At 42.9% G+C, this 288358-nt stretch overlaps 2 protein-coding genes across 5 annotated transcripts; both read left to right on the forward strand.

Moving 5' to 3' along the window:
* The first annotated feature begins 27959 nt into the window (after nt 1-27959).
* Nucleotides 27960-193098, forward strand: alpl (alkaline phosphatase, biomineralization associated). Of its 4 annotated transcripts, none has more exons than XM_067970681.1 (14): nt 27960-28198; nt 39760-39867; nt 67430-67575; nt 78269-78507; nt 79317-79436; nt 83338-83453; nt 84041-84215; nt 96368-96543; nt 169151-169291; nt 170873-170942; nt 173434-173568; nt 176421-176612; nt 188575-188694; nt 190775-193098. In XM_067970681.1, the coding sequence occupies exons 5-14, from the start codon at nt 79325-79327 to the stop codon at nt 191053-191055; spliced, it is 1518 nt and encodes a 505-aa protein (XP_067826782.1). In that variant the 5' UTR covers nt 27960-28198; nt 39760-39867; nt 67430-67575; nt 78269-78507; nt 79317-79324; the 3' UTR covers nt 191056-193098. The 4 variants fall into 4 exon arrangements, with proteins under 4 accessions (XP_067826782.1, XP_067826783.1, XP_067826780.1 ...); XM_067970682.1 differs by having other exon boundaries at nt 78307-78507; XM_067970679.1 differs by lacking the exon at nt 78269-78507.
* Nucleotides 193099-250942: 57844 nt separating this feature from the next.
* Nucleotides 250943-256723, forward strand: LOC137300801 (apical junction molecule-like). The gene is made up of 2 exons (XM_067970059.1): nt 250943-251049; nt 255175-256723. Exons 1-2 carry the CDS (start codon nt 250943-250945, stop codon nt 256721-256723), a joined length of 1656 nt encoding a protein of 551 aa, XP_067826160.1.
* Nucleotides 256724-288358: the final 31635 nt, after the last annotated feature.

Here is a 288358-nt window from a genome sequence, read left to right on the forward strand (position 1 = left end):
GGCGACCGGTGGGTGTGGGTGGACCCCCATCACCATATGGATTGTGGGAGCCCATAAAACCCTGTAGGACCAATCACCCTATCAGCTGGTATAAAGATGGTTATGGCCACGAGAGGAGCGGTCAGGTCACGGCCTCTCAGACCGTTAATCAGCCTACAAATCCTTCCACTACTTCACACTGTTCTTCAAGGGAAGTTACGAAAACAATAACAGTACAAAGGATGCCAAATAGGCAAAAATATTGAAACGTACACACGAAGAACTTGGTGGTGATGCAGGAAAGTGACCAGTTCCTATGGGACCGTATCCCAGCAAAAGTCAGGGTTTTTCAGGAGCAGGGGATAAATTTGTTTTTAAATTCTTTGATAATGTGAAGCTCTGTATGAACGGTGTGGGGTTGTAATGAATGATCTTTAATGAAAGGTCTATCTTAGACCCCAGAAACCTTTCACTTAGCCCAACCATGACTGCAAACTGTATGTTTTCTGCGCACTTCAACATATCTGTGTTTGAAAGAGAACGACAGGACAAATTGCCCAATCCCATGTTTCCATGCGAGGAGGGATCATTGGTTGAAAAATCAATGCTTCAGTGTTTGAGCTCCATGTCTGACCTCTCCCCTCCTTGCTTTGAACACGGGATTGGTGAGTTCACCCTTAACATGCGTGTCTGTTGGCAGATTTATATTTCTGCCAAAACCACTTCACTTTCAAAATAAATTCATGAAGGCTCTCAGCAAAACACACCTGATATCAATGTATAATTATACAGCTGTGTATATGTTTAAGAAGATCATTTGTTTTGATTTTTTTACGTAAATTAGCCAGGAACATTTCATTATAACACATGGCTCGCAAACCTCCTCAGATGTACTTTATTGGGCACGCACCTTGCGTAAGTCCACAATCAAACCATTTGCTCCGATTCCACTGCTCTAAGCCTGTTATTTTATGTCCTCACACGCACCTATATATCTCTATTTAACGAGAAGGTGGTTATCATATCTGTGAGTAACATCCTTCCTCAGATTTCATGAAAGAGAGTGGACCCGCCAACACCATCCCAGTGCAATTCTATCTGACGCGGCTCCATTCAGTTCCTCCAATACATTGATATTTCATAGAATCATTTAAATTTACACCATGGATGGAGGCCATTTGGCCCATCGTGGCCGGCTGAAAAAGAGCTAAGCAGCTTAATCCCACTTTCCAGCGCTTGGTCCGTAGCCCTGTAGGTTACAGCACTTCAAGTGCACATCCAAGTACTTTTTAAATGAGTTGAGGGTTTCTGCCTCTACCACCCTTTCAGGCAGTGAGTTCCAGACCCCCACCACCCTCAGGGTGAAAACATTTCTCCTCAGCTCCTCTCTAATCCTTCTACCAATTACTTTAAATCTATGCCCCCTGGTCACTGACCCGTCTGCTAAGGGAAATAGCTCCTCCCTATTCACTCTATCTAGTCACGTCATAATTTTATATACCTCAATTAAATCTCCCCTCAGCCTCCTTTGTTCCAAAGAAAACAACCCCAGCCTAAGCAATCTTTTCTCATGGCTAAAATTCTCCAGCCCTGGCAACATCCTCATAAATCTCCTCTGTACCCTCTCTAGTGCAATCACATCTTTCCTGTAATGTGGTGACCAGAACTGTACACAGTACTCAAGCTGTGGCCTAACCAATGTTTTATACAGTTCCAGCATAACCTCCCTGCTCTTATATTCTATGCCTTGGCTAATAAAGGCAAGTGTCCCGTATGCCTTTATAACCACCTTATCTACCTGTCCTGCTATCTTCAGGGATCTGTGGACATGCACTCCAAGATCCCTCACTTCCTCTACACCTCTCAGTATCCTCCCATTTATTGTGTACTCTCTTGCCTTGTTTGCCCTCCCCAAATGCATTACCTCACACTTCTCTGGATTGAATTCCATTTGCCACTTTTCTGCCCACCTGACCAGTCCATTGATATTCTCTTGCAGTCTACAGCTTTCCTCCTCACTATCACCAATTTTTGTATCATCTGCAAGCTTTTTGATCAAGCCCCCCACATTCAAGTCCAAATCATTAATATATACCACAAAAAGCAAGGGACCTAGTACTGAGCCTTGCAGGACCCACTGGAAACAGCCTTCTAGTTGCAAAAACACCTGTCAACCATTACCCTTTGCTTCCTGCCACTGAGACAATTTTGGATCCAACTTGCCACTTTCCCTTGGATCCCATGGGTTTTTACTTTTTTAACCAGTCTGCCACGTGGGACCTTGTCAAAAGCCTTGCTAAAATCCTTGTGTACTACATCAAATGCGTTACCCTCATCGACCCTCCTTATTACCTCCTCAAAAAATCCAATCAAGTTAGTCAGACATGACCTTCCCTTAACAAACCCATGCTGGGATCGTCCTTGATTAACCCGTGCCTTTCTAAATGACGATTTATGCTGTCCCTCAGAATTTATTCCAATAATTTGCACACCTCCGAGGTTAGACTGACTGGCCTATAATTACTTGGTCTATCTCTTTCTCCCTTTTTGAACAACGGTACAATGTTAGCAGTCCTCCAATCCTCTGGCACCATGCCTGTAGCCAGGGAGGGTTGGAAAATGATGGTCAGAGCCTCCGCTATTTCCTTCCTCGCTTCTCTTAGCAGCCTGGGATACATTTCAACTGGGCCTCGTGATTTATCTATTTTCAAAGATGCTAATCCCCTTAATAATTCCTCTCTCACTATGTTTATCCCATCCAATATTTCACACTCCTCCTCCTTAAGTGCAAGCTCTGCATTGTCCTCCTCTTTTGCAAACAGACACAAAGGGCTCGATTTTAGGATCGTGTTTCCGGCGGGTTCCCAGCGGGGTGGCCCCGAAAATCCCGATCTCCGGTCACGTGACCGGATCGCGACGAAATCCCGGCCACTTCCGGGTACCGCGCTGACGTGCGGGGCTGCGCGCGCAAGCCCCGCTGGTGGGAATCCCGCAGGCAATTAAAGCCAGCGGGGTTCCACTTGAGAGTACTTACCTTGCTCGTTGTGGTCAGTTAATGAGCTGAAGCAGCTGTCAAAAGAGGAAGTGTGGGATTTTCGGTTCAAGGCAGTGAGTTTCCCACACTGGGGGAAACAGTCTCCCTCCAACCAGGCATGTTGCAGCCAGCAGCCTGTGGCAGGTGCCAAGGTGCGCTCCACGGGGGAGAGCCCTCACCCACGCAGGAGGCCACCGCGTCACATAGGGCAACCCCTGCCCTCCACCACCCCCCGCCAAGCCAGAGGACAGACCGACACGAAACCACAGCCCCAGTCCGAGGAACCACACACCTACCCTGCACAACCCCTCAGACCAACACCTGCCAGTTGGGTGGTGTGTGGAGACCCTCGGAGGAAGAACAAAATGACCAGCACCAGCAGCCTCGCAGTCCACGCCGTCCGCCACAGAGACGTGGATCCCCCCAACACGGTGTTGTTGCACGCCCACCTGCACAGCAGGAGGGAGGGCTACCGCAGAGAGAGACGCGTCGCAGAGGGCACTACCCTCGCCACAGGGTCCACAGACTGAGGCGCAGCTCCCCGGACCTCTCCGAGCAGCAGTGCACAGGGAGGCGCAGATTCGCTCGACATGTAGTCGTGGAGATCTGCAGCCTCTTTCATGCCGAGCTGCTCCTGGCTGGCCCCAGCACCAACTGCTTACCTGTCGCTGGCAAAGTCACCACTGCCCTCTACACCTTCTCCTCCACATCCTTCCAGGGTGCAGCCGGCTACACCGCCGATGTCTCTCAGTCGTCTGCGCGGACGAGCCCTGCAAATACACCTGCACCTACTCTGCAGTAACACGATGGGTGGCATCAGTGGTGGGTCCTCATAGTGATACCCAGGAGCGGGCATTATTGGACACAACGGACAGGATTCGCGGAGACATGGCAGTGGTGGTGTCAATATAATGTGTGCTGTTTGTTGCTCTGAAATTCAATATGGGTAACACCCATGACAAACCCTCAGAAACCCTTGTGCACCCCCTTCATGCTGACGAGACATTTGCCTTACGCTGCCTACTGCACATATGTGATGCATGCCCTGTGGCTGCAGCACAGGTGGTGGCAGGTTGAGTGAGGCTGACCGTGGAAGATGCACGAGAGGGTGAGTATGGGATGGAGCAATGAGATTGTATGAGGAGTGGGTTGCGTGTTAGTGGCAGGGTGAGTACTGGCGAGGTGAGTAGGTGGAGGTAAGATGAGGATGGGGTGTGAGTGGGTATGAAGGGTGATGTGACAGAATAGTGTTGGCGGTGCCGAAGGAGATGTGGGGTGGGGGCAGTGTTGTGGCAGACGGAGTGTAGGGGAAAGACTTAGTGTTCTCACTGCGGCTGACCTACTGCGGTCATTGCAGCGCCTCCTGCACTGTATGCAGGTGGGCGATATGTTGGTGGCGCAGGTGACCCCCTCTGCCACCTCGAGCCAGGCCTTCTTGGTGGCAGAGGCAGGCCGCTTCCTCCCGCCCGCCGGGGGGAAGATCTGTGTCCTCCCCCTCCTCCTCACCCCATCTGATGATACCTGGGGTGAGGCATCATTAAACTGGGAGCAGCCTTCCCCCTGGGCTGCTCCATGCTGCAATTTGTCCCATTGGTTGCAGCATCTGTCAGTGGAGGACTGCCCCTTTAACTAGAGAGCCTCCAGCTGACAGATCGTACTGCGCATGCGCAGCCCGACCGACGCGCAGGCCAGCGCCGTGGACCCCGGAGGAGCAGGTAATTGATTCCTATTAGTGGGTTGCCTGCTACGATCGCGTGGGCAACCCACTAATTTCGCCGAGCGTGTTGACCACGCTCCCGGAGGACCACCCGCTGGGAACCCGCAGGCCTGCTAAATTCGGGCCCAAAGTATTCATTAAGAACCATACCCACCTCTTTTGCCTCCACACGTAGGTTACCTTTTTGGTCTCTAATAGGCCCTACTCTTTCCTTAGCTATCCTCTTGCTCTTTATGTATTTATAAAACATCTTTGGGTTTTCATATTTAAATGGGAATATTCCCTCTTGACTTCATAGGAACATTAGGAACTGGAGTAGGCCATTCAGCCCCTCGAGTCTGCTCCATCTTTCAATTAGATCATGGCAGATCTGCACCACAACTCCATTTACCCACCTTAGCTCCATATCCCTCGATACCCTTACCTAATAAAAATCTATCGATTTCAGTCTTCAAAGCTCCAATTGACCCCCAGCATCCACAGCCTTTTGGGGAACAGAGTTCTAGATTTCAACTACTCTTTATGTGAAAAAATGCTTCCTGATTTCATTCCTGAATGGCCTAGCTCTAATTTTAAGGTTATGTCCCCTTGTTGTTGATTCCCCCATCAGAAGAAATAGTTTCTCTGTATCTGCCCTATCAAATCCTTTCAACATCTTAATGACCTCAATTAGATCACTTCTCAATCTTCTATACTCAAGGGAATACAAGCCTAGTCTCTGCAACCTGTCCTCATAATTAAACACTTTTATCCCCAGTATCATTCTGGTGAATCTGTGCTGCACGCCCTCCAAGACCAATATATCCTTCCTTAGGTACGGTGCCCAGAACTAAACGCAGTTCTTCAAATGGGGTCTGACCAAGGTTCCATATCGCTGAAGCATAACTTCCTCCCCTTAGTATTCCAACCCCCTCGAGATAAAGGCCAACATTCCATTAGCCTTTTTGATTGTTTTTTGTACCTGTCCACTTGCTTTTAATGATTTGTGTACTTGGACTCCCAAATCCCTTTGCTCCTCTACAGTTCCCAGTTTCTCACCATTTAGAAAATACTCCGACTTCTCTTTCTTGCGTCCAAAGTGGATGAACTCACACCTGCCCACATTGAACTCCATTTGTCATAGTTTTGCCCACTCACTTAATCTGTCTCTGTCCCTTTGTAACTTCCAGTTCCCATTTATGATTTTAAATCAGAGACAGCCCAGCAGGTTAGATACGGTGAGAGGAAATTTAAATTCAGCAGCAGGGGCCAGGATTGAAGTGGGGAGAGAATCTGAGTAAGTATAAGTGTCACAGTGATGGAGGAGAGGGCAACTGCAGATACGAACGAGCAGTTGAAGTGAGAAAGAACAAGGGATGAAATGTATTTGTGAATGTTAGTTAATATAAAGGTGAGAATTATGTTGGGTAGAAGCTTCATAATGTTGCTTGTTGGATTTTCTGAGTGGAATTTTGGAAGAGTTGCCCTATATTTTTTTTATTCGTTCATGGGATGTGGGCGTCGCTGGCGAGGCCAGCATTTATTGCCCATCCCTAATTGCCCTTGAGAAGGTGGTAGTGAGCCGCCTTCTTGAACCGCTGCAGTCCGTGTGGTGACGGTTCTCCCACTGTGCTGTTCGGAAGGGAGTTCCAGGATTTTGACCCAGCGACGATGAAGGAACGGCGATATATTTCTAAGTCGGGATGGTGTGTGACTTGGAGGGGAACGTGCAGGTGATGTTGTTCCCGTGTGCCTGCTGCTCTTGTCCTCCTAGGTGGTAGAGGTCACGGGTTTGAGAGGCGCTGTCTAAGAAGCCTGGGCGAGTTGCTGCAGTGCATCCTGTAAATGGTGCACACTGCAGCCACAGTGCGCCGGTGGTGAAGGGAGTGAATGTTTAGTGTGGTAGATGGGGTGCCAATCAAGCGGGCTGCTTTGTCTTGGATGGTGTCGAGCGTTTTGAGTGTTGTTGGAGCTGCACTCATTCAGGCAAGCGGAGAGTATTCCATCACGCTCCTGACTTGTGCATTGTAGATGGTGGAAAGGCTTTGGGGAGTCAGGAGGTGAGTCACTCGCCGCAGAATACTAAACCTCTGACCTGCTCTTGTAGCCACAGTATTTATATGGCTGGTCCAGTTAAGTTTCTGGTCAATGGTGACACCCAGGATCTTGATGGTAGGGGATTCAGGATATATATGGGTCATCTTATGCAAATGTGTATACGATACTTTTAATACCTTTGTGTTATCTGTTGAAACTTTGCCTGCACTACGGTCAAGGTCAAAATAAAGGAAATGAAACATTGGTGATAGTGGAAAGGGGACAATATTGGATCAGCCACCACCTCTTCCAATTTTAATTTCTAAATGCGTTCGGTTGTGGGCACCACATCTCAGGAAGGGCACATTGGCCTTGGAAATGAAAATCGGGAGAGATGTATAACGGGCAGCCAATCCGATATCGCCTGATTTTCACGATTGCCCACAGTCAAAATTACCCCCAGTGAGATTTGCGAGAAAGAAACAGTGACATAAGTTGACAATCACGTTAAATGTTATTTTTTGCATTGGTGACAGACATTGGATAAATGGAAGTTTTTTCGTTTTTTACTGGATACTTCCAGAAGTTTGGGTTAAAATCTAAGGCGAGACTCTAGTACAGTACTGAGGGAGTGCTGCGTTGTTAGTGGGGCCCTTCAGATGAGCTGGAAAGCTGAGGCCCTGTTTACCTATTTTTGTGACTCAGATGGATGTTAAAGATCCCATGACACTACTTGAGGAAGAGCAGGGAGTTCTTGTATCTTAGCTAACAAACCTCTCTCATCAATATCACCAAAAAACAGATTAACCTTATTGCTGTTTGTGGGATCTTACTGTGTACAAAATGGCTGCTTTACTGGTGTAAATGACAAATGATCACTGCACCTGTCGGTAATTCATTGCATATGAAGCTTTTTGAGATGTCTCTGAGAGACCCAACAAATAGAAATACAGGTCTTTCTTTTTTTTGAGATAGAAATCTCCAAATCACATTGCAAATATTCATACGCAGCATATTGGAATCTCCAACAATGGGAACACGTTCTAAATGGTTTGGATAAAGTCCCGAATGGATCAGATTATACATGGTCTCTGGAAGGAATGGGCTTGACAGACTTTGGTTCTTATAGTTGGCACGGTGACCATTGAATTACATCGCTAGGCCTCTACCAGGAGCTGAGGGTGCCTTAAAATGATGGCCAAGTGCTGAGGGAAATTAATAAATTCTTTATTGAAGGTCTTCACAGAGGTGGTGTAGAAATCTCAAGAATAAAGAGCTAAACTGGGCTGAAAGGCACAAAAATAATAAACTTAAACATGTTTTAAGGCTGCAGCACAGTCGCTACAGAAACAGATCGCTTCTCAAATAAGGAATCCGCATTCACATTTATTATTAATATAGTTTAGCCATCACTCAGCTATCTGAAAGCTTTTTCAACCAAACTCTCCGTTCCTTTGAACTCTGGCCTCTTTTGAAGGCGCCCCCGTCTCTTCACCCCACCATTGGGGGGCCGTGCCTTCGGTCTCCTAGGCCCCATGCTCCGGAATTCCAACTCCCTCGGTATCAACCGCTTAAGACCTTGCAAAACGTGTGCAATGAGTGCAGGTGAGTTGGAATAACAGCCCGGGTTGAAATTCAGTTTACAACCCTGTGGTTCAGAGACAGGCACTGTACCAGTAAGGCTACCAGATCAATCATTCACGTTTATTTTAAGGTTTATGTGACATTATTGTGGAGAAGCAATTCTTGTGTATTTACACACTTGAAGGTATCTGAGGGATACTGTGGCTCTGAGCTGAAAGCGCCACATGGAAGATCTCATCATGCCTCAAATCTTCTAGCAATAACAAGACTTAAATCTGGAATTCCTGGTCTCGTGGCCATGAGGGTTTACCATGTGGTCATGAATTACAGGGTGTTGCTCTGAGAATAGTTCAGCTGCTGCGGTCACTGGGATAACTATTTGATGTTTCTGCGGCAGGTGAGTCATTGAAGTATCACATCAAATGTTTAATCCCATGAGAACTGAATTAATGACAGGGCTTGCTCCGTCTATTGTTACAAAAATAGTGGATTTAAAGGCGGAGTCTGAGTGCTATTTGTAAAGAAAATGAAAGCTAAATTGACATTTTTGGTCTGTTTTTTTTAGAAAATGACTCCCCTGTGCCATCTTTGAAGTTCACATTTAGTATTGCCCATCCTGCTCCACTTAGGGAGTTGGGATGTTCTAGTCTTGGATTTCTCTGCACAACAATGGTTAACAGTTCAAGTAGGAAGGGCTAGGGGATTTCCATTTCCCCATGCCCTCCCCTCTCTTCCCACCCCCCCCCCCCAACCCCCCAGTGGAGCACCTCATAGCTCTGTGACATTCTGTCCATCTACCATATATCTAAGTTTGCCGATGACACAAAGATTGGTGGCATTGTAAGCAGTGTAGATGAAAACATCAAATTACAAAGCGATATTGATAGATTAGGTGAATGGGCAAAACTGTGGCAAATGGAATTCAATGTGGACACATGTGAGGTCATCCACTTTGGATCAAAAAAGGATAGAACAGGGTACTTTCTAAATGGTAAAAAGTTAAAAACAGTGGATGTCCAAAGGGACTTAGGGGTTCAGGTACATAGATCATTGAAGTGTCATGAACAGGTGCAGAAAATAATCAATAAGGCAAATGGAATGCTGGCCTTTATATCTAGAGGACTAGAGTACAAGGGGGCAGAAGTTCTGCTGCAGCTATACAAAACCCTGGTTAGACCGCACCTGGAGTACTGTGAGCAGTTCTGGGCACCGCACCTTCGGAAGGACATATTGGCCTTGGAGGGAGTGCAGCGTAGGTTTACTAGAATGATACCCGGACTTCAAGAGTTAAGTTACGAGGAGAGATTACACAAATTGGGGTTGTATTCTCTGGAGTTTCAAAGGTTAAGGGGTGATCTGATCGAAGTTTATAAGATATTAAGGGGAATAGATAGGGTGGATAGAGAGAAACTATTTCCGCTGGTTGGGGATTCTAGGAGCGGGGGGCACAGTCTAAAAATTAGAGCCAGACCTTTCAGGAGCGAGATTAGAAAACATTTCTACACACAAAGGGTCGTAGAAGTTTGGAACTCTCTTCCGCAAACGGCAATTGATACTAGCTCAATTGCTAAATTTAAATCTGAGATAGATAGCTTTTTGGCAACCAAAGGTATTAAGGGATATGGGCCAAAGGCAGGGATATGGAGTTAGATCACAGATCAGCCATGATCTTATCAAATGGCGGAGCAGACACGAGGGGCTGAATGGCCTACTCCTGTTCCTATGTTCCTATGTTCCTACCACTCTATGAACCAAACTGCACTTAGGCAAATGAGTTTCAGTAGCCATGACAATTAATTGAATTTGTGACGTTTGGCTGCTGGGTCCTTCCACCTCATTCTATTTTTGATTAATGACAGTAAGAGTTAAGGGAACTATTTATCTTTAGACTTACCTCTGTTGCCAGTGGTGCCTACATCCCAAGAACAAATCAAAAAGGCTTTGTGCCAAGTATTTTGGCTCTGTCATTTTTTTGGTATATTCACAATATTAGAACAATGGGCTTCCCAATGGGAATTCCCTCTTTCATTATGCTTTTATGGGGGGAAAGGAGGAGCATAAGAGGGATGCCCGAGAAGTCTGGCTGCACCAGAGATAGACTGTCCCACTTGCCTGTGCCCACCCACCCACATTTACAGGCAGAACAAATAAAAAAGGCATTTTGCCAAGTGTTCTGGTACTGTCATTTGTTGGTATGTTCACAATGGGCTTCCCAATGGGACTCCCCCTTTACTTAATAATTTTGGAGGAAGAGGAGGAGAAATATGTAAATGAAGCTGATGCAGCACCTGACTAACATGGATCCCGCATCATCTGACTCATGCCCAATTAATAAATCTACTCTCAGGAGCTATGATGTGCATTAACATAAAGAATTAATCCCCTTTCTGCTTAACAAAGCAAGTCATGAGTCCTCATTCAGGATGCTATTCATGCTCTTTATTTGCCTATTTTTTGACATATATCCTGGCCATATAATTGTGTGTCTTTCTTTGGCTTGCAACAGGCAGCAGCACGTATCAGGGACAACCACGTGGCTGATGATGACAGTATAGAACCAGTCTGCATCCTCCCCCCCACTGCTCCCCAAGTGATACAGTGAGGTTAGTGGGCAGAACTCTTTGACATTTTAATTACAGGGCTGAACGACGACTTTCATTGTCTGCAGCTGATTGGAACTGACTGCTGTGAGGGGCATGAGATTTGGGCATAGAGACGTGCTGAGCAGGAAGCAGGGCACGCTGTGAGAGGTAGGAAGAGTAACAGATGGAGTGTGACGTCCTAATGCTGTAAGTTGATTGAATAAGACAAATATACAGTCATGCTCTTTATTATGGGCCAATGCCCCCAATCGACAACCCACCAATTGACTTAGTGCCAAAACCATCAGGTTCTGCATAATCTAGGACCCATTTTAGCATAGCAGCAATTATTATCCAGTGACAGTAAGCTGGACAAGAGAACAAGATCTAGTAATATGTCATAATTTTATTCATTTTTGTTTAGCTATTAAAATAAATCACCTCCCACCTCTTTGTTTATATCTATTAATATAATAAATGCTTAGTGTACAGTGCATATCACACTTTAAATGAGCCTCTATCAAACAAACAATCTGTTACATTTTTCTCACTGGCTTAAATTTCTCGGGAACTTACTTCATTGCTGCTGAGTGCATCACTCACAAAAGTCTGTCCAAAATCCCAGGGCTTCTTGCCGCCTCTCCTGTTTTTCGTGAGGAAAACCATACTGAACTTACACCAAATCCTGCGCCTCGGCATTGAGCTGCACTACAGGAGATCCACCAGTCACTTTATAAAAAACGCTTTATCTGTATTTCAAAGGGTTAGTAATCTCTTACTGCCTGTCCCAAGAACAGCTCACTCAATTCAACCAACAATAATATGCATTTGTATAGTACCTTGAATGTAGAACAACGTCCCAAGGTGCTTCGCAGAGATGCAATCTGACAAGGATAGTTGCCAGACTAGAGAAGGAGATATTAGGAGGGATGTCCAAAAGCTTGGTCAAAGAAGCAGGTTTTAAAGAGGGTCTTAAAGGAGGAGAGGGAGGTGGAGAGGCAGAGAGCATGGGTTCTAGACAGCTGAAGGCACGGCCACCAATCTCACTTGCTCCATTTAGATTAGAAAAAGTGCAATTGCATTTTTAGACTTCTATTCATTTTACTCTGGTACCACTGATGGTGCAGATGAGGCAGATTTGATTTGAACTCCTGATCTCAGAAAGACAAACTGCTGGCTGGATATTGCTGAGTACTCAGGCAGTAGAGCGAGATGTCAGTTTGGGTGAGCCCCAGGCTGTTCCGAAAATGTAACCCCTGGTCTGTATAAATGCCTTTTTGTAAGTAATGGGCTAGTTCATTGCAGCAGGATCAAAAAAAAAGCTCTTCAGATGGTTGTTGATGAATCGTATTTTCATATTTGAACAGAGGATTCAATCACTTTCCTCTCCACGACAGGTTTCACTGAAAAAGAAGATACTGCCTTTTCTGAAGAGAATGAAGATGATGAAGAAGATTTGGAGGAAGTGGAGAATGTAGAGTTTCCTGTAACGGACATGCAGTAACAGAGGAGCAAAAAACGCCTGACAGCAGTGAAAGCCAGGAGAACCTCACAATAGTTATAGATCATCCATAGAGCTACTTATTACATCTCAAAAATATGATGGATCATTCAGGGCTTCCCTGACACCAGGGAGTTAATTGAGGATACAGAGTATTGGAGCAGTCCATAAGAAAATCCAGAAATTGGCATTTCGGAATTCAAATAGGAGGTGATTTGAAGACATACTTTCATTGAAAGAAAGCTTAAAGAAATGATAAGAACAGAATTTTAAAAGTGGTAGAAGAAATAGTTTAAAGTAAGGGAAGTAGGGGATTTTTTTTTCACAGATGAGTTATATGTGATGGTTGAATGTCTCTTTATTAAAAAAAAATCCTGTTTTGTAGTTTCAGCAATATTATTTCACTGCAGTGTGTAGAAAGCACAAATCAAGGAGGAACATTTTCCATGATTGTTGGCCAACACGTGCGACTGGCTGGCAAGATTCCCACCAGCAATGTGTTCTGGGAAAGATCGCAAATACATGAGCAGAGATATCCTCTGCTCGTTGTTTCCTGTGAAATCATAAATGCATCAAGAATAAATCACAACCATGCCCAAGAAGTCAAATTTGGGAGACAGTTGGCTGGAGCAGAGGAGTTTTCCTGATTTATGGGTTGAAGAGTTGGGTGATGCAGAACTGAGTTGCTACAGCACCACCACTGGCTGGAGGGTGTAATTACAGCGTGACAAGTTTACATAGGCAGTTTCCATTATATATGTGGACATATGAATTTATAATGGAAATGTTTACAATAGAAAGTAAGAATTATATACAGGAAGTGATGGAGACATGATTTAAAATATATTTTAGATGTAGACACTTATAGCAGGCAAAGATATGTACACATACTCTTCAATTTAGTAAAATTAACATTCTTTTCTCATTGCTGTGGCTGGATGGAACCGTTAGCAATTCTGAGGTTAATTATTTGTGGTGCACATGGAATAAGTTGGATTTTATTGGTTTAAATTATTTTCCCCGATGTTTCTCTTATTTTCTGCATTTCCCTTCTGACGTGCTGGGCTCTTGATGGTCCATGGAAGCTGACATCCTTCTGGCCGTCTACATATAGGAGCCTCAAGAGTGAGTGTCACAGGCTATTTGACTGCTGTGAACAACCCTGGTGAATTACCTGCTCCCTCATCCTGAGGCACTGAAACTATCGGGAGCACCCCAACTATTGCCTTCCTTGTATGGTTCAGTGTCGCAATGGGCAGTCCATCTGGCTATAAAGCCATCAGATTTTCCAATTCGCTTTGCTTGTTTCCTTCAGTTTCTGGCGGAAATAAGCATTAATATCTAACACAGAGATCCATCCATCTCGACAAGCAATTCACAAAAACATTGAAATCAAAACAAGAAGAAGCAGCCTTAAGTACAATTAATGTATCGTGGCGGCCTATTGGGTAAAAGTACTGTCTGCTGTTCTGCTCTACAGACTAGACGTTTCCTGCTGTGTGTTGTGTTCGCTGATCTCAGTCAAGGAATCTGTAGGGTTGCTACAAGTGACCTCAGTGTCCCTGGGCTAGAGAGGGGATCTTATTAATAACTTATAACCAACATAAGTAGTAGTTATGGACAAGAAAAGTTATTTTAGCTAGTTGAAACTCATTCCTCCAGTCTTCCAACTCAGTTAGCCTAACATCCAATGTTATTCTGAATACCCGAATGTTTGATTCTGGTATTTTATCTGGTAAATTATTCCAAATTTTCTCCAATATGTGTTTGTCGTTTTTGAAGCAAAATGACCAAAACGTTCTCAGTACCACAAGTGGCCAGTACATTGTAAAGCCTCTGTATAATCCCTGTACAGTTATGCTGCACTCATCAGACTACATATTGGTTGACACTGTAGTGCAGTTCTGAGGGAGTGCTGCACTGTCGGAGGTGCCATCTTTTGGATGAGACGTTAAACCGAGGCTCCGTCTGCCCTCTCAGGTGAATGTAAAAGATCCCACTGCCCTATTTCGAAGAAGAAAGAGGGGTTCTCCCCAGTGTCCTGACCAATATTTATCTCTCAACCAACATCACTAAAACAGATTATCTGGCCATTATTACATTGCTGTTTGTGGGATCTTGCTGTGCACAAATTGATTGCTGTGTTTCCTACATTATGACAGTGACTACACTTTAAAAGTGCTTCATTGGCCGTAAAGCACTTTGGAACATCCTGAGGTCGTGAAAGGTGCTATATAAATGCAAGTCATTTTTTTACACCCCAATGTAGTCCATGAGCTGTAAGAGTTAACATTTGTGATCAGGAACACTGCACAGGAGTATAAATTCTTCCCAACGTCACACTGCCCTGCTGAGGTCGTATAAACATTCATTTGAATAGAAATAGGTAAACCCTGGCATGCACTGTGTAAATTTACAGGTATTGTAACTTGGAGCAATAATGAATTATGTTGTTGATGTACTGTAGATAATATTTATTGTAAAAGAATTTTGTTTGAAATGTAAATAATCCATTTGCTCTTTGTTGAAGCCCAGTCAAGGACTGTTTGCTCTAATTGTGTTCCATCTTTCAGGCCAACAACTCTTAACAAAGAGACAATTTTCACAAAACTTGGATCGGCCCAACTTTCACCCAAGCAACCAGCAATAGAATTTCAGACTACATCTGACCTGCTGTGCCCTGCCAACATTTTCTGTCATTATTCTATTCTGTCGTTGAGTATATTGAAGACTGAGATTGATGTATATTTGGACACTAAGAGAATCAAGGGATATGGGGATAGGGCGGGTAAGTGGAGTTGAGGTCGAAGATCAGCCATGATCTTATTGAATGGCAGAGCAGGCTCGAGGGGCCGTATGGCCTACTCCTGCTCCTATTTCTTATGTTCTTATGTTCTAGAATTGGGTTGCTTGGATCCTCCTATTCATGGGTTAAAGGAGTTAGCGGTCACTACAACTGAGGTGAGATTGGATTCATTGTGTGTTTTAAGACTCTTTCCATGTGCGGGAGAAGTTTGGCCCAGTTTACGCTGCTAGTTCATTTAAAGCACTTTTACGTTATATGAAGGAGGGAGACTGTTGGCTGCACTCCGTAGTGTAAACAAGCCCAGCTCCTTTAGCCCGACTGCATTGTAGACTCATGAAAAGGTGAGTCTGTCAGAATAATGGTGCAGGTTTTAGTGATGTAAACGCTTCGTGTAAAAGCAGAGCCCAGTACAGCTGTGGAGACCGTCTCGCTGCCCAGAAGTGAGAGAGAGCAGGATGTGGGCGTGAGTCTCCTGAAACTGGATCAAGTGCCAATGTGAAAGTAGACAAATGCCTTTAAATCACTCCCAATGCCAGCAGGATTCATTGCCCTTCATTTACATTGCAGAGTGAGTCAACCAGCAGGGTAATCCATTTCAGAATTCTATTCAAGCATCTCCAAAAAGCCTTGAAGAAAAACAGTTAAATAAGTCGTGTTTAGTATCCAAATAAAATGTGTTACAAATATTCGGTTCCTATTAATGAGTAATGCTGTGTAAAGTTTACTAACCCCGACCGGTAATAAAGGAAAACAACAAATGAATAACTAAACAGACTGGAAGTTTGCAACAACTAGGTTTTTCTTGAACCTCAGCCTTACAGCTCAAGGGTTTATCCGGCTCAGGCTATGGTGTGTCTCAGTGGATAGCACTCTCACTGTCTGAGTTAGATGGTTGTGGGTTCAAGTCCCACTCCAGAGACTTAAGCACAAAATATAGGCCGACACTTCAGTGCTGCACTGTTGGAGGTACTGTCCCTTGGATGTAGAAGTTAAACCAAAGCCCCATCTGTCCTCTCAGGTGGAAGTAAAAGATCTCCCAGCACTATTCAAAGAAGAGCAGGGGAGTTCTCTGCGGTGTCTGGGACCAATATTTATCCCTCAACTGACGTCACTAAAACAGATTATCTGGTCATTATCTCATTGCTGTTAGTGGGACCTTGCTGTGAGCAAATTGGCTGCCACGTTTCCTACATCACAACAATGCCTACACTTCAAAAGTACTTCACTGGGTGTGAAACATTTTGGGATATTCTGAGGTTGCGAAAGGTGCTATATAAATGCAAATCTTTCTTTTTTTTCTGAAAGGGTCCAAAATACAATGAACAGGGACAGACTCAATCGTTCCTGGTGGATGCAAGAGCACAGGATAAACTGTTCATAATACAGCACTAATTGACACAGAATTGGCAACCCAATGCAGAGAGGCCAGGAAGCCAATGTAGGAAATGGGGATGATACATTGGAGCAGTGAATGTGTTTTCATAGGCATTGGAAACTAAAACTGAGAGAATTTAACAGAATTACTGCACGGCTGATATATATCAGATAGAATATTAAATTAAACACAGGCTGGGGATTCCACTGGGAAGGGAGTGATGCTGGCAGTAAATCAGAGGACATAACACTTGATATTTTCCAGTGCCAGCAATATACTCATTTTCTAGGCACTTATGTGTCTCACCCTCACTCAGCTGGTTCCACCAGCTCTAGTGGAACATCGAACCCATAATTTTAAATGTTTCTGAGACTCGCGGTTTTATTGCCAGAGACAAGAACACTGCTGGCAGAGAAGTGAGGGCAGGACCTGCAAGCTGGTGACTGAATGCCAACTGAGTGTCAAAAATACAGATAGAGCTAAAATCCTCCTACCCCTGAATGCCCTGTAACCATACAGCTAGAGTGCTGGGTTACTAGGGAGAGGCTCCAGGCTGTGTGCCACTGGAGCTGGACAAATATTCTCAAAGATGTGTACTTTCCATTTCAACAGTGCTGCGCCACAACAAATGGCAATCTCGGTAGAGTTTGGCAATGGTGCCACCTTGACCCCAATTACCCACATTAGTGTTTACTGCTAGCATGGGCACTGAAGGGAAGTCTTTTCTGGCCCCTGGGTAGACACTGCCTTTACCAAATGCAACATGTAGAATGATTCAATCCCAACTCCCCAGTCTACCACGAGGATGATGGGAATTCAATCATTCCTCCCAACTAACATTATTCCCAATTCATTCATTTTCAGTCAATATGTTTAACATTTACTGAATGTGGTTATCCTGGCAGCCAGGGAGATCTATATGCCTTGGGTTCTGGTGCCGACTGTGCCCAGTAATAGCACCATCAGTGGCAGCTGGCACCAGGATCCAAGGCAAGGCCAATGGCAGTGCAATTAGGCACATCCCGTTTGACAACGCCATGGCACCTTGCATGATGGCGTCTGCAGGGTCGCTCGTCCCGTGCACACTTTGTGCGCTGTGATGTCACCGGTTGATGACATCATGGCACAGTTACGTTGCGCCCGCGTTGCCCAACTTTCCATGCTGCGCTTCCCTTTGCCCCGGTTCACGGTGAGACCACCGCACGATTTACACTTCAGGGCAGGAGAGCACACTGTTCTTTCACCTCTTAGAGTCAGCTTTGAGCTCAGCCCAGACTGAAGGAGACTGAAAGAAATCTGATCTCCACTCAGCCCAAACTAGCGGTCTCATTGAAGACCCGATATTCAGAGACAAAATTACAATGGCTGATGTGAGAAATGGCAAAATTTACACTGGATATGTATAGGGTGCTCTCAGAAATTGGGGTTGAGGCTTAAAGTTGCGGGGTGGAAATAGAGTTAGAGCATATTAAAAGGAATTTGGTCAATGTAACATGGGAGCGCTTGACACCAAGGCTAGACACACAGAGTGAATTTGTTCTCCATTCGTCAACACTAACATTTTCATCTTGTCGAGCTCGAATGGAGAACAAATTCACTCTGGGTGTCTAGCCTTGGTGTTTCTGCTTGACTCAGTGGGTATCACTTGCATCAGTCAGAAGGTTGTGGGTTCAAGTCCCATTCCAGGACTTCAGCATTTAAGCCTAGAAATTGGATCTCAGTGCAAACTGGACTTAGGGAATGATCCTTGGGCCGGAATGGGTAGGCCCCAAAGCACACCCAATATTGGGCCTTGGGCCACTCCCTCAGCACTGCACTAAAGGGCCAGATAGATTTTGTGCTCAAGTCTCTGAAGTGGGACTTGAACTCACAACCTCCTGACTCAGAGGAGAGCGTGCTACCACTGAGCCAAGGCTGACCCCTTAATATACCATGCATATTTGATTTCAGAGGCACTGCTGTCACACTTCTGTCACTGCACTGCCCACTAAACCACAGACCAAGAAGTTTGTAGGTTTGATTCCCAGTCTGTGTTGAGATAGCTGATCTCACCTGTGGGAGCAGTGAAGGAATTAAGCTCTGTTCCTTTGGGCTAGGGAGGGGAGATATCAGCCAGAGTTCCTACTCATGATCACTATCTGCTGGAAAACACGTGTGTGGAATTTAGTTGAAGACTGGATTGGCCCGCTGGTCAAGAATGTCTACTGTTTGGGTTACTGGCTCGTGACTGGTGCCCATGCAAAATACTACATTATGCATCATCATTTTCAAGGAGGGGAAGACAGACTCTTCTAGATTATTTTACATCAACATCTTCAGGAGGCTTTGATCCATGATGCTGGGCCATTGATGCTCAGCAATATCGAGAGAACTGATGGCAGTCCAAGATAGCAGATCAAAATGTCCTGAAGAAATCAACTGTCAATAACAGCGAAGGCAAGAACTTTGAAATCATAGAGGATACTCAATGTACAAAGAGGCTCCCTCACACTATATTACATAAATATATATCAAGGCAAAAGTACATAAAACCTGGTCCAAAGGAAAAATTTCATCTGATTACTCATCCATTGGATTTCAAGCAGGTTAAATATTGCTGCTATGGAGGTCGGCATAATGGAGCTGTGGAGCCAATCTTGATTCCAATTGATGTTTTCATGAGCTTCCAGAGCCAACAGAAGATCGTTGACTTGGTCCAAAGTCAATAAAGCTCAGTCCCTAAAGCCAAGCTCCTCTTTAGCTCTCAGTCCAAGCCACTCATCGGGCGCATAGCAATATATACTTTCCAATTATTTCCTTTTCCTGGTAAGTTGAGTAAGCAGTAACAGGAACATTCTTATCGATACAGTAAATAAACAGCAACGCTTAGTGTTCACGTCTCATTCAAGCTCTTCACTCTACTGCTGTGAATGGCCAGATCATGCATAGGAAATGCTTTATAGCCAGACAGTATTAGATCCAAAGTAGCTGCACAGTTAATTCTGGAACTGAAGTCGGTACAGACCACCTCAGTGCCAGTCTTGGTGCTTTAACCCAGCCTCCCACCAAGCAGTACATTATGTAATTTACAGAATGTGCTAAAAAGAACTTTTTGAAACATTTATTTTATTCCCTCCTTAAAATCTTCCCAGGTCACTTACTTTCCTTGCTGACGAATCATAGAGTGATAGAAAATTTACGGCACAAAAGGAGGCTATTCGGCCCATCGTGTCCGCGTTGGCCGAAAATGTGCCACCCAGCCTAATCCCACTTTCCATCACTAGGTCCGCAGCCTTGTAGTTTATGGCACTTCAAGTGCATATCCAAGTACTTTTTAAATGTGATGAGGGATTCTGCCTCTACCACCCTTTCAGGCAGTGAGTTCCAGACCCCCACCACCCTCTGGGAGAAAAATATTTTCCTCAGCTCCCCTCTAATCCTTCTGCCAATCATCTTAAATCTATGCCCCCTGGTTATTGACCTCTCTGCTAAGGGAAATAGGTCCTTCCTATCCACTCTATCTAGGCCGCTCATAATTTTGTACACCTCAATTAAATCTCCCCTCTTTCCTGTAATGTGGTGACCAGAACTGTACACAATACTCAAGCTGTGGCCTAACCAATGTTTTATACAGTTCCGGCACAACCTCCCTGCTCTTATATTCTTTGCCTCGGCTAATAAAGGAAAATATCCCATATACCTTTTTAACCACCCTATCTACCTGTCCTGCTGCTTTCAGGGATCTGTGGACATGCACTCCAAGGTCCCTCACTTCCTTTACACCTCTCAGTATCCTCCCATTTATTGTGTATTCCCCTGTCTTGTTTGCTCTCCCCAAATGCATTAACTCACACTTCTCTGGATTGAATTCCATTTGCCACCTTTCTGCCCATCTGACCAGTCCATTGATATCCTCCTGCAGTCTACAGCTTTCCTCCTCACTATCAACCACACAGCCAATTTTTCAGTCAGCTGCAAACTTCTTAATCGTGCCCCCTACATTTAAGTCTAAATCATTGATATATTTCACAAAAAGCAAGGGACCCAGTACTGAGCCCTGCGGAACCCCACTGGAAACAACCTTCCAGTCACAAAAACACCTGTCGACCATTACCCTTTGCTTCCTGCCACTGAGCCAATTTTGGATCCAATTAGCCACTTTCCCTTGGATCCCATGGACTTGTACTTTTTTGACCAGTCTGCCAAGTGGGACCTTGTCAAAAGTCTTGCTAAAATCCATGTAGACTACATCAAATGCATTACCCTCATCGATCCTCCTTGTTACCTCCTCAAAAAATTCAATCAAGTTAGTGAGACATGACCTTTCCTTAACAAATCCAGAGACCTTCTCCCAGATCTCTGCCATTGGCATCCCATCATTAGCCATTAGGAGGTACAGTTTTTCTTCTTTCCTCGTGGGGAAGTGTCTATGCCTGGTTGCTGTCCACACCCTTGAAATTCACAGTGTGAAGACTTAAAGATATGAAAGTACGTTCTCCATTGGAGCTTCGACTCACCACACTACAACCGTAGGGCTCAGTTGATGCAATATTCCACACGGTAGTACTTAGCCACATGTGAATTTCACATGCGGCAGGATCTAGCTCAGCAGAGATACTCCGATGGTTGAACAGCCTCTGACTCACACTGTCACTTTGACAAGGCTTTGGAGGGCTACTGGTGCATGTCGAACTGTCCTCCAGAATTATTCCATTAAAATTATTTCTAGTGCTGGCACAACTATAATTTTTCATGCCTGGTTTTCAAAATGGTCTCTATACAAGGCTGAGAATCAGCAAGAGGGGAAACTGCCAAATGGCCGACAAGTAGGGTTGCCAACTCAGGTCGGACGTATTCCTGGGTGTTTCATCACATGACCCCCTGCCCGCCACCCAAACAGCCTTTTTTCCCCATCTCCAATATTTTTATAACTAATAAACGGAAGTGGTCAAAGAAAATGAGAAAAGAAACACAATTGTTTTAAAGCTCCTATAATATTTTTCTCCTGAGTTGTTCACAGTAATGTCCAGGAGATTAATCTTTAATTCCTGGAGACTCCAGGACAATTCTGGTGAGTTGACAACTCTACTGACTAGGCTATTTTTGTTTGGTATCGCTTCTGTGAAGTGCTTTGGGGCCTTTCACTATGTTAAAGGCGCTATATAAATGCAAGTTGTTGTTGGTCATTCTTGATCCTCGATCTTTTTTAGCCTCACTAAAGCCATCATTGTCTGCTGATTTCCACCCTCTATGTCATCTCCTCCGTCTCTTGGTCATCGATCACCATCCTACTCGGCTGATCCAGACTTCAAGCCGTTGTTTAATATTATTTCCCTCAGATTGGCATTTGATCCTGGTTTAGCTGTTTGGGCAGTAAGGCAAAACATGGAGAAAGAAGGGAAAGAGAGAAAACGAACAGAACAAATAGCAGGTGCAAAACTAACGACAGGGGTAATGAAAAGAGGCGACATAAAAGAAAAGCATTAAGGAACCTTGGTGAATGATTATTAGGAATTCAATTCAAAGCCATTTTTATAAAGGAAAGTTGGCCCGTTACAGACTTGCTTACTATATTTATGTGGTTTATATATACATTGTATGTGGTTTATATATACATTGTATGTATATGGTTTATATATACATTGTATGTGGTTTATATATACATTGTATGTGGTTGTATAGAATCTTGGTTAGACCACATGGAGTATTGTGCACAGTTCTGGTCTCCATATTATAGAAAGGATATAGAGGCATTGGAAAGGGTGCAAAAAAGATTCAGAAGGATGATACCAGAACTGAGAGGATATCTTATCAGGAGAGGCTGAACAGGCTGGGACTCTTATCTCTAGAAAAGAGAAGGCTGAGTGGTGACCTGATAGAGACCTTTAAGATAATGATAGGGTTTGATAGTATAGATGTAAACAATGTTGCCACTTGTGGGAGAGTCCAAAACTAGAGGTCATAAATATAAAATAGTCGCCAATAAATCCAAAAGGGAATTCAGGAGAAACTTCTTTACCTAAAGAGCGGTAAGAATGTGGAACGCACTACAACAAGGAGTGGTTGAGGCAAAAAGCATAGATGCATTTAAGGGGAAGCTAGATAAGCACATGAGGGAGAAAAGAATAAGAGGGTATCCTGATAGGGTTAGATGAAGTAGGGAGGAAGGAGGCTCATGTGGAGCATAAACACTGGCATAGACCAGTTGTGCCGCTTGGCCTGTTTCTATGTGTAGTTTTGATGTAACTCAATGTATTTGCAGCATATGTTGATTATTGTGCTTCATTTTTAATTGTAAATAAAGATATGAATTGCTCAGTTCTGTGTAGTGTTATCACCATCTTGATAATGTAGCACAGCGTGAGTCCACATTAAATCCAATAAGCAAATTATCGTACGTGTGCTACTAGTCAGCCCCTCAGGTATGTACTTTTGTAAGGACAGATATAGAAAAGGTAAAGTTCATGGATCATAGGGCACAAGGGAATCACTGTTAGATTCAAGATAGAAGGCAGCTCTGTAAAAAAACCCAATTTGTAACAATTGATGGCAGCATGTGGGAGATAATGTGGGAGAGCAGACAGACTGTGAATAGATTAAAATCAGACCAATTGAAGAAAATGGCAATTGTATGAGCATAATGATATAAAGTGAGCTAACAAGGGCTTAGCAATCATTCGAAAGAGATAAAAGATCACTCCTGGATACACGAGAGAAGGTGGGATAACATCGACTGAGCTAAAGGTTTGTTCCTTTCCACTTGGTTGATGTGCAATGACATTCAGAGATTAATAATTGTGACATAAATCGCTGCCAGTTTACTGAATGATAATCAGCAGGTGGTTTCCAGGACAACACTGTCAACATACAACATTTACATAGTTTACTTTTTTTATGTACAACACATTTCCCCCCCCAAGAGTTACATAGAATATACAGTACAGAACTAGGCCATTCGGCCCAACAGGTCCATGCCAGTGTTTATGCTCCACACGAGTTACATTGTAATGTTGCTCCATGCGCACATCTTGGATCAAAATGGCGGATTAATTGTTTTTCATGGTGAATTCTTATTAATGCAGAAAAGTGCACAGAAAAACAATTAGGAAACTACGGCATAATTCCAATCATAACCAGGGAACACCATTTCTGTGGCAGCATTATTCCGCAGCAGTGACATCACAAAGGTCTTTGCGTGTTTTAAGTAAGCTGCTTTAGGTTTTATTCACGCTAATAGAGGCACTGGAGAAGGTGCAAACAAGATTTACTAGGATGGTACCAGAACTGAGAGGTTATGCCTATCAGGAAAGATTGAACAGGCTGGGGCTCTTTTCTCTAGAAAAGAGAAGGCTGAGGGGTGACCTGATAGAGGTCTTTAAGATTATGAAAGGGTTTGAGAGGGTAGACGTAGAGAATATGTTTCCACTTGCGGAGGAGACCAGAACGAGGGGCCATAAATATAAGATAGTCACTAATAAATCCAACATGGAATTCAGCAGAAACTTCTTTACCCAGAGAGTGGAACTCGCTACTACAAGGAGTAGTTGAGGCGACTAGCATTGATGCATTTAAGGAGAAGCTAGATAAACACATGAGGCAGAAAGGACTAGAAGGGTATGCTGATAGGGTTATGTGAAGTAGGGATGGTGGAGGCTCGTGTGGAGCATAAACAATGGCATGGACCTGTTGGGCCGAATGGCCTTTTGCTGTGCTGTACATTCTGTGTAATTCTATGTAATATGCATGTGGGTAGGTGGAATTCCAAACATGTTCCCATTAAATTAGTACAACACTATCCATTGCAACTCCCATCCAATTCTGCAGGGAACCCAAGCACGGCCACAGGAGGGTCCGTGAGCAATTGTCCTGACAGTGCTGGTTGCTTGATGCTTCTTCAGATTTGATGCTGACAATGCTCTCATGAGACACTCCAACATGTGCTGAGAGTCATCAATCTGGGCCTTTAAATAGATACCGTGCAATGTTGTTGAGCTGGCATAGTTTATGGTACATTCTGCAAGCACTGCCTCAGAAGTTTCCAGAACCTTGGTTATTGCCAGATTTCAGGACTCCACATGACTTTATTTAAGCTCGCACGTCTTTGTCACTTTGGCAATGCTCCTAACTGTCCTTAACATGGTTTTCATATTTTTTTCTTGAGTCCACAGTATACATTACGAAGTAATAGATGATATCGAGCAAGTAGAAAGCTGTAATCTTGAGGTCCTGATGACATCCCTAAACCACTTTGGTTGTGCTCTTGTGGCTGGTGATGTAATCTCAGTCTCCACACTTCAATTACAGTCTTAGTCATCGCTCGCAACCATCAATAATGTATCAGAGAGTAAATATTTTGGTAGGGCTTTCGAGAGAGTATTTCTTGCTCACCTACTCTTTCTGTTGAGTGGGTCTGAATGGAAAACCATGGTGGTAGTGTTGGAAGTCATGTTTCTTAGTAGTAGGTGCGGGTTTTTTGTGTCATTTAAATAACACATTGGTGTACCACAGCTTCTCAAGCCAATGTACTGCAAGGTTGACTGCTAGGGCTGTAGTTGGCATTTGCCACCTCCTATACGTTGAGCTCCCAATCTCAGCAGTGCTGTCATGGGGTGTTATTAGGTGCCAGCCGTGACTCAGTGACAGCACTCTCACCTCTGGGTCAGAAAGTTGTTGGTTCAAGTCCCATTCCAGAGACTTGAGCACATAATCCAGGCTGACACTCCAGTACAGCACTGAGGGAATGCTGCACTGTCGGAGGTGCTGTCTTTTGGATGAGGTGTTAAACCGAGGCCTAGTCTGCCCTCTCAGGTGGACGTAAAAGGTCCCATGTCACTATTTTGAAGAAGAGCAGTGGAGTTCTCCCTGGTGTCCTGGCCAATATTTATCCCTCAGCCAACACCACTGAAATAGATTATCTGGTTATTATCACATTACTGTTTATGGGACCTTGCTGTGTGCAAATTGGCTGCTGCGTTTCCTACATTACAACAGTGACTACACTTCAAAAGTACTTCATTGGCTGTAAAGTGCTTTGGGATGTCCTGAGGTCATGAAAGGCACTATATAAATGCAAGTCCATTCTTTTGTTCTTTCTTCAACAGAGGCCAGATGCTTCCCCCTCTCAGAATGCAGGAAAGTGAGAGGGTTGGCAGCTGGTTTCACAGCTGGAGGCTTTGGACCCAATGCTCAGCCTTTCGTATTGGGGATGATACATGGCAATGAGGAGACTCAAGGAAGTGGAAATTATGGATATCTGAATCCTCCTCCTTGCCAAGGAGAAAGAAATGAAAAGGAGGGAATCATAGAATCATAGAAAATTACGGCCCATCCTGTCCATGCCAGCCGAAGAAGAGCTATCCAGCTTAATCCCACTTTCCAGCACTTGGTCCGTAGCCCTGTAGGTTACAGCACTTCAAGTGCACATCCAAGTGCTGTTTAAATGACCTGAGAGTTTCTGCCTCTACCACCCTTTCAGGCAGTGAGTTCCAGACCCCCACCATCCTCTGGGTGAAAACATTTCTCCACAACTCCCCTCTAATCCTTCAACCAATTACTTTAAATCTATGCCCCCTGGTCACTGACCCCTCTGCTAAGGGAAATGGGTCCTCCCTATCCACTCTATCTCGTCCAGTCATAATTTTATATACCTCAATTAAATCTTCCCTCAGCCTCCTTTGTTCCAAAGAAAACAACCCCAGCCTATCCAATCTTTTCTCGTAGCTAAAATTCTCCAGCCCTGGCAACATCCTCGTAAATCTTCTCTGTACCCTCTCAAGTGCAATCACATCTTTCCTGTAATGTGGTGACCAGAACTGTACGCAGTACTCAAGCTGTGGCCTAACCAATGTTTTATACAGTTCTAGCATAACCTCCCTACCATAACCTTCTATACCTCGGCTAATAAAAGAAAGTACCACCTTATCTACCTGTCCTGCTACCTTCAGGGATCTGTGGATATGCACTCCAAGGTCCCTCACTTCCTCTACACCTCTCAGTTTCCTCCCATTTATCGTGTACTCGCTTGCCTTGTTTGCCCTCCCCAAATGCACTACCTCACACTTCTCTGGATTGAATTCCATTTGCCAGTTTTCTGCCCACTTGACCAATCCATTGATATCTTCTTGCAGTCTACAGCTTTCCTCCTCACTTTCAACCACATGACCAATTTTTGTATCATCCGCAAACTTTTTGATCAAGCCCCCTACATTCAAGTCCAAATCATTAATATATACCACAAAAAGCAAGAGATCCAGAACTGAGCCTTGCAGGACCCCACTGGAAACAGCCTTCCAGTCGCAAAAACACCCGTCAGCCCTCATTACCCTTTGCTTCCTGCCACTGAGCCAATTTTGGATCCAACTTACCACTTTCCCTTGGATCCCATGGGCTTTTACTTTTTTGACCAGTCTGCCATGTGGGACCTTGTCAAAAGCCTAGCTAAAATCCAGGTTGACTACATCAAACACATTACCCTCATCGACCCTCCTTGTTACCTCCACAAAAAATCCAATCAAGTTAGTCAGACATGATCTTCCCTTAACAAATCCATGCTGACTGTCCTTGATTAACCCATGCCTTTCTAAATGATGATTTACGCTGTCCCTCAGAATTGATTCCAATAATGGATGGGAAGGATGAGTGGAACAGAAGAAGGAAAAGAGTGGGTGGGACAGTGATCAAAGAACAGCTCCTGTAGAGTTTGAGAGTGATGCTCAGGACCCCTGCCCTCCCGAGGTGAACTCCTCCTCCATTTCGGGAGTCGGGGAGGGGGAAAATTAAGAATTTGTCAGGATGGGAAGTTGGCAGAAAGCTCTCAAAGAATGTGGAAATAGCAGCTATCCCCGTAAGGAGCTGGGAAGAAATGATAATATACAGATGGAGGAGGACACTTCTGCTCCTACATAAGGATGACCTGCAGGACTGTGCATCTGTTCCATCACTAACTTAGACATTCCACACTTGGCAAAAGGCAATTGGACATGCACTTGAAGAGGACTAATTTGCAGGGATATGGGGAAAAAGCTGGGGTGTGGGACTAAATTGCACAGGCACGATGGGCCGAATGTACTATAAGATTCTGTATTTGGGCGCGGGGGGGGGAGAGAGACACTTAAATCTCAACATCCAGGGGTGTCATTCTTCTTAAGTTACAAAGGCTCGATTGATTTGAGTTCGATTTAGCTCAGTTAAATGTGTGCATTTGGAACTCTAGCACAGGGAAAGCTGAGCGGCTGAACGAGGAATCCAGCCCCACTGCAGCTCAAGTTTATCTCAACGGGTTCGGCTCCCAACTGTTCCTAATACAGCAACCAACAATTCGGCAGTAGGTGGAGCTCCGTCTTTAAGCAAATCCTCTTTACACATGAACTAATCGGTGAAAGGCAGGCAGGCAGACAGTGCCACAGTGTGGGACCTCCTTCTCCCCAGGGGCAGGCAGACTATCAGCGCTGAGTGAAGAGCCCCCTTGATATAAAGGAGTCACTTCAGTCACCGAGCCCCTTCGCATCCGCTGCACCGTCCACATCGCCTCCAACTTTACAACTTTCCATTGAGGGGACAAAAAGAAAACAGAATTACCTCTCATTTCATCAGCTTTAACGGATTTAAAGGGGAAGTCCCAATCAGGTGAGTTTGTCACTGTTTCTGCTACTGGTCTTTATAAATATTTTAATGAACTTTATCAGAATTTAATTTTGGAATTGTCTCCCATTTGACATTAATCGTACCTGAGTTACTGAGGTACTGTCTAATTTTGTTTTGCTGTTGCTGTGTTTAAGTTAAATTTATGCAGTGTTTGTACATAACATTTTGATTTCAAATTCGTTGCTTAGCGTTAGAATAGATTTTAAAAAAATATTAGATGTTACCATGAGAATTTGTGACAGGGGACATTACTTTTGTTATTTAATATTTAATGAGAATTGACCTGTTGAAAATTACATCTGCAGAAACACTTCTTCAGTTCCAAGAATCAGAGACAGATACAGGTATAAATATATTTTGAACTAAGTTTAAAGCATCCTGGAAAGGCATCTGGGATGATTAGGATTGTAGAATCTTACAGCATAGAAAAATAATATATTCTTTCTATTATGTGCAATAATATTCACAATTTTAATCCCAAAGATCTATGTTTTCATTCATTCCATTTCACAGATAAAAAAATCTGCTACCTTCCTTTCCCAATCTTCCAAAAGTCTCTTCAGCTAGGAATATTTCTGGAGCTGGTACACCTTAACTTGACGTGGCATGCACATCTGTCCTGAATGTTTCTTGACATTTCATTGTTTACAGTGACCCTGCCTTCACTAAGTAGGAAAAAAAAGGAAAAAATTGTAAATGGTAGAAATCCGAAATAAAGGGCCAGCTCTTGCCGGAGTGGGGCATCTCACGTTGTACACCATTAGTTAGACTTTTCGCTGCACCCTTCAGCTCGAAATTTGAGGGCAACAGGGCATCTGGGACCAACAGTCTATCTTCTTAACCTTCTTAACATTTAAGGATTGGGAAAGAAACAGGGGAATGACGGAGAAGGAGGGTGAATGAGAGTCAAATCAGGTACAGAAAGAAAGATTGGATTAATAGAGAGACAAGAGAGACAGAAAGGAAAAACAATAAAAAATTAAAATCCTCTAGGAAGAATTGACTATGTACAGGAATGAGATTGAACAGTTTAAAATGTTCCCTTTTCTGGGCCAGAGAGGTTGATTGGCATTGCATTAACAATTATCACATCATTGAAAAGGTACTTATGTTCTCAATTACCAGCCCTAACTTTCTGCGTCAAGTTTGATGGGCAATTAAGGTGCAAATCCAGTAAATTCTTAAAAATAACGGGGGGGGGGTGGGGTCTAAGGGCGAGATGCCATTTGTGCGAACAAACAGTCGGAGCGGTGTGAATCGACCAGCAGGTTCTGTAGATCCACAATTCATGGCATGTCTCTCCATCCCCTGAACTTGCTGGCTGATTTGCGGATTGATAACGGCGAGCGTCATTAACACGACATCGTTTCTCCAGGAAGATTTGACCCAAAAAAAAGGGAAGTGCGAAAAAAAAAGGCAGGTCTGTGAACATCTGGAAGTCAAGAGTTTCTGGTTCGACCCTTCATCAGAACTGTGCTTTCCCTTTGGATGGAGTCTTTGCAGGGAGACAGGTGGGAAGGATCATATTTAAGGCAGCTGTTGGATTCTAAGGATATCTCTGGAAACTCATGGCCAGGGATAAAGTCCAGAGAAGAGGAGGAGAGAAGCAGAGATGGCCTGCGTGAGGCGGTGAGGGGCCATAACTGAAACGTTAAATTATTCTTTAACTCTTTTACACATTGTGCATTTCCAGAGTTTTCTGTTTCTGTTGTCGGTGTGTCAATAGTCCGAGTTTGAATGATAAAGGTGTGTGTTCTTAACTCAACGTTTATTGCCAATTTGAAACAGGTGATATTGTATGTGGTGAGAATATGTTTTTTTATTCGTTCATGGGATGTGGGCGTCGCTGGCGAGGCCAGCATTTATTGCCCATCCCTAATTGCCCTTGAGAAGGTGGTGGTGAGCCGCCTTCTTGAACCGCTGCAGTCAGTACGGTGAAGGTTCTCCCACAGTGCTGTTAGGAAGGGAGTTCCAGGATTTTGACCCCGTTTACAGTAAATAGTTACATTTGATCTGCTTGCTTTTGCTATTTTTAATTTTTATTTCAGATTTCCACCGTTTGCACATTTTTATCTCCCAACATCCTGCCACAGAGCATGTGGAATCTCGGAAGTGTCCTGCTGCCCTTTCGTGCCATTTGCCACAGTTCTGTATGCAGATGCACTCCCTCAACTCTGTTCCAAACTTCCTGGCTAAACGTCCAACTTCCCTTCCAGCCCCCATGCTGGCTGACATTGTAAATGGTTCACTCTCCACAGGCACTGAGCCATTTTCCTTCACAACAGAAGTGATTGCTCTCCTCCTCAAAAAGCCACCCTCGATTCCTCTGTCCTCCCTGCCTCAGCCCATCCGCTACAGCGATCCTCAACCATTCCTTTGTCACCTCCAGACTTGATTATTCCATTGCTCTCCTGGTTGCCCTCCCATAATTTGAGCTCATCCAAAACTCTGCTGCCCATATCTTATTCCACACCAAGTTCTGTTTGCCCATCACCCCTGACCTTCTTTGGTTCCTGGTCACCCAATGCCTCAAACTTAAAATTGCTGTCCTTGTTTTAAATTCCTTCATGGCCTCAGCCCTCCCTATCTCTTTTTCCTCTTCTAGCCCTACAACCCCATTCCCCCTTGAACTCTCGGTTCTTCTGAATATGGCCTCTTGTGCATCCCTCCTCCTTTTACCCTACCATTAGCGGCTGTGCCTCCAGCCATCTACGCCTCATGCTTTGTAACTCCATTCCTAAATCCCTCTGCCTCTCCATTTCCTTCTCCTCGCTCCTTAAAAGCCATCTCTTTGACCAAGCTTTTGATCACCCATCCCAATATCTCCTCCTTTGGCTCGGCTGTCCGTTCTTTCCTTATGCCTCTATGAAGCGTTATGGGCCATTTTTCTATGATAAGGACACTATATAAATGCATGTTGTTGTTGTCTTACAGTTTCGCGTTCTTGTGTATTGTTTTCTTGATCAATCTTCTGATGACAGTTTCTGTAAGTGGAGTGTGTCTGATATCTGCATCTTTTCATTTTCTGACCCTGTAGAGTTTGTGAATCTGGGGATTAATAACTATTACAATAGTGGTACTGCTATTAGATTAATGGTTAATTCAGGGCCTCACCCTCTGCAGTGTCAAAAACTGAAAAGTCATAGATTTCAGACTACTACCAAAACTGTGCAAACGAACCCAAAACCCAACTTGTTGGCAGTCAAAGTGGGATAAAACACACACACACGCAAATTAAACTGTCAAACGCAAAAGGTGAGTAATAGGCTAAAGAAAGATTCAGAGTTAAAGGGAAGGATAGAATGTAGAATCCTCTCCCACAAACAGTTCTTGAAGCAAAGCCCATAAATTCTTTTAGGAAGGATGGTTGCTTGAAATGGAGGAATATTGAAAGGATCTGAGGAGTGAGCAGGAGGGTGGAATTAGACTAGTTGGCTCATGTGCAGCAAAACATCAGCACAGACTTGATGGGCCAAATGGAATCTTTCCTGCGCTGGCACAGTCTATGGTTCTATGAAGTGGCTAGGCTGGTGACAGAGGAGAGTCAGTGATAGCTCCAACGGGAGATTGGACGTGCAAACTGACACTGGAAGTGAAAGAGGAGGAGCCCAGAATGGAAGCAGAGGTAACAGACAAGAAGGGACAGATTTCAGAATGGAAGAGAAGCAGCCTGCTTACGGGAGCTGATGCTAGGCTGTTGAATGAGAAACCATTATGCAAAGGACCAAAACTGTAACACCGTCAGGCAGATAAAGCGATCTGGGCATCATGCCACCGGCGCTGGCACTGACGAGTGTTATGTTCACCCGCACACAAATGGGTTGACCTTGCTGGATAAAGAGAGTTCAGCCCATTGGTATCATTTGCGGGTGCATCCAATATGTCTCTTGTGATGCATGGGGAGTGCTAACGCTGCATTGTGGGTTACCGATGTGCGAGTGGATGAGCAGGGGTTCAACAGACATAGGCATGGCTAACATGGGGGGATGGGGGGGGGGGAGCAGGGAGCGGGGGGATCCAGGCCAGGTGGTAGAAATACAAAGAAGAAAGACTTGCATTTATATCGTGCCTTTCATGACCTGAGGATGTCCCAAAGCACTTTATTGCCAATGAAGTACTTTTGAAGTGTAGTCACTGGAGTAATGTAGGAAATGCAGCAGACAATTTGCGCACAGCAAGCTCCCACAAACAGCAATGAGATAATGACCCAGATAATCTGATATTTTTTAGCATTGTTGGTTGAAGGATATATACTGGCCAGACACTGAGGAGAACTCCCTGCTTGTCTTCGAAATAGCCCCATGGGATCTTTTACGTCCTCAGCAGGTCAGGCAGCACCTGTGGAGAAAGAAACTGAGTTAACGTTTCAGGTCGATGACCTTTCGTCAGAACTGGAAGAAGTGGGTAGCACTTTCACCTCTAACCCATAAGGTCGGGGATTCAACCCCACTCCAAAGACTTGAGCCCATAATCTAGGCTGACTTTTCAGTACAGTACTGAGGGAGTGCTGTATTGTTGGAGGTTCAGTCTTCTTTCAGATGAGACATTAAACCGAGGCTCCGTCTGCCCTCTCAGGTGGAATTTCCCCATGGTACTAATCAAAGAAGAGCAAGGGAGTTCTCTCAGTGTCCTGGGGCCAATATTCATCCCTCAACCAATATCACTAAAAAAATGGACTATCTGATCATTTATTTAATTGTTTGTGGGATCTTGCTGTGCGCAAATTGGCTGCAGCATTTCCCTACATCACAACAGTGACTACATTTCATTGGCTGTGAAGCACTTTGAGACGTCCTGAGGATATGAAAGGCACTATATAAAGGAAAGCTCTTTCTCTTGTATCACTGCCCACATCAGGAAGCGTTGAGTGCCCCAGAACATTGTAGGCCTCAGGCTGCCACATCCAGTGCACTTCAGTGCATCGTATGACGATGGGTATCCGATCTGCCTCCTTCTTCGACAAATTCTGAAATTTGATTTGTTTTAGGAACATAGGAGTTGCTGGAGGAATAAAGACCAAAGTCCGTCTAGTTCTCCGTCTACCAACCTGGTAGTTGCTTGATACAACAAAACTGGAAATGCAGGAAACACTCAGCAGGTCAGGCAGCACCTGTGGAGAAAGAAACAGAGTTAACGTTTCAGGTCGATGACCTTTCGTCAGAACTGGAAGAAGTTAAAGATTTAACAGTTTTTAAGCAAATACAGAGCCAAGGAAAGGGGGTGGGGGGGGGGGAAGAACAAAAGGGAAGGTCTGTGATAGGGCGGAGGGCAGGAGTGATTAAATGACAAAAGGGATGATGGTGCAAGGCAAGGAGGATGGTAATGGGACAAGTAAAGAAACAAAAGATGGGTCTAGAGGAGCTGTAAATGGCAACAGCAGAACCATTACCAGCACTTGCTGGCCAAAAAATGGGAGCAGTGATTATGATCTCAAGTTACTGAAATCAGTGTTGAGTCCGGAAGGTTGTAAATTGCCTAATCGAAAGATGAGGTGCTGTTCCTCGAGCTTCCGTTGAGCTTCACTGGAACAGTGTAAGAGGCCGAGGACACAGAGGTCAGACTGGGACCCAACTTTTGTTTCTTTACCTGTTTCATTACCATCCTCCTTGCCTTGCACCAGCATCCATTTTGTCATTTAATCACTCCTGCCTTCCACCCTATCACAGACCTTCCCTTTTGTTCTTCACCCCCCCTCACTTTCCCTGGCTCGGTACTTGCTTAAAAACTGTTAAATCTTTAACTTCTTCCAGTTCTGATGAAAGGTCATCGATCTGAAACATTAACTCTGTTTCTCTCTCCACAGACACTGCCTGACCTGCTGAGTGTTTGCAGCATTTTCTGTTTTTATTTCAGATTTCCAGCATATCCGCAGTATTTTGCTTTAGACAATGATAATGGAGTTGTTGATTAATCATAGCAATCAATCTCTATCAATTAGTCGACAACAGACCCAAACATGAGGTAAGAAAAACCCCCAGTGGTGGAGAGCTTTGGGAACCAGAGGTCCAAAGTCACCTGTTCCCCTCTCCCCTTGGCATGCTACACTTCCATTTTTATTGTGTACATATAAACCTTTACCAGCAGTCATCTGTATACGGGTTTAATACAGGTTTAAAAAGGTGATGGTTCTTTATCTAAAGAGAGAGGGCTACTTCATGGCTCACTTGCATTTTTTTCCCTCTCCCCTGTGAAATTAGGCCAGTTGGCTAATTATAAGGTGCTACACACAATTAGCCACAATGTTCATTTTGAATCATATCATTGTCTGGCAGTACGGAGTTTGTTATGGTTTGAAGACAGACAGGATTGTGGTTTCCAATGTTATTTGTTAAAATGACTGTTATACACGAAGTGGATTCTGATGCCACCAAAGCTGTCTCCCCACTGACGGGTCATATTATAAGATGCCTGGGTTTCTAGATCGAAAAAAATGCCTTCTTTTACAAACAAACAAAGGGGAAATCAAAGTGAGGAACTCTCTCTGGCTTCCAATACTTTCTGCCTTATCTACGTTTTACCTGAGTGATGCAGAGAGAGATTGTTAAATTCTATTTAATTGAGACGGTCGAGGCAATTTTATGAATTTACAGTCCCATGCAGAGATTTGTGTGTCAGGATTGCACAATGGCAAATTGGGATGCATGCTCCCTGCAATTTTCCAACTTTTTGATATGTGCTTTGGGCAGGTTCTGCATTTGGGGAGGTGAATTTGTAAAATTACCCCTTATAAGAACAATTGCGAGACTAACTGCCTCTTTAGTGGTATGTTGTGGGTTCAAACCCCACTCCAGAGATTTGAGCACAAAATCTAGGCTAACACATGAGTGCAGTACAGAGGGAGTGCTGCACTGTCAGAGGCGCCGTCTTTCGGATGAGACGTTAAACCGACGCCCAGTCTGCCCTCTCAGGTGAACGTAAAAGATCCCATGGCACTATTTCTAAAAAGAGCTGGGGAGTTCTCCCCGGTGTCCTGGCCAATATTTGTCCCTCAACAAACATCACAAACAGATTATCTGATCATTATCGCGTTGCTGTTTGTGGGACCTTGCTGTGAGCAAATTGACTGTTGTGTTTCCTACATTATGTAAGGAATCTTACAACACCAGGTTATAGTCCAACAATTTTATTTTAAAATCACAAGCTTTCGGAGATTACCCCCTTCGTCAGGTGAATGAGTGAAAGGTTCACTCATTCACCTGACGAAGGGGATAACCTACGAAAGCTTGTGATTTTAAAATAAAATTGTTGGACTATAACCTGGTGTTGTAAGATTCCTTACATTTGTCCACCCCAGTCCATCACCGGCATCTCCACATCTTTCCTACATTAAAACAGTGCCTACACTTCAAAAGTACTTAATTGGCTGTAAAGAGCATTGGTATGGCTTGAGGTCATGAAAGGCACTATATAAAGGAAGTCCTTTCCTTTCTATGTATTTAAAGATACATCCTTGTATTTTACAGTACATCCCTAATACCGAAGTGGCCACCCGACACTGAAGTGCAAATCTTTGCACCTACTTCATGCATCCATTTCATATCAGTCAATGCGCCATCACACCTGACAGTAGCATGCTAGCAGCTTTTAAACATAAACTGGCCAGGGTGTGGGACAGTCACAAGTACAAACCTCCAGTGTACTGCCATTCTGCTGCAGACTCGGACCCAGATACTGTTACCTGGGGATGCTGTTCAGGGTTCATGAACAAGCTGCTGCCAGTAATTGTATGGGAAAGAGGGCATGAGGGAGAGGGGGAAAAGGAATGAGAAGGAGGGGCAATGGGAAAGAAGGGTAAAGAGGGAATGAGAGAGCGAGGAAAGAGGGAAAGGGACAGATGGGGAAAGACAATAAAGAAAGTAAATGGGGCAATGAGAGAGAGGGAATGAAAGGTTAATATAGGAAGTGAAATTGGGCTGAGAGAGAGGAACTAAGAGAGAAGAGGATGAGAGAGTCAGGGAGGGTGAGGAAAGAAAGGGAATGGGTGAGAGACAACTAAGCGGGAGTTAGAGACAGAAGGAATCAGAGGGCAGAAGAATGAGACAGGGAGGGAGGGGACGGAGGTGGGATGAGACAGAGAGAGGGAATGAGACAGAGAGAGGAGGTAATGAAGGGGTGGCAGGGAAGTGAGAGACAAGAGCATGAGAGCAAAATCCAGATTTCAAGACTATAGTACAAAACATGTCTGTATATATCAGGGAGACTAACAAGGTGGGCAGGACATTAGAAGAAGAGATTGAAAAAGATATTAAAACATTTAAGATAGAAAGGGAGGAGATCATTAAAAAATTAATCAATCTTAGCGAGGATAAGCCCCCTGGACAGGTTGGATTGCAGCTGCGAATATTAAAAGAGGTAGGGAAGAGATAGCAGAGGCACTATTACATATATATAAAAACTTAGTAGAAAAGGGAATAGTGCCAGAGGACTGGCGGACAGCTGATGTGACTCCTAATTTTAAAAAAGGGAGATAGAACCAGTCCAGGGAACTGTAGACCAGTTAGCTTACCATCGGTGGTAGGAAAGATAATAGGATCTTTACTCAACGATGTAATAGAAAGATATCTAGAGAATGAAAATATAATAAAGAATAGTCAGACACGGATTTCAGAAGGGAAAGTCATGCGTGACCAACCTTATTGAATCCTTTGAAGAAGTAACAGAAAAAATAGACCAAGATATTGCAGTAGATGTAAAATATTTGGATTTTCAAAAGGCCTTTGATAAGTTACTGCATTGTAGACTCATGGCTAAGGTCAGAGCATGTGGAGTGGGGGACAGTTAGCAGAATGGATAGCAATTTGGCTACAAAACAGAAAACAGAGAGTAGGGGTTAAGGGTAGCTAATCAGACTGGCAAAAGGTGGGAAGTGGTGTTCCACAGAATTACCCAGAAGTACAATTTACATTCATGATTTGGATTTGGGAATCTGAAGTACAACAACACCAAATTGGGGGGGAAGTTAATACAAAGGAAGAATGAGTCAAAATGCAAGAGGATATTAATAAACTTGCAGAATGGGCATGTAATTGGCAAATGAATTTCAATATAGATAAGTGTGAGGTGGTACATTTTGGTAGGAAGAATAAGGTCACATACTGCTTGGATAATAAGAATCTAAATGGGGCAGAGGAGCAGAGGGATCTGGGGGTACAGATACACAAATCACTAAAAGTAGCGACACAGTTTAATAAGGCCATAAAAAAGGCAAATCAAGCACCAAGGTTTATTTCTAGAGGGACACAATTGAAAAGCAAAGAAATTATGTCAAACTAGAATCGAACTTTGGTTAGACCACATTTGGAGTGATGTGCAGAGTTCTGGTCTCCGTATTTATAACAAGGATATAGAGGCATTGGAGAGAGTGCAGAAAAGATTCACAAGGATGATATCAGAACTGAGAGGATATCCTTATCACAGGTTGGGACTCTTTTCTCTAGAAAAGAGAAGGCTGAGGGGTGATCTGACAGAGGTCTTTAAGGTAATGATAGGGTTTGATTGGGTAGATGTGGAGAAAATGTTTCCACTTGTGGGGGAGTCCAAAACTACAGGTCATAAATATAAAATAGTCGCTAATAAATCCAATAGGGAATTCAGGAGAAAATTCTTCACCTAAAGAGTGGTAAGAATGTAAATACCACAAGGAGTAGTTGAGGCAAATGACATAGATGCATTTAAGGGGAAGTTAGATAAGCACACGAGGGAGCAAGGAATAGAAGGGTATCCTGATAGGGTTAGATGAAGGAGGGAGGGAGGAGGCTCATGTGGAGCATAAATGCCGGCATAGACCAGTTGGGCTGAATGGCCTGTGTCTGAATCATAGAAAATTATGGCAGAGAAGGAGGTATTTGTGCCGGCCAAAAAAGGGCTATCCAGCTTAATCCCAATTTCCAGCTCTTGGTCTGTAGCCCTGTAGGTTATAGCACTTCAAGTGCACATCCAGGTACTTTTTAAATGAGTTGAGGGTTTCTGCCTCTACCACCCTTTCAGGCAGTGAGTTCCAGACTCCCACCGCCCTCTGGGTGAAAAAAATTCTCCTCAGCTCCCCTCTAATCCTTCTACCAATTACTTTAAATCTATGCCCCCTGGTCACTGATCCCTCTGCTGTGGGAAATAGGTCCTCCCTATCCACTCTATCTAGTCCCGTCCTAACTTTATATACCTCAATTAAATCTCCCCTCAGCCTCCTTTGATACAAAGAAAACAACCCCAGCCTATCCAATCTTTTCTCATAGCTAAAATATTCCAGCCCCGGCAATATCCTCGTAAATCTCCTCTGTACCCTCACATCTTTCCTGTAATGTGGTGAGCAGAACTGTACTCAAGTTGTAGCCTAACCAGTGTTTTATATAGTTCGAGCATAACCTCCCTGCTCGTATATTCTATGCCTCGGCTAATAAAGGAAAGTATTCCATATGCCTTTTTAACCACCTTATCTACCTGTCCTGCTACCTTCAGGGATCTGTGGACATGCACTCCAAGGTCCCTCTGTTCCTCTACACCTCTCAGTATCCTCCCATTTATTGTGTACTCTCTTGCCTTGTTTGCCCTCCCCAAATGCATTACCTCACACTTCTCTAGATTAAATTGCATTTGCCACTTTTCTCCCCACCTGACCAGTCCATTGATATCTTCTTGCAGTCTACAGCTTTCCTCCTCACTATCAATCACACGGCCAATTTTTGTATCATCCGCAAACTTCTTGATCAAGCCCCCCACATTCAAGTCCAAATCATTAATATATACCACAAAAAGCAAGGGGCCGAGTACTGAGCCTTGCGGAACCCCACTGGAAACAGCCCAGCTCTTGGTGTCTGACATAAGCTTCCCTTTTTTGCCTTATCTTACCCTGTATGCTCCTTGTCATCCAGGGGGCACTAGATTTGGCAGTCCTGTGCTGTAGTTTCGATGTAACTCGATGTCATAGATTTTGTTGATGTGCTAAGGTGCGTATCTTGCATGGTATACCTGTACTAGCCGCAGTTACAGTGAGAGTGCTCACAGAGTCTATTTAAAACCTTTGGTTCTTTGTCAGTGTAGAATTTATTTTCCGGCTTTTGAGTTTTGAAAGGTTGGCCACCCCTGGTTTCATTTGCGGTGCAAATCTATGAAACTGTGGATTTGAAACCGCATGCCCTCGTAATGTCAGGAAAAGCCTACTGCTTTCTGAGGCTTTCTTTTTGCTTCATGTGTCTGATCTTTTATTTTCCAGGGTTTCATTTGGCCCTCCGTCAAGTCACCTCAATTACCACCCTGGCCAGCCCACAGATTAGTGGCATTACATTGCACCCACACGATTACAACCAGGAGTTCAATTTGTAACATTATGAATGTGTAAAGGAAGATTCCAACTGAAAATAACCAAACCCACTAGAAATGAACCATTTAGACCAGAGCTGAAACCTTTTGCCTCTGCAATGAATCACTTAGAAAAGTTCTTTGTGTTTGCCGGTGAGGAGGAATTATGATTCTAAAAAAAGAGAAAAATAATACTCAACAACTCAGGGTGAACAATGAGCTGAAATCTGCGTCTGTTCTGCTTTCAGGCTGAAGACTATTATTTATTCTTGAACTGAGTCCGGGACCATTCACCAGTTAATGCACAGAACCCACTGCCTGTGACGCAGGAAGATTAGAATTTAAAGACCAGAGAAGTAAGTTTATTTTTTTCCTTTTAATTAAATGAGGATTAAATTCATTTTAGTCAGGTTTCGTAGGCTGGTGTCTTCTGTGTGGAAAGGCCTTCTTGTTAAGGGTATGGATCATTATTTCCTCCACAGATGCTCTATTATTCTTCCCCTCTGAGACCATCTGGTCTCAACCCTCTGTCAATGCCAGACTGAGACATCTGCTAAAAATAAAGTGTGAAACTTGTCTAGGGTTGATCTTTCCTAGAATTGTCGCCTGACTTCCACTTGGCACTTCCCCACTGCAAAGGGACCAAACCATCCTATTGTCCTATTTATCTTGAAAGCAAACGTTCTTGACCTGCGACATGCACCAATGGACACCGCGGTCCACTCTTTCCCGGTTAACGTCTTGGGAATGGGGATGGGAACGGCTTTGGATGCTGTAAAGTCTTAAGGAAATTTGACAGACAGAGAAGGGAGGGGATTGGAAAGCTCTTGCTCGATGCTGGTACTGTTAAATAATGATTTGTCCCTTAGCCCAAGATGAGAATAAAATCTGAGATGAATGAAAGGGACATTCCCACAAATACCAATGAGAAGAATGACCAGTTAATCTGTTCTTGGTAATGATTGGGGGGGAGGGGGGGAGGAGGGGGGGTGATGTTAGCCACGACATCAGGAGAACTTCCTGCTCTTCTTCGAATGGTGCTATGGGGTCCTTACTGTCCACCTGAATCAATGGAACAGGCATTGGTTTAACATCTTATCCAAAGAATGGCACCTTTGATTCCTTCATGTACTTATCTGGAGCGTCAGCCCAGACTATGTGCTTGTACAGGAGTGGGATTTGAAGCAATCATCTTTTGATTCAGAGGCAAGTGCGATACCAACTGAAACAAGCTGACACCATGGGCCTAGAGCCTTCTTCCTCTGTACCTAGCTTGTGATCATGGCAAGGTAGCATATCACTCGAATAAACAGAGAAGGTCTTGGTTGAACCTCTCATTGAAAGGACAATACAGCACTCCTTCAGTGGTTCACTGGAGAATCTGCATAGATTATAGGCTCAACTCCTGGAGTGACAACCATTAACTCAGTGTTACTGATGTGCTAAGCTGTCATCTTGGCTCAAAGTCTCTAATACGGATGAAATAAGGCTCTCCTATTATATGAATGCTCCAGGAAATAACTTGTAATTTGAGTGGATTTACCCTCCTGTAACAGCATGCATTCCCTGGTCCTTCCCTCTCCCCCCCATTTCCCAGTTTTCTCCCCATCATAGCACTCCCCTAGCCATACACCTTGTATGTACAATCCAAATGGTAGGATGGGAGGCCTTCTCACAGGTCACCAGCAATACCTGTCAGCTGGCTACCAGGAGGCAAGCAGTGGAATATTGGAACATAGGAACAGGAGTAGGCCATTCAGCCCCTCGAGCCCACTCCGCCATTTGATAAGATCATGGCTGATCTGTGATCTAACTCCATATACCTGCTGTTGGCCCATATCCCTTAATACCTTTGGTTGGCAAAAAAGCTATCTATCTCAGATTTAAAATTAGCAATTGAGCTAGCATCAATTGCCATTTGCGGTGTAACACCGCAAAGACTCACCTGCTTAGCATCACTTTACAGCAGTGTTTCCAAGATGGGAGTGTGGAACTGAGAACCAGTGCCTCTTTGCCCAATGGCATCATTGGCACCAACTTGCCACATCCACAACACAACACAGTTTACATCTTTCCAACATGCGGAAAGCTTAACTTGCCCATTGGTTGTTATTACTCTTGTGAGCTCATCAGCTTCCTTTCCTCTTGATCTCTCAGTGGCAATTATTTTCTGGGCACATTGGGATCCTGAGCAGTTGTATTGAAGATTGCATAACACTTGACAGGATATTTGCCTGTCACAAAAGCAATGTGAGTTTCTGAGCTTTGTTTCCATCACTCAAGTTTTAAAAAAAACTCCCTCGAAAGAATTAGCAATGATATATTAAATCCTCCGGTAACTGCCTAATTATCGGTGTTTTGATATTGTAGCATGGCCCTTTTAACAAAGGCCTATTTATGTTGGAACCATCACCAGAACTGAAGGTGCCCAGAGGGTCCAGTGGCAGTGCTGCCCCTCCCTGTCATTGGCAGCTCTTTCGGAGACAGCGATTGATGAAATTATTTAAATTAATGAAATTATTTAAATATTTAAAAGAACACCTACACTTCTTTTTCACATAGAATTTGCAGCACAGAAACAGGCCATTCGGCCCAACAGATCTATGCCGGCGTTTATGCTCCACATGAACCTCCTCCCACCCCTCTTCATCTAACCCTATCAGCATATCCTTCTATTCCTTTCTCCCTCATGTGTTTATCTAGCTTCCCCTTAAATGTATCTATGCTAGTCGCCTCAGCTGCTCCTTGTGGTAGTGAGTTCCACATTATAAGCACTCTCTGGGTAAAGAAGTTTCTCCTGAATTCCCTATTGGATTTATTAGTGACTATCTTATATTTATGGCCCCTAGTTCTGATCTCTCCCACAGTAGTAAGCCTTTATTAGTAGTTCTAATAAAGGCTCACGTCCAAAATGTCTTTTTCTTTCAGATGCCAACGGACCCTTATTACCTTTCTTGTCAGTTTCCCCTCCTGCAACCCCCTCCTCAACTAAAGGCATCAACACCGTACTCGAGTACAAGTCCACTGGTGAGGATCAACTTGCTCTACCTCATCCATATGCCCATTATTTGTATATGAGTGAGAGTCAGCAGGTTGTTCAACTGAGCGGTTTATCGAAGCCAAACATTACCCTGTCCTCATCCGACATGCATTTCCAGCAGGGACTCATTGGATGGCAATCGGAGACAGGAACCCTGGCTGATTTTCCTCTCCCTGTCCAGGGGGAAGCTCAGGCCAATTGTACTGCCCCTGCTGAGGTCAGTTAACTCAGCAAAAGGCTAGAGACTGAACCCGAGACTGAACGGTCAGCTTGCATTTAAGTTTGACAGCCTGTCAATCATCTGTCATGTATAATATCTGGGCAAGATATAGTCGTCAGACCCCAAGGGTTTGGTCTGCAGTAACAATGGGAATCCTTAAACCTGGTAATTCATTCAAGGCATCGCTGCCCTTTGCTCCTCCTTGGAAAAGATATTAATGCAATTGTACCCATGTTATTTATCCAATGTAATATTGAAGCCATATCTGTGTAACTACTGAATTCACGGAGGATCTTACAGCACTGTATTTTTAAATTATATATCATATGCAAACTAAAAATGATTAGTTCCTGTCTCTCACTTCCACTGTCACACTCAAATTTCAGTTTCACACTTCAGGAAAATATATAGCGAAACAAAAACATTTATTTGACACAGGAGCCAGAATTTCCACAACCTGTTTCCTTGCCATGATATTCAGTCACTCTTCCCCCAACTCGACTGGTTTATGACAGACAATAAACAGCAATGCAAAGACGTCATGTAAACAGACAAAGTTTAAAGAAAAAGAAAAGCAGGGTCCTGACCCGAGACTAAAGAGCAATTAAATTTTGACCTCATTCATTGTTAACAGTCACACTTTGCAACCTTAAAGTGGTGCACCTTCACATTAAATGAATAATACGCTCTGCATCGAGTGATATGGACATGAACCTTATTAAAAGGCACAGCTTACAACGTATATGAGCAACGCTGCGGGAGGTGTGCTAGCAATAAATGAAAGACAATTGGGTTGATTTTAACTTGGGGCAGGATTGGTATGAGAAGGTGGGGTTGGGGGGCTGAAACAGGTGGCACGCTCGGAAATCTGAAAGCGCGCGAAGCCTTTCTGATTTTAACAGCCGGGCCTCATTTTAATATCTGAAATCAGTCTCCCTCCCGAAGACGGCGGGACTGAGGTTAAGGCCGGTGGGCAGGAGCGGGAATTGGGGGCCTAAGGGAATGGTCCTCGTCACATAGTAAGTGTTTGGGGTGGGGTGGGGAGGGGCATTACAAAAAGATGCTGGTGTAGGGTGGGTTGGGGCAGGGGAGGTCCGAGAGATCCTTCTGAGGCCTGGAGGAGCACTCGTGTCCCTCCTAGCCTCCAAGAGACCTTCCCGAAGAATAAAAACATTACTTACCTTGGCCTCTTTCCTGCATCTTGCCAGGTTTCTCTCTTGCCAGCATTCCACTAGAGTGTCAGCCTAGATGATATGCTCAAGTCCCTGGAGTGGGACTTGAACTGACAACCTTCTGACTTGGAGTTGGGAGTGCTACTAACTGAGCCAAGCCTGACATTAGTACCCCAGTATCTTCAGTACCCCATTGCATTTTCAGTTCCCATCCACTGTGAAAACCATACCTCAGCATAAGACCTCTCCAAATAACAACTCCAATCATCAAGCCTGGCATTGCTCACTCACTGGTCCGCAGTCCTGCTTTCTATTTCCCCACCTGGAGTCTTACCCACCTACCACACCTCTTGAAGCAGCGATGCACATCACAGCATTGTTCATTACTCACTTGCCCACCTAGAGTCCCAATCTCCTACCTGGCCTGCTTTGTGGCAGCTGGCACTTGCTCCTCCATCCATAGTCCGGGCTTCCTCACCCAGATTCACACTCACCTATCTGGTTTCTCAAAGCTTGCCCACCTAGAATCCCACCTTCCCGCTACCCCACTTGGAGGTTCAATCTGCTCTGTGATCGCTGCCATTTGCCTCTCTTCAGGTAATGAGTTAATGATCTAGGAATCCTGTTTCCTCACCATGATATCCAGTCACCCTTCCCCCAGCTCGACTGGTTCATAACAGACAATGACAGAGGAAATAATATTACTGTCTCCAAGATGAATTCACAAAAACAGCAATGCAAAGACGTCATGTAAATGGACAAAGTTGTGCCTTGCCAGCCAAAGGAAGATTAAAATAGCAACAAAATTCAATTTAGGACAATCATTCCCATTGAATAAGCTGATGTGCAGGTCAAGTTGATAAGGCTGTTAAAAAAAGCTTATGAGATCCTTGGCTTTACAAATAGAGTGGAAAAGCAAGGAAGTTATGCTAAACGTTTATAAATCACTGGTTAGGTCTCATCTGGAGTATTATGTTCAATTCTGGGCACAGTTATGTGGAGAGACTAGAGAAGCTGGGATTGTTTTCTTAGAACAGAGAAGGTTAAGGGAGATTTAATAGAGGTGTTCAAAATTATGAAGGGTTTTGATAGAATACACAGGGTCAAACTGCTTGCACTGACAGGAGGGTCAGTAACCAGAGGACACAGATTTAAGTTAATTGGCAAAAGAACCAGAGGGGAGATGGAATTTTTTTTTTACGCAGCGAGTTGTTATGATCTGGAATGCGCTGCCTGAAAGGGCGGTGGAAGCAGATTCAATAGTGACTTTCAAAAGGGAATTGGGTAAACACTTGAAAAGGAAAAAATTACAGGGCTATGGGGAAAGGGCAGGGGAATGGGACTAATTGGGTAGCGCTTTCAAAGAGCCGGCACAGACATGATGGGATGAATGGCCTCCTTCTGTGCTGGATGATGCTATGATACCGGCCAACCAAATTCCATGTTTGCCACAAAACAAAGGAAATCTTACACAGACATCCCAAAAGCACTGCTGGCTGATGCCATTTCTTGTTTGCATCCACTTTAACTATCTGAAATTATACAAAATAAAGACAGAAATTCATAGTAGCATTGCAGAAAGTACTGAGAGCTTTGATGAGTTTTACACTGAAGTACTTGTCCTTAATGCCCAAATTAATATTGACTGCAACGTCCATTAGTTTTAAGTATTTACTCCACTGATTAATGCTGGATACCTTGTCACAGTTTATAGTGCCAACCAGGATCTCGCAAAGCATGAACACCTGCCATTAACAGAAAAAAACAAGCTAAATTTAAGTCAAACCCAATTATCACGGGTTGTGTCTTTCCCCAAGGTGGCACTGTAACAGGAGGCTGCATTTGAAGCCTGGGATTTAAAATAATAGATAATGGGGTTCAGTCATTAGTTGGGCAACGTCAAGCAAGCATGTGGAGAAGTAAAAGTTGAATACTGCAGAGCTGGAATCAAACAACGGCCAGCAGAAAATAAAACTGCTTTCATTGAGGAGGAGAGTTTGTTTTTGAGAGAAAGTAGGAATGGTGATGCAGAGGAAGGTAGCATAATCCTTACAAACAGTTCATCCAGTATCTTTCCCATTTTTCCTGCAATATTCCTTCCTCCACTTTTTCTTCCTGAGTGCACTATTCTCGATCATGGTTGTTTGGGTTCAATCCTTTTGAAGGTTCACTTCAGCTGTTCAGGGAGCTGATTCCTTTCCCTTTGTCAGACGAGTAGGTACCTAGCAGAGAGTTCGATGGAAAGCTTCCGAGTGCAGCCAAGACAATGAATTCCACTCTGATCCCCAATCATTGATCAATGGTTTAGCATTGTAGATGACCAACACTGTTCTCAGCATTGTTCTACCAGACGCCACACGATAGCTCAATGGGTAAGTGCACTATAAGATATGGTACTGAGAACAAGAAGATCCCATGTTCAAACCTTGATCTGTGCTGAGCTAACTGATCTCAATAAAGTTTTTGGTAAGGCCACCACAGTTGTCTTCAGCAGTCTTGGGCTTAGGAAGGAGAGAATTGGTCTGAACACCATTCATTAGTTCTTCCTGAGTGAATGTGCATGGACATTGGGTGCGTAAAGGATTGCACTCATTGCTACTGATCCCCATGAAGGAATTGACTGATAACATTCACCGTCCAGGCTCACATCTGAAGAGTGGTCACTTGGGGAATGCAAGGTGCAAACTGTATCCTGCCCGAGTGATCACCTGCAGGGGTGATCAGGTCAGAGGGGAATATTTGCCATTTTGAAGCAAAAACCAACTGAGGTAATTTTTCTTAAAAAATTGTCCTAATTAAACATTTATTAAATTTGTAGAAAATGGTAATTCATCGCAATTAATTTATGCCAAGTTGACCCACATATTTTGCTGGAGGTTTGTCTTCTTCTTCATCCACCCGCCCCTGGACATTGAGGATAGAAATGTGCAAAAAGATTAAAGTGGAAAAGAAACAGCTCATTAAACTGATGAGATCATGGTGAAAGCTAACAGCTTTACAACTGCATGACTCCACAATTATAGTTATAAATTCTCACAGGCAATGAACAGCTACAGCTAAAACAATCATTTGTTTTGGAATATTAAATCTGTGGTACTTCACCACTGCTTTTTATTTCAGCATTTAGTACTATAAAATCTGATCTATAGGTTGCACTGGTGTATAGGCTGCATCTATTTTATTCAGTCGACCTTGTAAGTTGCACCTATTTTGTGAATTGCACCACGCTATGTTTAGAGAGCGTAAAACATGCATTCAGGAGATTCTGAATAAAATTAGATTCTCACTCTACAACCGAGGCCCAAAATTCTTCTTTTAAAGAGAAATAGTGGAATGGGTGTTCCATCTATAATTAACCCAAGACATTGTACACTTCAGAGTTATGTGCTACCATGACTTGATGCAGGGTCAATAATTGTGACAGCAAAATCCATTCTCCCATTTTTCACCAAAAACGGCCCCTGTGTTTTTCCTAAGATTTAATATTTCAATAATAAAAAAGTCCTGGGTCCAGTGGTTCCTTCATTTCTTTCCTGAATGGAAGGAAGCATAATTTTCATTTAAGTATACGGATGAGTTAATGAAGGAAATAAAATGCTTATTTGTTGATTGGCCTGCCCCCTTAATCCCCAGATGCTCAGGGCAACAACCTTCCCCTTTATCATACAGACACTGAGAATGATCGACCTTTTGAGGATCATGGCAGCACAGTGGTGGGGGGGATTGTGCCAGTTTGGGACTAGTTTGCAAGTGGAACATCAAGATAAATTTATGTGCCTCCAACTCTAGCCTTAGTTGGATGAGTGACAGTTTACATCTGCTGTGTTGTATTCTATCCACTGCTGTACTGGGATATCTCTGTATGGGATCCGAATCCCCTGGAGTCTAGGGAGTTCCCACTGGTTTGGGCACTGATATTTTATATTAGGTTAATTTTCCAAAAGGAGGCAGGGGCATCTCGGAATCCAAAGCCTAAATGTGTTTGTCTGTTAATGCTTAATGTATAGCCAAGAATCTGGTTTAGAGCAAGTGAGAGGTGAATGGTTGGATACAAATGAATATGTGACACTGGGGCTTGATTGATAAGTGGCATCAAACTGAACAGTGAATGAGATGTTTTTAAAAAATCGCACAAATACAAGTGATTGAGTCTTATCTTTGGGGCCCGTTTTTAAAAAAAAATCAGTAAGTTGAAAGAATTGTGATTACTATTAACATCCTTTCTGTTCCTGCTCACTTTGGTCAGGTTGTCCAAGCAGTGGGTAGCACTGTCTCAAAGGACCCATCTGTGAGAGAGCCGAATTAGGGAGCCAATTACAAAGCCTGGGATTATTCAACACCAGCTATGCATGTTAATTCAACTCCCTTGTATGCTTGGCTCAGTAATCCTTTCAAGTCAGTATCTCAATGCCGTCATTAATAGTCACTGTTGTAAGGGGAGGGGGGGAAATCAATTGCTTATGGAGAAAAGAAATAAAAAGGACAATCAAAATCCTTTTGTAACTGAGTTTTAAAGGGGTCCAGAAGTAGAGACCCTCTACTAATTTGTATTGGTCTAGTAAACAAAAGCAAACTTTAAACTTTGTGTCATGTCCTGAGCTTTTCATAACCGCCGTGGGTCAGTTCAGCTGGGAGATAGTCAAGATGAATCATCCTTGTGATAATTCCTTATTGAGAATCTCAAAGAGCCTGTGCTGTTCATAGCACAACTGAACTTGACAAGCATTGAGATTCTAATTTCTGTAGCAAACAGTGGCATCACTCAGCAAGCAGATGGCTCATTGTGTTAGAAGATCTGGCCTTTCAGCTTTGAAGAGCCAGGTTCAAATCCAACCTAGAGAAAGGCAGATGGAGGGTGCCCTTTGTGTGCTGGCAGCAAAGGGCACAGAATAAGTCTCAGTTTCTAGTCTCAAGTGTTGGTAAGATATCATAGTAGGTACAGCACAGGAGGAGGCCATTCAGCCCATCGTGCCTGTGCCGGCTCTTTGAAAGAGCTATCCAGTTAGTTCCACTCCCCTGCTCTTTCCCCATAGCTCTGTAAATATTTTCCCTTCAAGTATTTATCCAATTTCCTTTCGAAAGTTACTACTGAATCTGCTTTCACCGCCCTTTCAGACAGTGCATTCCAGATCATTACAACTTGCTGCGTAAAAAAATGTTTCCTCATGTCGCCTCTGGCTCTTTTGCCAATCACCTTAAATCTGTGTCCTCTGGTTACCGACCCTTCTGCCACTGGAAACAGTTTCTCCTTATTTACTCTGTCAAAACCATTCATGATTTTGAACACCTCTATCAAATCTCCCCTTAACCGTCTCTGTTCTAAGGAAAACAACCCCAGCTCCTCCAGTCTCTCCACATAACTGAAGTCCCTCATCCCTGGCACCATTCTAGTAAATCTCTTCTGCATCCTCTCTAAGGCTTTGACATCCTTCCTAAAGTGTGATGCCCAGAATTGAACACAATACTCCGGCTGAGGCCTAACCAGTGTTTTATAAAGGTTTAGCATAACTTCCTTGCTTTTGTACTATATGCTTCTATTAATAAAGAATCCCATATGCTTTTTTAAAAATATGCCTTCTCAACTTGTCCTGCAACCTCCAAAGACTTGTAAATGCACACCCTAATGTCTCTTTGTTCCTGCACCCCCTTTAAAATTGTATCATTTAGTTTATATTGCTTCTACTCAATCATCCTACCAAAATGTATCACTTCACACTTCTCTGTGTTAAATTTCATCTGTCATGTGTCTGCCCATTTCACCAGTTTGTGTGGAGCTACAGTGCAAAATTGGTCTCCAGAAGAAATGTTATTTAAATTGGGCTATCTTGGAGGAGAGGTAAGGAAGGCAATGTTGGTTATATCTTTGATTAGTTTAAGCTGTGCTACACATTGGGCCTTAATTTGCTGTCAAAATAACGGTAAGGCTAATGTTGCTCGCTGTTATTTCTGTGTAAATGGTACAGTAACTTCAGACGAGGGCCAGATGTACAGTTAAACTCAAATATCCAAAAGTAGCTGTCCGAGTTGCACTGCTCTGCTGTTAGCTTTGATGTAAGTTGCTGTATTTGTGCGGTAGGTACGAACTAAACTCACTACAGAAAGTTAAGTCTTGACCATTTCAAGTATAAATACACTTTTAACAACATGATAAGTGTTAACTACTGCCAGTCAACCTCTCTGGCACTGAAAGTTAACTATTACAAGTGTGGAGTCTCATTCCTTCATGTTTTAATTGTTGTTGGAGATTTTAAAAATGAATTTAAAAAAAAAACTTTTCCATTTCTTTTCCTCTCTCAATCCAATCTTTCTTTCCCTCCCTGCACCTGATTTGAAATTGCATTCACCCACTCTAATTCACCCTCCTTCTCGGTCCTTGTGCTGTTAATTTCACAATTCTTCAATCGGATTGGTTAAGGAGATACCCAGTTGCTTGCCCTGTTCACTCAGGTCCCAGATGTCTTGTTTCCCTCACTGCGACGTTATCAGCTTGCACTTTCAGCAACTTGCCACGCAAAAAATTAAAAAACCTAAATGTGCAAAGACACGTCTAACTAACGGCAGACACTATTAGATGCCCTGCCACAGCAAACTATGGCCCAGTAGTGTTTAAACAAAGTGGTTGAAATACACAGCAAGAGATCAGTTAATGTTTCTGGTGTAGACCCTTTGTTAGAATTGATGAAGGGTCTAAACTTAGTCAATCTCTTTCTTCATCGATGTGGATGGATCAGCTGACTGTTTCCACCATTTGTTGCTTTTATTTAGAGAATTTGTAGTCTTTTTTTTTAAAAAAACCTAATATAACACCATCGGGAGAGCTAAATCCAGACCAGCAAGAGTGACATCAGAAAAAATGTCCATGTCACAATTTTTGCAATGTTTCTTGGCCATTTGAAAAGTACCACAGTTAATATTCCCCCCCCCACCGCCCGATCTGAGATGGGCCAGAGCAGTTGTTGCAAATAGCTTCAGTGAACCAACGTTTAAAAAAAGTCAGGATTCCTGACTGCATTCCGTAGCCCTGCTGCAATGCTACATGTACACTGTCAGAGGAGTGAGGATAGAATTGGGATTTGGTCCCGATCCACAATAATAGTTAGCAGGTTATCTGTTGCAGATCAACCCTTGATAAATCATCTCACACGATGGGCTAAAGGATGTTCCTCGCTGAACCTATTTGATTTCTACCATCCCTACAAGCTTTCCATTGTAGTATTTACTGATTTCTTAACAAGCCAAGAGCCTTGGCCTCCGTCACCCTTCCTAGCAACACATTCCAGCTATTGATCGAAGTGCTTTCTGACTTCTAGCTGAAACTTGCCCTTTCCAAGCTTCTCAGAACATGTAGTCATCAACTTGACCAACATTTTATGTCCTTGCTAATGAGAAATGGGTCTCAAATAGACCAATCCATTGAGACCTTGGGCTTTTATCTTTTTCTTTAATGACAACTATAATTGCTTGGGTTCAACGTTCCTCTGCAATTGATGGAAATAAGAGCTTTTGCCTAATAGGAAAAATCTAGCAAGAGATCAGCAGATCCAGCAGTGATGGCCAGAAGGTAGACAATTAAGGACCTTTAATTAATTTCTTCAGTAGTGATAGATTTCTCTAGCATTTCAATTAATTCCAGGGCTAACCTAAGTGTTTGCAATCACTTGCTCAGCTCACCTGCTGTCTGAGCTCTGTAGCTTCACGCAGAATTCCTCATAAATGAACAAGATTTTACCTTCTTTCAGCTACAGTCCATCTGCAAAGTCCCAGTATTTAACTTGATTACTGCAAACGCGTCCTCAATTCTTCCTGATACAGATTCCACAACTGTACCCGAGGTCCTTAAAAGAAACAACACGCTAGGAGTGATGAGCAGTCTTGCATCTAAGGTATTCAACTTACTAAACCAAATTCTCTGCATTGATCAGGAAATCTGGCCTCCCCGGCCCAGAATTGAAAGCAATTGACCTTGATGTTTCCATATGTGCCAAAGCTCCTGATTAACTCTCACCACATTTAGCTGCAGTAATACCGATTCCTATCGAACTAACCCACAAAATGCTCACCTATGACATTTCAGCCCTGTAGACAAGTGGCCCTTGTACTCTTCAGATTGCACAACATCCATTTGAAGACCATTAATAAACTCACTAGTTACATAGGAGGCCTTTTCTGTTACACGGGAGGAGGGGGGGGGAGCAGCAGAGGCCATTTCAGTATACCTTCCATCCACAAGTTCATGAGAGGTCAACAGTCAGATGGCAACACCAAGAATCAACCATTTGCTCCCAGAACTTTAGGGCAGTTCCAGTGAAAGGTGTAGGTTGATCATGTTGTTAACCCCCTTCTCCTCCGTCTGTGTGCCTTCTCTATCCTACAGAATGATGATCAGTGCACTCCATACTTCCTGATCTTTACACTGGTGCATTGCATTAGCCCCTGATATTAAACATTCAGCTTGATTACGTGTCAGCTTGGCTCAATCAATACCACTCTTGCCTCCAGGTTAGGAGGTTATGGGTTAGAACCCCTTACTGGGGCTTTAGTAGAGGCCTTCACCTCAGTGCAGTATTGAGGGAGTGCTGTATCACTGGAGCTGATGTTCTTTATGTGAGATGAGAGGGTGTTAAAAATCTTATCCATTCAAAGAAGAGTGGGCAGTTCTTCTGGTGTCTTGGCCAACATTCCTCTCTCAACTAGTACCAATTGACAACAAGCCTTTTGCATCTCATTGCTGGTGCAGACTGATTGCATATTTACCCACATAACAACAGTTTGTGCACTTCTAGAAGGTAATTCATTGTATGAAATGTTTCAGTATGATAAGGTGTGATATAAATGTTAGTATTATTATTTATTACTCCATCACATCATTGAATCATAGAATATTACAACTCAGAAGAAGGCCTTTTGGCCCATCGCACAGGTGCTGGCTCTTTGAAAGAGCTATCCAATTAGTCCGATTCCCCTGCTCTTTTCCCCATAGCCCTGGAATTTTTTTTCATTTCAAGTATTTATCCAATTCCCTTCTGAAAGTTATTATTGAATCTGTTTCCACTGCCCTTTCAGGCAGTACATTCCAGACCATAACTCCCAGCGTAAAATAATTTCTCCTCATCTCCACTCTGTTTCTTTTGTCAATTATCTTAAATCTGTGTCCTCTGGTTACCGGCCCTCCTGCCACTGGAAACAGTTTCTTATCTAATCTATTAAAACCCCTTGTAATTTTGAACAACTTTATTAAATCTCCCCTTAACCTTTCTGCTCTAAGTAGAACAACCTTAGCTTCACTCGTCTCTCCACGTAACATCATCTAGGTATGTCTTTCTTTGTCCTGCCTCTTCATTTATCACCTTTGACTTTCCACCAAAAACTTTCCTTCTGATTCTCGAGCAATGTGCCCATAGTCTGCCATTTTTCTCATCCTGCTTTTCTTGCGCTAGTTAAACTCTCCCCCAAACTTGTCCAACTAATTTTCAACATATGTCTTGAGCATCACTCAAACAGCTCCAGCCTTCACCTTACTTCAGCAATCAAGGTCCAATTTCTATACCTGTACACTGTTAACCACTGTTTCAAGTTTTAGGCCTGCCCCAGGTCTGCTCTTAAGTACAGTGGTGCTGGTCATTACTGTAAGCAGTCTGAGCGTTGTATCTTTGGGAGTGTGCCGTGCTGCCTAGCATCTAACTATATGATAGCGTAGCCCAGGAGTGTAACAGTAGGACCCTCCTGTGATCTGAACTGGATATTGTGGGGTAGAAATTGGTCCTCGTTGCTCTGGGCAGGAAACGGGGCAATATATAACAATTTTGGATGTGCGTTGTCACATACCCGATCTGCACTTGTGTTAGGTGCTACATCATACTGGTACAGGTCTCTTTCCAGGCATCCCTTGACCCTGCCTGAAATGGACATTAGGCCCCTTGCATATGGTTCTCCTAGGACTCACACATCAGATTCAATGGAGTGGATTTTCAATTTGCCATCAGGGCATTGCGGACGAGCGTTGAATTCAATGGGATGAAAATCGGGCGGTTTCTACACCAGGTCTACAATAAAACAAAAAGTGAAATACAGAATTCTGAAAAAAAAAGAATATGCTGGAGATCGGGCAGCGTGTGTGGAGAAAGGAAGGTGGGGTTAACGTTTCAGGTCGATGACCACAATGCCAGTTTCACACCAGGCGGCAAATTGAAAATCTACTCCAATGAATCCGGTTAAGATTGAAAGAGTGAGAGGTGGAGCTTTTGAATGGAGAGCAGCAAACTCAACTGAACTGGGCTGAAATGTAGGTTAATTCTCTGAACATTTGCACACATTTTAAGAAGGCCTCATGGACAGATTTCTAATGGATGTCCCATCACTCATGGTGTTTTTAACCTGATCGACATGCAAACTTGTCGGCCGATATTTTACGTTATTCATTTGGACGGGTTTATTTTCCCTCTCTCAGAGTCATTGTTTTGATGGGCTGTATACTCTTGTCCTTGTTCACTTCATGTTATTTAATCTTTCTTCCCAGTTACTTTCACGTAAAGTCTTGTTAATGTTTGATATTTTACTTGAATACATTTGCCAGGATAATTTCAGTTCTGTGGTCCTGCAGCTGAGGAAATAATTTAATTCCTGACGTGCCTGGTAACATCTCCCCCGAGACATCTTGTTCTTTTCTATCTTCCTTCCTGGAGGCCAATCAAACCATTATTTTCCAAGGTCACCTGCACTTCCTCAGTGAGGCTGCCAAGGCTGCTGTTTATCTCCAGGGTGGCTGTCCTGACCTTCCCAGCAGCAGAACTTTCATTCCAAGGGACGCATTCAAACTGCACTGTCTTGCGATCGTTCCCACAGTGTAATCTCCAGCATGCCGCCCAGTAAATGGAGACAGTTTTTGCAATGGCTCCACACTTTCTGGTGCAAATTACAGACATTGTCAAGTAGGCTAGTGATATGACATTTATTGGTAACTTTTTATTTTGCCTCAGCTTTTATTGGCAGGGAAGCATCAAGACGGGGCCACACAAAGTATTTACTCATGCTTAGTAACTAAATGAAGTAAAAAAAAAGCATGTCAAAATGCATACTACCTGCTGCCTCAATGATTGGAGAATCCTCCTCCAGGGATTGGAGCTGTATTCAAGTCTTGGATGAATTTTGATTTTCCAGAGAATTAATCATTATTGGGAGGAAAAGAACTGCAATTAAAAAAAAGAAACTGAGCTTCTTTAGTAATGGGGGGATATTGGAAATTTGACTGGAGGTCAAAGGAGTAAATGAGACCAAATATGTTGATGGATGAAGGCCTGAGGGTATAACTTATAGTGGGAGCTATTGGTTAGCCTTGCAAGAGATTTGGGAGAAATGGTGCCTTTGAGCAATTGAAAGAAACAAGATTTTCTTTGTCCCATTTAAGGGAATGGAGGGGATCAAAATGTAGTAATTTGGCCATTGCACTGAGCGCATTGGACATTGTGATGACTGAGGTTGTGTAATGTAACAAAAGTTGATGATTGTAGAGGGTTGATAGGGTTGGGTGATGAGTGGAGGAGATCATTGATATGAAGAAGGAACAAAGTGAGAGAGACAGAGCAGGGAAACTCATTATCTAATGGAACAAGAGTCAGAGGACACAAATGACACAAATAGAGAAATTTGAGAGGATGTTAGAACTCCATGAACTTTGCTTTGGTGGGAGGCCATATGATGGTAACTTATTTAGAAGTGCTTGCTGCCTTATCCTGTCAAAGGCCCTGGGAATGTCCAAGGCAAAGGCAGTTGATTTACCAAAGTGTTGAAGAGTGCAGTCCAGAGATGGATAACTTAGCCAAATAGATCACTAGTGGAACAGTTATGCCAAGAACATACTACCACATGGATTGGGCCAGAACTTTCAATGTGAAGGATAATTTGAGAATTTACAGCAGGATCCATAACTTTAGAAAGCAGGTATATAAAGGCAACAGGATGTTGTTTTGAGAAGCGAGGGATCACCTTCCTTGGGGATAGGGTCAACAGAAACAAATTTCCAAGGAGAAGGAATTGTGCAGCAAGTAAACAACCAACTGCCATGAGTCTGAATGAACAGAGAACGTTAATAACCAAAATTACAGGATATCCTTCAAAATTGCTGAATGTCGGACTAAAATTAGATTCATGGGGCCAGACCGTGTTCTGAGTGGCAAACTGGTAGACTTGCACTTACCCATAGACTTTGCACGGCAAATTCCTCTCGTGGGGCCCTCAGTCCAGCGCGGCCCCCTCTCCTGGGCATCTGGGACCTATGTGAATGGGACAAGCAACTGTCTATCCCCTTAACCAATCAGATTGAAGCATGTTAATAAGCAGCACAGAGACTGAATCAGGAAGTGTAAGTTAGACTAGGGAATTTAATGTCAGATCAGGTACAGAAATAAGGAGAGGGTAAGAAATATTGAATTAATTAATAAAAGAGACAGAAAGAGAAAGTAAAAAAAGTAACACATTTTTTAAAATGTCCAACAACAATTAAAATCTGAAGGAATGAGACTCCTCACTTGTAAAAGTTAATTTTCAGTACCAGAGAGGTTGTTTGGCAGTAGTTAAGACTTACCACGCTGTTAACAGGGTGCTTAGATTTAAATAACTTGACGTATCTTTTTTGGTGAGATTACTTCATATCAATCAGGGCAGTAAAGGAACTTCACGCTGTTCCATTCATCTGAACGGTGAGTCAGCTGGTGAGATCTCCTTCCCGTGAAGCTTACGGAGGAACAGGCCATCTGGTACAGCAACTTCTGGATTTCGGCGTTTAACTGCGCATGTGCGATTGCCAGAAGTTGCTCTACCATTTACACTGAAATAACGGTGAGCGCTGTTAGGCTAGCCGTTATTTTCAGAGCAAAATCCGGCCCATTGATTTTATTTCTTTACACAATGGGGTTGAAATTGCACATTAGTAACCACCATGATAACAGATCGTATGAAATGTCCCTATCTGCTATTGTAAGAGAGAAATAAAGCCATTTAAGGAATTTCATGCAAATATGTCAACACATTTAGTATTAATATATCACACTGTGTGACTTCAACCCAAATGTTTATACCTAGTTTTGGTGCTTAATTAGTGGAAACAGAGGAAAAGAAATCTCCAGTTGGTGACCTAGTTCATTACCTCTCGTGATTGGCACTGACCTGAATAATATCAAGTTACAATTGTTCTGTTGTCTAATTTCAACGTTGTGAAATCACTTTGTACAGGCCTTGTGCTTTGTATTTACATAATTTTGACGGTTTTATTTAAATCTTTGTTCTTATGTCTTGCATTTGCAGGCAAATTTTGCTGCAACACCAATTTGTAGAGTGTTTAGCCACATGAGTGAGTTAGACATCTCAAACGTCAGCCACTGCCCAGTGAGTGCAAAGGTTGCCGTGCTCTAAACAGCCTGGTTATAGTAAACGTGCAATGAAAATTTTGATATAAATGAATTTTTTTTCCCCATTAAATGTACTTTGTAGGAATTCCTGTTAAGTGTGTGTGCGTGTGTGTGTGTGTGTGTGTGTGCACGCGCACTAAGTTAGTTGGCAGGGAGAAGCACTACAGCAGAATTCTCATTCCCGGCCCACCCAGTATATTGTTTAATGATAAATGCTGGGAATCTGCAATGAGAATTCAAAATGCTGGAAATTCACAGCAGGTTGGACGACATTCGAAAGAGAAGACGGATTAACATTTTGGTTCTAAAGACTCGCATCTATTGAGGAGTCGCACCTGAAATATTAAACCCTTGCTTATCCCACAAATTAATTTCTTGACCGTAGAATCATACAGCACAGAGGAGGCCATTCGACCCAGTGTGTCTGTTGCCAGCTGTTTGAAAGAATTATCCAATTAGTCCCACTCCCCTGCTCTTTCCCCATAGCCCTGCAAATTTTGTTCATTGTCAACACCTTATGTTTATATCACAGTTTTAACAAAGAAAAATATCCCAAAGTGCTTCACAGCGCTGTCATTAAAAAAAATGGATGCTGAGCCAAAGAAGGAAATATTGGTCAAAGAGGTGGGCTTTAAGGATGGTTTAATGGAGAGGAAGGAGGAAGAGGGGTTTGGGGAGGGAATTCCAGAGCATGGAGCCACCAACGGTGGGGTGAAGGGTGGGGTGGGGATGCACAAGAGTCCAGAGTCAGCTCTGAATCCAGGGTAATAGGCCCTGTGCTTCTTAGCTCCCTCACCACTGTCCAGTCATTGCATCTTTTTCATTCTTAATGCAGCAGATTGACCAGATTTTAATTCTCACCTTCCTTCTTCCTGCCCCTGTTTCCCCATTAATATCCCTAATTCCTCATTTTTACTGCACACAGTTTAATCCCCATCTTCCTTTCTACCGCCTCATCCCCATTACTAATGGGCCTGTACATACCATAGCTGGGAGGAGCGCACCACTGTAGACTTGACCTACTGGAACAATGTGTTTAAAAACTCAACTACTTGGAATCGAGCAATAAACTTCCAACAAACACAAGTAAGTTTGAGGTTAGGACTACAATGGGGGGAGTATAATATAAATACTTTGATAATGTGTGACACAAAATAAATGACATTTGAGAAACTGTATCTCTGAGAGCCACCAGCATAAACTCTGCTCAGTCCTGATTTAAGTATTGATTGTGGAATCCTTCAGAAGCTCTCTTCACATACAGCACATGCATGTATTCTAGCTATTGCCTTCAGCCACCTTGGCAGCACGCTTGAGAACTCCCTCCTTCAAATCCCTCCTTAAAATTTACTTCATTGACCAAGCTTTTGGTCACTCCTCACAATATCTCCTTCTTTGGCTTGGGGTCTATTTATTTTGATTACGTCTCTGTGATGCACCTTGGGATGTTTATCTACATTAAAGGCGCTATATAAATGTAAGTTGCTGTTGTTGTCATTGGACAGAGTAACAATCTTAGTGGTCTGTTCTCCTAACAGTTGCAATCTTACACAGCATGGGGAAACCTGTGTGATCTGCTGCCAAATTTCAAACTTGTTTCTGGAGATGTTCAGACGTAATCATATTGTTTCGAATATGTTTTTTTAAAATCTTAATTTAAGGGAACGACCCCACCTTAGTTCAAATTAGGACAACATCCTTTTTATTAAAAGTAAAAATTGAAACCATGCTGTACCTTTAAAGTGGATGAACTGGAAACACTGTCAAAGGAGGTACATAGTAATAGTTACTTAGCATTCAACACCGTTTCCATCTAAATGTTAATATTTAGTGTAGGACATGAGACTTGTCATTTAAGCTCATTTTGATGCCCCTTCAGGAGGAAAGCTCTTGAATATTCAACTTAACGGTAAATTTCTCTCGTTAACAAGGACTAGATTGAGATTGTGTAAGCTATTGTTTGGAATATCTGCTCATCAGAAGCAGTAGTTTTGACCCATTAGTACAGACTGAATCCAGGTCCCAGAAGTGAAAGGATAGCATTCTCACTGCACCACCCAAACCCCAACCACACTTTCTGGCTTAAGAATGGAGAAGGAATTAGCAGGTTCGGTCCTTTGCATAATGAGGCTTTTCACCAATCGGCAGATCTATCAGACAGCAGCTCTCCTGTCACTATCAATACTTTGTAATCTGATCCAATGTTTCTATCGTTAATTTCAAAATTACACAGGGCCATGTTCTTGCAGTCGATTCAGAAGACTGAAGGTGTGTGCTCTGTTTTTCACTCGGTTCAACATTGAGCGAGGGTTGACAAAAGGAACAGAGCAAAGTGCGAATCATAAACTGCAGTCAAAGGGCTTTATGAGAATGGCATTTATTTGGCACCAAATTGTTTTCAATCAGCTATAATTTGATCGCGGCAAATTACTTGTTGCGATGATGGGTTCAAATTCCAAGTAATATGAGTTTAAAAACTAGACAGTAATAGTTCGACGAATCTATTACATACAGGGTGATTGAGTTGTGGAATAAGTAACCAGTAAAGGGGACTGGAGTGACAACTTCAAGAAGCCATTAGATATGTTTCTGGAAAGATGAGGGATTTGGTGAGAAGATGGGATTGAGATCAAGCAAAACGTGACAGACTTGTCCGGCCGAACTCTCACTTCTGTGTCAGAAGGTTGTGGGTTCAAGTCCCACTCCAGAGACTTGAGCACAAAATCTAGGCCGACACTTCAGTGCAGTACTGAGGGAGCGCTGCACTGTTGGAAGTGCCGTCTTTCGGATGAGACGTTAAACTGAGGCTCCATCTGTCCTCTCGGGTGGACGTAAACGATCCCATGGCACCTATGGCAGTTCCTACATCACCAACAGCTGGTATCAGAACAGCTTGTGAAAAAAATAGTCTATTGTGGAACAGTTTCGAAAGTGGGCCAGTTCCACCGGTTAATTCCTGAAGCAGATTTGGAGACGATGATCTAGCTGCTCACGCATGGGATTCGTTCAGTTGCTTAAAATTCATAAATGTAACATCCTACTAACTACAGTCGTGTATTTGTAGCTTTTTGATTCGCCCACACATCTTCTCAGCATGCAGTTCTCTGGGTACCCTGGCCAGCTTTTATCCCTCGGCCTAAATCGCTAGATCAGGTTATCTAATCATTTGTCTCATTGATATTTTAGGATCTTGCTGAGTGCAAATTAGTTGCTGTTTCCCTACATTAAAACAGTAACTACATTTAAAAAGCACTTCAGAGGCTGTAAAGCGCTTTGGAATGTTCTGAGGACGTGAGAAGTGTTATATAAATCCAAGCCTTTCCCTCTTTCTTTGCCGAGAACTGTGTCTTTGCTGTTAGAGGCAAGTCTGTAAGGCAGAAAATGGAATTGTTTATTGATAAAAGCAGCTCTAATATTACAGGCCTGGTATTGCAGGTCTCCCCGAACCCTGGCTGCAAGGTGGTGCTGGTATTTTGCACTGACGCAGACTGGCTGTGACAGGTTAGCAATACTCACATACCTGGGACACTCACTGATCAAGAATCAATGTGAATTTAGATGTGCGTTATGTCCAAGCATGTCTTGAAATTCGCATGTATGTGGTTGTGTGTGAAGGTGACTACTCTGAAATGTGAGTCAGTTGAAACAGAACGACACTTTGATTTTATATGTTTAAGACAAAAAAAATGAGTTACAGACGCAGGTGGAACTGAACTTCAAACTCTGGATGATAGTTGTTACATAGCACAACTTCAAGTAGTCCTTTGTTTAGAATTGGTTTTAATCATTGGAAGATAAGCAGGATGGAGGGTTCTTTTGTCACTTGCTGAGGCAGTTCAATATTGGAGCTGAGGGATTTCATGACAAAAGCACCAATTAACAATTCTCAGCACTGGAATTTGAGCAATTCCAAACAAAGAGAGTTGAACAGAGGCCACTGGTGCTACAAATAGGAGGGACATAACTCGGGCCAAGAGTTTAGGATACTTTTTAATCCTGAGGCACATCTCTATTTGGTTTTCTATTGAAGGCGTCTCTGAAGTTTGAGGCAAAGTGTGAATAGAAATAAAGTAGCACTCACAGTGTAGCAGGAGTAGGTTTGATGGTCCAAATGTTTAGATGGTGTTGAATGTTGAGTGAAGAGGTGACAACCCATTTTCAGATATTGGCTCACAGGTTTGAGGCGTTTGACATTATGGTCAAGCCAATGATTTGCGATTTTCATGGAAAAGTAGATGAATAACAGAAACACTTTTGTTGTAGCCTCAGTTTTACTAGACTGCCGATCTGAGATCAAGGTGCAGGTGTGCCAGAAATTTCTCCATTTGAACTTTGGGAAAACCTAATCCATCTAGTTTGGCTCCTGCCAAAAGCTCCAAACCCTTATCCCTGATTCCATCTTCCTTCCTGGCTGCTTTTTCAGGCTGAGCCAGACTCTGCGTAGCCTTGGTGTCTTATTTGACCCTGAGCTAAGCTTCAAACCCCTCATGCTATCCATCACAAAGACCCTTTACTCTCACCTCTGCAGCATTGCCTCTCCCATACCTCTTCTCTGCTGCCACTAAAACCTTACCCACACTTTTGTTATATCAAGACTCAACTTCTGCAACTGTTCTGGCCACTGCTGCTTCTCTGTCCAATTCTCACTGGTTTAGGAACATAGGAACATAGGAACAGGAGTAGGCCATTCAGCCCCCCGAGCCTGTTCTGCCATTCAATGGCATCATGGCTGATCTGTGACCTAACTCCATCCTCCCGCCTTGGCTCCATATCGCTTAATACCCGTGGCTAGCAAAAATCTATCGATCTCAGATTTAAAATTATTAATTGAGCTAGCATCTACTGCTTTCTGTTGGAGAGAGTCCCACACTTCTACCACCCTTTGCCTGAAGAAGTGTTTCCTAACTTCTCTCCTGAACGGCCTGATTTTAAGGTTTTGTCCCCTTGTCCTAGACTCCCCCACCAGCGGGAAATGTTTCTCTCTATCTACCTGATCAATTCCATTCAAAATCCTAAAAACCTCAATCAAATCACCCCTTAACCTTCTATATTTCTAGGAATACAAGCCTAGTTTATGTAATCTCTCCTCATAATTTAATCCTTGGAGCCTTGGTAACATTCTGGTGAATCTGAGCTGCACTCCTTCCAAGACCAATATATCCTTTCTAAGGTGCGGTGTCCAGAACTGTACACAGTACTCCAGATGTGGTCTAACCAGGGCTTTGTACAGCTGTAGCAAAACTTCCTCCTATTTCTATTCTAGCCCTCTAGTTATAAAGGCTAACATTCCATTAGCCTTTTTGATAATTTTTTGTACCTGATTACTACATTTTAGTGATTTGTGTACAGTGACCCCTAAATCTCTTTGGACCTCCACTGTTCTTACCTTTTCACCATTTAAAAAATACTCTGATCTATCCTTTTTTGGCCCAAAATGGATGACCTCACACTTAGCTGCGTTGAAATCCATCTGCCACTGTTATGCCCACTCACTTAATCTATCAGTGTCTCTTTGTAATTTGATGTTCCTGTCTACACTACTTACTATGCCACTAATCCTTGGGTCACCAGCTTCTCAAGCTCCACCCTACACACAAATGCCAACTTGTCCAAAAAAAATCCAACACCCACATTGCATCCTTCACCATGTCCCTCTGGATCATGTCCCTTGCCTCACTGACCTCCACTGGTGCCCTCTTCCCTATAATGTACAGTCTCCAAAATCCTTGTCTATGCATTCGATCCCATCATGGCCTCACCCACCCTACATTTGCAACCTCCTCCAACCCTGTGCTGAGACAGGTGGGTAAATGAGAGCATTCAACCAGCAAATAGTTATATCCTCAAGCAACCATCTGCGGCCATCATAAATGGTTTCTGTTTTAAATGTGAGTGAAATATCCACCATAGGTTAATTAAATCAGAAATGCTATTTATCCGCATGCAGGGAGGACAACAGATCTCTCTGGCCAGTCAGGAAAAGTCTGAGGTAGTGAAAGATACAGAGAGATCCCTCTCAATTCTGCTAAAGAGAGGGACACTCCGGACTGAGGTACAAATGTGAACAGCCTGTAAGTCTAGGGACAATGCACCAACCTTTTGTACGTAGTGGCATCACATGGACATAAGTGAATTACCTGTGAGTGAAGTCACATTGGGGTCAATTTTAACTCGGGGCGGGAATTGGGGGGTGCAGGGGGCAAAAGTTGGTGGAGTGTGAGGCCTGGAAGATTTTAACTCTTGGGCCTTTTTTGAATTACCCCAAATCTGACTCCTGTCTCAAACCATCGGGAATGATGTCAACGCCAATGGGCAACATCCAGGCTTGGGCTGAAAAGTGGCAAGTAACATACGCGCCAGGCAAGTACCAGGCAATGACCATCTCCGACAAGAGAGAGTCTAACCAACTCCTCTTGACATTCAATGGCATTACTATCGCCGAATCCCCCACCATCAACATCCTGGGGGTCAACGCTGACCAGAAACTGAACTGGACCAGCCACATAAATACTGTGGCTACAAGAGCAGGTCAGAGGCTGGGTATTCTGTGGCGAGTGACTCACCTCCTGACTCCCCAAAGCCTTTCCACCATCTACAAGGCACAAGTCAGGAGTGTGATGGAATACTCTCCACTTGCTTGGATGAGTGCAGCTCCAACAACACTCAAGAAGCTTGATACCATCCAGGACAAAGCAGCCTGCTTGATTGGCACCTCATCCACCACCTTAAACATTCACTCCCTCCACCATCGGCGCACAGTAGCTGCAGTGTAGACCATCTACAAGATGCAATGTAGCGACTCACCAAGGCTTCTTCGACAGCACCTCCCAAACCCACGACTTCTACCACCTAGAAGGACAAGAGCAGCAGGCTCATGGGAACACCACCAACTGCACGTTCCCCTCCAAGTCTCACACTATCCTGACTTTGAAATATATCGCCGTTCCTTCATCATCGCTGGGTCAAAATCCTGGAACTCCCTTCCTAACAGCACTATGTGAGAACCTTCACCACACGGACTTCAGCGGTTCAAGAAGGCGGCTCACCACCACCTTCTCAAGGGCAATTAGGGATGGGCAATAAATGCTGGCCTTGCCAGCGACGCCAACATCCCATGAATGAATTAAAAAAAAGCAGGAAATCGCGGAAGGCCAGGCTGCCAGGGACCCAGGTTAATGGTCCCCGGGCAAGGTCAGTGAGGAAGGAAGGGTGGAAATTGGGAACAATCACAGTTGTGGAGGAGGGGTAGAAGCCTCGGACAGAGGTGGCCCAAGGTATCCTTGCAGGGTCTGAGGGAGCATTCCTGCTAACTTCATTTGACCCCATTGCGTTTCACTGGACTTCGTTTGAACCCATTTTATTTTATTTGACTTGATTTAAACCCATTTCATTTCATTTGACCCCATTTCTCTTCATGATTCATTTGAACCCATTTGACCCAATTTTGCTTCATTTGACCCCATATCACTCCAATTGACCTTTGTCTCTTCTGGCCACTGGGTGGACTTCTGCCATGGTTGAGATGTCGGAGGTCGGCTCCGTGCGGGTCTTCTGTGTGCAGAAGTCAAAATGCTGCCACGGCGCCAATTACATCATCGGGCCGTGACTTTAATATTTAAATTAGGCCCATGCCTAACTCCATTATCGAGACTGACACTTCAGTAGAGTATTGTGGGAGGTGATGTCCATCAGTTGAGATGTTAAACTGAGGCTCAGTCTGCCTGTTTGGGTGCTTGAAGTGAACACTAAAGAGGTCATGGCACTATTTGAAGATCAGAGTTTTCCCTGACCAGCATTCCTTCCTCAACCAACAACAGAAAACAGATTAACTGGTCATTTATTTCATTGCTGTTGTTGGGATCTTGCTCGGTGCATAATTTATCTCGTCCTATGTAATGTGTTCTGAGCGATGCAGTAAGTCCTATGTAAATGCTTATTTCCTTCATGTGTTACTGGACCTGTTCTGTGCGCGTTTTAACGAGCCCATTGCTAAACCTATAATCCAATAAGATAATCTGGGTACTGGACTAGACTAACGTTTTGTTGTGAAGGAGCCTCTCCACTGTTTCCAGTTGAATTTCTGGAAACTCAACCGAGATGTAATTGTAGGTGTTTGGGTAATAATTCAGTTCTAGTGAATGTAGCTATTTGAGGAATGCCACTCGATTTTTGGATAAACTGTAGACGATAACAACTTCAAACTATATGGAAAGTACTTTGAGCATGCTCTTTCCAACCAGGTGCTAAGACACTGAGACTGCACAACATGCTGAGCTCCCTCTTTCTGCTGTGAGAATGCTATTGTTCACAGTATTAGTTCTTTATGCTTCATTAGTTCTCTGCTATGTCCAGAATGAAGAAAATCCCATAATTTACCCTGCATAACAATAGGTTTAGTTTAAAACATACCCTGTAAAACAACTGCCCAAATCATAAAGGTTATGTAAGTGTTTTCTGTGGATTTGTAGAGTCATTCCATTGCTTTACTAGGCTGACATACATTTCTCAGCATTTGTCCTGTGAATTGGGTGTAACAGGTTAAGTTGTTGAAACTTTCCGAGTCAGAAAGTCATAGCCCACTCCAGAGGTTTGAGCGCATAATCTAGGCTGACTGTTCGGCGCGGTACTGAGGGAGCGCTGACTGTCGGAAGGGCCGTGGATCGGATGAGACGTTAAACCCGTCTGCCCTCTCAGGTGGATGCAAAAGATCCCATGGCACTATTCGAAGAAGAGCAGGGGAGTTCGCCTCTGTGTCTGGGCCAATATTTATCCCTCAACCAACACCACTAAAAAAAGATTAAAAAGATTATTTGGTCATTTATCTCGTCGTTGTTTGCAGGATCTTGCAGTGCGTAAATTGACTGCCTTGTTTTCCAATTTGACAACAATGATTGCACTTCAAAAAAAAGTATGTCATTGGTTGTAACGCACCTGAGATGTCCTGAGGTTGTGAAAGGTGCCATGTAAATACTAGGGCCTAGAAACTCGAGAGACACGGGGGAATTCCCCATCTCTTCTCAGTATAGTGCCGTGGGATCTTTTATGTCCTCTCGAGAAGGCAGACGGGGCCGCGGTTAAAAGTCTCATCTAAAAGATGGCACCTCCAACAGTACAGCACTCCCCCAGTACTGCACTCGAATGTCTCCCTAGATTTTGTGCTCAAGTCTTTGGAGAGGGACAACTTTCTGTCTCAGAGGTGAGAGTGTTACCACTGAGCCAAGGCCGACACTTTAAGATCACAAGACCCCAATGGGTGAGGAAGGCCATTCGGCCCATCTTAGTTCATCCATCCAGAATGACCCTACCCTCCCTCCATCCATTGCAGCATCCAATTGATTCTTAAATGATTCCAGGGTTTTGACGACCCTTACTCTGCTCAGATGTCGATCACTGTGCGATAAAGATTCTCCTAAAATTACCTTTTTTACTAGCTTGAACCTGTCCTTGTTCTAAATCCACAGTTTAGTTTAAAAGAGTATTCTGGATTAAACGTTCCCATACCATTAACTATCTCATAAACCTCTAAGATTACCTCTGAGATGTCTCATTTGCTGACTGAAAAGCCTGAGTCTCTCCAGTCTTTCCTTCATAACTCAAAACTCAGACCCCTGACACCAGGGATCTGCCTTGTGGCTCCTCTCTGCACTGCCCCCAGCAGTTGAATCTTTTCTCAATGACCAGAACCGGACACAGTTCTCAAGGTGCGGTCTGACCAGAGCCCTGTAGAGTTTGATCATGATTTCCTGATGTCTGCATTAAATTACATCTGTCATTGTTCTGCCCACTCACATTTTGTTTAGCTCACCCTGTAATTTCTGAGCTGCCTCATTTGATTCCACTGCCTAGTGGAATCTTTTGATTCCTGGGTTGGCATCATCCAAATATTTGACCAATCTTGCATTGAGTCACTGATGTAAATTCGAAGCATTATTTGTCGTAACACCAGGCTCTCATAGAAGTGTCGTGGTCAGTGTTAGGAATATATCCCCGTGTTTTGTTAATGAAGTCAATGTATGGATCTAGATCTCTTGAGTGACACAAACCTCAACAGGTAATGTTGCTTTTTGCCACCTTTTTCTTTAGGGAACACCTGAAGAGTTTGACACGAATCTCGCTGGGAATTGGATCAAGTCGTATTGAAGGCAGAATTAGTTGTCCTGGAAGTACAATGAAGATTCCACTGCTGCTGCTAATTGCCAATCTAAATCTCATCTGGGGATCCGTCCCAGGTACAGTCATTTAATAAAAAACGGCTTCATTACACTCGTTGACCACAGTTTTTTTTTAAAAGTTTTGATGCCAAAATAAAACTGAAAGTTTCTCATTGTGTAAGTGCGATTAAATATTTTTTGTGAACTGCACTGTGTTAGGTCTCCGCAGGTCCAGTACCAGACCCTAGCCAGGCAAGCAAGCAGTGGTGGCCTATTCTCAGCCCTCTGCCCCTATGTTGCTCCAAGCAGCCTTTCAAAGGCCCATAAGACAGAGCTGTGGTGACGTGCCCTTGCATTTCCCCTCCTTTCTCTGAGGTGAAGTCCCTTCCTGTGATGGAACAACTTATTGCCAACATGAACCTACACTGGTACTACATGGGCAATGAGTGTGGGAGGCACATTCATCACAAACCTTATAGGTGCATGTGGATCATGATTCTCTTTAGCACAAATTAAAGATCTTCAGTGATACGCTGGTCTGTTCCCTGAAGGAGGATCCCACTGTGGTGTCGGATTATGGACCGACTGCCTGTGCGACTGAGAACCAGCTTGCTGAAGTTTTACAACATTTGTTTTTCAAGGGAACACAACAATGAAGAAATGTTCAGTGGTTCTGATCTTAGAGCTATGATTTCAATCATTATTTTTCTGATGTTTATGACTAAATGAACCCAACTGTTAACTATTTTCTTGCTGGCATCATAGGAATATAGGAACAGGAGGAGGCCTTTCAGCCCCTCGAGCCTGTTCCGCCATTCAGTTAGATCATGACTGATCTGTATCTTAACTCCATCTACCCGCCTTGGTTCCATAACCTTTAATACCATTGCCTAACTATGTAGATGTTTGAGTTTTTGTGCTTGTATCTTCAAGTCATCAGCCTCTGCCTGTCACCCTAAATTCTGACTCTGCTACTGTCAGGGTGAGTATAGCAACCCAACAATCTTGGGCTACTAAGATTTTAATGCTGTCTTCACTATTTCTTCCACATGACAGGTTGGCTTATCTGGGTTTGCAGCCCGTTAACTGTGTGGCTTTTGGAGACTTAAATATTTCAAACTCTGTTTGATGTTTTGGGGAATGAATATGTTAAATTTCATCCTGGTCTGCTAGTGATAAAGATCTGGGCTTCTCCTCATAAAGCTGGAGTTGGTACACACCTTAAATGGTGACTTCTTAGCTCATGACCATTTCAGATGAAATTGGTGCCCATTTTGTGAATTGATACTTCCCATTCAATTTAACACAGGAAAAGTGATTGGAGCCTGATCAGTATAAAGTTACAGTAGATACATCTCGACTATTTACCCAGGAAGAAACATGGGAGTCAACACAGATGTAGCCATATTCATGTCTTGCTAGGGGCACAGCCACTTTAACTGGCGGTATCTCCATATATACGTGTGGGTATTAGTTTATAATTCGTAGTTGTGGATATTCTTGTCGGGTCTGGTCACCTGACACTCACTTTCTTTCACAAGATGAGTTTCTTCAACAAAACCTTCAAGATGTCCGAGATTCCCATCATGTTGTCCCCTCCCCCACCCCAATCTCCTGAAGTCCAACCGCTGGCCTTGATTATTTGGTAATTTTTTCAGATCTTTATCAAACTCCGTACATATTCCAAGCGTTTATTGTGAATATCAGCAGTGTTTATTTATAGTATTTGCCTTTTTTTTTAAATAAAATGGTGGTCTTTGTGCATTTATAAACCATTCATGGGCTCTCCCAACCCTTTGTATGAAAGGATTTTCACTAGACTTGTTCTTGATTTCATTTTGAAAACTCCCTGCTGAGGTCTGTCAGGCTGAGAAACTTTTAAAGTTCAACCATCTTAAGTTTTTTTTTACTCATATTTTTCACCAAAACCCTTGGTGCCTTTTGAAAGCCGACTTGCTGTAGAGATCTATGTTGACCTGTCATATCAGGCATAAGTTAACCAGGAGGCCTGGTCGGCTGTTAAAAATAAGCATGCTGGGAGTTGCCCAGGTGCAAATTTAAATCCATCCTTAAACTATCAGCCTCCCCCCACCCCAGAGTAACTGATAAATACTTCCTCTGATTTCCGGCACGATCATTAGTCTCAGGGATTGCTCCATTTTTTTTGAAGGAGGGTGTGCTGGGATTCCCATCTCTGCTTCAATACAGATTTTTTCCCCCTTTTTTGGCCATTTCTTTCCTCAGCGCCACCCTGCTCCCCCTCCTCCTCCCCTCATTCCCAAGGCAAAGCCTTTCACAGATTCGGTTTCAAAAACTTTTTCTTTTATTCATTCATGGGATGTGGGCGTTGCTGGCGAGGCCGGCATTTATTGCCCATCTCTAATTGCCCTCGAGAAGGTGGTGGTGAGCCGCCTTCTTGAACCGCTGCACTCCGTGAGGTGAAGGTTCTCCCGCAGTGCTGTTAACTGATCAATTCTGGCCATCCTTTGTCATTTTATTGTGCAAATATCTCAAACTGGGAGTGAGTGGCGGAGAGGAGTCACCAACTCAAAAATGCGAAGGGATTGAAACTAATTTGATTGGATGCCTCATTGATGGCGGGGTGTGCTCTCTGAGTGTTGACAGGACGTACTGCTGCTGACAGACTGAGTGAGCTGTGGTAATTCATTTTGATTTTAACTGAAGCCGGGATGTGCAATAGAAAATGACTGTTTAAACCTTAATCATGAAGCAACATAAATGTTTTCTGACATTTTACTGTGTGATTTAATGTGTGTAAAACGCCTTTACATTTGATAAAGCATTGCATTATATAAGCATCTTGTTGGGGAAAGTTGGCGGCTGCAATGTCTAACTGCTATAGGTGGAGGCCTTTCTCCACTGAACTTACTGGAAAGCAGGGCCTGGAGGAGATGAGAATCGCAAGTGGATTCCTCAGTGGTTGGGCTGGTTATGGGTGTGAGTAAGTGAGCCGTAGAGACCAGGGAAAGGCCAATTCTGACCCCAGTCGGTGCTGAGTTAGTTGAGCTTAGTCACGATGGCAGTTGGGGTGCTACAATTAACCTCAGCACCTCTGGACCAGGGCAATTAAATTAGACAGGGTTTCCACTCTTGGCAATGTCTAGCCACCTGCACTGGATGTGTGTGTGTGTGTGTGTGTGTCTGTTGGTGTGTGTGTCTGTCTGTGTCGGTGGGTGTCTGTCTGTGTCGGTGGGTGTTTGTGTGTCCGTCGGTGTGTGTGTCTGTGTCTGTCGCTGTATCTGTCTGTGTCTGTCTGTCGGTGTGTGTGTCTGTCTGTCGGTGTGTGTGTCTGTGTCTGTCTGTCGGTGTGTATGTCTGTGTCTGTCTGTTGGTGTGTGTGTCTGTCTGTCCGTCGGTGTGTGTGTGTCTGTGTCTGTCTGTCGGTGTGTGTGTCTGTGTGTGTCTATGTGTGTCTATGTGTGGACTCTAATTGAGGATATGATTAGGCTTGGCTGTTTTGCCACTACAGTTGAATAGCCTGCTGAGACTTGCTGACAAGCGAAAAATGGCCACTTGAGTGAGATACCAGAAGGTTGCTGGGATCTCGGTCAGATGTGGTAGAATATTTCAGAAACAGCAGACAAGACCAAAAATAGGGAGAGTGGTTAACTGTGAAGTGATTTCAAGAGGAAATAGACAGGTTGGTGCATTATGCAGATAGATGTCAGATACAATTTAATGCAGAGAAATATGAGGTGATATATTGTGGGAGGAAGAATAAGGAGAGGAAATACATACACAAAATGGTAAAACCTCAAAAGGAGCAGAGAGAGTTAAATCTCGAAATGTGGGAGGACAAGTTAATAAAGTAGTAAAAGAAAACCTATAGGAGGCTAGGTGTATAAATAGGGGCACACAGTCCAAGAGCAAAGAGGTGATGCCAAGCCTCTACAAATCTTTGGTTCGGCTGCAACAGAATAATGGGGTTCTGTTTCCGCTGGGGATCTCTCAATCGTCCACCATAACTTCGGAAGATCTGTGGAAACCCTGTAAGAATGGTATAAATGCTGTTTACACCGTTTCTCCCAGTTTTCCCTGGATATTCCACTGAAGTTACATAGAATTTCACAGCACAGAACAGCACAGAAACAGGCCATTTGGCCCAACAGGTCCATGCTGGTGTTTATGCTCCACACGAGCCTCCTCCCACCCCTCTTCATCTAACCATAGCAACATACCCTTCTATTCCTTTCTCCCTCATGTGTTTATCTAGCTTCCCTTTAAATGCATCTGTGCTATTCACCTTTATTTCTAGGGGGATAGAATATAAAAGCAGGGAAGTCATGCTACAACTGTACAGGGTGCTGGTGAGACCACACCTGGAGTACTGCGCACAATTCTGGTGCCTTTATGTAAGGAAGGACATACTTGCATTGGAGGCAGTTCAGAGAAGGTTCACTAGGTTGATTCCAGGTATGGAAGGGTTGTCTTATGAGGAAAGATTGAACAGCTTGGGTCTATACTCATTGGAGTTTAGAAGAATGAGAGCAGATCTTATTGAAACATACAAGATTCTGAGGGGACTCGATAGGGTAGATGCTGAGAGGATGTTACCCCTCATGGGGGAATCTAAAACTAGGGGGCATAGTCTCAGAATAAGGGGTCGCCCATTTAAGACGGAAATGAGGAGGAATTTCTTCTCCCAGAGGGTCGTGAATCTTTGGAATTCTTTACCCCAAAAAGCTGTGGAGGCTGAGTCATTGAATACATTCAGGGCTGAGTTAGACAAATTTTTGATCAGCAAGGGAGTCAAAGGATATGGGGAAAGGACGGGAAAGTGGAGTTGAGGTAAAAATCAGATCAGCCATGATCTCATCGAATGGCGGAGCAGGCTCGAGGGGCCGAATGGCCTACTCCTGCTCCTATCTCTTATGGTCTTGTGGTCTTATGGCCTTATTAACCCGCGTCGCTACTTTTAGTGGTTTGTGTATCTGTACCCCCAGATCCCTCTGCTTCTCTACCCCATTTAGACTCTTATTTTCCAAGGACTATGTGGGCTCCTTATTCTTCCTACCAAAATGTAGCACCTCACAATTACCTATATTGTAATTCATTTGCCGATTACATGCCCATTCTGCAAGTTTATTAATGTCTTCCTGTATTTTGTCACGGTCTTCCTCAGTATTAATGGCAGATGATGGGAAAAGCTATTTCTACTGGAAAGTGAATTGGTAACTAGAGGGCATAAATTTAAGATCATCATGACAGAGATCGATAGATTTTTGGACTCTACGAGAATCAAGGGATATGGGGATCGGGCGGGAAAGTGGTTTTGAGGTCAAAGATCAGCCATGATCTGATTGAATGGGGGAGCAGGCTTCAGGGGCCACATGGCCTACTCCTGCTCCTATTTCTTATGTTTCTTATTATCAAAAGAATGAAGGGGATATTTTTTTGGCAGAAAACGGGATGTGTTACCAGAAACAGTAATGGAAGCAGAATCCATAACAGTTTTTTAAATGGAAGTGGATAAATATTTAAAAGAAGAAAAATTTTAATGGGTATGAGGAAAGGACAGGGGAATGGGGCTAAGTGGCCAACTCTGTCAGAGAGCTGGACTGCACAGGCACGATAGACTGATTGGCCTCCTGTGTTATGAAATTCTATGATTCTGTTGTGCCTTTAAGTATATTAAAAGTCTGCATGGATTGTTAAAAGCAACTCCCTTCCCTGGCAAAATAATGCTTTGCCGTTATTATGATGTGGAGATGCCGGTGATGGACTGGGGTGGACAAATGTAAGGAGTCTTACAACACCAGGTTATAGTCCAACAGCTTTATTTGAAATCACAAGCTTTCGGAGGCTTCCTCCTTCGCCAGGTCCCAAGTCAGGTGGTAATAAAGCCTAGTTGGATTTCAACTTGAATCTCCTCTGCACCCTATCCATAGAAGTTACAACGTGGAAATAGGCCATTCGGCCCAACCATTTTGTGTTGGCGCTTACCCCCCACATGATAGTTGCAATCACATTTTCCCAACCTGTTCCTATATCCTTTTATCCCCTTTTACTCCTGTTGGTATAAAGGGATTAAAATGGCGAAACAGAGCAGAGTTAATATGATTCACCGTCTAAGGATTGTCTGAAATGGTGTTTAATTTATTAGTGACAAGGAACATGGTGGGGAATTACTGTAAGTATCCAGTTCTGAAGTGTTTGTGTTTTGGTCAGAGGGGGCTAAAGTTACGGAGCATTCCAAAAGAGGGTCCTCTTCCCCAAAACATCTTCCAACCCCTCCCCCAAGTTAGTCAAGCTGAAATGAGACACAGTGTGTGAGATATGGAGGGCATTAACTCACATCCTGCTATTGTGTATCGTGTTTGACTAATTTATTAGAGTTCTTTGAGGAAGTAGCAAGCAACATGGATAAAGGGGATCCTGTGGATGTGGTGTACTTGGATTTCCAGAAGGCATTTGACAAGGTACCACATCAAAGGCTACTACATAAAATAAGAGCTCATGGTGTAGGGGGTAACATATTAGCATGGATGAAGGATTGGTTAGCTAACAGGAAACAGAGTGTAGGCATAAATGGGTCATTTTCAGGTTGGTAAGATGTAACGAGTGGAGTGCCACAGGGATTGGTGCTGGGGCCTCAACTATTTACAATCTATACCAATGACTTGGATGAAGGGACCGAATGTATGGTTGCTAAATTTGCTGATGACACAAAGGTAGGTAGGAAAGTAAATTGTGAAGAGGACATAAGGAGTCTGCAAAGGGATATAATTAGGTTAAGGGAGTGGGCAAAAATTTGGCAGATGGAATATAATGTGGGAAAATGTGAACTTGTCCACTTTGGCAGGAGGAATGAAAAAGCAGTATATTATTTAAATGGAGAGAGATTGCAGAACTCTGAGGTACAGAGGGATCTGGGTGTCCAAGTACATGAATCACAAAAAGTTAATATGCAGGTATAGCAAGTGATTAGGAAGGCAAATGGAATGTTGTCATTTATTGCAAGGGTAATGGAATATAAAAGTAGAGATATTTTGCTACAGTTACACAGGGCATTGGTGAGACCACATCTAGAATACTGTGTGCAGTTTTGGTCGCCGTATTTAAGAAAGGACATAATTGCTTTGGAGGCGGTTCAGAGAAGGTTCACTTGACTGATTCCTGGGATGAGGGGGTTATCTTATGAAGAAAGGTTGGACAAGTTGGGCTTGTATACATTGGAGTTTAGAAGAATGAGAAGGGATCTTATTGAAACATATAAGTTCCTGAGGGGACTTGAAGGGGTAAATGCTGAGAAGATGTTTCCCCTCGTGGGAGAGACTAGAACTAGGGGCCACAGTTTAATAAGGGGTCTCCCATTTAAGACGGAGATGAGGAGAAATTATTTCTCTGAGGGTCGTGAGTCTGTGGAACTCCCTTCCCCAGAGAGTGATGGGGTGGGTCATTGAATATTTTTAAGACTGAGTTAGATAGATTCCTGATTAACAAAGGAGTCAAAGGTTATAGTAGGTAGACGGGAAAGTAGGGTTGAAGTCACAATCAGATCAGCCATGATCTTATCAAATGGCAGAGCAGGCTCGAGGGGCCAAATGGCCGACTCCTGCTCTTATGTTCGCCATTTGATTATCTCATTACATGGTGTCTAACTGTATCCTCATTTACTTGTGAAGCATAAAGTACCTGTGGCATTGCAACCAAAACTTGAGAAAAGCACATATATTGTATGGAGGAATGTCAGGGCTAACATTTACGTGTGTGCATGTATCAATGTGTATATATCTAGTATATCTGTGTGTATCTGTGTATATGTGTATCTGTATGTGCAAGTATGTATTAGTGTATGTATGTATGTGTAGATGCATATGTATCCATGTTGCATCTGTGTGCATGTGCATATCTCCATGTGCACATGTATGTATGTGTGTGAATGTATGTTTGTACATGTGACAGAGGTAAGAATTGTCATCTGTTTGGCCCAGAAGGAATTGGGGTTTTGGCTATATTATGTTTATAATATGAAATCAGTTTCGGAATCCTAAATGTTAATTCTTAAGGGTCCATGGCTGGAGCCATTGGGACAAAAAAGGTATAGTTATGTTAATGAGCTGTGTCAAATGTTAATGAAGCAGCTATCGAGACTGTTTTCCTTAACAATCTGGGGCAATAGGTGGGTTGTTCCCACATTGCGGTGTGTCCAATAGGCGTTCGCACATGAATGTGTTGATAGGGACTGAATTCATGGATACACAGGGTGAGGGTGTCTGATCAGGACCAAAATTAGGGGGCGGTAGTTGGTTTAATTGGCAGCCCTACTAGCCAATCCCTAGACAGGGAGAAGATCAGAAGTCGTGCTGCTGACTCACTGTCTAGCTCGGATACAAAGGACAGAAGCACATGGTCTAGAGCCCCATTCTCGAACTTCTACTGAGAGACGGATGAGGGCCAAGGTCTCCTTAAAATATAGCTGACTAGGTCCAGAGGAAACTTTGGTCAGAAAAGTTAATATAGGTAGCTAACAGGGATAGTATGGCTTGTTTTGTTTTCTATACTGCCAGGTGGCTTACTGAGTTAGGTAGAAGTGAGGTGAGATTTACTATGCATTTTTATTTTGTATGTTCACTTAACAATTTGTAAAATAACCCAAGTTGTCGAGTTTTACATTCAGTCCTGTTCCACTAAAGTGTGAATCAGTCCGCCTTTTCAAAGATTGGAGAATCACATGTGGAAGCACGGTGATCCAGTTCTTATAACAAGGTTGCTTTCATTGCTATGGCCCCCTGGGTCATACTGCATTATGACTAGATATTGGGCAGTTCAAGGTAAACTCCTGATCGTAAGGCACATGGGATCCACTTATGGGAAACACGAGTGATGCTACACCCAAGAGAACTTCTAGAGTAGACCAGATATATATAGCAATGCTTATAACTTGTATGTGAATATCTGTGTGTTTTCATCACTCTTAAATTGACTGTTGTAGGTACTGGTACAGCTTTCTTCCCAATACATTTATTTTGCTTTGTGTGATCCACAAAATCACCTTAACACTTTTATGGGATGGATTTATTTGAGCATTATTCCTTTTTTTCCCTAGTTGAAACCGATTTATCATGTTAACATCCTGTAGAATTGCATCTGTCTCTGCTGATGTACCTGGTGGCTAAACCAATGGAGCTGATATGACCTTCCTCTTTGATCTTAACTGGAATGTGAAGATTTTCATTCAGTGTAATTTCTAATCATCTGTCTGTTCCCATATATGTTCATCTTGTTATGTCATGTGTTACCATGTTTCATTTGTCTTGTTACATTTGTGCATTTTTTCATCATTGCCTCTGCAGCGACCTAGCCCCTCCCCCACCGAGCTTCATCCTCTGGCCTGGAGGGTGGGGCACTCCAGCCCTGTAGGAGGATCATGTTTTGCTCCCCCACCTCCCCTCTCTGCCATCAGCCATGTGTGTTTGGGGCAGTTCGAATGGTGAGCTCGGTGCTGAGTTTCCCCCCTGACACTCTAATAGCAAGAGAGAGACAATCCTTCATTGTTGTGGGACTCTCCATCCACAAGCAACTCTGTGACTTTACACAACTTGGCCCACTAAAGGGAGCGAGTATGAGTGACAGACAGGCCTGAGGCTTGGACCCTTAACTCTTAGATTCAGAGTGACGTGTTCAGGCCAGAGATGTTTAAAGCAAAAGAGTATTCGATTGTGTTGACGCATGATCCTAAATATCATGGATGATACACCTGAATGCTCATTGGTGTTTCTCAATCCTCAATTATGTGTTCTAAATTATTGGTCAAATGCAGCCTTGAGGGGAAGACATTTTGTGTAGCACCCTCTGTTGGTAATCCGAGTGGGGTTGATGGGCCCCCAGCTCCTGGTGTCGTTACTTTTGATCACCAGCCAAAGGGTTCCACGCAAAACATATTTCTCAGGAGTTGGCCCTGTGGTTTAAACACACAAAAGGCGGAACTGAGAAGCGGCCGTAAGTGTGACGTGATGGGGGTCATTTTCAACTTCACCGCCTAGATGGTGACCTGTCTGATCGAATAGCCCACCCGTCGTAGAATCTCCCTGATTTTCATCCCATCGATTTGATCAAAAATGGGAAAATAACTGGGCAGGTTCTGCAAAGGGCGGGAGATGTGCTGTGCCAGGTAACCGCCCAGACAGTGACATTGAAAATTACCCCCATCTTCCTTTTAGGATTGTGACAATCCAGTAGAATGCCTTTCCTCTTTTAATTAAGGCTTGAATTTCTTTCAACTTCAAGTAACCCTGAAAACCCTCCTCACGGCCATGAACCCGATTATAACTTCCCAGTTTGAGTTTATTTTATTAATCTTTGTAGTGTTGGTGTTTTCTGTATCCCGTAGTAGAGAAACGATCCCTTTCAATCAAACTTCATAGTCCCATCTCTTCGACTTCAATAGGCTACGCCCCATCTGCTGGACTCAAGAAAAAAAGAAACTATCATCAGATACGCCTCCCACCTCCAGGTTAGGCCATTCTCAGAGGCCCATCTTATCTCATTTTATGTTCCATTTGTTGTGTCATTTCTCTTAATGTGCTGGGAGTGGGATTGTGTGGGGCTCTAGTCTGATTGTCCCCTTGAGCACGCATGGATTTAAGTATCTCCGCTCAGCCATTAAAACTGTCTCGGTGGATTTTCAGCATTCTTTTACGACCTGTGCATGGTTAGAATTAGTTGTGCATCAAAGAAAACTAACTGCTCTTCCTTAGATTAATGACTAGTCTCTTGCTTAACTGAAGCACTTTCTTTGCTCCAATAGCATATTATTACCGTGTGTAATAATTGTGCCACATACAGGAACTGTACTGTGGATCTCGCATTATCCTGGTGGGAGTGGAAACAAAGGATTGAAACTGTGCAAGCCAAGCAAATTATGCAAGAATTTTCTATTTGCTAAGATGCTTGCATGTCTGTTCCTCTCTATATACTTTGAACGGCTTTAAAGTTGTATCTACAGCACAAGGGCAGTCCATTCCCAGGACCAAATGGAGCTTGTTTGTAAGTATGATTACTTTTCTGATGAAATGTCTAGTCTTTGGTCAAGGTGGTCCCTTCTTCTGTGTTGAAAGAAAATGGCCAAGAGGACATTTCTGTGTTTCTTTGCCCCTCCCGCAAATGAATTTCTCTTCCTGCTCACGCACTCCTAAATTTGCAGTGAATGGTTTTGGTAAGTACAGTTGGGATTACTTCACAGCCTCTGTTGGTGATCAATAGGCGGATCAGTGTCTCCAGGTCAAGGTGGCTGGTGTCTGTTTTTACAGCTGAGAGAGCATCCTGTCTCCCAGACCAACCCATCCAGTTGTGTTACTGTGAATCCATGTCCTCTGGAACTGCTAACTTCATTTCACCTGAGGTTCTGAGCAGCTGGCACTGGGAGGAATCCCATTGTACACACCGGGTTTGTCGTGCAGTCCCATAGTTTCTCATATAACCAATGAAATTAGTGACCATCTGGAATACACCAGTCCATTAAGTTCATTCTGGGATGCCAGTAAAATGAAGAAAGATAAGAAGGTCATTCTGAGTCTTCCCAAATTTTACTAAATTTACCCGGAAAGTGCACTAATGTAAGGGATTATTACAGAATCGCTGAAAAGGGCTTATGGCAAACATTTACCAGAATGGACTACTCCTTGGCTTGACTGGTTACAGCTAAGACCCTGAAACATTTTAAGTTCAGTCTGAAACTCTGGTGAAATGCTCTTTATCTGACCTTTTGATTTAACCTGTTACGTTGAATTGACTCAACCAGCCCCCAAATCTGTAAAAGTTCTTTGGATCTAATCAGCTTTTCTTGCATGTTGCAGAGCATGAAATGAACCCAACGTACTGGAGGAACCAAGCCCAGGCAACACTGCAACGAGCTCTCACCTTACAAAACCTCAACACGGGCATAGCAAAAAATGTCATTCTTTTCCTAGGGGATGGTACGTGTTCAGATATTGGAGGATTAGTAAATTCTGTTGAGTTGTCCATTGTTGACATTAATTAAGCTAGAATTTTCTATAAAGCCTGGTTTCCAACATGTATTAGTTGCCATGAAAGGCACGGTGGTCTAAAGCATTGTAACTCCAGGCTGGTAGGATGTGGGTTGGTACCGACAATTCTCCGCACAGCTGTTGGACAGAGTGGACCTTCCTCACTAAGAGATGGGGGGAGAAAAATTCGGAGAGATGTCTCCCCCCCCAACCTTACTACCTGTCACACACCTGCACTTCTAACAGCTAATGGCATAAATTATTGATTGTGGCTTAGCAAGAAAGGAGACCAAAGAAATGCATACATTAAGAAGAAGAGACAATTAATGGTGTTACATTTCATTCAGCAGTTCCACAACTGCCTTATTTAATTGGACATGACCAGTGCCTCACCTGACCTTTTATATAAATTGGGATCCCTAATGTAACATGTGACAACTGGGCTGATCATTCTGTTAGATTGCATTAAGTTACATTTTTGCTCTCATCAATGAACTGGGGGTAATCAATCACCAGTATTTAATGGGTATAGTTCTTGTGCTTGTAGACATAGCAATCTTTTTGCAACACAGTGACTAATTGGTTCTGAGTTATCCATTTGATATAGAGATTTGGATTATAGAGACCTTCATGGAACAACGTGAGACTGGTGAGGCACATCAAGTCTGGTTTCATCAGAGTGGTCCTGTCCCGATTCCCTGTGCCTTCTGACCTACATTGGCTCCTGGTCTGGCAACACCTCACATTTAGAATTCTCATTCTTGGGGTTCAAATCCCTCCTTGGCCTCACCCTTCCCTATCTCTGTAACCTCCTCCAGCCCTACAACCCTCTGACATCTCTGCATCTAATTCTGGCCTCTTGTGCATCTCCGATTTCTATCACCCCACCATTGACAGCCGTGCCTTCAGGTGCCTAGGCACTAAGCTCTGGAATTCCCACCCTAAGCCTCTCCTCCTATTCCACCTCTCTCTCCTTTTAAGATGTTCCTTAAAATCTACCTCTTTGACCAAGCCTTTGGTCACCTGACCCAATATCTCTTCATTACAACAACAGCAACTTGCATTTATATAGCGCCTTTCAAACTTTGCCCGATAACGCTCCTGTGAAGTGATTTCGGACGTTAAAGATGCTATATAAATGCAAGTTGTTGTTGTTGATTCCAAAATTTCTGGAAAATTCTGCCACTGCCAAATAGACTGTTCTCTGTGCGTTTCTTTTATTATTGCCCCTCCGTGCTCTTCTCTTTGCTTTCCTGTCTTCTGCAGATGTTGAATGCTACTGGAGTGCGGTCCCAAGTGGCCAGTGCTTATGTGCGAGCATTGACAGTGAGTGTTGGGCAGGCTATTCCACTGCAGGATTTCAGCTCAGCCCGATCCCGGGTTGCCCAAAATATGCAGAAGTTACTGTGACTCAGTACCACACTGGACAGGAGTATTCACTTATTGAGATAACGGGGAGGCTAGCTGTCATGCATTGATCACACGCACATATACCCATGCTGCTGTACGCAGCCTGAGTACACTAACTACACAAAATATACTACATTGGAAGTAGGTTGACATCTGGGTGACTCCATGTCTTCTTTACAATGTTCTGCCTCTAAATTCAGTGTGGAATGAACCTAGCCCTTCGCACTGTGGGGTATCTACACAGAGTGTAGGCCCCTATGTGGGCAATGACAAAAGATTTTTAGTAGATTCTGAGTTTATTCCAACATGAAAGAAACTGTGAGTAGTAGGTTGTCAGGGTCAGTACAGCTCATTTTCCTCCTGTATTCTCAACCAGCATTGATAAGACTGCTCAGTTCAGGGATGTTAATCACCCATTGTGGCTGAAACCAAGACAGTTCAAAAAATGCATCATGGGATTGTTGGATCCCTTTTGTTTCAGCCTATCATTGATCAAACCACTACGTGATATTTGGGACCACTTAATTTCCTTATGAGTGGATCTCCAAAGCAGTGTTATCCAATAGAAATCGCTGACTAGCCACAGGTGTTGCTATGGCGATACAGTTTTAGCCACATGCACTATTTTAGTGGATCACGCCTTACACACAATACAGGTAAATGTACTTCGTGTGTACATTTACTTAATAAACATCTGCCCCCATTCAGTAGCCAAGGAAGTAAAGCACTCACAATGATCAAAAAACACTCGCACACTCTGCTTTTCAACTTATAATTTTACCAACAAACACACAAAAAGATTAAAGTTCACGTGCCTCACGCTGTGCGAATATGAGTATTGAGATCACATGCCCGACAATAGTGTCTATTACTCATTCTTATTTACTAATCAGAAAAACAATTAGCCACACCTCAATTCCCAATTAGCCACATGTAGCTAGTGTGCTAATGTATTGGGCAACACTGGTCTACACAGTCATCTATTGCAGATCCCTATAATTGTTTCTTTTGATGTGAGGTGCTGTTTGGATTGTATGTTCAATCATGTTCTTGATCTGCACTTTCAGGGGTTATTGTAATATTCTTTCCCTTCCAACCCCGCATTGCATCATATTTAGCCTTTACAGTAAACTTATAGCTTTTGGGCTCCCTGATGGCCTAGTGGGTAAGTGCACTATCTATTGTAATACTAAGTCATATAGACCAGGAAGGTCTCAAGTCCGATCCCTGGTTTGATTTGAGTTAGCTAATTGCAGTGGGCGGGCACTGCAATGGTCTTAATACAGTTGAGCACGGTTCAAAAAGAAAACTGTTGTGGACTTTGGGTGATGTCTGCCACAGTTGGATAGCTATTGAAGCTCACACATGAGGAATGGCTATTTGGGTGAGGTACCAGAATTTTGTCAGCATTTCATGGAACCATACTACAGCATGAGGAGGCACCTCCAAGAAAAGAGAGGGGGCTAAAAGCATCTGCCCTTCAAGCCTTCACACTCCATGCTTTGCATTCAAATCATTACATCTAATTGAAGAAAGAAATGGCAAAGGATTGGCTTGTGCTCCCTGTTCTCTTCACTTTACCCTACAGCTAGATCCAATTTATTTTTGGAGATGGTGAGAATACAATGGGCCGTGCTGCCTGCTCCAAACACAGCGGAGCGCTTGTTCTGGTGTGATTGGGCTTGCTGCCAAGGTGCATAATCTTGTGAGGAGAAAGCAAATGTAATGCTCTTAACGTCTCTTTGTAAGTGTGTTTTATCTCCACATTGCACTTTACCTGTGAGCAATTTCCAGATTCATTCTTCTGATGAATGAGAGACTCGCGGGAAATGATTGGTGACTATTACTTCCAAAACACCCGAGGTGTGAGTTGCAAATTTGTGGCGTGGATATTTTCGCGAGCTCGGTGGTGTCAGTCGCTGCCTTAAGAGCACCTGCTTTTTCATGGACGTTGTCTCCCATTGCTGTATATCTACTTGTGAGGCAGCGGGAACCAGGAGTGTAACAGTGAAACCCCCTTGTGATCTGGATCGGATTTCCGTGTCTCACGCACTCCTTTAACCCCTCTGAAGGCAGACTGGGTTAACACTGGGTGAGGTGAAGTTTGGTTTAAACTGTAAGCTGCTTCAGTCCACAGTAGGTAAAACACACAGAACGACGAGATTGAGGAGAGCTCGTCCATTGGTGCCGCTTCTGTTTGCATACTCTTACAAAAATAAAGTACGCACAAATGCCAGGCCCCTCCAGTGGGTCACCGAACTCAACTTAAGATCACAATCTCTCTGTACCCTGTCCTATTGCCCAGGACAATATTAATTGTAGCTAAAATTAAGACATGTATATATACACATAGACAGGAAGCTAGATCCGGCCATAGTTTAGGAGAAAGGGGAAGCTCCATGCTGAGGTTCTCACGGCCAAGTATCTTTGTTCTTTTCAGGTATGGGGGTGCCCACAGTGACCGCTGCTCGGATTCTGAAAGGCCAATTGGAAAACAGAAGTGGAGAAGAAGGTTTCTTGGAAATGGATAAGTTCCCACACGTAGCTCTTTCAAAGGTAGTTCATTATTTACAATAGACTTGTGTTGACCTTCTGCCCAGTTATTGCCAAGAGCTTTCAGTCTTCAAGGCCACCTGCCACCTTTGCATTTTATCACCCATGGTCCTTGGAGGACTATACTGTTGGTAACACAGGTCATAAGTTTCTTAGTTATTAAAAAATATATGCTTTGCTCTTAATAAAGTGGAAAAAGTCTTCATTTTCCCTTGGGTTTGGGCCAAGATAAACCCTTGTAAAGGAAATAACCCCTGGCTTTTTCGAAGCCTTCACAAAAGGTTGTTTCCTCCCTGATGACCCTGTGGAATTCTGGCATAAAGTGCAGCGGAACTGGCTGTAAATGGGTTATGTAATTGTTAATGACACAAAATAGTACTTTGTGCCGTTGAATAAAATGGGCAAATAATAAACACCAAGAGTTATGAGAATGCAAATGTTTAGTCTTATTTTTATTCTTTCATCAACTTAAATTGTGACCTTGTTTTGTTGCCCGTATTGATTTATTGTGAAAGTGGTCCTTCAGGAGAGAGAAGGATAAGTTGCAATGTTGTGACCTTGATGCCTGCTCTCTTTGTTTCATTCACCAGACCTATAACACCAATGCCCAGGTACCTGACAGCGCTGGCACAGCAACGGCCTACCTGTGTGGGGTTAAGGCAAATGAGGGCACCGTGGGCGTGAGTGCGGCCTCAGTACGGAGGCAATGCAATACCACCTTCGGCAACGAGGTGACTTCCATTCTAAAATGGGCAGAAGATGCTGGTTAGTATCCTGTATATCGCACTCGGTCTGTTGACATTTTTTTTTGCATTACTTTCTGCATCATTCGATGGGAAAGATTTTAGCCTTGTTTATCAGGGGCTTGTGTGCAGATTCAAGCAGCAATCGTTAGCCTGTTGTAGTGGGGAGGAGAGATGCCCACTTACACTGTTTTATTTCACAACGCAGAATAACTCATGTATTGCGACTACTTACTGGTCTGACAATTGAAGTGGTGGAGAGAAATGGTCAAGACTCTCCGTTAATATTTAAGGAGCAGTTTTCCCCAGACCGCCCGCACCCCCCCACCCACCCACTAAGCTGAAAGAATTAATTGAACTCCAGACTTGACTATTCCAATGCTCTCCTGGCTGTCTTCCATCCTACATAAACTTGAGTTCATCCAAAACTCGTATCTTAACTTGCACCAAGTCCCGGACACCACGTGCTCACTGACCTACGTTGGCTCTCGATCCACCACTAATATAATTCTCATCCTTGTGTTCAAATCCCTCCATGGCCTCGCCCCCTCCCTATCTCTGTAACCTCCTCCAGCCCTACAAACCTCCGAGTTCTCTGCGTTCCTCTGATTCTGACCTCTTGTGCATCTCCGATTTCCTTCGCTCCACCATTGGCGGCCATGCCTTCAGCTGCCTAGGCCCTAAGCTCTGAAATTCCCTTCCTAAACCTCTCTGCCTCTTTGCCTCTCTCTCCTTTAAGATGCTCCTTAAAACCTACCTCTTTGACCAAGCTTTTGGTCACCTGTGCTAATGTCGCTCCTTCTTTGGCTCAGTGCCAATTTTTGTTTGATTGTTTGAAGCGCCATGGGTCATTTTACTATGTTAAAGGTGCTATATAAATGCAAGTTGTTCAACTTGCTATTAATGCCATGTCCTAAAGACGCAAGGATTCAGAAGCAGGTCCCTTGAGATTTACATCTATGCAGATGTATTTTCTCATTGACTTTTTTCCACTGTAGTTTATTCTGCATTTAACATGCATTATCATAAGTTGAAAATGGCCTGTAAACAATTTAACTTTTATACAAAAGCAGAACTCCAAAGTGAATTTTACTTATAACATGCACAATATTGCATTAGAATGTTGGGGGCTGCTCTGGTACATTATGGTGCACTCAAGTGTCACAACAGTGCAGCCAACAGACTGTAGAAATCGGAGCTGGGAGAGTGAGCGTTTGGCCATGATTCTGCTACACAATCAACCGTGTACAAACAACATTTCCAGATCAGATGGTTGATGTGATAGTGAGACGTGATAGTTGGCTCCAGTGGTTGGGAAATTTTTAAAACTTGGTTGTTAGAAAGGATGGAGCCATATTTTTTGAGCAACTTTCTCCAATGATTCAAAACCAGAAAACACCAAAGTAAAAAGGCACCAAAAAAAATCAATGGAATTGACATTATCCCCAACCATTGATGTGGTGCTGGTTTGAAATTCTAGATCAGGAGTGTAACAAGCTCAACAATTGAACAAATACGATCAACACTTTCAGATTTATCTCTTGATTTTATTAAACAATGGGCATGATTTTAAAAGGGATAAAGGGGTGGGTTGGGGGTGGTGGGCATTCAAAATCACAACCATTTCGGACCTGCCCCCAACCCGCCCATTTCCGATTTTCACCGGGCGGGGGGGAGTTGGGGGGGGAGACGAGAGGCGGGCAACCAACCTGCTCCCAGGAGGCGAGTCAGGCCTTAAAACCTTTCAAGGAGGCTGCGGGCCTCTTCATTTTTCCACAGTTTCCAATTTCAACCCCTGGGGGCCGGGATTCCCGGGCCTTCTCTTTTACGCCACGTGAAAGGAGGTGAGAAGGCCTGAGACTAACAGGTATGTGTCTTTCTGGCACAGCTTGTGGGCCCGGAGGAGCAGGAGTGCTTCCCCCAGGCTCAACAAGCCTACCTGCAGCAACCCCCTCAAAGATCGCGGACCCTCCCCCGATCTCCGACCCCCCCCCCCTGTGACTGACCCCCGATCCTTCTCCCCATGACTGATGCCCCCTGGTGCCCACCCATGCCCCTGTGCCCACCCAGGCCCATCCCGTGCCCCTGTGCTCCCATACCCCTGTGCTCACATGCCCCCTTGCCCCACCCTCCCCTCCATATATAGGAAGACTTACCTGAAGACTTACCTGAAGACGCCCTCTCCCTGGCTGATCTCCCGTCCGACTGAGACCAGCCTGTCAATCAGCCAGTCAGTCGGACAGAAAACTGACAAAAAAACATAAAAGACGTCCTTATGTCAAAATCGTAAGGACGTCCGGGAAACCCGTACTACCATGCTTTCCTTCTGCAATTTGACCCCCCCGCCGCCCCAGTCCAGGCTCGGGGTCAAAACCATGCCCAATGAATCTAGTTAACCCATATAGCAGACCTCCTGTGGCATTGCTCTCGGTTATGATATTTGGCTGACATCATGGCCTGTGTCTTCCAAACAACTTCACATTAATTGTAGCTACTTATAAATGGCTGAGGTCAATCAGAGGACAGTTGTAACTGCTTGTAAATTTTGGGTTGCAGGTCAATGCTTTGGCTTCTTTTTTGTCAAGCTTGTTTTGAATCAAAGTATGACGTCTGGTGTGATGCCTTAATATAAAAGAAAAGAAAGAGTTGCATTTATATAGCACCTTTCATGATGTCAGGATGTCCTAAAGTGCTTTACAGCCAATGAAGTACTTTTGAAGCGCAGTCACTGTTATAGTGTAGGGAAAGGCAGCCATTTTACGCACAGCAAGTTTCCACAAACAGCAGTGAGATGCACGACCAGATAATCTTTTTTAGTGATGCCGGTTGAGGGAAAAATATTGGCCAAGACACAGGAAGAACTCCCCTGCTCTTCTTCAAAATAGTCCCATGGGATCTTTTACATCCATCTGAGAGGGCAAGATGGGGCCTTGTTTAACATCTCATCCGAAAGATGACACCTCTGACTGTGCAGCACTCCCTCAGTACTGCACTGGGGTGTCAGCTTAGATAACGTGCTCATGTCTCTGGAGTGGGGCTTGAACCCACAACCTTCTGACTCAGAGCTGAGAGTGCTACCACTGAGCCACGGCTGACACACAAAAGGACATGAAACTAGCTATATAAGGCAGTGGAAAAGCATGAGAGACAAAACCTTCCAAAGTGGAAGAGGGTGAGGTGGAAGGTAGATGGGAGAAATGGGCTAGGAAATGGGGAGATAGCTAAGGTTTGAAGGTGCTAATGTCAATGTTCAGATACTGTGGCTCGTGGTGGGATCATGGAGCTGGAAGATGATCTGACAAATGCTGAGATTAGCGGGATGCAATGCTTGATTGCATTCCTGAGTCTTGAATTGAGTTTAATCATTAGGCCACTGTTATGTTTGGTGATTTGTTTTTAACCATTTTTCCACAGAAATGATTTGGAAAGAGTTGCTTTCAAAACAAATTCAATTCATAGAAGTTTTTAAAAAAAGGCACTGAGATGAAAGCTGGTTAAAATATTAATAACCTAGGCATTGATGTTGTTTCCCCAAAGACTGTAAATGCTGAGCAATTCATTAGCCTGTCTCAGTAATTGATAAACACATCAACATCCATGGCACTGGGAAGTCTCAGCTCCCAAGCATTTGGCAGCAGTGGCCTGGTAGGCCTTCCCTTGTGGCTATGAACACAGGCACAGACACAGGCAGTCAGTCAGGTTTTTAGAACAAAAAGGTGCAAGGGCAAGCATTGACCAGAAGTTTAGAATACAGGAGGATGGTTAGGAGTAATTTTTTTTAAGACAAGTAGAATGACCCACTGATGTGGTGAAGCATGTCATGTTCATTATTTTGTATTATTACGTGAATTAATTGATTACATGAAGACAAGCCGTCCTGATTGAATTAACTGCATTGATCATAACCGTTGCTCTGTTTGCTATCTTCCTATGAAATACAGTAGCTTAACAATTTGTACCTGGCTCATCTTGCCAGATGTTTTCTCTGTCCACCTTGAAAAAGATTGGACATGTGCGAAAGTCATGACTACCTGATTCATGTCACAAGGGTGTACTATTGTTACACCCCTGAGTTATGCTACTGTATAAGCAGATTGGATAGTGTGAGTCTACTCTAGCACTTAGATGACATAGGATCCATTTATGGCAGTGACTGATGCTACTGAACCCAAGAAAGTATCCATAGCAGGCCCGAATTGGCAACTTCTATCCTGGGGAGTGCCTGGTGCTTTTGTTTTAATTGTTTGTGGTATTGTTGCTGTGATTCCTGCAGTTGGTTACTCGAATGTTACAAGTTTTGGTCATTGAGGGATGATAGAGTCCGTGGGACATTTTGGAAGCTCTGACTGATCAATTGTGGTAAATTTGTGACATCTTAATCTGACGCATTGGACATTCCTCAAAATCCAATGGTCAAACTGGGAGTCAGTCTAATTGCCAAGATCTGAGTTGGAAGTGTGTTAGCATCTGGTTTTAATAAAAACCTAAACATTTTGACGTGGAGTGGAAACAGGCATGTTTTTGTGTGTAAAATGTGATGAGCTGATCTTAGGACTGACTTAGGCTGAGCTCACTCTCCCTTTGCCTTCCTTTGTTGCCAACCAGTAGTTAGGTGACTTGTAGGTGGGGAAGAGTCAAGATTTGAAGGCTGTTTTGTGAGGAGAGATTTTTGAACTGATCCACACCTTGGGATACTGTGAATTAACTGGTGGGAGGCGGGGGGAGCAATCGCCACAACCCAGCGCAGAATGGAGGGGGCCTCGGTATGTTCCGCCATTTGAAAAATCAGTTAGACTAGCCAAACGTAGGAGAGTTTAAGAGCGGTCTTGGGTGATCTGCTCTGCCAGGTTACCACCCAGAGTGTGAAGACAAGAAAATCTCTCCCCATTCACTCAGTCACAAGCTCATTCATTATTTTCAAAACAGACTGAATTATTCCTATTTGTTTTTTGCTGCACTGCTTTTTGGGCAGTGAAATAGGATATGAAATCCATTATAGAATTATTAGATCACATAGGAAATCCACAATTTCCTCTGTTGGAGAGCATGCGGTGAAAGTGTTGGCAGGAGAACAGACATGGACTGTGTGCTAGAGATTTTGTTCTTGAAAGTCAGTCCTTTTGGTAGTTTGAATAGACTGATGATCACAGAGTGCTTCTCGCCCTGAATTAACCGGTGGGATTGCTCCCCCAGCCTCCCGCCAGTTAATTCACAGTATCCCAAGGTGTGGGCACAGTTTCAAAATCGCTCCTCACAAAACAGCCCTCAAATCTTGACTCTTCCCCACCTACAAGGCACCAAACCACTGGTTGGCAACAAAGGAAGGCAAAGGGAGAGTGAGCTCAGCCTAAGTCAGTCCTAAGATCAGCTCATCACATCTTACACACAAAAACATGCCTGTTTCCACTCCACGTCAAAATGTTTAGGTTTTTTATTAAAACCTGATGCTAATACACTTCCAACTCAGATCTTAGCAATTAGACTGATTCCCAATTTGACCATTGGATTTTGAGGAATGTCCAATGCGTCAGATTAAGATGTCACAAATTTACCACAATTGATCAGTCAGAGCTTTCAAAATGTCCCACGGACTCTATCATCCCTCAATGACCAAAACTTGCAACATTCAAGTAACCAACTGCAGGAATCACATCAACAATACAACAAACAACTAAAACAAAAGCACCAGGCACTCCCGAGGATAGAAGTTGCCAATTCGGGCCTGCTGTGGATACTTTCTTGGGTTCAGTAGCATCAGTCACTGCCATAAATGGATTCCATGTCATTTACGTGCTAGAGTAGACTCACACTATCCAATGTAAGGGTCTCCCTCATGCTGACCACTGTCGGAGGTATAAAGTACCTCCCTCATACTGACCACTGTCGGGGATATAAAGTACCTCCCTCATACTGACCACTGCCGAAGGTATAAAGTACCTCCCCCATACTGACCACTGTCGGAGGTATAAAGCACCTCCCTCATACTGACCACTGTCGGGGATATAAAGTACCTCCCTCATACTGACCACTGCCGAAGGTATAAAGTACCTCCCTCATACTGACCACTGTCGGGGATATAAAGTACCTCCCTCATACTGACCACTGTCGGAGGTATAAAGCACCTCCCTCATACTGACCACTGCGGGGATATAATGTACCCCTCCCCCATACTGACCTCTGCGGGGATATAATGTACCCCTCCCCCATACTGACCTCTGCGGGGATATAATGTACCCCTCCCCCATACTGACCACTGCGGGGATATAATGTACCCCTCCCCCATACTGACCTCTGCGGGGATATAAAGTACCCCTCCCCCATACTGACCACTGCGGGGATATAATGTACCCCTCCCCCATACTGACCACTGCGGGGATATAAAGTACCCCTCCCCCATACTGACCTCTCAACCACCCCATGCTTGCTGAGATTATCAGTGGCTCTGTTTGCTCACCTGCTCTATCTGCTCCTAAAAGATCCTACCATTGGTCCACCTGTCATCTCCAACTACCGCCCACCTCTAACCTGCCTGTCCTTTAACAAAAATGGGAATAGGTGTAGGTTAAGTACATCTAGTGATACGTGATGGGTAACTACTCTCTTGGAGCTTGTTTGCCCTGGGGAGTCATGAGAAATTTCACTGAGGATTTCCTGAAATTGGCCACAATTATTTCTCCCTCTTATTTTCCCCTTCCTCCAGGAGTTTGTACTATTGGCCGATTGGGGAGGGAGTGGGCTGTGCAGTGGTATTGTCTAACCAATCGATTAACTGTGGACAGGCCTGAGGGTTTCATTCTCACTTCCCTTTTGGTATGTTCTTGGGTAATCATTGTAACCGAAGCCAGATTAATTGGCCACTTGTCACTGCTGCGTTTTGTGATGTCTTGCTGTCTGAAAATTAGCTGCTCCATTTGGCCAGTTAATAAGAGTGACTACACTCCAAAAATAAAGAATTGGCCATGTGGACATCCTCAGGATGTGAGCATCCATTTATAAGCCTTCCTTCCTTCCTGCCGGTCCTAGAGCATGAATCAGGCTATGGGAAAACTATTGCCCCAATACTATGGCCCCAGACCATGTTACTATTATGCGTGTGAGTGAGGGGTGAGTAGAGACAGGGATGAAAAGTTTCCGGGACTGTTCCTACAATTGTTGGCTGGGTTGAGGAGAATCGGCATGAGTTCCTATGAAATCATCTGGGCTGTGTTAACTGAGAAGAATGGGAGTGGACTAATGAGAAAGAAAGAAAGAGCTTGCATTTATATCGTGCCTGTCACAATCTCAGGATGTCCCAAATCGCTTTACAGCCAATGAAGTACTTTTGAAGGATAGTCACTGTTGTAATGTAGGGAAATGCAGTGACCATTTTGTGGAAAGCAAGATCCCACAAACAGTAATGAAATGACTGACCAGATAATCTGTTGTGGGTGTTGGTTGAGGGATAAATGTTGGCCAGGACACCAGGAGAACTCCCCTGCTCTTCTTCAAATAGTGCCATGGGTTCTTTTACATCTACGTGAGAGGGCAGACGGGGCCTCTGTTTAACGTCTCATCAGAAAGACATCTAATCTTGCTATGATACTTGTAGGGAAGCGTATGGATACTAGTGCTATGCAAGTGCAGGGCATTGCACAATGCCAGCTCACTCGCACCCAATGGGATGCATTTCTCTATAGTCGAAGACCCAGTATACTTCACCTGAACACGTACACCCAAACCTACTGAGTGACAAGAGGGCATCAGCCTGAGGCGGGAGGCCTCAACTTGCACCAGAGATTCAGTCACGTTTCTGTGACATTGTATGGAGTTTTACTGGAGGCAACATAATTTCAACGTGTCGTCAGACTCCATCCTGACTTTGAAGGTCTGGTACAGATTTCATAAAGGTTTCTTGTGATGGTATAAATGACTAATTTGCTAGATAAGCACGTGGGGGAGAAGGGAATAGATGGTTCTGCTGATGGGGTTAGATGAAGAGGGGTTGGAGGAGGCTTGTTGGAGCATAAGCACCGTTATAGACCAGTTGGGCCAGTTTCTGTGCTGTAGACTCTATGTAGTTCTATGTAAATGCCCCTCCTTATAGTAATATGAAACACCCTTCCCATTGCAGAAGATAGTCCCAGTTTTAACACTGGTTGTCTACACTGTGCATCCCTGCCATTTCAAGAGCTTCTCGGCTGACATCTGCCCAGTGCTGAACAGTGGCTTCCTTCCTGTGCCAGATGTTGAGGGCACAGCAGTATCTGTAGCACTGAAGTCTCAGTGGGGCATCTGCCAGTCAGTCGCCGGGGTCGGACTCCTGCTACCTGTCGTGTATCGGTATGTGCTAAGTGGTGGTCTGGAGAGTTTGAGAGCCCTGAAATGGCAGGCCCCAAGGAGATGGAAAAAATAGTTGTAAAAATGTTCAGACATCTCCTACGAAGCAGGAAGTGATTTACGTGTTGCCTGTACAGTTTGGCGGGTGGCAAAGCTTTCCTGTTGTGTTCAGTATATTTTGGATTGAATTTTTAAATTTTATTCTATGAATGTAATTAAAAATATTGAATGTACAGTAGATTTTGTAATGAAACCACAACAGAAAACCATAAGGAGTTTTTACATTGTCTAAGAGCGATGCTAATGCCTCTGAGCACAGGCTTCATGCATTCATCTGCAAATACATGTAAAATTTTCAGCACCACCCTCCCTAACTCCAGGTCACTCCATTTTTAGAAGGTCTCCTGACCCCCAGATCTCAGTGAGTCTTGGAAGTTTTATACATGACTGCACTTGGAGAGTCCGGCAGCACCTGTAGTAAAGTTATTCCACTTGTCTTCCTACTGGAAAACCCCTCGCAATGAGATCAGAAACCTCCTGAACAAAGCAGACTGGGCCTGCCTGATGCTGCTGCCTGTAACCTGAGCTTAGGGCAGTGTGTTATGAATTGGTTAGCCTGGTGGTGAAATACTGGAGCCTGGTCTTCAGTTGCTTCCAAGCCTCTATTCACAGAGATCCACATAACCCACACCCTAGATCAGCTCTCATATAAATGGATACAAGAGAGTTCCCAATTGATACGGACCACCTGAATACAATTAACACTAATTGATATAAATCACATGGAATCAATTAACACAGTGGAGGCGGATTGTGAGGATAGGGCAATGGAGGGGGATTGTGGGGTTAGAGCAGTGGAGGGGGATTGTGAGGATAGGGCAATGGAGGGGGATTGTGGGGTTAGGGCAATGGAGGGGGATTGTGGGGTTAGAGCAATGGAGGGGGATTGTGGGGTTAGGGCAGTGGAGGGGGATTGTGGGGATAGGGCAATGGAGGTAGATTGTGGGGATAGAGCAATGGAGGTAGATTGTGGGGATAGGGCAGTGGAGGGGGATTGTGGGGATAGGGCAGTGGAGGGGGATTGTGGGGTTGGGACAGTGGAGGTGGATTTTGGGGTTAGGGCAATGGAGGGGGATTGTGGGGTTAGAGCAATGGAGGGAGATTGTGGGGTTAGGGCAATGGAGGTGGATTGTGAGGATAGGGCAATGGAGGTGGATTGTGGGGTTAGGGCAGTGGAGGTGGATTGTGAGGATAGAGCAATGGAGGTGGATTGTGGGGATAGGGCAGTGGAGGGGGGTTGTGGGGTTAGGGCAGTGGAGGGGGATTGTGGGGATAGGGCAGTGGAGGGGGATTGTGGGGTTGGGACAGTGGAGGTGGATTGTGGGGATAGGGCAGTGGAGGGGGATTGTGGGGTTGGGACAGTGGAGGGGGATTGTGGGGTTGGGACAGTGGAGGTGGATTGTGGGGTTAGGGCAATGGAGGGGGATTGTGAGGTTGGGACAGTGGAGGTGGATTGTGGGGTTAGGGCAATGGAGGGAGATTGTGGAGATAGGGCAGTGGAGGGGGATTGTGGGGATAGGGCAATGGAGGGGGATTGTGGGGTTGGGACAGTGGAGGTGGATTGTGGGGTTAGGGCAGTGGAGGGGAATTGTGGAGTTGGGACAGTGGAGGTGGATTGTGGGGATAGGGCAATGGAGGTGGATTGTGGGGATAGGGCAATGGAGGTGGATTGTGGGGTTGGGACAGTGGAGGTGGATTGTGGGGTTAGAGCAGTGGAGGGGGATTGTGGGGTTAGGGCAGTGGAGGTGGATTGTGGGGATAGGGCAATGGAGGTGGATTGTGGGGTTGGGACAGTGGAGGGGGATTGTGGGGATAGGGCAATGGAGGTAGATTGTGGGGATAGGGCAGTGGAGGGGGATTGTGGGGATAGGGCAGTGGAGGGGGATTGTGCGGTTGGGACAGTGGAGGGGGATTGTGGGGTTGGGACAGTGGAGGGGGATTGTGAGGTTGGGGCAGTGGAGGGGGATTGTGAGGTTGGGACAGTGGAGGGGGATTGTGAGGTTGGGGCAGTGGAGGGGGATTGTGAGGTTGGGGCAGTGGAGGGGGATTGTGAGGTTGGGACAGTGGAGGGGGATTGTGAGGTTGGGGCAGTGGAGGGGGATTGTGAGGTTGGGACAGTGGAGGGGGATTGTGAGGTTAGGGCAATGGAGGTGGATTGTGAGGTTGGGACAGTGGAGGGGGATTGTGGGGTTAGAGCAGTGAAGGGGGTTTGTGGGGTTAGAGCAATGGAGGTGGATTGTGGGGTTGGGACAGTGGAGGTGGATTGTGGGGTTGGGACAGTGGAGGTGGATTGTGGGGTTGGGACAGTGAAGGGGGATTGTGGGGTTGGGACAGTGGAGGTGGATTGTGGGGTTGGGACAGTGGAGGGGGATTGTGGGGATAGGGCAATGGAGGGGGATTTTGTGGGTCTTAGTTCCATCTTTAGGAAGCTGTGTCTCCTTCTCTTCTTTTTCTGATTTCCAGTCCGAGGTGCTGTCTGCTTTCATTTAGCAACTTTAGCTGTCTCATCACTTCAAAAAAATAATCTTCTTCACCTTTTGCCTTGAGCCCGCAAACTATTAACTTCAACTTTGCCTCCTGTATCATTTAAAATGGTTTTTTGGTCTTTAACCTTGTGCAGTTTGCAATGTTTGTGCATTTCTAAATTTGCTATTTTGATCTGTCCTTCCCAACATCAACTCTGAGCTCCCCTTGATTGAAAAGTGCTGCTGTTCTTTCATGTCCATGGCTTCCTGGCATTTTCTAGTTTTACTGAGTTCCCATTTGCCCCCTCAGGTGGATGTAAAAGATCTCACGGCCGCTATTTAAAGAAGAGCAGGGGAGTCCTGGCCAATATTTATCCCTCAACCAACATCATTAATAAAACAGGTTATCTGGTCATAATCGCATTGATATTTGTGGGATCTTGCTGTGTGCAAATTTACTGCTGCATTTCCTACATCACAACAGTGACTACGCTTCAAAACTACTTCATTGGCTGTAAAGCGCTTTGGAATGTCCTGAGGTCATGAAAGGTGCTATATAAATGCAAATTCGTTCATTTGTTTGTATTTAATCTATGTATATATTTACATGCGCATAGAAATTCTGCAATATTCCTTCGAAGTTCCTCACCCTTTCTTTTCGCTACCTTCGTCAAGGCTCAGAACATCACCTCCGACTCTAACCCATTCTTTCTCAGGACATCCAAACTATGGAATTCTTTCCTCCCCTCAGTCCTCCCTTCAACTTACAATCTTCCAGCTTTTGAAACTCCAGCTTGGCGTCCTGATTCACGTTCGCTTTTACCCTTTCAACCTCGGTGGTGCCCTGCGCTACACGCCTTGGGCCTGCACTTTGGTTTCTCAATCGGATAGGTTTGTCTCTCCGAGCGATTGGGATGGTGTGACCATTCAGTGAAGTACAAATCCCCTATAAGCAGGTAATTACAACAATAACAACAACAACTTGCATTTATGTAGCGCCTTAACGTATTAAAACGTCCCAGGGCGCATCACAGGAGCGTTAGCAGACAAAATCTGACACCGAGCCACATTAGGAGATATTAGGACAGACGACCAAAAGCTCGGTCAAAGAGGCAGTTTTTAAGGAGCCTCTTCAAGGAGGAGGGAGAGGTGAAGTGGTGGAGAGGTTTAGGGAAGCAGTTCCAGAGCTTAGGGCCTAGGCAGCTGAGGGCACGGCCGGCAAAGGTGGAGCGATTAAATTCGGGGATGCGCAAGAGGCCAGAATTGGAGGAGCGCAGAGATCATTTCAATGATCAGGTGCTCATCTCTCTTTTTGTTTTATTTTTCTCCACAGGTAAATCCACGGGCATCGTAACCACCACGCGGGTACAGCATGCTACACCCAGCGCTTCCTACGCACATTGTGTGAACAGGGACTGGTACGCAGACTCTGACATGCCAATCGAGGCACTGGATCAGGGCTGTTTAGACATTGCTCAGCAGCTCATTCACAACATTCCTGGTATCGAGGTAACTGAACTCCTATTAAACACTGCTGGCGAACTTGTGTTCTAATTAAAGGGGAGCCCAGGAAGTGTAGGCACGGTGTACTGGAGCATCCGCCTCATCTACTGGAGGCTCGGGCTTTGATTCCCAGCTGAATGCGACACTCACCTACACCAGAAAGCTGGAATGTCCAGGCATTGGCTCCTTGCGCAGTATTTCATTCTCGTCTGCCTGGTCCATCTGTTACTGTGCCAGTGATTAGCTCCTATTTGATGTCGAGCATCAGTTTAAGTAATTAATCACTTGATCTTGCTATGAGATCCAAGTAATTTTTTTCCTATTATGTCATGGACACAGCCGATTTATTTAAAGGAAAACTTGGTTTGCGTGAATATCTGATTACCAGCTTTTTTACATTTTGTTCCCACTGCCTGTTTTTAACAGCTGCCTCCAATCCATCCTTGCTTCAGTTCCTGATTTGTTCTTTCATGCAGCTTATCAACATGAATTTTGCATGGTTTCTCTGGTGGGGTTGCGGGAATTGTGTTTGTGTGTGTGTGTGTGTGTGTGTGTGTGTGTGTGTCTGATTATCTGGAACCCCTCCCTAAACCTCTTTGCTATCCTTGGGAAACACTTATTAACATAAGAACATAAGAAATAGGAGCAGGAGTAGGCCACATGGCCCCTCGAGCCTGCTCCGCCATTCAATCACATCATGGCTGATCTTCTACCTCAACTCCACTTTTCCATTCGATCCCCATATCCCTCGATTCCCTTAGTGTCCAAATATCCATCGATCTCAGTCTTGAATATACTCAACGACTGAGCATCCACAGCCCTCTGGGGTAGAGAATTCCAAAGATTCACAACCCTCTGAGTGAAGAAATTTTTTCTCATCTCGGTCCTAAATGGCCGACCCCTTATCCTGAGAATATGCCCCCTGGTTCTCGACTCTCCAGCCAGGGGAAACAACCTCTCAGTATCTATCCTGTCAAGCTCTCTAAGAATTTTATACGTTTCAATGAGATCACCTCTCATTCTTCTAAACTCCAGAGAGTATAGGCCCATTCTGCTCAATCTCTCCTCATAGGACAACCCCTCTCATCCCAGGGATCAATCTGGTGAACCTCGAAGGCAAGTATATCCTTCCTTAGGTAAAGAGACCAAAACATTATCAGGCTCTTTTTCCACTGCGCTGCCCTTGCAATTCTTGGGGCTCTCCCGATGGGCAGGACTGAGCCTGCACCTGGATTAGATGCAGGCCCAGCTTAACCATGGAAACGAGGTAGGAGGGGGCATTGGTAGCCTCTCGCCTCACTTTGCTGATCCTCTGACCTTTGGGTGCCTTAACGGAAGGGAGCCCGAGGAAACCTGGCGCTTCAACGCGTGCCTGAACCCCCATGGACTGAGGAGTCTGGGGGTTCCGCGAGCAACCTGACGATTGAAGAGCAGCCATCTGAAATGATTTTACAAGCACTTTCTTCCCCCACCCTCCCCCGGGACAATATTTGGGCCTTCGGGTGGGCGGGGTGATGGGGGGGGACTTCTGGCTGCTGCTATTCAGCAGGCTCCTTAACACAGCAGCTAAGAGCCTCTCAGGCCTGCAGCTGTCCAATGTTTGATACCTGCCTTCTGGTGCCATGCTAAGGCAAGGGGACAGGCCTGTGCTGGGAGTGTATCTGGGATGTGTAGATGGCCTAAGACATGAAAATCACGGGGAAGCCAGTTACCTCAGTGGCTTAGCACACCTTGAGTATCTAGTTTGTGCCCATTGAGAGAAATCTAACCTTATTATCTTTACAAGGGGAGTACTTTATGTCAAAAATATTTCTTCCACATTCCCTCTTATATTGTGGAGAAATCACATTAAACCCCCTCTCCTTAATGTATCTTTGTGTCAGGGGCCCCATGACTTGTGATACAGACAGTACTGTATTTGTTACTGAAAGCCTAGTAGGTCATAGAATGATGACCTCGGCTGTGAGATACTCCCAAAGGACCATTGTATTTCTGTCCAGTTGAACAGAGAGAATCATGTTCCCTGTGATCAGTCACTAAATAGTGCTGAAAAGGCAGAAAAAAAACTGCTTTGAATTCCCAAACCCTTGAAAATAAAAAGACCCAGTGCTTCATTCATTGGCTTTGAAAATGTGGGGAGATCAAATAACCTATTGTTTAATAAAAGCCATCTGCGAGGGAGTGGTTGCCATGTGTATTTGCCATTTAGCGGCCGTGAATGTATTTATTACTGTTTCATTAGCATCGGAAACATTGATGAAAACCTACTTGGGAATTGCTTCCCGTTCATTGGACGGAGAGTGGAGCCTCTCTGTACAGGGAGTATTATTTCCTGTCGGGCCCTGTGCGATGAGAAGCGTTTGTTTTTGAGATATTGAAGGTGGTTATCATGCGTCCACCCGTTTGTGCCGAGAATCGGGGTGGGTCGGCAGGTGAAAATGAAAAAATATAATCTCCCGTCCATTGGTTGCCCGGGTCCGGGCCCTGGCCATCTCGAATCTCGAGTGGGCGTGGAAATGGGCGTCCAGTGCACTTGCCCGAAACAGGCGGTGAGTCTGGTTTCAATATTCAAATCGAGGTTAAGTACGGACAGTAGGACCCTGAGGACATGTGAGTGTGTCACTGGGTGGCGTAGGTGCCACATACACTCTGCCCAGTGGGCACTGAGCGGCCTAATTGGTGGTCCTTAAAGGGACCCCTGGAGGTTACTCCTGAAACATTTTTTTAAAAAAAGACTCCAACCTACTGCTGGCTCGTCCACAACTCCCCAACCCCGCCCCCGTCATTACCTCCCCCCTTTAACTCACTGGAGGAGCCGCTCCACTCCCCCCTCCTGGTTAGTACGATCGGGTGGGCATGGCAATCGCTGTGTTGACAACCTTCCCGATCTACAGCCCCAGTGACTCCGGCAGGTACCTGAGTTTGCCTGGACACTGACGTTTCTCTTCCTGCTGCTCTCCATCCCACCGATTAATGGATTTCAGGAGAGGTTTGTGGGTGCAACTAATCTTGTTTCCCATTCCATGCCCTTCCCCCTTCCCCCCGCCCCGCCTCAACCAGGCGAAGGTCCTTTATCCCATGCACCATTTCTGGTTGAGTGGACAGGCATATGGTTCACTCAAACCCCTCCCCCATCGTGTTCTTTATCCAACAGATAGTGCACAAGTGGAGTCAAACAGGGCTTCCCTCTCTGACTCTTGTTCCCTTCCTGCTTGTAAAGAGTTCCATTTCGCTGGACCCCCTACATTGTCAACCCATCCGTTCTACCGTCAATCCAATTTAAATCTGAGAACTGCTCTGATTGGACAGCAATGATCAACAAAACTTAGATCTTCCAGTGACCAGTTACAACTCCACCCATTTTACCATTTATCCATCCCACTGTATCGTTTATCCATCCCACTGTATCGTTTATCCATCCCACTGTGTCATTTATCCATTCCGCTCTAATGTTTATCCATCCACTGTATCATAGAATCAGAGAGTCACAGAAAGTTACGGCACAGAAGGAGGCCATTTGGCCCATCCTGTCCATGCTGGCCGAAAAAGAGCTAGCCAGCTTAATCCCACTTTCCAGCGCTTGGTCCGTAGCCCTGTAGGTTACAGCGCTTAAAGTGCACATCCAAGTACTTTTTAAATGAGTTGAAGGTTTCTGCCTCTACCACCCTCTCAGGCAGTGAGTTCCAAACCCACACCACTCACCTGGTGAAAAAATCTCACCTCGGCTCCCCTCTAAACCTTCTACCACTTACGTTAAATCTATGCCCCCTGGTCATTGACCCCTCTGCTAAGGGAAATAGGTCCTCCCTATCCATTCTATCTATATTGTGTCCTGTCATAATTTAATTTAACTCAATTAAATCTCCCCTCAGCCTCCTTTGTTCCAAAGAAAACAACCCCAGCCTATCCAATCTTTTCTCATAGCTACAATTCTCCAACCCTGGCAACATCCTCGTAAATCTCCTCTGTACCCGCTCCAGTGCAATCACATCTTTCCTGTAATGTGGTGACCAGAACTGTATGCAGTACTCAAGCTGTGGCCTAACCAATGTTTAATACAGTTCGAGCATAACCTCCCTATTTTTATATTCTATGTCTCAGCTAATAAAGGAAAGCAATAGTTTCTCCATCCCACTGTATCATTTATCTGTCCCAGTGTGCTATTTATTCATCCCACTGTTTCATTTATCCATCACACTGTTTCATTTATCCATCCCACTGTTTCATTTATCCATCTCACTGTTTCATTTATCCATCACACTGTTTCATTTATCCATCACACTGTTTCATTTATCCATCACACTGTTTCATTTATCCATCTCACTGTATCATTTATCCATCACACTGTATCATTTATCCATCCCACTGTTTCATTTATCCATCTCACTGTTTCATTTATCCATCACACTGTTTCATTTATCCATCTCACTGTTTCATTTATCCATCACACTGTATCATTTATCCATCTCACTGTTTCATTTATCCATCCCACTGTTTCATTTATCCATCTCACTGTTTCATTTATCCATCACACTGTATCATTTATCCATCCCAATGTATCATTTATCCATCACACTGTATCATTTATCCATCTCACTGTTTCATTTATCCATCCCACTGTTTCATTTATCCATCTCACTGTTTCATTTATCCATCCCACTGTATCATTTATCCATCACACTGTATCATTTATCCATCCCAATGTATCATTTATCCATCACACTGTATCATTTATCCATCCCACTGTATCATTTATCCATCTCACTGTTTCATTTATCCATCCCACTGTTTCATTTATCCATCACACTGTTTCATTTATACATCCCACTGTATCATTTATCCATCACACTGTATCATTTATCCATCCCAATGTATCATTTATCCATCACACTGTATCATTAATCCATCCCACTGTATCATTAATCCATCCCACTGTATCATTTATCCATCTCACTGTATCATTTATCCATCACACTGTATCATTTATCCATCCCACTGTTTCATTTATCCATCTCACTGTTTCATTTATCCATCCCACTGTTTCATTTATCCATCTCACTGTATCATTTATCCATCACACTGCATTATTTATCCATCCCACTGTTTCATTTATCCATCCCACTGTATCATTTATCCATCCCACTGTATCATTTATCCATCCCACTGTATTATTTATCCATCCCACTGTTTCATTTATCCATCCCACTGTTTCATTTATCCATCTCACTGTCTCATTTATGCATTCCCACTGTTTAATTTATCCATCCCACTGTTTCATTTATCCATCCCAGTGTTTCATTTATCCATCGTACTGTTTCATTTATCCATCCCACTGTATTATTTATCCATCACACTGCATTATTTATCCATCCCACTGTATCATTTATGCATTCCCACTGTATCATTTATCCGTCCCACTGTTTCATTTATCCATCCCGATGTATCATTTATCCGTCCCACTGTTTCATTTATCCATCTCACTGTTTCATTTATCCATCACACTGTATCATTTATCCATCCCACTGCATCATTTATCCATCACACTGTATTATTTATCCATCCCACTGTTTCATTTATCCATCACACTGCATTATTTATCCATCCCACTGTTTCATTTATCCATCACACTGTATCGTTTATCTATCCCACTGTATCATTTATCCATCACACTGCATTATTTATCCATCCCACTGTTTCATTTATCCATCCCGCTGTTTCATTTATCCATCTCACTGTCTCATTTATGCATTCCCACTGTTTCATTTATCCGTCCCACTGTTTCATTTATCCATCACACTGTATCGTTTATCTATCCCACTGTATCATTTATCCATCACACTGTATCATTTATCCATCCCACTGTATCATTTATGCATTCCCACTGTATCATTTATCTGTCCCACTGTTTCATTTATCCATCACACTGTATCGTTTATCTATCCCACTGTATCATTTATCCATCACACTGTTTCATTTATCCATCCCACTGCATCATTTATCCATCCCACTGTTTCATTTATCCATCCCACTGCATCATTTATCCATCACACTGTTTCATTTATCCATCACACTGTATCGTTTATCTATCCCACTGTATCATTTATCCATCCCACTGTTTCATTTATCCATCACACTGTTTCATTTCTCCATCCCACTGTATCATTTATCCATCCCACTGCATCATTTATCCATCACACTGTTTCATTTATCCATCACACTGTATCGTTTATCTATCCCACTGTATCATTTATCCATCCCACTGTTTCATTTATCCATCACACTGTTTCATTTATCCATCACACTGCATTATTTATCCATCCCACTGTTTCATTTATCCATCACACTGTTTCATTTATCCATCACACTGTGTCATTTATCCATCCCACTGTATCATTTATGCATTCCCACTGTATCATTTATCCGTCCCACTGTTTCATTTATCCATCTCACTGTTTCATTTATCCATCACACTGCATTATTTATCCATCCCACTGTTTCATTTATCCATCACACTGTTTCATTTATCCATCCCACTGTACCATTTATCCTTCCCACTGTTTCATTTATCCATCACACTGTTTCATTTATCCATCACACTGCATTATTTATCCATCCCACTGTTTCATTTATCCATCACACTGTTTCATTTATCCATCACACTGTGTCATTTATCCATCCCACTGTATCATTTATCCATCCCACTGTTTCATTCATCCATCCCACTGTATCATGTATCCATCACACTGTATTATTTATCCATCCCACTGTATTATTTATCCATCCCACTGTATCATTTATCCATCACACTGTATTATTTATCCATCCCACTGTATCATTTATCCATCACACTGTATTATTTATCCATCACACTGTTTCATTTATCCATCTCACTATTATTTATCCATCCCACTATTTCAATTATCCATCTCACTATTATTTATCCATCCCACTGCATCATTTATCCATCACACTGTATCATTTATCCATCACACTGTTTCATTTATCCATCCCATTGTATCATTCATCCGTCCCACTGTTTCATTTATCCATCTCACTGTATCATTTATCCATCCCACTGTATCATTTATCCATCACACTGTATTATTTATCCATCCCACTGTTTCATTTATCCATCTCACTATTATTTATCCATCCCACTATTTCAATTATCCATCCCACTGCATCATTTATCCATCCCACTGTATCATTTATCCATCACACTGTATCATTTATCCATCCCACTGAATCATTTATCCATCCCACTGAATCATTTATCCATCCCACTGTATCATTTATCCATCACACTGTATCATTTATCCATCCCACTGTATCATTTATCCATCCCACTGTATCATTTATCCATCACACTGTATCATTTATCCATCCCACTGAATCTTTTATCCATCACACTGTATTATTTATCCATCCCACTGTATCATTTATCCATCCCACTGTATCATTTATCCATCGCACTGTTTCATTTATCCATCACACTGTATCATTTATCCATCCCACTGTATGATATATCCATCCCACTGAATCATTTATCCATCACACTGTATCATTTATCCATCCCACTGAATCGTTTATCCATCACACTGTATTATTTATCCATCCCATTGGATCATTTATCCATCCCACTGGATCATTTATCCATCCCACTGTATTATTTATCCATCCCACTGTTTCATTTATCCATCACACTGTATTATTTATCCATCCCACTGTATCATTTATCCATCCCACTGTATCATTTATCCATCGCACTGTTTCATTTATCCATCACACTGTATCATTTATCCATCCCACTGAATCATTTATCCATCACACTGTATTATTTATCCATCCCATTGGATCATTTATCCGTCCCACTGTTTCATTTATCCGTCCCACTGTATCATTTATCCGTCCCACTGTATCGTTTATCCATCTCACTGTTTCATTTATCCATCCCACTGTATCATTTATCCATCCCACTGTATCATTTATCCATCACACTGTTTCATATATCCGTCCCACTGTTTCATTTATCCATCCCACTGTTTCATTTATCCATCTCACTGTTACATTTATCCGTCCCACTGTTTCATTTATCCGTCCCACTGTATCATTTATCCATCTCACTGTTTCATTTATCCATCCCACTGTATCATTTATCCATCACACTGTATTATTTATCAATCCCACTGTTTCATTTATCCATCCCACTGTATTATTTAACCATCCCATTGGATCATTTATCCGTCCCACTGTTTCATTTATCCGTCCCACTGTATCATTTATCCATCTCACTGTTACATTTATCCGTCGCACTGTTTCATTTATCCATCACACTGTATTATTTATCAATCCCACTGTATCATTTATCCATCACACTGTTTCATTTATCCATCCCACTGTTTCATTTATCCATCACACTGTTTCATTTATCCATCACACTGTTCATTTATCCATCCCACTGTGTCATTCATCCATCACACTGTTTCATTTATCCATCTCACTGTTTCATTTATCCATCCCACTGTTTCATTTATCCATCACACTGTTTCATTTATCCATCCCACTGTATCATTTATCCATCCCACTGTATCATTTATCCATCCCACTGTATCATTTATCCGTCCCACTGTATTATTTATCCGTCCCACTGTTTCATTCATCCATCCCACTGTATTATTTATCCATCCCACTGTTTCATTTATCCATCCCACTGGATCATTTATCCATCCCACTGTTTCATTTATCCATACCACTGTATCATTTATCCATCCCACTGTATCATTTATCCATCACACTGTTTCATTTATCCATCGCACTGTTTCATTTATCCATCCCACTGTTTCATTTATCCATCTCACTGTATCATTTATCCATCCCACTGTTTCATTTATCCATCACACTGTTTCATTTATCCATCACACTGTATCATTTATCCATCCCACTGTTTCATTTATCCATCGCACTGTTTCATTTATCCATCCCACTGTTTGATTTATCCATCCCTCTGTTTCATTTATCCATCCCACTGTATCATTTATCCATCCCACTCTTTCATTTATCCATCCCACTGTATCATTTATCCATCCCACTGTATCATTTATCCATCCCACTGTATCATTTATCCATCACACTGTTTCATTTATCCATCCCACTGTTTCATTTATCCATCCCACTGTTTCATTTATCCATCCCACTGTATCATTTATGCATTCCCATTGTATCATTTATCCGTCCCACTGTTTCATTTATCCATCTCACTGTATCATTTATCCATCCCACTGTTTCATTCATCCATCCCACTGTATCATGTATCCATCACACTGTATTATTTATCCATCCCACTGTATTATTTATCCATCCCACTGTATCATTTATCCATCACACTGTATTATTTATCCATCCCACTGTATCATTTATCCATCACACTGTATTATTTATCCATCACACTGTTTCATTTATCCATCTCACTATTATTTATCCATCCCACTATTTCAATTATCCATCTCACTATTATTTATCCATCCCACTGCATCATTTATCCATCACACTGTATCATTTATCCATCACACTGTTTCATTTATCCATCCCATTGTATCATTCATCCGTCCCACTGTTTCATTTATCCATCTCACTGTATCATTTATCCATCCCACTGTATCATTTATCCATCACACTGTATTATTTATCCATCCCACTGTTTCATTTATCCATCTCACTATTATTTATCCATCCCACTATTTCAATTATCCATCCCACTGCATCATTTATCCATCCCACTGTATCATTTATCCATCACACTGTATCATTTATCCATCCCACTGAATCATTTATCCATCCCACTGAATCATTTATCCATCCCACTGTATCATTTATCCATCACACTGTATCATTTATCCATCCCACTATATCATTTATCCATCCCACTGTATCATTTATCCATCACACTGTATCATTTATCCATCCCACTGAATCTTTTATCCATCACACTGTATTATTTATCCATCCCACTGTATCATTTATCCATCCCACTGTATCATTTATCCATCGCACTGTTTCATTTATCCATCACACTGTATCATTTATCCATCCCACTGTATGATATATCCATCCCACTGAATCATTTATCCATCACACTGTATCATTTATCCATCCCACTGAATCGTTTATCCATCACACTGTATTATTTATCCATCCCATTGGATCATTTATCCATCCCACTGGATCATTTATCCATCCCACTGTATTATTTATCCATCCCACTGTTTCATTTATCCATCACACTGTATTATTTATCCATCCCACTGTATCATTTATCCATCCCACTGTATCATTTATCCATCGCACTGTTTCATTTATCCATCACACTGTATCATTTATCCATCCCACTGAATCATTTATCCATCACACTGTATTATTTATCCATCCCATTGGATCATTTATCCGTCCCACTGTTTCATTTATCCGTCCCACTGTATCATTTATCCGTCCCACTGTATCGTTTATCCATCTCACTGTTTCATTTATCCATCCCACTGTATCATTTATCCATCCCACTGTATCATTTATCCATCACACTGTTTCATATATCCGTCCCACTGTTTCATTTATCCATCCCACTGTTTCATTTATCCATCTCACTGTTACATTTATCCGTCCCACTGTATCATTTATCCATCACACTGTATTATTTATCAATCCCACTGTTTCATTTATCCATCCCACTGTATTATTTAACCATCCCATTGGATCATTTATCCGTCCCACTGTTTCATTTATCCGTCCCACTGTATCATTTATCCATCTCACTGTTACATTTATCCGTCGCACTGTTTCATTTATCCATCACACTGTATTATTTATCAATCCCACTGTATCATTTATCCATCACACTGTTTCATTTATCCATCCCACTGTTTCATTTATCCATCACACTGTTTCATTTATCCATCACACTGTTCATTTATCCATCCCACTGTGTCATTCATCCATCCCACTGTTTCATTTATCCATCTCACTGTTTCATTTATCCATCCCACTGTTTCATTTATCCATCACACTGTTTCATTTATCCATCCCACTGTATCATTTATCCATCCCACTGTATCATTTATCCATCCCACTGTATCATTTATCCGTCCCACTGTATTATTTATCCGTCCCACTGTTTCATTCATCCATCCCACTGTATTATTTATCCATCCCACTGTTTCATTTATCCATCCCACTGGATCATTTATCCATCCCACTGTTTCATTTATCCATACCACTGTATCATTTATCCATCCCACTGTATCATTTATCCATCACACTGTTTCATTTATCCATCGCACTGTTTCATTTATCCATCCCACTGTTTCATTTATCCATCTCACTGTATCATTTATCCATCCCACTGTTTCATTTATCCATCACACTGTTTCATTTATCCATCACACTGTATCATTTATCCATCCCACTGTTTCATTTATCCATCGCACTGTTTCATTTATCCATCCCACTGTTTGATTTATCCATCCCTCTGTTTCATTTATCCATCCCACTGTATCATTTATCCATCCCACTCTTTCATTTATCCATCCCACTGTATCATTTATCCATCCCACTGTATCATTTATCCATCCCACTGTATCATTTATCCATCACACTGTTTCATTTATCCATCCCACTGTTTCATTTATCCATCCCACTGTTTCATTTATCCATCCCACTGTTTCATTTATCCATCTCACTGTTTCATTTATCCATCTCACTGTTTCATTTATCCATCTCACTGTTTCATTTATCCATCCCACTGTTTCATTTTTCCATCCTACCGTTTCATTTATCCATCGCACTGTTTCATTTATCCATCTCACTGTTTCATTTATCCATCCCACTGTTTCATTTATCCATCGCACTGTTTCATTTATCCATCCCACTGTATCATTTATCCATCCCACTGTTTCATTTATCCATCCCACTGTTTCATTTATCGATCCCGCTGCATCATTTATCCATCACACTGTTTCATTTATCCATCCCACTGTACCATTTATCCATCCCACTGTTTCATTTATCCATCCCACAGTTTCATTTATCCATCCCACTGTATCATTTATCCATTTCACTGTTTCATTTATCCATTACACTGTTTCATTTATCCATCCCACTGTTTCATTTATCCATCCCAATGTATTATTTATCCATCCCACTGTTTCATTTATCCATCTCACTGTTTCATTTATCCATCCCACTGTATTATTTATCCATCCCACTGTTTCATTTATCCATCACACTGTTTCATTTATCCATCTCACTGTTTCATTTATCGATCTCACTGTTTCATTAATCCATCCCACAGTTTCATTTATCGATCCCACTGTATCATGTATCCATCCCACTGTTTCATTTATCCATCACACTGTTTCATTTATCCATCCCATTGTATCATTTATCCATCCCACTGTTTCATTTATCCATCCCACTGTTTCATTTATCCATCACACTGTTTCATTTATCCATCACACTGTTTCATTTATCCATCACACTGTTTCATTTATCCATCACACTGTTTCATTTATCCATCCCACTGTTTCATTTATCCATCACACTGTTTCATTTATCCATCACACTGTTTCATTTATCCATCCCACTGTTTCATTTATCCATCACACTGTTTCATTTATCCATCACACTGTTTCATTCATCCATCCCACTGTTCCATTTATCCATCTCACTGTTTCATTTATCGATCCCACTGTTTCATTTATCCATCGCACTGTTTCATTTATCCATCCCACTGTTTCATTTATCCATCACACTGTTTCATTTATCCATCACACTGTTTCATTTATCCATCCCACTGTTTCATTTATCCATCTCACTGTTTCATTTATCCATCCCACTGTTTCATTTATCCATCTCACTGTTTCATTTATCCATCCCACTGTATTATTTATCCATCCCACTGTTTCATTTATCCATCCCGCTGTATTATTTATCCATCCCACTGTTTCATTTATCCATCACAATGTTTCATTTATCCATCTCACTGTTTCATTTATTGATCTCACTGTTTCATTTATCCATCACACTGTATCATTTATCCATCGCACTGTTTCATTTATCCATCTCACTGTTTCATTAATCCATCTCACTGTTTCATTTATCCATCTCACTGTTTCATTTATCGATCTCACTGTTTCATTTATCCATCCCACTGTTTCATTTATCCATCTCACTGTTTCATTTATCCATCCCACTGTTTCATTTATCCATCACACTGTTTCATTTATACATCCCACTGTTTCATTTATCCATCCCACTGTTTCATTTATCCATCACACTGTTTCGTTTATCCATCACACTGTTTCATTTATCCATCCCACTGTTTCATTTATCCATCACACTGTTTCATTTATCCATCCCACTGTATCATTTATCCATCCCACTGTTTCATTTATCCATCACACTGTTTCATTTATCCATCCCACTGTATCATTTATCCATCCCACTGTTTCATTTATCCATCCCACTGTTTCATTTATCCATCACACTGTTTCATTTATCCATCCCACTGTATCATTTATCAATCCCACTGTTTCATTTATCCATCACACTGTTTCATTTATCCATCCCACTGTACCATTTATCCATCCCACTGTATCATTTATCCATCTCACTGTTTCATTTATCCATCACACTGTTTCATTTATCCATCCCACTGTTTCATTTATCCATCCCACTGTTTCATTTATCCATCCCACTGTTTCATTTATCCATCACACTGTTTCGTTTATCCATCACACTGTTTCATTTATCCATCCCACTGTTTCATTTATCCATCCCACTGTATCATTTATCCATCACACTGTATTATTTATCCATCCCACTGTATCATTTATCCATCACACTGTATTATTTATCCATCACACTGTTTCATTTATCCATCTCACTATTATTTATCCATCCCACTATTTCAATTATCCATCTCACTATTATTTATCCATCCCACTGCATCATTTATCCATCACACTGTATCATTTATCCATCACACTGTTTCATTTATCCATCCCATTGTATCATTCATCCGTCCCACTGTTTCATTTATCCATCTCACTGTATCATTTATCCATCCCACTGTATCATTTATCCATCACACTGTATTATTTATCCATCCCACTGTTTCATTTATCCATCTCACTATTATTTATCCATCCCACTATTTCAATTATCCATCCCACTGCATCATTTATCCATCCCACTGTATCATTTATCCATCACACTGTATCATTTATCCATCCCACTGAATCATTTATCCATCCCACTGAATCATTTATCCATCCCACTGTATCATTTATCCATCACACTGTGTCATTTATCCATCCCACTGTATCATTTATCCATCCCACTGTATCATTTATCCATCACACTGTATCATTTATCCATCCCACTGAATCTTTTATCCATCACACTGTATTATTTATCCATCCCACTGTATCATTTATCCATCCCACTGTATCATTTATCCATCGCACTGTTTCATTTATCCATCACACTGTATCATTTATCCATCCCACTGTATGATATATCCATCCCACTGAATCATTTATCCATCACACTGTATCATTTATCCATCCCACTGAATCGTTTATCCATCACACTGTATTATTTATCCATCCCATTGGATCATTTATCCATCCCACTGGATCATTTATCCATCCCACTGTATTATTTATCCATCCCACTGTTTCATTTATCCATCACACTGTATTATTTATCCATCCCACTGTATCATTTATCCATCCCACTGTATCATTTATCCATCGCACTGTTTCATTTATCCATCACACTGTATCATTTATCCATCCCACTGAATCATTTATCCATCACACTGTATTATTTATCCATCCCATTGGATCATTTATCCGTCCCACTGTTTCATTTATCCGTCCCACTGTATCATTTATCCGTCCCACTGTATCGTTTATCCATCTCACTGTTTCATTTATCCATCCCACTGTATCATTTATCCATCCCTCTGTATCATTTATCCATCACACTGTTTCATATATCCGTCCCACTGTTTCATTTATCCATCCCACTGTTTCATTTATCCATCTCACTGTTACATTTATCCGTCCCACTGTTTCATTTATCCGTCCCACTGTATCATTTATCCATCTCACTGTTTCATTTATCCATCCCACTGTATCATTTATCCATCACACTGTATTATTTATCAATCCCACTGTTTCATTTATCCATCCCACTGTATTATTTAACCATCCCATTGGATCATTTATCCGTCCCACCGTTTCATTTATCCGTCCCACTGTATCATTTATCCATCTCACTGTTACATTTATCCGTCGCACTGTTTCATTTATCCATCACACTGTATTATTTATCAATCCCACTGTATCATTTATCCATCACACTGTTTCATTTATCCATCCCACTGTTTCATTTATCCATCACACTGTTTCATTTATCCATCACACTGTTCATTTATCCATCCCACTGTGTCATTCATCCATCCCACTGTTTCATTTATCCATCTCACTGTTTCATTTATCCATCCCACTGTTTCATTTATCCATCACACTGTTTCATTTATCCATCCCACTGTATCATTTATCCATCCCACTGTATCATTTATCCATCCCACTGTATCATTTATCCGTCCCACTGTATTATTTATCCGTCCCACTGTTTCATTCATCCATCCCACTGTATTATTTATCCATCCCACTGTTTCATTTATCCATCCCACTGGATCATTTATCCATCCCACTGTTTCATTTATCCATACCACTGTATCATTTATCCATCCCACTGTATCATTTATCCATCACACTGTTTCATTTATCCATCGCACTGTTTCATTTATCCATCACACTGTATTATTTATCAATCCCACTGTATCATTTATCCATCCCACTGTTTCATTTATCCATCACACTGTTTCGTTTATCCATCACACTGTTTCATTTATCCATCCCACTGTTTCATTTATCCATCCCACTGTATCATTTATCCATCACACTGTATTATTTATCCATCCCACTGTATCATTTATCCATCACACTGTATTATTTATCCATCACACTGTTTCATTTATCCATCTCACTATTATTTATCCATCCCACTATTTCAATTATCCATCTCACTATTATTTATCCATCCCACTGCATCATTTATCCATCACACTGTATCATTTATCCATCACACTGTATCATTTATCCATCACACTGTTTCATTTATCCATCCCATTGTATCATTCATCCGTCCCACTGTTTCATTTATCCATCTCACTGTATCATTTATCCATCCCACTGTATCATTTATCCATCACACTGTATTATTTATCCATCCCACTGTTTCATTTATCCATCTCACTATTATTTATCCATCCCACTATTTCAATTATCCATCCCACTGCATCATTTATCCATCCCACTGTATCATTTATCCATCACACTGTATCATTTATCCATCCCACTGAATCATTTATCCATCCCACTGAATCATTTATCCATCCCACTGTATCATTTATCCATCACACTGTGTCATTTATCCATCCCACTGTATCATTTATCCATCCCACTGTATCATTTATCCATCACACTGTATCATTTATCCATCCCACTGAATCTTTTATCCATCACACTGTATTATTTATCCATCCCACTGTATCATTTATCCATCCCACTGTATCATTTATCCATCGCACTGTTTCATTTATCCATCACACTGTATCATTTATCCATCCCACTGTATGATATATCCATCCCACTGAATCATTTATCCATCACACTGTATCATTTATCCATCCCACTGAATCGTTTATCCATCACACTGTATTATTTATCCATCCCATTGGATCATTTATCCATCCCACTGGATCATTTATCCATCCCACTGTATTATTTATCCATCCCACTGTTTCATTTATCCATCACACTGTATTATTTATCCATCCCACTGTATCATTTATCCATCCCACTGTATCATTTATCCATCGCACTGTTTCATTTATCCATCACACTGTATCATTTATCCATCCCACTGAATCATTTATCCATCACACTGTATTATTTATCCATCCCATTGGATCATTTATCCGTCCCACTGTTTCATTTATCCGTCCCACTGTATCATTTATCCGTCCCACTGTATCGTTTATCCATCTCACTGTTTCATTTATCCATCCCACTGTATCATTTATCCATCCCACTGTATCATTTATCCATCACACTGTTTCATATATCCGTCCCACTGTTTCATTTATCCATCCCACTGTTTCATTTATCCATCTCACTGTTACATTTATCCGTCCCACTGTTTCATTTATCCGTCCCACTGTATCATTTATCCATCTCACTGTTTCATTTATCCATCCCACTGTATCATTTATCCATCACACTGTATTATTTATCAATCCCACTGTTTCATTTATCCATCCCACTGTATTATTTAACCATCCCATTGGATCATTTATCCGTCCCACCGTTTCATTTATCCGTCCCACTGTATCATTTATCCATCTCACTGTTACATTTATCCGTCGCACTGTTTCATTTATCCATCACACTGTATTATTTATCAATCCCACTGTATCATTTATCCATCACACTGTTTCATTTATCCATCCCACTGTTTCATTTATCCATCACACTGTTTCATTTATCCATCACACTGTTCATTTATCCATCCCACTGTGTCATTCATCCATCCCACTGTTTCATTTATCCATCTCACTGTTTCATTTATCCATCCCACTGTTTCATTTATCCATCACACTGTTTCATTTATCCATCCCACTGTATCATTTATCCATCCCACTGTATCATTTATCCATCCCACTGTATCATTTATCCGTCCCACTGTATTATTTATCCGTCCCACTGTTTCATTCATCCATCCCACTGTATTATTTATCCATCCCACTGTTTCATTTATCCATCCCACTGGATCATTTATCCATCCCACTGTTTCATTTATCCATACCACTGTATCATTTATCCATCCCACTGTATCATTTATCCATCACACTGTTTCATTTATCCATCGCACTGTTTCATTTATCCATCACACTGTTTCATTTATCCATCACACTGTATCATTTATCCATCCCACTGTTTCATTTATCCATCGCACTGTTTCATTTATCCATCCCACTGTTTGATTTATCCATCCCTCTGTTTCATTTATCCATCCCACTGTATCATTTATCCATCCCACTCTTTCATTTATCCATCCCACTGTATCATTTATCCATCCCACTGTATCATTTATCCATCCCACTGTATCATTTATCCATCACACTGTTTCATTTATCCATCCCACTGTTTCATTTATCCATCCCACTGTTTCATTTATCCATCCCACTGTTTCATTTATCCATCTCACTGTTTCATTTATCCATCTCACTGTTTCATTTATCCATCTCACTGTTTCATTTATCCATCCCACTGTTTGATTTTTCCATCCTACCGTTTCATTTATCCATCGCACTGTTTCATTTATCCATCTCACTGTTTCATTTATCCATCCCACTGTTTCATTTATCCATCGCACTGTTTCATTTATCCATCCCACTGTTTCATTTATCCATCCCACTGTTTCATTTATCCATCGCACTGTTTCATTTATCCATCCCACTGTTTCATTTATCCATCCCACTGTTTCATTTATCGATCCCGCTGCATCATTTATCCATCACACTGTTTCATTTATCCATCCCACTGTACCATTTATCCATCCCACTGTTTCATTTATCCATCCCACAGTTTCATTTATCCATCCCACTGTATCATTTATCCATTTCACTGTTTCATTTATCCATTACACTGTTTCATTTATCCATCCCACTGTTTCATTTATCCATCCCAATGTATTATTTATCCATCCCACTGTTTCATTTATCCATCTCACTGTTTCATTTATCCATCCCACTGTATTATTTATCCATCCCACTGTTTCATTTATCCATCTCACTGTTTCATTTATCCATCCCACTGTATTATTTATCCATCCCACTGTTTCATTTATCCATCTCACTGTTTCATTTATCCATCCCACTGTATTATTTATCCATCCCACTGTTTCATTTATCCATCTCACTGTTTCATTTATCCATCCCACTGTATTATTTATCCATCCCACTGTTTCATTTATCCATCTCACTGTTTCATTTATCGATCTCACTGTTTCATTAATCCATCCCACAGTTTCATTTATCGATCCCACTGTATCATGTATCCATCCCACTGTTTCATTTATCCATCACACTGTTTCATTTATCCATCCCATTGTATCATTTATCCATCCCACTGTTTCATTTATCCATCCCACTGTTTCATTTATCCATCACACTGTTTCATTTATCCATCACACTGTTTCATTTATCCATCACACTGTTTCATTTATCCATCACACTGTTTCATTTATCCATTCCACTGTTTCATTTATCCATCACACTGTTTCATTTATCCATCACACTGTTTCATTTATCCATCCCACTGTTTCATTTATCCATCACACTGTTTCATTTATCCATCACACTGTTTCATTCATCCATCCCACTGTTCCATTTATCCATCTCACTGTTTCATTTATCGATCCCACTGTTTCATTTATCCATCACACTGTTTCATTTATCCATCCCACTGTTTCATTTATCCATCACACTGTTTCATTTATCCATCACACTGTTTCATTTATCCATCCCACTGTTTCATTTATCCATCTCACTGTTTCATTTATCCATCCCACTGTTTCATTTATCCATCTCACTGTTTCATTTATCCATCCCACTGTATTATTTATCCATCCCACTGTTTCATTTATCCATCCCGCTGTATTATTTATCCATCCCACTGTTTCATTTATCCATCACAATGTTTCATTTATCCATCTCACTGTTTCATTTATTGATCTCACTGTTTCATTTATCCATCACACTGTATCATTTATCCATCGCACTGTTTCATTTATCCATCTCACTGTTTCATTAATCCATCTCACTGTTTCATTTATCCATCTCACTGTTTCATTTATCGATCTCACTGTTTCATTTATCCATCCCACTGTTTCATTTATCCATCTCACTGTTTCATTTATCCATCCCACTGTTTCATTTATCCATCACACTGTTTCATTTATACATCCCACTGTTTCATTTATCCATCCCACTGTTTCATTTATCCATCACACTGTTTCGTTTATCCATCACACTGTTTCATTTATCCATCCCACTGTTTCATTTATCCATCCCACTGTTTCATTTATCCATCACACTGTTTCATTTATCCATCCCACTGTATCATTTATCCATCCCACTGTTTCATTTATCCATCACACTGTTTCATTTATCCATCCCACTGTATCATTTATCCATCCCACTGTTTCATTTATCCATCCCACTGTTTCATTTATCCATCACACTGTTTCATTTATCCATCCCACTGTATCATTTATCAATCCCACTGTTTCATTTATCCATCACACTGTTTCATTTATCCATCCCACTGTACCATTTATCCATCCCACTGTATCATTTATCCATCTCACTGTTTCATTTATCCATCACACTGTTTCATTTATCCATCCCACTGTTTCATTTATCCATCCCACTGTTTCATTTATCCATCCCACTGTTTCATTTATCCATCACACTGTTTCGTTTATCCATCACACTGTTTCATTTATCCATCCCACTGTTTCATTTATCCATCCCACTGTATCATTTATCCATCACACTGTATTATTTATCCATCCCACTGTATCATTTATCCATCACACTGTATTATTTATCCATCACACTGTTTCATTTATCCATCTCACTATTATTTATCCATCCCACTATTTCAATTATCCATCTCACTATTATTTATCCATCCCACTGCATCATTTATCCATCACACTGTATCATTTATCCATCACACTGTTTCATTTATCCATCCCATTGTATCATTCATCCGTCCCACTGTTTCATTTATCCATCTCACTGTATCATTTATCCATCCCACTGTATCATTTATCCATCACACTGTATTATTTATCCATCCCACTGTTTCATTTATCCATCTCACTATTATTTATCCATCCCACTATTTCAATTATCCATCCCACTGCATCATTTATCCATCCCACTGTATCATTTATCCATCACACTGTATCATTTATCCATCCCACTGAATCATTTATCCATCCCACTGAATCATTTATCCATCCCACTGTATCATTTATCCATCACACTGTATCATTTATCCATCCCACTGTATCATTTATCCATCCCACTGTATCATTTATCCATCACACTGTATCATTTATCCATCCCACTGAATCTTTTATCCATCACACTGTATTATTTATCCATCCCACTGTATCATTTATCCATCCCACTGTATCATTTATCCATCGCACTGTTTCATTTATCCATCACACTGTATCATTTATCCATCCCACTGTATGATATATCCATCCCACTGAATCATTTATCCATCACACTGTATCATTTATCCATCCCACTGAATCGTTTATCCATCACACTGTATTATTTATCCATCCCATTGGATCATTTATCCATCCCACTGGATCATTTATCCATCCCACTGTATTATTTATCCATCCCACTGTTTCATTTATCCATCACACTGTATTATTTATCCATCCCACTGTATCATTTATCCATCCCACTGTATCATTTATCCATCGCACTGTTTCATTTATCCATCACACTGTATCATTTATCCATCCCACTGAATCATTTATCCATCACACTGTATTATTTATCCATCCCATTGGATCATTTATCCGTCCCACTGTTTCATTTATCCGTCCCACTGTATCATTTATCCGTCCCACTGTATCGTTTATCCATCTCACTGTTTCATTTATCCATCCCACTGTATCATTTATCCATCCCACTGTATCATTTATCCATCACACTGTTTCATATATCCGTCCCACTGTTTCATTTATCCATCCCACTGTTTCATTTATCCATCTCACTGTTACATTTATCCGTCCCACTGTTTCATTTATCCGTCCCACTGTATCATTTATCCATCTCACTGTTTCATTTATCCATCCCACTGTATCATTTATCCATCACACTGTATTATTTATCAATCCCACTGTTTCATTTATCCATCCCACTGTATTATTTAACCATCCCATTGGATCATTTATCCGTCCCACTGTTTCATTTATCCGTCCCACTGTATCATTTATCCATCTCACTGTTACATTTATCCGTCGCACTGTTTCATTTATCCATCACACTGTATTATTTATCAATCCCACTGTATCATTTATCCATCACACTGTTTCATTTATCCATCCCACTGTTTCATTTATCCATCACACTGTTTCATTTATCCATCACACTGTTCATTTATCCATCCCACTGTGTCATTCATCCATCCCACTGTTTCATTTATCCATCTCACTGTTTCATTTATCCATCCCACTGTTTCATTTATCCATCACACTGTTTCATTTATCCATCCCACTGTATCATTTATCCATCCCACTGTATCATTTATCCATCCCACTGTATCATTTATCCGTCCCACTGTATTATTTATCCGTCCCACTGTTTCATTCATCCATCCCACTGTATTATTTATCCATCCCACTGTTTCATTTATCCATCCCACTGGATCATTTATCCATCCCACTGTTTCATTTATCCATCCCACTGTATCATTTATCCATCCCACTGTATCATTTATCCATCACACTGTTTCATTTATCCATCGCACTGTTTCATTTATCCATCCCACTGTTTCATTTATCCATCTCACTGTATCATTTATCCATCCCACTGTTTCATTTATCCATCACACTGTTTCATTTATCCATCACACTGTATCATTTATCCATCCCACTGTTTCATTTATCCATCGCACTGTTTCATTTATCCATCCCACTGTTTGATTTATCCATCCCTCTGTTTCATTTATCCATCCCACTGTATCATTTATCCATCCCACTGCATCATTTATCCATCCCACTGTATCATTTATCCATCACACTGTTTCATTTATCCATCCCACTGTTTCATTTATCCATCCCACTGTTTCATTTATCCATCCCACTGTTTCATTTATCCATCTCACTGTTTCATTTATCCATCTCACTGTTTCATTTATCCATCTCACTGTTTCATTTATCCATCCCACTGTTTCATTTTTCCATCCTACCGTTTCATTTATCCATCGCACTGTTTCATTTATCCATCTCACTGTTTCATTTATCCATCCCACTGTTTCATTTATCCATCGCACTGTTTCATTTATCCATCCCACTGTATCATTTATCCATCCCACTGTTTCATTTATCCATCCCACTGTTTCATTTATCGATCCCGCTGCATCATTTATCCATCACACTGTTTCATTTATCCATCCCACTGTACCATTTATCCATCCCACTGTTTCATTTATCCATCCCACAGTTTCATTTATCCATCCCACTGTATCATTTATCCATTTCACTGTTTCATTTATCCATTACACTGTTTCATTTATCCATCCCACTGTTTCATTTATCCATCCCAATGTATTATTTATCCATCCCACTGTTTCATTTATCCATCTCACTGTTTCATTTATCCATCCCACTGTATTATTTATCCATCCCACTGTTTCATTTATCCATCACACTGTTTCATTTATCCATCTCACTGTTTCATTTATCGATCTCACTGTTTCATTAATCCATCCCACAGTTTCATTTATCGATCCCACTGTATCATGTATCCATCCCACTGTTTCATTTATCCATCACACTGTTTCATTTATCCATCCCATTGTATCATTTATCCATCCCACTGTTTCATTTATCCATCCCACTGTTTCATTTATCCATCACACTGTTTCATTTATCCATCACACTGTTTCATTTATCCATCACACTGTTTCATTTATCCATCACACTGTTTCATTTATCCATCCCACTGTTTCATTTATCCATCCCACTGTTTCATTTATCCATCACACTGTTTCATTTATCCATCACACTGTTTCATTTATCCATCACACTGTTTCATTTATCCATCCCACTGTTTCATTTATCCATCCCACTGTTTCATTTATCCATCACACTGTTTCATTTATCCATCCCACTGTTTCATTTATCCATCACACTGTTTCATTTATCCATCACACTGTTTCATTCATCCATCCCACTGTTCCATTTATCCATCTCACTGTTTCATTTATCGATCCCACTGTTTCATTTATCCATCACACTGTTTCATTTATCCATCCCACTGTTTCATTTGTCCATCACACTGTTTCATTTATCCATCACACTGTTTCATTTATCCATCCCACTGTTTCATTTATCCATCTCACTGTTTCATTTATCCATCCCACTGTTTCATTTATCCATCTCACTGTTTCATTTATCCATCCCACTGTATTATTTATCCATCCCACTGTATTATTTATCCATCCCACTGTTTCATTTATCCATCCCGCTGTATTATTTATCCATCCCACTGTTTCATTTATCCATCACAATGTTTCATTTATCCATCTCACTGTTTCATTTATTGAACTCACTGTTTCATTTATCCATCACACTGTATCATTTATCCATCGCACTGTTTCATTTATCCATCTCACTGTTTCATTAATCCATCTCACTGTTTCATTTATCCATCTCACTGTTTCATTTATCGATCTCACTGTTTCATTTATCCATCCCACTGTTTCATTTATCCATCTCACTGTTTCATTTATCCATCCCACTGTTTCATTTATCCATCACACTGTTTCATTTATACATCCCACTGTTTCATTTATCCATCCCACTGTTTCATTTATCCATCACACTGTTTCGTTTATCCATCACACTGTTTCATTTATCCATCCCACTGTTTCATTTATCCATCCCACTGTTTCATTTATCCATCACACTGTTTCATTTATCCATCCCACTGTATCATTTATCCATCCCACTGTTTCATTTATCCATCACACTGTTTCATTTATCCATCACACTGTATCATTTATCCATCCCACTGTTTCATTTATCCATCCCACTGTTTCATTTATCCATCACACTGTTTCATTTATCCATCCCACTGTATCATTTATCAATCCCACTGTTTCATTTATCCATCACACTGTTTCATTTATCCATCCCACTGTACCATTTATCCATCCCACTGTATCATTTATCCATCTCACTGTTTCATTTATCCATCACACTGTTTCATTTATCCATCCCACTGTTTCATTTATCCATCCCACTGTTTCATTTATCCATCACACTGTTTCGTTTATCCATCACACTGTTTCATTTATCCATCCCACTGTTTCATTTATCCATCCCACTGTTTCATTTATCCATCACACTGTTTCATTTATCCATCCCACTGTATCATTTATCCATCCCACTGTTTCATTTATCCATCACACTGTTTCATTTATCCATCCCACTGTATCATTTATCCATCCCACTGTTTCATTTATCCATCCCACTGTTTCATTTATCCATCACACTGTTTCATTTATCCATCCCACTGTATCATTTATCAATCCCACTGTTTCATTTATCCATCACACTGTTTCATTTATCCATCCCACTGTATCATTTATCCATCCCACTGTATCATTTATCCATCTCACTGTTTCATTTATCCATCACACTGTTTCATTTATCCATCCCACTGTTTCATTTATCCATCTCACTGTTTCATTTATCCATCCCACTGTTTCATTTATCCATCACACTGTTTCATTTATCCATCCCACTGTATTATTTATCCATCCCACTGTTTCATTTATCCATCCCACTGTATTATTTATCCATCCCACTGTATTATTTATCCATCTCACTGTATCATTTATCCATCTCACTATTATTTATCCATCCCACTGTATTATTTATCCATCTCACTGTTTCATTTATCCATCTCACTGTTTCATTTATCCATCCCACTGTATTATTTATCCATCCCACTGTATTATTTATCCATCTCACTGTATCATTTATCCATCTCACTATTATTTATCCATCCCACTGTATTATTTATCCATCACACTGTATCATTTATCCATCCCACTGTTTCATTTATCCATCTCACTGTTTCATTTAACCATCCCACTGTTTCATTTATCCATCTCACTGTTTCATTTATCCATCCCACTGTTTCATTTATCCATCTCACTGTTTCATTTATCCATCACACTGTATCATTTATCCATCTCACTGTTTCATTTATCCATCCCACTGTTTCATTTATCCATCTCACTGTTTCATTTATCCATCCCACTGTTTGATTTATCCATCTCACTGTTTCATTTATCCATCACACTGTATCATTTATCCATCCCACTGTTTCATTTATCCATCACACTGTATCATTTATCCATCCCACTGTTTCATTTATCCATCTCACTGTTTCATTTATTCATCCCACTGTTTCATTTATCCATCACACTGTTTCATTTATCCATCCCACTGTATTATTTATCCATCCCACTGTTTCATTTATCCATCCCACTGTATTATTTATCCATCTCACTGTATTATTTATCCATCCCACTGTATTATTTATCCATCTCACTGTATCATTTATCCATCCCACTGTATTATTTATCCATCCCACTGTATCATTTATCCATCTCACTGTATTATTTATCCATCTCACTGTTTCATTTTTCCATCCCACTGTTTCATTTATCCATCTCACTGTTTCATTTATCCATCTCACTGTATTATTTATCCATCTCACTGTTTCATTTTTCCATCCCACTGTTTCATTTATCCATCTCATTGTATTATTTATCCATCTCACTGCATCATTTATCCATCTCACTGTATTATTTATCCATCCCACTGTTTCATTTATCCATCTCACTGTATTATTTATCCATCTCACTGTTTCATTTTTCCATCCCACTGTTTCATTTATCCATCTCACTGTATTATTTATCCATCTCACTGTTTCATTTATCCATCTCACTGTTTCATTTATCCATCACACTGTTTCATTTATCCATCCCACTGTTTCATTTATCCATCACACTGTTTCATTTATCCATCTCACTGTATTATTTATCCATCACACTGTTTCATTTATCTATCTCACTGTTTCATTTATCCATCACACTGTATTATTTATCCATCTCACTGTTTCATTTATCCATCTCACTGTTTCATTTATCCATCACACTGTTTCATTTATCCATCCCACTGTATTATTCATCCATCCCACTGTTTCATTTATCCATCCCACTGTTTCATTTATCCATCACACTGTTTCATTGATCCATCTCACTGTATTATTTATCCATCTCACTGTTTCATTTATCCATCCCACTGTATTATTTATCCATCTCACTGTTTCATTTATCCATCTCACTATTTCATTTATCCATCACACTGTTTCATTTATCCATCCCACTGTTTCATTTATCCATCCCACTGTATTATTTATCCATCACACTGTTTCATTTATCCATCACACTGTTTCATTTATCCATCTCACTGTTTCATTTATCCATCACACTGTTTCATTTATCCATCACACTGTTTCATTTATCCATCACACTGTTTCATTTATCCATCCCACTGTTTCATTTATCCATCCCACTGTTTCATTTATCCATCTCACTGTTTCATTTATCCATCCCACTGTTTCATTTATCCATCCCACTGTATTATTTATCCATCTCACTGTTTCATTTATCCATCACACTGTTTCATTTATCCATCTCACTGTTTCATTTATCCATCTCACTGTTTCATTTATCCATCCCACTGTATTATTTATCCATCACACTGTTTCATTTATCCATCACACTGTTTCATTTATCCATCTCACTGTTTCATTTATCCATCACACTGTATTATTTATCCATCACACTGTTTCATTTATCCATCACACTGTTTCATTTATCCATCTCACTGTTTCATTTATCCATCTCACTATTTCATTTATCCATCTCACTGTTTCATTTATCCATCCCACTGTATTATTTATCCATCTCACTGTTTCATTTATCCATCTCACTGTTTCATTTATCCATCTCACTGTTTCATTTATCCATCTCACTGTTTCATTTATCCGTCCCACTGTTTCATTTATCCGTCCCACTGTTTCATTTATCCGTCCCACTGTATTATTTATCCATCTCACTGTTTCATTCATCCATCTCACTGTTTCATTTATCCATCTCACTGTTTCATTTATCCATCTCACTGTTTCATTTATCCATCTCACTGTTTCATTTATCCATCTCACTGTTTCATTTATCCATCCCACTGTATTATTTATCCATCTCACTGTTTCATTTATCCATCTCACTGTTTCATTTATCCATCTCACTGTTTCATTTATCCATCTCACTGTTTCATTTATCCATCTCACTGTTTCATTTATCCATCCCACTGTTTCATTTATCCGTCCCACTGTATTATTTATCCATCCCACTGTTTCATTTATCCATCTCACTGTTTCATTTATCCATCACACTGTTTCATTTTTCCATCCCACTGTTTCATTTTTCCATCCCACTGTTTCATTTATCCATCTCACTGTTGCATTTATCCATCTCACTGTTTCATTTATCCATCAAACTGTTTCATTTATCCATCTCACTGTTTCATTTATCCATCCCACTGTTTCATTTATCCATCCCACTGTATTATTTATCCATCACACTGTTTCATTTATCCATCCCACTGTATTATTTATCCATCTCACTGTTTCATTTATCCATCTCACTGTTTCATTTATCCATCCCACTTTTTCATTTATCCATCCCACTGTTTCATTTATCCATCCCACTGTATTATTTATCCATCTCACTTTCAATTATCCATCACACTGTTTCATTGATCCATCTCACTGTTTCATTTATCCATTACACTGTTTCATTTTTCCATCCCACTGTTTCATTTATCCATCACACTGTTTCATTTATCCATCTCACTGTTTCATTTATCCATCACACTGTTTCATTTTTCCATCCCACTGTTTCATTTATCCATCTCACTGTTTCATTTATCCATCTCACTGTTTCATTTTTCCATCCCACTGTTTCATTTATCCATCACACTGTTTCATTTTTCCATCCCACTGTTTCATTTATCCATCTCACTGTTTCATTTATCCATCTCACTGTTTCATTGATCCATCACACTGTATTATTTATCCATCTCACTGTTTCATTTATCCATCTCACTGTTTCATTTATCCATCTCACTGTTTCATTTTTCCATCCCACTGTTTCATTTATCCATCTCACTGTTTCATTTATCCATTCCACTGTTTCATTTATCCATCCCACTGTATTATTTATCCATCTCACTGTTTCATTGATCCATCTCACTGTTTCATTTATCCATCCCACTGTTTCATTTATCCATCCCACTGTATTATTTATCCATCTCACTGTTTCATTTATCCATCTCACTGTTTCATTTATCCATCACACTGTTTCATTTTTCCATCCCACTGTTTCATTTATCCATCACACTGTTTCATTTTTCCATCCCACTGTTTCATTTATCCATCGCACTGTTTCATTTATCCATCCCACTGTTTCATTCATCCATCTCACTATTTCATTTATCCATCTCACTGTTTCATTTATCCATCTCACTGTTTCATTTATCCATCTCACTGTTTCATTTATCCATCTCACTGTTTCATTTATCCATCCCACTGTATTATTTATCCATCTCACTGTTTCATTTATCCATCTCACTGTTTCATTTATCCATCTCACTGTTTCATTTATCCATCTCACTGTTTCATTTATCCATCTCACTGTTTCATTTATCCATCCCACTGTTTCATTTATCCATCACACTGTTTCATTTTTCCATCCCACTGTTTCATTTATCCGTCACACTGTTTCATTTTTCCATCCCACTGTTTCATTTATCCATCACACTGTTTCATTTATCCATCCCACTGTATTATTTATCCATCTCACTGTTTCATTTATCCATCTCACTGTTTCATTTATCCATCCCACTGTTTCATTTATCCATCCCACTGTATTATTTATCCATCCCACTGTTTCATTTATCCATCCCACTGTTTCATTTATCCATCCCACTGTTTCATTTATCCATCCCACTGTATTATTTATCCATCTCACTGTTTCATTTATCCATCTCACTGTTTCATTTATCCATCTCACTGTTTCATTTATCCATCTCACTGTTTCATTTATCCATCTCACTGTTTCATTTATCCATCCCACTGTTTAATTTATCCATCCCACTGTATTATTTATCCATCTCACTGTTTCATTTATCCGTCCCACTGTTTCATTTATCCGTCCCACTGTTTCATTTATCCGTCCCACTGTATTATTTATCCATCTCACTGTTTCATTCATCCATCTCACTGTTTCATTTATCCATCTCACTGTTTCATTTATCCATCTCACTGTTTCATTTATCCATCTCACTGTTTCATTTATCCATCTCACTGTTTCATTTATCCATCCCACTGTATTATTTATCCATCTCACTGTTTCATTTATCCATCCCACTGTTTCATTTATCCGTCCCACTGTATTATTTATCCATCCCACTGTTTCATTTATCCATCTCACTGTTTCATTTATCCATCACACTGTTTCATTTTTCCATCCCACTGTTTCATTTTTCCATCCCACTGTTTCATTTATCCATCTCACGGTTGCATTTATCCATCTCACTGTTTCATTTATCCATCAAACTGTTTCATTTATCCATCTCACTGTTTCATTTATCCATCTCACTGTTTCATTTATCCATCCCACTGTATTATTTATCCATCACAATGTTTCATTTATCCATCCCACTATTATTTATCCATCTCACTGTTTCATTTATCCATCTCACTGTTTCATTTATCCATCTCACTGTTTCATTTATCCATCCCACTGTTTCATTTATCCATCCCACTGTTTCATTTATCCATCCCACTGTATTATTTATCCATCTCACGTTCATTTATCCATCACACTGTTTCATTTATCCATCTCACTGTTTCATTTATCCATTACACTGTTTCATTTTTCCATCCCACTGTTTCATTTATCCATCACACTGTTTCATTTATCCATCTCACTGTTTCATTTATCCATCACACTGTTTCATTTTTCCATCCCACTGTTTCATTTATCCATCACACTGTTTCATTTTTCCATCCCACTGTTTCATTTATCCATCTCACTGTTTCATTTATCCATCTCACTGTTTCATTGACCCATCACACTGTATTATTTATCCATCTCACTGTTTCATTTATCCATCACACTGTTTCATTTATCCATCTCACTGTTTCATTTATCCATCTCACTGTTTCATTTTTCCATCCCACTGTTTCATTTATCCATCTCACTGTTTCATTTATCCATCCCACTGTTTCATTTATCCATCCCACTGTATTATTTATCCATCTCACTGTTTCATTTATCCATCTCACTGTTTCATTTATCCATCCCACTGTTTCATTTATCCATCCCACTGTATTATTTATACATCTCACTGTTTCATTTATCCATCTCACTGTTTCATTTATCCATCACACTGTTTCATTTTTCCATCCCACTGTTTCATTTATCCATCGCACTGTTTCATTTATCCATCTCACTGTTTCATTTATCCATCTCACTGTTTCATTTATCCATCTCACTGTTTCATTTATCCATCTCACTGTTTCATTTATCCATCCCACTGTATTATTTATCCATCTCACTGTTTCATTTATCCATCTCACTGTTTCATTTATCCATCTCACTGTTTCATTTATCCATCTCACTGTTTCATTTATCCATCTCACTGTTTCATTTATCCATCACACTGTTTCATTTTTCCATCCCACTGTTTCATTTATCCATCACACTGTTTCATTTTTCCATCCCACTGTTTCATTTATCCATCCCACTGTTTCATTTATCCATCCCACTGTTTCATTTATCCATCACACTGTTTCATTTTTCCATCCCACTGTTTCATTTATCCATCACACTGTTTCATTTTTCCATCCCACTGTTTCATTTATCCATCTCACTGTTTCATTTATCCATCTCACTGTTTCATTGACCCATCACACTGTATTATTTATCCATCTCACTGTTTCATTTATCCATCACACTGTTTCATTTATCCATCTCACTGTTTCATTTATCCATCTCACTGTTTCATTTTTCCATCCCACTGTTTCATTTATCCATCTCACTGTTTCATTTATCCATCCCACTGTTTCATTTATCCATCCCACTGTATTATTTATCCATCTCACTGTTTCATTTATCCATCTCACTGTTTCATTTATCCATCCCACTGTTTCATTTATCCATCCCACTGTATTATTTATACATCTCACTGTTTCATTTATCCATCTCACTGTTTCATTTATCCATCACACTGTTTCATTTTTCCATCCCACTGTTTCATTTATCCATCGCACTGTTTCATTTATCCATCTCACTGTTTCATTTATCCATCTCACTGTTTCATTTATCCATCTCACTGTTTCATTTATCCATCTCACTGTTTCATTTATCCATCCCACTGTATTATTTATCCATCTCACTGTTTCATTTATCCATCTCACTGTTTCATTTATCCATCTCACTGTTTCATTTATCCATCTCACTGTTTCATTTATCCATCTCACTGTTTCATTTATCCATCACACTGTTTCATTTTTCCATCCCACTGTTTCATTTATCCATCACACTGTTTCATTTTTCCATCCCACTGTTTCATTTATCCATCCCACTGTTTCATTTATCCATCCCACTGTATTATTTATCCATCTCACTGTTTCATTTATCCATCTCACTGTTTCATTTATCCATCCCACTGTTTCATTTATCCATCCCACTGTATTATTTATCCATCCCACTGTTTCATTTATCCATCTCACTGTTTCATTTATCCATCTCACTGTTTCATTTATCCATCTCACTGTTTCATTTATCCATCTCACTGTTTCATTTTTCCATCCCACTGTTTCATTTATCCATCCCACTGTATTATTTATCCATCTCACTGTTTCATTTATCCATCCCACTGTTTCATTTATCCATCCCACTGTATTATTTATCCGTCCCACTGTATTATTTATCCATCGCACTGTTTCATTTATCCATCTCACTGTTTCATTTCTCCATCTCACTGTTTCATTTATCCATCTCACTGTTGCATTTATCCGTCCCACTGTTTCATTTATCCATCCCACTGTATTATTTATCCATCTCACTGTTTCATTTATCCATCTCACTGTTTCATTTATCCATCTCACTGTTTCATTAATCCGTCCCACTGTTTCATTTATCCATCTCACTGTTTCATTTATCCATCTCACTGTTTCATTTATCCATCTCACTGTTTCATTTATCCGTCCCACTGTTTCATTTATCCGTCCCACTGTTTCATTTATCCGTCCCACTGTATTATTTATCCATCTCACTGTTTCATTCATCCATCTCACTGTTTCATTTATCCATCTCACTGTTTCATTTGTCCATCTCACTGTTTCATTTATCCATCTCACTGTTTCATTTATCCATCTCACTGTTTCATTTATCCATCTCACTGTTTCATTTATACATCCCACTGTATTATTTATCCATCTCACTGTTTCATTTATCCATCTCACTGTTTCATTTATCCATCTCACTGTTTCATTTATCCATCTCACTGTTTCATTTATCCATCTCACTGTTTCATTTATCCATCTCACTGTTTCATTTATCCATCTCACTGTTTCATTTATCCATCTCACTGTTTCATTTATCCATCACACTGTTTCATTTTTCCATCCCACTGTTTCATTTATCCATCCCACTGTTTCATTTATCCATCCCACTGTTTCATTTATCCATCTCACTGTTTCATTTATCCATCTCACTGTTTCATTTATCCATCTCACTGTTTCATTTATCCGTCCCACTGTATTATTTATCCATCTCACTGTTTCATTTATCCATCTCACTGTTTCATTTATCCATCCCACTGTTTCATTTATCCATCTCACTGTTTCATTTATCCATCTCACTGTTTCATTTCTCCATCTCACTGTTTCATTGATCCATCACACTGTTTCATTTATCCATCTCACTGTTTCATTTATCCATCTCACTGTTTCATTTTTCCATCCCACTGTTTCATTTATCCATCTCACTGTTTCATTTATCCATCCCACTGTTTCATTTATCCATCACACTGTTTCATTTATCCATCTCACTGTTTCATTTATCCATCTCACTGTTTCATTTTTCCATCCCACTGTTTCATTTATCCATCTCACTGTTTCATTTATCCATCCCACTGTTTCATTTATCCATCCCACTGTATTATTTATCCACCTCACTGTTTCATTGATCCATCCCACTGTTTCATTTATCCATCCCACTGTTTCATTTATCCATCCCACTGTATTATTTATACATCTCACTGTTTCATTTATCCATCTCACTGTTTCATTTATCCATCACACTGTTTCATTTTTCCATCCCACTGTTTCATTTATCCATCACACTGTTTCATTTTTCCATCACACTGTTTCATTTATCCATCGCACTGTTTCATTTATCCATCCCACTGTTTCATTCATCCATCTCACTGTTTCATTTATCCATCTCACTGTTTCATTTATCCATCTCACTGTTTCATTTATCCATCTCACTGTTTCATTTATCCATCTCACTGTTTCATTTATCCATCCCACTGTATTATTTATCCATCTCACTGTTTCATTTATCCATCTCACTGTTTCATTTATCCATCTCACTGTTTCATTTATCCATCCCACTGTTTCATTTATCCATCACACTGTTTCATTTTTCCATCCCACTGTTTCATTTATCCATCACACTGTTTCATTTTTCCATCTCACTGTTTCATTTATCCATCACACTGTTTCATTTTTCCATCCCACTGTTTCATTTATCCATCACACTGTTTCATTTTTCCATCACACTGTTTCATTTATCCATCGCACTGTTTCATTTATCCATCCCACTGTTTCATTCATCCATCTCACTGTTTCATTTATCCATCTCACTGTTTCATTTATCCATCTCACTGTTTCATTTATCCATCTCACTGTTTCATTTATCCATCTCACTGTTTCATTTATCCATCCCACTGTATTATTTATCCATCTCACTGTTTCATTTATCCATCTCACTGTTTCATTTATCCATCTCACTGTTTCATTTATCCATCCCACTGTTTCATTTATCCATCCCACTGTATTATTTATCCATCTCACTGTTTCATTTATCCATCTCACTGTTTCATTTATCCATCCCACTGTTTCATTTATCCATCCCACTGTATTATTTATCCATCCCACTGTTTCATTTATCCATCCCACTGTTTCATTTATCCATCCCACTGTTTCATTTATCCATCCCACTGTATTATTTATCCATCTCACTGTTTCATTTATCCATCTCACTGTTTCATTTATCCATCTCACTGTTTCATTTATCCATCTCACTGTTTCATTTATCCATCTCACTGTTTCATTTATCCATCCCACTGTTTCATTTATCCATCCCATTGTATTATTTATCCATCTCACTGTTTCATTTATCCATCCCACTGTTTCATTTATCCATCCCACTGTATTATTTATCCGTCCCACTGTATTATTTATCCATCGCACTGTTTCATTTATCCATCTCACTGTTTCATTTATCCATCTCACTGTTTCATTAATCCATCTCACTGTTGCATTTATCCGTCCCACTGTTTCATTTATCCATCCCACTGTATTATTTATCCATCTCACTGTTTCATTTATCCATCTCACTGTATTATTTATCCGTCCCACTGTATTATTTATCCATCGCACTGTTTCATTTATCCATCTCACTGTTTCATTTATCCATCTCACCGTTTCATTTATCCATCTCACTGTTGCATTTATCCGTCCCACTGTTTCATTTATCCGTCTCACTGTTTCATTTCTCCATCTCACTGTTTCATTTATCCATCTCACTGTTTCATTTATCCGTCCCACTGTTTCATTTATCCGTCCCACTGTTTCATTTATCCGTCCCACTGTATTATTTATCCATCTCACTGTTTCATTCATCCATCTCACTGTTTCATTTATCCATCTCACTGTTTCATTTATCCATCTCACTGTTTCATTTATCCATCTCACTGTTTCATTTATCCATCTCACTGTTTCATTTATCCATCTCACTGTTTCATTTATCCATCCCACTGTATTATTTATCCATCTCACTGTTTCATTTATCCATCTCACTGTTTCATTTATCCATCTCACTGTTTCATTTATCCATCTCACTGTTTCATTTATCCATCTCACTGTTTCATTTATCCATCCCACTGTATTATTTATCCATCTCACTGTATCATTTATCCATCCCACTGTTTCATTTATCCGTCCCACTGTATTATTTATCCATCCCACTGTTTCATTTATCCATCTCACTGTTTCATTTATCCATCTCACTGTTTCATTTATCCATCTCACTGTTTCATTTATCCATCCCACTGTTTCATTTATCCATCTCACTGTTTCATTTATCCATCTCACTGTTTCATTTATCCATCTCACTGTTTCATTTATCCATCCCACTGTTTCATTTATCCATCCCACTGTATTATTTATCCATCCCACTGTTTCATTTATCCATCCCACTGTATTATTTATCCGTCCCACTGTATTATTTATCCATCGCACTGTTTCATTTATCCATCTCACTGTTTCATTTATCCATCTCACTGTTTCATTTATCCATCTCACTGTTTCATTTATCCGTCCCACTGTTTCATTTCTCCATCCCACTGTATTATTTATCCATCTCACTGTTTCATTTATCCATCTCACTGTTTCATTTATCCATCTCACTGTTTCATTTATCCATCTCACTGTTTCATTTATCCGTCCCACTGTTTCATTTATCCATCTCACTGTTTCATTTATCCATCTCACTGTTTCATTTATCCATCTCACTGTTTCATTCATCCGTCCCACTGTTTCATTTCTCCATCCCACTGTATTATTTATCCATCTCACTGTTTCATTTATCCATCTCACTGTTTCATTTATCCATCTCACTGTTTCATTTATCCGTCCCACTGTTTCATTTATCCATCCCACTGTTTCATTTATCCATCTCACTGTTTCATTTATCCATCTCACTGTTTCATTCATCCGTCCCACTGTTTCATTTCTCCATCCCACTGTATTATTTATCCATCTCACTGTTTCATTTATCCATCTCACTGTTTCATTTATCCATCTCACTGTTTCATTTATCCGTCCCACTGTTTCATTTATCCATCCCACTGTTTCATTTATCCATCTCACTGTTTCATTTATCCATCTCACTGTTTCATTTATCCATCTCACTGTTTCATTTATCCATCTCACTGTTTCATTTATCCATCTCACTGTTTCATTTATCCATCTCACTGTTTCATTTATCCATCCCACTGTATTATTTATCCATCTCACTGTTTCATTTATCCATCTCACTGTTTCATTTATCCATCTCACTGTTTCATTTATCCATCTCACTGTTTCATTTATCCATCTCACTGTTTCATTTATCCATCTCACTGTTTCATTTATCCATCCCACTGTATTATTTATCCATCTCACTGTTTCATTTATCCATCCCACTGTTTCATTTATCCGTCCCACTGTATTATTTATCCATCCCACTGTTTCATTTATCCATCTCACTGTTTCATTTATCAATCCCACTGTATTATTTATCCATCTCACTGTTTCATTTATCCATCTCACTGTTTCATTTATCCGTCCCACTGTTTCATTTATCCGTCCCACTGTTACATTTATCCATCACACTGTTTCATTTATCCATCCCACTGTATTATTTATCCATCTCACTGTTTCATTTATCCATCTCACTGTTTCATTTATCCATCTCACTGTTTCATTTATCCATCTCACTGTTTCATTTATCCATCTCACTGTTTCATTTATCCATCCCACTGTATTATTTATCCATCTCACTGTTTCATTTATCCATCTCACTGTTTCATTTATCCATCTCACTGTTTCATTTATCCATCTCACTGTTTCATTTATCCATCTCACTGTTTCATTTATCCATCACACTGTTTCATTTTTCCATCCCACTGTTTCATTTATCCATCCCACTGTTTCATTTATCCATCCCACTGTTTCATTTATCCATCTCACTGTTTCATTTATCCATCTCACTGTTTCATTTATCCATCTCACTGTTTCATTTATCCGTCCCACTGTATTATTTATCCATCTCACTGTTTCATTTATCCATCTCACTGTTTCATTTATCCATCTCACTGTTTCATTTATCCATCCCACTGTTTCATTTATCCATCTCACTGTTTCATTTATCCATCTCACTGTTTCATTTATCCATCTCACTGTTTCATTTATCCATCTCACTGTTTCATTTATCCATCCCACTGTTTCATTTATCCATCCCACTGTATTATTTATCCATCCCACTGTTTCATTTATCCATCCCACTGTTTCATTTATCCATCCCACTGTATTATTTATCCGTCCCACTGTATTATTTATCCATCGCACTGTTTCATTTATCCATCTCACTGTTTCATTTATCCATCTCACTGTTTCATTTATCCATCTCACTGTTTCATTTATCCATCCCACTGTTTCATTTCTCCATCCCACTGTATTATTTATCCATCTCACTGTTTCATTTATCCATCTCACTGTTTCATTTATCCATCTCACTGTTTCATTTATCCATCTCACTGTTTCATTCATCCGTCCCACTGTTTCATTTATCCATCTCACTGTTTCATTTATCCATCTCACTGTTTCATTTATCCATCTCACTGTTTCATTCATCCGTCCCACTGTTTCATTGATCCATCCCACTGTATTATTTATCCATCTCACTGTTTCATTTATCCATCTCACTGTTTCATTTATCCATCTCACTGTTTCATTTATCCATCCCACTGTATTATTTATCCATCTCACTGTTTCATTTATCCATCCCACTGTTTCATTTATCCGTCCCACTGTATTATTTATCCATCCCACTGTTTCATTTATCCATCTCACTGTTTCATTTATCCATCCCACTGTATTATTTATCCATCTCACTGTTTCATTTATCCGTCCCACTGTTTCATTTATCCGTCTCACTGTTACATTTATCCATCACACTGTTTCATTTATCCATCCCACTGTTTCATTTATCCATCTCACTGTTTCATTTATCCATCTCACTGTTTCATTTATCCATCTCACTGTTTCATTTATCCGTCCCACTGTATTATTTATCCATCTCACTGTTTCATTTATCCATCTCACTGTTTCATTTATCCATCTCACTGTTTCATTTATCCATCCCACTGTTTCATTGATCCATCTCACTGTTTCATTTATCCATCTCACTGTTTCATTTATCCATCTCACTGTTTCATTTATCCATCTCACTGTTTCATTTATCCATCCCACTGTTTCATTTATCCATCCCACTGTATTATTTATCCATCCCACTGTTTCATTTATCCATCCCACTGTTTCATTTATCCATCCCACTGTATTATTTATCCGTCCCACTGTATTATTTATCCATCGCACTGTTTCATTTATCCATCTCACTGTTTCATTTATCCATCTCACTGTTTCATTTATCCATCTCACTGTTTCATTTATCCGTCCCACTGTTTCATTTCTCCATCCCACTGTATTATTTATCCATCTCACTGTTTCATTTATCCATCTCACTGTTTCATTTATCCATCTCACTGTTTCATTTATCCATCTCACTGTTTCATTCATCCGTCCCACTGTTTCATTTATCCATCTCACTGTTTCATTTATCCATCTCACTGTTTCATTTATCCATCTCACTGTTTCATTCATCCATCCCACTGTTTCATTTCTCCATCCCACTGTATTATTTATCCATCTCACTGTTTCATTTATCCATCTCACTGTTTCATTTATCCATCTCACTGTTTCATTTATCCGTCCCACTGTTTCATTTATCCATCCCACTGTTTCATTTATCCATCTCACTGTTTCATTTATCCATCTCACTGTTTCATTTATCCATCTCACTGTTTCATTTATCCATCTCACTGTTTCATTTATCCATCTCACTGTTTCATTTATCCATCTCACTGTTTCATTTATCCATCTCACTGTTTCATTTATCCATCCCACTGTATTATTTATCCATCTCACTGTTTCATTTATCCATCTCACTGTTTCATTTATCCATCTCACTGTTTCATTTATCCATCTCACTGTTTCATTTATCCATCTCACTGTTTCATTTATCCATCTCACTGTTTCATTTATCCATCTCACTGTTTCATTTATCCATCCCACTGTATTATTTATCCATCTCACTGTTTCATTTATCCATCCCACTGTTTCATTTATCCGTCCCACTGTATTATTTATCCATCCCACTGTTTCATTTATCCATCTCACTGTTTCATTTATCCATCCCACTGTATTATTTATCCATCTCACTGTTTCATTTATCCGTCCCACTGTTTCATTTATCCGTCCCACTGTTACATTTATCCATCACACTGTTTCATTTATCCATCCCACTGTATTATTTATCCATCTCACTGTTTCATTTATCCATCTCACTGTTTCATTTATCCATCTCACTGTTTCATTTATCCATCTCACTGTTTCATTTATCCATCTCACTGTTTCATTTATCCATCCCACTGTATTATTTATCCATCTCACTGTTTCATTTATCCATCTCACTGTTTCATTTATCCATCTCACTGTTTCATTGATCCATCTCACTGTTTCATTTATCCGTCCCACTGTTTCATTTATCCATCTCACTGTTTCATTTATCCGTCCCACTGTTTCATTTATCCGTCCCACTGTATTATTTATCCATCTCACTGTTTCATTTATCCGTCCCACTGTATTATTTATCCATCCCACTGTTTCATTTATCCATCTCACTGTTTCATTTATCCATCCCACTGTATTATTTATCCATCTCACTGTTTCATTTATCCATCCCACTGTATTATTTATCCATCTCACTGTTTCATTTATCCATCTCACTGTTTCATTTATCCATCTCACTGTTTCATTTATCCGTCCCACTGTATTATTTATCCATCTCACTGTAACATTTATCCATCTCACTGTTTCATTTATCCATCCCACTGTTTCATTTATCCATCCCATTGTTTCATTTATCCATCCCACTGTTTCATTTATCCATTCCACTGTATCATTTATCCATCCCACTGTATCATTTATCCATCCCACTGTATCATTTATCCATCCCACTGTTTCATTTATCCATTCCACTGTATCATTTATCCATCTCACTGTTTCATTCATCCATCTCACTGTTTCATTTATCCATCCCACTGTTTCATTTATCCATCCCACTGTTTCATTTATCCATCCCACTGTTTCATTTATCCATCCCACTGTCTTATTTATCCATTCCACTGTATCATTTATCCATCCCACTGTTTCATTTATCCATTCCACTGTATCATTTATCCATCCCACTGTTTCATTTATCCATTCCACTGTATCATTTATCCATCCCACTGTTTCATTTATCCATCTCACTGTTTCATTTATCCATCCCAATGTATCATTTATCCATCCCACTGTATTATTTATCCGTCCCACTGTATCATTTATCCATCTCACTGTTTCATTCATCCATCTCACTGTTTCATTTATCCATCCCACTGTTTCATTTATCCATCCCACTGTTTCATTTATCCATCCCACTGTTTCATTTATCCATCCCACTGTCTTATTTATCCATTCCACTGTATCATTTATCCATCCCACTGTTTCATTTATCCATTCCACTGTATCATTTATCCATCCCACTGTTTCATTTATCCATTCCACTGTATCATTTATCCATCCCACTGTTTCATTTATCCATCTCACTGTTTCATTTATCCATCCCAATGTATCATTTATCCATCCCACTGTATTATTTATCCGTCCCACTGTTTCATTTATCCATCCCACTGTTTGATTTATCCATCTCACTGTTTCATTTATCCATCCCACTGTATTATTTATCCGTCCCACTGTTTCATTTATCCATCCCACTGTATCATTTATCCATCCCACTGTTTCATTAATCCATCCCACTGTATCATTTATCCATCCCACTGTTTCATTTATCCATCGCACGTTTCATTTATCCATCCCACTGTTTCATTTATCCATCCCACTGTATTATTTATCCATCCCACTGTTTCATTTATCCATCCCACTGTATCATTTATCCATCCCACTGTTTCATTTATCCATCCCACTGTATTATTTATCCATCCCACTGTTTCATTTATCCATCTCACTGTTTCATTTATCCATCTCACTGTTTCATTGATCCATCTCACTGTTTCATTTATCCGTCCCACTGTTTCATTTATCCATCTCACTGTTTCATTTATCCGTCCCACTGTTTCATTTATCCGTCCCACTGTATTATTTATCCATCTCACTGTTTCATTTATCCGTCCCACTGTATTATTTATCCATCCCACTGTTTCATTTATCCATCTCACTGTTTCATTTATCCATCCCACTGTATTATTTATCCATCTCACTGTTTCATTTATCCATCCCACTGTATTATTTATCCATCTCACTGTTTCATTTATCCATCTCACTGTTTCATTTATCCATCTCACTGTTTCATTTATCCGTCCCACAGTTTCATTTATCCATCTCACTGTTTCATTTATCCATCTCACTGTTTCATTTATCCATCCCACTGTATTATTTATCCATCCCACTGTATTATTTATCCATCTCACTGTTTCATTTATCCGTCCCACTGTATTATTTATCCATCCCACTGTTTCATTTATCCATCCCACTGTATTATTTATCCATCTCACTGTTTCATTTATCCATCTCACTGTTTCATTTATCCATCCCACTGTTTCATTTATCCATCCCACTGTTTCATTTATCCATCTCACTGTTTCATTTATCCATCTCACTGTTTCATTTATCCATCTCACTGTTTCATTTATCCGTCCCACTGTTTCATTTATCCATCCCACTGTTTCATTTATCCATCACACTGTTTCATTTATCCATCTCACTGTTTCATTTATCCATCTCACTGTATTATTTATCCATCTCACTGTTTCATTGATCCATCCCACTGTATTATTTATCCATCTCACTGTTTCATTTATCCATCTCACTGTTTCATTTATCCATCTCACTGTATTATTTATCCATCCCACTGTTTCATTTATCCATCTCACTGTTTCATTTATCCATCTCACTGTATTATTTATCCATCCCACTGTTTCATTTATCCATCTCACTGTTTCATTTATCCATCCCACTGTATTATTTATCCATCCCACTGTTTCATTTATCCATCTCACTGTTTCATTTATCCATCCCACTGTATTATTTATCCATCCCACTGTTTCATTTATCCATCTCACTGTTTCATTTATCCATCTCACTGTTTCATTTATCCATCCCACTGTATTATTTATCCATCACACTGTATTATTTATCCATCTCACTGTTTCATTTATCCATCTCACTGTTTCATTTATCCATCCCACTGTATTATTTATCCATCCCACTGTATTATTTATCCATCTCACTGTTTCATTTATCCATCTCACTGTTTCATTTATCCGTCCCACTGTATTATTTATCCATCTCACTGTTTCATTTATCCATCTCACTGTTTCATTTATCCATCCCACTGTATTATTTATCCATCTCACTGTTTCATTTATCCATCTCACTGTTTCATTTATCCATCCCACTGTATTATTTATCCATCTCACTGTTTCATTTATCCATCTCACTGTTTCATTTATCCATCTCACTGTTTCATTTATCCATCTCACTGTTTCATTTATCCATCACACGGTTTCATTTATCCATCCCACTCTATTATTTATCCATCCCACTGTATTATTTATCCATCTCACTGTTTCATTTATCCATCCCACTGTATTATTTATCCATCTCACTGTTTCATTTATCCATCTCACTGTTTCATTTATCCATCTCACTGTTTCATTTATCCGTCCCACTGTATTATTTATCCATCTCACTGTAACATTTATCCATCTCACTGTTTCATTTATCCATCCCACTGTTTCATTTATCCATCCCATTGTTTCATTTATCCATCCCGCTGTTTCATTTATCCATTCCACTGTATCATTTATCCATCCCACTGTATCATTTATCCATCCCACTGTATCATTTATCCATCCCACTGTTTCATTTATCCATTCCACTGTATCATTTATCCATCTCACTGTTTCATTCATCCATCTCACTGTTTCATTTATCCATCCCACTGTTTCATTTATCCATCCCACTGTTTCATTTATCCATCCCACTGTTTCATTTATCCATCCCACTGTCTTATTTATCCATTCCACTGTATCATTTATCCATCCCACTGTTTCATTTATCCATTCCACTGTATCATTTATCCATCCCAATGTATCATTTATCCATCCCACTGTATTATTTATCCGTCCCACTGTATCATTTATCCATCTCACTGTTTCATTCATCCATCTCACTGTTTCATTTATCCATCCCACTGTTTCATTTATCCATCCCACTGTTTCATTTATCCATCCCACTGTTTCATTTATCCATCCCACTGTCTTATTTATCCATTCCACTGTATCATTTATCCATCCCACTGTTTCATTTATCCATTCCACTGTATCATTTATCCATCCCACTGTTTCATTTATCCATTCCACTGTATCATTTATCCATCCCACTGTTTCATTTATCCATCTCACTGTTTCATTTATCCATCCCAATGTATCATTTATCCATCCCACTGTATTATTTATCCGTCCCACTGTTTCATTTATCCATCCCACTGTTTGATTTATCCATCTCACTGTTTCATTTATCCATCCCACTGTATTATTTATCCGTCCCACTGTTTCATTTATCCATCCCACTGTATCATTTATCCATCCCACTGTTTCATTAATCCATCCCACTGTATCATTTATCCATCCCACTGTTTCATTTATCCATCGCACGTTTCATTTATCCATCCCACTGTTTCATTTATCCATCCCACTGTATTATTTATCCATCCCACTGTTTCATTTATCCATCCCACTGTATCATTTATCCATCCCACTGTTTCATTTATCCATCCCACTGTATTATTTATCCATCCCACTGTTTCATTTATCCATCCCACTGTTTCATTTATCCATCCCACTGTTTCCTTTATCCATCCCATTGTATCATTTATCCATCTCACTGTTTCATTTATCCATCCCACTGTTTCATTTATCTATCCCACTGTATCATTTATCCATCCCACTGGATTATTTATCCATCCCACTGTTTCATTTATCCATCCCACTGTATCATTTATCCATCTCACTGTTTCATTTATCCATCCCACTGTTTCATTTATCCATCCCACAGTTTCATTTATCCATCCCACAGTTTCATTTATCCATCCCACTGTATCATTTATCCATCACACTGTTTCATTTATCCATCCCACTGTTTCATTTATCCATCACACTGTTTCATTTATCCATCCCACTGTTTCATTTATCCATCCCACTCTATCATTTATCCATCCCACTGTTTCATTTATCCATCCCACTGTTTCATTTATCCATCACACTGTTTCATTAATCCATCTCACTGTTTCATTTATCCATCCCACTGTATTATTTATCCATCCCACTGTTTCATTTATCCATCCCACTGTTTCATTTATCCATCACACTGTTTCATTTATCCATCACACTGTTTCATTTATCCATCCCACTGTATTATTTATCCATCCCACTGTTTCATTTATCCATCCCACTGTTTCATTTATCCATCACACTGTTTCATTTATCCATCACACTGTTTCATTTATCCATCCCACTGTTTCATTTATCCATCACACTGTTTCATTTATCCATCACACTGTTTCATTTATCCATCCCACTGTTTCATTTATCCATCCCACTGTTTCATTTATCCATCCCACTGTATTATTTATCCATCCCACTGTTTCATTTATCCATCCCACTGTTTCATTTATCCATCACACTGTTTCATTTATCCATCACACTGTTTCATTTATCCATCCCACTGTTTCATTTATCCATCCCACTGTTTCATTTATCCATCCCACTGTTTCATTTATCCATCCCACTGTTTCATTTATCCATCCCACTGTTTCATTTATCCATCCCACTGTTTCATTTATCCATCCCACTGTTTCATTTATCCATCGCACTGTTTCATTTATCCATCCCACTGTTTCATTTATCCATCCCACTGTTTCATTTATCCATCCCACTGCATTATTTTACCATCCCACTGTTTCATTTATCCATCTCACTGTTTCATTTATCCATCCCACTGTTTCATTTATCCATCCCACTGTTTCATTTATCCATCACACTGTTTCATTTTTCCATCCCACTGTTTCATTTATCCATTCCACTGTATTATTTTTCCATCCCACTGTTTCATTTATCCATCCCACTGTTTCATTTATCCATCCCACTGTTTCATTTATCCATCCCACTGTTTCATTTATCCATCCCACTGTATTATTTTTCCATCCCACTGTTTCATTTATCCATCCCACTGTTTCATTTATCCATCCCACTGTTTCATTTATCCATCCCACTGTTTCATTTATCCATCCCACTGTTTCATTTATCCATCCCACTGTATTATTTTTCCATCCCACTGTTTCATTTATCCATCTCACTGTTTCATTTATCCATCCCACTGTTTCATTTATCCATCCCACTGTTTCATTTATCCATCCCACTGTTTCATTTATCCATCCCACTGTATTATTTTTCCATCCCACTGTTTCATTTATCCATCCCACTGTTTCATTTATCCATCCCACTGTTTCATTTATCCATCCCACTGTTTCATTTATCCATCCCACTGTATTATTTTTCCATCCCACTGTTTCATTTATCCATCTCACTGTTTCATTTATCCATCCCACTGTTTCATTTATCCATCCCACTGTTTCATTTATCCATCCCACTGTTTCATTTATCCATCCCATTGTATTATTTTTCCATCCCACTGTTTCATTTATCCATCTCACTGTTTCATTTATCCATCCCACTGTTTCATTTATCCATCCCACTGTTTCATTTATCCATCCCACTGTTTCATTTATCCATCCCACTGTTTCATTCATCCATCCCACTGTTTCATTTATCCATCTCACTGCATCATTTATCCATCCCACTGTATTATTTTTCCATCCCACTGTTTCATTTATCCATCGCACTGTTTCATTTATCCATCCCACTGTTTGATTTATCCATCCCACTGTTTGATTTATCCATCCCACTGTTTGATTTATCCATCCCACTGTTTGATTTATCCATCCCACTGTTTGATTTATCCATCCCACTGTTTCATTTATCCATCCCACTGTTTCATTTATCCATCCCACTGTTTCATTTATCCATCCCACTGTTTCATTTATCCATCCCACTGTTTCATTTATCCATCCCACTGTTTCATTTATCCATCCCACTGTTTCATTTATCCATCTCACTGTATCATTTATCCATCCCAATGTATTATTTTTCCATCCCACTGTTTCATTTATCCATCTCACTGTATCATTTATCCATCCCACTGTATTATTTATCCATCCCACTGTTTCATTTATCCATCTCACTGTATTATTTTTCCATCCCACTGTTTCATTTATCCATCCCACTGTATTATTTATCCATCCCACTGTTTCATTTATCCATCTCACTGTATTATTTTTCCATCCCACTGTTTCATTTATCCATCCCACTGTATTATTTTTCATCCCACTGTTTCATTTATCCATCACACTGTTTCATTTATCCATCTCACTGTATCATTTATCCATCCCATTGTATTATTTTTCCATCCCACTGTTTCATTTATCCATCCCACTGTATTATTTTTCCATCCCACTGTATTATTTATCCATCCCACTGTTTCATTTGTCCATCTCACTGTATTATTTTTCCATCCCACTGTTTCATTTATCCATCCCACTGTATTATTTATCCATCCCACTGTTTCATTTATCCATCTCACTGTATTATTTTTCCATCCCACTGTTTCATTTATCCATCCCAATGTATTATTTATCCATCCCACTGTTTCATTTGTCCATCCCACTGTATTATTTATCGATCTCACTGTTTCATTTATCCATCTCACTGTATTATTTTTCCATCCCACTGTTTCATTTATCCATCCCACTGTTTCATTTATCCATCTCACTGTTTCATTTATCCATCCCACTGTATTATTGATCCATCCCACTGTTTCATTTATCCATCCCACTGTTTCATTTATCCATCTCACTGTTTCATTTATCCATCCCACTGTTTCATTTATCCATCTCACTGTTTCATTTATCCATCCCACTGTATTATTTATCCACCCCACTGTTTCATTTATCCATCCCACTGTTTCAATTATCCATCCCACTGTTTCATTTATCCATCCCACTGTATCATTTATCCATCTCACTGTTTCATTTATCCATCCCACTGTTTCATTTATCCATCCCACAGTTTCATTTATCCATCCCACTGTTTCATTTATCCATCCCACTGTTTCATTTATCCATCACACTTTTTCATTAATCCATCCCACTGTATCATTTATCCATCCCACTGTTTCATTTATCCATCCCACTGTTTCATTTATCCATCCCACTGTATCATTTATCCATCTCACTGTTTCATTTATCCATCCCACTTTTTCATTTATCCATCCCACAGTTTCATTTATCCATCCCACTGTATCATTTATCCATCCCACTGTTTCATTTATCCATCCCACTGTTTCATTTATCCATCCCACTGTTTCATTTATCCATCCCACTGTTTCATTTATCCATCCCACTGTTTCATTTATCCATCACACTGTTTCATTAATCCATCTCACTGTTTCATTTATCCATCCCACTGTATTATTTATCCATCTCACTGTTTCATTAATCCATCTCACTGTTTCATTTATCCATCCCACTGTTTCATTTATCCATCACACTGTTTCATTTATCCATCCCACTGTATCATTTATCCATCTCACTGTTTCATTTATCCATCCCACTGTTTCATTTATCCATCCCACTGTATTATTTTTCCATCCCACTGTTTCATTTATCCATCCCACTGTTTCATTTATCCATCCCACTGTATTATTTTTCCATCTCACTGTTTCATTTATCCATCCCACTGTTTGATTTATCCATCCCACTGTTTCATTTATCCATCCCACTGTATTATTTTTCCATCCCATTGTATCATTTATCCATCCCACTGTTTCATTTATCCATCCCACTGTTTCATTTATCGATCTCACTGTTTCATTTATCCATCCCACTGTATTATTTATCCATCCCACTGTTTCATTTATCGATCCCACTGTTTCATTTATCCATCACACTGTTTCATTTATCCATCCCACTGTATTATTTATCCATCCCACTGTTTCATTTATCCATCCCATTGTATCATTTATCCATCCCACTGTTTCATTTATCCATCCCACTGTTTCATTTATCGATCTCACTGTTTCATTTATCCATCCAACTGTATTATTTATCCATCCCACTGTTTCATTTATCCATCCCACTGTATTATTTATCCATCCCACTGTTTCATTTATCCATCCCATTGTATCATTTATCCATCCCACTGTTTCATTTATCCATCCCACTGTTTCATTTATCCATCCCATTGTATTATTTATCCATCCCACTGTTTCATTTATCCATCCCACTGTTTCAATTATCCATCCCACTGTATCATTTATCCATCTCACTGTTTCATTTATCCATCCCACTGTTTCATTTATCCATCCCACTGTATCATTTATCCATCCCACTGTATTATTTATCCATCCCACTGTTTCATTTATCCATCCCACTGTATCATTTATACATCTCACTGTTTCATTTATCCATCCCACAGTTTCATTTATCCATCCCACTGTTTCATTTATCCATCCCACTGTTTCATTTATCCATCACACTTTTTCATTAATCCATCCCACTGTATCATTTATCCATCCCACTGTTTCATTTATCCATCCCACTGTTTCATTTATCCATCCCACTGTTTCATTAATCCATCCCACTGTATCATTTATCCATCCCACTGTTTCATTTATCCATCTCACTGTTTCATTTATCCATCCCACAGTTTCATTTATCCATCCCACTGTTTCATTTATCCATCCCACTGGTTCATTTATCCATCACACTGTTTCATTTATCCATCCCACTGTATTATTTATCCATCTCACTGTTTCATTAATCCATCTCACTGTTTCATTTATCCATCCCACTGTTTCATTTATCCATCCCACTGTTTCATTTATCCATCACACTGTTTCATTTATCCATCCCACTGTATCATTTATCCATCTCACTGTTTCATTTATCCATCACACTGTATTATTTTTCCATCCCACTGTTTCATTTATCCATCCCACTGTATCATTTATCCATCTCACTGTTTCATTTATCCATCCCACTGTTTCATTTATCCATCCCACTGTATTATTTTTCCATCCCACTGTTTCATTTATCCATCCCACTGTTTCATTTATCCATCCCACTGTATTATTTTTCCATCCCACTGTTTCATTTATCCATCTCACTGTTTCATTTATCCATCCCACTGTTTGATTTATCCATCCCACTGTTTCATTTATCCATCCCACTGTATTATTTTTCCATCCCATTGTATCATTTATCCATCCCACTGTTTCATTTATCCATCCCACTGTTTCATTTATCGATCTCACTGTTTCATTTATCCATCCCACTGTATTATTTATCCATCCCACTGTTTCATTTATCGATCCCACTGTTTCATTTATCCATCACACTGTTTCATTTATCCATCCCACTGTATTATTTATCCATCCCACTGTTTGATTTATCCATCCCATTGTATCATTTATCCATCCCACTGTTTCATTTATCCATCCCACTGTTTCATTTATCGATCTCACTGTTTCATTTATCCATCCAACTGTATTATTTATCCATCCCACTGTTTCATTTATCCATCCCACTGTATTATTTATCCATCCCACTGTTTCATTTATCCATCCCATTGTATCATTTATCCATCCCACTGTTTCATTTATCCATCCCACTGTTTCATTTATCCATCCCATTGTATTATTTATCCATCCCACTGTTTCATTTATCCATCCCACTGTTTCAATTATCCATCCCACTGTATCATTTATCCATCTCACTGTTTCATTTATCCATCCCACTGTTTCATTTATCCATCCCACTGTATCATTTATCCATCCCACTGTATTATTTATCCATCCCACTGTTTCATTTATCCATCCCACTGTATCATTTATACATCTCACTGTTTCATTTATCCATCCCACAGTTTCATTTATCCATCCCACTGTTTCATTTATCCATCCCACTGTTTCATTTATCCATCACACTTTTTCATTAATCCATCCCACTGTATCATTTATCCATCCCACTGTTTCATTTATCCATCCCACTGTTTCATTTATCCATCCCACTGTTTCATTAATCCATCCCACTGTATCATTTATCCATCCCACTGTTTCATTTATCCATCTCACTGTTTCATTTATCCATCCCACTGTTTCATTTATCCATCCCACTGGTTCATTTATCCATCACACTGTTTCATTTATCCATCCCACTGTATTATTTATCCATCTCACTGTTTCATTAATCCATCTCACTGTTTCATTTATCCATCCCACTGTTTCATTTATCCATCCCACTGTTTCATTTATCCATCACACTGTTTCATTTATCCATCCCACTGTATCATTTATCCATCTCACTGTTTCATTTATCCATCACACTGTATTATTTTTCCATCCCACTGTTTCATTTATCCATCTCACTGTTTCATTTATCCATCACACTGTTTCATTTATCCATCACACTGTTTCATTTATCCATCACACTGTTTCATTTATCCATCACACTGTTTCATTTATCCATCTCACTGTTTCATTTATCCATCACACTGTTTCATTTATCCATCACACTGTTTCATTTATCCATCACACTGTTTCATTTATCCATCACACTGTTTCATTTATCCATCCCACTGTTTCATTTATCCATCACACTGTTTCATTTATCCATCACACTGTTTCATTTATCCATCACACTGTTTCATTTATCCATCACACTGTTTCATTTATCCATCTCACTGTTTCATTTATCCATCACACTGTTTCATTTATCCATCCCACTGTTTCATTTATCCATCTCACTGTTTCATTTATCCATCACACTGTTTCATTTGTCCATCACACTGTTTCATTTATCCATCACACTGTTTCATTTATCCATCTCACTGTTTCATTTATCCATCACACTGTTTCATTTATCCATCCCACTGTTTCATTTATCCATCACACTGTTTCATTTATCCATCTCACTGTTTCATTTATCCATCCCACTGTTTCATTTATCCATCCCACAGTTTCATTTATCCATCCCACTGTTTCATTTATCCATCCCACTGTTTCATTTATCCATCACACTTTTTCATTAATCCATCCCACTGTATCATTTATCCATCCCACTGTTTCATTTATCCATCCCACTGTTTCATTTATCCATCCCACTGTTTCATTAATCCATCCCACTGTATCATTTATCCATCCCACTGTTTCATTTATCCATCTCACTGTTTCATTTATCCATCCCACAGTTTCATTTATCCATCCCACTGTTTCATTTATCCATTCCACTGGTTCATTTATCCATCACACTGTTTCATTTATCCATCCCACTGCATTATTTATCCATCTCACTGTTTCATTAATCCATCTCACTGTTTCATTTATCCATCCCACTGTTTCATTTATCCATCCCACTGTTTCATTTATCCATCACACTGTTTCATTTATCCATCCCACTGTATCATTTATCCATCTCACTGTTTCATTTATCCATCCCACTGTTTCATTTATCCATCTCACTGTTTCATTTATCCATCACACTGTTTCATTTATCCATCACACTGTTTTATTTATCCATCACACTGTTTCATTTATCCATCCCACTGTTTCATTTATCCATCTCACTGTTTCATTTATCCATCACACTGTTTCATTTATCCATCACACTGTTTCATTTATCCATCACACTGTTTCATTTATCCATCACACTGTTTCATTTATCCATCTCACTGTTTCATTTATCCATCACACTGTTTCATTTATCCATCACACTGTTTCATTTATCCATCCCACTGTTTCATTTATCCATCTCACTGTTTCATTTATCCATCTCACTGTTTCATTTATCCATCACACTGTTTCATTTATCCATCACACTGTTTCATTTATCCATCCCACTGTTTCATTTATCCATCCCACTGTTTCATTTATCCATCTCACTGTTTCATTTATCCATCACACTGTTACATTTGTCCATCACACTGTTTCATTTATCCATCACACTGTTTCATTTATCCATCTCACTGTTTCATTTATCCATCACACTGTTTCATTTATCCATCTCACTGTTTCATTTATCCATCACACTGTTTCATTTATCCATCACACTGTTTCATTTATCCATCACACTGTTTCATTTATCCATCTCACTGTTTCATTTATCCATCACACTGTTTCATTTATCCATCTCACTGTTTCATTTATCCATCTCACTGTTTCATTTATCCATCACACTGTTTCATTTGTCCATCACGCTGTTTCATTTATCCATCTCACTGTTTCATTTATCCATCTCACTGTTTCATTTATCCATCTCACTGTTTCATTTATCCATCACACTGTTTCATTTACCCATCACACTGTTTCATTTGTCCATCACACTGTTTCATTTATCCATCTCACTGTTTCATTTATCCATCTCACTCTTTCATTTATCCATCACACTGTTTCATTTATCCATCACACTGTTTCATTTATCCATCTCACTGTTTCATTTATCCATCCCACTGTTTCATTTATCCATCTCACTGTTTCATTTATCCATCACACTGTTTCATTTGTCCATCACACTGTTTCATTTATCCATCACACTGTTTCATTTATCCATCTCACTGTTTCATTTATCCATCCCACTGTTTCATTTATCCATCTCACTGTTTCATTTATCCATCACACTGTTTCATTTGTCCATCACACTGTTTCATTTATCCATCTCACTGTTTCATTTATCCATCACACTGTTTCATTTATCCATCCCACTGTATTATTTTTCCATCCCACTGTTTCATTTATCCATCAAACTGTTTCATTTATCGATCTCACTTTTTTTTTATTTATCCATCCCACTGTATTATTTATCCATCCCACTGTTTCATTTATCCATCCCACTGTATTATTTATCCATCCCACTGTTTCATTTATCCATCTCACTGTTTCATTTATCCATCCCACTGTTTCATTTATCCGTCCCACTGTTTCATTTATCCATCCCACTGTATCATTTATCCATCCCACTGTTTCATTTATCCATCACACTGTTTCATTTATCCATCCCACTGTTTCATTTATCCATCCCACAGTTTCATTTATCCATCCCACTGTATCATTTATCCATCCCACTGTTTCATTTCTCCATCCCACTGTTTCATTTATCCATCCCACTGTTTCATTTATCCATCACACTGTTTCATTAATCCATCTCACTGTTTCATTTATCCGTCCCACTGTTTCATTTATCCATCCCACAGTTTCATTTATCCATCCCACTGTATCATTTATCCATCCCACTGTTTCATTTATCCATCCCACTGTTTCATTTATCCATCCCACTGTTTCATTTATCCATCCCACAGTTTCATTTATCCATCCCACTGTATCATTTATCCATCCCACTGTTTCATTTATCCATCCCACTGTTTCATTTATCCATCCCACTGTTTCATTTATCCATCCCTCTTTCATTTATCCATCCCACTGTTTCATTTATCCATCACACTGTTTCATTTATCCATCCCACTGTTTCATTTATCCATCCCACTGTTTCATTTATCCATCACACTGTTTCATTTATCCTTCCCACTGTTTCATTTATCCATCCCACTGTTTCATTTATCCATCCCACTGTTTCATTTATCCATCACACTGTTTCATTTATCCATCCCACTGTATCATTTATCCATCCCACTGTTTCATTTTTCCATCCCACTGTTTCATTTATCCATCCCACTGTTTCATTTATCCATCCCACTGTTTCATTTATCCATCACAATGTTTCATTTATCCATCACACTGTTTCATTAATCCATCTCACTGTTTCATTTATCCGTCCCACTGTTTCATTTATCCATCCCACAGTTTCATTTATCCATCCCACTGTATCATTTATCCATCCCACTGTTTCATTTATCCATCCCACTGTTTCATTTATCCATCCCACTGTATCATTTATCCATCCCACTGTTTCATTTATCCATCCCACTGTTTCATTTATCCATCCCACTGTTTCATTTATCCATCCCACTTTCATTTATCCATCCCACTGTTTCATTTATCCATCACACTGTTTCATTTATCCATCCCACTGTTTCATTTATCCATCCCACTGTTTCATTTATCCATCACACTGTTTCATTTATCCATCCCACTGTTTCATTTATCCATCCCACTGTTTCATTTATCCATCCCACTGTTTCATTTATCCATCACACTGTTTCATTTATCCATCCCAGTGTATCATTTATCCATCCCACTGTTTCATTTATCCATCCCACTGTTTCATTTATCCATCCCACTGTTTCATTTATCCATCCCACTGTTTCATTTATCCATCCCACTGTTTCATTTATCCATCCCACAGTTTCATTTATCCATCCCACTGTTTCATTTATCCATCCCACTGTTTCATTTATCCATCCCACTGTTTCATTTATCCATCCCACTGTTTCATTTATCCATCCCACTGTTTCATTTATCCATCACACTGTTTCATTTATCCATCCCACTGTTTCATTTATCCATCCCACTGTTTCATTTATCCATCCCACTGTATCATTTATCCATCCCACTGTTTCATTTATCCATCCCACTGTTTCATTAATCCATCTCACTGTTTCATTTATCCATCCCACTGTTTCATTTATCCATCCCACAGTTTCATTTATCCATCCCACTGTTTCATTTATCCATCCCACTGTTTCATTTATCCATCTCACTGTTTCATTTATCCATCACACTGTTTCATTTATCCGTCCCACTGTATTATTTTTCCATCCCACTGTTTCATTTATCCATCCCACTGTTTCATTTATCCATCACACTGTTTCATTTATCCATCCCACTGTTTCATTTATCCATCCCACTGTTTCATTTATCCATCACACTGTTTCATTTATCCATCCCACTGTTTCATTTATCCATCCCACTGTTTCATTTATCCATCCCACAGTTTCATTTATCCATCCCACTGTATCATTTATCCATCCCACTGTTTCATTTATCCATCCCACTGTTTCATTTATCCATCCCACAGTTTCATTTATCCATCCCACTGTTTCATTTATCCATCCCACTGTTTCATTTATCCATCCCACTGTTTCATTTATCCATCCCACTGTTTCATTTATCTATCACACTGTTTCATTTATCCATCCCACAGTTTCATTTATCCATCCCACTGTTTCATTTATCCATCCCACTGTTTCATTTATCCATCCCACAGTTTCATTTATCCAGCCCACTGTATCATTTATCCATCCCACTGTTTCATTTATCCATCCCACTGTATCATTTATCCATCCCACTGTTTCATTTATCCATCCCACTGTTTCATTAATCCATCTCACTGTTTCATTTATCCATCCCACTGTTTCATTTATCCATCCCACAGTTTCATTTATCCATCCCACTGTTTCATTTATCCTTCCCACTGTTTCATTTATCCATCTCACTGTTTCATTTATCCATTACACTGTTTCATTTATCCGTCCCACTGTATTATTTTTCCATCCCACTGTTTCATTTATCCATCCCACTGTTTCATTTATCCATCCCACTGTTTCATTTATCCATCCCACTGTTTCATTTATCCATCACACTGTTTCATTTATCCATCCCACTGTTTCATTTATCCATCCCACTGTTTCATTTATCCATCCCACTGTATCATTTATCCATCCCACTGTTTCATTTATCCATCCCACTGTATCATTTATCCATCCCACTGTTTCATTTATCCATCCCACTGTTTCATTTATCCATCCCACTGTTTCATTTATCCATCACACTGTTTCATTTATCCATCACACTGTTTCATTTATCCATCACACTGTTTCATGAATCCATCTCACTGTTTCATTTATCCATCCCACTGCTTCATTTATCCATCCCACAGTTTCATTTATCCATCCCACTGTTTCATTTATCCATCCCACTGTATCATTTATCCATCCCACTGTTTCATTTATCCATCCCACTGTTTCATTTATCCATCCCACAGTTTCATTTATCCATCCCACTGTTTCATTTATCCATCCCACTGTTTCATTTATCCATCCCACTGTTTCATTTATCCATCCCACTGTTTCATTTATCTATCACACTGTTTCATTTATCCATCCCACAGTTTCATTTATCCATCCCACTGTTTCATTTATCCATCCCACTGTTTCATTTATCCATCCCACTGTTTCATTTATCCATCCCACTGTTTCATTTATCCATCCCACTGTTTCATTTATCCATCACACTGTTTCATTTATCCATCCCACTGTTTCATTTATCCATCCCACTGTTTCATTTATCCATCCCACAGTTTCATTTATCCATCCCACTGTATCATTTATCCATCCCACTGTTTCATTTATCCATCCCACTGTATCATTTATCCATCCCACTGTTTCATTTATCCATCCCACTGTTTCATTAATCCATCTCACTGTTTCATTTATCCATCCCACTGTTTCATTTATCCATCCCACAGTTTCATTTATCCATCCCACTGTTTCATTTATCCATCCCACTGTTTCATTTATCCATCTCACTGTTTCATTTATCCATTACACTGTTTCATTTATCCGTCCCACTGTATTATTTTTCCATCCCACTGTTTCATTTATCCATCCCACTGTTTCATTTATCCATCCCACTGTTTCATTTATCCATCCCACTGTTTCATTTATCCATCCCACTGTTTCATTTATCCATCACACTGTTTCATTTATCCATCCCACTGTTTCATTTATCCATCTCACTGTTTCATTTATCCATCCCACTGTATCATTTATCCATCCCACTGTTTCATTTATCCATCCCACTGTATCATTTATCCATCCCACTGTTTCATTTATCCATCCCACTGTTTCATTTATCCATCCCACTGTTTCATTTATCCATCACACTGTTTCATTTATCCATCACACTGTTTCATGAATCCATCTCACTGTTTCATTTATCCATCCTACTGCTTCATTTATCCATCCCACAGTTTCATTTATCCATCCCACTGTTTCATTTATCCATCCCACTGTTTCATTTATCCATCCCACAGTTTCATTTATCCATCCCACTGTTTCATTTATCCATCCCACTGTTTCATTTATCCATCCCACTGTTTCATTTATCCATCACACTGTTTCATTTATCCATCCCACTGTTTCATTTATCCATCCCACTGTTTCATTTATCCATCCCACTGTTTCATTTATCCATCACACTGTTTCATTTATCCATCCCACTGTTTCATTTATCCATCCCACTGTTTCATTTATCCATCTCACTGTTTCATTTATCCATCACACTGTTTCATTTATCCGTCCCACTGTATTATTTTTCCATCCCACTGTTTCATTTATCCATCCCACTGTTTCATTTATCCATCCCACTGTTTCATTTATCCATCCCACTGTTTCATTTATCCATCACACTGTTTCATTTATCCATCCCACTGTTTCATTTATCCATCCCACTGTTTCATTTATCCATCCCACAGTTTCATTTATCCATCCCACTGTATCATTTATCCATCCCACTGTTTCATTTATCCATCCCACTGTATCATTTATCCATCCCACTGTTTCTTTATCCATCCCACTGTTTCATTTATCCATCCCACTGTTTCATTTATCCATCACACTGTTTCATTTATCCATCACACTGTTTCATGAATCCATCTCACTGTTTCATTTATCCATCCCACTGCTTCATTTATCCATCCCACAGTTTCATTTATCCATCCCACTGTTTCATTTATCCATCCCACTGTTTCATTTATCCATCCCACAGTTTCATTTATCCATCCCACTGTTTCATTTATCCATCCCACTGTTTCATTTATCCATCCCACTGTTTCATTTATCCATCACACTGTTTCATTTATCCATCCCACTGTTTCATTTATCCATCCCACTGTTTCATTTATCCATCCCACTGTTTCATTTATCCATCACACTGTTTCATTTATCCATCCCACTGTTTCATTTATCCATCCCACTGTTTCATTTATCCATCCCACTGTTTCATTTATCCATCCCACAGTTTCATTTATCCATCCCACTGTATCATTGATCCATCCCACTGTTTCATTTATCCATCCCACTGCATCATTTATCCATCCCACTGTTTCATTTATCCATCACACTGTTTCATTTATCCATCCCACTGTTTCATTTGTCCATCCCACTGTTTCATTTATCCATCACACTGTATTATTTATCCATCCCACAGTTTCATTTATCCATCACACTGTTTCATTTATCCATCCCACAGTTTCATTTATCCATCCCACTGTATCATTGATCCATCCCACTGTTTCATTTATCCATCCCACTGTTTCATTTATCCATCCCACAGTTTCATTTATCCATCCCACTGTATCATTGATCCATCCCACTGTTTCATTTATCCATCCCACTGCATCATTTATCCATCCCACTGTTTCATTTATCCATCACACTGTTTCATTTATCCATCCCACTGTTTCATTTATCCATCACACTGTTTCATTTATCCATCCCACTGTTTCATTTATCCATCCCACTGTTTCATTTATCCATCCCACTGTTTCATTTATCCATCCCACAGTTTCATTTATCCATCCCACTGTATCATTGATCCATCCCACTGTTTCATTTATCCATCCCACTGCATCATTTATCCATCCCACTGTTTCATTTATCCATCACACTGTTTCATTTATCCATCCCACTGTTTCATTTGTCCATCCCACAGTTTCATTTATCCATCCCACTGTATCATTTATCCATCCCAATGTTTCATTTATCCATCCCACTGTATCATTTATCCATCCCACTGTTTCATTTATCCATCCCACTGTTTCATTTATCCATCCCACAGTTTCATTTATCCATCCCACTGTATCATTTATCCATCCCACTGTTTCATTTATCCATCCCACTGTATCATTTATCCATCCCACTGTTTCATTTATCCATCACACTGTTTCATTTATCCATCACACTGTTTCATTAATCCATCACACTGTTTCATTTATCCATCCCACTGTTTCATTTATCCATCCCACAGTTTCATTTATCCATCCCACTGTTTCATTTATCCATCCCACTGTTTCATTTATCCATCTCACTGTTTCATTTATCCATCACACTGTTTCATTTATCCATCACACTGTTTCATTTATCCATCCCACTGTATTATTTTTCCATCCCACTGTTTCATTTATCCATCCCACTGTTTCATTTATCCATCCCACTGTTTCATTTATCCATCCCACTGTTTCATTTATCCATCCCACTGTTTCATTTATCCATCCCACTGTATTATTTATCCATCCCACTGTTTCATTTATCCATCCCACTGTTTCATTTATCCATCCCACTGTTTCATTTATCCGTTCCACTGTTTCATTTATCCATCCCACTGTTTCATTTATCCATCCCACTGTTTCATTTATCCATCCCACAGTTTCATTTATCCATCCCACTGTTTCATTTATCCATCCCACTGTATTATTTATCCATCCCACTGTTTCATTTATCCATCCCACTGTTTCATTTATCCATCCCACTGTTTCATTTATCCGTTCCACTGTATCATTTATCCATCCGACCTGCCATATATCCATCTCACTGTTTCATTTATCCATCACACTGTTTCATTTATCCATCACACTGTTTCATTTATCCATCCCACTGTATCATTTATCCATCCCAATGTTTCATTTATCCATCCCACTGTATCATTTATCCATCCCACTGTTTCATTTATCCATCCCACTGTTTCATTTATCCATCCCACAGTTTCATTTATCCATCCCACTGTATCATTTATCCATCCCACTGTTTCATTTATCCATCCCACTGTATCATTTATCCATCCCACTGTTTCATTTATCCATCACACTGTTTCATTTATCCATCACACTGTTTCATTAATCCATCACACTGTTTCATTTATCCATCCCACTGTTTCATTTATCCATCCCACAGTTTCATTTATCCATCCCACTGTTTCATTTATCCATCCCACTGTTTCATTTATCCATCTCACTGTTTCATTTATCCATCACACTGTTTCATTTATCCATCACACTGTTTCATTTATCCATCCCACTGTATTATTTTTCCATCCCACTGTTTCATTTATCCATCCCACTGTTTCATTTATCGATCTCACTGTTTCATTTATCCATCCCACTGTTTCATTTATCCATCCCACTGTTTCATTTATCCATCCCACTGTATTATTTATCCATCCCACTGTTTCATTTATCCATCCCACTGTTTCATTTATCCATCCCACTGTTTCATTTATCCGTTCCACTGTTTCATTTATCCATCCCACTGTTTCATTTATCCATCCCACTGTTTCATTTATCCATCCCACAGTTTCATTTATCCATCCCACTGTTTCATTTATCCATCCCACTGTATTATTTATCCATCCCACTGTTTCATTTATCCATCCCACTGTTTCATTTATCCATCCCACTGTTTCATTTATCCATCCCACTGTTTCATTTATCCATCCCACTGTATTATTTATCCATCCCACTGTTTCATTTATCCATCCCACTGTTTCATTTATCCATCCCACTGTTTCATTTATCCGTTCCACTGTATCATTTATCCATCCGACCTGCCATATATCCATCTCACTGTTTCATTTATCCATCCCACTGTTTCATTTATCCATCCCACTGTTTCAATTATCCATCCCACTGTATCATTTATCCATCCCACTGTTTCAATTATCCATCCCACTGTTTCAATTATCCATCCCATTGTATCATTTATCCATCCCTCTGTTTCAATTATCCATCCCACTGTATTATTTATCCATCCCACTGTATCATTTATCCATCCCACTGTTTCAATTATCCATCACACTGTATTATTTATCCATCACACTGTATTATTTATCCATCCCACTGTATCATTTATCCACCCCACTGTTTCATTTATCCATCCCACTGAATTATTTATCCATCCCACTGTATCATTTATCCATCTCACTGTATCATTTATCCATCTCACTGTATTATTTATCCATCTCACTGCATCATTTATCCATCACACTGTATTATTTATCCATCCCACTGTGTCATTTATCCATCTCACTGTATTATTTATCCATCTCACTGTATCATTTATCCATCACACTGTATTATTTATCCATCTCACTGTATCATTTATCCATCCCACTGTTTCATTTATCCATCCCACTGTATTATTTATCCATCCCACTGTTTCATTTATCCATCCCACTGTTTCATTTATCCATCCCACTGTATCATTTATCCATCCCACTGTTTCATTTATCCATCCCACTGTTTCATTTATCCATCCCACTGTTTCATTTATCCATCCCACAGTTTCATTTATCCATCCCACTGTATCATTTATCCATCCGACCTGCCATATATCCATCTCACTGTTTCATTTATCCATCCCACTGTTTCATTTATCCATCCCACTGTATCATTTATCCATCCCACTGTTTCAATTATCCATCCCACTGTATCATTTATCCATCCCACTGTTTCAATTATCCATCCCACTGTTTCAATTATCCATCCCATTGTATCATTTATCCATCCCACTGTTTCAATTATCCATCCCACTGTATTATTTATCCATCCCACTGTATCATTTATCCATCCCACTGTTTCAATTATCCATCACACTGTATTATTTATCCATCACACTGTATTATTTATCCATCCCACTGTATCATTTATCCACCCCACTGTTTCATTTATCCATCCCACTGAATTATTCATCCATCCCACTGTATCATTTATCCATCTCACTGTATCATTTATCCATCTCACTGTATATTTATCCATCTCACTGCATCATTTATCCATCACACTGTATTATTTATCCATCCCACTGTGTCATTTATCCATCTCACTGTATTATTTATCCATCTCACTGTATCATTTATCCATCACACTGTATTATTTATCCATCTCACTGTATCATTTATCCATCTCACTGTATTATTTATCCATCCCACTGTATCATTTATCCATCACACTGTATTATTTATCCATCCCACTGTTTCATTTATCCGTCCCACTGTATTATTTATCCATCCCACTGCATTATTTATCCATCTCACTGTATCATTTATCCATCTCACTGTATTATTTATCCATCCCACTGTATCATTTATCCATCCCACTGTTTCATTTATCCATCCCACTTTTTCATTTATCCATCCACTGTATCATTTATCCATCCCACTGTATTATTCATCCATCTCACTGTATCATTTATCCATCCCACTGTATCATTTATCCATCACACTGTATTATTTATCCATCTCACTGTATCATTTATCCATCCCACTGTATTATTTATCCATCTCACCGTATCATTTATCCATCTCACTGTATCATTTATCCATCACACTGTATTATTTATCCATCTCACTGTATCATTTATCCATCTCACTGTTTTATTTATCCATCCCACTGTATCATTTATCCATCACTCTGTATTATTTATCCATCTCACTGTATCATTTATCCATCCCACTGTATCATTTATCCATCACACTGTATTATTTATCCATCTCACTGTATCATTTATCCATCCCACTGTATCATTTATCCATCTCACTGTATTATTTATCCATCTCACTGTATTATTTATCCATCCAACTGTATCATTTATCCATCACACTGTATTATTTATCCGTCCCACTGTATCATTTATCCATCTCACTGTTTCATTTATCCGTCCCACTGTATCATTTATCCATCTCACTGTTTCATTTATCCATCCCACTGCATCATTTATCCATCACACTGTATTATTTATCAATCCCACTGTTTCATTTATCCATCACACTGTTTCATTTATCCATCCCACTGTTTCATTTATCCATCACACTGTTTCATTTATCCATCACACTGTTTCATTTATCCGTCACACTGTTTCATTTATTCATCCCACTGTTTCATTCATCCTTCACACTGTTTCATTTATCCATCCCACTGTTTCATTTATCCATCCCACTGTATCATTTATCCATCCCACTGTTTCATTTATCCATCCCACTGTTTCATTTATCCATCCCACTGTTTCATTTATCCATTTCACTGTATCATTTATCCATCCCACTGTATCATTTATCCATCCGACCTGCCATATATCCATCTCACTTTTTCATTTATCCATCCCACCGTTTCTTTTATCCATCCGACTGTATTATTTATGCATCCCACTGTATCATTTATCCATCCCACTGTATCATTTATCCATCACACTGTATCATTTATCCATCCCACTGTTTCATTTATCCATCCCACTGTATTATTTATCCATTTCACTATTTCATTTATCCATCACACTGTTTCCTTTATCCATCCCACTGTTTCTTTTATCCATCCCACTGTTTCTTTTATCCATCTCACTGTTTCATTTATCCATCCCACTGTTTCATTGATCCATCCCACTGTTTCATTTATCCATTTCACAATTTCATTTATCCATCCCACTGTTTCATTTATCCATCACACTGTATCATTTATCCATCCGACCTGCCATATATCCATATCACTGTTTCATTTATCCATCCCACCGTTTCATTCATCCATCCCACTGTTTCATTTATCCATCCCACTGTTTCATTTATCCATCCCACTGTTTCATTTATCCATCTCACTGTTTCATTTATCCATCCCACTGTTTCATTTATCCACCTCACTGTTTCATTTATCCATCCCACTGTTTCATTTATCCATCCCACTGTTTCATTTATCCATCTCACTGTTTCATTTATCCATCACACTGTATCATTTATCCATCCCACTGTTTCATTTATCCATCTCACTGTTTCATTTATCCATCCCACTGTTTCATTTATCCATCCCACTGTTTCATTTATCCATCCCACTGTTTCATTTATCCATCCCACTGTATTATTTATCCATTTCACTATTTCATTTATCCATCACACTGTTTCATTTATCCATCCCACTGTTTCATTTATCCATCTCACTGTTTCATTTATCCATCCCACTGTTTCATTTATCCATCCCACTGTTTCATTTATCCATCCCACTGTTTCATTTATCCATTTCAATATTTCATTTATCCATCCCACTGTTTCATTTATCCATCCCACTGTTTCATTTATCCATCCCACTGTATCATTTATCCATCCCACTGTATTATTTATCCATTTCACTGTTTCATTTATCCATCCCACTGTTTCATTTATCCATCCCACTGTATTATTTATCCATTTCACTATTTCATTTATCCATCCCACTGTTTCATTTATCCATCCCACTGTATTATTTATCCATTTCACTATTTCATTTATCCATCCCACTGTTTCATTTATCCATCCCACTGTATTATTTATCCATTTCACTATTTCATTTATCCATCCCACTATTTCATTTATCCATCCCACTGTTTCATTTATCCATCCCACTGTATCATTTATCCACCCCACTGTATCATTTATCCATCCCACTGTATTATTTATCCATCCCACTGTATCATTTATCCATCCCACTGTATTATTTATCCATCCCACTGTATCATTTATCCATCCCACTGTATCATTTATCCATCCCACTGTATCATTTATCCATCCCACTGTTTCATTTATCCATCCCACTTTTTCATTTATCCATCCCACTGTATCATTTATCCATCCCACTGTATCATTTATCCATCACACTGTATTATTTATCCATCCCACTGTATCATTTATCCATCCCACTGTATCATTTATCCATCCCACTGTATCATTTATCCATCCCACTGTATCATTTATCCATCACACTGTATCATTGATCCATCTCACTGTATCATTTATCCATCACACTGTATTATTTATCCATCTCACTGTATCATTTATCCATCCCACTGTATCATTTATCCATCCCACTGTATCATTGATCCATCTCACTGTATCATTTATCCATCCCACTGTATCATTTATCCATCACACTGTATCATTTATCCATCCCACTGTATTATTTATCCATCCCACTGTATCATTTATCCAGCACACTGTATTATTTATCCATCCCACTGTATCATTTATCCATCTCACTGTTTCATTTATCCGTCCCACTGTATCATTTATCCATCTCACTGTTTCATTTATCCGTCCCACTGTATCATTTATCCATCTCACTGTTTCATTATCCATCACACTGTATTATTTATCAATCCCACTGTTTCATTTATCCATGACACTGTTTCATTTATCCATCCCACTGTTTCATTTATCCATCACACTGTTTCATTTATTCATCCCACTGTTTCATTTATCCACCCCACTGTTTCATTTATCCATCCCACTGTTTCATTTATCCATTTCACTGTTTCATTTATCCATCCCACTGTATCATTTATCCATCCGACCTGCCATATATCCATCTCACTGTTTCATTTATCCATCCCACTGTTTCATTTATCCATCCCACTGTATTATTTATGCATCCCACTGTATCATTTATCCATCCCACTGTATCATTTATCCATCACACTGTATCATTTATCCATCCCACTGTATTATTTATGCATCCCACTGTATCATTTATCCATCCCACTGTATCATTTATCCATCACACTGTATTATTTATCCATCCCACTATTTCATTTTTCCATCCCACTGTATTATTTATGCATCCCACTGTATCATTTATCCATCCCACTGTATCATTTATCCATCACACTGTATCATTTATCCATCCCACTGTTTCATTTATCCATCCCACTGTATTATTTATCCATCCCACTGTTTCATTTATCCATCCCACTGTTTCATTTATCCATCCCACTGTATCATTTATCCATCCCACTGATCATTTATCCATCCCACTGTTTCATTTATCCATCACACTGTATCATTTATCCATCCCACTGTTTCATTTATCCATCCCACTGTATCATTTATCCATCCCACTGTTTCATTTATCCATCCCACTGTTTCATTTATCCATCCCACTGTTTCATTTATCCATCCCACTGTTTCATTTATCCATCCCACTGTTTCATTTATCCATCCCACTGTATCATTTATCCATCCCACTGTTTCATTTATCCATCCCACTGTTTCATTTATCCATCCCACTGTATCATTTATCCATCCCACTGTTTAATTTATCCATCCCACTGTATTATTTATCCATCCCACTGTTTCATTTATCCATCCCACTGTTTCATTTATCCATCCCACTGTTTCATTTATCCATCCCACTGTATCATTTATCCATCCCACCGTTTCATTTATCCATCACACTATTTCATTTATCCATCCCACTGTTTCATTTATCCATCCCACTGTTTCATTTATCCATCACACTGTTTCATTTATCCATCCCACTGTTTCATTTATCCATCACACTGTTTCATTTATCCATCACACTGTTTCATTTATCCATCACACTGTTTCATTTATCCATCCCACTGTTTCATTTATCCATCACACTGCATCATTTATCCATCCCACTGCATCATTTATCCATCCCACTGTTTCATTTATCCATCCCACTGTTTCATTTATCCATCCCACTGTTTCATTTATCCATTTCACTGTATCATTTATCCATCCCACTGTTTCATTTATCCATCCGACCTGCCATATATCCATCTCACTGTTTCATTTATCCATCTCACTGTTTCATTTATCCATCCCACTGTTTCATTTATCCATCCCACTGTTTCATTTATCCATCCCACTGTTTCATTTATCCATCGCACTGTTTCATTTATCCATCTCACTGTTTCATTTATCCATCCCACTGTTTCATTTATCCATCTCACTGTTTCATTTATCCATCCCACTGTTTCATTTATCCATCCCACTGTTTCATTTATCCATCCCACTGTTTCATTTATCCATCCCACTGTTTCATTTATCCATCCCACTGTTTCATTTATCCATCTCACTGTTTCATTCATCCATCCCACTGTTTCATTTATCCATCCCACTGTTTCATTTATCCATCCCACTGTTTCATTTATCCATCTCACTGTTTCATTTATCCATCCCACTGTTTCATTTATCCATCTCACTGTTTCATTCATCCATCCCACTGTTTCATTCATCCATCCCACTGTTTCATTTATCCATCCCACTGTATCATTTATCCATCGCACTGCATCATTTATCCATCCCACTGCATCATTTATCCATCCCACTCTTTCATTTATCCATCCCACTGTTTCATTTATCCATCCCACTGTTTCATTTATCCATCCCACTGTTTTATTTATCAATCCCACTGTTTCAATTATCCATCCCACTGTTTCATTTATCCATCGCACTGTATCATTTATCCATCCCATTGTATCATTTATCCATCACGCTGTTTCATTTATCCATCCCATTGTATCATTTATCCATCTCACTGTTTCATTTATCCATCCCACTGTTTCATTTATCCATCACACTGTATCATTTATCCATCCCATTGTATCATTTATCCATCACACTGTATCATTTATCCATCCCATTGTATCATTTATCCATCACACTGTATCATTTATCCATCCCATTGTATCATTTATCCATCTCACTGTTTCATTTATCCATCCCACTGTTTCATTTATCCATCTCACTGTTTCATTTATCCATCCCATTGTATCATTTATCCATCCCACTGTATCATTTATCCATCACACTGTATCATTTATCCATCCCATTGTATCATTTATCCATCCCACTGTATCATTTATCCATCCCATTGTATCATTTATCCATCGCACTGTTTCATTTATCCATCCCACTGTTTCATTTATCCATCTCACTGTATCATTTATCCATCCCATTGTATCATTTATCCATCCCACTGTATCATTTATCCATCACACTGTATCATTTATCCATCCCATTGTATCATTTATCCATCACACTGTTTCATTTATCCATCCCATTGTATCATTTATCCATCCCACTGTATCATTTATCCATCACACTGTATCATTTATCCATCCCACTGTATCATTTATCCATCTCACTGTTTCATTTATCCATCCCACTGTTTCATTTATCCATCCCACTGTATTATTTATCCATCTCACTGTTTCATTTATCCATCTCACTGTTTCATTTATCCATCCCACTGTTTCATTTATCCATCTCACTTTTTCATTTATCCATCCCATTGTATCATTTATCCATCCCACTGTGCCATTTATCCATCCCACTGTATCATTTATCCATCCCACTGTATCATTTATCCATCCCACTGTCTCATTTATCCATCTCACTGTATCATTTATCCATCTCACTGTTTCATTTATCCATTTCACTGTATCATTTATCCATTCCACTGTATCATTTATCCATCCCACTGTATTATTTATCCATCCACTATATCATAAAATCATAGAATCATAGAAAGTGACGGCACAGAAGGAGGCCATTTGTCTCATCCTGTCCCTGTTGGCCGAAAAAGAGCTGTCCTGCTTAATCCCACTTTCCAGCTCTTGGTCCGTAGCCCTGTCGGTTACGGCACTTCAAGTGCACATCCAAGTACTTTTTAAATGAGTTGAGAGTTTCTGCCTCTACCACTCTCTCAGTCAGTGAGTTCCAGACCCCCACCACCCTCTGGGTTAAAAAATTTCTCCTCAGCTCCCCTCTAAACCTTCTACCAATTACTTTAAATCTATGCGCCCTGGTCACTGACCACTCTGCTAACGGAAATAGGTCCTCCCTATCCACACTATCTAGCCCCATCATAAATTTATATACCTCAATTAAATCTCCCCTCAGCCTCCTTTGTTCCAAAGAAAACAACCCCAGCCTATCCAATCTTTTCTCATAGCTAAAATTCTCCAATCCTGGCAACATCCTCGTAAATCTCCTCTGTACCCTCTCTAGTGCAATCACATCCTTCCTGTAATGTGGTGACCAGAACCAATGTTTTATACAGTTCTAGCATAACCTCCCTGCTCTTATATTCAATGCCTCAGCTAATAAAGGAAAGAAATAGTTTATCCATCCCAATTTATCATTTATCCATCCCACTGTATTGTTTATCTAGCCCACTGTGCCCTTTATCCGTGCCACTGTGCCCTTTATCCATGCCACTGTGCCTTTTATCCGTGCCACTGTGCCTTTTATCCGTGCCACTGTGCTCTTTATCCATCCTACTGTGCCGTTTGTCCATGCCACTGTGTCGTTTATCCATCCCACTGTGCCCTTTATCCATCCCGCTGTGCCCTTTATCCATTCAACTGTGTCGTTTATCCATCTCACTGTGCCCTTTATCCATGCCACTGTGTCGTTTATCCATCTCACTGTGCCCTTTATCCATCCCACTGTGACCTTTATCCATCCCACTGTGCCCTTTATCCATCCCACTGTGCCCTTTATCCATTCAACTGTGTAATTTATCCATCTCACTGTGCCCTTTATCCATGCCACTGTGCCCTTTATCCATGCCACTGTGTCATTTATCCATCTCACTGTGCCCTTTATCCATCCCACTATGCCCTTTATCCATCCCACTGTGCCCTTTATCCATCCCACTGTGCCCTTTATCCATCCCACTGTGTCGTTTATCCATCTCACCCAACTGTCTACAACAAAATGCGACGTCCATTTTCTGGTTCTGAAGTTGTGACTCGCTGAGCTCACACTGGGCACGTTACTTATTTACAGTCAGTTGGTGAAGTAGTTAAGAGGGAAAGAAAGTCACACACAAAGGAAATGAAAAAATTGTAGGAAGGATTCAATCGAATCGGAAAGTCACTGGGACATCGGGACTTTGTGTACTACTGCAGATTTTCCCATTCAAATTGAGAAGTGTAACATTGCGAATCTTTGACCATGTCTGGCTATTTCAAAACACCCCTTGTTCCTTTCCCAGCGCGATGTTTATTGAATTTCTTTCAATCACTTTTTAAATGCTGACATTGTGCGGTACAGGGAGACTTACTTTATATTGCTCTCGACTGACGGCCAAAAGATCGCCTGGATAATGACTGCAAAAGAGAATTTAATTCATATCTTTAATGTGTTCATGAGATATTTTGGTGATTTAGTGGCAGAGAGGTTCAGTAGAGGGCCTGCCTGGGATGTCATACATTTTAAAAAATTCATTCATGGGATGTGGGCGTCGCTGGCGAGGCCGGCATTTATTGCCCATCCCTAATTGCCCTTGAGAAGGTGGTGGTGAGCTGCCTTCTTGAACCGCTGCAGTCCGTGTGGTGAAGGTTCTCCCACAGTGCTGTTAGATGGGGAGTTCCAGGATTTTGACCCAGCGACAATGAAGGAACGGCGATATATTTCCAAATCGGGATGGTGTGTGACTTGGAGGGGAATGTGCAGGTGTTGTTGTTCCCATGTGCCTGCTGCCCTTGTCCTTCTAGATGGTAGATGTCGCGGGTTTGGGAGGTGTTGTCGAAGAAGCCTTGGCGAGTTGCTGCAGTGCATCCTGTGGATGGTACACACTGCAGCCACTGTGCGCCGGTGGTGAAGGGAGTGAATGTTTAGGGTGGTGGATGGGGTGCCAATCAAGCAGGCTGCTTTGTCCTGGATGGTGTCGAGCTTCTTGAGTGTTGTTGGAGCTGCACTCATCCAGGCAAGTGGAGAGTATTCCATCACACTCCTGACTTGTGCCTTGTAGATGGTGGAAAGGCTTTGGGGAGTCAGGAGGTGAGTCACTTGACGCAGAATACCCAGCCTCTGACCTGCTCTTGTCGCCACAGTATTTATATGGCTGGTCCAGTTAAGTTTCTGGTCAATGTTGACCCCCCAGGATGTTGATGGTGGGGGATTCAGTGATGGTAATGTTGTTGAATGTCAAAGGGAGGTGGTTAGACTCACATCAACAAGCTTCATTCATTCTCCTGGTCCCTAGACTGTAACAGCAAAAATTAGCTGGAGAATGAAAGCTTTTGAACGAAGTCTAAATAATTCTTGTCTGTCTGATCTGTGCATGTGAAGTTATCTGAAACTATGTGCACTTGGCAGGGAACTCAAGATCATTCCTTCATGTTGAAAAAGACTGAAAGACTTCGGGAACTCTTAATCTAGCATTGAGTTTCCAGCTCGTGGAATTGTCCATGTGTTTGCATGTGCGTGCCTATTTGTATGCGAGTAAAACACACATGTAACACGTTTTCAAGCCGTTCCTCTTTCCTGCACCAGGTGATTATGGGCGGAGGCAGGAAGTACATGTTCCCGAGAGACACACCTGATGTTGAATATCCAAATGACTGGAAAGCCAATGGTACTCGGCTCGATGGAAAGAACCTGGTGGAGGAATGGAAAAATACAAAAAGGGGCAAGGTCAGCTTTTAATTCAGTCTGTTAAACAACTTTGTAAACCTGACAAAACCTGTTTAATTGAAACATTGAGTTTTATACCTGTCTGTCTGTACAGTTAGTGAGCGGTTAAAGTGGAATTTATTAACAAGGGCTGGGTAACCTTTGAGCCTATTTGTACTGCTGCCTTTTTCCTCTCTCGTGCAAACATGCAGCCTCTTTCTCCATCTCTTATTCTTCTGTCTCTCCATCTGCATTTCTCTCTCACTTCCAAAACTCTCCATTTTCTCCCACTACCTTCTTTTTGGCAAATCGTATTCCCCCTTGATTTCTATTTCAATGTATCTCCCTTTGCAATTTTGCATTTGAGCTAAAACAATTTTTCTTTTAAACACACTAAACACTAATTTGTTTAGTCCTGCTGTGTCCAACACATAAAGTTTCAAAACCAAACAAAACTGAATGCAATCAGAGACTTTGAGATTAATTAGAATTTTGGATTTGGATTGGAGTTTGTCTCCTAATTTGTATTAAGTCCCATTCACCCATCACCCCTGTGCTCACCAAGGCTCCCAGTCCACTAAAGCCTCGAATTGACAATTCTCATCTTCGTGTTCAAATCCCTCCGTGGCCTCACCCCTCCCTCTCTCTGGAACTTCCTCCAGCCCTACAACCCTCCGAAAACTCTGTACTCCTCCAACTCTGGCTTCTTGTGGCATCCCCCACTTGTTTCATCTCACCATTGGCGGCCGTGTCTTCAACCGTCTAGGCCCTAAGCACTGGAATTCCCTCCCTAAATCTCTCCACCTCTCTACCTCTCTCTCCTCCTTTAAGACCCTCCTTAAAACCTACCTCTTTCACCAAGCTTTTGGTCATCTGTCCTAATGTCTCCTTCTTTGGCTCGGTGCCAGTATTTTTACCCGCTGACGCTCCTGTGAAGCATTGGAACATTTTACTCCATTAAGGCGCTTTGTAAATACAAATTATTGATGCTGTTGTCATTGTGTCCACCCATAGGGACCTGTTGTGCGGAGAAACTGCCAAATTTCAGATCTGTTCTCCTTGCCTGGCCTCCCACCCTCCATAAATCAGCTCATTCAAAGCTCCGGGCCTGTATTCTATCCCACTTACCCGTCATGCCCCCATCCTCGCTGATCCTCATTGACTCCCAATCCATCAGATTTAAAATTTTCATTGAAGAGTTTAAATCCTTCCACAGCCTTCCCCTTCCCACTCTCTGCAACCTCCCCCTACCCTACAACCCCCCAAGCTCTCCATTCCTCTGACCCCAGCCTTGCTGTGCCCAAATTGGCTGCTGCGTTTCCTACATTACATCAGTGACTGCACTTCAAAATTGGCTGTGAAATTCTCTGGAACGTCCTGCATCGTTGCTGTTGCTGTCTCCCCAGACAATGTAAACCATGTCTGTGTTATCTCTGAAATTAGTTGGAATATGTACAGAAGCTACCTTGGTGGTCTGAACTGATGTGATTTGAGAAAAGGGATAGGATGACAAATCGCTCTGATAAGCAGCCCCCGTGTAATTGGAACATTCTTTCTGTTTCTGTGTGGATAATATAATAACAGATTCTCTCATTTCCTTAGAATGCTCATTATGTCTGGAACAGGCAACAGTTGAAAAGCCTTGACCTGTCAAAAGTGGACCATTTAATGGGTAAGGAGACTTCATTGTTATCCCGTGTACTCCGGTTTGGCTGCGATCCAGTCCTAGGATGTTATTTGGCACAAAGTGGTTTCCGTTTTATTCATTCGTTGCCCATTTTCTCTTCTGAAAAAAACCTCTTTTGCTGGGATATGGTTTCAAGACCGAATCAGGCCTGAATAGTCATTCATCAATTGTGAGTTTTAGGTCATTTAACTGTGTGGGATATCGCATGTCCAGTTGGGGCCATTGGATTGTCAACAGGAGCTGGATGCCTGGCTATTTTTTTACCCCACCCCACCCCACCCCACCCTAAACCCAGGGGCACTGAGGCCAATTGTAATGTCTCAGCTAAGATCAGCTGACTCAGCACAGACAGGAAATAGAACCTGGTACTTCCTGGTCTCAGTGGTTCACTGGGTGGTGCCTCGACCCCCTAGGCCTTCGGAGGAGCTCCGTCAATGATAACTGTTAGGACCTCTGACAATGCTACTGGTGATCTGCTGCAGGTAGCTGGGGGCTGACCTTCAGTCAGTACAGGGTGGAGGCCCTGCTCAGTACCTTCCCCGGCAACACAGTTGAAGTTAGCGCATCATGAACTTTCTTTTAATTCATTCTCAGGATGTGGGCATCGCTGGCGAGGCTGGCATTTATTGCCCATTCATTGTTGTCATGTGAAGGTGGAGGTGGGCCACCTTCTTGAATCACTACAGTCTGTGTTTGTAGCAGTTCGATATAACTGGGTGGCTTGCTAGGCTACTTCAGAGGGCAGTTAAGAGTCAATCACATCGGTGTGGGACTGGAGTCACATATAGGCCAGACTGAGTAATGACGGCAGGTTTCCTTCCCTAAAGCACATTAGTGAACCAGTTAGGTTTTTACAACAATCCGACAGCTTCATGGTCAGTTTTACTGATACCAGCTTTTTATTTCCAGATTTATTAAATTGAATTGAAATTCTCAAATGGCAATGGTGGGATTTGAACTCATTAGTCTAGGCCTCTTAACCTCTGCACTATCATATCCGGCCAGTTCAGTCGCTCGCGTTCTGGAGCTTCAATGTAGTGAGTCACCATAGAAACCCCTTTGATCATTATTTCTACCAACCAACCAAACCAACCAACCTGTGTCTTAGTTTTGAGAAAGGTCTACTTTGTTTAAACAACTTTTAAAAGATCTGAGTGGTTTTTATATTGCTATTTGGAGAGCATATTTGGTTTAATTAAAAAGGTCCTGGTCTGTCGGTCAAGAGATGCCACGACCAAGTTAAGATTAGACGGGCCTGAGCTCGACTCTGACCAGGCGGAGGCTTCAGCTGTGGAGTACAGGGTGTGTTCTGAGGGGACAAGGGCTGGATCATTTGTGAGTCTTGAGTGAGTTATCAAGGACGTCATCCTTGGGATTGATTGTGTATTTAACAGTTTCCATTGAGTGCTGTGTGGTGCTTATGTTTGCTAATTACAACAGTGAACGGCCCTTTCATACTTTGTTAGAATTGAGTGGCCATCATCTTGAGATATATCTGTTGTAGGATGAAGAAGTTAAATTCATCAGCGTGTCTCAGTCCAGGGAGGACTGGACTGGAGCAAGCTCCGACCATTTCCACATCAATTACAATCGAGGTCCTGCAACCGGCTTTAGGACCCCGATTTGTCGAATAAATGTTTAAAGCGGGCACCTTGAACACCTAAAAGTTGGCGGATTCCAATTTTGCGACCGGCGCACTTCTAGGGATGATCGGGTATGAGGGATCGCGACCCAAAATTACCCCCCCCACCCCGATCCTTCATTTTACATCCGAGAAATGGACGAAACAATGGTGAATTTCTGCCCCTAAGTCTCAATATCTACAGGTTGTCATATTCCCCTCACAAGATTCTTGGACTCTTTTCTCTGATAAGCATGTAGGCCAAGAAATTCGGGCGGGCCCATTTTTAGGCTCGCGGGACCAATCCCTGCAGCAGAATGGTGAGGTCCAAGGCTCCCTCGATATTTGGTCTTGGACCTCATTGTAATGGAGTCGGCACAGCACAACATCCCTTAGGTACATGGGTCCAGAGTTTGGATCGTGGATGGGGACGGCGGGAGGGGTGGGGGAGACAATGCAGGACCGGGGGTCGACCCCGGGGGGAGAGGATCAGGTTGGAGGCCCTGGGATCTCAGGGTCGGGCGTTGGAGGAGGGAGCGGGGGATGGAGGCCAGGAGCGTGGGCGATCAGGGAGAGGGGGGCCGGGGCAAGGGGGAGCATCGGGGGTCAGGAGAGGTGGCGAGTAATGGGTGCTGCACAATGCAATTTCTAGGCCATGAGTTCTACAGACATTGTCACAGTGATGCTATAACATCGGCCGTTGTTGCTGTCTCCTTTCCTTGAGCGATTTCTAATGTATATTAATCAGTATTTTGTTTGTAGATAATGCAAACAGTGTAGATTAATCCAGCGCTGTTTCTGAATGACCGGGATTGGCATGTTGTCCTCACCCCGTGCTCTACTTTCTGTCCCCAGGCCTGTTTGAACACGGTGACCTTCAGTACGAGCTGGAAAGAAATAAAACGACTGACCCTTCGCTCGAAGAAATGGTGGGGGTAGCAATCAGGATTCTGAGCAAAAATCCAAAAGGCTTCTTCCTGCTCGTGGAAGGTAAATGTTCAACGTAGCTTCCCGATGGAGCCTTGACCTTTGTTACGATCGAATTGGACCTTAAATGGAGTTAAAATCAGGCCGATCAGAAAAATCCAAGCTGCGTTTCTCTCCCTTTTTGTTTCTGGCAAGGTATATGGGCCGTGGGGTGGGGAAAGGAGTGAGTGGGAGTGGAGAAATCACAACTGCCGTTCTATAAAATAACCCCACTTGTGAATACCCGAGCAGTGAATCCTCTGTGAAGTGGACAGCGTTACCAAACATTGCTGTCAAGATTAAAAATGGATTCTCCGTCCACAATTTTTTTCTCCCCTGGGACCATAGGAACAGGAATGGATCATTCAGCCCCTCGAGCCTGTTCCACCATTCAATTAGATCGTGACTTTTTGGGGGAGAGAGTTGCAGATTTCCACTACCCTTTGTGTGAAGAAGTGCCTCCTGACATCATCCCTGAATGGCCTAGCTCTAATTTTAAGGTTATGCCCCCTTCTTCTGGACTCTCCCACCAGAGGAAATAGTTTCTCCCCATCTACCCTACCAACTGCTTTGATCAACTGAATTAGATCACCCATTAATCTTCTATATTCAAGGGAATACAAGACTAGTCCATGCAACCTGTCCTCATAATTTAACACTTTTAGCCTCAGTATCATTCTGGTGTATCTGCGCTGCACCCCCTGCAAGGCCAATAGATCCTGAGGTCCCCTCTCTCTTTTAAAGGGACTGACTGACGCTGGGGTAGAGTTCAACGGTCATCAACTGCACTTCAACACTTAGTCAGAGATGGCCATCGATCACAGGGGACCCTAGCCAGTGAAAGTCAGCAGGCTGTTTACTGTGGGAGGGGAGTGAGAGGGACAGACAATCCTACCTGACCTGATCCTGCCCTCAACCAATAGCTAAGCATTTGCTCTTTCCAGCAAGTGGTTCCTAGTTAGCGATCAAGATGTAGGAACCCCAGTTTTTTCACTCCTTTCCTCCATGCCTCAATTATAGCCCAATGGCTGTCCTAGCAGACTCCCATTTGTATAGAGCCTTTCACAACCTCAGGACATCCCAAAGTGCTTTACAACCAATGAAGTACTTTTTGAAGTGTAGCCACTGTTTTAATGTAGGAAACACAGCAACCAATTTACGCACAGCAAGGTCCCACAAACTGTTTTAGTGATATTGGTTGAGGGATAAATATTGACCAGGATACCGGGGGAGAACTCCCCTGCTTTTTTTCAAAATAGTGCCATGGGTTCCTTTACATCCACCTGAGAGGGCAGACGGGGCCTCGGCTTAACATCTCATCCGAAAGACGGCACCTCTGACAGTGCAGCACTCCCTCAGTACTGCACTGGAGTGTCAGCCTGAGATTTTGTGCTCAAGTCTCTGGAGTGGGACTTGAACCCACAACCTTCTGACTCAGAGGCGAGAGAGAGAGAGAGAGTGCTGCCACTGATACACGGCTGACTCAGCACAGACCAGGGATTTAACTCGATGTCCTGCTCTGTGTGCCAAGTGGAGCATCATACAGTGTATTCATTCACTGCCATTGGAGTCACCCCCATGTTAAACATTTACCAACAAATCGCAAACCATGATCTTTTGAAGCATGTGCACATGACTTCATTTATCTGCCAAGTTACAGAGGCTTCAAAATAAGGTGAATATTTATGTTTGAGCAAAATCTTGGCTGCGGTTAAAACCCGTGCAGTTGGCAAATTCAGAAGTGCTGATTTTCTGACTGGCATCAAGGTTCTGTGGCGAAAGTGTGCATTCAGAGAATCGGCCTCCAATCAATCGGTGTTCAGGCCTCACCATGGACTCCTTTCACCCTTTTAAAATCTGCCCAGAGTGTCCCTGTTTTAAGTATGTTCAGACAACAGGTCAAAATATCCAGGAATTGTCTTTTCTACATTTTCCTCTCCCGGCAAGGTCACACCTGCTCCAATTGCGAGGCAGGATGCTGCAGCCGTGCTGACTGCCAGTGTCGTGCTCCGTGATTGGCTGGTGGTGGGGGGGGGGGTTTCCATTCCGTCAGATGTGAACTGGAGAATGTCAGCTTTACTTGTGTTGACCAGTTTTACTGTTTGGTTGGAATGTAACAGTAATAACTCTTTGCAAACCGGGTAATTACCTCGGCATGACTGAAGATTCTCCACTCTGATTTTCCAACTGAAGTTAGAGGACGAGAGTAGATTTGTATACCTTGAGCTCACCTATTGGTGTGATGTGTGGACTATTCCACGTGGGAGAGGTGAGCAAATCCAACATTGTATCCACTCGGCCTGCGGTGGGTCACAGCCATTCTAGAATGATAGAGAGAAACTATTTCCTCTGGTGGGGATTCCAGAACAAGGGGACATATCCTTAAAATTGGAGCTAGGCCGTTCAGGGGTGATGTCAGGAAGCACTTCTTCACACAAAGGAAATCTGGAACTCTCTCCCCCAAAAAGCTGTTGAGGCTGGGGGTCAATTGAAAATTTCAACGCTGAGATTGATAGATTTTTGTTGGTTGAGGGTATTAAGGGTTACGGAACCAAGGCGGGTAAACAGAGTTGAGATACAGATCAGCCATGATCCAATTAAATGACGCAACAGGCCCAAAGGGCCGTCTTTTTTTACCCATCTTTGCTCCATAACCCTTCTCCACTTCTCTATGGTTGATGTGAGGCACACCTTATATGGTGGGACAGGCCTTCTTGCTGATATTTCATCACTCCCTTCCCTGGTGAGATGTTTGCCCTACTGATATTTTTTTCTTTGCACTGCATTGCACAAAGGGTTAGTCCTCTTTTTAATGTAGAAACTTGTAAGTGTTCCTCCTGAGCCCTGAGATAATGAATGAATGTCTCCTTCTAAAGGTGGCAGGATAGACCATGGACATCATGAAGGGAAAGCCAAGATGGCTTTATTTGAAGCAGTGGAGATGGACAAAGCCATTGGGAAGGCTGGATCCTTGACCAGAGAGACGGATACATTAACGGTTATCACAGCCGATCACTCTCATGTCTTTACATTTGGAGGCTACACCTTTCGAGGAAGCAGTATATTTGGTGAGTTCAGGAACTAATCTCTCTCAATAATTTGTAAATACACTGGCCCATCCCCTCGGATCCTGGCCCGTCCCCTCAGATCCTGGCCTGTCCTCTCGGACCCTGGCCCTTCCCCTCGGATCCTGGCCCGTCCCCTCAGATCCTGGCCCGTCCTCTCGGACCCTGGCCCATCCCCTCAGATCCTGGCCCTTCCCCTCAGATCCTGGCCCATCCCCTCAGATCCTGGCCCATCCCCTCAGACCCTGGCGCTTCACCTCAGACCCTGGCCCTTCCCCTCAGACCCTGGCCCATCGCTCAGACCCTGGCCCGTCCTCTCAGATCCTGGCCCGTCCCCTCAGACCCTGGCCCGTCCCCTCAGACCCTGGCCCGTCCCCTCAGACCCTGGCCCTTCCCCTCAGACCCTGGCCCTTCCCCTCAGACCCTGGCCCTTCCCCTCAGACCCTGGCCCTTCCCCTCAGACCCTGGCCCTTCCCCTCAGACCCTGGCCCGTCCCCTCAGACCCTGGCCCGTCCCCTCAGATCCTGGCCCGTCCCCTCAGATCCTGGCCCGTCCCCTCAGACTCTGGCCCATCCTCTCAGATCCTGGCCCATCCCCTCAGACTCTGGCCCATCCTCTCAGATCCTGGCCCATCCCCTCAGACCCTGGCCCGTCCCCTTAGACCCTGGCCCGTCCCCTCAGACCCTGGCCCGTCCCCTCAGACCCTGGCCCGTCCCCTCAGACCCTGGCCTGTCCCCTCAGACCTTGGCCCATCCCTCAGACCCTGGCCCTTCCCCTCAGACCCTGGCCCGTCCCCTCGGACTCTGTCAAAGGCCAGGATTATTGGGAGTAATGGCCCTTTCCTGTTACTAAAAGCTTTTATGTTTTAGGTTGCTCCATTGGAATTGGGAATAGATTTACCTTGTGGCTTAGTCTGGGGTAAAACCCAATGCTCCTTCAGCACATTTACAACGCAAACTAAATGTAACCTAAACCCAACACGATCTGCCCGTTTGACCTGTTGGCTCAAGGACCTGAACTAAATCATTCAAACCTTAAGCCACAAACCACAGAGAATCCATTAATGAGCAGTCTCAGGATAAAAATGTCATGGAATGATCAACCAAACAAATATGGAACATTCCTAATTCTCCTGAGAGATTTGTCGAACAACTTGTGGTTTTCAAAGTCCTCAAATTAACTGGATAACTGGCTGTGGTTTAAGCCGATGGTGTCCTGAGTTCAAGGCCAATAACTCCAATGCGTAAACCAAAAGGCTTCACTCACAGGCCTATGAATTATTGTTGGAAATATCTTTACACTGGGGGTAGAAACTCTTCTGCGCCCAGCTTCGAGTGTGAAGTGGGTGATTTATCGGCAACGTGCTCCTGAACCAAAAGGCCCGAAGCCGGCCTGAAATTGGGCCACAGCCCTCCTTAATATTAATCACGGTGAGCGGTTGCGTCTCCAGAGGCAGCTCGCCCCATTCGTAGAAGTTGAATATTGGGCCGTGTACCTCACTGGCAGCGGCCTGAAGGTAAGTCCCGGGAGGGTGGGGATGGAATTGCAATGGGGAGAGGGTCGATCAGGGTGCTGTGGAGCCTGGGGGAATGCTCCTGCTCCTCCTGGCTCCACAGCGACGTTTTCTAAATTACCTTTTTTACTTACCTTTTGTTGGCGGCTTTTGTTGCCTAGGCCGCAGCAGTCGCTGAAGAATCCAGAGCGGGGAAGGCCCAGTGCCTGCTCCGCTCTGCAATATCCAATTTCTGCCAGTGGGCCTACAACAGGTGTTAGCCCCCTAATTTACATATGTAAGGGGCCCAATGCCTGAAAAATGGCTCGATCCAATATTGGGTCGGATGTCCTTCAAGTGCCCTTTGGGTGCGAGATGGTGGTCTCCAAAATTGGCTTGTTTTGTGCCTGTTAAATGGGCACAACGTGGTCCAATTTATACCCCATGGACTCTGTGTGGTATCCAGTGCACAATGGTACGGGCATTAAATATATTTAACTACGTCAGTGAGCAGCAAGTACATGGGAACAACACCACCTGCACGTTCCCCTCCAAGTCATACACCATCCCGACTTGGAAATATATCGCCGTTCCTTCATTGTCGCTGGGTCAAAATCCTGGAACTCCCTTCCTAACAGCACTGTGGGAGAACCGTCACCACACGGACTGCAGCGGTTCAAGAAGGCGGCTCACCACCACCTTCTCAAGGGCAATTAGGGATGGGCAATAAATGCTGGCCTCGCCAGCGACGCCCACATCCCACGAACGAATAAAAAAAAAGAATGGCCACCTTTGTTACCGAAGAGCTATGAAGGTCAGGCCAGGCCAGCAGGAAGTGTTTGGTGGGTTGACTACTCCAGCGTTGGTTATACTGTGTTGAGCAGTATTGAGGAGTACAATAGAACAAATCAATGGGAGACAATATTTTGCAATGTTAGTGAATTTTAGAAAAATTCTTTTTAACTCACAAGAATGATAACCCAAGGGTAAATCTTGTCACGCTGTGCTGGTGGAGTAGAGCCTTGTTGCTGGTGGTGGGCACTGGGCGTAGATTTGGGCATGTGACCTTGAATGCTGATTCATTGTGTGACGGATTTTGTGACCGGTGGTAACAGGGCCAGAGTGAGGATGTGTTATAGGCAAGAACGAGCCTCATTCTGTTCAAACTTGGTCCTATGTTGACTTCAGCCAAGAGCTCTCATCCTTACTACTTTGGCAATGATCCGCCCTTAGAGCATAAAAAAGGAGCATTGGGAATGCTTGGACCCGGCCTCCTCAAGTAGGCTTCTTAAAGCGGGGGAGGGGGAAGGAGGCGTAGTTATTGATAAGATGGTGGCATGGTCAAAAAAGTGGCAGATGGAGTTCAATGTCAGTCAACGTTAGTTGGTACATTTTGTTTTTTTAAAAAAGTAATAATTATACTTTGAATGGGGAACTTTGGGTGATGTGGAAGGGTGGAGGGATTTAGGGGCTCAGGTTCATAAGACATTAAAAGCAGCATCTCAAGTGGATAAGGCCGTAAAAAAGCTAGTGGAATATTGGATTTTATGGCAAAAGAAATAAAATATAAAAGTCGAGGGAATCTGTATAAATCCTTAGTAGGGCCACAGTTGGAGGACTGTGAGCAGTTTTGGGCCCCACATTATAGGAAGATTGTTGAGGCAATAGAGGGGGTACAGCACAGATTCACTGGGATGCTGCCTGGTCTGAGGAAATACAAATATAAAGAAAGATTTGGAGATATTGGGGGCTGTTTTCATTGCCGTGCAACAGGTTTATCAAATTGGCACTGATTGGCATAGCCACCTCCTGTGCCATCTCAGTGCTGCGGTGTTGGCGAGCAGGTGTCGTTGGGTGCCTCCCTCCTCACCCTGTGGAGAAGTACGTCCACAGCTTCATTGTCAGGTCTTTAGGACACATGACAGCCCTCACGTTCACCAGGCATTATTTGACCGGAAAGCTTTCGTTGCTGCTGGAACTCTGGCGTGCTGCCCCTTTAAGCTGCTGCAGGGCTTTAAATTCTGCAGCAGCTCACAAGTTTCTAACCCCTCCCCCCCCGTCACACCCCCTGCCCAACGAGTGACATTGTTAATCACCATTATTTAAATTGGAGGCTCCAGCGGGTTTTGTCCAATTTCTCAGCAGGCCATCTTGGTAAAGGCGATCGCGTGCGCGCACCCAGTGAACGCCGGCAGCATGTAGAGTAGGGAGATTATGGCGTTAATCAGTGTGCAACGCTGATTTAAAGGGGCCGCTGTTATTTTGGAACTCCACGCTCCAGCCAACGCACTGTCTTAACCTTAAACGGCACGGAGGACCCCCCATCCCCTCACCAGCTCTATTTAAAGGGATCATGCAGGAGTTACAGGTTAGTTAATGGATTATTTTTACTGGTTGCTGATGCATTTATATCTGTTTTTGGAGGTTTCCTATACTTGAATAAAGTTGCAATAGGGAGTGGGCAGGCTAGCTGACAGGCAACAGCAAGGGCACTGGCAGAGTGGCAGGGGTGGGACAAGAATGCTGTCATCCTGAGAGAGGACAGCAGGTTCATGTTCCATGGAACCATTTCTTTGTGGAAAAAATATTTTCCTAAATAGAGAAATAGATTTACGAAAGTGTTTTGTGTGCATTTAAAAAAAAATACTTGCTGCTTCCTGTTATGCACCACCTTCTCCTACAAGAAAGTGGGATGTGTGTTGGTGAGTGTCCTGCAAGATGTGGCTGTCATGGTTGAATAGCTGCCAGTGTGTGTGACCTGTGAGTTGTGGGTGTGCGGCTTGCAACAGTGGTAATGTGTGAGGGTGAGAGGAAGCATCTGATTGGAAGAGTTGAGTACTGATTGAAAGAGTTTGTTGGTAGGTGGGTAATGGGGGGGCGGAGTGCGTGGAGCAGTGGATGCAGCTAATGGTGGAGTTCGTAGGAGACGCCACTTGACAGTTGAACTCACAAATCTTGACCACTCGAGCCAAATCATTGAACTTCTTTCTGCACTGTATCCATGTTCGTGGTGCTATGCTCCTGGCATTGACCTTGTCTACTATTTCCTCCCACTGCATCGGGAGCAGATGTCTGGAGGACCTCTTGCCCCCCCTGCTGATATAGGATGCTCCTCATTCTGTCCCCCTCTTCCACCAAGGCCTCTAGTGAATCATCCGAGACCCTTGGTGCAAGCATTCTCGCAGGCCCGGTACAAACTCAGGTTGGCAGATTGGTGAGGTCTGGCATGCAGGTTGGAGGATGTGGGATGTAGTTTTGAGAAACCTTTATTAAACCACAAGACCATAAGAGATAGGAGCAGGAGTAGGCCATTTGGCCCCTCGAGCCTGCTCCACCATTTAATGAGATCATGGCTGATCTGATTTTTACTTCAACTCCACTTTCCCGCCCATTCCCCATATCCTTTGACTCCCTTGCTGATCAAAAATTTGTCTAACTCAGCCTTGAATGTATTCAATGACTCAGCCTCCACAGCTTTTTGGGGTAAAGAATTCCAAAGATTCACGGCCCTCTGGGAGAAGAAATTCCTCCTCATTTTCGTCTTAAATGGGCGACCCCTTATTCTGAGACTATGCCCCCTAGTTTTAGATTCCCCCATGAGGGGTAACATCCTCTCAGCATCTACCCTATCGAGTCCCCTCAGAATCTTGTATGTTTCAATAAGATCTGCTCTCATTCTTCTAAACTCCAATGAGTATAGACCCAAGCTGTTCAATCTTTCCTCATAAGACAACCCTTCCATACCCGGAATCAACCTAGTGAACAAATTTTTGCCCGTTCGCTTAACCTGTCAATATCCCTTTGCAGACACTTTGTGTCCTCATCGCAATTTGCTTTTCCACCTATCTTTGTATCATCAGCAAATTTTGCCACAAGACACTCTGTTCCTTCATCCAATTATTCAATATTTTAAAACGCAACAACAGTTTTTAAAAATAAGGGTGGGACCTGCATCTGTGCTTTCCTTGTGCAATTTCTGATCTCTGTTCAGACCCGTATTTTATATTTTCAAAATATAAGAGTGCTGTAAACTTTGAGCTGCCAAGTTACTGCTCATTAAAAATTCCAGAGGTCCCATCATCACCATGCTTCACTATATTGCTGCACAGATTTACTTCAGAATTGACTTCCACCACTTCCTGCAGCCACAATGCACCTCCCCTTTAAGAGGTGCAGGTTGCCTTTAAGTAGTGCCAGTCACGCCCGATATCTGGGCCCCCTGCTGCTGCGTGCAGCCACTCAACAGCGCAGGTAGCACTGGCTGCACGCAGCAATCACTGAAATCACCAGGCAGCACAAATGTCTTTTGCACTGAGTTTCATTTGTCTCAGGAAAGCAGTGTTACAGAAACACTTGCCATCACACGGCATCTGTCCAGAGAGAATCACTAAGTCACCCAGTCCACATGGGACGCATTCTAGGTTACTGAGGGAAGTAAGGGTGGAAATTGCGGAGGTACTGGCCATAATCGTCCAATCCTCCTGAGATACGGGGGTGGTGCCAGAAGACTGGAGAATTGCAAATGTTACACCCTTGTTCAAAAAAGGGTGTAAGGATAAACCCAACAACTACAGTTTAACCTCAGTGGTGGGGAAACTTTTAGAATCGATAATCCGGGACAAAGTCAGTAGTTACTTGGACAAGTGTGGATTAATTAAGAAAAGCCAGCACGGATTTGTTAAAGGCAGATCATGTTTAACTAACTTGATAGAGTTTTTTGATGAGGTAACAGAGGGTCGATGACGGCAATACGGTTGATGTGGTGTAAATGGACTTTCAAAAGGTGTTTGTTAAAGTGCCGCATAATAAGCCTGTCATCAAAGTTGAAGCCCATGGAATAAAGGGTGCAGTGGCAGCATGGATACAGAATTGGCTAAGTGACAGGAAACAGGGAGTAGTGGTGAACAGTTGTTTTTTGGACTGGAGGGAGGTGTACAGTGGTGTTCCCAGGGGTCAATGCTGGGACCACTGCTTTTCTTGATATATATTAATAACTTGGACTTGGGTGTACAGGGCACAATTTCAAACTTTGCAGATGACACAAAACTTGGAAGTGTAGTAAACAGTGAGGAGGATAGTGATAGACTTCAAGTGGACATAGACAGGCTGGTAAAATAGGCGGACACGTGGCAGATGAAATTTAAGCCAGAAAAATACGAAGTGATACATTTTGGTAGGAAGAACGAGGAAAGGCAATATAAACTAAGAGGTAAAGTTCTAATAGGGGTGCAGGAACAGAGAGATCTGGGGGTACATGTGCACAAATCGTTGAAGGTGGCAGGGCAGGTTGAGAAAGTGGTTAAAAAAGCATACAGGATCCTGGGCTTTATAAATAGAGGCATAGAGTACAAAAGCAAGAAAGTTATGATGAACCTTTGTAAACACTGGTTCGGCGACAACTGGAGTATTGTGTTCAGTTCTGGGCACCGCACTTTTGGAGGGTTGTGAAAGCCTTAGAGAGAGTGCAGAAGAGATTTACTAGAATGGTTCCAGGGATGAGGGACTTCAGTTATGTGGATAGACTGGAGAAGCTGGGGTTGTTCTCCTTTAGAGCAGAGAAGGTTGAGAGGAGATTTGATAGAGGTATTCAAAATCATGAAGGGTCCAGACAGAGTAGATAGAGAGAAACTGTTCCCATTGGTGTAAGGGTCAAGAACTAGAGGACATAGATTTAAGGTGATTGGCAAAAGAACTAAAGGTGACATGAGGAAACTCTTTTTTACAAATGGAGTGGTTAGGATCAGGAATGCACTGCCTGAGGGGGTGGTGGAGGCAGATTCAATCGTGGCCTTCAAAAGGGAATTGGATAAGTACTTGAAGGGAAAAAAATTGCAGGGCTACGAGGGTAGGGCGGGGGAGTGGGACTAGCTGGATTGCTCTTGCAGAGAGCCGGCGCGGACTCGATGGGCTGAATGGCCTCCTTCCGTGCTGTAACCATTCTATGATTCTCTAGAGCACTAGGACCCTGCCCTTCTGTGTTGCTGCAACTAAGACAATTAAGTCAATCTAGATAATCCATTCAATCGCTGAATATTAGATAAGCCTATCACTAAATCCCTTGAAGCTGAATGGGTGGTAGAAAGTGCATTACTGTGTCCTTTAACTTTACCCACTGGAAAAAGATGAGGCAATTTACTATTTATCTCACCTTCTGAACACAGAAAAAGTTTGTCCGTTAATTTTGCCAACAGTCATTTTTAAGGTTAGGTACAAAACATAGATTCATGAATCATATTTTGAAACCATAAATAGCAGTTAAGCATTACCCATTTTTTCAGTACTTTTTTTTTAGAATGTCAGTTATAATATTTATTTGTACTCTGGATGTGGGTGACGTTGGCAAGGCCGCTTTTATTGCCCATCCTTAGTTGTCCTTCGGTGGTGGTTGAGGGCCTCCTCTTTGAACCACTGCAGTCCTTGCGGTGATGATGCTTCCACTATGCCATTAGGTTGGGAATTCCAGGATTCTGACCCAGCGACCATAAAGGAACTATGATCTATGTCCAAGTCAGGATGGTGTGTGACTTGGAGGGGAACATGGAGGTGAAGGTGTTCCCACAACATTGTTGCTCTTGCCCTCCGTGGTGGTAGAGGTCACAGAGGAGGGAGGTGCTGTCGAATATTACATTATTAAATCTTTGGTTTGGTTTCCCTCATTCTTTGAGGAAAGAACGACCTTCAGACATAAACAGAACATCACCCGCCCAGAGAACACTAACCCATTAAAGATAGTGTGGCACCATGCAGCCATTTTCGTGTTACCGCAGGCCCTCTCCAAACAAGGCCTCGTTCTGCTTTCTTATTTCTGCTCTTTTTTGAAAGTAGTTGGTTTGTAGGTTGATCAACTTTACAAACCGAGCCAAGCAAGTGGAGGTGGGGGAATGTCTGTGGCCAACACACAAGACAGGAATGCCAAAAGCAGTCATTATCCACTATCAAGTCAAGTCTGTACTATTTTGTGAAAGCAGGGGATTCTGTGATCCAGCGCTTCTGGTTAGGAGCAGTACTCCGTATGAGAGTGTTGGATAAAAGAACCTCCTTTGTAAATCACTCCATGCAGCTGTCTGGTAGGGAGATTCAGGAGGACCCCTTTATGTATTGGTCTCTGGTGTGTGATAAATAATAACCTGCCTCAATTTTTTGAAATGAAGAACAACACATTGACACATTTCCAACCACTCATTTTTCTCTCCCTGCTATTTTAACACAGGTTTTAATCCATTGGTTTTAAATGGGTAAATGCCTGTGCTAAGTGACAGAGTAATGTCAAAACAACACGTAGAGTTTGTTCGCTAATATTGGTAACTGTAATTTCTAGACTATTGTCATTAAAAAGCTACTTTTTATTTAAGGTAATCCCTCAAACAACAGCACTAAAACAGATTATCTGGTCATGTATCTCATTGCTGTTTGTGGGATCTTGCTGTGCGCAAATTGGCTGCCACGTTTCCTACATTACAACAGGGACTACACCAAAAAAAAAGTAATTCATTGGCTGTGAAGTGTTTTAGGACATTGTGAAAGGTGCTAAATGAATGGAAGTTCCTTCTTTCAAACAGATGGGGGAAGATCTTTGTGTGATAGTGTAAAACGGGTGAAAGCGAATCGGCAGCCTGTTTCACATCTCTCCCGATTGATTTGAATGGAAATAACAATGGGGAGAGATGTACAACAGTCTGCCGACTCGCTATCACCCTATCGCACAAAGTCAAGGTCTACCCCGCGTATTCGGAAGGACTTTATAACTTCAGCTGATAAATGTTTCGAATCATCCTCCAGGTAGGGAGTTGGAGACAAAAATAGGGTTGTTCAAAATGCAAATGGTGCTGAATGGGAAAGTGCCTGCAGTCGAGGGATGAGCTTCAGAGAGTCAAAAGACTTTTAGGAAATGAACATCTTTACACTCATCTCCTTCAGGGGTTTGAGAATTTACTAATCCAGGAGTGTGCTGTTTTAAAACCTCAGGCTGATATAGTGGAGGATTTGGTTTTTGTGTCTCTTTCTGAAGAGCACAATTATTTACTAATCACCCAAAACCAGATGGGTACCAGCAGCTGGAGAGTTCAGTGATTAGTCAGCAATCAATTAGAAAGGGGCAGAGTGGCTGCAGTAAATCTGTCCCACTATGTGACGGAACAATAAATCTGCTATTTCCCTCGTCAATTGATCCACACCCAAGACTGGTCCATCAGAGCTGGCACATGGTCAGGAGTTTGTTTAAAATAAATTTGCTTTTGCTTCTTCACAGAACCACACAGTCCCTTAACCATCAGTTAGTGCTAATAATTACAGGCAGTCTTGGATAACCAGGCCGTTCCATTAAGCACCTGGAGGAGGTGAGCCAGTTGCAGATATGTTATTTTCGAGGGATATCACTCGTATAGATTGAGAGTTGAGTTTTTTTATTCATTCTTGGGATGTGGGCATCGCTGGCAAGGCTGGCATTAATTGCCCATTCATGGTTGCCCTGAGAAGGTGCTGGTGGTGGGCCTTCTTTTCGAGCCACTGGACTCCATAGCAGTTTGATACAACTGAGTGACTTGCTTGGCCACTTCAGAGGGCAGTCAAGAGTCAAACAAGTTGGTGTGGGACTGGAGTCACAAAAAGGCCAGACCGGGTAAGGACGGCAAGTTTCCTTCCCTAAAGGATATTAGTGAACCAGTTAGGTTTTTACAACAATCTGACTGCTTCCTGCTCTCTTTTACTGATAATAACTTTTTATTCCCAGATTTCGTTTTGAACTGAGTTCAAATTCTCAACCTGCTGTGTTGGGATTTGAACTCAAATTCTCTGAATTTTTAGTCCAGGCCTCTGGATTTCTAGTTTACTATTTTTCCCCTTTGAGTAACACATTTCTCTCTCATCCTGCACAAAATTGGGACTAGCAGTGTCCAGTAACATAACCACTACACTATCGTACCCCAAGAGCAATCCTATACAGAGTGGTGTTGGTCAGTAGATTGAGGGATGATACCCTTTAAAGAACAAAATATATCCTCCATCTTGAGAAGATAACTTAATTATGGTGGCTTTAGTGGTGGCAGAGAATGTGTGATGGCAGAGAGTGATGGCAGAGAGTGTGGGTGGTGGCACAGAGTGCGATAACATTAGAGCATTCAGCCTGCTACGCACTGTTGTACATCGTTATTTCTTTAATATAAATTGCTAATTCGCTGATGTTCACCTGAACATAGGAGACCGACTTAGAATGATGTGAACTGCCTGTAATTCCCTGTTAGGAATCACACACATGGATCTCTGAACAGGAACATTTTGAGTTCTTGTTTTAAAATGAATGGTTTCTAAATTGAATGGACTGGACCTCATGGAGCACAGTTCTAAACTAGTGAAGGGCCAAGTCAGGACTGATGTCGGGAAATTCTTCGCACAAAGAGTGATCAGCACTTGGAATGGACTCTGGGTGGAGTGGTAGAGGCAATTGTCCTGGAGCATTTTAGGAAGCAGTTAGATTCTGTGATGGATGTGTTATAGGGTCTTTGTGGATGGATGATCCAAGTTGGGCCAAATGGCCTTCCTCACCTGCATCTACTTTATAATCTTGTTGTCTATTCATGATGGACTGTGAACAGTTGGGCTGATAATGTGATCTGTGGGGCCTGTATTGCTGATACTCTGAGCTGTGGGGCCTGTATTGCTGATACTCTGAGTGGTGGGGCCTGTATTGCTGATACTCTGAGCTGTGGGGCCTGTATTGCTGATACTCTGAGCTGTGGGGCCTGTATTGCTGATACTCTGAGCTGTGGGGCCTGTATTGCTGATACTCTGAGTGGTGGGGCCTGTATTGCCGATACTCTGGGCTGTGGGGCCTGTATTGCTGATACTCTGAGCTGTGGGGCCTGTATTGCCGATACTCTGAGCTGTGGGGCCTGTATTGCTGATACTCTGAGCTGTGGGGCCTGTATTGCCGATACTCTGAGCTGTGGGGCCTGTATTGCTGATACTCTGAGCTGTGGGGCCTGTATTGCCGATACTCTGGGCTGTGGGGCCTGTATTGCCGATACTCTGAGCTGTGGGGCCTGTATTGCTGATACTCTGAGCTGTGGGGCCTGTATTGCTGATACTCTGAGTGGTGGGGCCTGTATTGCTGATACTCTGAGCTGTGGGGCCTGTATTGCTGATACTCTGAGTGGTGGGGCCTGTATTGCTGATACTCTGAGCTGTGGGGCCTGTATTGCTGATACTCTGAGCTGTGGGGCCTGTATTGCTGATACTCTGAGTGGTGGGGCCTGTATTGCTGATACTCTGGGCTGTGGGGCCTATATTGCTGATACTCTGGGCTGTGGGGCCTGGATTGCTGATACTCTGGGCTGTGGGGCCTGTATTGCTGATACTCTGGGCTGTGGGGCCTGTATTGCTGATACTCTGGGCTGTGGGGCCTGTATGTGGTCGCAGCATTGTGTGAGGTGTGTTCCAGCGAGTGTCATTTTCTCAGGTCTGTGCTTTTTCTTCCAGGTCTTGCTCCATATTTAAGTGACGTGGACAGTCGACCATTTACTTCTATACTCTATGGAAACGGACCTGGCTACGTACTACAAGATGGACAAAGGCCGAATGTTACAAACAGCGAGATCGGTAAGTTCTGAAACAATTTTGTTTCTTGTCACCTTTTCAAAAAATTACCTGGAATGGTCTTGTGTGAGACGTGGGATTGGCCTGTAAAAAATGGGACCTGCTTTCTAGTTTCAAGTCGTCTCCTCCTTTCCCCATGAGCCCTGATGCTCTGCTGTATCCCCCCAATTGTACAAATCCAACCTGTAGATCTGAAATTCTTTTTATTTGCAGTCCGGGCGTACGCCGCGCGACGCTCGCGGCCCGGGCGTACGCCGCGCGACGCTCGCGGTCCGGGTATAGGTTTTTGTTAGGTACAGGTATCGAGGGATATGAAGCAAAAGCGAGTAAATGGAGTTGAGGTGCAGGTCAGCTATGAACTAATTAAATGGTGGAGCAGGCCCGAGGGGCTAAATGGCCTACTTCAGTCCCTAAATTGGTCTCCATGGGCGTGCTGCCATTCCTCCATCGTATCCTGAGCAGATACAGTTGGTCTCTTCTGGTCATCTCTCCCTATTGAGCTGGCTGAGATTGGTGACCCATTAGAGTGAGGTGTTCAAGCCTGGGAGGTTCAAGTGGCTGCGTAATCCCACGATACAGAGCTGTTTAAAAACTCACCAAACGCTGGTCATCTGAAGAAATCAAAGGCTAATGCATTGCGAGATGTGGGTTTGAACAACACAAACCAGGCTCCATGTGTGCTTCATGAAAAAAAGAAAGAACTTGAATTAATACAAAACCTTTCATGAATCAGGTTGTCCCAATGAAGTACTTTTGAAGTGTAGTCACTGTTGTAATGTAGGAAACACAGCAGCCAATTTGCACACAGCAATAAGATAATCTGTTCCTTTAATGATGTTGGTTGAGGGATGAATGTTAGCCAAGACACCTCTGCTGCTCTTCTCACCCCCGCTCCAAACAATCAATGCCCAGACTCCCGTGAAATGTGACCACCTAAGTGAGGTGCCAGTGGGTTGCATTTGATGGTATCTGTAAACCTGCACCCCAAATCTTTCAGGTAAAGAAGGGTAATGGGAGAAAATGAAAGGAGAGGAAAGTCTTTTTTAATCTAAAGTCTGTCAAAAGCTGAATTTTTAAGATTCCTTGCTGTTTCTGAGCTACTTAAAATGTAATTCCTGCAAATTAGAGTCATGGAAATTTTAGCGCAAGAGAGCGAGGGGAAAGAGGGAACGTGAAGGAGGGAGAGAGAAAGAGATGGAAAGGAGCTGTGCTGAATTCAGGTCCCTATCAGAGGCTGATTGTACACAGACCTAAACTAATCCCAGTGTGCTGCCGTGTCGCGATGCCCTTTTGTATTTCGATTATGATCCAGTTCCTTGTTGAATGCTGGGATCGATTGTAACATCAAACATAGATACAGAAATTTTAGTGCAGGAGAATTAGGAAGAAAAGTACAATTGGAGAACTGGCTGATGCTGTTTGTGTACCTATTCTAACCTTCTGATTTGTGTGTTTTATACCTCCCGTTCCCCCCTCTCTCTCACTCCTGCCTTGTATCCTCTTTGCCCCTCCATCTCTCATTCCGTCTCTCTCTCGCTCCCTCCCTCGCTTTTCCTCCATCCCTCATTCCCCTTGCCCTCTCCCTTTTACCCTCAATTCCTTTCTATTTCTCTTTCCTCTTCCCTCTCCGCTCTCTGTCCTCTTCCTCCTTCCCTCCCTCCGTCCCTTGCTCCCCTTGCTCTCTTCCCTCACTTTCTCCTCGTTATCACCTACGTTCTCTCTCTTTCTCCCCCTTTGTTCTCCACTTCGTCCTCTTCCTTCCTCTGTCCCTTGCTCCCCTTGCTATGTTCCCTCACTCTTGTCTCTTTCTCTCTCACTTTCTTTCTCTCTCACTTTCTTTCTCTCTCACTTTCTTTCGCTCTCACTTTCTTTCTCTCTCACTTTCTTTCGCTCTCACTTTCTTTCTCTCTCTCTCTTTCTCTCTCTCTTTCTTTCTCTCCCTTCTCCCTTCCCCCTCCGCTCTCTTCATCATCTTCTGCCCTCCCTCCTTCCCTCTCTCCTTGTTCTCTTCCCTCGCTCGCTCCTCTTTCTCTCCCTCTCTGCTCTCCTCGTCCTCCTTCCTCCCTCCCTCCCTCTCTGACAGATGACAAGAGTTACTTGGCGCAATCGGCTGTGCCGCTGAGGCAAGAAACCCACGGAGGAGAAGATGTCGCCATATTTGCAAAAGGCCCAATGGCTCACCTCTTCCACAGTGTGCATGAGCAGAACTATATACCACACGTGATGGCGTACGCAGCCTGCATCGGCCAAAACAAGGAGCATTGTACTAACCTCCGCTCTGTGCCATGTGGCAGCGGCGCATGGGCTCCTGAGGGTGCTGGTACTATTTTGTTAGTATTGCTGTCACTACTCTCCTGCGTCTAGCATAACTATTTTCTGAGAGTAGCTTCAGGGTGGACTTTCCCTGTTTATCAGGAATCCACTCTTTTCAATGCAATGGTTCTGATTTGTGGAGCAGTGTGATCACTCGTCAGCAGGACGGGACCCATGAAAGGCATTGCCGCACCTGCGGACGTAGCACGCGATAGCGAGGCCCTTCCCAATCACATTGCTTCACGGAGCAGAATGACCTTCTCTCTTCCCCCCCCCCCCCTCCCCGTCCATCCTCAAATTGAGACCTGCAACAAAAAGCATGAACCTGAAAAAAGAACCACTAGCTAAATACGTAGCATTATATAAACATTCAAAGATGAATTCTAAACACAGTCGCTCTTGTGGTAACTGGTCTCTTCCTCTCCTTCCCTGTCGCAGCTCAGTGTCCTGTAGACTTGACTCCAGATGTTTTGGCAGATCCCTGCCGGATGATGTGCTGGGAGTAATGAGTAAAGACCCTGCACTGCCCAATGGCCACATTACTCTACCACACTCCACAAAAAAACAAGGTCTTCTTCTCAAATTTGTTCCCCGCCTCCCACCTTAAACCCCAAATAGACCAGAACCCTTGTATAAACGTGAGCTAGCACTAAGCTCAGTGTGATGGGATTCTCACAATGATGGAACTGGACCTGTCTGACAGTATTAATGCTGTACCGGGTTCATCCTTGTGGAAGTATCATCACTTTGATCATAGTTACGCCCTTGACTAGCCTACAGTTAAAGAGCGATGACTTCTATCGACTCAAAGGAGCAAGTCATAAGGGCGGTAAACAAGTGTCTGGTACGGCCAACGTCTTTGATTTTAGTCTCGGATTGTAATCAAAGGAGATGCCCCTCAGTGCCAGCCAGTTATGTGAGGATATGCACAGTGTTAGATACGACGCTGTACCTTGTGTCAGTAAAACCCGGAGGAAGCTGCCAGGGGGAGAGGCTGTTCACTTCTAATTATTCCGCTTCATCCAGGGGTGAGTTGCAGGATAGCTGGCACAGCAGAAGAGAAGGATTAGCCTCGTCTCTTGTGGCAGCAGCTGAATTGGTACTTGCTGACAGTAAAGTGCTCTATAAATCTAACTGAGCACTCTAATGGGAGCATCGTGAATAAATATCCATTAGACTAGCAGATGCCATTGACTTCAAATACCTCTTGTGGGTAGGTAGTGTACAGATGATCTAATATTGAAAGGGAAAATCCCAGGAAAACTGTGTGTTCGTTCATCCTGAGTGTTCCAAGCCAATCAACCCCCTCCACGGGTTTAGATGACCAGAAGACATCTTTGTAATTGGAGAATCAAAGTTACATTTGCAGAAGACATTTGGTCATATTTGTTTTTAAATTTTTTTGTACCTTTTTAAAAGAGCCATATTGAAACATCTCTGCAGTTTAAATATCAAAATAATCCAGCAAGTTATTTGTGTCTGCATGTTTTAAAAAAAATTATTCCCTTATTTTTAAAAGTTCTAGGTTTCTCGATGTGGGGCATTGCTCTCCTGCTCAGATGGCGGGTAGGGGGGGTTTCTGATTACAGGTCCTCTGTCAGTGGTCCTCTGTAACCAGCTGCTTGGAGATGCATGAGGCCTACCTGAGGCCTGACACTGTTTCTTGCTTCTCCTCCCCCATCGAGTGGGCGAGGGGAGAAAAGAGCGCGTTTGATGTGTCAAGACTCGCCAACACTGGCATCTATTGGGCACAGCACTGCCAACACGCATGGTTCTGCTTCAGAGCTGCCTGGAGCCTCCCACTTGGCCAATGCTTTGGGACTCCTTTTGAGAATTGCAAGTGTTGGGGGAAATGGCAGATTCGAAACGTATGGATATGCCCACCAAGCTGTCATCCCACCCAAGTTGCTACTGAGGAGGAGAAATGTCACAACTATAGAAATCTTAACAGTCAAAAAGTTAAATATAAAACAAATTGTGTAAATCAGATTTAAAATATTGGTTTCAAATTGTAACCGTTCCTTTGTGTTACCAATATCTGTCTATTTGAAGTTACAGAAATCTTTTATAAAATAAAATTTTTTCACTGTTTTATCCAATGCTTTTCAGAATTCTGTTTTCTCTCCCTGACTGTGTTTAGTTACTGAACTCTGAGAGGTTTCTATCAATCCCCCACAGACCTTGATTCACGTATTGCCAAATGTTGTCCATGATGATAAAGGACTATTAGTAGCACTCCCAATTCAATGTCACTGAAGTGCTGAGTCTACCCAAAATGCCTGACTGAGGCTGCCTCTTGCCAGCACTTTTCCCTATCTCAGAGTTGGACCTGGAATCCTGAATCCTGATCCCAGGCCTCTGCCGATGTTGCTCCAAAACTGACCAGTAGGAGGCGAGACAGAGCAGCCTGAGGGAAGAAGTGTCTGGCTTTCATTTAGTACCTCCCAACAGTGGCGCACATTATCAAGAAGTCACCGTGAATGGAACTGGGGACTGAACCAGTGTCTCACCAACACATGGCACTGCACTTTGGAGAACCAATCAAGTCCCAGCCTTGTCCAGCATTTGGAAAGCCAAAAAAAGAGAAAGAAAAGAGGTCTAAATTCCATCAATAAATGTAAAGACCATTCTCTTTATGATTAACGAACTATATTCTGATAGGGACATAGGAAGAGGAGTAGGCTATTCAGCCCATCGAGCTTGTTCTGCCATTCAATATATCATGGCTGATCTGTATCTTAACTCCATTTACCTGCCTTGGTTCCATATCCCTTAATACCTAACAAAAATATATCTCAAATTTGAAATTTTCAATTGACCTCCAGCCTTAACAGCTTTTTGGGGGAGACAGTTCCAGATTTCCACTACCATTTGTATGAAGAAGTGCCTTCTGGCATCACTGCTGAATGGCCTAGCTCTAATTTTAAGGTTCCTGCCCCCTTCTGCACTCCCCCTACCAGAGCAAATAGTTTCCCTCTAACCTATCAAATCCTTTAATCATCTTAAACACCTCAACTAGTTCACCCTTTAATCTCCTATACACGAGGGAATACAAGCCTAGTCTGAGCAACCTGTCCTCGTAATTAGACCCTGGTATCATTCTGGTAAATCTGTGCTGCACCCCCTCCAAGGCCAATATATCCTTCCTGAGGTGCGGTGCCCAGAACTGAACGCAGTACTGTAAATGGAGTCTAACCAGAGATTTATACAGCTGTAGCATGACTTCCATCCCTTTGTATTCCAGCCCCCTTGAGATAAGGCTAACATTCCAGTAGCCTTTTAAATTATTTTTTGTACCTCTCCACTTGATTTTAGTGATTTCAGTACACAAACCCCTAAATCTCTCTGCTCCTCCACAGTTCCTAGCTTCTCACCATTTAGAAAATACTCTGATCTATTTTTCTTGGGTCCAAAGTGGATGACCTCACACTTCCCCACATTAAGCTCCATCTGCCAGAGTTTTGCCCACTCACTCCATCTATCAATGTCCAGTTGCAACTTTCTGTTCCCATCTACACTATTTACTGGGCCACCTGACTTAAATACTTGACAAGACCATCTTTTCACTTTGAGAGTCTGAGGTGAGATCTTACCACAAATTCCACGTAAACAGATACCTCAGTCTCTTGCCCAGTTTAAATTGTCACCTTATAATGTAGAAAACAGAAACAGCTTGACTTAAATAAAGAGAATTTAACAATGTTAAAAAAAGGAGTGAGAAACGCAGCATTAAAATTCTTTTACATTAAGAAATGTTGAACACATTTGATATGTTGGATCAGATCAGTCTCTCCATTTAGGAATTCTTAATAATCACTTTAATTAAAAAGGATCAGCTTCCTCCAGTCTTTAGATTTTAAGATGAGGTATTTCATGTACTGCGGTTGGTCTGGACTCTATGTAGTGTGAATTCATCCATCCTATTAAAGTAAATGAGTAAAAATTAATTTGTAACAATAAAACTCCAAACCACTGAAGTTTAAAAAGAATCTTCAACATATTCTGAAATCCCTGTGCTGAGCCCAGAGTGTTGAGAAAATAAAACAAAGCCATTTGGCCCTTCAATCCCACCCTTTCCACCGAACACATATACAAACTGCTCGATCGTGGACCTATTTAATTTCTCCAGGGAAACTTCCAAAGCAATACCCCACAATATTTATCCATCCCCACATTTGTTTAACCCCGGCCTCTTGCCCTCCGTAGATGACACTCTGGGGTATAAATCCGTCTTGGGCAGTAATGGAAACGTCCGATAGTGAATCGGTCGGCAGTTTTACTCTCCACCTGATTTCCTTTTCCAGTGATATCATGGTCAAGGTATCTGAGCTGCTTCCAGTGCGAACCAAAGCATTGGAAAGTATGTGTAGGATAATGGATGATCAAGGATGGTGTGTGGAGGAGAGAACTGATGTTTTGGATAATTGTGGGCAGATAATCAGATGGGGAGCCATGCTATTAACTTAATGTTTAGATAATAGGATTCCTTTAAACTGGATTACCAGGAACAGGAGCTAATGTGTTGTACAACTGTGCTTACCAAATAGTTACTGCTGACTAAGAGAAGGAAGTAGTATTAAGGACAGAGCAAGAAATGAAAATAAAACAATGTTTTTATACTAATGCATGGAGTTCTGGGAATAAAGTACTGGATTATTTCTGGCTAATGAAAATATTAACGGCATTACAGAAATAGAACGTGGAATGGGAACTTGAGATGGATCTAAGGGGACACAGACTCTTTGACAAAGGTAGATTCATTAAACTAAATGGAGGAGGGGGAATACTGCTAAGGGATGACATAAAAAGCTGAACAAAACAACAAAAGAGAACATAGCTGAAGAAACGTTGATAGAAATTAGTGAGGAAATCAAAGTCCAACCGACTATCAGCCAAGTGAATGAGCCAAAATCTGGCAAGAGAGGCAGCTAATAATCATAATGTGACAGTGAAGGGAATTTTGATGCCCAGAAATAAATCGATAGGCCGGGCGTAACTAAGAGGGAAGAGTGAAAACATAAAGCGTCTCAGAGGTAACCAATGCCTGCTCCCGAATATATTACCTGGATCAGGGGGTTTGGCTCGATCCTGTATTAGATTTAGGCCGGGAATTTTCTCTGAGCTGCTTTGCAATCATAACATCGACAGAAGTGAGTTGGAAACCTCATTTATTCACATTAACCCCGTTTATTCACATTAACCCCGTTTATTGACATTAACCTTGTTTATTCACGTGAATCCCACTTATTTCTTTTATTCGTTCATGGGATGTGGGCGTCGCTGGCAAGGCCAGCATTTATTGCCCATCCCTAATTGCCCTTGAGAAGGTGGTGGTGAGCCGCCTTCTTGAACCGCTGCAGTCCGTGTGGTGAAGGTTCTCCCACAGTGCTGTTAGGAAGGGAGTTCCAGGATTTTGACCCAGTGACGATGAAGGAACGGCGATATATTTCCAAGTCGGGATGATGTGTGACTTGGAGGGGAACGTGCAGGTGGTGTTGTTCCCATGTGCCTGCTGCCCTTGTATTTCTAGGTGGTGGAGGTCGTGGGTTTGGGAGGTGCTGTCGAAGAAGCCTTGGCGAGTTGCTGGAGTGCATCCTGTAGACGGTACACACTGCAGCCATGGTGCGCCGGTGGTGAAGGGAGTGAATGTTTAGGGTAGTGGATGGGGTGCCAATCAAGCGGGCTGCTATATCTTGGATGGTGTCGAGCTTCTTGAGTGTTGTTGGAGCTGCACTCATCCAGGCAAGTGGAGAGTATTGCATCACACTCCTGACTTGTGCCGTGTAGATGGTGGAAAGGCTTTAGGGATTCAGGAGGTGAGTCACTCGCCGCAGAATATCCAGCCTCTGACCTGCTCTTTTAGCCACAGTATTTATGTGGCTGGTCCAGTTAAGTTTCTGGTCAATGGTGACCCCCAGGTTGTTGATGGTGGGGGATTCGGCGATGGTAATGCCATTGGATGTCAAGGGGAGGTGGTTAGACTCTCACTTGTTCAAGATGGTCATTGCCTGGCACTTGTCTGGCGTGAATGTTACTTGCCACTTATCAGCCCAAGCCTGGATGTTGTCCATGTCTTGCTGCATGTGGGCATGGACTTCTTCATTATCTGAGGCATTGCAAATGGAACTGTGCAATCATCAGTGAACATCCCAATTCTGACCTTGTGATGGAGGGAAGGTCATTGATGAAGCAGCTGAAGATGGTTGTGCCTAGAACACTGTCTTGAGGAACTCCTGCAGCAATATCGTGGGGCTGAGATGATTGGCCTCCAACAACCACTACCATCTTCCTTTGCGCTAGGTATGACTCCAGCCACAAGAGAATTTTCCCCCTGATTCCCATTGACTTCAATTTTACTAGAGCTCCTTGATGCCACACTTGGTCAAATGCTGCCTTGATGGAATTCAGCTCTTTTGTCCATGTTTGGACCAAGGCTGTAATGAAGTCTGGAGCCGAGTGGTCCTGCCGGAACCCAAACTGAACATCGGTGAGCAGGTTATTGGTGAGTACGTGCCGCTTGATAGCACTGTCAATGACACCTTCTATCACTTTGCTAATGATTGAGAGTAGACTGATGGGGCGGTAATTGGCCGGATTGGATTTGTCATGCTTTTTGTGGACAGGACGTACCTGGGCAATTTTCCACATTGTTGGGTAGATGCCAGTGTTGTAGCTGTACTGGAACAGTTTGGCTAGAGGTGCGGCTAGTTCTGGAGCACAAGTCTTCAGCACTACAGCCAGGATGTTGTCGGGGCCCATAGCCTTTGCTGTATCCAGTGCACTCAGCCGTTTCTTGATATCATGTGGAGTGAATCGAATTGGCTGAAGACTGGCTTCTGTGATGGTGGGGATATCAGAAGGAGACCGAGATGGACATATTCACTTTAACCTCTTTTATTCATGTTAACAGGGTTTCTGACGCATTTCCGGTGAAGTTGCAAGAGTGCGAGCAGCTCCGAGGAAAGTTCCGGCATTAGCAGTCTGATAGAAATGGTTCAGAACCTAGACATGGTTGGATATTTGGGTTCTGGTCGTCACTGCACACTCCGATATCAGAATATAGGTTGTGAAAAATGACAATACATCAAAGAGGAAACTGTGGTACATGAGACAAATTCCAGAGAATTAAGTGGGAAATAGGTCTCGAAAATAAAACGCAGGAAGACCCTCCATGACCAACTAGGGATCAACATTATCCCAAGGGGAGACATCACCTGTGGCGGTCTCCCCCTAAGAATTGTCCCGATTAGCTAGGTTATCTTCTCCCATAATAATGTCTCACAGTCGCAATATGAGGTAGGCCCTCGAGAGCAGACTTAGGGTTGAGTGTTGAGCCGATAGGTCCACAGGACCATGCCCTGAAAGGGGCATTGGTTCACCCATGTTTCACCTCAGTTTGAAAGCCTGGGGAGGAGGTGCCTGGGGCCTCCAGTGATGCGACCTTCGGGCACTGCCCAAAGCGTTCGTCTCGGCTTCTGAAATGGTGTCTGGAAAGTGATCCCATCCCACCGAGACCGGCAATCATCTAAAAACAAAAATAAAATAAGCAAAATGTCAGCTGCAAAGCCCAATTTCTTTTCCTTCAATTCAAACAATTTATTCATCCAGATTGGGCTGTGTGAAGATATATAAAAAAAGGAAAACGTTCAAAGCACTTCTGCTAGTCAGAGATTCTTTTCATGTTTTCGTTCAAAAATAAGGCACAAGAAGTTCTGCCATCGAGCAGGTCCTAACTCAAGTCTCACGCAGGAGATTCTAGAACTACATGAGGCAACCCCTCATTAGCCTCCAGGGTCAGTCTGGAGCTGTGGTCCCCAGTTGGACGCTGTCCAAGAGAGCTCTGCACTTAGTCCCATTACCCAGCCCTAATATTGATCATGATCACAGCCTTGTAACCACATCCAGGCATCCAGGCTAGTTACAGACTGCAGAACACGGTGTACAATAAAAGAAAGAACTTGCATTTATATAGCGCCTTCCACCTCAGGATGTCCCAAAGCGCTTTACAGCCAATAAAGTATTTTTGAAGTGTAGTCACTGTTGTAATGTAGGAAACATGGCAGCCAATGTGCGCACAGCAAGATCCCACAAACAGCAATGTGATCATGACTAGATAATCTATTTTAGTGATGTTGGTTGAGGGATAAATATTGGCCAGGGCACCGGGGAGAACTCCCCTGCTCTTCTTCGAAATTGTGCCATGGGAGCATTTATATCCACCTTAGAGGGCAGACAGGGTCTTGGTTTAACATCACATCCGAAAGACGGCACCTCCGACAGTGCAGCACTCCCTCAGTACTGCACTGGAGTATCAGCAGTGCATGAACATTCTACAAGCCTATTTCTTCATGCAGTTTACTACATGTTTGCGTTTTAATGGATCGGGGGGGCGGGCGGGTGGAGGGGCCCCGAATATTCTTGGTGCCAAAGACCCCAAGTATCCTGCTGCTCTGCCTCTCACTGCCGGTGGGAATTGAGGACACCCCCTCGGCTGAGGCATGTGCCCTCCTGTGGCCAAGCCCAGCACCCGCACCGCCCCATGGAAAACACCCTCACGCCTAATATGGCCATATTTGTAAATCTTCATGAACATGTTTCCGACGTCACTGCACCGAGTGACCAGAAGGATTCTCAGCCCATGATGTCTGCGGCGTTTGAAGTAGTTCCCCATCAGGGCGGCCTCTGTAGTTTCTGTCCACTCCATGCATTCGCCTCACCATCGACAGCTTTCCTATTTCTTCCATTGCTCCTGCTCCATTTCTGAGCGAGATTTATCTAGCCTAGGCTTGTATCCCCTTGAGTATAGAAGATTAAGTGGTGATCTAAATGAGGTGTTTAAGTTGATTAAAGGCATTGCTAGTCTAGAGATAGAGAAACTATTTCCTCTGGTGGGGGAGTCAAGAACAAAGGGGTATAAGCTAAAATTAGAGCTAGGCCATTCAGGGGTGATGTCAGAAAGCACTTCTTCATGCAAAGGATAGTGGAAATCTGGACCTCTCTTCCCCCAAAAAGCTGTTGAGGCTGGGGGGGTCAATTGAAAATGTTAAAATTGAGATCGATAGATTTTTGTTAGGTATGGATATGAAGTGATGTGGAACCAAGGAGGGTAAATGGAGTTAAGGTACAGATCACCATTGAATGGCAGAACAGGCTCGAGGGGCTGAATGGCCTCCTCCTTTCCCTATGTTCCTATGTTCCATGTTCTGGGGTGGGGAGGGGGGTTGCGAGGTTTGGGAATGTAGTGTGATGTCCCATTTGTTGGATTTTTAACCAACTCAGATGCAGTTACTTTCAGAATCCTTGTTGACGCCAGAGAACAGTCTTGGATGATGGGCAAAGAGTCGGCAAATAATGAGCTGTTGCATGCACCAGAATTTATTCCACCTTAACCTGTAATTTGCCTGTGTGTCAAAATGATCCCACAGGCGAATTTCTAACTAATTGTGCAGTTAAATAATGATACGGGCCGAGCACCAGCTCAAACTGGAGCTTCTGAAGGAACCTTAATTAAAGTTAGCAGGCGCCGTGTAATAAGCAACGCCACATTATCTAATTAGGAGGCATTTACGGTGACTTATTATAAGTGACTGTATCTCAGTGCACAGACATGCTTACCAATTCAGTCATTTATGCCACCCAGGAGGATACAAAAGGAACAAAGCTACTTCCGTTTTACTTCAGTGCATAATTGCAGCCTGGATTTTGTCTGAGCAAGGCTAGACAGTAACAAGATACGTACCTTTATGAGTTACAGAGAGAAATTGAGGCAAATACATAGAAATACATGACTAGAAGTTAAAACACAGGAACAGGCCGTTCACCCCAACAAGTCCGTGTCAGTCCTTACCCTACACATGAGCAAATAATTCTAATCATATTTACCCTCCCCGTTCCCATATCCCTTTATCTCCTTTTCCTTCATCAACCTATCCAGTCTAATCTTCAATGTCGACAGTTTCTGCCTCAACCATTAACCCTGGAAATGAATTCCACAGCCTCACAACTCCCTGTGTGAAGAAGTTTCTCCTGCCCTCTGTTCTAAACATTTAACCTTGTATCTATGGCCTCTTGTTCTAGACCCATCAACTTCCTCTAGAACTTTTATGTCCCATCCTTTCATAATTTTAAACACTTTGATCATATCACCCCATAATCCGCATTGTTGACATTATGGAAAATATTCTTTGGGTTGGGCTGATCTGCTTTTCAGTAGCTCCAAGGGAACCAGAACAGGACAAATTGTTACAATTGGCCGACAGACCAGAGGGATTTTTCTTTCACCGGTCGTAGTTCATGGACAGTTGCCATGGTGTTCTTGGATCAGGCTAGGTCAGATGTCTGAAATGAAAACAGAAAATGCTGGAAAACACTCAGCAGGTCAGGCAGTGTCTGTGGAGAGAGAAACAGAGTTAACATTTCAGGTCGATGACCTTTCATCAGAAAGTAGAAGATCTAACAGGAGAATCCATCTAACCTTTGGAGATCAAATGCTGGCAAATGTTTCAAAATGCGTTATTTTAATCTTTAACCTGCTACTTGTATTGTGCAACTTCAAAGTTTCCTTTTCTAAAACCCTTTCCTTCATTCCATTTTCCACTAATTGTCACCCCTCCTCTCCAGAAGAGGTTACCTCCTTGCTGGTTACAGTTTTAGTCGTCCCACAAGTAACAATTCATGTGTGAGCCGTGACCAGTGACTATCCACAGGTTAAATGACCACAGGGGAGTAAACGATGCCCACTGTTGCCAAGATATAAAGTAAATTATAAAGCGGTTTCAGCCGTGGCTCACCTTCACCTCTGAGTCAGAAGGTTGTGGGTTCAAGTCTCACTCCAGAGACTTGAGCACAAAAACTAGGCCGACACTCTAACGCAGTACTGAGGGAGTGCTGCATTGTCGGAGGTGCCGTGCTTTGAATGAGACGTTAAACCGAGGCCTTGTCTGCCCTCTCAGGTGGACGTAAAAGACCTAGTGGCCACTATTTCAAAGAGGAGCAGGGGAGTTCTCCCCGGTGTCCTGGCCAATAATTATCTCTCAACCAACATCTCTAAACCGATTATCTGGAGAATTATTTAATAGGCTGTTTGTGGGATCTTGCTGTGCGCAAATTGGCTGCCATGTTTCCTACATTACAACAGTGATTACAGTCCAAAAGTACTTAATTGGCTGTAAACCGCTTTGGGATGTCGTGAAAGGCGCTATACAAATGCAGGTTCTTTCTTTCTCTAACGTGTGGAGAGAGGAGGAGGGAGCTGGCGAGAGAGATGGAGTGCGGAGCTGCTGGAACTTTTATTTCTCGATGAATTGGTGTCCACGGGGCAAATTCAATGATCGTCTGCTCCCAGCGGGGAGCTCCTTCAATGAGAGCGGGGGTCAGAGAATCGATGATACAATGTTGTAGCCCCATCCTCGACCTGTACTACGTTCCGGTGTGGCTCCCCGCTAGGGCCAGTGAGTTTACCCCCACACCCTGTGCGGAACAGCTCTAAGTTCTGCTCTTTTAGTTTTGCCTATGTGTTTGAGACCCCACAGACTGGGATCACCCCCCTCCTCTGTACAGGAAAATACAAGATGGCATTTGGGCTCTTAGGCTGGGTGAGTATTTACTGTAAATGTGATACTAATATTGAATAATCTTGTCACTAAGATTGAGGCCATCTGTTCAGCTGGCTCTGCCGCTTCCCTCCCTTCCCCTAGCCCACCAAGCCAAACTTCACCTAAGGTTCCCCCCTGCCCTAGCCCTGAACTTGCATCTTTCTCTAGTTTCTCTCCTATCTCTCCTCATCCCCTCTCCGAGTTCATCTTGACCATGAGACCCACCTCCTGCTCCCTCGACCCTATTCCCACCAAACTGCTGACCTCCCAACTTCTCTTCCTGGCCCCCATGTTAGCTGATATTGTAATTAGTTGATATTCCCTCTCCTCAGGTACTGTCCCATCCCCTTCAAATCTGCCATCATCACCCACCTCCTCAAAATGCTCACCCTTGACCCCTCTTTCCTTGCAAACTACCGCCTCATCTCCAACCTCCCTTTTCTCTCCAAAGCCCTCGAAAGTGTTGTTGCCTCCCAAATCCGTGCCCATCTTTCCCACAACTCCATGTTTGAATCCCTCCAATCAGGTTTCCGCCCCTGCCACAGTACTGAAACAGCCCGTATCAAAGTCACAAATGACATCCTATGTGACCATGGTAAACTATCCCTCCTCATCCTTCTTGACCTGTCTGCTGCCTTTGACACAGTTGACCACACCATCCTCCTCCAACGCCTCTCCCCCATCGTCCAGCTGGGTGGGACTGCGCTCGCCTGGTTCCATTCCTATCTATCCAGTCGTAGCCAGAGAATCACCTGCAATGGTTTCTCTTCCCGCTCCAGCACTGTTACCTCTGGAGTCCCCCAAGGATCGATCCTTGGCCCCCTCCTATTTCTCCTCTACATGCTGCCTCTTGGCGACATCATCCTTAAATACGATGTCAGGTTCCACATTAAATCAAAAGCAAAAGACTGGAAATCTGAAATAAAAACAGAAAATGCTGGAGAAGCTCAGCAAGTCAGGCAGCGTCGGTGGAGAAAGGAACAGAGTTAACGTTTCAGGTCGACGACCTTTTTTCGGAACTGGAAGATGTTAATGAGTTAAAGTTTTTAAGCAAGTACAGAGCCAGAGAAACATTGATTTCAATAACTTCAGACCATAACCACTGCTCCCATTTTTTCCCCTTTTTTACTTTTTTTTGTGGGACAACAGGTGCTGGTAATGGTTCTGATGTTGCCATTTACAGCTCCTCTAGACCCATCTTTTGTTTCTTAACTTGTCCCATTCCCACCCTCCTGGCCTTGCACCATCATCCCTTTTAGCATTTAACCTCTCCTGCCCTCCACCCTATCAGAGACCTTCCCTTTTGTTCTTTCCTCCCCTCCCCTCCCCTCCCCCCTTTCCCTGGCTCTGTATTTACTTAAAAACTTTAACTCTTTAACATCTTCCAGTTCTGGCGAAAGGTCGTCGACCTGAAACGTTAACTCTGTTCCCTTCTCCACAGATGCTGCCTCACTTGCTGAGCTTCTCCAGCATTTTGTTTTTATATCATTTCCCACATGTATGCTAATAACACCCACCTCTACCTCATTACCACCACCTCTCTCCACCACTCCATTGTCTCTGATTTGTCACACTGCTTGTCTGACTGGATGAGCAAAACTTTCCTCCAACTAAATATTGGGAAGATCGAAGCCATTGTCTTCGGTCCCCACCTCCCTAGCCACCGACTCCATCCCTCTCCCTGGCCACTCCGAGGCTGAACCAGACCGTTCACAACCTTGGCGTCCTATTTGATCCTGAAATGAACTTCCGACCGTATATCCGCCCCATCACTAAGACTGCCTACTTCCACCTCCGTAACATCGCCTGGCTCCGCCACTGCCTCAGCTCACCAGCTGCTGAAACCCTTATCTATGCCTTTGTTAGCTCTAGACTCGATTATTCCAATGCTCTCCTGGCTGGCCACCCATCTTCCACCCTCCATAAACTTGAGCTCATCCAAAATTATGCTGCCTGTATCCTAACTCGCACCAAGTCCCGTTCACCCCTCACCCCTGTGCTCGCTGATCTGCATTGGCTCCCAGACCAGCAATGCCTCGATTTTAAAATTCTCATCCTTGTTTTCAAATCCCTCCATGGCCTCACCCCTCCCTATCTCTGTAACCAATTCCAGCCCTACAACCCTCTGAGATCTCTGCATTCCACGAATTCTTGCCTCTTGTGCATCCCCGATTTTCATCGCTCCACCATTGGCGGCCGTGCCTTCAGCTGTCTAGGCCCTAAGCTTTAGAATTCCCTCCCTAAACCTCTCCACCTCTGTACCTCTGTCTCCTCCTTTAGGATGCTCCTTAAAACCTATCTCTTTGACCAAGCTTTTGGTCACCTGTCCTAATATCTCCTTATGTGTCAAATTTTGTCTGATAATCACTCCTGTGATGCGCCTTGGGTTGTTTTACTACATTAAAGGCGCGATATAAATGCAAATTGCTGTTGCTTTTGTAATAAAACATTTATTCACATAAAGTCTCACCACACTAAAATTCCTCTAAGTGCTGCATGCAATGAATTGCGTTTTAAGTTAAGACTGATATCTAGGCAAATGCAACAGCCATTTTATGCCAGACCTATTCCATAAATGGCATTAAGATAAATGACCAGTTAATCTTTTATTTTGCCGGTATCGGTTGAGAGGAATGTTCGCCAAGACGTCGGGAGAGTTCCCTGGTCTGTTTCAAATAGTGCTCTGAAATCTTTAACGTTGATTTGATCCAGCTTCATAGCCTGGTGGTTATGGTACTGGACGAGTAACCCAGAGGTTGTGAGTTCAAATCCCACCATAGCACGGTGTGAAGTTGAATTCAATAACTCTGGGCAGCCCAATTGGTTCATTGACACCCTTAAGTGAAGGAAGCTTGCCATCCCTGCCCAGTCTGGCCTACATGGACAATAAATGTTGCCTCACCCACGAACAAGCTTTAGTTTAACAACTCCTCTGAAGGACGGCACCTCTGGCAGTACAGCATTGGAGTGTCAGAATAGATGCTGAGCCAAAAGCCTGGTGTGGGCCTTCAGTGCACAACCCACTGGCCCAGAAATGAGTGTACTACCAAGGTAGCCAGGCTGACAATATATTGGCCGTATTACGGTTTTGCCCAGCCAGTGGTTATCCTGGTCTGCTGGGAGCGCGAGTCGGATATTTGGGAGCCCCACTGGGAGAGCAAAGCCAGAAAATAGCCTGTTGGGGGGAGTATTTAAAGGACTGAAGAGGAGGCAGGAAAAAGTAATGCATGCTGGCTTCATAAAAGAATAATAACCAACAGAATTGGAGGTGATTCAGTCCAGACATGTCATTCTACATCCGTTGAGATGTAACCACCTCTAGATCCTTTCTCGTGATTTTCACCCTTTGCCATTTCCCCAGATGTTCTCCCATTGCTGCCTCTGTTTACAGGTTTCCCTCGTGTGGGTAAATATTCGACAAACTTACTTTGCATCACCATCACTTGCCAGTTTCCAGCCTCCTCCCCACTTCCCGTCCCACCCAGGGCAGCTGAGCAGGGAAGAGAGAAGATTTTGCAACTGGGGCAATGCCGCTCATCTCTGGCAGATTGGTGACTCTAATTCTCATGCCTTTGCCCAGTGTTGATAGTCCTGTCATTCAGACCGAGAGGACAATGCATGGCGGGAAATGGCAAAGGGTGAAGATCACGGATGTAGAATGACATGTCTGGACTGAATCACCTCCAATTCTGTTGGTTATTATTCTTTTATGAAGCCAGCATGCATTACTTGTGTTTGAGGAAGGGGTGGGGGAGGGCAGGGTATAAGAGAAGGAGAAATAAAATGGGATGGTACAGCTCACATTTATTTTTTTACATCAAGGACGCTGGCTCAAGTCCCAAGGACTGCACCATGACTGACAAGAATAGGGGGGAAGATGCATTCATGAACACAATTCAAGAAAGTGGGCATAAATTTGAGGTCAACACCAAAAGACCGAAGGGAGAGGTTAAGAAAAATCTTTTTATGCAAAGGGTTGTTATGACATGGAATCCCCGACCAGGTGGGAGCAGAATCCATAGAAACTTCTAAGAGAGAAATGGATAAATATTTGATAAGAAAAATTTAAAAAGGAAATGGGGATAGGGCAGGGAATGGGACTAAGTGGATAGCCCTTTCAGAGAGCTGGCTCGGGTGCGATGAGCTGAATGGTCCCCTTCTATGCTATAGAATGTTATGGTTCCAAAAGGAGTGGTTAGATGAAACCACATCTGGGTTTGAAAGGCCCGTCGAGTGCAGATGTTTTAAGTATACATTGGGCGTTGAATTGGGCCGTGTAGTGCCCGTTGTTTCAGCGTGACATGCGCCGGACGCCATCTTGGTATAGGAGTTAGCGCATGCGCAAATACCCAACGCAAGAAGCATGTAAAGTAAGAAGAAAATGGATACTATCAGTGTGCAATGCTGATTTAAAGTGATAGACACCATGTTGGAACTTAACGCTCAACTCAATGCACAGTCTTAACCCTGACATCTGCACGTGTCTTGGAGTGCCTGGAGGACCCCCCACCAGGGCTATTTAAAGGGACCATGCAGGATTTACAGGTTAGTGGCTGGATTATTGCCTCTGGCTGCCGAGACATTTGTAACAGTTTTTGGAGATCTCCTATACCAGGACTAGGCCAGGGCGTGCAGGAGTGAAGTTAGGAAATGCTGCTACACGCAAAGGGTGGGAGATGTTTGGAACGCTCTTCTGCAAATGGCAGTTGATTCTAGCTCAATTGTGAATCCTAATTCTGAGATTAATAGATTTCTGTGAACCAAGGGTATTAAGGGATATGAGGCTAAGGCGGGTATATGGAGTTAGGTCACAGGTCCACCATGATCTCATTGAATGGTGGCAAGGCTCGAGGGGCTAAATGCCACTACCACTTGCTGCCTTCTGATACGCACCACCTTCTCCTGCAAGAAAGCGGGACGTGTTTCGGGGTGATGTGCCTGTCGTGGTTGAATAGCTGTCAGTGTGTGTGGCTTGTGAGTTGTGGGTGGGCGGCTTGCAACAGTGGTAATGTGTAAAGGTGAGAGGAAGCATCTGATTGGAAGAGTTGAGTACTGATGGAAAGAGTTTGTTGGTATGTGGGTGATGGGGGTGTAGTGTGTGGTGCAGTTGGTAGGAGACGCCACTTGACAGTTGACCTTACTCACCTTGACCACTTATGTCAAAGCATTGAACATCTTCCTGCACTGCATCCATGCTCATGATGCTGTGCGCCTGGCATTGACTTCATCCCCCGCTGCCTCCCACTGCCTTTTGGGCATATGTCTGGAGGGCCTCTTGCCACCCTCCACCCGCCCCCCCCCCTGTGGATACAGGATGTCCCTGCTTCTGTTCACCTCTTACACCAAGGCCTCTAGTGCATCAGCAGAGAACCTTGGTGCATGCACTCTCGCAGGCCTGGTACCAACTCAGATCGGCAGATTGGTGAGATCTGGCACCAGATTGGAGGATGTGGGATTTAGTAGTGTGCAACCTTTATTCAATGTTTTAAAATAAACATAGGGATGGGACCTGCATCTGTGTTTTACGTGTGCGATGTCTGATCTCCGTTCAGACTCCGTGCAGACAGTAGACTGTTATTTTCAGCAAATAACAGGTACTGGCTATTTTGAAGAGATTTTTAAGTGACAGCCTGCCTTTAAGAGATTGGGGCTCCCCCTGCTGATAGGAATTGCATTGAATCCTCCTGTTAATGCTGATTCGGAACACTGCTTGAACATAAGTCCTCAGGCCTCACGAAAGTCTCGTCCTGCCTGCGCAGGGGCCATTGGGCGTGGGGTAATAGCGGATCGTGCTACCCCCGCCCAATAATAGGCCCTATCCAATTTTCCCCTCATTGTTCCTAGTTTGTTGGCATGGTAACAAACTAAAGGAAACAAAGTATTGGCTGATTGTAGGGAAGTATTCCCCACCATGAAGCTTCACAGTATTAATATCAGGCTGTGCCTATTATTTAGTCCCTCTCCCTTGACCCTTTTAAGTTTCTAATTTTCAAATATTTTTCCAATTCTCTTTGAAAGGTTATTATCGGTTCTGCTTCGCCCATTGTTTCTGGTTGGATATTCCATGTCCTAACGACCCTCCATTCACAAATTTATCTCCTAACCTCCCCTTCCATTCTTTTAAATTTTCTGCTCTTTTGTTACCAACTCACTGATCAAGTAAAATGGTTTTCCCCCTCGATTTATCTTATCAAAACCTCCCATCATTTTGAACATCTTTATCAGATCTCCTCTTAACCTTCTCTGGTCTAATGAAAAGAGCCCCCGTTCCTCTAGTCTCCCATAACCCTAGCCCCTCATCTTAGCGAAACTCTTCTGCACCCTCTCCACGGCCTTGACATCCTTCCTAAAGTAAGAGGCCTAAAAATGAATATTCGAACCCCGGCCTAACAAAAGATCTGTGGAGGTTTAGCATTGCCTCTTTCAACTTTGAACTCTATGCAGATATTTACAAAACCTAGGATTCCATATGCTTTTTTTTTAACAGCTTTATTAACTTGTCCTCCCAAAATCACCATTAAAATGCAAAATCAGCGTCTAGGATTTCTGAAGATACAAAGAGAGAGATTCAGAAATTGACTTAATGCTTTTGACATCTGAGAACCTCACTGTGTTGGTAAAGAAAACAGTGGCTGACCAACAACAACAAACAGCCCATTCAGACAATTTAAAATGCGTGCTCAGGGAAACCTGCTGTGGTGAGCAGGAGAAAAGTGATACTGAGTTGTCAGACCAGCAAAATCCAAAATATTAGCATGGCGAAGAAGGCCAGATATAATGGAGGTGCCTGTGCGATCCAGACCTAGAGCAAACACGTAGAAAAGCTTTAGATTCTTAGAAACCATGGCTGGTTCTGGAGAAATACTGAATGAGACGTTAACCTATGTTAAGGTATAATTTGCAATTCATCTCCAATTTGCTAATCGCTGGGTTAATGGGCGATCAGTTCTGAGGAAGGTTTCGACTCCCCAAACGTCGACTGACTTGTGTTCTCTCAACAGATGCTACCTGACCTGCTGAGTGTCTCCAGCGGTTTCTGTATTTTCTTTCAGATTTCCAGCACCTGTAGAAGTTTGCTTACTTTCCTTTTTCTGTTCGCGATTCGATTAGTTGGCTCCACTAAGGAAGGTAAAGAGCAACAAACGTCCAAACATTCTCGATCACAACTGCTCATAAGGTCTGGCACTAGCATTGTGTTTTAAATCAGCAGCACTTTATGCCGAGTGATTTATTGAAAGAAAGAACATGCATTTTATACAGTGCCTTTCATGTCCTCAGGGCATCCCAAAATGCTTCCCATCGCCAAGGAGTTACTTTTTGAACTGTAGTCACTGCTGTTATGTAAGCGAAACAGAACAACTAAATCACATACCGCAAATTAGATAAATGACCAGCTAATCTGTTTTGGTTGAGGGATGAGTGTCGACTTGTGGACCAGGAGAGCTCACTGCTCTTTGTGAAATAATGGGATCTTTTATATCCACCTGACGGCAGGCAGGGCCTCAGTTTAACATCTCATCCCGATGACAATACAGCACTCCCTCAGTAATGCCCTCAAGTGTTCTCCTAGATTATGTGCTCAAGTCTATAGTGTGGCTTCACCACATGGCCTCTGACTCAAAGACAAGAGCACTACTACTGAACCAAGCTGACTCTCGATTGATCAAGTAGTAAGTGGCTGTAATTTTCCTCAGGGTCTTTGGCATAATTGGACGGGGGGTGGTTTAGTTGGGTGCAAGAGGCCAGACGGAGCTTGAAAATGGCGCAGTGCCCAGGAATGCTGCGTCTCCTCCCGGCAAAGGCATCCCAGGGAATTGGGGCTTGGATTTGGTGGGACTTCTGTCTGCCCTCAAACGTGAAGTCAGAGGAGGCAGAGCCAGTGTGAGGGTTCTCCCTTCTCAGAATTCCCTCAGCTCCCACCTCCTGTCTGCCCAATGATCCAACTGTCGGGAAAACCCACCGTCCAGGTCATTCTGCGGTTGGTGATGGTCAGGGTTAAAATACTGGCAATCAATGTTCCAAACTGGCCCTCTTATAAAGGGGGCCGATCAGCCGCCAAGTTTACAATTTCGAGGGGAAACCCACCAGTCCACTTGACCCACTACCGATGGGGTCCTGCACCATCTGCTCCCCTTCCTCCAGTGGCATTCCTGTGCTGCTGTGTGCACCCACCGACAAAAAGAAAGAAAAGAAAGACTCGTGCTTTTCATGGCCTCAGGGCGTCCCAAAATGCTTTACAGCCAAATAAGTACTTTTGAAGTGTAGTGACTGTTGAAATGTAGGAAACGAGGCAGCCAATTTTGTGCACAGCAAGATCCCACAAACAGCAATTTGATAATCTGTTTTTTGTAGTGATGTTGGTTGAGGGATAAATATTAGCCAGGACACCGGGGATAACTCCCCTGCTCTCCTTCGAAATAGTGGCCGTGGGATCTTTTAGGTCCACCCGAGAGGACAGATGGGGCCTCGGTTTAATGTCTCGTCCCAATGCCAATGAGAGGACTCCGCCCTGACCCCGGCTGCTCTGGCAGGGTCAGAAGCGGGTGGTAATGGTGCCCACAGCGCCACACTTCCGCCAATGTAGCGGGTCAGAGGAATATTGGGGCCAATGTCTCTTACTGAACAGTATCATTTTTTTCCCTTTTCCGCTCGAGACAACAACTCGAATTGTTCCAACAGCAGCGTGCAGGGAATAGGTTCCCATCTTATAAGGAGAGACTGAGAGGAAATCGAGCTTCCGTGTGACTGAAGAAAGAGCCCGCTTGTTATTTTTAAACCCTGGCTCGTTCCAATAAGACACAGGTGTTTTTAATAGGAAGGAGGCCCCATTCGCCCAGATAACTCCGGTTCATGCCAATCAGCCCAAATATACTTGCTCGCATAATGAGCAGCAGGATTTTCGGTTATGAGGATGAAAGGAAGTTGGACTCATGTGAGGATAATCGAAGACACTCCGAGGCAAGGCACGAGGATGGCAACTGAACTCGGAGAATCTCTGGTCAACGTCATTCTCGAAAACCAACATCTGGGGGAAACAATCTGCAGGGCCCACTTCACAGGTCTATCTGTGTTAATATCCAAAAATAGCAGGGACAAATTAAATAAACCCGTGGCATTTGCACATGTACTCTCGAGAATGAGTGAAAAGGGCCTTAGTGCTGTGGAATATATCTGATTCACCAAACTCCATTCAAATTGCCACACAAGAGACGTTCCACAGGTTTGACAAAGTTGGGTCGAAACCGAAGTTGCAAAAATGCAACTTTCTGTCTGAATGGGGTGAGAATTAGATCACGTGGTCCTCCCACTGAGACTGTCGTAAGTACCAAACTGGAAGGCAATTGCAATCGGGGAAAATAAGCTAAGAGGTTATGGGATTTTTTTGAATACTATCAAGGAGTTGTCAAGGGCTATTGGGGGGAGGGGGGTTAATTTTAACCCACCCTGCCCAGCAGGAACAAGGTGCAGGGGGGTCTTTAAAATGGAGGTTCAGCCTTATCGCACCGCTCCCGCTAGAATCCCGTGGGCCGCCATTTTAACTGAAACTTAATGGCTGAGGAGCAAGCCGAAAGCAGGCCAGAGCTTTATAAATTTATGTAATTGGGCTCCCATTACGCCAAAGGGACCCCAGTTGGATTTTAACTCGGGCCTGAGTGGTTGAAGCTGCCATTACTTTCCTGCCAGGCAGGTCAGAGGCCAGAGGTCAGGGGCCCTTCAAGGTGAGTGAAAATCTTTCCTTTGTGGGGGGCCAGGAGGAGCGGGAGTGTCCTCCAGGTTCCACAGTGAAAATCGCAGCCTCCCTCTCCCTTCCCTCCCACAAGACCCTCCCGAAACCCCCCTCCTCGCGACTTACCTGCTTGCCGGCGAGACTTCCTTCGGTGCTGGACGGCAGGCTCTGCCGCCAATCACCACCCCCCACCCACCCCGAACCTGCTCGCTCCCACCCACTGCTGGCCAGCTGCCACTTTCCACCCATCTCGGGCGGGCAGCTGACTGGTGGCAGAATATGCAGGCCTGAAACCTAGGCCTGCGAGTATGTTCTACACCCGCCCATCCCCCGGGAGTTGAAATCAGCCTCTAAGCTGCATTCCAGCAACAACTGAGACCACCAATAGCAACTGTAGCTGTGTTATCATTCAGGGTTTTCAAAGGGTAGTTTCTAATATGGTTAAAATGGGAACACATGTCCATAAAATTCCCAAGCACAAGAGAAATACAGTACGTGAAACAATTTACAGACCGTCGAGCAGCTGTTAGAGAAAACTCTGCTGGCAAATAAATGTTCCATCTGATGTTTGATATCTTATTCCAATTCCATTCACAAACCATAATACCTAACTTAGCCATCTTTTTTTTGAATGGTCTGGTGTCTGTTAGAAGTTGCTTTCATTTGTATAATAAGTATCTTGTTTCAGCTGATTTTTGAGATCATATTTGCATATGTAGGACCAATATTTTATTGCTGGGAATCAGGCAGTGCTGTCTCCTGAATAGTATCAGGACTAAAATTCAGATAGCCCACGCTCCCAGCAAGAAAGGAAGAAAGAAAAACTTGCATTTATATTGGGTGTTTGATGTCCTCAGGATGCCCCAAAGCGTTTTACAGCCAATGAAATACTTCTGAAGTGAAGTCACTGTTGTAATGTAGGAAATGCGGCAGCCAATTTTCACACAGCAAGATCCCACAAACAACAATGTGATAAATGACCAGATAATCTTATTTTTAATGAAGTTGGTTGAGGGTTAAATATTGGCCAGGACACTGAGGAGAACTCCCCTGCTCTTTGAAATAGTGCCAAGGGATCTTTTACGACCACCTGAGAGGACAGACGGGGCCTTGGGTTAATGTTTCATCCAAAAGACGGGATCTCTAACAGCGCAGCACTCCCTCAGTACTCGTGGAATGTCAGCCTAGATTGTGTGCTCGGAGTGGGACTTGAACCCACGACCTTTAGAGGCAAGAGTGCTACCCACTGAGCCACAGCTGGTGCAATGAACACGGACCCATGGGTAAAGGGAGCACGGGCTAGAGATCGGGCTACAACTATGTTGCTCTGATCAGCACTGCATTTGAGTGTGGCTGTCTGCTGAGAGTGCAGGAACGGTGAATTTGCCCATAGATAGAATAGGTGTGGTTCTGACAGACGCCAGTGATAATTAGAGGCTGCGGGGTTTAATGTTACTTGGAGTGTTAATTGCTTGTTAGAATCTAGTAATTCTGTTCGGTAACATCTGTAAGTGGATACGAACTTGTGATCACGCGCTAGAATTCGCTCCAGGGAGTAAGCAAGTATAATACACATTAACATGGTTTAACAGGGTTAGATTTTTGAGTCAACACTCCAAGTACAGGACTTTGTGCAACAGGAGTGCACATTGGGACTTTAAAATGGAGTCCAGCAGCCCACTGACCTCTGTCTGAACTCCCCATATGCACTCTAATCGTGTGGGGGAGTGCGAATTCATAAAATCTACCTTCATTCTTTTCATTAATCAATGACTAAATAAAATTAATAGTGCAGAAAGCAGTGCTGGTGGCATGGCTAATTATTTCATGTTCCGTCAATGGTTCTGCTGTGTACTTTTATGTATTCCTGCGCTCTTCCAATTCTTGCCTCTTGCGCATCCCCGATTTTAATCGCTCCACCGTTGGAGGCCGTGCCTTCAGCTGCCTCGGCCCTAAGCTCTGGAATTCCCTCCCTGAACCTCTCCACTTCTTTACCTTTCCTCCTTTAAGAAGATCCTTAAAACCTAACTCTTTGATCAAGCTTTTGGTCACCTGTCCTAATATCTCCTTATGTGGCTGGGTGTCAAATTTTGTTTGATAACGTTCTTCTGAAACGCCTTGGGACGTTTTACTACGTTAAAGGCGCTATATAAATGCAACTTGTTGTTGTTGTTGTTGTTGTGTGAATAGGATGCATTAAACCTTATTTATTAAGTCCTATGTTCCTATAGTCTGAAGGTGTTCTGGTTCTAATAGCACAGGTAGCTGTTTCATTAATATTTTGGAAATGGCCCTTTCATTCACCTCTATACACAATTAGCTGGTTGGAAAGTGAAGCTGCCACACTCTCTGGTAAGATCTCTTCTTTGTTGTGAGATTTAATTTTCGTGAATGGTGCTGACGTGGCTTAGGGTGAAGCTGAACGAGATCTGGGAGTTCTAGCAGATTCCACGCTAAACGTGGCCAATCAATGCACAGCGGCAATCAACAAAGCCAACAGGATGTCGAACTACACACGGCCAAAACAGTAGAATGTAAGTCAGAGGAAGTCATGATCAAACTGTACAGGGCTCTGGTCAGACAGCACCTTGAGAACTGTGTCCAATTCTGGTCACTGAGACACAAGGGAGACATTCATGAACTGGAGGCAGTGCGGAGGAGAGCCATGAGTCTGATCCTCAGTGTCAGGGGTCTGAGTTCTGAGGAAAGACTGGAGAAACTTGGGGGTATAAATCCCTCTTGGGCCTTTATTTCAAGGGGGTTGGAGAATAAGAGTAAGGAAGTCTTGTTACAATTGTACAGGGCTTTGGTGAGACCACACCTGGAGTACTGTGTACAGTTTTGGTCTCCTTACCTAAGGAAGGATATACTTGCCTTAGAGGCGGTGCAATGAAGGTTCACTAGACTGATTCCTGGGATGAGAGGGTTGTCCTATGAGGAGAGATTGAGTAGAATGGGCCTATATTCTCTGGAGTTTAGAAGAATGAGAGGTGATCTCATTGAAACATATAAGATTCTGAGGGGGCTTGACAGGATAGATGCTGAGAGATTGTTTTCCCGGCTGGAGAGTCTAGAACTAGAGGGCATAGTCTCAGGATAAGGGGTCGGACATTTAGGACTGAGATGAGGAGGAATTTCTTCACTCAGAGGGCTGAGAATATTTGGAATTCTCTACCCCAGAGGGCTGTGGATGCTCAGTCGTTGAATATATTCAAGGCTGAGATCGATAGATTTTTGGACTCTAGGGGAATCAAGGGGTATGAGGATTGGGCGGGAAAGTGGAGTTGAGGTCGAAGATTAGCCATGATCTGATTGAATGGTGGAGCAGGCTCGAGGGGCCGTATGGCCTACTCCTGCTCCAATTCTTATGTTTTTATAAAACGGGTGAGAGAGAATCATCAGCCCATTATACACTCCGCCCGATATTCGTCTCCGTTGACTTCAATAGAAAAGAGAATCGGCAGGGTGTAAAACAGGCTGTCAATTCACTATCGTCCATTTTTCGCTGCCGTTCAAAGGCCGATTTATATCCCATGCGCTTTTCAGCTTGAAAAGGAGGAGTCTGAGAGCTGGTCTTATGGTGGGATGTAAGGTTGTTGAGGATATAGGAAAAGTTAATCCAGGAATATTGCTGTAAATTAAACTGTGGGAGTAGAACCAAGGAACATGGCTTCAATCTAGTAAAAGGTAAATTTGGGGCTGATTTCAGAGAACTCTTCATAGAAAATGATCAATGTGTGGAATAAGCATCCAGATAAAATAACGGAGGCAAAAACCCTGGAAATTTTAAGAAACAATTGGATGCTGCAATGGGGAGAGGTTAGGATCTGTCTGAATGGATGGAACGAATAACTTTCCTCATCTATAATTATCTTGTGATCTTACCATCTTGTGTTGCAAAACGCTATTGATCGCACAGTATTTATTTATCTGCATATATCTCCCCATATTTGGGTTATAGAATATAGGAACATAGGAAAGTATGAGATGGGACAAGGTCATTTAGTTCATCAACTCCGTGCCTTTCACTAACCATGAACGGTTTGCCCTATTGTAGACACTGTCCTACATGTTTAATCTCTTGATGAAGGTGATGAGACACAAGTTCCATGCAGGTGAAGCTCTGTGAAATTCCTCTCTGACCCGAGGGATGAACTAGTAAAATTCCAGGATATTGACCTAACACTACAACCCCATAATACACCCCTGCCCCGTTACATTCCACCGAAAATATTCCCATGGCTCCAGCCACAAAGGAGCCATTGTGTTCCAAAGAGTGTTTAATCATCTGCCTCTATACTTATCCCCTATAACCCTCAATCCCAGACTTAACCAGATATTTATCCAGATGTTTTTTAAAGGAACTAATTGACATTGCATTAACTGTTTTCTCTAGGTGTCTGTTCAAATAACAATTACACTGAAGGGAAAAAAATCTTCTGGTTTCACGTCTCACTCGGACGTATTAATTTTTTACTTCTGCAGTGACAGTCTAGGTTACATTTTCTAACTCGGGACTAAAAGGGGTAAATTAGGAGGACAGGTTTCATAGAGCAGTCTTGTATTCCCTTGAATATAGAAGATAAAGGGATGATCTAATTGTTTAAGATTATTAAAGGATTTGATAGGGTAGATAGAGAGAAACTATTTCCTCTGGTGGGGGAGTCCAGAACAAGGGGGCAGAACCTTAAAATTAGAGCTAGGCCGTTCAGGGGGGATGTCAGGAAGCACTTCTTCACACAAAGGGGAGTGGAAATCTGGAACTCTCTCCCCAAAAAGCTGTTGAGGCTGGGGTCAATTGAAAAGTTCAAAACTGAGATTTTTGTTAGGCAAGGGTATTAAGGAAAATAGAACCAAGGGTGGTAGGTGGAGTTAAGATACAGATCAGCCATGAACTAATTGAATGGTGGAACAAGCTCGAGGGGCTGAATGGCCTACTCATGTTCCAATGTTCCTATTTTACATGGCCCTCGGCATTTTGAATGCTCACGCATTTGTCTTTCTAATTTCCATTTCTCTACTTAAAACCCTTTCAGTTGTGAGAGCCAGTTGCTGAAACCCTGAATCTGGGTGTCATCCTTGCCATTCTGCTTTAATGTACTTTGATGCTTCATTGCCCTTTCAATGTACAGTGCCTCATATTGCACAGATCCCCTGAAGGTGAGTTCACTGATGAGTTACACTGGATTAAAACATTGTTGACATGTTCCCACTATTCGATTTCTTTGTTAGTGACAACATTACATTACCGTGATACTTTTAGTGAATGGTTAATAATCACACCCGAATCCCTATACTTTTCCACTGAAACTCTGTACATTATCGGAGGGAATTTCCTTGACAATTCTCCCGATCGGCTGGCGTAACTTCAGCAGAAGTTTTCCTTGGAGCAGAGGAGGCTGAGGGGGGACATGATTGAGGTGTACAAAATTATGAGGGGCACAGATAGGATGGATACTAAGGAGCTTTTTCCCTTCGTTGAGGGTTCTATAACAAGGGGACATAGATTCAAGGTAAAAGGCGGGAGGTTAAGAGGGGATTTGAGAAAGAACTTTTTCACCCAGAGGGTGGTTGGAGTCTGGAACTCACTGTCTGAAAGGGTTGTGGAGGCAGGAACCCTCACAACATTCAAGAAGCATTTGGATGAGCACTTGAAATGCCATAGCATACAAGGCTACGGACCAAATGCTGGAATATGGGATTAGAGTAGACAGGGCTGATGGCCGGCGCGGACACGATGGGCCGAAGGGCCTCTATCTGTGCTGTATAACTCTATGACTCTATGAGAAGATCGGCGGTATCCCCGGATACACGTTTAAATCAGGTTTCCGTCAATCCTCTGCCGCGGTTACGGCAGACGATCAGGAGAACCCCTCAGGAAATTCTAGGTTTATGTATTTGTACATGTCGTTCATCATTATATGAAGAGATGTGGGAAGAGTACTCAATGGGGATCATTGTACAGTATGGAGAGTGGCAGAGGAGACACAATGCCACTGGATAATGATCAACATTGTCATCACTAAGGCCATAGGCTGACACCATGGAGGTCGAAACGACACAATCTGGAGAATGACTATTGGACTTTCAATCAGTGGATACATCATATTAGCGGGCTCCATAATTAAGGGTGAAAGAAATTACTTGCATTTATAGAGCGCCTTTCATCCTAAAGTGCTTCACAGCCAATGAATCACTGTTCACAAAATATCTCTCAATGTAACTAATGCACTTGTGTCGTTGTTTCAAACTATGTTGCAGTAATCACTAACACCTCTAGCCTCTCACATATGGGAATAATTTTGTGCAACAAAATGATCTAGAGCTGCTGTGGGGAGATAAGGGACATCATTTATGGACTCATAAATGGAAGAAAGAGAAAGAAGACATAGCATGGCCCAAATAGAGGAAAAAAGGGTGAAGAGGCGAATTAAAGGGGATCAGCAATGTTCTGAGGGACAGATGTCAACTGTATGGTTCTGTAAGAGCCTAAGGATATTTGCATTGTGACAATAGCACATGCAAGTGATGGAATTATGCATTTGTGACATGATGATATTTTTATGATGTGAATGGCATTTGCATGAATTTAATGATATCAATTTGTTGTATTGGATTATTAAAGTGGTTTGAAAGTGGAACTCGCTGCCACTAGGAACAGTTGAGGTGAATAGCATAGATAGGCAGCTAGATAAACATGAGGGAGAAAGGAATCAGAGGATATGCTGATAGGATTAGATGACGAGGGATGGGAGGAGGCTTGTATGGAGCATAAACACCGGCATAGACCTGTTGGGCCAAATGGCCTGATTCTGTGCCGTACATTTTATGTATTTGCAGCACTTTCTCTTTTTATTCTGGATTTCCAATATTCATAGCTTTTTCTTTCGACTTCAACTTCCGTGTTTAGAAAAAGGAAAGACTCGCAGGAGTATAATGCAGCATTACCGTAAGAACAGAAGAAATAGGAGCAGGAGTAGGCCATACGGCCTCTCGAGCCTGCTCCGCTATTCAATCAGATCATGGCTGATCTTCAACCTCAACTCCACTTTCCTGCCCGATCCCCGTATCCCTTGATTCCCCTAGAGTCCAGAAATCTATCGATCGCAGTCTTGAATATACTCAATGACTGAGCACCCACAGCCCTCTGGGGTAGAGGATTGCAAAGATTCACAAGCCTCTGTGTGAAGAAATTTCCCCTCATCTCAGTCCTAATCAGGAGGGGGGCAGGCTGCAGATCGGGGCTTGGGTGGGCGAGGTTGCTGATTGCGGCAGGGGAAAGAGAGAGACCACGATCGGCAGAAGGCTTCCCTCCGAGGGGCTGGAGGGAGAGGCACTGCTGCTCTTCCTGGCCCATCAGGAGTGTTATAAAAGGCACTTACCTCCCAATTGCGCGATGGGAGCCTGATTTAAATATGATAATGAAGTGTCCCGCCTCTCCAAGAAGAGGCTCAAAAGAAGGTTCACTCGGTTAATCCCGGGGATGAGGGGGCGGACATATGAGGAGAGGTTGAGTAGATTGGGACTCTACTCATTGGAGTTCAGAAGAATGAGAGGCGATCTTATTGAAACATATAAGATTGTGAAGGGGCTTGATCGGGTGGATGCGGTAAGGATGTTCCCAAAGATGGGTGAAACTAGAACTAGGGGGCATAATCTTAGAATAAGGGGCTGCTCTTTCAAAACTGAGATGAGGAGAAACTTCTTCACTCAGAGGGTGGTAGGTCTGTGGAATTTGCTGCCCCAGGAAGCTGTGGAAGCTACATCATTAGATAAATTTAAAACAGAAATAGACAGTTTTCTAGAAGTAAAGAGAATTAGGGGTTATGGGGAGCGGGCAGGAAATTGGACATGAAGCTGAGCTCGGATCGGTCAATGCCCTGTGGGTGGCGGAGAGGGCCCAGGGGCTGAGTGGCCGGGTCCTGCTCCTACTTCTTGTGTTCTTTAGATTTGTGGTTGGGATCAGATCAGCCATGATCTTATTGAATGGCGGAGCAGGCTCGAGGGGCTGATTGGCCTACTCCTGCTCCTATTTCTTATGTTCTTATGTTCTAAAACCCATCGCCATTAAAATGGCAGCAGGCACGGACCCATCGGGATGTGGGGTCACATTTCGCGTATTCTAGGGTTTAACCCCCCCGATCTCCTCCTGCCCATCATGACAGGGTGGGGGTGGTTAATATTGAGCCCTATGATTCTATGATTTTGTGACACCATACTTGTTAATGTGGGTTCAGAGCAGGGTGAATTCATGTTTCTTTAATGACTAGAAGGACAAAAGGTTAATACAGGGGAAAGCATGAGCTAAAATTACTATTTTGTTTGCCTCTCTCCTCCCTCGCCATTGTAAAAGTGCCTGACAGTTGGCACATGATAGGTCTTGTGCCAGTCATTTGCTGTGAAGAGTAAACAATGATGCTCTCCCCAGAAGATGTGGTATTATAATAAATGAACACAATATTTTAAAAAGTTATATAAAATCAGGTTTATACTTAAGAGCTACATTACATCGTACATCTTTATGAAATTTGCTGAAGATTCTAATATTGATATTTGTACATGTCAGCTTGGCTTGATTGGTAGTTCTCTCATCTCTGGGTCAGAGGTTACAAACATAATGACGTTTCTGAGCTTGAGCCCCACAATGATATTTGAGCCCACAATCTAGGCTGACACTCCAACCCATGTTAAGGGAGCGCTGCACTGCACTGTTGGAGGCGCCAGCTCTAATCTTCACTGCCAGTGGCTCTATCATCACGATAAAGGGTTTGACTAATGATTGGTTTAGATCCTGGCCGTTCACCTCTTTTAATCCAGGCTGGATTTTGAGCAGGAACAACAACTTGGATTTATTTAGCGTCTTTAATGTAGAAAAATGAGACAAGGCACTTCACAGAGGCGTAATCAGACAAAAATGGACACCATGGCCAAAGAAGGAGATATTAGGAGGGGTGACAAAAAGCTTGGTCAAAGAGATGGATTTTAAAGAGGGTCTTAAAGGAGGTGTAGGAGACAGAGACAGAGAGGAGGAAATTCCAGAGCAAGTTGTCCAGGCGGCCGAAGGCATATTTCTGATAAGCATGAAGTAGACATCTTGGTGCAGACATGGACTCTCTGCTGTTGGCAAGAGTTTTTTTCTTTAGTGCTTCACAACAACATAGGGGTCAATGTTAGGATGGCCAAGCAGGTGCGTTCGTGGCGGGGGGGTTCCTAAAATTGGGGAATCCCGGAGCGGGACCGGATCCCGGCTCCAACCTGCCCACTTCCGGATTCCCCAATGACGCGAATCGGTGCGCGCGCAGCCCCTGCATATGCAGGACTCCCACCGGCAATTAAAGCCGGCGGGATGACAGTTTAGATAGGGAGGTACTTGAGGTCGTTGGCAGACCTCAATAGGAAGAGATTTTAGCAGGGATGTGATTCCCATGCTGTGGGAAACACTCCCTGTTGTTGCAGACGTGTTTCAGTCAGCAGCCATTGGGAGATGCAGAGGATTCCTTGACAGTTGGGGGAATACCTCATTCATTGTAGCAGGGCCCTCTGTCACCTCAGACAAAGTTTTGCCTGGCACACCGTTGTCTCACACTCAAAATTATTACATCATACCCTAAACTCTGCTTGTGGACCCCCTCACACTCACACCATTAGGATAGGGGGGGTTCCATAACTGCATTCATCACTCCATTGGAGGATGAACAACAGCACCAGCCTCGCCAGGCACGCCGTCCACCTCCACTGCGTGGAGCTACACAACACAGTGCTGCGCACAGGCACCTGCACAAAGTAGTCGTGCAACTACACATACACCCCACTGCAGGGTGACCCAATGGGTGGCATCAAGGGTGTTCATGGAGAACCTCATGAAAGGACATTATTGCACAGGCCAGTCAAGAATGGCCAAGACGTGGCAGCAGTGGTGACAACATAATATGTAATGTGAATTGATCAGAAATCAAATAAGAACATAAGAACATAAGAAATAGAAGCAGAAGTAGGCCAATCGGCCCCTTGAGCCTGCTCCGCCATTCAATAAGATCATGGCTGATCTGATCCTAACCTCAAATCTAAATTCATGTCCAATTTCCTGCCCGCTCCCCGTAACCCCTAATTCCCTTTACTTCTAGGAAACTGTCTATTTCTGTTTTAAATTTATTTAATGATGTAGCTTCCACAGCTTCCTGGGGCAGCAAATTCCACAGACCCACCACCCTCTGAGTGAAGAAGTTTCTCCTCATCTCAGTTTTGAAAGAGCAGCCCCTTATTCTAAGATTATGCCCCCTAGTTCTAGTTTCACCCATCCTTGGGAACATCCTTACCGCATCCACCCGATCAAGCCCCTTCACAATCTTATATGTTTCAATAAGATCGCCTCCCATTCTTCTGAACTCCAATGAGTAGAGTCCCAATCTACTCAACCTCTCCTCATATGTCCGCCCCCTCATCCCCGGGATTAACCGAGTGAACCTTCTTTGTACTGCCTCGAGAGCAAGTATGTCTTTTCTCAAGTATGGAGACCAAAACTGTATGCAGTATTCCAGGTGCGGTCTCACCAATACCTTATATAACTGCACCAAACCTCCCTGTTTTTATATTCTATCCCCCGAGCAATAAAAGCCAACATTCCGTTGGCCTTCTTGATCACCTGCTGCACCTGCATACTAACCTTTCGATTTTCTTGCACTAGGACCCCCAGATCCCTTTGTACTGCAGTGCTTTCCAGTTTCTCGCCATTAAGATAATAACTTGCTCTCTGAATTTTCCTGCCAAAGTGCATAACCTCACATTTTCCAATATTGTATTGCATCTGCCAAATCTCTGCCCACTCACCCAGCCTGTCTATATCCCCCTGTAGGTTTTTTATGTCCTCCTCACTCTCCACTTTCCCTCCCATCTTTGTATCATCTGCAAACTTTGATATGTTACACTCGGTCCCCTCCTCCAAATCGTTAATATAGATCGTAAAGAGTTGGGGACCCAGCACCGACCCCTGCGGAACACCACTGGCTACTGGTTGCCAGTCCGAGAATGAACCATTTATCCCAACTCTCTGCTTCCTGTTGGATAACCAATCCTCCACCCATGCCATAATATTACCCCCAATCCAGTGATTCTTTATCTTGAGCAATAATCTTTTATGTGGCACCTTGTCGAATGCCTTCTGGAAGTCTAAATACACTACGTCCACTGGTTCCCCTTTATCCACCCTGTACGTTATATCCTCAAAGAACTCAAGCAAATTTGTCAGACATGACTTCCCCTTCGTAAAGCCATGCTGACTTTGTCCTATTAAATTATGTTTATCCAAATGTTCCGCTACTGTCTCCTTAATAATAGACTCCAAAATTTTACCCACCACAGATGTTAGGCTAACTGGTCTATAATTTCCAGCCTTCTGCCTACTATCCTTTTTAAATAAGGGTGTTACATCAGCAGTTTTCCAATCTGCCGGGACCTTTGCCGAGTCCAGAGAATTTTGGAAAATTATTACCAAAGCATCCACAATCCCTACTGCCACTTCCCTCAAGACCCTAGGATGTAAGCCATCAGGTCCAGGGGATTTATCCGCCTTGAGCCCCATTAATTTAATTTAAATATAAGTAAAAACCTTGACAAACCCTCAAACACCTTGTGCATCCCCTTCATGCTCACGACACGTTTGCCTTACGCTTCCTACTACACATATGTGATGCATGCCCTGTGGCTGCAGCACAGGTAGTGGCAGGTTGGGTGAGGCTGACCATCAAAGAGATGCATGAGAGGGTGAGTATGAGTCAGAGCCATGAGATTGTATGAGGATTGGGTTGAGTGGTAGTGGTGGGATGAGTACTGGGGAGGTGAGAAAGTGCAGGTAAGATGAGGATGAGGGTTCAGTGGGTGTGAGGAGTGATGTGACAGAGTAGTGTTGGCAGTGCAAAAGGAGATGTGGGGTGGGGGCGGTGATGTGGCAGACGGAGTGTAAGGGAATGAGTAAGAGTACTCACTTCAGCTGACCTGGTTAGGTCATTGAAGCACCTCCTGCACTGCAAGCAGGTGCGTGATATGTTGGTGGTGCTGGTGACCTCCTCTGTCACCTCGAGCCAGGCCTTCGTGGTGGCAGAGGCAGGCCACTTCCTCCCGTCCGCCGGGTGGAAGATCTCCCTCCTCCTCCTCCTCCTCAGTACGACCTGGAGTGAGGCATCATTAAACTTGGGAGCAGCCTTCCCCCTGGTCTGCTCCAAGCTGTAATTTTGCCTATTTTCTGCAGTATCAGTCAGTGGAGGACTGCCCCTTTAAATAGGGCTGTCCAGCTGACAGCCTATGATGCGGGTGCGCAGTCCACCCGCTGCGCAGCTTTCCAACGCGAAACCCGGAAGCCAAAGTAAGTGGGTTCAATTTACTTACGATCGCGTGGGAACCCACCGATTTCACTGAGCACATTACCCACGCGCCCAGTCGACCCCCCGCTGCCAACCCGCCTCCCTCCTAATATCGGGACCATAGTGTTTACCTTTTTTTCCTGTTTGGAAAAAACTCAAACACATATATCAATACTTGTGTGTGGTGCCACCATTGAAAAGGATGACTGTTGGTTTTTCCTCCCCAAACAGAGAAAGATTCACTGAATGCTTTTTTCATAAGAACAACACCCCTTTAAGACAAAATAGTCCAAGCCACTGATCTGATTATACGACTTTAAATAAAATAATGACTCAGAGGATGCCTGGTGCTGGACAAGGCTTCCCAATGGGATGAGTATCATTTCAAAGTTAATTGGACTACGCACCTCGATTTTAAGATTCTCACCTTGTTTTCAAATTCCTCCATGGCCTCGCCCCTCCCTATCACTGCAACTTCCTCCAGCACCCTCTGACATTTCTGCGCTCCTCCAATTCTGGCCTCTTGCTCATCCCCGATTTTAATCGCTCCACCATTGGCGGCCGTGCCTTCAGCTGCCTAGGCCCTAAGCTCTGGAATTCCCTCCCTAAACCTCTCTGCCTCTCTACCTCTCACAACGCTCCTTAATACCTACCTCTTTGACCAAGCTTTTGGTCACCTGTCTTAGTATCTCCTTATGTGCCTCAGTGTCAAATTTTGTTTGATAAAGTTTCTTTGAAGCGCCTTGGGATGTTTTACTACATTAAAGGCGCTATATAAATGCAGATTGTTGTTATTGTTGCACCTTGGCTGGAACGGCTGTTTAAATGCTCAGCGCTATCCACAATGATTCCTTTCTCGCACCCTGGCGACACCTTTGTCTCACTTCAAACGCATGAATGGACCAGATGTTTTAGTGCCTTTGGCATTTAGAGCTCATGGGGGCGAGAGGGTGAGCAATACCACAGACAGCATTTCCATATTGCTTAGGTGTTCTATTCAATAGAGATGTGAGGAGGTGTGAGAGAGCAGATTTGTAATTCAGCTTACTGAATGTGATAAAGTCAATATGAACTGGAAGCTAAAAGTGACGGAAGTTACTCTGGGTTTCTCTGTTTCTTTCTTGCTTGTGAAATTCATTGTTTAAAGGCCCACTTTCTGATGGACTCCCATCTGCCTTTTCAACAGCACAGAAGGACAACCTGCTTCTGGATCTTCCTTAATGCTGTTCTGAAATGGTCTGCCCACAAGAATGGCCCAAAATGACCTCAATCTGGTTTTCTTTTTGCCTGTGAGATCAACTTTCACTTAGTAGCTTCTGATGCCAGTTTGATTGAGATCTGGAGTTTCGGTGGGTTACCAAGGATAGTGGCACCAGATAACATGGTCTCCAGGAGCTTGGTTACCTAAATTGGCCTAAAATGTTTCTCTCTTTTTTTGTCTCTTGCAGGAGATTGCGTGACTACGTTGGGGGTGGGGGGTGTTGGAGGGGTGATGGGATGGGGTGGGTTTAACAGTGCATTTAAGTTGAACCATGTCAAGGTGGGACAATCTGGAAGGACCAATTGCTCTTTTCCTGTCCTCCTTTTGGTATGGTTTGACCAGCGTTTGACCAACTGACCAACTACAGGCACAGTCTGAGGGTGAACATCAGAGCATTTCAAAAATATTCCCCTCTGGCCCTGGCACAAACATCATTCCCCTCAGAGATACATAAAACCTCATCCCAAACCTCACCATTAACTTAGAGGTTTTACTTAATGTCTTAAAAACTGTACAAAACACTGAGAAAAATCTTACTTTTGATGTTTATTTCCCCCCGCTTCCAGTTGTTATTTATAATTTGTTGGCCTGGTTGTCCTAATATGTTGTGGGTACTGGAGCTGCACAGGAGCAGAGTGAAGATTTCAACTCCCATAACACGTCACTCTCTCATACCCACAGCATTTGTCCACATTTTTTTTATTATTCGTTCATGGGATGTGGGCATCGCTGGCGAGGCCGGCATTTATTGCCCATCCCTAATTGCCCTTGAGAAGGTGGTGGTGAGCCGCCTTCTTGAACCACTGCATTCCGTGTGGTGAAGGTTCTCCCACAGTGCTGTTAGGAAGGGAGTTCCAGGATTTTGACCCAGCGATGATGAAGGAACGGCGATATATTTCCCAGTCGGGGTGGTGTGTGATTTGGATGGGAACGTGCAGGTGGTGTTGTTCCCATGTGCCTGCTGCCCTTGTCCTTCTAGGTGGTAGAGGTCGCGGGTTTGGGAGGTGCTGTCGAAGAAGCCTTGGCGAGTTGCTGCAGTGCATCCTGTGGATGGTACACACTGCAGCCGCTGTGTGCCAGTGGTGAAGGGAGTGAACGTTTAGGGTGGTGGATGGGGTGCCAATCAAGTGGGCTGCTTTGTCCTGGATGGTGTCGAGCTTTTTGAGTGTTGGTGGAGCTGCACTCATCCCGGCAAGTGGAGAGTATTCCATCACACTCCTGACTTGTGCCTTGTAGATGGTGGAAAGACTTTGGGGAGTCAGGAGGTGAGTCACTCGCCGCAGAATACCCAGCCTCTGACCTGCTCTTGTAGCCACAGTATTTATGTGGCTGATCCAGTTAAGTTTCTGGTCAATGGTGACCCCCAGGATGTTGATGGTGGGGGATTCGGCAATGGTAATGCCGTTGAATGTCAAAGGGAGGTGGTTAGACTCTCTTCTGTTGGAGATGGTCAATGCTTGGCACTTGTCTGACGCGAGCTGGTCATTGCCTGGCACTTGTCCACATCAGCTGGACATTCCCAGCACTCATGCTCAAGTGAAATTCCTCACTCAAATGCCAGACATAAGCCCAGGACAACATCGGAAAAACTTCTCGTAGGCATCTCGAACACGAAATGACCAATTTTATGGGTGAGTTAAGAGTTTTCAGAACTGTGTGTTTTTTGATGTGTATGTTATGTTATAAATGCTATTATTAGCTGTATTATCATTATTGATCTGATTGAAGAGGGAAGACGGCAGCCAATAACAGTATGAAGATATTTTTGATTGGTTGATTTTGTGGTACTTGTTGTTTCAGGAATGGTGGTTTTGAGAAATGTGGCGTTTGTTTAGTTTTCTGCCGGTTACTCGTTCCTCATTGGTGCTTTTTATTTTACTTTCGATTTGTTCGCACAATCGCATATTTGATTGGTAATCTAACAAATAAGAGATTATTTGAGGTATTCACAATTTTTTGATCCACAGATGTGTGATGCCTTGAGGTGTGGTGGCTCTAAGGGAACATTTTCAGGTGTGATGTCTTGAAAGTATGGACAAAGGGCTAGATACAAGACCTTTAAATATATAGGCTCCAAACTCCTGGGAATCTGTTCCACGTTCCCCATCTCAAGGGTGCTCTTGCTGGAGTATCATTCCATGAATGCTCACAGTCTCCTGGTGCATCACACAAGTGCCCATTCTTCAGTTGTGAGTCTAGACAGCATGGGGGTGATTATAAACCCCAAGAACGGGTGGGTTGGGGGCAGGTGGGAGTTGAAAATAGTTGTTTTTTGGGTCGCAACCGCAACCCGACTTTATATACGGGTTTGATGTCGCCACGTAAAAGTACAGGCTTCCCACTGGGAATGCAAAGTCCGAAAATTTTGCGGTTGTGACTCAAAAAGACAACTATTTTCAACTCCTACCCGCCCTCAACCCACCAGTTCTCAGGGTTTAAAATCACCCCTCATGTGTTGGCAAGAGTATCTGATCATGGGACAAGACATTGTATTCTGATCCAGTCCTCATCCACCATCCACATGGAGACCGACACACTTTCCAACAAGGCTAGTATTCAAGAGTGGTTCTCTCCTTAACTCAATGATGCTAAGAACAATTGGCCCAACTCAGCACAGGCCAGGCTTTGAACTTGGGACCTTGCTAGGATGAAGGGTTTACACCACAACATACGGTGCACTTATCTGGTAGGCCTTTGGGCAGCCCATATTATTGTTTTTTAAAAAAACAACCTGGAAAAGTTAATGGCACAAATACGAACGTACAAACACAATGGTGGGCAGGAAAAGACCAGATGGTCCATCAGGCCTGCCCCACATTCATGATGCCTGGAGCATCTTGAATTGACACTTCCCACAACCCCACCACCCCACCCCACCCCAGCTGCCATCTAATCTTCTGTGAGAGGCAAAAAAACAGAAAAAGAAACTCAGGGCCAAAGAGAGAAAAACAATCCGGAACATTCCTCTCCAACTCCCTCAGGCGTTCGAAACCAGTCCAGGAGACCACATTGACCCTGCGTTACCTTCACTGTTATGACGGATTCTTCCAATCATTGCTGACGTTCGACCAGTGATCTAAACAACAGAGACTGCAATAGGCAGGATGTACTTTTAAATATGGAGTTGTTCACTAGAAATGTCAAAAGATGCATATAGATCTGTAGATTCTGAATATCTTCACGAGATGGATGCTTTCCTTACATTTCTAGTGAAGGGAAATCACATGTTCAATCATTTCCTCACATAAATTACTATGAGCCAAGATCTGACTGAGTTTGTTGACCTGATATCAAGGGTTTTCAGCAGCACCTGGTACCTATTGAACTTTTAAGGACAATCCATAATTGTCATATTTTTTACAACGGTGCTTTTTTTATGTACAACCTCACTCTCTCCCAGCTCAGGCACAGTTCACTGTTCACAGATTAAATCCCTGCCTTTAAGACAATGCTACTTATAATAGTATCAGGTCTGTTTTAAACATATACTAGTAGCAGCCCACAGTGTTGGCCTGGAATACAAGGTGAGGAGGGGAGCAGTCTTGTGGGAAATAAAACACGGGGCCAGGGATCGGAGCAGAAACATGAAGTGGAGGTTGGAGCAGGGCTCGAGACACCGGAGACAAGACATGAGTTGAAGCAGGCATGGAGTGAGGTCACTTTCCTGTTACCTGGCAACTGGGAGCAGCACGATGCAGGGGTGAGGTGGACATAGGCATTCCTGAGAGTAGGGGCTGGGAGCGCAGATATTCCTGAGCTGAGGATATGACTGGATTGGGATGAGAGCAGAGGCTTTTCTGGAGGGACAGTAAATTGTGTAGATGAGAGCAGAAAGTTACAAAGGGACAGACAGATTAAATTATGAGGCTAGGTTGCATAAACTTGGCTTGTATTCCCTTGAGTTTAGAAGATTGAGAGGTGATGTAATCAAGGTGTTAAAAATGTTAAAAGGATTTGATAGGGTCGATACAGAGAAACAATTTCCTCTGGTGGGGAAATCCAAAACAAGGAGGCCCACTCTTAAAATTAGAGCTCGGCCGTTTAGGAATGAAATCAGGAAGCACTTTTTCACACAAAGGATAGTAGAAATCTGGAACTCATTCCCCCAAAAGGCTGTGGATGCTGGGGGTCAATTGAAATTTTCAAGACTGAGATCCACAGATCTTTATAGGTAACGGTATCTGGGGATATGGATCAATGGCAGGTAAATGGAGTTAAGATACAGATCAGCTATGGTCTAATTGAATGGCGGAGCAGGCCTGATGGGCTGAATGACCTCCTCCTGTTGCCATGGAGTTGGTGGTGGGATAGAAGCTTGTGCAATTGGCAGAGTCAAGTAGTTGGACTTGTTTAAGTGCAGGTGGGAATAATGATATATAATTTCTGTATAACATGGCCTACATGTTTATCGCTATTAACAGGCTATCTGGACATTATCACATTGCTATTTGTGGGATCTTGCTGTGTGTAAATTGGCTGCCATGTTTCCCTACATTACAACAGTGACTACTGTGCAAAAATATCGTCATTGGCGGTGAAGTGCTTTGGGACATCTTGAGATCGTGAAAGACGCTATATAAATGGAAGCTCTTTCTTCCATGCCTATTGAAGATTATGGGCCTTGTGATACAATAAAAACAAAATACTGCAGATGCTGGAAATCTGAAAAAAAACCATATAGAAATAGCGGAAACAGTGAACAAATTGGCAGCATCTTTAAGGAAAGGAAAATGATAATATTTCAGGCATGGAGTCCAGATTGTAATGAAAGGCTTTGCTGGACACACTATATTTTCTTTTCTTTGTAGATGCTGCCTGACTTGCTGAGTATTTCCAGCATTTTCCCTGTTTTGCTTTAATACAAGGGAGTGGGAGGAGGCTCGTGTGGAGCATAAGGGAAATCGTGTTTGACTAATTTATTAGAGTTCTTTGAGGAAGTAACAAGCAACGTGGATAAAGGGGATCCTGTGGATGTGGTGTACTTGGATTTCCAGAAGGCTTTTGACAAGGTGCCACATTAAAGGCTACTACACAAAATAAGAGCTCATGGTGTAGGGGGTAACATATTAGCATGGATAAAGGATTGGTTAGCTAACAGGAAACAGAGTGTAGGCATAAATGGGTCATTTTCAGGTTGGTAAGATGTAACGAGTGGAGTGCCACAGGAATCAGTGCTTGAGCCTGTACTATTTACAATCTATATCAATGACTTGGATGAAGGGACCGAATGTATGGTTGTTAAATTTGCTGATGACATAAAGGTAGGTAGGAAAGTAAGTTGTGAAGAGGATATAAGGAGTCTGCAAAGGGATATAGATAGGTTAAGGGAGTGGGCAAAAATTTGGCAGATGGAGTATAATGTGGGAAAATGTGAACTTGTCCACTTTGGCAGGAGAAATAGAAAAGCAGTATATTATTTAAATGGAGAGAGATTGCAGAACTCTGAGGTACAGAGGGATCTGGGTGTCCTAGTACATGAATCACAAAAAGTTAGTATGCAGGTATAGCAAGTGATTAGGAAGGCAAATGGAATGTTGTCATTTATTGCAAGGGGAATGGAATATAAAAGCTACAGTTGTACAGGCATTGGTGAGACCACATCTAGAATACTGTGTGCAGTTTTGGTCTCCTTATTTAAGAAAGGACATAATTGCTTTGGAGGCTGTTCAGAGAAGGTTCACTTGACTGATTCCTGGGATGAGGGGGTTATCTTATGAGGAAAGTTTGGACAAGTTGGGCCTGTATACATTGGAGTTTAGAAGAATGAGGTGATCTTATTGAAACATATAAGATCCTGAGGGGACTTGAAGGGGTAGATGCTGAGAGAATGTTTCCCCTTGTGGGAGAGACTAGAACTAGGGGGCCACAGTTTAAAAATAAGGGGTCTCCTATTTAAGACAGAGATGAGGAGAAATTTTTTCTCTCAGAGGGTTGTGAGTCTGTGGAACTCCCTTCTCCAGAGAGCAGTGGAGGCAGGGTCATTGAATATTTTTAAGGCTGAGTTAGATAGATTCCTGATTAACAAGGGAGTCAAAGGTTATAGTAGGTAGACGGGAAAGTAGGGTTGAGGTCACAATCAGATCAGCCATGATCTTATCAAATAGCAGAGCAGGCTCGAGGGGCCGAATGGCCTACTCCTGCTCTTAATTTGTATGTTCGTATGTTTGTATAAACGCCGGCATAGACCAGTTTGGCCGAATGGCCTGTTTCTGTGCTGTACATTCTATGTAACCCTATGTAATATAATGAGTTACATTGTTTTCCTTCTCAAAATGACCTCAGGTAGAGTTCAAAAGCTCATGCTTTGTTAAAAATTCCAGGGCTATTGAGAAGTATTCGTCAGTCTGAATGGTGGCTTAAAGAAAGAAACAACTTGCAATTATTCAGAGCCTTTCACACCCTCAAAGAGCTTCGTAGCAATGGGGGTAACTTCCAACTTCAGCATCGGGGTAAAACGGGTGGAATTGGATCGGCCGCCCGTTATACATCCCGCCTGATTCTCCTTTGCACTGACTTCAAAATAGTAGACCTGAGGGGAACAATTTCTCTGTTCCTAATTGCAGTAAAATCAGATGCCTATTTTGTATCTACATGTTAACGATTTCACCAGAGGCAGTCAGCAGTCCGAATCCTTCCCTTGGTGTTAAGTTTATGTCATTTTATTTATATATGGATTTAACTCTAACTGCTAGTGGAATAGAATACTAATTCAGCCAATTACAGGGGTGTGAATCCAGTCAAGTTGAGTAAATATACCAGTTCTTGCTCCTATAGAAGTCAATAAGTCACAGAGGCATGGAGACCTGAGGTGGAGAGTGCTGCAAGGCTTAACCAGAATGAAATAGTTTCTCCAGGTGTACGTGCACCGCCAGAGGCTGCAGCTGCTGTTACACCATCTGATGGGGTTGATTCTCAACCTCTGGCTACAGTTCTCCCCGATCTACGGACACCCAGTATACTCCCTCAAGTATAGGGATTGAGGGGTGATCTGATCGAAGGATTTGATAGGGTAGGTACGGAGAAACTATTTCCTCTGCTGGGGGAATCAAGAACGAGGGGACATAAACTTAAAATTAAAGCTAGGCCGTTCAGGAGGGAAATTAGGAAGCAGTTTATCACACAAAGGTTAGTAGTAATCTGGAACTCCTTCCCCAAAAGGCTGTGGATGCTGGGGGTCAATTGGAGCTTTCAAGACTGAGACCGATAGATTTTTGTTAGCTAAGGATGTCAAGGGATATGCAGCTAAGGTGAGAAAATGAAGTTGAGGTACAAATCAGCCATGATCTAATTGAATGAGGGAACAAGCTCGAAGGGCTGAATGGCCTACTCCTGTCCCCAAGTGAGCAGCTCCGAGGACCTCCTGGTGAGTTTGCTCCTGGGACTGCCAATATCCATCACGTGCAGTTCCAGGATGCGTAATGAGCACTGGGTTGGGTTCTCTGACTGCTTGCCTACATTTAAATCTCTGCTATCCAACTGGGTGACCAGGGAATATGACAGGTGGTGTCCACTGGTTTATCAGAAGCCTGCCACAGGCAATTCAGGATACTGAAATTTTAATTGACAGAAATTTAACAATTTTCATTTAAAAATTTACCGGCCTTGTAGTTGCCTCCTGTCACCCTGTGCAAAATAAAAGAAAAGAAAGTCTTGCATTTATATAGCACCTTTCACGACCCCAGGATATCCCAAAGCACTTTAGAGACACTTTTGTAATGGAGGCAATGTGGCAGCCAATTTTCGCACAGCAATCTCTCACAAATGACCAGATGATCTGATAATAGTGATAAACATTGGTCAGGAAACCGGGGAGAACTCCCCTGTTCTTCTTCGACTTGTGCAGTGGGATCTTTTACATCCACCTGAGAGGGGAAACGGGGCCTCGGTTTAACGTCTCAACCAAAAGATGGCACCCCGGACAGTGCAGCACTCCCTCAGTACAGCACTGGAGCGTCAGCCTAGATTATGAGCTCAAGTGTTTGGAATGGGGCTCGAAATCACGACCTTCTGACTCAGAGGCGAGAGTAGATAGGATGGCACAGATGATTCCACAGCAAGAGGATAAAGTAATGGAATGCGGGAGGAGGATAATCAGGACCACCCTTACCTGGCACAGCTCATTCCTTTCTCCAAGAGGGGCAGAGTTGGCTGAACACCAAATTTCTATGTCATTCAATGTTGAGTCATGCAACTCCTCCTCCTCCCATAGGACCTACCCTTTCGAAATCCATACTGACTACTCTTTATTATATTTTTGGTTTCTGGATGTTTTTCTATTACATCTTTGAATAAAGATTCCATTATCTTTCCTACCATCAACGTGAAGCTAACTGGTCGATAGTTCCCTGGATTTGTTCTATCTCCCTTTTTAAATTTAGGAATAACATTAGCTTTGAGGTGCTAGCTGCAAATCCCAATCAATTTTGCATTTCTTAGAGTCCTTGGACCACAGCATTTAAACCTCCATCACTTCGGTCCCTTTCTATCTTTGTTCCTTCACTGGTGTCTGTACTTTTGTTTTTATCCCCTTCTTCAATTGTATACTAGAATTTCTCTCTTTCACTTTTGTCTATCTGTGTCTTTCTCCCCTACTTAATTTCTGCCCCCAATCCTCCTTCACTTCAATCTCTCTCTCTTTCCTCAACTTCAGTCTTTCTTTCTTTCTCCTTTTTCGCATTCTTCCCTTTTCTCATTCTTGCTCTTTTATTTTTACTCTTCCCCCCGTTTGTCTCTAAAACTATGGGCGGGGATAGGCAACGGCAGCGGGAGTTGGGTAAATGGGAAAGGGAGTCACAAGTGGGATCGGGGCTCAGGTGAGTGGATGGGTTACAGGCAGCAGCATCACCAGACACTTCATCTATGATATGGTGAGAAGGGATGATGTGATTTGCTGGGCACATGGTTTCAGCTTTTCCTGGTAGGCAGTTTTCTGTGGGGACTCCACTCTATTGGGGGCCTGAGGTGTTGGCATCTACAGACCTGGCCTTTGTGAGCCTGGGACATGCAGTGGACTATCCATCATCCTGCTCTCCGCCCCAAAGCTAGGCCACAGATGAAAAGCACTCACCTCTGAAAACTCTCAAATACCCACACCTCCTGTTCGAGTCACACATCCATCAAAGTGGGAGCCAACTTAAGGCAAATCGTACATGAATTGACTCAATGGAAAAACACTAGCCATTGATTTAGCCTGAATCAGCACAGGCCCAACTGAATGTACTCCATGATGTAAACAGGCTCTGTGACTTTCTGAGGAAGACCGTTCCTGCTTTTGTACTTAATCATAGAATCTTACGGCACAGGAGGAGGCCATTCGGTCCATTGCGCCTGTGGCAGCTCTTTGAAAGGGCTATCCAATTAGTCCCACTCCTCTGCTCTTTCCCTATTGCCCTGAAAGGTTTTCCTTTTCAAGGAACGCTAGGGCAATTGGAGCTTTCAAGAATGAGATTGATAGATATTTGTTAGGTAAGGGTATCGAGGGATATGGAGCCAAGGCGGGAAAATGGAGTTGAGGTGCAGAATAGCCATGATCTAATTGAATGGTAGAGCAGGCCCAAGGGGCTGAATGGCCTTCTCCTGTTCCTAATGTTCCTAAGTATAAATCCAATGAAATCTTAAGCTTTACATTATTTCAAGAAATTTCTCAAACAGATACAATGTGAGGATATGATTATGAACCAGCCATGAACACAGTAAAGTCAAAGTGCTAAAGTAAACTATTTCCAGCAACCCAGCTCCTTGTTTGGCCTTCACAGAAAAACCCAATGGCAGAAACAGCTGAACTGCCAGTGAGGAGCTTGGGAATTAAACCAAAAATCCCAGTCAATGCTCTCGGCTTTTGTCAGCAGGTCCAGTTCACTCCAGCCAAGAAACCCATCACCACCCCCACCAGTTGTTTCTGCCGGCAGGCAGGATTGAAAGAGGGAGCTCTGCGAGTTGCTAACATTTTTTTAATTCGTTCACGGGATGTGGGCGTCGCTGGCGAGGCCGGCATTTATTGCCCATCCCTAATTGCCCTCGAGAAGGTGGTGGTGAGCCGCCTTCTTGAACCGCTGCAGTCCGTGTGGTGACGGTTCTCCCACAGTGCTGTTAGGAAGGGAGTTCCAGGATTTTGACCCAGCGACAATGAAGGAACGGCGATATATTTCCAAGTCGGGATGGTGTGTGACTTGAAGGGGAACGTGCAGGTGGTGTTGTTCCCATGTGCCTGCTGCTCTTGTCCTTCTAGATGGTAGAGGTCGCGGGTTTGGGAGGTGCTGTCGAAGAAGCCTTGGCGAGTTGCTGCAGTGCATCCTGTGGATGGTACACACTGCAGCCATGCTGCGCCGGTGGTGAAGGGAGTGAATGTTTAGGGTGGTGGATGGGGTGCCAATCAAACGGGCTGCTTTATCTTGGATGGTGTCGAGCTTCTTGTGTGTTGTTGGAGCTGCACTCATCCAAGCAAGTGGAGAGTATTCCATCACACTCCTGACTTGTGCCTTGTAGATGGTGGAAAGGCTTTGGGGAGTCAGGAGGTGAGTCACTCGCCACAGAATACCCAGCCTCTGACCTGCTCTCGTAGCCACAATATTTATATGGCTGGTCCAGTTAAGTTTCTGGTCAATGGTGACCCCCAGGATGTTGATGGTGGGGGATTCGGCGATGGTAATGCCGTTGAATGTCAAGGGGAGGTGGTTAGACTCTCTCTTGTTGGAGATGGTCATTGTCTGGCACTTATCTGGCGCGAATGTTACTTGCCACTTATCAGCCCAAGCCTGGATGTTGTCCAGGTCTTGCTGCATGCGGGCTCGGACTGCTTCATTATCTGAGGGGTTGTGAATGGAACTGAACACTGTGCAGTCATCAGCGAACATCCCCATTTCTGACCTTATGATGGAGGGAAGGTCATTGATGAAGCAGCTGAAGATGGTTGGGCCTAGGACACTGCCCTGAGGAACTCCTGCAGCAATGTCCTGGGGCTGAGATGATTGGCCTCCAACAACCACTACCATCTTCCTTTGTGCTAGGTATGAGAAGTGGCCGGTGGAGAGAGAGCACCTGCTTGCAATGTAAGCTCCAAAAGGCTTTGTACATACTGGGTGGTGTGCTGCATATTTGCAATTGCGATGGGCATTAGCTCGGTGTTACTGGAGGAATGCAGCAGTGCCCTGGTATGGGAGGAGGAGGAGTTACATCAGTGGGCACCTGGGGGTGGAGGATGTGTGTTCAAGAAAGATCGGGAGAAAACTTACCGAACATTTCAGTTGAAGGAATCAGACTTTCCACTGCAAACGCCTATGATTATTTTAACAACACTTACCCACCAATTGGGCGAGAATGGCAGCTATCATTAGATCTCCATGTAGTTTGTGTAATTCTCATCATATAAAGGCGACCCACTATATCTGTTCAATGCCCATTGAGGATCAGATCACCAATTAACTGCAGAAGTGTAAGCAAAAAATAATTTCTTGTGAATAATGTTGAATTGTGCCTGGCCTTATTCATCGTCTCTGCATGCTGTGAGTTAGCCGTGGCTCAGTTAGTTATACTAGCAAATCTCGTCTCTGAGTCAGAGGTCGTGGGTTCAAGTCCCACTCCTGAGACTTGAACACAAAATCCAGGCTGACACTCCAGTGCAGTACTGAGGGAGCGCTGCACTGTCAGAGCTGCCATCTTTCAGATGAGATGTTAAACTGAGGCCCTGTCTACCCTCTCAAGTGAATGTAAAAGATCCTATGGCACTATTCAAAGAAGAGCAGGGGAGTTCTCCATGTGTCCTGGCCAGTATTTATCCCTCAACCAACATCACTAATGATCTGGTCATTATCCCATTGTTGTTTGTGGGACCTTTTTGTGCACAAATTGGCTGCAGCGTTTCCTACATTACAACAGTGACTACACTTCAAAAGCACTTCATTTGCTGTAAAGCGTCTTGGGGTTGAGGCCGTGAAAGACACTATATAAATGTAAGTCTTTCGTTCTTTTGGGTGAGTTTGTGTGTTGTGTAACACAAGGTTACACTCTGTCCGCAGTACTGGAGGAAGAGCCACATCCAAATACAGATGTGAAATTTGGTCTGTGAGGTGAAGGAGAGAACAGCATCATCCTTGTGATTGCTGGGAATCAGGGCACAGAATAATTTAAAGTGCCTCAGTGAAGAGCTCAACATCTTTTGGGGTGAGGGAGCATGTTGTCCAAGAGTGTGATGTGGGAGCTCTGTGTCGAGCTGGACACGTTGGTTTACCTGACAGCCAGCGGCCTGGCTATCGTGGCGCAGACGTCACATAATTTGGCTGGGCAGGTTTTGAATGCTGTTATTAACTTGGCTGAGACCAGACTGAATGACATTCCTAGCCTCTGCCAAGCTTTCCCTTGCTGAAGACCACAATTTCCCTCTGTCAGCAGACCATCTCTCAGAGTTGACCCAACGTCTGATACAGTCACAGCAAAGAGCTGCACTATCCCCTTTGGATTGCACTGTAGCCACCAGGACAATCCCTGCACAGTAGCTCCAGTGAGGTCCTAGTGAGCCTCAGTGAGCATCGAACCCTTGACCACCACCACCACCACCACCACCACCACCACCACCACCACCACCACCACCACCAACAACAACAACAACAACAACAACACGCATTTATATAGCACCTTTAAAGTAGTAAAATGCCCAAAGACGCTTCACAGGAGCGTAATCAGACACAAAAATTGACACTGAGCCACAGGAGGAGATATTAGGGCAGGTGACCAAAAGCTTGGTCAAAGAGGTCGGTTTTAAGGTGGGTCTTAAAGGAGGAGAGGTGGAGAGGCGGAGAGTTTAGGAGGGAATTCCAGAATTTGGGACCTAGACAGCTGAAGGCACGGCCGCCAATGGTGTGGCGAAGGAAATTTGTCTTGGGAGGGATGTAAAACAGGCGGCCAATTCACTATCGGCCGAGGTGAATTTTACCCCAAGGTTTTTAATATGATAGATTTCATCAGGTGATAGGCAAAGTAGCATTTGGGAATCTGGAACTTTGGAAGCTTTTCAGTTGTACCACTTACAGTAAGTAATGTAGTTGGTTTCAATAGTCAGTACTCGGGGAAATTCCTATAATTCATTTTACAAATATTTTCGTTTCACTGAACTGATTTGTATTATTGTATCTGAGATGTGTGTGTAATAAGTGAGCAAGAAAGCAAAGAGGAAGACTCATATTCGTTCCGCCATATCATATCTTTGAGAAACGTCTCCGAGTTCTTTGCATCAATTAATTACTTTGAAGAGCAGGCAATGTGTGACAGCAAAAATCCAACAAGCAGCAAACAGATGAATGGCCGGTTCGTCTGCTTTTAGTGGGGTTGGAGAAAGTAGCCCAGAAGTTGCTGTTGATGTGCTATTCGGGTGTTAACTGTGGGTTACTAAAAGTTTCTGGGAGAATGAATGCCTGCTCATTGACCTCCGATATTGCTGGTTTCTACAGCAGAAGTCATCCGCTATAGGGCCTGCAAAGCGGGCTAACGGATGGAGCAGCAGAGGTCAGAACAGGGCTGAGCAGTTGTTAACTGCATTATCCACAAGCACTTGCACAGCAGAGAATAAACTGGGGATTTACAGCAGTAAAACGCAGGTGCCCAGGACTCATGAGAGTGCCTTTGGTGACCGTCTACTGGAAGCGCTGAGAGAGGGATTAAAGGGCAGGAAAGCCGTACAGAAGATCACCATCCTCACCAGTACAAATTGCAGAGCAAATAGTTACACAGGATTACGGGTGTTTCATGATAACTTGAAACTGTTTTTTTTTAATGCCCTCCTGCTTCCACAATGGCCGCCAGCAACGTAGGGTACTGAGGCTAGCTCGGCTATTCTCCGCACTCCATCCAGGAGGACCCCCCATCGTTATGCAAATGATTCCCGAAAGTATGAAAACCGACTGGGGTCAGGGGCTCCACCTCCGTGGTGGGCGGAGTTCCAGGGATGGCAAAGACGAGGGCCAATTCTGCTATTAAGGATTATCTGGGCTTGCAATTTGGTGCGTTCCCTCTTTAATGAGCAGTTACGCCAGCAACAGCTCTATCACAATAAGGCGTAGGGACACCTTAAACACAGTGGCACACAGGACCATCAGTGCCCGCACAGCAACTTTGGGACAAGTGAAAACTGGTCAGTGAGCAAGAGTTACACTGCCTTCTGCACATCGTCATGGTGTAAAGCTTCATATCGACAGCAACCTCTTAGCTTATCAGGAAAAAAATGTTCCTTGGGTATTTTTATCTATTTGCTTTTGATGAATCTTATTTAATTAATTATTCATGTCGATGTTTGATGGGTATTATTAATTAATTTGTGTATGATATTTCATGAGTTTAGTTTTCCAGAATTTAATTTTATAAACCATTCAGCACATATTGTATGTCTTGGGTTTAGGGAATGGGAGACAGGAAGGGTTTTATTCCAATATTCCTGACACTAGTTAATAGCTTTATCCCACTGCTTATGTAGCGATCCATCTATTGCCCTACTTTCTTGTCCCTATTATAATAATCTTCTGCTGTGGCGTGAGCTGTATTTATAAATGTGAAGGATTCATTTTTTAAAAAATTCCTTTTATGTAATGCGTTTTAATTCCTTAACCATAAGTTTCGATCCTGGTAGAAGAAAAATTCACAGCATAAAACTACATAGAAATTACACCACAGAAACAGGCCATTCGGCCCACCCAGCCCATGTTGGTGTTTATTCTTCAGGTGAGCAGTGTCCTAATCCCATGTGCCCACCCTGCTCCCGTATCAGCAACAACTTACATTTATATAGCGCCTTTAACATAGGAAAACCTCCCAAGGCGCTTCACAGAAGAGTAATTGGACAAGAATTGACACCGAGCCACAGAAGGAGGGGTGACTAAAAGCTTGGTCAAAGTGGCAGGCTTTAAGGAGGGTCTTAAAGGAGGAGAGGGAGGTGGAGAACTAGAGAGGTTTTCTGTCCTTCAACCACCTGTCCAACCTGAGATAGTTCCTGCTTCAATCACTAAATCCGATCGTACATTCCATAGACTCACTTGCTACTTCTTAAGAGGAGACATGATATTTGTAATGATGTGGAGATGCCGGTGATGGACTGGGGTTGACAACTGTAAACAATTTTACAACACCAAGTTATAGTCCAGCAATTTTATTTTAAATTCACAAGCTTTCGGAGGCTTCCCCCTTCATCAGGTGAACGAAATGAAATCCTCGAAATGAAATCGCATTTATAATTCACAGAACAATGCTTGGTGATAACAGACAGTTTTTTCAACTGCCCGTTGCCAAGGCAATCAGTGTGCAGACAGACAGGTGTTACGTGCCAGGTCTCAGAATATACAAATCACCAAAAAAAAACAACAAACAAAAAAAAACAGAGATAGAGAGGTAGAAACATAGAAAAGACAGCAACTGACCCGTTATATTAAAAACAGATAACATTTGTTCGCTGGTGGGGTAACGTGTAGCGTGACATGAACCCAAGATCCCGGTTGAGGCCGTCCTCATGGGTGCGGAACTTGGCTATCAATTTCTACTCTACGATTTTGCATTGTCGTGTGTCTCGAAGGCCGCCTTGGAGTACGCTTACCCGAAGGTCGGTGGATGAATGTCCATGACTGCTGAAGTGTTCCCCGACTGGGAGGGAACCCTCCTGTTTGGCGATTGTTGCGCGGTGTCCGTTCATCCGTTGTCGCAGCGTCTGCATGGTCTCGCCAATGTACCATGCTCTGGGGCATCCTTTCCTGCAACGTATGAGGTAGACAACGTTGGCCGAGTCACAGGAGTATGAACCATGCACCTGGTGGGTGGTGTCCTCTCGTGTGATGGTGGTATCTGTGTCGATGATCTGGCATGTCTTGCAGAGGTTACCGTGGCAGGGTTGTGTGGTGTCGTGGACGCTGTTCTCTTGAAAGCTAGGTAATTTGCTGCGAACGATGGTCTGTTTGAGGTTGGGTGGCTGTTTAAAGGCGAGTAGTGGAGGTGTGGGGATGGCCATAGCGAGGTGTTCGTCGTCATTGATGACATGTTGAAGGCTGCGGAGAACATGGCGTAGTTTCTCCGCTCCGGGGAAGTACTGGACGACAAAGGGTACTCTGTTGGTTGCGTCCCATGTTAGTCTCCTGAGGAGGTCTATGCGATTTTTTGCTGTGGCCCGTCGGAACTGTCGATCGATGAGTCGAGCGTCATATCCCGTTCTTACTAGGGCGTCTTTCAGCGTCTGTAGGTGTCCATCACGTTCCTCCTCGTCTGAGCAGACCCTGCGAATACACAGGGTCTGCTCAGACGAGGAGGAACGCGATGGACACCTACAGACGCTGAAAGACGCCCTAGTAAGAACGGGATATGACGCTCGACTCGTCGATCGACAGTTCCGACAGGCCACAGCGAAAAATCGCATAGACCTCCTCAGAAGACTAACACGGGACGCAACCAACAGAGTACCCTTTGTCGTCCAGTACTTCCCCGGAGCGGAGAAACTACGCCATGTTCTCCGCAGCCTTCAACATGTCATCAATGACAACGAACACCTCGCTATGGCCATCCCCACACCTCCACTACTCGCCTTTAAACAGCCACCCAACCTCAAACAGACCATCGTTCGCAGCAAATTACCTAGCTTTCAAGAGAACAGCGTCCACGACACCACACAACCCTGCCACGGTAACCTCTGCAAGACATGCCAGATCATCGACACAGATACCACCATCACACGAGAGGACACCACCCACCAGGTGCATGGTTCATACTCCTGTGACTCGGCCAACGTTGTCTACCTCATACGTTGCAGGAAAGGATGCCCCAGAGCATGGTACATTGGCGAGACCATGCAGACGCTGCGACAACGGATGAACGGACACCGCGCAACAATCGCCAAACAGGAGGGTTCCCTCCCAGTCGGGGAACACTTCAGCAGTCATGGACATTCATCCACCGACCTTCGGGTAAGCGTACTCCAAGGCGGCCTTCGAGACACACGACAATGCAAAATCGTAGAGCAGAAATTGATAGCCAAGTTTCGCACCCATGAGGACGGCCTCAACCGGGATCTTGGGTTCATGTCACGCTACACGTTACCCCACCAGCGAACAAATTTTATCTGTTTTTAATATAACGGGTCAGTTGCTGTCTTTTCTATGTTTCTACCTCTCTATCTCTGTTTTTTTTTTGTTTTTTGTTTGTTGTTTTTTTTTGGTGATTTGTATATTCTGAGACCTTGCAGGTAACACCTGTCTGTCTGCACACTGATTGCCTTGGCAACGGGCAGTTGAAAAAACTGTCTGTAATCACCAAGCATTGTTCTGTGAATTATAAATGCGATTTCATTTCGAGGATTTCATTTCGTTCACCTGAGGAAGGAGGAAGCCTCTGAAAGCTTGTGAATTTAAAATAAAATTGCTGGACTATAACTTGGTGTTGTAAAATTGTTTACAATGATATTTGTAGACAGAGATCACACTTTTGGGGCATTTTCATTATTAGCTGACTCCTGGACAATCGGGTGATTCCTTCGCTAGTTGTGGATTTACATTTGCCACTCTCTCCTGCAGGCTAGTTATTTCTTTATTCCATAATGCAAAATCATTCTTAATTGACAACAAGGTTACAAGATCAGCGAAGGCCCCAAAAGAGTATTCGGAACAATTTACCCTGCAATGTTCTTAAAGTGAGATAGTTTCCATGAAATGACAATATCATTCTGCTAAGTTTCTCCATATCCATAATTTATTTGGAAATAGACATACAAATTGTCCTCTCACAATTAAATTTAAATTCATGTTCCAGATTTACCTTTTCTGTACCATCATTTCCTTTTACCCAGCATCATGTCTCCACTCAACAGAGTGCAAAGCAGCATTAGGATTAATGTTACGGAGATGTCCAGGGGTACCCTCTTCTACCTCACTGTGGTCAGAGAGTTATGTTAACAACAGATGCAGCATGTGAAATCTCAATTGAAGCAAAAATGACTTGATGGAGAGCGCCCCTTAATGGTTTGGTTGGCAAGTGCACCATGTTAGTGTTGTACTGAGCCATGCAGACCAGGTCGATCCTGGATGTCATCCCTGGCCTGTGCTGAATCAGTTGATCTTAGCCAGCTAGCGACTGAGGGACTGCAAGTGACCTTGGTGCTCCTGCCCGGGGAGGAGAAAAAAAGAAATCAACCAAAGCTCCTGCTCCTGGTTGCTCCACGAGACAGTCCTTGTGTGTAGACATTGAGTGAGGGCAGGATTCAGCTTGGCTGATGAAGTAACCTTCTGATGTTCACCATCTATCACCAATTGGGTGAGGAAAAACTTTGTTACGCAGCGAGTAGTTATGATCTGGAATGCGCTGCCTGAAAGGACGGTGGAGGCAGATTCAATCGCGGCCTTCAAAAAGGAATTGGATAAAATACTTGAAGGGAAAAAAAAATTGCAGGGCTACGGGGAAAGAGCGGGGGAATGGGACCAACTTGATTGCTCTTACAAAGAGCCGACCCGGGCTTGATGGACCGAGTGGCCTCCTTCTGTGCTGTAACCATTCTGTGATTCTATGATTCTATACTAGAGGATCAGCTGTGGCAGTTTATCCGTACTCTGTTCAGTCACTGGGTGTGAGAGGAGATGAGAAACTTGTGGGGAAACAACGGCATGCTTTAGACCAGCCTCTTTTTGACTTGGGGTGATGGTGTAAAATGGACGATATCGGATCAGCCGCCCATTATGCATCTCTCCCGATTTTCATTTCCACGGCCAACGTATCCTTCCTGAGGTGCGGTGCCCAAAACTGAACGCATTTAGAAATGAAAATGGGGAGAGAAGTATAACAGGGGGCTGATCTGATATCGCCCGTTTTACACTATTGCCCAAAGTCAATATTACCTTCTTAGAGAAGAACAAAGAGATTCCCTGTAGACCAGCTAAAGCTGTCCTCTTTAATAGCTGTTTACATCGAATGTGGTGCTGGAAAAATAAATACTACTTGTGTCCTTTTGGCAGAGGTTTTATCATTCCATAAGTGATGTGCTGAGGACTTGGCTTCACTCTGAAGTGTCTGCCAAGTTCAACATGAGGAACCACTAACGCTTGCTGTACTTTATAACCACAATCTTTGCTTTGTCGCTGTCACCAACTAGAGTATATGCTGTCAAAAACATTCCATGCCAAAACTCCATGGGCATCTTCTTAAGAAACTATCGATCTGAAAAAAGACAGAAAGCACTCTCTGATAGTATTCATTAGGAATGGCTTATTACTGCGTCACTAATTTTGAAAACAATCACCATATAATTTGGGGGTTTTAAATGAAGGAGCTAATTAATATTTAAGTGGCGCTGGCAAAGAAACCTCATTCTTTCGAGAAATTCTCAAATCCATTCCTAATTACTTCAAAATCACAGTAAGTGAAGCAGATTTATTAATAAAATGAACATCTCACAAATATACTTTAATCTTTGGGTGAGTGTGATAATTCCAAAAAGTACAGAATGGATATTACACACTTATGAAATTCAAATGAATTGCGCACATAAAGTGACATGCACAAATTTATGAACCTGCATTTGTATCCTTCCTTTAACAGAGAAAATATTGTTTCACAGGGGGGAAAAGGGGTCGATGGCCAGCCTTGTGGTCGGGTTAGGAGAAATTACTGAAAGCTTGGTCGAAGAGTTGGGTTTTGAGAAGGTTCTTAAAGTTGACAGAGGGGTTTAGGGAGGGAGTTCCAGACAGTGGGACAGAGACTGCTGAAAGCACTGCTCCAAATGTGGAGTTAGGGGGGATGGGAGGAGGGAGAGGGACAGGAGGTCAGAGTCGGAGGACTATAGGACACGGCTACAAGGCTGGAGGAGTTTGCAGAGGTACGGACGGATAGGGCAAAATCATGGAAGGATTTATAGATGAGAATGAGGATTTTAAATTTAATCCACTGGAGGGTGGGGATCTAGTGTAGGTCAGTAAAGATGGGAGGATGGGCAAGCAGAGCTTAATGTAGGTTAGCAATTGGGTTCCAGAGGTTTGCACATTTTGGAGTTTATGGAGTTTGAAGGTCAGGAGACAGCCAAGTAGTGGAGAAGTCAAATCTCGAGATGATAAAGGTGTGAGATATTTTTGCCCTTGAGAAGCTACATAGAATTACATAGAAATTACAGCACAGAAACAGGCCAATCGACGCTACTGATCTATGCCGGTGTTTATGCTCCACATGAGCCTTCTCTCATCCTACTTCATCTCACTCCATCAGCATATTCTTCTATTCCTTTCTTGCTCATGTATTTATCTAGCTTCCCATTAAATGTATTTATGCTAATCGTCTCAACCACTCCATGTGGGAGCAAGGTTATAAAGGAGGGCGTACCAGACGATTCTGAGTATCAGGAATTTAAGTTATTATGAAATGTGAAGAAGGTTGAGCTTGTCGTTTTTAGATATAACCTCAAAGTCAGGTATGAAAGAGATTGACAAATGCAGATTGTTCACCTTGACAAAGGGGTCAAATACTAAGTGACACAAGTTAGAAATGAGGAAATTAAGAGTAAGAGTTGAAGTCAGGTGGAAAATTTTACACAAAGGGTGATAGAGACATGGAACAAGTTACCAGGGAAGAGCTTTGAAGTGATATAAATGGGCTCAGGAGCAATTATATCTGTGTCTGGAGAAAGAAGAGACTGAGGGAGATGGTGAAGATGTGAGTTGATGGAGTTGAGATCAAACAAAAATGGAATGGTTTGTTGGATTGATTGGCCTTTTCTTGGTCCAAAAAAATGTTTGTGTTTTCAGCCCAATCCTTAGAATATTTGTTCTTATTTCTTCTACTGTATGGATTGAAATCTCAAATTCATGGATGTGTATAATTTTGCCCATCAACGTTGGGCTTGGTTCCTTCCAAGGGCATAAAATACATTTACAGCAACCGACAGTCCCAGAATGAACATTCTGTTCTTATAAATAGCCCTGCAAAAGAAAACCATACCCCCAGCCATACAGCACATGGGTTACAGGATACATATTTTCAAAGGCTTGCCAAGAGAAGCCAGCACTTTTCTGCAGAACACGAGGATCCCCGTGTACCCCTGGAGCATCTAGTGGCCCTGACACTAGTCTCCAAGTATCTGTTGGGTCCGGATGCAGCAACTTCTGCAAACTCTTAGATAGGTTAAGCTGCAAATGGGCATTAAAACTGGCCGTGCTGAAGACTGAGGAAGTGTCTGACCATCTTCTTCCACTGAATCTCTTTCCCATGTTAGTGCTCACCAAGGTCCTGGAAAGAAAGAAAAAAGACTTGCATTTATATAGCACCTTTCACGGCCTCCGGACATTCCAACGCGCTTTAAAGCCAATGAAGTACTTTTGAAGTGTAGTCACTGTTGTAATGTAGGAACGGGGCAGCTAATTTGTGCACAGCAAGATCCCACAAACAGCAGTGAGATAAATGACCAGATAATCTGTTTTAGTGGTGCTGATTGAGGGATAAATATTAACCAGGACATCAGGAAGGACTCCCCAGCTCTTCTTCAAATAGTGCTATGGGATCTTTTACATCCACCCAAGAGGGCAGACAGGACCTCAGTTTATCACCTCATCCAAGGGACAGCACCACAATTGTGCAGCACTCCCTCAGTAGCACTAGCCTGGATTTTGTGCTCAAGTCTCTGGAGCATAAAGTCTCATGGGTGGGACTTGAAGCTACAATCTTCTGACTCAGAGACAAGAGTGCTACTCACTGAGCCACAGCTGACACTTATAGACATAAGTATATTATCCATACATTCTTCTAGGAATTTTTGGTATCTGGAAACAAAATGATCTTGTTTTTGGATCATTTCCAAAATAAATCAAGAGAGTTTTTATTTCAAAATTTATTTCATCCTGTTTTAATCTTTGATCTGAAGGTTCTTAAGTAACTGGTTGTCATTTAGCCCAAATGCTCTGTTTCAAATAACTGAAGGAGGAAATCTGAGGGCCATTTTGTTCCTGCTGTTTCCCATATTTTACAAGTAAGCTCAACTCTTCAATGCATAATCAGGAGACTGTCCCATATGGAGAGTTGGAGGGCAAAGAAGTTTTTTTCCCCAGATCCTTATAAAAGCACTAAAGAGCTGTTTGCATAAGTATAAACACTTGGTTATAAAGCCAGCCTTTGCTAATAATAATACAGAAGTCAAACGTAGTTCACTTCCCAGGTTTTGATTCAATCATCTGCTGATCAGGCCGTGTTTTATTACTAATGTCACCTTGCTGTATTTCCAGAAGATTTTTTTAGATTGGATCATTTCAAATGAAAATGAAGTTTTTGTGACAGGCTCTCACTATATATTTTTTTATTCGTTCATGAGATGTGGGCGTCGCTGGCAAGGCCAGCATTTATTGCCCATCCCTAATTGCCCTTGAGAAGGTGGTGGTGAGCCGTTATCTTCTTAATGTCTTGCTGTCAAGATCCATCAAGACAGCAAGACATTAAGAAGGTAACCAAGGAAACTTCTGCTTCAAAAGAGTTTGTGTATATTTTGATTTGGAAGAACAATAAATGAGGATTGGGCTGGGTTCCTACTTGTTGCTACTTTACAACTCAAGTGTAAAGGGAACAATTTCTCTAATAGATGGTTTAATCACCTAAGAAATCTAGTCTATTGAAATCATGCACCAGCAAGTGAGTTTTCATATGATAATATATGCTAATAAATGCAAATAAATGGGATGTTTTATATTGTTGTAGGCAAAGATGCAAAATATAGTTCAGAAGACAAAAATGACATTTATGCCAGTTTGAGTTATTTATATTCAAACATCTCACCAAACACGAAGCAGCAGCTGCTAATATGTTGAGAAATGCCATTGCCCTGAGACTGAACACAGGTTCCAGAGTGGGCTCTTTCACCCATCAACTATTCTCTGCTTTTCTCTGGTACCTCTGCCTTTTTAATCCTTGCCTTTTCTCCATATCCTTTAACACTCTTAATTCCCAAACAGGAATCAATCTGCCTTTCAAACAGGTTGATTAACTTTGCATTTATACACATTTGGGGCAGTATGTTCCGTTCTCTCACAATCCTTTGTGTGTAAAAGGTTCTTTTGAATTCACTTAGAGTTTAGCACAAACTCTAGATTACGTCCCCTTGCCTTGGATTCCCCTACGAGAGAGAAGTGTTGTTCTCTGTCTACCATATCAATTAACTGCTTTATTATAATCATCTTTAGATATCACCCCTTAACCTCATCGTCTCCAAGTAATAGCCCAAAGTTACCCAGTCTCTCATCTTAATTTTGCCCCTTTGTCCCGGACATTGTCCGGGTGAATCATCACTGGACCTTCTCCAAAGCCAATATATCCATCCGAAGGTCGGGTGAAACAGAACACAGTGGGGGCGATCTTCATTCAGAGCGTGTGTGGTGCAAGTAATGGATGGAGCAATCACAGCACATGCCCGATCCTACTGGTGAGACTCCTGAGCAATTTTGGTGATTGGGCCTCGTTAAAACAAAGTGAATGAGCTGCCGATACTAACGAGCACTGAGAAGCTGATGGGGGGGGAAGGGGGCGGGCTCCCGAAATCCTGGCGTCTCCACCATGGAGCCCAACCGGCAGGGAGACCTTAAAAGGAGGCTGGGGCTGCAGCAAAGACATGCTCCTCCTGGCCTGACAAAAATTGGTAAACAGGAAAACTCACCGTCAAGTTTACCGAGCGGCCCTTTAAGGACTGCTGGTTCGGTCACTCTACTTTAGTTTACTTTGGTTCCACTGGGCAAAGCTTGTACAACATGCGAGACACACTTCCAGTGGAAGCCCAAAACTGCATTGAAGTCCTAAATCCATCATAGGACCTCGATTTGAATATACACACGAGGCAGGAGGCCGGTTGTCCAAATTGAGGCCCAATCGAAAATTGAAAATGAGCGGGTCTCATGCACATGAAGGATAGTGGAAATCTGGAACTCTCCCCCCGACCCCCCCGCAAAAAAAAAAGCTGTTGAGGTTGGGGGTCAATTGAAAATTTCAAAACTGAGATTGATAGGTTTTTGCTGTTGCCATGTCCCTACATGTTTCCTATGACACTAGTTAATAGCTTTCGTCCAAACTTTCCCAACTTTCGTCTCACTAACACCCCCTCCATACTGAAAAACATGGCCGCAGTCACATGATGAGCCCCCAGTATTCCAAATGAGGTCAACAGAATGCTGTAGAATTGCAATAGTATTTTCTTGCTTTTATATCCTAAATCGTTTGTGATCCCATCTGCCTCTTTGTATCTGCAAGCTAGCGTTAAATGACTTATGTACACAGTCAGTCGGTTCATCTATTCTCCCTGTCGTTTTGCCATGTGCCATTTTAATGTCATAAATTACTCTTTGTTACATTAAAACAGCATCTGCCGTCATTCTCCCCACTCACTTAATCCAGCTTTGTCTTTTTGTAATTTTCTGCTCCCTTCGTCACTATTTATACATGACACTCTCATAGGATGGTTACACCAGAGGAACGTAGGAACAGGAGTAGGCCATTCAGCCTCTCGAGCTATTCAATTAGATCCTGGGTGATCTGTATCTTAACTCCATCTACCTGCCTTGGCCCCACATCCCTTAATACCCTTGCCCAACAAAAATCTATCAATCTCAGTTTTGAAATTTTCAATTGACCCCAAGCCTCAACAGTTTTTTGGGGGAGAGAGTTCCAGATTTCCTCTCCCCAGAGGTTTCCCTCTTGCTTTTCAGTGTTGCATCGTTGTTTGGTAATCCACCTTCCTGATTTGATTCCGTAGATTTACCCGTCTACCACAGCTAACTTCTTCCTTATCCTTTCACGAGTTGCCTTGTTTAAATCTGAAACTTTGGTTTGTGACCCACTTTTCTCCCTTTCAAGCCTGATTGTAAATTCAATCTTTACTGTTAATTATTTTCTAAAAGTTCATCACCATTTCTGGTTCATGACTCAAAATTAGATCAAGTATCTCCTGCTCCTTTGGGTTGAAGATATTGGGCTAGAAATTCGGCCGTGTAGCGCCTGTTGTATGGCCGCTAACGCAGCCTCCTGAATTTCCAAAATGGCGTCTAGAATGCACGCGCGGACTTCTGGCGTGAAGTGCGCCGGACGCCATCTTGGTAAAGGAGTTCGCATAGGCGCAGATAACGAACGCCAGCTGCATGTAAAGTGAGGAGAATATGTGTTAGATCAGTGTACAACACCGATTTAAAGGGATAGACAACATTTTGGCACTTAATGCTGCAGCCAACGCACTGTCTTAACCATGACCAGCTAAACATGTTGTAGACGGCCTGGAGGACCACCTCACCATTTAAAGGGACCGTGCAGGATCTACAGGTTAGGTGCTGGATTATTGCTTCTGGCTGCTGATGCATTTGTATCTGTATTTGGAGGTCTCCTATACTTGAATACCAGGACTAGGGGACATAGCCTAACATTTAGAGCCAGGACGTGCGGGAGTGAAGTTAGGAAATGCTTCTACACGCAAAGGGTGGGAGAAGTTTGGAATGCTTTTCCGCAAATGGCAGTTGACGCTAGCTCAGTTGTTAATTTTAAGTCTGAGATTAATAGATTTCTGTTAACCAAGGGTATTAAGGGGTATAGGGCTAAGGCGGGTATATGGAGTTAGGTCACAGGTCCACCATGATCTTATTGAATGGCGAAACAGGCTCAAGGGGCTAAAAGCCACTGCCACTTGCTGTCTCCTGTTACGTGCCACCTTCTCCTGCGAGAAAGCAGGACATGTGTCGGTGAGTATATTGCAGGATGTTTGGGTGATGTGTCTGTCATGGTTGAATAGCTGCCAGTGTGTGTGACCTGTAAATTGTGGGTGTGCGGCTTGCAACAGTGCTAATGTGTGAGGGTGAGAGGAAGCATCTGATTGGAAGAGTTGAGTACTGATTGAAAGAGTTTGTTGGTATGTGGGTGATGGGGGTGTAGTGTGTGGTGCAGTTGGTAGGAGACGCCACTTGACAGTTGACCTCACTCACCTTGACCACTCGTGTCAAAGCATTGAACTTCTTCCTGTACTGCAATTATGTTCGTGGTGCTATGCTTCTGGCATTGACTTCGTCCCCTACTGCCTCCCTCTGCCTCGGGAGTATATGTCTGGAAGGCCTTTTGCCCCCCTACAGATATAGCATGTCCCTCCTTCTGTCCACCTCTTGCACCAAGGCCTCTAGTGCATCAGCAGGGAACCTTGGTACACGCACTCTCGCAGGCCTGGTACAAACTCAGATCGGCAGATTGGTGAGGTCTGGTATGCAGATTGGAGGATGTGGGATTTAGTAGTGCGTAACCTTTATTCAATGTTTTACCTTAACTCAACAGTTTGTGCGGTTGTGTTTTACGTGAGCGATGTCTGATCTCTGTTCAGACTCCGTGCGGACCCGTATCTTATGTCTTAATATATATGGTGCAGGCTGCCTTTAAGAGGTGCGAGCAACTCACGCGAGATTTGAGCCCCCTGCTGGTGAGAAGTGCTGAAGCTGGAGAGAACGTCGCAGCTCGGCCTCGATGCTGCGCAACTATCAGGTAAATGAGGAGGCAGCACGAATCTAACGGGTTGCCTGCGCCCGGATTCGGGGGTTAACCAATTTAACCCCCATTATGCTTCAAGAAACTGCCTTAAATGTTTTCCATAAATCCATTTTCTTTCCTACTTGTTTGGCTAGAATTACCCATTAGTACCACTCCTTTCTTCCTACAGGGCTCCCTCATCAGCGCATTCGCTGTTCAGTCAACACAGTCTATAAAATACTCCCACCAAGAAAGAAGAAGTAAATGACTTACATTTATATCGCACCTTTCACTGCCTTAAGACGTTCCAAAGTGCTTTACAGCCAATGAAGTACTTTTGAAGTGTAGTCACAGTTGTAATGTAGGAAACACAGCAGCCAATTTGCACACAGCAAGGTCCCACAAACAGCAATGAGATAAATGACCAGATAATCTGTTTTAATGATGTTGGTTGAGGGATAAATATTGACCAGGACACCAGCGAGAACTCCCCTGCTTTTCTTCGAACAGTGCCATGGGATCTTTTATGTCCACCTGGGAGAGCGTCTCATCCGAAGGACGGCAGCTCCGACAGTGCAGCACTCCCTCAGTACTGCACTGAAGTATCAGCCTGGATTATGTGCTCAAATCTCTGGAGTGGGGCTCGAACCCACGACCTCCTGATTCAACGATTTGCCTCCTTTCCTGTTCCTTAGCTTTATCCATAATGATTCCATTTAGATTGCCCCCTTTCTACCTTCATGATGATGTTTATTTTTGTTACTATCCCTCTCACCCTCCTTTTCTATTTTTCCATATCCTTTCTAAAATTCCTGGACCCAAAGATCCTTGAGCCCACTGCGGTGGCGTTCAGGTGTAAATTATCCCAAATTCAGGTGGGACCTGGAAAAGTTGGGTCTCCGCCCAGGAGATTTGCGCAGGGGTCTGGGGTGAGCGGAATTTTCATCTTTCCCAAGCAGGGCCCCTAATGTCTAAGGAGCTGCGCCAAGGGGAGGGATTTCCCACACCGGGAATTTCCTTGGCCTCTGCTCTAACCTATCCTTACCACCGGGGATCGGAATGCTGGGATGAACCTGACGTACGGGTCGCTGAACCAGTCGTACCGAGGCCCATTGGGCTTTCCAAGCCGGGTCCATGCCCTGGAAGACCCTGTAAATCCTTCATGCCTGTGTTTCTATTAGCCCTCCTATAAAGGTGTTTACTGGGGTGGGGAGAGAGGGCTTGTCAGCAGATCCTCCAAACATCTATCTACGGCTGCATTTCCTGGCCCCCTCCCTTCTCTAAGCTGAGTCCCAAGATGCACGCATACTGATGCGGGCCCGCCGAAGAAATGTAAATGAGTTGACCCCGCCCTGATTCCAGATACTTTGGCCGGGTCAGGACCGGGTGACGGTAGTGCCCGCTCCACTTTACTTACTCTGGCGGAGTGGGGCTGAGGGTTTTCACGGCCCCTACATCCTGGTACATAAAAAGTTCCAACCCTTGTCCTGGCCGCAACCAGGTGCTTGTAAGTACCATCCTAATCCTCCAGTTGGATTCATAATTCCCTCGGGACATCCCCCCCTCCGCCACTGTAACGTTGGAATTTCGGTAGAAACCCTGTTTACCAAAGTAACCGCGGAGGAGTGGGAGAATCCCAAGGGAATTTCCCGGCGTTTGTTTGGTTGACTGCTTTCCCATCTCAGTCTTTTCATCTATTGGACCTCTTACCTCCGTTAATTAACCTTCATCAATAATATGATTCCTGCAACATCGTGTAAAAAGGTTCATGGTTAAATATAACAGTGTAACGATTTGCAAAGTGCTCAAGCTTTATTGAATAGAACAAAATTCAACGAACTGAAACAACATGTGGAAATAAATCAAGTACAGCCCTCAAAGGTCAAGAGGATATTGCTGGAGAAAAATGTCTAACTGTGAGAGGAAATGATCACAGAGCTCTTGAGGGCCTCCATCTGGGTGCCTCTTCCAGTCAGCCTCCCAGTGCAGTGATAAGAGTTGGAAAAGCACTTTGCACAAATGTAATTGATGTAGAATGGCAAAAAGAGCCATTTCTTCTCATGCAAAAACTTTTGAATACAACGTCCCAAATACAACGTCCCAAATACAACGTCCCTATTATAAAGTCCTGTACACAATCAGGTAGATTTTCAACTTGCCGTCGGTTGTAAAACTGGACTTATGATCAGCGTTGTGTTACAGAAACTGTCCCGTTTTCATTTCAATTGAAGTAAAAAAAATCAATGGTTTCAATAATGGGCGGTCGATCGGTGAGGCCAGTTTTACTCCCGGGAGGCAAGTTGAACATCTCCCCCAACGTCCTATATACAATACTCTGTATACAAAGCCTTGTATACAAAGCCCTGTATACAAAGACCTGTATTCAAAGCCTTGTGTACAAAGTCCTGAATACAAAGTCCTGTATACAAAGTCCTGTATACAGTGGTACAATAGTTGCACTTAATTTGTTTTTACAAATTTCTTGGAAAAAATCATGTCCAATTGTCTGATTCACTGCGTGTGTACCTCAGACATTGGGGTAGAAATTCGTCAATGCCCAGTTTCGAGTGCGAAGGCGACAGCACGGTCGCAATGTGCGCCCTAACCGGGAGGTCCAAGGCCAAAGGATGCCTGAAATTGGTCCTGGGGCCTGATTAATATTAGTTGCGGCAAGCTGCCAGCACCTGTCGCACCTCCACAGGTAACTCGCATGGGGCATGTGGAGGTTCAATTTGAACATGGGGTCACTTGTTGTGCCGCAGTGACCTGAAGGGAAGTCCCAGGATGGGGAGTGTGGAGGGGCAATGGAGTGGGGGAGGGGGTGGGTGGCGATCGGGAGATCGTGGATCGGGAGACCGAGGATCGGGAGACCGTGGATCGGGAGACCGAGGATCGGGAGACCGAGGATCGGGAGATCGTGGATCGGGAGACCGTGGATCGGGAGACCGAGGATCGGGAGACCGAGGATCGGGAGACCGAGGATCGGGAGAACGTGGATCGGGAGACCGAGGATCGGGAGAATGTGGATCGGGAGAACGTGGATCGGGAGACCGAGGATCGGGAGACCGTGGATCGGGAGACCGAGGATCGGGAGAATGTGGATCGGGAGAACGTGGATCGGGAGACCGAGGATCGGGAGACCGTGGATCGGGAGACCGTGGATCGGGAGACCGAGGATCGGGAGAACGTGGATCGGGAGACCGAGGATCGGGAGAATGTGGATCGGGAGACCGAGGATCGGGAGACCGTGGATCGGGAGACCGTGGATCGGGAGACCGTGGATCGGGAGAATGTGGATCGGGAGACCGTGGATCGGGAGACCAAGGATCGGGAGACCGAGGATCGGGAGAATGTGGATCGGGAGACCGAGGATCGGGAGACCGTGGATCGGGAGACCGTGGATCGGGAGACCGAGGATCGGGAGAATGTGGATCGGGAGACCGTGGATCGGGAGACCGTGGATCGGGAGACCGAGGATCGGGAGAATGTGGAGACCGAGGATCGGGAGACCGTGGATCGGGAGACCGTGGATCGGGAGACCGAGGATCGGGAGAACGTGGATCGGGAGACCGAGGATCGGGAGACCGAGGATCGGGAGAATGTGGAGACCGAGGATCGGGAGACCGTGGATCGGGAGACCGAGGATCGGGAGAATGTGGATCGGGAGACCGAGGATCGGGAGACCGAGGATCGGGAGAACGTGGATCGGGAGACCGAGGATCGGGAGACCGAGGATCGGGAGACCGAGGATCGGGAGAATGTGGATCGGGAGACCGAGGATCGGGAGACCGAGGATCGGGAGAATGTGGATCGGGAGACCGAGGATCGGGAGAATGTGGATCGGGAGACCGAGGATCGGGAGACCGAGGATCGGGAGAACGTGGATCGGGAGACCGAGGATCGGGAGACCGAGGATCGGGAGAACGTGGATCGGGAGACCGAGGATCGGGAGAACGTGGATCGGGAGACCGTGGATCGGGAGACCGAGGATCGGGAGAACGTGGATCGGGAGACCGAGGATCGGGAGAACGTGGATCGGGAGAACGTGGATCGGGAGAACGTGGATCGGGAGACCGTGGATCGGGAGACCGTGGATCGGGAGACCGTGGATCGGGAGAACGTGGATCGGGAGACCGTGGATCGGGAGACCGAGGATCGGGAGACCGTGGATCGGGAGAACGTGGATCGGGAGAACGTGGATCGGGAGAACGTTGATCGGGAGAAGCACTCCTGCCCCTCCTGGTTTCACAACCTGCTTTTTAGAACTTTTAAAAATAACTCACCTTTTGGTAGCAGTCACCCAGCGATCATAGGATCATAAAATTATAAAAAGGTTACAGCAGGGAAGGAGGCCATTTGGCCCATCGAGTCCGTGCCGGCTCTCTGCAAGAGCAATCCAGCTAGTCCTGCTCCCCCACCCTATCCCCGTAGCCCTACAAATTTTTTTGTTTCAAGTACTTATCCAATTCCCTTTTGAAGGCCATGATTGAATCTGCCTCCTCCACCCCCTCGGGCAGTGCATTCCTGATCCTAACCACTCGCTGTGTAAAAAAGTTTTTCCTCATGTCACCTTTGCTTCTTTTGCCAATCACCTTAAATCAACGACCTCTGGTTTTTGACCCTTCTGCCAGCGGGAACAGCTTCTCTCTATCTACTCTGTCTAGACCCTTCATGATTTTGAATACCTCTATCAAATCTCCTCGCAACATTCTCTGTTCCAAGGAGAACAACCCCAGCTTCTCCAGTCTATCCAAGTAACTAAAGTACCTCATCCCTGGAATCATTCTAGTAAATCTCTTCTGCACCCTCTCTAAGACCCTCACATCCTTCCTAAAATGCAGTGCCCAGAACTAGACACAATACTCCAGTTGTGGCTGAACCAGTGTTTTATAAAGGTTCAACATGACTTCCTTGCTTTTGTACTCTGTGTCTCTATTTATAAAGCCCAGAATCCTGTATGCTTTTTTAACTGCTTTCTCAACCTGCCCTGCCACCTTCAACGATTTGTGTACATATACCCCCAGGTGAAATGGGCGGACACATCTGCCATGTGTCCGCCCATTTCACCAACCTGTCTATATCCTCTTGAAGTCTATCACTATCCTCCTCACTGTTCACTACACTTCCAAGTTTTGTGTCATTTGCAAACTTGGACATTGTGCCCTGTACATCCAAGTCCAAGTCATTAATATATATTAAGAAAAGCAATGGACCCAGCACCGACCCCTGGGGAACACCACTGTACACCTCCCTCCAGTCTGAAGAAAAACCGTTCACCACTACACTCTGCTTCCTGTTACTTAACCAATTTTGTATCCATGCTCCTACTGCAATGGGCTTCAATCTTGATGACAAGCCTATTATGCAGCACTTTATCAAACGCCTTTTGAAAGTCCATCCGCACCACATCAGCTGCATTGCTCCCATCTGTCCTCTCTGTTACCTCATCATAAAACTCTATCAGGTTAGTTAAACATGATTCGCCTTTAACAAATCAGTGCTGGCTTTCCCTAATCAATCCACACTTGTCCAAGTGACTGTTAATTCTGTCCCGGATTATCGTTTCTAAAAGTTTCCCCACCACCGAGGTTAAACTGACTGACCTGTAGTTGCTGGCTTTATCCTTACACCCTTTATTGAACAAGGGTGTAACATTTGCAATTCTCCAGTCCTCTGGCACCACCCCAGTATCTATGGATGTTTGGAAGATTATGGCCAGTACCTCCGCAATTTCTACTCTTACTTCCCTCAGCAACCTAGGATGCATCCCATCCGGACCAGGTGACTTATCTACTTTAAGTACAGCCAGCCTTTCTAGAACCTCCTTTTTATCAATTTTTAGCCTATCCAATATCTCAACTACATCTTCCTTTAATAAGACTCTGGCAGCATCTTCTTCTTTGGTAAAGACAGATGCAAAGTACTCATTTAGTACCTCGGCTATGCCATCTGCCTCCATGAGTAGATCTCCTTTTTGGTCTTTAATCAGCCCCACCCCTCCTCTTACTACCCATTTACTGTTTACATGCCTATAGAAGACTTTTAGATTCCCTTTTATGTTGGCCGCCAGTCTATTCTCATACTCTCTCCCTTTGCCCCTCTTATTTCCTTTTTCACTTCCCCTCTGAACTTTCTATATTTACCCTGGTTCTCACTTGTATTATCATCCTGACATTTGTCAAACAGCCCTTTTTTCTGCCTCATCTTAACCTTTATCTCTTTTGTCATTCTGGGAGCTCTGGCTTTAATTGCCCTACCTTTCCCCCTCATGGGAATGTACCTAGACTGTACCCAAACCATCTCCTCCTTAAAGGCCGCCCATTGTTCGATTACAGTTTTGCCTGCCAATCTTTGATTCCAATTTACCCGGGCCAGGTCTGTTCTCATTCCACTGAAATTGACCCTCCTCCAGTTGAGCAGTCTCTTTAGTGTGGTCCATGTCCTTTTCCATTGCTATTCTAAACCTTATGATATTATGATCACTGTTCCCTAAATGTTCTCCCACTGACATTTGCTCCACTTGGCCCGCCTCATTCCCTAGAATCAAATCCAGCAACGCCTCCTTCCTCATTGGGCTGGAAACGTACTGGTCAAGAAAGTTCTCCTGAATACACTTCAAAAATTCCTCCCCCTCTTTGCCCCTTATATTATTACTATCCCAGTCTATATTAGGATAGTTGAAGTCCCCCATTAACACTACTCTATGTCTTTTGCACCTCTTTGTAATTTCCCTGCAAATTTGCTCCTCTATTTCCTTCCCACTAGTTGGTGGCCTATAGAATACACCCAGTGTGTAATGGCACCTCTATTGTTTCTTAACTCTAACCAAATAGATTCTATCATTGACCCCTCCAGGACATCCTCTCTCTCCAGTACTGCAATATTCTCTTTAATCAATACGGCCACCGCCCCCCCACCCCTCTTGTTTCCTTCCTTATCTTTCCTGAACACCTTGTATCCAGGAATATTTAGTATCCATCTTGTCCTTTTTTGAGCCAGGTCTCTGTTATCGCCACAACATCATATTCCCATGTGGCTATTTGCACCTGCAGCTCACCAACCTTGTTTATGACGCTTCCTGCATTTACACACATGCACTGTGAACCAGTCTTAGACTTTCTTGTACTCTCTCTTAGTCTGATCCCATCTAATACTGCACTATTTCTTACTCTAGTGCTATCTTTCCCTCCCAATCCTTTGTGCACCTTGTTTCTCCTTTCCAATTCTACATCCTGTTGCCCATCCCCCTGCCAAATTAGTTTAATCGCCCCCCACCCCTACCACAGCATCAGCGAACCTCCCCTGGAGGACATTGGTCCCAGCTCCGTTAAGGTGCAACCCGTCCAGCCTGTACAGGTCCCACCTCCCCCAGAACTGGTCCCAATGCCCCAGGAATCTAAAGTCCTCCCTCCTGCACCATCTCTCCAGCCACGCATTCATCTGCTCTATCCTCCTGTTTCGATACTCACTAGCGCATGGTACCGGGAGTAATCCGGAGATTACTAACTTTGAGGTCCTGCTTGTTAATCTCTTTCCTAACTCCTTAAACTCTGCCTGCAGGACCTCATCCCTCTTTCTACCTATGTCGTTGGTCCCGATATGGACCACGACCTCTGGCTGTTCACCCTCCCCCTCCAGAATGTTCTGCAGCTGCTGAGTGACATCCTTGACCCTGGCACCAGGGAGGCAACATACCATCCTGGAGTCACGTCTGTGGCCGCAGAAACCCCTGCTGCTCCCCTAACTATATCACTATTGCTCTCCTGACCTTTATTCTCCCTCCCTGTAAAACTGAGCCATCCATGGTGCTATCGTCTTGGCTCTGGCTGCACTCCCCAGGGGAGCCCTCTCCCCGACCAGCATTCAGAACTGAATACTGGTTAGAGAGTGAGATGCCCTCAGGGGACTCTTGCACTACCTGCCTGGTTCTCCTTGTCTGTCTGGCGGTCACCCAGTCCCTCTCTGCCTTCACTCTCTTACGCTGCGGGGTGACCACCTCCTGAAACGTGCTATCCACGTATCTCTCAGCCTCGTGGATGCACTGCAGTGACGCCAGCTGATGCTCAAACTCCGAAATTCAGAGCTGGAGCTCCTCCAGCTGACGACACTTCCTGCACCTATGGTTGTCCAGGCCATGGGAAGCGTCCTCGAGTTCCCACATGGCACAGGATGGGACTGAGGTGCTCTGCCATGCCTCGATTTATTAGATTATTAACTAAACTTAACTGAAAGTAAACTAAACCTTAAAAAAAAAGCACTCAGCAGAAAAAGAAACACTCACCAGTTACCAAGCAATCGTCTCCTTCCCATGTGCTGACTTCACTCTAGGTTTTCTTAACTCTCTCTTTTTATCCACTCCGGCGATCCGATGATAATTAGTTTTTGAGAGGTTTTATTCAATCGGTTATTTATAGTTTTATTAATCTAGTAAATAAACTAGTTTAAGTTATTAAATTTAATAAACTATGAGCGGTTTTATGCTCCCAGCTCTCCCGGACTGCAGCGGTTCAAGAAGGCGGCTCACCACCACCTTCTCAAGGGCAATTAGGGATGGGCAGTAAATGCCGGCCTCGCCAGCGATGCCCACATCCCATGAACGAATAGTAAAAAAAAGTTTAATTTTGCCCACTTCCCTAACTCAGAGGGAAAAATAAAGCTGTAATATTTACCAGCCAATCGCCTACCTGCTGCCCTCTCACTCCTTGATTTTCTTTCTCTTCGATCCCACCAACTGGGCTCCATTAAACAGGGAAATTGCGGGTGCCTTGGGGGCGGGGGGCTCCGAAAATCGCGGAAATCCCGTTTGGGTTCGGAAGCCGGTTCCAACCCGCCGACTGTTTTTTTCACGACTGCAGAGTTTTGATCTGATCCGTTGGTTGTGGAATTGCTTAGCTCTGTCTATAGCATGTTGCTTCCGCTGTTTAGCATGCATGTAGTCCTGAGTTGTAGCTTCACCAGGTTGGCACCTCATTTTTCAGGACGCCTGGTGCTACTCCTGGCATGCTCTTCTACACTCCTCATTGAACCGGTGTTGATCCCCTGGCTTGTTGGTAATGGTAGAGTGAGGAATATGCCGGGCCATGAGGTTACAGATTGTCTTGGAATACAATTCTGCTGCTGCTGATTGCCCACAGTGCCTCATGGATGCCCAGTTTCGAGCTGCTAGATCTGTTCTGAATCTATCCTATTTAGCATGGTGGTAGTACCACACAACACGTTGGATGGTGTCCTCAGTGTGAAGACGGGACTTCGTCTCCACGAGGACTGTGCGGTGGTCACTCCTACCAATACTGTCATGGACAGATGTATCTGTGACAGGTAGATTGGTGATGACGAGGTCAAGTAAGTTTTTCCCCTCGTGTTGGTTCGCTCACCACCTGCCGCAGGCCCAGTCTGGCAGCTATGTCCTTCAGGACTCGGCCAGCTCGGTCAGTAGTGGTGCTACCGAGCCATTCTTGGTGAAAGACATTGAAGTCCCCCACCCAGAGTACATTTTGCACCCTTGCTACCCTCAGTGCTTCCTCCAAGTGGTGTTCAACATGGAGGAGGACTGATTCATCAGCTGAGGGAGGGCGGTAGGTGGTAATCAGCAGGAGGTTTCCTTGCCCATGTTTGACCTGATGCCATGAGATTTCACGGGGTCCAGAGTCAATGTTGAGGACTCCCAGGGCCACTCCATCCTGACTGTATATCACTGTACCGCCACCACTGGTCAGTCTGTCCTGCCGGTGGGACAGGACATACCCAGGGATGGTGATGGAAGAGTCTGGGACGTTGGCTGAAAGGTATGATTCTGTGAGTATGGCTATGTCAGGCTGTTGCTCGACTGGTCTGTGGGACAGCTCTCCCAATTTTGGCACAATTCCCCAGATGTTAGTGAGGAGGACTTTGCAGGGTCGACTGGGCTTGGTTTGCCTTTGTCATGTCCGGTGCCTTGTGGTCCATCCAGTTTTATTCTTATTGTGACTTTTTTTAGCAAGATTTTACAATTGAGTGGCTTGCTAGGCCATTTCAGAGGGCAATTAAGAATCAATCACATTGCTGTGGGTCTGGAATCACATATCATTACGACAATCCGGTAGTTTCATGGCTACCATTACTGATACTAGTATTTTAATTCCAGATTTTATTTAATTAGTTTAATTTAATTAATTGAATTTAAATTCCCCAGCTACCATGGCAGGATTTGAACTCATGACTCCGGATTACTAGTCCAGTAACATAACCACAATGCTACTGTACCCCCATATGTGCACATATGAACTTTTTAGTCATCAACTGCCTTGGACTAGTGAAGCTCACCATTGCTTCATGTGTACTATTTATCTGTTGGGTAATGTTGCCTGTATTTTACCTGTAATATTTATGTACTTTTATGCAGTAAAAGATATTTATTCTCATTTATGTCATCCATGTCTTCTTCCTCCAAGCAAACCAGTTGAAATGGATCCCCTTTTCACCTCAGATCCCGGTTAGAGTCACCAACTCTGGTGGGCCATATTCCTGGAGGTGTCATCACATGACATCCTGCCTCCAACTGCCCCGCCCCCACACTCCTGCCATTGGTCACCCAATACGTCCATCCTCGCGGTGCCCCGCCTTCCCACGGCCAATTGGAAAGCGAATAGACTCTTCATTACCCAATTGAATGATTCTGGACTGTCAGTCAAACAGCCTTTTATCCCACATCTGATATTTTTATAACTAATAAACAGAAGTGTTCGAAGAAATTTTTTTTAAAAACACTATTTTTTATTGCCCCTCTGACTTTTCTCCTGCGTTTGCTTGTAGCAGTGTCCCGGAGACAAGTCTTTAATTCCTGGAGACACCATGTCAATCCTGGAGGGTTGGCAACCCTAGGTCCCAGCAATATTATGTTATTTATATAGAGGGAGGCCTCTCTGTTGCACGCACTGATTATATCCTCCCTGTAATAAAGCACCTATTTACTGAGTATGCATTCTGAATAACTCTTGCAATGTGAGAGGCTGTAAGTTAGAAGTTCAGGTGAGTGTAGCTTACAACAATTCTGGAACTGAGACCTTGTTGAAAGCAATTGGATCTATCTCCCAATATTGACTTCCTTACTGCGGTCATCTGCTAGTATTAAAATGTTACATAAGAGAACATAAGAAATAGGAGCAGGAGTAGGCCATACGGCCCCTCGAGCCTGCTCCGCCATTCAATAAGATCATGGCTGATCTTTGACCTCAACTCCACTTTCCTGTTCGATCCCCATATCCCTTGATTCTCCTCGAGTCCAAAAATCTATCCATCTCAGCCACGAATATATTTAACGACTCAGCATCCACAGCCCTGTGGGCTGTCCTATTAAACCTCTAGTATACAATTTGAACTGACATTACTGTCTCATTACTGCATTTTAATGCCTAGACAGACATCATCTGTATTTCATTACATGGGTGGTAAAATGGGCACCATGCTGATTATCACCCTCTGTAACTTTAATGGCATCTCACTTCAGCAGAGCTGGAGGTTGGGTGGACCAGCTGTAGTCTGGTTTGTGGATTCTGCTTAATTGAAAACAGCATTTTACTGGAACCCAGAGTTAGAAAACAACACAGAACCAACACTAGGTTCCATCAACTTTCCATAACTGTGGTGCTGATAATCTCGATGGTGCCAAACCCTGTCCTGATTCTACTTTCTCGTGACCAAAGCGTAATTCTACTTCCATCAGCAAGACTTGGCTCTTTAGAAAGATAAATATTACCTCAAATGCAAAGTGATTTAGATCTAGCATGTGATGGGTGAACAATGAACCTGTTTAATATTGAAATGCGCACTCGAAACTGGGTGGGATATCATCCTACTGACCTCTCTGACTGATGGACAAGTATTACCCTGACAGACCATTTACCTCAGACTAAAAACTACAATTTGCAAGATTATTAAGAAGCAAGTTTAAGAGAAGGATGGTCGGTTCCAGTAGTGCAATGTTTATCGAATGTCAGTGAGCTGGATTATCAGGTACTCAGGCCTGTTCTGCACCTTTTTCACTTTAGTACGCCATCATGTGGCTGAGAAATGCATTTGGCACGGAGGGTGTGCACAACTGCCGTGTGCTAGGCTCATTAGGACTCAAGTTATTTAAATGAAGATGGTAGTGGTTGTTGGAGGCCAATCATCTCAGCCCCAGGACATTGTTGCAGGAGTTCCTCAGAGCAGTATCCTAGGCCCAACCATCTTCAGCTGCTTCATCAATGACCTTCCCTCCATCATAAGGTCAGAAGTGGGGATGTTTGCTGATGATTGCACAGTGTTCAGTTCCATTCGCATCCCCTCAGATGATGAAGCAGTCCGAGCCCGCATGCAGTAAGACCTGGACAACATCCAGGCTTGAGCTGATAAGTGGTAAGTAACATTCGCGCCAGACAAGTGCCAGGCAATGACCATCTCCAACAAGAGAGAGTCTAACCACCTCCCCTTGACATTCAACGGCATTACCATCGCCGAATCCCCCACCATCAACATCCTGGGGGTCACCATTGACCAGAAACTTAACTGGACCAGCCATATAAATACTGTGGCTACAAGAGCAGGTCAGGGGCTGGGTATTCTGCGGCGAGTGACTCACCTCCTGACTCCCCAAAGCCTTTCTATTATCTACAAGGCACAAATCAGGAGTGTGATGGAATAGTCTCCATTTGTCTGGATGAGTGCAGCTCCAACAACACTCAAGAAGCTCGACACCATCCAGGACAAAGCAGCCCGCTTCATTGGCACCCCATCCACCATCCTAAACATTCACTCTCTCCACCACCGGTGCACCATGGCAGCAGTGTGTACCATCTACAAGACTCACTGCAGCAACTCGCCAAGGCTTCTTCGACAGCACCTCCCAAACCCCCAACCTCTACCACCTAGAAGGACAAGGGCAGCAGGCGCATGGGAACAACACCACCTGTATGTTCCCCTTGAAGTCATATACCATCCCGACTTGGAAATATATCCAAAGCCTCTGAAAGCTTGTAGATTTCAAATAAAATCGTTGGACTATAACTTGGTGTTGTAAAATTGTTTACAATTGGAAATATATCGTCATTCCTTCATCATTGCTGGGCCAAAATCCTGGGACTCTCCACCTAGCAACACTGTGGGAGAACCTTTACCACACGGACTGCAGTGGTTCAAGAAGGCGGCTCACCACCACCTTCTCAAGGGCAATTAGGGATGGGCAATAAATGAATGCCTTGCCCACATCCCATGAATGAATTAAAAAAAAATGAACTGATGGCCTCATAATGAGGTTAGAGCTCCTGAAATGTACTCCAGTCATTCAGTGTCCATTGAAACAGATGTTGCTAGCTAGGCCGATTCAGCCTACCCAGCCGCTCTTAAAGGGATATCTGCTCGGTTGATGTCAACACTGTTTAAATAGTTATGAGCCATTGATGCTGGAGTTCAGGTGCAGATAATCGCCCCCATTTTGTGAGACTGGCAAAATGGGGTCATTGCTGGCCTGTGAGTGGTGCACCGGACACCTTCGGTACACATATATACAAGTCTGTCACTGCCTGGTTTGAAATATAATTGTTTGGCAAGAGCAATGACAGGAGACTTAACACACATCAGCGGAGCCCTGTGAACTGCTGTTTTGCATATTGGGTTGATGGGTCCAGCACCAGCTATGCGGTAGAAGAAGGACAAGGCAAGTCAGCTTCGTCTCAAGGTGGCTGCACAAGCCCCCAATCCGGCCAGGCTTCTCGAAGAATTGATGAAGTGCCAGGGAGAGGGAGCAGGCACAGAGACCCGCAGTGCTGTGGGACCTGGCTGTAGCTATTGCAGGACATCTCATGATCTGTACCCAGTGGCCCAAGGCCTCAATCATCTCAGCAGAGCCACACCAACAGCAGCCTGCCACCACAGTTGGCCCTTCCAGTCAGGAAGCAGTTAGACACAGCCTTTGTTGGGATAGAAGACCTTATATAGTCACTGCGGGAAGTATGGGCAAAGGCCTTAGAGCTCTAAATTAGGATAATAAGGACAAAATAAATACTGTTCTCCTTATTTCAACAACAACAACAACTATTTCAACAACAACAACAACAACAGCTACTACTACTACTACTACTACTACTCACATTTATATAGCACCTTTAACATAGTAAAATCGTCCCAAGGAACTTCATAGGAGCGTTTTCAAACAAAATTTGACTCCGGGCTACATAAAGAGATATAAGGACAGATGACCAAAAGCTTGGTCAAAAAGATAGACCTTAAGGAGTAACTTAAAGGAGGAGAGAGAGGTAGAGAGGTGGAGAGGTTTAGGGAGGGAATTTCCAGAGCTTAGGGTCTAGGCAGCTGAAAGCATGGCTGCCAATGGTGGAGTGATTAAAATCAGGGATGCGCAAGAGGCAAGAATTGGAGGAGCGCAGAGATCTTGGAGGGTTGTAGGGCTGGAGGAGGTTACAGAGATAGGGAGGGGCGAGGCCACGGAGGGATTTGAACACAGGAATGAGAATTTTAAAATTGAGGCGTTGCTGGACTGGGAGCCAATTAGAGAGCACGGGGGTGATGGGTGAACGGGACTTGGTGCGAGTTAGGATACGGGCAGCAGAGTTTTGGATGAGCTCAAGTTTATGAGGGTGGAAGGTGGGAACCAGCCAGGACACCACTGGGATAGTCATATCTTCTCCAGAGCTTTTGTTGGGTAAAAGGTGGTGAAAAGGTAATAAGTACTGGGAAAACGACTGAAAGATGGCTGTTCAGCTTGAGCTTGATGTTCATGAGGCCCAATTTGTGGGTTTTCGTAACGGAAGCAAAATTTTTCAGGGGAGGGATGTGTCCATCATTGGAACCAGTTCTCAATCATAGAGTTCAGCACCCACTTGGCTGTACACCATCTCCCTCCATGTCGCCCTCCTGCTCTTCCCCATCCTCTACCGGTGGGCCTGCAACCTCATGTGGCCTCCTTGTTGTCCTGTTGAATGCCTTTTACAGGAATGAGCGGCAGACTGGCTCATCTGGCAGACGTCCCCTTGGAGGATTCTGTTGCATAGAAGCCTAATGTCACAGTGATCTTCACAGCTATGGGTAGAGCTGTTATGAAAGGTACTATATGAATGAATGCAAGTTTTTTCTTTTCTTTCTATTTTGTCATAGAATTCCATCACACCTCACATCACTTCAAAAATACTCAATGCAGAAACAAGGCAACATCAGTGCAGGAACTAGAAATAATCAGCACTGGAAACAGAAATGGCATGTTGGCCTTTATTGCAAGGGGGTCGGAGTACAGGAATAAGGAAGTCTTGCTTCAATTGTACAGGGCTTTGGTGAGACCTCACCTGGAGTACTGTGCACAGTTTTGGTCTCCTTACCTGAGGAAGTATATACTTGCCTTAGAGGCGGTGCAACGAAGGTTCTCTACATTGATCCATGGGATGAGAGGGTTGTCCTATGATGAGAGATTGAGTAGAATGGACCTTTACTCTCTGGAGTTTCGAAGAATGAGAGGTGATCGCATTGAAACAGAAAGATTCTGAGAGGGCTTGACCGGCTAGATGCTGAGAGGCTGTTTCCCCTGGCTGGAGAATCTAGAACTAGGGGACAGGATAAGAGGTTGGCCATTTAGGACTGAGGTAAGGAGAAATTTCTTCACTCAGAGGGTTGTGAATCTTTGGAATTTTCCACCCCAGAGGGCTGTGGATGTTCAGTCGTTGAGTATATTCAAGGTTGAGATCGATAGATTTCTGGAATCTAGGGGAATCAAGGGATATGGGGATGGGGCAGGAAAGTGGAGTTGAGGTCGAAGATCAGCCATGATCTGATTGAATGGCGGAGCAGGCTAGAGGGGCCGTATGGCCTACTCCTGCTCCTCCATCTTATATTCTTATGTTCTTAAATAATCAGCACAGGAAACAGAAATAATCAGCACAAAAAAACTCAACAGAGATGAAGATAAGAAAGAAACAGTTGGAGCTCAAATATCAATTTCCGTCTTAAGACATGAAATGAAGTCCAGTGTTTCAAACTAATCAGAAACATAAGGGAACTTACCTTGGATTGAAACACTGTAAATGTAGCTATGGTGAGATTTTGGGAGAATGGGAAGGTGAACCCTTAAATACAGGAAATTTTTAACAAGCTGAACAACCGAATGAATCATGAAACTAAAAGAGAAGTTTGTGGCCCCAGTAAATACTGTTTGTATTTACTAATATTGACCAAACTATTCTGCCTAAATGCTGGATGAATGTACACTGTTCACTGCTTTTTTGCAAATGAATTTTTCTGTGTGTGTGTGTGTGTGTGTGTGTGTGCGAGTGTGTGTGCATGTAGTGTGTGAGTGCGCGCGTGTGTGGTGAGGTGTGCGTGTGTGTGGCGTGTGTGCGTGTTTATGCACGTGTGTGCGTGTGTGTGGTGTGGTGCATGTGTGCATTTGCATGTGGTGTGTGTGGGGGGAGAGTGTTCCATAAGAACATAAAAAATAGGAGCAGGAGTAGGCCATACGGCCCCTTGAATCTGCTCTAGCATTGAATATGATCATGACTGATCTTCTACCTCATCTCTACTTTCCCATCCTATCCCCATATCCCATGATTCCCTTAGTGTCCAGAAATCTATCTATCTCAGCCTTGAATATACTCAACGACTAAGCATACACAGCCCTCTGTGGTAGAGAATTCCAAAGATTCACAAACATTTGAGTGAAGAAATTTTTCCTCATCTCAGTCATAAATGGCCGACCCCTTATCCTGAGACTACGCCCCCTAGTTCTAGACTCTCCTACCAGGGGAAACAGCCTCTCAGCATCTACCCTGTCAAACCTTCTAAGAATTTTATACATTTCAATGAGATCACCTCTCATTCTTCTACACTCGAGAGAATATAGGCCCATTCAACTTAATCCCTCCTCAAAGGACAAACCTCTCATCCCAGGAATCAATCTACTGATCCTTTGTTGCATCCCCTCTAAGACAAGTATATCCTTCCTTAGGTAAGAAGATCAAAACTGTACACAGTACTCCTGATGTGGTCTCACCAGGGCCCTATATAATTGCAGCAAGACTTCCTTACTCTAATACTCCAGCTGTCTTTTATTAAAGGGTAACATACCATTTGTTTTCCTAATTGTTTGCTGTACCTGCAAGTTGACTTTCTGTGATTCATGTACAAGGACACTCAAATCCCTCTGAATACCAACATTTACTAGTCTCTCACCTTTTAAAAAATATTCTGCTTTTCTATTCTTCCTATCAAAGTGGATAATTTCACATTTCCCCACATTATACTCCACCTGCCACCTTCTCGCCCACTCACTCAACCTGTCTATATCCATTTGTAACCTCTTTACGTCCTCCTCACAACTTACTTTCTGACCTAGCTTTGTATCGTCACCAAACTTGGATACATTACACTCGGTCCCCTCTTCTAAGTCATTTACATAGATTGCAAATAACTGAGGCCCAAGCACTGATCCTTGCAGCACCCCACTAGTTACAACCTGCCAACCTGAAAATGACCCGTTTATTCCTACTCTCTGTTTCCTGTCCGTCAACAAATCCTCAATCTGTGTTAATGTATTACCCCCAATTTCATGAGCCCTGATCTTGTGTAACAACCTCTTGAATGGCACCTTATTGAATGCCTTTTGAAAATCCAAATATATTACATCCACTGGTTCCCCCTTATCTACCCTGCTATTTACATCCTAATAGATTTAGAGTCATAGAGTCATAGAGTTATACAGCACGGATAGAGGCCCTTCGGCCCATCGTGTCCGCGCCGGCCATCAAGCCCAGTCTAATCTAATCCCATATTCCAGCATTTGGTCCGTAGCCTTGTATGCTATGGCATTTCAAGTGCTCATCCAAATGCTTCTTGAATGTTGTGAGGGTTCCTGCCTCCACAACCCTCTCAGGCAGTGAGTTCCAGACTCCAACCACCCTCTGGGTGAAAAAGTTCTTTCTCAAATCCCCTCTAAACCTCCCGCCTTTTACCTTGAATCTATGCCCCCTTGTTATAGAACCCTCAACGAAGGGAAAAAGCTCCTTAGTATTCATCCTATCTATGCCCCTCATAATTTTGTACACATTTGTCAAACACGATGTCCCTTTCATAAAACTGTGTTGATTTTGCCAAACCATATTATGATTTTCTAAGCGACCTGTTACCACATCCCTAAAAAAAAATTTAGAATTTTTCCCTTCTACTGATGTAAGGCTAACTGGCCTGAAGTTCCCTATTTTCTCTCTTGCTCCTTTCTTGAATAGCAGGGTTACATTTGCTATCTTCCAATCCACGAGGACCATTCTAGCATCGAGGGAAATCTGGAAGATCAAAACCACTGCATCCACTATCTCTGCGGCCACCTCTTTTAAGACCCTAGGATGTAGGTCATCAGATCCAGGGGATTTGTCGGCTTTTAGTTCCATTAATTTCTCCAGTTCTTTTTCTTTAATAATCTTAATTACTTTAAGTTCCTCACTCTCATTAGACCTTTGGTTTCCCATTATTATGTTTTTTGTGTCTTCCTCTGTGAAGACAGATACAAAATATTTGTTCAACGTCTCTGTCATTTCCTTATTCTCCATTATAATTTCTCCTGTCTCTGCCTCTAAGGGACCCACGTTTACTTTTGCTAATCTCTTCCTTCTTGCATACTTGTAGAAGTTCTTACAATCTGTTTTTATATTTCTTGCTAGTTTACTCTCATTCAATTTTCTCCCTCTTTATCAATTTCTTGGTCATCCTTTGCTGATTTCTAAAACCCTCCCAATCCTCAGGCTTACTACTCTTTTTGGCAACATTGTAAGCCTCTTCTTTTAATCTAATACCATCCTTAACTTCTCTAGTTAGCCACGGTTGGATCACTTTTCCATGTGCCCATGGAATGGGGTAAGGAAAATAGTTCAGTAATTTTGAGCAGCACAGTTGAGCCTTCACTGGCCTTCAAGTAGCCCTGGACCCTGTTCTACACAATTAACCCTGTGGCCACTTCCTAAGCCAGTTGGTGCTGGTGAGTGGGTTAAATCCCATATCCACTGCCTCTCCGAAGGCTATGGGGTCAGTGTTATACTGAGCAATACAAAGCCAAATGTCCCGCTTTCTCCTCTCTGTGCGGAGTTAGTTAGTCATCTGAGGCTGTGATAGAATTTCTCGAGTTGGCTTTTGACGTCTTGGGCTGGGGAGGTGATAAAGATCAGGCATGGCTCCCCCTCCTCATTGTTATCCATGACCCCAGCTGGGAAATGCACGCCTGTGGACATGGAGTGAGGACCTGGATCATGCTTGACTCTGATGTCCTTCGCAGTCGAGTAGCCGTCTGATTCTCAGGCTTTCGGCTTAAGCTTGGGGAAGGTTCCGGAAGGCTGCGGGTTGCTCCAGCGTGAACAAGTGCTTTCACGAACAGGGTGGGGAATTTGGGAAAAGAGAAAAAAAACGACATACGTTCAAAAAACACAACAAATGAAAAAAAATTCTGATAATAATAAATCTTCCAACAGCTGTTCTTATGGGACGGGCTATATTGAAACAATTAACGTAACAAAGAGCAGGTGAACCCTGGCACAATCTGCAGTCATAAAGATAGAGATTCCCTGTGGCATGTTAGAAAGTCCAGGCACACATGGAAGCAATTTGAGTTCATGCCAAAGTGGAACCCTGCGTGTTATTGTCAATTTTTAGAAATGGGAGACACCACAGAATTCAGTGTGCTGAGCGTAGCCTTAACCCCTTATTAGCAAGGCATATAATCACGGTCCCAAAAAGTCACCAGCATCATTAAAAAATGTTTGGTAAGCAGGATTTCATTTGTTTACAAACACAGCGAGGTCTGCAATGGGAAGACTGTAGGGTTAGTTGGACGAGAGAGACCAAACGATCTGGGGGAAATCCAGACCAAGGGGACATAATCTTAAAATTAGAGCTAGGCCATTCAGGAGTGCAATCAGGAGGCACACAAAGGCTAGTAGAAATCTGGGACTCTCTCCCCCAAAAGGCTGTGGATGCTGGGGGTCAATTGGAGTTTTCAAGACTGAGATTGGTAGATTTTTGTTAGGTAAGGGTATCAAAGGATATGGAGCATCCCTGGAGCAGGTAAATGGAATTAAGGTACAGATCTGCCATGATCTGATTGAAAGGAGCAGGCCCGAGGGGCTGAATGGCCTACACCTGTTCCTAATGTTCCTATATCTTCATCCAAACCTGACATCTGACGGTGAAATGTTATAAATCATGATATCATAATTCATCCTGACAGAAATGATGCACATCTCATGTATCTCTGCTCGCTCCCAGACACAAAAAAGTATTGCCATAGTTTGTTGTGAAGACTGTGTACTTTTAAAGCCTAAAGAGATCATGCTATCAAAAGCTGAAAATACGCTGCTTCATGGCATCCAGCAGTGGTGTCCCTCAAGGGTCAGAGTGAGCTCCTTGCTCTTCCCAATTTTATAGAAATAATCTGTACTTTGATATAGGGGGCACAATATCAAAATTGGCAGATGACACAAAAATAGGGAGTGTGGTTAACTGTGAAGAGGACATTACCTAATATTGCAGAACCTCAGGAGGACATAGGCAGCTTGATAGATTGAGCAGAGCACAACTAAATGTGGAGAAAAAATTATTAAAAGAGCAGAGGAGTGGGACTAAGTGCGTAGGTCATTCATAGAACAGGCAGAAGCACAATGGGCCGAATGGCCTTTTTCTGTGATAGAAAATTCTTAGTCCCTGGAGCAACAGTGGGCAAGTTTCAATGATAAATTTGCTGATGTGATCCCACCTCATCTGTGCAATTTCTGCCTTTTTCATCCTCTTCTTATGACCAGTCATGTTAATTTTCACCAAGCATGAGTGTACCTCCTATAACAACAATGCGATATGTCACTGTTGTTCTTCTAACTCATTCTGGTTCATGCTACAAGACATTGAGGTGCAGACATTGCGATGCATCATGGAGGGGGAGAGTTACCTGGATACTTTGACTCAGGAGGCAGTCACACCCCTTAGGTTAGGTAATGGTTTAGATTTGGTCAGTGGTCAGGGACAGGAGGATGCGACTGCGAGTCAGGCAGGTAAGGGGACCCCAGATGAAGTGGTGTAGGAATCCCCAGCCATTGCCCTCGTCCAACAGGTACGAGGTACTGGGTACCTATGTGGATGAGAACAAAGACCGCAGGGAGGATGGGCAAATTGACCACGGCACCGTGGAACAGGGGGCCATTCAAGTGGGGAGAGCGAAAAGGAATGTGGTAGTGGTAGGGGATAGTATAGTCAGGGGGATAGATAATGTTCTCTGCAGCCTCGACCGCAAGTCCTGAAGGCTGCGTTGCCTGCCCAGGTAATGCAAGGGTTAAGGACATCTTCTCACGGCTAAAGAAGAGCTTGGAGCAGGAGGGGAAGGATCCAGTTATCGTGGTCCACATAGGAACCAATGACATAGGTAATACTAGGAATGAGGTTCTGCTGAGGGAGTTTGAGGAACTAGGGTCCAAATTAATAAGCAGAACCTCAAAGGTAATAATCTCTGGATTACTATCTGAGCCACGTGCAAGTTGGCATAGGGACAAACAGATCAGAGAATTAAATGTGTGACTGAAAGAGTGTTGTGGGAGACAGGGGTCTCAATTCATGGGGCACTGGCACCAGTACTGGGGAAAGAGGGAGCTGTTCCGTTGGGACGGGCTCCACTTAAACCAGGCTGGGACCAGTGTCCTGGTGAATCAAATAACTAGGGCGGTAGATCGGGCTTTAAACTAAAAAGGGGGGAGGTGGATTCAGGTAAGGGTAAATTTATAAGTCTAAAGAGAAAAGTCAAGGCTGTAGAGCAGATCAGCGATTTGGGTAAAAACAAGCAGAGTGTGTCAGGAAGGGACAGAGAGTTTAACAAAGGTAATAGGGCATTAGTGACTAAGGTCACATCAGGGAAAAATTGTAAAAAATTAAAATTAAAGGCGCTGTATCTGAATGTACGAAGCATTCATAACAAGATAAATGATTTAATGGCACAAATAGAGATAAATGGGTTTGATCTAATAGCCATTACTGAGAATGGTTGCAGGGTGACCAAAGTTGGGAATTAAACATTCCAGGGTACTTGACATTTAGAAAAGATAGGCAAAATGAAGAAGGAGGAGGGGAGGGGGAGGGGGAATAGCCCTGATAATAAAGGATGAGATAAAGACAGTAGTGAGAACGGATCTGAGCTCAGAAAATCAGGATGTAGAATCAGGATGGGTGGAGCTAAGAAATAACAAGGGGCAGAAAATGCTGGTGGGAGTAGTTTCTAGGCCTCCTTTAGTATTGGACAGAGTATAAATCAGGAAATTAGAGGAGCATGTAACAAGGGTAATGCAATAATCGTGGGGGAACTTTAATCTTCATAGAGACTGGACAAACCAAATTGGCAAAAGTAGTTTGGAGGACGAGACCATGGAATGGATGACTAACCCTGATGATTTCATACTCCTGTAGGTGTTTCACATTACACATCTTCAGGATGAGGTCTAATATTATATCCACAGCAGATGTCTAGCTCACTGCCTTATCATCAGCAGAGCAGTCATTTCCCCCAATTTTTATCGATAGATGTATGTTCCCTTCTCTCCAGTGCTTTGGTCCAACCCCCAATTCTAATGATACTGGTCCTGATCTTTGTCCCTGTTGGATATGTGCATATTTATGGACGTGAGAGCAGGATTGGACTCAGCTGATGACTTTCACCGTTGAATAGCCTGCTGACACTCATTGTTTAGGCTCACGCATCAACAATGGTCCCTTGCACCAGTTTCTGTAGACCTGGGCCTCAGCACCAATCAGTCCTTTTTGGAGATAAGTGAAGGAATTTAGAAAAACCCATCCTGATTCTACAGCATTCTACATTCATTACCAGAGTGTGAGCCTCTGGCTCAGGGGTAGTATTCCCACCTCTGAATCAGAAGGATTGGGTTCGGGCCCCACTCCAGACAGTCCCAGGGAGTGGAGATTGGAGCGCCAAGTCGAGTAACTGATTGACATCTCGTAGGGGCCCTGATGGGTAGGTGGACCATTGGTTGCAGCCCACCCAGTATTCAGAAGATAATGGGGCAGAACTTACTCAGTCGGGATGGCGTTCCTCAATGGCGTTCTCTCCAATTGCTGTCAAATCCATCAGAGCAAGTTTGCGAATGAGCACATGCGCTGTAAAACCCCAAAATCGTGAAATTGGTTCACCGGCGTTTTGACGGTTACGAGTTAAAGGGCCACCTACGCTACAATTAATACAATCAGCAAACATCTGTAAACTTCCCCATCTGCCCGACTGGAACAAAGATACTTACGCCATGAGAAGGTACACTTGAAAATACCAGCCTTACACTACTTTTTAAAAGCACGGTGACTCATAAAACAACAAAACATTACATTTTCAAAATATGGAATGTCTAATTTTTCTTTAATATTTTTTGATCATTAAAAAAAGGTTCTAACTTTTAATTTCTGTATGTTTCAGTACATTATAAATCATTTCCTTGCCTTTTTATAGTAAGGGATGTTAAATTTTTATTTAGACCAACATAGGGAATGTCACTTTAAATGAATGAGCATTACTTGCCCACTTGTGGGCGGGGCTTCCTTTCCCACAAGTCTGTGCATGCTCACATGGCCTGTGCTGATCTCGGAGTGCACCACTGGAGAAGAATTCAAAATGGAGCAAGTGGACGTTGTGGGCCACGCAGTAAATATCTTTGTACTTTTTATTCGCAGGATGTTCGGAGAGCATTGCCACGCTGGTTGGAGCAAGTTCTGGCCCAATAACCATAAGGAAGACAACGAGAAACCATCTCAACTACTCGTCCCGAGTAAGTTGCTCAAGAATCTCACTTGAGAGACTTTTGAGTTAAGACTTGCCCTGGAGCAGATCATAACGGATGAATCGCATTCTGTGGCTAAATCATTCTTAATTTGTTCCCAAATTCCTGACAGTCATAGTGACTTTAGTTCAAAATATGATATAATGATTTGTTATTTTAATGAAGCCTCCTCTCTGTTAAGTTCAATTCTTAAGTTGCAAATTTAAGAGGATATAATTAGGGCACATCTGTATGAACAAGATTGTATTTCTCAGGAAGCTGCCATCTAAAGCTCGGGTCATGGTAGGGAGCCAGTGGGAGGTTCATTTTAGATCCACTTTGTCACATAGTCTTAGAGTAGACTCTCTGAATGGGAGAGGCCAACAGTAAGGATGTAGACAATGATGCTCTTGAAAGTTCTAGTATTAATACAATATTTTTACCTCTGAATGGGCGACTTCAGTTCCACTTATTTAATCTGACTTTGTTAACATTGAATGTATGTGAATAACCCACATGAAAAGTTACTATTGCTAGTCTCTTGTAAACAGTATAGAAAGTATTAAGGAACTGTCAGTGGAAGCCGCAGTAAAGGGCGATTCATATCGGTTCCTTATTAACCCTGTAATGGGGGTAGTAGCACTTCTGAAAACCCAAAAGATCTACGGTCTATCTCCCTTGTCCCGTCCCGTCCCATCCCATCCCATCCCATGTAGCTGGAAGTTCTGGCAGCCGCTTGTCATTGGGGGAAGGGTTTTTATTCCCCATGTCCCCTGCCCCTAACCTTGTCCTCCTCGGCCCCCTAGTGTAAGGGGCTGATTGTTTCTCTTTTTAAAAATGTTATTTTTTTTGGGAGTCCGGGCTGCTTCCCTGGACTGGACCCCACCGGTCAGACTCCCTTGTGGCCATATAGAGGCCAGGAAACCTTGACTTGCTCAACATACCAGCCTGCAGAGATACACTGGGTCCTGACCGAGTCAATGGAGTGGGAGCTTCCAGTGTAGGAAGCCCAAGCCCCTTAACTTTACCCCCACCCTACATTTGCCTTGTACGAGGCGGGCGGAAGCTTTGCCCCTTAAAAGGCAAGTCGGAAACTTCCAGAAGCAGCAGAGACTCTGTCTAACCCCTGAGGAACTTCACCCCTTTCACTTGGAGGTTTTTATTTTGTTTTTGGGATGTGGACACCACTGGCAAGGCCACATTTATTACCCATCTCAGGTTGGCCTTCTTGAACAGAATGCTACTTCATAGGGGATTAACAGTCGACCATATAAAGTGAGATTGGATTCACAGAAGACCCAGACTGCAAAGATTCTCATCGCCTGAATGGCGTTAGTGAACTATTTTGCTTTTTGCTATAACGATCACTTCTGGTGCACGTCCTCAAGTAATTGAGTTGAATTTCACACATCCTCTGGGATGTTAGTCCAGCACCATAACCACTACTCTCCTGTACCCACGACAATCTATGGTATAGTCTTGAATAAACAGAAGGTTAAAAGAATATTCTGAGCCAGCACTCTGAAATACAAATAACTTATAATTACCATCATAGTTAAACAGTTTGATGATAAATTCCTGATATTTGCCAATATTATCAGTCAATAAATCCAATTTGGTGTTATTGACCATAGGGCAGCTGCCAGCATTTACTGCTCACTCCCTTACGACTAGTGTTTAATTAAACTGCACAAGGACAGAGAAAAAGACCTTGAAATGCACTGTTATATTACTAACCAACCCATTAGCTTGTGCATATGAAATGTCTCTTCTATTTTAATAAAGGGAGTTAATTGTGTTTGTTAAATAGTTAGTGAACTTTCATACAAATGTGTTGGTTGTTAATATTGCACAGTCTAACTTCAGGCCAAGAATGACATACCATCACAGTAATTCAACAAAATACTCAGCTAATTCTCCCTAGGACTTGAAAAAGGGAGGACCAAGTATAAGTTATGTAAACATGCAACTAGGTTGGATATCAGGAGGTACCTCTTCTCAGAGAGCTCTGGAAACAAGTTGCCAGTCTGGGCAGTGAGTGCAAATTCGCCACAAGCATTCAAAAGAGAGCTGGACACCTTCCTGAATGTGGCCGACACAACTCCATATAAAAGGTAGGCGGGGTATTGGGCGGTGTGTCTCCCAGTCGCCATGGACTCCTAGGACTTGTTTAATTGTGTTCAGAGGTCGGAGAGGAATTTCCCAAAGCTCTTTTCTTAAATTGGCCAAAGGTCCTTTCTCTTTTTTGCCTCTCCCAGGAGATTGTGTGAATGGTGGCTGAATCTGCTCCACCACCCTTTCAGGCAGTGCATTCCAGATCATTACAACTCGCTGCTTAAAAAATTGTTTCCTCGTTTCGCCTCTGGATCTTTTGCCGATCACCTTAAATCTGTGTCCTCTGGTTACCGACCCTTCTGCCACTGGAAACAGTTTCTCCTTATTTACTCTATCAAAACTCTTCATGATTTTGAACACCTTTATCAAATCTCCCTTTAACTTTCTCTGTTTGAAGGAGAACCACCCCAGCTTCTCCAGTCTCTCCACATAACTGAAGACCCTCATCCTTGGTACCATTCTAGTAAATCTCTTCTGCACCCTCTCTAAGGCCTTGACATTTTTCCTAAAGTGTGGTGCCCAGAATTGAACACAATACTCCAGCTGAGGCCTAACCAGTGTTTTATAAAGGTTTAGCATAACTTCCTTACTTTTGTACTCTATGCCTCTATTAATAAAGCCCAGAATCCCATAACAGCCTTCTCAACCTGCCCTGCCACCTTCAAAGATTTGTGTACATACACCCACAGGTCTCTCTGTTCCTGCACCCTTTAAAATTGTACCATTTAGTTTATATTGCCTCTCCTCATTCTTCCTACCAAAATGTATCACTTCACACTTCTGTGTTAAATTTTATCTGCCTTGTGTCTGCCCATTTCACCAGTCTGTCTTTGTCCTCCTGAAGTCTGTTACTATCCTCCACATTGTTTACTACATTTCCGAGTTTCGTGTCATCTACCAACTTTGAAATTATACCCTCTATACCAAAGTCCAGGTCATTAATATATATCAAAAAGAGCAGTGGTCCTAATACTGACCCTTGGGGAACACCACCGTATACTTCCCTCCAGCCTGAAAAACAACCGTCCCTTTAATCCCATGGGCTTTAATTTTGCTAACAAGACTATTATGTGGTACTTTATCAAATGCCTTTTGAAAGCCACCTTATTCTTCCAACCAAAATGCACCACCTCACGCTTATCTACATTGAAATTAATTTGCCAATTGCACGCCCATTCTGCAAGTTTATTAATGTCTTCTTTTATTTTGACACATTTTTCCTTTGTGTTAACTACATCCCCGATTTGGTATCATCTGCAAATTTTCAAATCGTTAATGTAAATTGTGAACAACAGTGGTCCCAGCACTGATCCCTGTGGAACACCACCTCCCACCTTTGCCAGTCTGAAAAGCTACCCTTAAACCCTACTTTCTGCTTTCTGTTATGTAGCCAGCTTGCTGTCCATTCTGCGACCTGTTCCCTGACTCCACACGCTCTGACCTTAGTCATGAGTCTATTAGGTGGTACCTTATCGAAGGCCTTTTGAAAATCCAAGTATATTACATCTACCTCATTACCCTTGTCTACTCTTTCTGTTACTCCTTCAAAGAATTCAATAAGGTTCAACGGGAAGAGGATAAGAAATGTTCAAAAGAGAGAAATGAGCACACAGTCGAAGTATAAATGGAGCGATTGTTTGATGTGTAACGGATTAACAGACAGAAGAATTAAAGAAATAAAGGAGCTGGGAAAAGCCAAAGGAGTGGGAGACTAAAGGAAGCTGTGAGACGCTGGGAGAGATGGAAAACCTGGGAATCAGATTTTAAATTGAAACAGGTTAGACAGAAGACACTGGCAAAGTACAGGGGTCCGCTAACTCTGGAGAGAAAGGTCAACAGGCAAGAGCACACCTCCCCCCACCAGCACTCTGATCTGACGATCTGGTCTTCTCCAACCTAACATGTCAACCCATCTCCTTCCCCCCCCCCCAACCTTCCTTGGACACTGACAGACCCAACCCCCCCATCACCCTTGCTGTAAAGAAAATGGAGAATACACCCAAAGTCTGAAGTTACTCCAGTCGTTGTTCAGACCAGGGGGCTGCAGGCGGCCCAGGACAAAGATGAGATATTGCTCTTACAGTTCACATTGAGCTTCATCATCGGAACAGTGTAAGGTGCTGAGGACAGAGAGGTCGGAGCAGGACTGGGGGAGGGACTTAATGTGATGACCACAGCAGCTTGGATCACTATTGCTGGCTATCAGTCTGGGTAGAGGGGCTCTGAAAATATTCAACGGACTTAGGTTTGACACAGATATAGACAAGAGCAAGGTTGTTCTTGCTGGAGTGGAATCATTCTTTATTGGAGAAACTAATGAAACCCACGAACACTATCGCTTGGAGAATCTACAGGGTGCAGTCCCGACAGTTATGCCAGGATCCCACCTGCCTCACAACTCTGCCACTTACCCCATCAAAGTTCGTGGGTCAGAGGGGAGGCCTTTACCTGAGCGGCACATTCCCCCCTCTCCCCCACCAAGCCTCCCATCCCCCAGAAGAACATTCCGGGTGTTTGGGCATCCGCCTCCCCCCACTGTACAAAAGAAGCTTTGTCAACCTCCCTGATTTTTTTGGTCTCCATAACTTTGTGGGTCCAGGCTCTGACTCAGACCTGCGCCCCCAGGTAGGCCTCATTTCCACTGGGATCAGGCAGGTACTCCTGATGAGACCAGGTGTACCTTTGCTGATGATATGCCTGGTCCCGATTGAGGGCTGGGACACAGGAACTTCTGATCCTGTTTCTATCGCGCCTTGTTCTAAACCCCTCAGCTACTGGAAAGAGTTTGCTTCTATCCATCTTTCTCCATCCTTTCATAATTTTAATCCCTTTCATCATATCATCTGTGTTGTTCTAATGGAAAAAAAAATATTTTTCAAGCCTTTCTTCTCCAGCCCTACAACCTCCTCCAGCACTACAATCCACCGAGAACTCTGCGTTCCTCCAATTCTGGCCTCTTGTGCAACCTCAATTCCCTTTGCCCCACCATTGGCATCCGTGCCTTCAGCTTTTAGGCCCTAACCTCTGGAATTCCCTCCCCACACCTCTCCCCCCTCTCTCTGCTCCTTTTAAGACCTTCCTTAAAAACCTATGTTTTTGACCAAGCTTTTGGTCACCTGTCCTAATATCTCTTTATGTGGCTTGGTGTCAAAGTTTGTCGGATAACGCTCCTGTGAAGCACCTTGGGACATTTCACTACCTTAAAGGCGCTATATAAATGCAAGTTGGTGGTGGTGTCGTATTTGGATTTGCTCAGACCAGACCGCATTTAGTGAATTGTTCATTGTTCCAGCAATTAAGTCAATGGAAAGATACCTTGGTCGGCCGACTCACTATCAGCCCTTTATACTGCTGCACAAAGTCAAGATGTACCCCTAAGAATGAGTTTTGGCATATTGAATTAGATGAAGAATAAGCCTTCAGACTCCCGTCTCTACACCATTTGCAAGATACAGATGATTGTGCACTCCTTTTGGAATCTCTTCAGCTCAAGAATTTCAACGACTGCTTCACAAGGTCATTTGAAATCTGGAAGGAGTTGCTGTCACAACGGATAAAAATTTTGGTCTAAAGTACAAATGTACCGGACCACAATTGAAAACTTAAAAACCCCAGTTGAAGCAATTCCAGCAAAAGGACCTTGAACTGAAAAAGAATAAAAATTAAATATTTGAGTCATTGACTCTTTGAAGATGGACCAAAACCAGATTCTGCTCCAGTTGAAGCAGGGTTTAAGATTTCTATCCCCACCAACAAACAAGGGGCACAGAGAATTCTTGGAATGACTATTTATTGGTGGGTCTTGACAATTTTGTATGGAAACCAGCCACATTCGCCCACTCCAGAGACTCGAACACAAAATCCAGGCTGACACTTTAGCACAGTACTGAGGGAGTGCTAAACTGTCGGAGGTGCCGTCTTTCGGGTGAGATGTAAACCGAAATGTCTTCCCCCTCAGGCGGATGTAAAAGATCTCATGGTACTATTTCGAAGAAGAGCAGGGGAGTTCTCCCAGGTGTCCTGGTCAATATTTATCCCTCAACCAACATCGCTAAAACAGATTTATCTGATCATTATCACATTGCTATTTGTGGGGGCTTGCTGTGCGCAAATTGGCTGCTGCGTTTTCTACATTACAACAGTGGTCGCAATTACTTCAAATGTAATTAATTGGCTGTAAAGCACTTTGGGATGTCCTGAGGTTGTGAAAGGTGCTATATAAATGCAAGTCTTTATTTCTTTATATTATTTGTTGCACCCTATATTTGCTTTTAATGTGCATAGGAAACTGTAGCTTTCTCCATTGCATTAACACAGTAAAAGGGAGTTGGCTTAAAGCAAGTTAGAACCACGGTGTTCATGTATCTATAGACAGACCAAAAATACTTGAGGTTCCAGTAAACATACTTGTTGATATGTTGTTGAGACAGACTGCGTGTGGGATTAGTCTTCCAGTTGCTTGGAACAAATCCAAGGCCCACCATATTATACGAGACCATAGTGTGTCAGACTGACCCGCATACCACAACAAACAAGAGGGCCCTTTCATCAAAAGGCAAACCAAGGAACTCACCACAGCACTGTTTTTACACTTAGGTATAATTACTGTTGAACCAATGGGAGGATCCAGTCCCTGTTTATGAATACGTATCTCTGCATGTATAATATGTAGAGGCTTAGTTTTGGTGTTTCACTAACTATTACCATTCAGAACCAGAAAGGGGTAAACACTGGGGCTCAAATAGTGATTTGAGGGAGTGGCCTTACAGTGGCTGGAGTGATAGCCCACTTCTGTTAATCACAAAAGAGATCCTCTGTCCTCCAGAGAATGAAGTCCTGATTCTACGAGGAAATTGCTTAGAGCAGACTGTGTGCCATAGTGCCCTGAAACTGGGTTCCCATTAGCCCCAGAGATAATATTGTTATATAATACAGTCCAGCTGTGGTGACAGCATTGCAGATGCACAAATGGTCAAAACCTCACGCGATACAGTCCGTCTCCGCTAACAGAAACCAAGAGCTGCCACAAGTACAGTGCCTGCAGCAGTGACCCACAGTCTGTTCTGACGTACACCCATCTCAGCTCATTGCAAAGCAAGTGAAATAAGTTCAGACCTAAAGCTAAATGGCCAATGGACAAGAGCAACACTTTCACATGTGCAGTATCAGTGAACAGAAAGTGATCAAAACACCAAAGGCCCTTAGGTGGTAAACGAAGGATTAATTGCCTTGTTTTCATAGACCCTGAAGGAAGCATACACACTTCTTAAGCAGTTGGAGTACCACTTAACTGGGATAACTGAGGATTTTTCTGTAATCCAGCTGTGTAATGTACTAAACCTGGCTCCACAAAACAGATTAAAAAATGCTGATTTACCAGAAGGGTTTGTCTTCCCAAAAAGGGAGTGTCAGGTCCAGAATACTCTCCTAGTCTCCAGCGGTGGCTTTCCTTACAGTGACTATTTACATTTTCTAGCTCATATGATGAAAAACATCTGAAAGCACTTTACAGGCAGAAGAAAGGTGGAAACTAAACAGTGGAGAAAGAGGCAACATGGCCAAAAGCATTGTCAAAGAGTGGCCAATTTGGGAGGTGGCAGGGTGGAGATATTTCGAGGGAGAGTCCCAGAGAGCATGGATGAAGCAGGTAAAAGAACCATTAAATAAAGGTGGGGCAGCCAGAATGGGGAATATGGTATCAGAGGAGCTTTGGATTTATAGGATTAGATGAAGAGGGGTAGGAGGAGGCTCATGTGGAGCATAAACACCGGCATAGACTTGCTGGGCCGAATGGCCTGTTTCTGTGCTATAAATTCTATGTAAGTCTATATAATATGTGAGTAGATGAGGCTGCAGAGGATCACTGCAGCTGGCTGGTGTGAGGCCATGGAGGATTTGACAAGAAGAAAAGTTACCTTAAAGTAAACTTGATGGAGCACAGAGAGCTGGAGATGGCTCACGAGGCTGATGGGAGTGTGGGACGTTCCTTGAACTAGTTGGAGTTTGTGCGGGCGTAGGCCAGTGAGGCAAGCATTGGACAAATCGAGGCTCGAGGTGATGAAAACATGTATTCGGTTTCCTCGAGCAGGAAGGTGAAGCCGGGCAATATTTCAGAGCAGATGTGGGTGGGAAGCTCAGTGATGTGCTGAACAGAACATTCAGATTCTGCATCTCTGGATTAAGCTGCGAGGGCAGCCAGGGAGGGCGATGGAGTCAAGGCAGGAGATGAGGAAAACAGCTCAATTTTACTAACACTGCATTGAAGGAAATTTCAACTGGTACAGAGTTTAATGCCAGGTAGGTAGTTAGAGACCGTAGCAGCAGCTGAGGAGTCAAAGGCGAGAGCAAGCATCATCGGCGTAGCTATGGAAGTTGGCCCCATATCTATGGAAGATGTTGCTAAGGGGCAGCACGTAACTGATGAAGAGGAGCCACCAAGGATGGAACTCTGGGGCATTCATCTGGGTACAGGACAAGAAACTATTTGAAGGGATGAGATGTCACCATTGTGACAGGAATGGATGAGATAGCCATGGATTACAGAGAAGGACTTCCCTTTTCAATCACAGAATATTCAGTGGACTCACGATTAATATAGTCATTTAATAACTTCAAACCTAGAGGGTAAAATAAGTTTTGAGCATATGGAAACCCTATAGGTGGGTATATGGGGTGGGTTTTCAAGTGATCGCTTCCATCAGGCGCAGTGAGCTCATGGCCCATCCAATGGGAGTGGGCTGAGGCCCCGATCAATTTTTCAATTAACATTTGATCACTGAGCCACTTTACGCTTTTGGAGAAGATCGCCATCGGAGGGAGCTGAAAATCTATCGGCTCCATCGCAGAGCCCAGCCGGCCCAGGTAGGTTAAGTGGAGGAGGTGATCCTAAGTGAGGGCAACGGAGGCCAGCCATCGGGAGGAGGGCCGAGAGGAGCTGACCCCATAAAAATCATTTACAAAGCCTCGTTTGAAACGTTTTCTGAGTGGCCTGCAGCTGTCCCTTTAAGGCCCACTGGTTAGGCCGCTGAGTGCCCAGTACCAATGGGCGGAGCTTGCACACACAGACTCCGCCCGTTGATACGTAAAAATTGCATCTGGGTTCTATCGACGTTAAAAGACCTTGATTTGCACGGGCCAAGGAGGTGCCCCTCTTTTCTGGAAGGTACGTTGGCCGCCCGTTTCAAGGCCCCAAACAAAATGGCGGAGACCAGGATATCGGCTAAGTCCTGCGCTGCGATCTTATATACGCCACTGCCCCATTCTCGCCCCAGTGGAGGGGAGGAAAATCAGGCTGTATATTTCTCAGTAGCCTGAATTGGAGACTGCTCTCCCTGATGACATGTCAGACACTCGGCTAACCAAAAACATAATTTACACTCTATCAGCGGGAATTTCCGCTTGGGTCAATCGGCTGCGTTGTCAGAGGTGCCCTCTCTTGGATGAGACGTTAAACCAAGGTCTGTCTGTTCAGGTAGACGTAACCAAATCCAATGGTGCTATCAAGGAAGGTCAGGGAGCTCGGCTGGTGTCTTTATCCAATGGCACTAAAACAGGTATCAGACTGTTCATTGATTTGCTGTTTGTGGGACGTATCTGTGTGCAAATTGGTTGTGATGTTTGCCTACAAAACAGTGACTACACTTCGAAAGTAGCCCTTCGGGACACCCTGAGGGTGTGAAAGGCCTTCTGTAAATGCAAGTTCCACGCTGACCTTTTGAAATCCTACTCCTTCCTTTGTACAGTTAACTTACGGTGCGGAACTCAAATGCTGTTTCTATTCCATCACCCACCCACCCCTCCCCAGCAATTCTGCTGGAATTCATCAAGGTCAGCTCTCGACAAGCAAATGTTTATTGGCTGCCAGGCTCAGCGAGCAATGACAGAAATAGAAGGACTATCCGTTTGTGGTTTTCTCACTGTCTTGTTCACCTACGGTTTTGCAGAAGCCAACGTACAGAGAGAACGATCCTCAGATTTTATCATCTCATCAAAATGACACCCACTGATCTGAAATAGGATTATTGTAGCTTTAATGCCTTTTCTGTTGTGACCTCCCCATTAATTTTCAGGAGTCTCTGTGCCTTTTAACTACTTCACAATTGTAATTGATACTTTTGAAGCTCACCAGGGTGAATCTTGCCGTTATTTCACTCCCTTTTTGTACCAACGTTCGTCCCCTGCACTGGGCAGAGGACTCCAACAACCTGAGAGCGATCGCAAATTTCATGTGCTTTGAATTAAAAAATAAAACTTTTTAACTAAAAACTCTTGAGGTTTTATTTTTGGGTGGGGATGCAACAGAAAGCACTTTGCCAGGTCCGAACTTACACTAACACTGGTGCAAACTGGGCTGTTTCTGTATCAGCGTCTGGTTTCTAAAGAGCTAAATTAAAGTCCGCAGTCTGCCTTTAATAGAATGATTTCGGGCAGCAAAATGTCACTCCAAAAAATAGCTCGCATGTGGAAACATAAAATCGCAATGTTTTAGTCCACAGCCTGTGTTTATAAAATGCATTAAGGTTTCTAAATTCCAGTCCCATCTTTTACGTGGTTCACTCAGTCAGGCAATGTTTTTGGTGCTTTTAAAAGAAGCAATGTTATCTGTCTTAAGTTGACAGTCATTATACGATGTGTAAGAGCTACTGTGACAAGAAATTTGCATGATCGAGCACTTTAACAAGCTTCCTTAGCTGAAGGTGCTACACTTGTTCATCATGGCGTTAATAGGTAAGGGTCAGAAAATGGTCAAACTGAGTCTCTCAGTCTTCCAGGGAACGAATCCAGCAATAAACAGTAACCCGATATCAATTCAACAGACAATTTGAATACATAGGAAAATAGGAACAGGAGTAGGCCATTCAGCCCCTCGTGCCTGCTCCGCCATTTGATAAGATCATGGCTGATCTGTGATCTAACTCCATATACCTGCCTTTGGCCCATATCCCTTAATGCCTTTGGTTGCCAAAAAGCTATCTATCTCAGATTTAAATTTAGCAATTGAGCTAGTATCAATTGCCGTTTGCGGAAGAGAGTTCCAAACTTCTACCACCCTTTGTGTGTAGAAATGTTTTCTAATCTCGCTCCTGAAAGGTCTGGCTCTAATTCTAAGTCGTTAATAAATATTGTGAATAATTGAGGCCCCAAGACAGATCCCTGCGGGACTCCACTAGTCACATCCTGCCAATGTGAGTACCTTCCCATTATCCCTACTCTTTGTCACCTTTTGCAAATACAATACCTAATTTGGGTTTTCAAAAGTATAATTTTTTGTTCCTGTTTTTCAGTTCTATTCCCATGCCCTTTGGGACCTGCCAACTTGTGACTACTCATCTCAGTTCACAGAGGACTCTTACAGCCAAGATACAGGAGACTTTCTTCACATTAGTCTGAGCTGCGTTTGAACCGAGGTTTGAAAGGTGAAAATTGAGGGGGTGAAATCCCACTTGGGCAGGGGGTACTAAATGGGTGGCTGCGGATTGACTGCTCGTTACACATCCAATGGACTCCAACGGATGGGAAAACTGGATGAGGTGGCCAATCTGCTACCGTCCACTTTGTACCCCAGCCGAAGTTGAATTGCACACAGGGAATATCTTTTGTTCCACTTGTGTACAGTCCTCACCGCTTATAGTGGATGCGTTGGTGTCAAGGCGATTTGCCCACTCTACACAATTGCCGATGTAACCAGAACATTTAGAAAGAGTACTTCGCAGACATGGGGCAAAAAAAGAACTTAAATAAATGATTTAATAGAAATTCCGACACTGTATAAAAGACAATCCTCTAAATTGTGATGAAAATGACACTCCCAGCCGTCCTTGAGATCCTGGAGCTGGCGAGCAATGCGACACGACAAGAGGTGGTGCAACATCGCCCCTCACCTGCTGCTCACCGTCCGCTACGACAAGGAGCTCGACGAGCAGCAAGAAGGGCTCACAGCAGTGGCAGGAGTTCGAGAGGCCCAGGCGGGGGAGGGGACTGGAGGGGGCAGGGCCGCCTGATCCAAGTCACTGACATCCAAGAATGGCAGAGACATCGCCAAG

This window comes from Heptranchias perlo, chromosome 32 (assembly GCF_035084215.1).
Source record: "Heptranchias perlo isolate sHepPer1 chromosome 32, sHepPer1.hap1, whole genome shotgun sequence".
NCBI classification, from domain to species: Eukaryota; Metazoa; Chordata; class Chondrichthyes; order Hexanchiformes; family Hexanchidae; genus Heptranchias; species Heptranchias perlo.

Excerpts from the sequence above, each read along its gene's own strand:
- alpl (XM_067970679.1), top strand. The coding sequence starts at position 67,515 with ATGAAGATTCCACTGCTGCTGCTAATTGCCAATCTAAATCTCATCTGG. Across the intron at positions 83,454-84,040 it reads CACACGTAGCTCTTTCAAAG|ACCTATAACACCAATGCCCA; the intron begins GTAGTTCATTAT and ends TTCATTCACCAG. Across the intron at positions 173,569-176,420 it reads CTTCTTCCTGCTCGTGGAAG|GTGGCAGGATAGACCATGGA; the intron begins GTAAATGTTCAA and ends CTCCTTCTAAAG.
- LOC137300801 (XM_067970059.1), top strand. The coding sequence starts at position 250,943 with ATGGCGTCTAGAATGCACGCGCGGACTTCTGGCGTGAAGTGCGCCGGA. Across the intron at positions 251,050-255,174 it reads GAACGCCAGCTGCATGTAAA|GGAAGTCCCAGGATGGGGAG; the intron begins GTGAGGAGAATA and ends AGTGACCTGAAG.